This window comes from Epinephelus moara, chromosome 12, assembly GCF_006386435.1.
Source record: "Epinephelus moara isolate mb chromosome 12, YSFRI_EMoa_1.0, whole genome shotgun sequence".
In the NCBI taxonomy this organism is placed as follows: Eukaryota; Metazoa; Chordata; class Actinopteri; order Perciformes; family Serranidae; genus Epinephelus; species Epinephelus moara.
The window spans coordinates 9991204-10275534 of NC_065517.1; the positions used below are offsets into that span (position 1 = coordinate 9991204).

Below are 284331 nucleotides of genomic sequence, written 5' to 3' on the forward strand. Positions count from 1 at the left end.
ATATGATTTATTTCAGATGTCGTTATGGTGATCCATATTTGACAACTGATGTAATGATTAGTCATGATTATATAGGAGCTCACCTGAGAAAGCACAGTCATGCAGCTGACTCATCATTTTCTGTTAACTCATGATTTGTCTTCTTTCTTTAATGCAGTTACCCACAATGCCCATCACAGACCTCAATGTGTCCATCAATCCAACTGATGAGAGCAATCTCCAATCTCAAGACTTCAGGATGATCAATGTTAACCTGAACAAAAGAGGAGGAGGAAATGCCATCTATCTTTGGTACAAACAAGATTCTGGCTCAGGTGCAATCACCAGGGTTCAAGTCTCATTCAGCGATGAAATGTCTGTTGGATTGAGAAAAGCAGGGTACATACAGATCGACAGAGATCTCAATGCAGGATCAACACGTCGTCCCGTCTACCTTTGGTACTTCAGAGGGTCCGGAAAGCACCACACTCCCATAGTGGAGATTGATGCCACCACCGAGGCAGCCAATGAAGCCGGGAAGTTTGATTTTGGCTGGGAGAGAGTGGCCTGTGATCTGAACCGTGGGGCCACTGGGGACTGGATCCACATCTGGCTGAAGAGAGAGAACCCAACATACATCTGTGATGTGGCTGCCACTGACTCCTACGGATCAGACACCGACTACCTAAAAGGAGGTTACATCCGTGTGGATGAAGATACTAACCGAGGTGCTCAAGGAGGAGGAAAGCCTGTCTTCATCTGGTTCCGTCAGACCACCGACTCCCAGGGTGCAGTCAATGATCTGAAAGTCTCCACCAATAAAACCGACTATCTGGCCTACCAGCAGCAACAGTATTCATCAGTGAATATTAACCTGAATGAGGGGACCAGTGGTGACAAGGTGACCCTGTGGTTCAAGAAGGGATCCAACAACCCCATCCAGGCCATCACCCTGCTTCTCAACAAAGCTTTGATTGAGAATTATCGCAAAGCTGGTCTCACTGTGATTGAAGAGGATCTCAACACAGGCAATGGTGGATATCTTGAGTACCTGTGTTACTACAATGAGTGAAATCCTGAGAAAGCCTTCTTCATGGCAGCAGAGCTGAGAATTCTCAACACTCTCTGAGGTGCAAAGCAAAGTCCAACAAAGTTGTTTAATCATTTTGGTGACGGCCTCTTTAACTTTTTTCGCTTTTTCTTCAATATATAAAACAATATGATTAATTATATGACAGTAATACTACTGGTGATATCAGACAGCATGGATGGTGTATGGGATCTACTGGTAAACTTGATGTTAATGAAATCAATCAAACAATTTCAAATGGCAATTTTTCAACAATGATGTTAATGACAGATTGAATATTAAGGCTCTGTATCACTTTATTCTGCACATTTCCTGCTTTTCAATAAAGACAACTTTGCATGTGAAGTGTGTTTGTTTCAGACTCCACACAATAGAAACTTGGCTTTGGGTGATTTCATGAGTTTTTCTTCTCATTCTCATCACTGTTATCATGCTGACAAATCAGGGCCCATATTCATCAAACTGTAAGAAGTGACACTTTGGACCAAATGTGAAAAACAAAAGTAAAAATCCTTCACATTTAATATTCACAAATTTAAGATTGATTTAAGAGTTTCTTCTGATGTATAAATGCTCTGCGTATAAGAGCTCAGCAGGTCTCAAGTTAGTTAAGAGTAGATGGTAGATAACCGCAGTCCAGTAACACAGGTGAACAAACACCTCCTTACACGTTTGTACAAACTATGACTGGTCATGATTAATAACATGTTAGCTGAAGCAAGATGTAGGAATCAGAACAGGGTGGTTTTCATTTATTATTTGCAGTCATTTAAACATTTGATTGGATGTTACCCACTATGCTTCTTTTTACATTTATCAGGGGTGCATTGATTGGATGTTACCCACTATGCTTCTTTTTACATTTATCAGGGGTGCAAACAGCACCAATAAAGCTGGTACTGATTTTGTTTGCAGTCACTTTCCATGCATCTGTATTGTCTGCACTTGTCATCATGGTACTAACTTCTCCTTACTACATGTACTTAACGTTAAGATAACTATGAAAAGACAATAGCTCATCTTCAGTGCCATTCCACCACATATTAATATATATATATATATATGTATATGTATATATATATATATATATATATATATCGACTTATTCAGACCATTTATATATATATATAATATATATCTATATAACGTGCCCACCAGATAGTTTTATCCTTAAAGACATTTTGAGAATGGAACACAAAATCCTCCTCCCATTTGCTCATGAACAAGCCAGTATAAGATTGACTAAAGCATGCCCCCATAGCACAGCCTTTCACCTGTTTATCCTGAAACAGAAAAACATTATTATTCAATGTCCATTTAGTAAGGTCTACAAAGAAATCCGTAAGAGGGTCATGTAGGCAAGGTGGTTTGTCCAGAAAGTATCTGAGGGCAGAAAGGCCTTGGCCTTCATGTTCAATGTTCGTATACAGAGCTTCCACATCCATTGTCACCAGTAAAGCACCAGGACCAATGTAACTGTGTTCTTTGACTTTCGAGAGAATGTCAGTTGTGTCCTGTACATACGCAGGGAGGGACAGGAGCAATGGCTTAATATAGAAATCCACATATTTAGAAATAGGCTGTGTAAGAGTTTCATTACCAGAGATCACAGGTCTTCCTGGTGGATTTGTCAAGTTCTTGTGCAATTTAGGCAAGCGATAGAAAGACGCCATAGGAGGGTATGGTTTAAAACCTGTTAAGCCCGAAAGTCCCCCATGATGTTGCACATCAAATTAAACAGCAGAACCTGGGCTACAAGGCTGTAAAAACCCTTTTTACATGCCCCAAACACAGCTCAAACAACAACTAAATAAACAACAACAAATCCAACTCCATACAGCACCGATATCCCTACCCACTCTGTATATTTCGGGCTCTTACTCTACCACAGGTTATTCAAAACACATGCCGTTCATCTCAAATGAAAGCTAATACTCCGCTGTTTCCACACATATGCACCAAAGCACTCTACCCCAAAGCATCAGAGAGCAAGAGGCCAAAGAACAACAACAACAGAAAACTTTTTCGCCAAAATACATTTGTAATATCTCTCTGACCTTGTTTTTGCCGTGAAAAGCTCATTCTGCTGTTGATTCACGCTTCATTCCCGTTTACCGACTTGTTGTCCGTCATTCAAATGAATCTGTCTGATTGGCTTACAGTGCTGTCAGTCTCATTTTGGTGGGTATCGCGTCATTCTATTGGCTCTAACGAATCAAACGAGGTGTCAATCACTCAAATCGGCCAAGCCGTCACGGAGATACGAGCCTAGAATAGAATAGAAACTCAGTTTCAAATGTAGTAGGTGTGTATTGGTCAGTTTGGAGTGGGAAATAGAGGAAAAATATATGTGTATATCCTAAACATCAGTAGGGATTTACAGAAACAAAAAATGAAAGATGATTGTACATGACAAAAATCACATGCAAACATTTTTGGAGAGCTCGCCTGAATTTCTGTACTAAAACCTCTCTAATATTCTTCTGCTTCACTTTATCAGAATCAACTTGCAGAGTTAATGTTCACATATTGTACTATGATGTGATAGAGGTTTAGAGCTGCAGCTGCATCGGTCCAAAGGGATACTCATCCTGAAAATGCTTCTTTTTTTTTTAGGCGAACCTCAAAATATTTAATTTGTGCTGTGTGCCATCTTCATTTACTCTTCACATATAACACATATACTGATATTTACACATCTTAACAAATCTCACAAGTGTTCCCTTTACCATGACACCAAAAGTATTCAAATAGACCTTGTGGTTGCAGAGATATATTCATTTAATTATGGATATGCAATTTTCGAGCAGAGGACTATAAAATAGGCTTAGCTTTGAAAAGGTTAAAAAGAATCCAGATTCTTGTTCTGAAATCAGGTTATCATCCTTGGCCTTCTGTAGTATATCCTTAAGTTCCTGTGTTAAAGTCTCTATAGGATTACGCTTTAAAAGGAGGTAAAAAGTAGTGTCCTGTAGCTGTTGAAAAGCCTCATCAGTATATTGCTCATAACCCCACACAACAGCCGCTCCTCTTTTATCAGCCCTTTTTATAACTATATTTTTGTTGTCAGCAAGCTCTTTAAGAGCATCTCGTTCATCCTTAGTGAGATTGTGTCTCCTATCAGTGTTCTTTCTGGATAGTAGTTTCTCTACCTCATGATTAACTTTTTTCTCAAATGTATTTAAGGTGGCAATTTGTACAGTTGGACAAAAATAAGATTTAGATTTAAATGGGGTAGAGGAGGTGTGACACAGTTGGCTAGATGGAGTAGGGGTAAAGGCTGGAGGCGGGGTCAATTTATACCAAAAATAAAGTAAATTTCTATAGAAACGAAAAAAGATCAACTTTCAAATCAAAGTCATTAGAAAACTATTGTGGTTAGAAACAAAATATGAAGATGAAGTACATGAGCCCGGTGAACAACACTCATTGTAAACCCTTCTCGAATGTTCACGTTAAGTCACACGTAACTCTAAAACTGAGTCGTCTTTAATCTGCATTGGGAGTATGGGAATATCCAGTGTACTTGGGTTATGCTGTCTTTGTAGCATTTCGTCCAAAAACAGAGCTTATTGGACCAGCAGTTGTTTCCTGTCTGGCACAGGTATAAGAACTGTGACTTCTGTGTGGGCTTTATTTTTCAGCCCCAGATGTTGCTGCTTGTGTAGTATGCATGCTCTTGAGCATTTCCACACAGGCCACAAAAGCCCCAGGTGTGTTATACCTCAACTTCACCAACAGATGGAAGAGTACACTACAGGATAGCTATCCATCAGTGGTGCAGGAGTCCTAACACCTGGAAATCAGCTGGCATTTTAGCACTCCTGGTTCATTGTCTTGAATGGGTTTTTGGTTAGATGCCTAAAATTAGGACTGCTTAAGAGAATTTCACAATTTGATATATGGCATAAAATATGTCAGTAAATAGCCCACTTGTAAATTTTGAAGTTTTTATGTCTTCAAAAAAAAAAAAAAAAAAAAAAAAAGGTTGCTAACAAGTGGCTAAATGAGACTACAGAACATCATCATACCTACACAGCTTTACAGTCTCATTGTGGTAGGGATGTTAAATCATCTGACTGTAGTGTATTTTTTGCTTATATTACCTCTGGGGACTGCATGTACGCTTCAAAATCATACAAATTGTGGTCATTTATAAATGTTTGTTTGCCACAGAGGTCATTTTCTGCAATAATCCGAAATAAAAACCCCATGCTAGTTGGCGGTGGGGTTTCTATGCCACTGTGTGAAGTTTCTCTAAAGGGCTGAAAAGTTTGATTGGAAACACAACTAAAACAAACACAAAACACAGCTTACTAGGGACAGTCTGTATCTGTATCATTTAATTCTTTCGTCCTCTTATTCCCATCACTGTTATCATGTTGACAAATCAGGGCCCCTATTCATCAAACTGCTAAAATTGATATCTTAGACTTCCAGCTGTGGAAGAGGTACTGATATCTGTATTATAAGTTAATATAAGTATAAAGGAGCAGAAAATGGAAATGCACAAGTACCTCAAAATTGTACTTAATTAAAGTGCTTGACCTAATGTACACAAATCAGTAAACAATCAATGGAGTCAATAACAAGTCAATTGAGGGTTTTTTTTTTATTTATTCTTTTGTGCATTTAACTGTACACATTTAGTTTAAAGGCTGGGAAGTTCTTTAAAGGACAAAACTGGGCTCAACAAGTCACATGAAAAGGCCAAAATATCAAAAACACTCAATACCTTGGGACTTCTCTGTCCTGTCCTATTGGTTCCTACATTTTTTAAAAGTAGCCAGAAATGCATAGTGTAGTTTTTACCAGTGTTACTCAAGCAGAAGTACGTAGTGTGTTTGCTGGGGACTATTTTCAGCTGTGTATTTGGTACGCCAATGAGTATTTACCCTGCAGGACGATGTACGTGGTATTGAGTTCACATAAAGTAGGAGGAACACGTCTCTCAGTGCAACAGTGTTGTCACTTGATCACACATAAGGATGTTTGACGTCATAATTGACAAATGTGTGGCCAATCAGTGTGCTCGTGCTTGTGATTTGTTGAACAGGTGTATGGGCAGGAACTCGTTACCACAGTGACAAACTCTGGCTCCAAATGACGTCACTAGCGCAAGATGGCAGCGCAATTCCCAGGATGAGGGATATTTTGGTTTAATTTTTGTACAGTGGGAGGAAGTGGAGACTCGTTGTCCATCTTTATATGCAGTCACTGGATAAAACCAACAGTTTATAAGTGGTTAACAAGATAGTGTGAAAGATACGTCTGCTGTTTTAATAAAGCCTAGTTCACATTATACGATTTTCACCCCGCAAAATGTGCCGTGGAGACTATCGTAATCTTGTGAGTGTTCATACCTGGCAACGTGTGTTTCTGTCATCGAGAGTCTCGCCAACTGCGTTACGAGCTGTGTGCACACCACAAGATTTCTCCACCGAGCCCTCGCCGACAGAGCCCCAGATAAGTGGTGACCTCCAGGGCCTGGGTCCAAACACAACGCACTCCCCGTGATCCTGTGGACGCCGCCATTGTTGTTGTTGCTTGCCGGCTTGTCAGTGTTGCCAGATCTTGGGAGAGAAACAAGCAACCAGGGCTATGGAAACAAGCCCAAAAGAAGCGATGGATATATATAGAGAAAGGCGACATTTAGAGAGCAAGCCCAAATAAGCAACTCCACTTGGTCTCATTGGCTGAGGCTCTTTGTCAGTCATGTCACACTTCTCCAGTTTTCTAGCATGCCAGATATCCAGTCACAGACGAGGGGGCGACTTGCTCGTAGGCTTGTTCACACATGAGGACTCGTCGTGGCAGACTATCTGCCGACTCACCTCCGACCCATGGAGGCTCTCAAGATCCTCTGCGATGTCAAAATCGCAGTGAAAATCTTGTGATGTAAACTAGGCTTAAGACATAGAGAACCAGAGATCCTTAGTGGCTGGCAGCCAATGTGTACATGTTTTCTGAAGTGTCCTTGAGCAAGTCTAAAACCTCTCCCTGTTTTACTGATTCTGTAACCGGCTCTGACCCCTCAGATGAATTCTCAGAGCTATATCTACACCAACAAACAGACAAACAATAGATGCAGGGTTCAGAGATTTTACAGTCACACCCATTATTAAAAGCGGTAATGCTGACTGGATTAAAGATCGGCCAACACTTCAAATACAACACACTGCAAGTGCAGGGTGACGTGGCCTTTACAGTGGTTACTGTTAGGGGGCTACTGGTAGTTTCTGACAGAGAACTTGATGCTGTGGCTCTGGAGGCGGTCGATGAGGCTGGTTTTATAGAAGGCAGATCCTGGAGTGTACACCCCTCCCCTGTCAACAACAATAACAGAGAGAGAGGGTGTGGATAGCGCTTTAACAAAAGAGGACGGCAGACATGGATAAGACTAAAGGCCTTCAGAAAATCTGCACATTTATGACAGAGAGGGACAAAGTAAAAGAAATGCAAGCAAAAGAAAAAACAGACTGAACTGACCTTCTGGGGAGAGAGTGCAGTTCATTCAGCAAAGTTACTGCTGCTTGTACCATAGCAGAAACTGTAGCTACATAACCAGGCTCTGTAAGAGGAAGGACACAAACATGGAGATAAGAAGTTGCAGACATGTCTCTAAATGTTCCGAAGCATTGTTTACAGCACAAAATCACGTTGACAGCTAAATGTGCTATTTACAGTTATGAGTGCTCTGGTGAGATTCTATATTTTTCTTACCATCAAATCTCATTTAAAAAAACAAAACAAAAAAAAACCAACCATCAACCATGTCCTGCTCCAAGAAGAGCTGCTCGATTACAGCAATAATCATAATCACGACTATTCTGCTGAAAAATGAGATCACGATTATAGAGAATAGGAAGAAACCCCGCATTACTGGCAGAAGAGGGTGGACTGCGATTACTCTAAGCAGCGTGCATAGGAATAAATTGCAATATAATAAATGTATTTCTCACTTTTTCCCCGGATGGTCTGAATAAGTCGATAAATATGTGAAATAGGACAAAAATTTATATCCCGGTATTTTCAGGCTGAATGGCGATACATGATATATATCCCGGTATTTTCTACGAAGTGGGCTACGTGTTCAGTTGCAAGTTGATCCACGGCTGAAGTCCCCTGTTATTTTTGCTGCATGTGTTTTTCCACAGAAGAGCAGGTAAAAGAAGTTTACCTGTTGTTGGAGGTGGGCTGTTTGCAGAGGTGCAGTAAGAGCCTGTTGTCTGCAGCTCTTCATCAACATTTACAACCGGATGTTACGTAGCTCCATCACATAAGGAGAAAACATGAGTGATCTAGACAATTACTAGAAAAACTACATTTGGTGGTTTTATATTTGTAAAACTTTCCTCAAGCTGACAAAAGCAATTTTAAAAAAAATCTGAACGTCATAATAATATAAAGTCTAAGAGCCGAGTGGGAACTCGCAGGCAGGGCCAGCAGGAGAGACACTACTGCTCATATTCAGTGAGCCACAAACCGCGGAAGTACACCCAGAAGCTAGAACACTTTTTTGGTTTATGCGCCTGGCGAGCAACTCAAATGGAACGAATAGGTGCCATCTTGGGGTCCGGTATCTAGTTATTATTAAAAATCTATGGGGAAGGGTCGCACACATCTGCTGGGAAGGGATGCATTTGATTTAAAAAACGGGAGCAAGACTGGTAGACTTGTCATGCAACACAAAAGCGTTGATCATGATTATCTTGTTTTGCAAATCCAGGGAAGCCAAAATCATAATTGAAAATAAATCAAATGATTCACCCAGCCCTAGTTCAAAATAAGACCAAACTTTTGTATTGCTGTCAATTTTTGAGGCACAACAACGCTGAAATGCGACCTGCAACAGATGACAAGGCTTGTTGCCTTTTAGTTGAGCTGATTTCAAGAAAACTTGAGGATTCAACTCGCCGGTTCAGAGAAGTGAGGAGTCAGCAGTTAATGACAAGCCCCTTTTACACTGCCAGATTTTCTGCGAATGTTGGGCCATTTTGCCGGCAAGCTGTGAGCGTTTAGACACACAGATCCGGATTGGCGAGTTGATCCAAGGTGCCCAATTTTCTGCCTCGTAGGGGTAAACATATTGGCGGAACCTTTTTGGTTTAAAAAGAACGAGGCGCCCTTCCACCACTTGAGGGGCTGTTGATGACGTGTGGGAGGAGCTGTTGATGACGCCAAACATGCAACCCACTGGCAGTGGATAAACAGAAAACAGCTGATAGCAGGAATGAGCAGCTAGTAGCAAGAGGGAAACGCAAACCTGACAGACACTTTAAAGATGAGCAGCTGGGGAAACAAGGAATTGTGCGCCCTCCTTGTCCTCGCAAACAAAGAGGCCATTAACTGTCAGATGACAGGAATGGTGAAGGACGGGCCGACTTACAAGAGAATCACCAAAGGACTGACTAGCCGCGGCTTCCCTCCCACATCACTGGTTACGTCACACGCTGAGCTACACGTTTTGTTACTTGCTCACGCCCCCCATTGCCCCAAAAAAGGCGCATTCTGTATAAACAAAAGTAGATAGGCGGCATTTTCCCGCACTCCCCGATTTTGTTTTTATACTGCCAATGCTGAAAAAAGACTGATTGGGCTTTCCTACAAATTTGCACAATTGACCTATGGCTAAGTCCCGCCCTCAAATGCGATGAGCCAATCACAGTGCGTATAGCCATTCCCATACACTCGGACATTCTCTGCCTGGACGTTCATTGAAATGCATTACAGAAAGTCAGTTTCGTTCGGTTTTATGAGCTTTTTCGGAGATTTGAAGTTTAAAAATGGTCAAACAGTGTGCATGGGGTACATGCAACTCCGACACAAGGTATCCTGAGAGGCTGGGCGACAGGGTGTATTTTTTACACTTTAAACCACATCTCAACCGAGAAAAGTGTCTCCTTTGGATAAAGTTGTGTGGTAACGTTAGACCACAACATCAACTCAATGTGAATAAGATTAACAAGGATGTTTACATCTGTTCTAAGGGAAGTCAACATCGTGTTTGAGGCAACATATTGTCACTTTGCTGGAAAGAAATATAAAGTTATCTTTAACATCTCTAGCTAACATTAGCTAAAGTTAGCCTAACGTTAGCTCCTAGCTGCATTGTTCATCATGTCACCTTGTTTGCTGGGAGTTCATTAGCCTATTTTGTTCTAGTTTTTGTACTTTGGTGATTGTACATCATTGTTAGTTTAACTAGAGCCCTTTGGACAACAGCTAACGTTAACTTCTGGAGCTTAGCTTCATTAATTTATCTGTAATGGCAGAGATAACAAAGGTTAACAAACGTTATGCTGAATGATTCAGTGTAAATACTGTAGCACCAAACTAATGGAGAGACACTCTTGGTAAAGATGGTAAAAAGGCCGGTGACGGCAACGAGATGCAGTTCACAAGCGTACACTGTGACCTGTAAATTTTGGCTTGTAATTTAAGCTCTTCATCAAGCTTCTCAACAATAAAATGATTAATATATCCCTCCAATGCGTAGTTTAGGCCCTTTTGGTTACTTTTCAATGACATCTGATCGTTATGTCCCCAAAAATCATCAATTGCCTCCTGCGAAATGCCGTGTACTGTGACACCTGCCATAGCGCCGGTCACTGAATGTTGATAGTTTGTCCGAGTGAGTGGAGGTGATTCATGTTACCATAAATGAATGTTGCTAAGGTTGAATAGGTCTTCTTCTTCACAGCACTACTACATAGTAGGAGAAGGACAGTTGTTACTAATAACATGTCAAAAATACTACTTACAAGGAAAATGTATAATAGCTATCCCTGTATATTAAACACAACTAGAGTGTATAATACATCAGCTGGTGTCTGTAGTTTTGGCAGTTTTACCTGCTCCTATGACCTGAGTGCAGATCTTTGAGTTGGGCTGGCCCTGCGTGGGATCTGTACCCTCTAAGTAGCCCTCTCCGAAAAATGTCAAGCTGAAACAGGTGTCTTCTATCTGTGAGAAGAGAATGAATGACGAGAGAGGAACTGAATGAATGGACGAATAAATGAAAATTTATACACAATGCTCACAACATGCTGTACAAAGAAAAAGAAAAAGAAAAAAACCCTCCAAGACAATTAGGCATCAACGAATACTCATTGTCAAAATTTTCGTTGACAAAATGAACACAGGAGCATAGTGTGTCCTTGTATTAGAGTTGTTTTGTAACCCTCATAGCATCTTGTAGCAAACCAAATACATTTTATTTGCCACTAGTGTAACATCAAAGGCCCTAAATACGTATTTTTAAATCTCAAGTTTTTCTCAGTGACATTAAATATTCATGACAAAATGAGAGTCAAAGTTAAAGTTTCAAAAAGAACCTGCTTAGGTATCATTTATTAAGAGTTTAACACACATACGATTTTTTTTTTTTTTTTTTAAAAAAGGACAACTGTTATCACATTTTGATTCACATGTTGCTAAATCCTGGAACCTTGCTGCCCTCCTGCTGTGAGGCAACAGTGCTAACCACTGCACCACTCTGTGCTGTCCCCAAAAACACAAACACAGATATCTGTCATGAGAAATAACCCAAAATCTTCTTACTTTGGTAGAAAGGAGTAAAAAGACAATCAAGAAAAGAGATTTTCGAGGCCTTTAACAACACAAACTAAATCCACCAGACCAGATACGTCACTTCACTTTAACGCTCCTAACTGCAGGCAGCTGTTTGACAGCCATTTCCCATGCTGCCCAAGGAAGCTTTCAGCTCATATGATACAAATATATTCAACTCAAACCGTATTTGAGTTACCTGTTTCATGGTTGGACCAGACTTGGTGAACAATCCAAAGGAGAACAGTGATGGAAACTTTGGGAAAGACAAAACAAATGTCATCACTCAAACATTCATGTGGTTGTCACAAAATTGTGCTTATAGAAAAATAATCTATATTAACAAATATCTTAATATTAATGTAGTACCTTTAGATATCTGTAACCAATCACGTCTGAGCAGGATTTGATTGCATGCAGGTAAACAGTCCGTGCAAAGAGGCAGAACGCAATGGCCGAAATGCAATCTCTGAACCAATTGGCTATCGTCTGATGAAGATTTAGCTTTAAATTAGCTTTTTCGTAATTTATCTGCATTCATATGCAGATGGGAACCGATGGGTTCTGCGATGGTGTAAATAATCAGCTGCCTGCTGAGGAGGAAGTCTTGGCACGAATATTGGCCTCATTGTCAGATTAACAGCAAAATTATATGCTAAATTTGTAAGGCACTGTGACTATATGAATGACATTCCATATACTGACTCCATTTAGTCTCCGTTAATCCTCTGCTGTTTCTTGAATATCAGTGCTGACAAATAAAGCATCGATACAGTCAGGGCTGAAAATTAACACCCGCCAAGCGCCAAATGCGGGTAGATTTTCCATTTGGCGACTAAATCTCGGAAGGCTATCCGCCACATTGGCAGGTAAATGTTTGTATCAAACATTGGTAGTCATGTAATAAATTATATATATAATAGCTATTTGACGGTGGCTAATAGCAGACCGGCGCTCTGTTTGTTGTGTGTCGCACTTAAATTGCTCCCCGCTGCATCAAGGAACCTGTAGGCCTACTCGAAGGATGCACGCGCACGTAGCCATATCGCGCACCTAGATCCATGATCTGCTGTTAGTACCAAGCAAGCTATCACCGCGGGCGTCATGTGGAGACATTTACCAGGTGTAAGTAAACCACAGACAAAACGAAAAAACACAGACGAGGACGAAGCTGAAGCTGTAACGTTACAGAAAAAAATAAAGTTTTGTGAGAAATGGAGGTTCAGCAATAACGGCGTTTCAAGAGGCTGGCTACACTACGATGCTGAGGGTGCAGTAATGACCTGTGCAGTCTGAGGTGGTTTATGATTAATAAGCATCTGGAAGGTTTACAAAAAAACAATTTACTGTTATGTTTACTGAAAATTACTGTTATGTTTGAAGTACAAATGTTTGAAGTACAAAGTGCAAGTGGAATTTTGAGCTCAAAATTTGATAATCTCAAACTAATTTTGCTTCAAATTTCACTCTGGCCTCTCCTTTAAGCTTGTATTCAACATAATACTGTATTATCGCAATGAAAAGTACTGAAACAAATGTATATGTGACATAAAAAGGCAATTCATTATTTTGGCTGGTAAAAAATATGCTTGGCCGGTTAATTTTTTCATCTACTAGTCCCCTTGGCCGGTGAGCCAAAAAGTTAATTTTCAGCCCTGGATACAGTATAATCCATGTTGCACTGGAACATTTCTATACTGACAAGAATCAAGTAGTAACACAGCGGTTGCCACACAGTGGTGCTGCACTTAATCTCAGTAGCTGTGGGTATGCCTTTCAGGTCAATATTCACAACTAACTGTGACACTGATCCATATTTAAATGCTTGGAAACAACATGAGTCTTAAAGCTGTTGCTCCCTTTAAATGAACTCCATCATAAAGCGACTCTGATGATCTGCTTTGGACAGCAAAAAACCAAGGTAGATGTTACAAAAACAAATTGTATGATGAACAATTTAGCTACCATGGTGAGGATTTTCCTGCCCAGGCTAAATTTCACCATGAACCAGAAGATTAGGCCACCACAGAGGAGCTTGACTACCGAGAAGAGGCCACCAATCCCAACGTAGGCACTGTACTGGACCTGTGGGTGGAAGGAAGAGAGGGCACGAAAGGCACAATGTTCATTTTAAAAAGGGAAATTAAAGGTAACAGAGAATTAAAAAGATAAGGGGATACAGATAACAGGTGCAGATGAGGGGAAAATGAGAGATGAGCAAACTGTGGTAAATTGGGATTGACTGTACTGACTGTGTCCCCTCACCTTTAAAAAAAAACCAAAATTCCGCCCCTGATTAATCACCATAATCTACTGGTCATACGACACCAAGTAAGGCTGTAGCAGCAAAACCCCTGAGAGTCGGTGCGTTTCACCGCATATGAACTTATCGCTTCAAAGTAATAGCCTCCAAAATGAACATCATCTTGCTTTAACCTTTGCTGGACGGTGTTGTGTAACAGTAGCACAAATTGAGAAAAGCTGTAAAGACAGCAAACTGACTCAGTGATGTCAGTTACACAGCAATATCTATCTTAAGTGTGCTAACATCAGCTAACCATTATTTACTGGTTATGACAGGCCAAGTAATTATGAATAAGTGATTATGAAATACTCCTTCCATCTGAAAGAGGAATATTTCTAGTGACATTAAGCAAAATACATGACTACTTGAAAACAACAGACATGATACACATTCCTGTCTCTTACAGTGGGAGGTTATGTGTGATGTGGTGGAAAATACCAGGAAACATCAGAAATGTTTTTTTGAAGAAGGAAATACATTCAGCAACTGTAACTGTGTTTAAAATGGAAACTCCACAAGGTTGCTCTGTTAACTACCACCACTGCAATCAATCATGGGAAACACAGTGTCAGTTTTTGTGTTGATATAATCGTACCGGTGACCGGTGTTCCTCCTCATGAAGGAAACGCTGGGTTCTCTTGACTACCGAGGGGTCAGAGCCCATAAATGGGATGGCATACTGTTCAATCTCTTTGCTGAAAAACAAAAACCCTCTGGACACACACACACACACACACACACACACATACACACACACGCAAATCAAATTAGAAAAAGAGACAGCAAGGTGGTCAACGCTGACCCTCCACCTCTGCTTGCATAATCAGTACAAAAGTATTCAAGCTCATTTCATCCATTATTAGTCTCTAAATCTGTCTCTCCCTCCCCAATGGGCCGCAAATAAAATCTCACTACAGTGTGTGAGTCAGTCTGCCAGACACAGTAAAGGCCAAAACACACCGGCGCCGTACGACGCGCGTCAAAACAGCCGCCCCCATTATTTTCTATTTACAAACCCACACCGGCAGCGGCTTGACGCGCGTTGATCTGCCGCACCGCGGCACTTTACGCTATTGTCCTATTTTTCCAGCGTCGCCGCCCTTGAAAAAGCGCTATTTTGTACTTCCCAGCTTCCCGGACTGGAGTGTGCAATAGAAATCCGGTTGACGCCCCGCAGCACGACGCTTTTTGTGTGTGTTGGGGGCGGCACTTGACTCGCGTCAATGACGCCGCCGTCATATGACACCGCCGGTGCTGTTTTGGCCTTAACAGTCTGCAAATCACCGCTATCTTGTAGAAACTCGGTATCTCCAAGTGTGCTGGATTATTACAACGTTAAAGTCAAAAAGACTGTTTTTATTAAATTCAGAAATCATTTATTGCAATTATTTGGTGATGGCCGCATTTCCTCAAATGCCACTAAAAAAAAGGTATTCTTATTAAATTAGGGTTGTGCCGATTGTAAAGTTCTGGGCCGATACCAACACCGATGTTTAAAATAACAATTTGGCTCATAGCCCATGCTGATATTTTGTTGTTGTTGTTGTTTTTGTTGTTATTTATTTCCCCTTTTGAGCCAGGGAAACAAAGAAATCTTATTATAAAAAAGTTTTTCAACTGTTAAAGTCATTCAAAACTTCATTACACTTCCTTTGAATGAGCACAAATTCAATAATACAAAATTATGAAACAACCTATAATATAATCTTATAGCACCTGAAAAACATCTTTTAAAAAAACAGACAGACAGATAGATAGATGGGTAGGTAGATAAATAATATTGCTGTGAAAACATCCAACAAATTTCTCCTGCAAACAACTGCATTTATTCAAGTTTCTCACATTTGAACACATAAGGTATCGAAATAATTTCACTTCACCCATTTTTACTACACAGAGCTTGATCTCGTCATAATGTAACGTAATGTAACCTCCATTAGATGTTAGTTCCAGCCCTCGGTTGCTTATAGCTAACAGCTAAAAGCTAACACTTAGCTTAGATGAGAGCTAGCTTAACGTTAGCTAGCTCTCACCCTGCCGATGTCGACACAGATTTGTTGTTCATAATGCAGCACTATCAGAGAAAAGCCCTGCTTTTCAGCCTGTGCAAAATCAACGTGACTAGGGACGCACCGATCCAATATCTGGATCAAATATCGACCCCGATATCATCAAAATAGATGGACCGGGTATCAGAAAATGCAACCTATACCTGAGGCGATCCTTTCCCTTTAAATCTATAACGACGCGAACTACGTCATGCGTCATGGAGCGTTGGAGAGAATCTGCTGTGTGGAGGAATTTCACACTGATCACTCCAACTAGCTCAATGGCAGTTTGTAATGTCTGCAAAGTGAATGTTGCAAGGGGTGGTGGTAGTACCGCCAAGTATAATACTACCAATTTAATAAAGCATCTACAAAAACATCACCAAACGGAGCACCAAGAGTTCCAGCAGTTGAGCAAGTCGAAAGGAGCAAGAGGTAATACTACACAGCAGTTAACGTTAACAGATGCGCTGCAAAGAAGAGAGAAATTCCACAGCAATAGCGCAAAAGCTGTGAAAATTTCTGAGAAAGTGTTGGAGTACATTAGCCTGGAAATCCAGACCCAAATCTAGAAAGATTTAGGGTCTGGCCATGAGTAATGAAAATGGCCCAACTCGAGGGGCAGCACCAAGCATGCATTTGTAAATATCACTGCACGCAATTGGATAACACTACGACCAATCAGAACAATACACGGGGTGACATATACGCTTAGCTACCAGCGGAGCTAACTGGTAGATTAGACTCTTGCCGTATTCGGTCAGCAAAACAGCAAAAACGTCCTTCTTGCAAAGGAAAGAGCGCCATCTTCTGTTCCTCTTTTAGAGAAAAAGCAAGTCGAACTCGTTCATTTTAGCAGCCAAAGCCGTTTCAAACAACTGGTGTTCATCCGTAGCCATCTTGCAATGTTTACTGACTGATTCCGGACTTCGTCGTCGCAGCGCTGTCGTCATCTGTTTAGCTCGCCTCTGGCCCACCTATATCAGATACACCGATGTGATTGGTGCAGCTCGGTTTCATGGGCATAGGTGCCAGAGTGACTCGCTGAGCAAATTCAAATTGTGCTCTCGCGAGAACTCTAGATTTCCAGGGTAGGAGTACATTGTTTTGGATAGACAACCGATGACGGTTGTTGAAAACATGGGCTTCCAAGGTTTACCGGATCACCTGGAGCCACGGTACAATTTGCTGTCGCGCAAATATTTTTCCGGACCGCACTGTCGGAAACGTACGAGAAAGTGAGGAAACACTTGTCTCAACAGTTACAAGATGTAGATGTCATGAGCTTCACCATCGACATCTGGAGCTCGGAAGTGTGTCCTATGTCTTTGTTGAGTTTAACAGTGCACTGGTTAGACTCCAATCGCACCCCTTGCAGCGCCGTCCTGCAAGCAAAAAACTTCCCCGGATCACGCTTTTTAGGTCAACCATGGTATCGGATCGGTATCAGGTATCGGCTGATACTCAAAGCCACAGCATCGGGATCGGTATCGAAACTGAAAAAGCTGCATCGGAGCATCTCTAAACGTGAGACAACGGAAAAGCAGCCTATGCTGTTAGTGAATGTCATCCTTTCTGTCAATAGGTTGATGGCCGTCAACGACACAGATGTTCGACTAATAAATAAGCACATCCCTAAAATATTCCATCTTTCACTTTGAAATCAAACTATTGACGTGTAGGTCAAGTGTAAAACAGATATATCAATTTTAAATTCTGTTGTGTGCTGAAGAAACACATCTTACACCTTCCTTGACTAATCCATGCCAAGCCCCACATTCCAGTAAAAAATGTATTACTCAGAGTGAAGTGTTTCGGCCACACAGTAATTGCTCAGTTATGGCCTTACCTCTTTTTGACTTTGGCTCCCACCACAGGCAGCGGCTTGTGGCCAAACTTCTTCCTCAGCTGGCGGAGGGATCTGCTGTCCGCAAAACTGTACACAGCAGACTGCCAAGTGCCATCGTGGCCAGACATTCCCTACAAGGGTTAAGATAGCTTTTAACTATGTTGTGACGCAGAAAACCAATGCCATCCAAAAGCCCTCTCAATTTCCCCCCAATAAACACCAAAGGTTTAAATGTGAAAGGACAACTTATTTCTTCTGACTGACACGTAAGTGACCTGAGCCTGCTGAGGATTATGTGACTTACTGAATTACTTATGACTAAAACTCCGGCGTAGTTGAACAAGTCGCTACAGCCATTGGCAGGTTTTGGTTATATATTATTTAGTTTCAAGGGAAGTTAAAAATGGGCATAAAATAACCCCTGTTCCTCCTAGAGCTAGTGTTTGCTCAGTCATTTTTAGGAATTTAGTCATCTTCCTCTGTGTAGAGTAGAGGTAAAGTAAAATGTACTCAACTCTGTACCTGCATTGATATTTTCTGACATTTTCTGATATGTACCATCTATGATAAGTGACATCTTTAACTTTACCCTTTCAAGTGTGAGCTCAATTGACGTAAACTTGAACCAAAACAGCCGTCACTTTACTTTGTAAAACGTTGGAGAAAGAGTATCTGACTACGTTTCCCACCATGCAGTGCAGAAGCTTAAATTGTTCATAATACCTGAGGCCCACTGCTGATGTTCAGGAAGCTCTCCACAGCTGTCAGTGTTCCTGAAATTAGACCAAATCACACAATCGTTACAGTTAAAATTTATAAGAATTGAAAATACAATCAAAGGCATTCACCTAACCTTGACTGTGTCAGCCTTTGGATAAATGGAAGCAAAAAGTTTGTGCCTCTCTATTTTTTGATTAATCAGTGGATCAGCTGAAATTTATTACCAATTCATGATTGTATTAAGTCATAAAAACTGATTTTCTCCATATGTGGAAATCGGAGGCAAGGCAAGTTTGATTGCATTTCAGACAAGTCAATTCAAGGCGATCCGCATAAAACATCAAGTATCAAGACAAGGTGCAAAAGACATTTAAAACAATTCATTGGAGAATAAAAATTTAAAACACACTAAGATGGGTATTAAATACAAGAATACAAGCTACAGTGCAGTGTAAGAAATAAGTATGTGCTTGATTTTATAAAAGGCGGCAGCAAACAGAAAAGTCTTCAGCCTTGATTTAAAGGAACTGAGAGTTGGTGCAGACCTGCAGTTTTCTGGGAGTTTTTCTCCAGATATGTGGTACATAAAAACTAAATGCTGCTTCTCGATGTTTTGTCTTGACTCCTGGGACACAAAGCAGACCTGTCCGTGAAGACCTGAGAGGTCTGGATGCTTTATACTGTAGCAGAGGATCAGAAATGTATTGGGGCCCTAAACCATTTAGTGCTTTGTAAACCAACAGGAGTATTTTGAAGTCGGCTCTCTGGCAAACAAAAAGCATGATGTGTGAGTATAGAACCAAAAGTCTGACAATCCAATATATAAGCATCAGGTTTTAAATTAAGGCACAACACAGCACTGCAGTGTGTTTGGTGCCTGGTGTTGTACACCCTGATCTATTTAGGGCTCAAACAACTCAGTGGAATTTTAATCTCTTTATCATATTCATTGGGTACAGTGGCTGACTCGTACCTTTGAACTGCCTCTGTGTGTACAGAATACCCAGGTCTGCCGGTATGGAGTCAAAGCCACAGCTGCCAATCACATACACTCCTCTGTCCAACGCCTTAGTGTGGTACTCTAGCTGCATACGCTCCAGAAACTGTAAAGGACGGAGACTCAAGGCATATGCATATACACAAAACAAATAAACACACAACCATAATGCAGTCACAGCAAAAAAGACTCCATCCAGTCGGTGTACTTTATCCTTTTGAAACTTGAAGCAACATCACTTTTCTTGAGCTGCTTTCAGGCGCCTTTCACAAGTATTTAAAGCTTTGAAACTTGAGCAAATTGGTGCGGTTTCTTTCAAAAACATGGGGAAAAAGGCACTAAGCAATTTGGTAAGAAATGTCACATGAACTGCAAAAAAAATTATAGACATTGAAATTTTATTTTTTTTTTTTGAAATGGGAGGAAAGAAAAAAGCTAGGGAAAAATATATTTATAATTGTTATAACGCTTACATTTTAAAATTATGTTACAAATTATTATTTTTCAGCACTTTTTTTTGTTTATTTTTAACTTTCTTTTTACTAACTTTCCTGTATTTAATTTCTATTTTTACTCATTTCTTTTTCTAATTTATGGGTAATTTCTTCTTTCATTGTTCACTGCCTTCTTCCCATGTTTTTAAAAGAAATAAAGCCAATTTGCTGAGGTTTCGAAGAGTTAAAGAGCAGTGATAACCAATTTATAAAGGTATGATCACTGTAAATCAATCAACACATAAAAACAAAAGAAATGGACTTTTATCTTCCTACCTGAGGCTCCCCACAGATGTCTATGTAGTGAGCTCCATTTTCTATGCATGCCTTGACCACTGCTTCGCCATAAAATCTGTACTGAAGGGACGAAGAGCATAGAGAGAATAGTTCAAAACAACACAAAAAGCTGTGGGAAATGTCATCTCAAACTTCCCTTTGTTTGAACCCATGATAAAGTCTGGAGGACACACGTACAGGGCCCACACAGTTGAGAATCACCAGGCCTTGTTGGCACATGATGGCCAGCGATTCCTCGATGCTCACATCAGCAACAATGATTTCAATGTCTGTCCTCAGCTCTATCATGGCTGATAAAAGAGAGGGAAAGAGATGATCATTCAGTTATTGTACAGTGGATAACTTACACATTGCCCTAACCTAGTTTGTTGTAATTGTACATGTCAGACTAAGGCTTGCATTTCTGAGCCACTGCTATTTAAGGTTAATACAAAGTTGAAAATATCATTATAATAAATAAATATAATTATTTCTCATTGCTTATTGCTACATCACAACTGTGTCAACACTCTGGTATTAACTTGAGAAGGGCATGTGAAATATAAGTATTGCAGAGACTAGAGCAAATTATGAGATGTCCCTTTCCCACTGTATAAAAAAGCCTTGCTGGTCAGTCAGTCTGGGTCTAGCTGTGAGCTACACTGCTCAATAACCCGACCACTGCACATTTCTGAAGCTAGTTAGCTGTTTTGGGAGCAAAACAAGATATTTAGCTGTATTTGAGGATCAAGTTTATATCCTTCACTTGTAGCTATAACAACAACAACGACCCAAAATGCTGCCTTCGTCATTTAAGTGAGTATGCTGCGGCAAGACTGAAACGCAATCTGACTACATAAACATCAACTGCCTGACAGCAGTCAGCCCAGTCTCAGTTAGCTTCAATACACCCTGTAAATCACATACACAGCCTCTCCGCTGCCCTTTTCAACACTTCTCCCAGGCGCTGCCTGCTCCTCCCGGCCACGGCCCATTTCAGGGAGCTCTCTGCGGCGCAGCGGGCGACCTCCTCCACAACAAACTGTCCGGTGAACCCTGTGGCACCAAAAATAATAATGTGGTACGGTCTGGTAGAGGTTACAGCCGCCATTGTCGATGTCTAGTTTAAAGTCCTGCCTGGTAACGCGTTAGTTACAGTTCTGTCTGTTGATTGGCTGAAGACGCACCAACTGTCCTGGAATATTAAATGGACATCTACGGGAGCCGCAGTGCTACATTAATCCTCTAATCAATCCGCCACCTGCAACTGTCAACAAACTATGCGTTTAACTGTTCAACAGCTACTTGGTGGTATGTAAATAATTAATTAATAGTAATTTATGTCACAGATATAAATCACAATTTGTGTTTGTTTCTATAACTGATACAATATTCAATAATTACTGAGTTTGTAACATAGCGCCGCCCATATCCAATATCTAGGACAAGGTGCACTCTGCAACTATAAACATGTTAAAGGAACAGTAGCACAAATTAGCCTAAATATTTTTCTCAGATAAAAGTATTGTGGATGTGCAATATGAAGGATAACGACCACAGGTAGGTCAGACTTTGCTTAAATTTCCAGATACTTTGAGTTTGTGTCTACCCCTTAATATAATTGCCTTGTAGCCTAGTAGTTATCAGTATCCTTGAGAAAAAGGTTGGTGATTTTGTGGTGTACACTGACATCTGGTCGTGAATATTAGGTATTACACATGTAGGTAAAAACCCTCAGTACAGGAGCAGGGGTGTAAATATACAGGGCAGTTGCACTGAGGCCCATTGGGTATGGGAGCCCATAGGGAGAGTGGGCCCTCTAACATGATGTGCAGAAAATGGGCCCTTGCGAGTAATTTAGAAATGTGTCCCTGTTCAAAGTAGAACTAACATTAAAAAAAGTGCTATTCGGTATATTCGCCATTGAAAAAGCAAACCCAGCACTGTGTTGGTTTTCTTTTCTTCTTCTTATTCTTTTTTGTAAAATAGTCAGTGGCAATCTATGACATAGTATGTTATATATGCGTATTCTGCATGAACTATTAAAAATATTCAATTAAAGGAAAGATTCCTTATTTTCATTGGCATTTTTGTCACATACATATATTCAGTGATGACCTCTGGGTAATATGTGTGTTACAGTCAAAAAAAAAAAAAAAAATTAAGATAAATAACAAATCATCATTATTAAATGAGACCTATTTCATTTAAAGGTAAAATATTCTTTTCACCAATCAAGTAACCGATCACATTTAAAAATCCTTTGACAATAAAACACATGGCAAACGTTTCTTAATTAATATATTTTCCCTTGTGGACACAAATGAACATAAATATTGAAACAAGGTTGGATTGCATAATGCAACATCAACAGTGACAATACAGAAGTAACATTCATCTCTTTGCAGACATTGGGAGTTCAGAGGGAGAGAGAAAGGTGTGCTGAAATCAGAAAAAACATCAATACAAAGTAATGGAATAAAGGAACATGCTCAGTAAATTTCAATTTGTCCTTTTCAACAGGTGTATTTTCTGTTGTGTTACCTGTGCCAGACAGGAAACTGCTGGTCCAATAAGCTCTGCTTTTGGACAAAATGCTACAAAGACAGCATAACCCAGGTACACTGGATATTCCCATACTCCCAGTGCAGATTAGAGACGACTCAGTTTCAGAGTTAGGTGTGACTAAGCCTGAACATTCAAGAAAGATTTCAAACTAGTGATGTTCACGATAATAATGTACTTTTTTTTATTTTCGCTTTTTTTTTTTTTAATGTTTTCTCTGCATTGTGTTTTCACTAGCATGATGTAACTGTTTGCTCACTGCAGGAGGAGAATAAATATGATCGTAAGTCCAGATGTAGAACGGGAGTTTTAGGGTTATACAGTTCACTAAAGGGTGAACATGAAAACATTGAGCACCAAAGGTATAAACACAGGGTAAGGCCTGAGTTTGTGGAGTTAAATTACTGTATTGCATACTGGTAATCTTAACTACACTGAAATGTTTTGTAGACTTGATATTTCCAAACCAAGAGCCACGCTCCTCCTGAATCTACACATACAGCATCATTCATGCAGACTGTTTTAGGATGCTGCGCCCAATAGGTCACTTTATTACCAGTATCACATATAGTTCAATGTTTCACTTTGAGTTGGTCACATGATAAGAGGAATGTGAAGAGTAACTGCTTGTATTGAGGTAAACGCGCAGCTATAAAATAATCTCTCTCAGTGAAAGGATCATAAAGGCCCATCTGTATCTGGAAGCAGGGTTTTTCAAAACATTATAAACGTTTGTCGTCGTGCTGTATAACGTGTGTGATAAAGGTGTACAGCCCTACTGTATATGCATTTAACAGAGATGGGTCAACAGAGTGAAAGATAATGGTAACATGAATTTTAAAAAATCATCTTTTGGCTCATCAGTCACTCAAAAAACAGCACACACACAAACACACGCACACACATACACACACGTACAACCCTAATGATTCTGAAGATATATTTCTGTCTTTATGAGTCAAAATATAACCAGCACAAAACACCTTCTGGAACAAAAGACAAAACACAGCACAGGGAAACACTTCTACACAGATTAACTACTTCTGTTAAAATATAAATATTGTTGAGAGTTGTGAGCCCTCTTGTGTGGTAGCTGTAAGATTGAGCTTAAGAGGAAATATCCACACACAACAGTAGTAAACAGGAGTTTCTGAACTGTGATCCGACAACATGCACGCCTGTAACAGTTTTTACTGTTTAGTGTGCTGTGAGCACCCGCTGTTTTGCTCAGACATGAGTCCAGTCACTGTGGAGGAAATCAAAGCTTTAAACACTCTCATTGGAGTTGTGCTTGTGAACTGTCTCATCCTGGCTTCATGACACAGTCCATTCAGTACGAGTGTCTGAAACAGCTCTCTTGTGGAATGCAGGTGACAGGGTCTAAGTCCGGAGGGGCAGCCAGTGTCCGAGCCCTTCGAAGAACCTCCGCACGCTCATGACATAGAAGTCGACGTTGTGGGTGAAGTCGGTGCAAATGTTGGAGTAAGTGTCCACCAGGGTGCAGTAGAGGGCCGTCCCACCTATGCTGATCACCACGGTAACCAGACACAGCAGCAGCAGGATCAGGCAGGAGTCTCCACCTACCTCATCTACAAGTAAGAAATGGACAAATGTTACTACATGCATGTTGGAACCTACATTTTAAAGATGTCTCCCACATTTCGACAGACATGTTTGCATTACAGATGAGTTCAGCTGTACCGTGCTCAATGCCGTCCTCTGGCTCACTGAAGCGAACTTTGCGTTTGGAGTTCTGTTTGGTAACAATGTCACTCGGGGGAGGCAATCCATCCAGTGATGCTCTCCTCCTTTTCAGAATGGAGACCAGACCATCTGGGGAGGAACTCTGAGGGAGACACAGAGACAAGAGAAATAACCACTAATGTTTTCCTCTTGTTTTAAAGAAGTTTTTGGGGTTGCTTTATCCAGAAACTGATGCCAAAATCAGCATATATTATAAATGCTGACATAAACCACTTACACTGGAGATATTTATGGGCCTATGATAAATGAATACATAAAAATACGACATACTGTAGTTTTCATTTATGGTTCTAAGGCTTAAGGTGTGCCTTGTGCAAGATAAATTGCACTGCACCACCTCACATACGTATGTAACCAGTTTTAAAAGATCATCTATGTATCATAGATAAGTGAATACATGTTTAATGTACCATATATTTCATATACTTGTATAGTTTGTATTCTACATCATTGCAAAAATATTTTGTATTACCGTGTGTGTGTGTGTGTGTGTGTGTGTGTGTGTGTGTATTGCACATTTATACAAATACATACACGTTATATGTATAAATAATTATATATGTGACATATATGGCAATCATTGTATCATACCGTACATATACATAAGTGTACATATTTCTATGGGCTAGACATGTATGTAAATATGTGAAATTGTTCTGAGAGGTTTCATATATAGTCTGTACATGTATGTTTTAATTACATGCATATCATACATGGAAATTCAGTATATTTAGATATATTACATTTTCATAAGGGCTCTCAAAAGATAATTTACTAAAATACAGTTTTAGTTTCAGCTGAGGTTAGTCAATAAAAAGTGTAAGATTTGAGAATATTTTTCTTTACTAGTTGCAAAATACTTCACAAATTTATAGCCTATTGTCAAGGGCGTATATTTGAGGGTTGTTTTTTTTACATTTGGGGGGACACATGAAATGGGTGGTTGAGATTCCTTCACCCACACTTAAAGTATGGGTGAAGCGAAGTCTGTGTTTTCCTTCTAAACACATTAAACATGTTAGAAAATACTTGTGTTTTTTTTTGGGAGGGCCTAAAAGCTCGCTTGATGACGCACTAGAGCGAACCTTAACTTAATTCCTCCCCTGCTTTATATATACTAGTACATACCCTTTGGTAGCTTTGTCACCTTCTACCTATGCCAATCCTCAATGCCTATGTGCAGTTTCACATAGATTTACCACGTCAGTGAGGAGAAAACGTGGAACAGACACACCCACACACAGACAGAGTTTTTGTCATTATATAGTAAGATACATCGTTACTTCAAACGTTAACATAGAGCTCAGCGCAGAACTTCAGTGACGTTTCGTTTACCCCCGTACGTCCCACGAGCTCTCTTAGCTCCTTTTGTCTAATAAATACATGAATAAATAATAATAAATAATTTTGTGATCATTCAAATGTGGCTGGGTGGTTAAAGACACATGTTTATGTGGTGTGACAAATTCATTACATGTTTTTATTTTTGCTTAACCTTGGATTTTGTCTTCAACCCTTTCTGCATCAATTTATAGTGTATGGTGAAAGCCCTCTGCTACTTTCATGTTTTTTGAGGGGAAACAAATGCACATGATATAAATATTAAGGGGGATGTGTCCCCTGTGTTCCTCCTAAAATCGACACCTATTACTACGTCCACCTCTTTTCTACAGTCTATGGTTGAAATCCAGCCATGTTGATCAGCCACAATAACTACACACTACACAAACGCAGACTCTCCACACTCTGACTAAAACCCTCGTCACAAGTAATAGCACTGTTAAACCACTTATTGTAAATAGGTAAAGTAAAAACCACAGAATATAATACATGAAAAACTTTACCAAACATAATCAGTGTCAGGGAGACACTCAGCAGACTAATGTGAAACCTACTGTATGTTTGGTATGAGTCAACAGCAGCATTTTACATGAACAGGAGCAGAGCCACAGAGGCTGAGGCGAGTAAACACAGGTGCAACAACACAGGAGCACACATTGCTCTCTGTGTTGGAGGGACACAGGAAGCCTGACTCATGATGCGGGAAACTCAACATGTAGACAGACCAGGGAGATATAACTGACAATGTACTCATTATGATACACTGCAGTCAGAATATTTTGACTGATATTGAAAGTGCAGTTACACAGTAATAGTAGTAGTACACCTAGGGGCCCAAGGTGTAAGGGGGGGTCCCTGGCTTTCCCACGAAAATGTCACTCAAATGAACATGTACTGACTGAGAGACTCAAAATGACCACATAGAGATGAAAAGGAACTGCAAAGAGACACAAAATGACCACAAAGAGATACAAAATCATAAACAGATGCATCATGACAACAAAGAGACGCAAATGAACTACAAAGAGACCGAAAAAAAACTACAAAAGTGGCAAAACAATAGGGGTGGGGGAAAAAATCTATACAGCATAGTATTGTGATATTTTTGTGTGGCCATATGGTATCGTCACACAGTGCCAAGTATCGCTTTCTTTATTATATAAATTATTAATATTACAAATACAAATCAAACTTTAGGTAGCCTAGTAGAATAATGTTATCAGTTGCTTTTTCAGCCCACTAGATACATTTTGCTGCAAAAAAAAAAATGCAGAGGTGAGATGCACAAACGGAAAACTTTATCTTATTACTAAAAACAGATGTTGACAAAGTTTTCCTTTGGGGACAGATTTACAGTTGAAAAAAGTAATAAATTGTGATATAAAGAAGTATATGTTATTGCAATACTTAGCATATTGCAACATATTTAAAGTCGCAATAATATTGTATAGTGACTTAAGTATCGTGATGATATCGCATCGTAGATCCTCTGGTGATTCCCACCCCTACAAAACAACCACAGAGAGACACACAATGACCACAAAAGACACTAAATTATCTTAATAAAAGACACAAAACAACTACAAAAAGATAAATAAAAAAACAACAAAAGATGCATTACAACTACAAAGAGGTGCAAAACAACGACACAAAAAGGGGCTAAACTGCCCAGCGTCCTCAGCTGCATATTACAACACACGTTACAGCAATGAAGAGACTGCAGAATTTAATACACACCATGTACCACACACGAGCAACATTGCTCATACAGTTTACTGTGACTGATTCATGTGACTTTTGTTTTTACTCACTCACTTGAAGTTAAATACTTGTGATAAAAAAGACATAATTTAAAGTAAAATGACTTTTTTTAAAAAAAAAAGTATTATTACACACAAAAAACACTTTTTACAGTAATATAAGTAAAGGTAATATGTTACTTCCACCCCTGGTGGTCATCCTATTCACTAAAGTCTGTACAGAGGAACATTTGTATGTTTGACTTTTTAAGTTTCTAGTGCCGATCAAATCAGCATTTTCTGTGTTACTACTGTGGAAATTGTGATGTTAAAGAGAAACACTGCATTGTTTGAGAAAACCATCAGGACAAAGTAACATTTGTTAATGTGAGCAGAATAAGCTCTCTAGTAGAGTCCAGATATAAACTCCACCACAGAGAACTGATTAGGTGAAGGTTATAGCAGTGACTGTGAGTGGATCCGAGGAAGGTTTTATGGTTGAGTTTTAAATGATTTTGAATTTAAATCATTCTGTAGGTCAAGAAAATTTCACATTCCTTGTCTACGGGGCAGCTACAGATTTGATTTGTAGTGTTGTAGATTAGTCATTTTTGACCCAAGGTGGTATGAGTTAGTGGCAGTGGCATGGATACATGCGCAGAGGCTACGAGTTCTGTGACTGATGAGCTCTCAGTCAGCTGCAAACAGAACTGAACTAACAGAAACATTTAGAGCCACAAAGCATACGGAAAAAAATGACTCATTCACAACAGAAGAATATATCTGTCAAATATTCCTAATGCTTCATTGTCCTCTAAGACTTCATTCCATGCTGTTTGAGAGGACACAGGCCTTTTCACATATCACACTGTCAACAAAGTGATCTATTATACATCCCATAAACTAATACTGCTGCCTGCTGCTTAGCTTTGTTCAGCAGGTCACTGCTGTGGCCGGCTGAGGACTGAATGAGCAGTGAGCCAGCAGACTTAATGGCTTGTTTTGACGGAGAGAGGGATACTGTGGTTTCATGTGTTTCTGTCAGCTCACAACCTGTTTGCCTGTGGTTCATTTTAGTCAGGAAAGCAACTAACTGGCTGGGAGATCTCAAGATGCAGGACTAATATATACAGGACTAACTGCTATAACCTGAGCAAAAGAGGGAGAGAGAGCGGGAGAAAATCAACAGAATTTTTACATTTTTCAGTTGAATTTAAATTATGGGTGCAAGCCATCGCAAACTAGGCAAGTTGCAGTTACAGTTTACATCCATGTCTGTCCAGAGTCCAGACTCATATGTAGCCATGACTGCTGACAAACTTCAAATATGGATTTTGCTGTTAAGAAGCTACAAATTCTAAACCATGGATGCTTCACACACATCATCAACCCAGCAGCACAGAAGATCTATACAATCAGCAAAGTTTCAAGGCGGACATCCCACATTAGTGTTACTGTTTAGTATCTGACCAAATGTCTGAGATATGGTGTTGATTAATGGCTGAAGTTGACCTTTGACCTTTTGGATATAAAATGTCATTGCTTCATCATTATATCCCATTAGACATTTCTGTGGATTTTTGTCATAAATAACTTATGAACTCCTCAGTTACTCCAAAACATATTTTGTGAGGTCACAGAAACTTTTGACCACCAAAATCTAATCAGTTCATTTTTGAGTCTAAAGGCCTCTACACATGATGAGCTGTAAAACCGCTTTGCGCTGGCTGTCCCATTGTTTGTCTATGGAGAGGGCGGCAACGCCTGACAAAGCGGCACCGCTACCCTTGGCGTCGCGCACCGCTCGGATTTTCCGCCCAAGCGCTGCGCTCAGAGTTGAAATTATTTTAACTTTGACCGAGTTTACCTCTGACCTCTGCGCCGTACCTGGCGGTGAGCAAAGCGCGTTGTTCTTATCATGTGAAGGCCGCTTAAGTGGACAAATTTGACGAAATTCCCACAAGGTGTTCTTGAGATAACACATTCGCAAAATTAAGACAGACACAGGGTCAAAGTGACCTTTACCTTTAACTTTTGACCACCAAAATCTAATCAGTTCATTCTTGAGTCTAAGTGGATGTTTGTGACAAATTTGAAGAAATTCCCTCTGGTCATCCTTGAGATATTGTGTTTCTGAGAATGGGATGAACAGACAACCTGATAATGCTTTCCACCATATCGGTCACTGATGTGGAAGCATAAAAATTAACTTGCAAAAGGAAGGACAAACTATATAACTCATTACAATAATGTCTTCACATCTATCTCTATGTGTTGCACTGATGCCCATCTTTTGGATTATAATCACACATAATCTCTATACTTCATGCTGTGAAGTTTTGCAAATGCCCGTCAATACTTTGCACGATGATGCAAAAAACTGTACAGCTCTTTCATTTTAAAACAGATATATTGTACACATGTTCAATATTTTTATTGTATTTTTTTCTATTCCATACTTCTGTTTCTTGACTTTTGCTTTTATGGTTTATTTTCTTTAACTGTGTATATTGTTACGCACCAAAACACCAAGGCTAATTCCTTGTATATGAAAACCTACTTGGCAATAACCTGTTTCTGATTTCTGACATTGTGCACTGCAATTTCTAATAACTGGCTGGTAAGTAACAAGAAATGTATCTGCAATAAGCAAATATTGGTCAATATATCAGCCTTACTAATTGCCCCGGTTGATGTCGATGTATCAATACAAGCCTACAAGCCTGGAACTCAAATTTTGTAAACAAATAAAAGTCATCCCCCAGAAAACAATTATAGAGTTTCTTCATTTTTCTTGTTATTCTAGCCAACTGCTATTTATCTGTTTCAGCACTGGGCATTGCTGTTACTTATTTTCTGAATTAGTTGCCTAGTGACACAAACTGTCTCTTCTCAAGTGATTGAAAAAGAGAAAGTGAGAAAATGTAAACTTGGTTGAAAAACAAAGTCCAAAACCCTCATGAAATGTGAGTCATTGCAAAATTAAGGAGTCCCACCCATGCCCCACCCAGCAGATCCTTCACCAGATTACATAACAGCTATGATTCTGACCCCATCAATGTGCTGCCTTCAGCTCGTACTGCTTGTTTGGAACGGCTCTGATTTCATCTCCACCTCTAGGAAGAACCAGCCCCCTCAGCTCAGTGTTGGAGCCAGAACATGATGTCTTGGCTCAGGCCCCGGCTCAGTAATCTAGCACATTTGGTAAACATCCCAAGTGTCAGGCTACACCAGTGAACATGGGTGGAGGTTTTTTTGGACATGGAGAAGTTGGCGATGATCTCAGCACGGGACCACAGAAATCATTCATGGGAGTGTCTCAGCAAAGACAAAGAGCTGTGGGTCAGAGGATAGAGCTTACACAAATACAGTTTATGCACAGGGAAAGTGCAATGGACAGTGAGAACAGGAGAGATCAGAGAGAGGAAGGAAGGAAGGAGAGATGAGAAAGAGGGCAGGAAGAGATATTCATCCCCCTCCTGTATTCATCAAAACAGCTCCTTTCATACATTCATCTCACATCTTAATCTGTTTTAACCTAAAATAATAGTTATTACATCACCTCCTTCAAAGTGTGGACAAACAACAGGCCAACAAAGTGTATGCCTACCCCCTCTGTATGGGACAGCTTGGCCAGGTCCTTGTCTGAAGCCTGGGGGACTCCTGTTGGCCACTCCACCTTCACCTCCTCATCCTCTGGCGTCTCCTCACACTGCTCCTCCTCCTCTTCTACTTCCTGCCCTTCCTCATATGTCTCTTCTTGTTCTTCTTCTCTCTCCTCCTCACCTCCCTCCTGTGGTGCGGGAAGCTCTGATTCCGAGTTCATGCTTTGCTCTTGTTCTTCATCCACGTGTGTTGTTTCAGGCTTGTTGACTGGCACATGGGAGAAACAAAGGACATCGGTTATTGATTAAGGATTATTACTTGACCCTTACTGTATGTGAACTGAACAGTCTATCGGAGGTCCTGTGGATCTTAATGTGTCCATGAGTGGATTAAAAGGTAATGGCATTATCACTCCCAGGCTTAAAGGAGGTAATTGAGGTAGGCGCAGATGTTTCCAGTCAGCTCCACTAAATTTGTGCTGAATTTGTGCTAAATTTATGCTTATTGGTGGTGCTCTTTGTCACTGGCTTGTGGCACATGGCTGCGAGTTACTTATTGGGATGAGTTAATCAACTCACCAATCTGTGAACTCTCCTCTTTCTGACTCTGTTACCTATATCTAGTTCGTGGTTTTCAAAGGTAACCATCAGTAAACATTAAGAAAAAGATGGAAAAAAGGGCGCCAGAAAAACTAACATCCTGCTTGCCTTGGATATTAAACTGGACAATGTTCTTGTTGCATTAGTTTCCAAAGTGATATCAGGGACTGTAATATGCTTTGTTTTACCAAGCCTTGGATAAATCTTGCACAACACAATTCAACCAGATGACTCTTTGTATATGCTGTTTTGACGGAGCCTCAGGGTTCTGTTCTGGCTCCTCTACTGTTCTCTCTGTACATGCTTCCCCTTGGTCATATCATTAGTAATTTCAAAGGCGTTTCCTATCACTGTTATGCAGATGACATTCAACTATACCTGTCACTTAAACCGGATAACATTAAAGAAATCTGCTATCTGCTATCAAAAACTGGATGGCCAACAACTTCCTCCAACTAAATGCAGACAAGACCGAGGTTCTGATCACTGCTGATAACTCAACGGTCTCAAAGGTGATCGACAACATTGGGTCACTATCACAAAACATCAGATCTAACCTAAGGAACCTTGGAGTCATTTTTGACCAAAACATGCTGTTTGACAAACATGTCAATTCCCTGTCCTGCTCATGCTTCTTCCACCAGTCCAGCAGAGGACTCTGGCTTGCTGTGTGCCACAAGGGGAAATAATAAACTGGATCACTGCATACGCCATTCAGAGGCAGCTGCAAAGCAGAGTCACGCCCATGTTCGGCAAGAGCGACCATGCGGCCATTAGTTGAGATCACGATATGTAAACAAACTATAATGCATCCCCCCAAGTTACATGAGAAATGGAGCCAATCAGAGTCTGGGGCACATTCTAGGTGTCACTGATGACATCAATGGATTCATTGAGTCTGTGGTTGATTTAATTTGTAAAACAGAAGCAACTGCACCCAAAGCTACAGTTAAATTATTCCACAACCAGAGGCCATGGATAACCTTGTGCTACCTGGTCTATGTGTGAGGATGAAGGCTGGAATTGGATGAAAATGAGAAGATGTCTTGAACTCTATGGGGCTGAGGAGCTGCAAAGCATACCAGATGTTAGTGTTGCACTTATATGGATTGTTAGCCATGCTAGAGGCATGGCTCTAAATGGCAATATGTTTGTTTGCCCACTACTTTGGTCCAGACTGAAATATCTAAACAATTTTGGATGGATGTAGCACCACAAAACACAGGTTGATACTTTGTTTTGTTTTCTTAGTGAATGTCTCCAAACTGTAAAATGGATTGCCATGAAAGTTGATACACATTCATGTCCATTTCTCATCTTGTTGTGAATATTTTGATGATGCTTTGACTTTTCAAAAGGCACTTTCATTGAGTAAAAGTTTTAATTTGTCCAGTGCTGTGGTTTATGACCAAATACCTACAAAACGAAAGACAATCCTGTCTGCCTCAGCTTTGTGTTAAGTACTAATTCGCAAATGTTAGCATGCTAACATGCTAAAGTAAGATGGTGAACATATTGTACCTGTTTAGCATGGTTGTCGAGTCAAGGCCTCCTAAACCAAGACCAAGTCATGATCAAAGACTAGAATTTGTCAAGAACCGAGAGAACCCCTCAAAGACAAGACTTTCAAGAGGAATGCATGACACACTTACGATAAAATGTGAAACATGCAAACCATAGGGTCTCATCAAATTGAGATTGTACCATGAGAAATGTCTGGATAAGTCATCAAAAGGCATTGCAAAGGTAAATTTTAGGATGTTATCTATGAGCAAACAAACACAAACACTAAGGAGCTAAAATCACCTTAACCATCTTTATTCAACACTCCTTTTTTGCACAGGCAATTTAGTGATATCTCTTCAGTTGGTCTTAAACTAAAATCCAGAGTCCTCTTTGTCTAACACCAATACAAGACCTAATTAAAATGTGGTCAATTCCGAGGCAACACCAGGACTTTCAAAAAGCAGTCTTGAAACCTCTTTTGAGACAAATACCAATCTCGAACACTGCAACACCGCTATTTAGCATCAGTTTGCTAACACTGTCACTGTGAGCATGTTAGCATGAATTTAGCATTTAGCTCAAAGCACAGCTGTACATCCTCACAGAGGCATGATCATGGCTTCAGAATCTTAGTCCTGTTTATTATTTTGGTACAGTATATACACAATAACACATTTACCTTTATCATGACAGGGTTGTAGTGTCTCATTCTTGCTCTGAATATCTTTCAGCGTTGCATTCACCATGTTCTGTTGAATCAAACATAGTTAAGAATCATTTTTCATGTAGAAAAATTATGAAATTGAGCAAATATTAAATAGGGAAGGTTCACATGTCTTACCTGTTGGACACTGATGGATGGTCTGAGTGACATAGCGACAAAGAAAAGCCAAGCCACAGGAAGATCAGACAGACAGCAGGAGAAAGAGACAGACAAAAAGTGGTAGACAGAGGTCAGACCAGGTTTATGGTGTTACTTAATATATTAAAAAGCTAAAATATTCTTCAGGCCTTTCCAGTAGGAGCTAGCTTGTATTCTTCATAATTAAATCCACCTCCTTCAAATGACTGTGGGCTGCAATAACATACCAAGAGAGTCACGGGATAGGTGGGACACAACAGCGTCTGGCATGCAGACCTGCAGTTATTTGTCTGCATCTTATGGAAATCACTATCCTGCGGAATCTTCTGTGCCCTGCCAGAAATATTGACTTTCCAAAATGATTCCCATGTGTGTCTGTATCCTTGGTGTATCTTGTTGCATTATCAATGTGTTGGATTGAACAGCGTGTTCACATGGGAGACAAAGATAGAGGTCAATTACAGTGAAGCCAAATGGGCGCTAAAAGGTTTCTGTCTGACAGTGATGCAGTAATGGGAGGATATGGCATGAGAGGAATCTAGTTGAGAGGCAGAGCTGTTTACAGTGGAAGCTTGTGCTTGTGCTGATGTGTGGGAAATATCAGAGACATAACTTTACTAAATGCACATTTGATGACAAAGTAATACTGGAGAGTCTGGTGTGTAGTACTGTGGCTGATCAATGTAGAGCAGGTTCATCACCTGACAGAGTGTTTGGATTTCGACCATAGACTGTTCAAAAGAACTGGATGTATGTGACATTACCCACTGGCTTGTGGACGACCGTTTCGAAGTCCCGAGTTTAGCATTTTGATCATCGCCATGTTAAGTTTTTTGGAGGTAGAAAGTGACAATATTTGGACAAAAAGGTGGATCTGCCGTGGTAACAACTTGTCAGTCACAAGGTGGCTACACCCTAAAAGCCGTTTCACACCGAGCACAAAATATTGTCCAAAAAAGTTTCACAGAAATTTGTCAACAGATTTTGTAGGTTCTTACGCATGCTTGCACACCCCTACATAACGTTTGTGCAGGACAAAAAAATATTCAGGTGGCCATTGATTTCTGCACATTTCCACCTGCATTCATTTATATTTGACCGATGAAATCCATTGTCCCAACTGATGTCATACCTCCAGGTCACAGCTAGCTTGCTGCCAAAATGAGGAATGCCTTATCAGTTTAGTTAGTACTGCAGCTGATGGGATGAAGATGCTAATGTAGCTAATATGCACTTCCTAACATTATATGTTGGTCACAGTCTCAAACAAATGGAAGCACATGGCCTATTATTATGCATAATAACATCATCAGACCATTGGATGCTTGTCTGTCAGACCTTAATCAAACAGTCTTCCATTCCTGGTTGACATAATGTAGCATTCCATGCAGCAGTGATTTTATAATAGTAGTGAGGGTGTAATCCCCTAAGAGGAACAAGCTACTCGTGTGTCCTCGTAGACAGGTGATTGTTTGTCAGATTGGAGGTCTGATGTCTGGTGCAGCCAAATGGTGTAGTTGCAGGCCATCTTTGTAACTGCAGGGAGACTGTATTTTTTGGAGAAATGGGACTTCAGAGCAATGGCCGTTTCCAGGATAACATTTTCTTTCAAGATAGTTTTTTGTTGTGTGGAGTGAATATGGGCAATATTTTGAAGGAAACTGCTTTATCGTCTGTTTTACTCTAAATGGGACCATAATTTACAAAATGAGCATCATGCTGTACTGAAGAAGACTTGAAACTAACGATTGAGACTCTAAACTCATTAGGAAAATGTTTGTTAAGGTAACAACTCAAGTGAGAAGTTGGGACATTTTACGATAGACTTCTTTTTGCAACCAGTAGAGCCACCCCCTGCTGGCCATTAAAAAGAATGCAAGTTTATAACACTTCCAAACTGGCTTCCCTTTTCAGACCCACAGATAACCCTTGATTTCAGCTGATAAATGTTGTGTTAATGTGTTTCTGTATACCTGAGGTGTGTCCTGCAGATCTGGCTCAGGGTCTCGATGTGTTTTTGGCTGATGCCGTCTGTCTCTGCTGGAAAACTGCTCTCAGCATTCTTCTTCTCTCTCCACTGGCTCTCTGGGAACACATGTGGAGTACAGACATGCACAGAATTAATGCACATACCCAGTCTTTGTCTCAACATTCCACAAACATACATTTAGGTTTTTGATCACTTATGATATTGTAAAGAGGACAGAAACAGATGTATGCAGTACCCCAGTCCTCCTGCAGGGCAGCAAGGTTGGAGAGCAGACGTTCATGGTAGAGCTTCTCCAGCTGGAGGAACTGGATGGCCCACTGGTCTGGTAGCATTATTAGTTAAAGACATCAACTGAGACTTAAATCTAAACATCTGAGTAACTTTAGCTTTCATCATGTTTTTCTGTTGCAGTACAGCTGATAACGGCAAAAATTGGGCCCGTTACTAAATATGGGAAATGAATAAATAACTGAGATTATCAGCAATTAAGGACATAAAATACATAATATAATGCACATGTTGTGTTAAATGACACCAAAACCAATTTAATTCTTGCAAACATCTACTTTTAGGAGGTTGGTGACTCATTACAGGGCACACAGCATGCACCTTTAAAGAACTAGTAAACCAAAATCAATACAAAACACAAGGGCAGCACAGTAAATGGAGGAGGGCCTCAGGTGACCTAGAGGTCAGAAAGATCCTCATAATGAAAAGGTCAATTAGAGGAGTCAAACACTTTGGCCTGCTCACTCATTTCATGTCAGTCATGGTAACAGCAAGTCAAGAAATGTCAAAGGAAAATGGACAGCAACTTGTCCACTTGACAGATAGCATCAAGGATAGAGGCAGAGGAAATGACCCATTATGCATCCAAATATAAATGTGAATGTAGTTAGTGGTCTATGTGAGAGAGGATAGATTGAGATGGTGCCATGCACAAAACTTTTTTTCTAAAAAAAAAAAAAAAAGTAAGCTAGGCAGCAAAGGAAACTTCTGCAGTATATTAATGGATTAAAACACACATTTAGTTCTAGTCCTGGAACTTCATACTTTATATTTTAAGGCATTTAGAGAGTGTCCTTTATTTATCAGAGGAGGGAGGAGACTGAGTCTTTGTTTGTTTGTTTGTTTGTTTTATCTTGACCCTCCCTGAAGCTATAAATGTTCTTCCTTGAGCCTCCCTGAGTGACTAGGGGGAAATCCATGACCCTCCCTCCACCACAAATGACATTGAAAAAAAAAAAAAAAAAAAAAAAATCATACCAAATGCAGGTATTGGAGCCAATGCAACAAGCAAACAGCATGTTAGTGAGCTATCACCAGAACAAACAACTAATTTCTTCAGCAAAATGCAAACCCTCATTACAATTCGCATCATCACATAAGCTGTGCGTGCACTTCAGCAGAGTATGGGTGCATGACAGGCACACATCCTACCACACAAAACTAACAACATTTAATAAGCCTACGCATCACACAATCTCCCGCATGCATGCACGCACACAGCCGGCATTAGCACCATGTGCACATACACAACAATGGCAGAAGCAGCCATCTAGAATTTTGTCAGTAACTTGGCACAGCGGTCGTTATTAGATCTTTAAACCTTGTCCTTTGCAAGTTAAAAGTTGAAAACAAAATATGGAGTTGAAAAAAGTTTTGGTTTTTCACTGCTGTTATGCATGCAGGAGGGCAGAATTTAATGTTTCAAAGGAATTTAAAAGAATCTGGTTCATGCAAATAGTATATTTTTGGCTAAATTCTTGATGGAAAATCACTTCTTTAAGCTTGGATTTAATTATGTTTCCTGATGGAAGCATTTCTCGTGCATGATGTGTTCAAGGACCATCTGACAAATCCAATCCAATTGAAAACCCAATGATAATGTCTGTTTTTTACAGTTTCTAGCTATGATTTCTGTGAGTTTTAAAGAAAAACATACTTTTTAAACCTGTCAGCAGGTTTTGGGGTTCAGATGCCTTTTAAAATAAATACAAAATACAAACATTTAAAGTTGCACATCATGCTCCCTAAGCCAACATAAAAAACATAAGTCCCTCCCCAGTGCTCAAAAAATGATTTGACATGCCTCCTCCATTTTGCACCACTCCCTCCCTCCTCATAAATAACGAACAGTCCCTTATTGGATCTTCTTTGGTACAGACTGAGGTAGCCTTTTCGCTGTGATAATAGATAAAACAAAATGTGTAGGCATCCATGTTATGATCTTGCAGATTGCAGAATAAAAAAGTCAGACTAAAGTAACAAAAAAACAAGAAAGAAAACATGTTTTTCTGAAATTACTTTAAAAGCAATAGCAACAAAAACCGCAACCAGTTCCAGCACAGATCATAGAAAATGAATCATGTGCTCAGGGACAATTACTCCTCCTTCCCCATACATTAGCCCCCTCACTTTGTCTCTGCCTCTCTTTCTCCCTCCTCTCACACATAAACACGTAAACACACACCGTCCTCGTTGCAGCAAGTCAGGCCAACAGCCGTTGCCAGAACAACAGCACTAACAGAGCCAGAGGAAACTACTCCTGCAAGCCTTCAGGGCTTTCAGCCAGAGTATGGGGAACACCCAGTTACTGAGACACAATGAACCGATAGAAAACAACAGTGAGACAGACAAAGATGTGGTTGACAGAAAGAAAGACCAAACAAACATGAGAAAAAAGATGAATGAAAGAACACAATTTATCATTTTCATAACTTATTACCATTTTGTATCTCTGAATTTTATTACTTTTGTTCCTGTAGGGTCATTTGTTGGCCTTAATCAGAGCAAAGCAGGCCTCTAATGGAAGAAATGACAGCATTTAAAGCCTGTCTGCTCTGCTTATAGACCTTTACCGAAGATACACCCCCCTTAGATAGATGCACTAACTCCATAGTGTGGGTTTTTTTCAAACGTGGCATGTGCCAGCTCGGCTCAGTCACGACTCAGCTGGAAAATACTTGTGACTGGCAAATATCACAATGCATAAAAACAGAAAGAAATAAGGTCACTGATGAGGTCACTGTACAGTTCAAAACACAACAAAAGGATACAGTCCTCTTTGAGCGAGTAGGCCTCTGCAATCTGAAAAAATAAAAAATAATTGATTTAACAGGAGGTACAATATGTTGATTTACATGTAAATCCAAACATACTACTGCAGAACACAGACATGTACACCATTTGTGCAGCTGTGAAACAAGTCACGTGACAGCGCTGTAGTGTGAAACATCACCATTAACCTATAAAGCATCAAAGCAGATGGTGACCTTAAACCACGCTGCTGAGCACTGAAAACGATGTCGTCAAACACTAATTAGGCTGTTTAACCAAATGTAGATGTTTTTGTCTGAAATTCTCCAAATTCCCTCAAAGGTGAAGATCACATGACAGAGTCATACCAGGAGGCAGAGACATGGAGACACCCTGTGAGACATCACATGAAACTAATTATGGTCCGGATTAACGTGTCTCTGTGAGCTTTTTCCCATCCACTTTACACCTTCCTCTCGACAACCAGCCGACTGTTTGATTTCGTAAATGTCGAAATTTTCACCTCCTCAGATATTAACCTCTTGATGGCTGGTTTTGTTTTCACCTTGTGATTCTGCAAAATGTGGTCCTGGAGACACCTCTTGTAGTGGGAACTACCAAAGAAACCTATTTGAGTACTTTGCCAGGTGTTTATATATCTGTCTGTCTGTGTGTCTTTGTGGACCATACACTGAATATAAAGATGGGGGACACATCTCCACTTAACCCAACATTACTAAAATGAAGTCAAAATATCCAACATTTGGCTGCTGCCATCTTGGGCTGATGTTATTTGAAACCAGATTAAGCAGTAGTGATCTCCAGGGTATCAATTTTCCGCCCACACACCGATCCAACCAATCACGAGCAGTGCCATTGATCACAAATACAATATAACTACTTAAAACCTAACTTATCAGAAAAGTGAACATTTGAACATACATCAGGGTGATATACCTACCTAATTTAGGGAAAAAATTATTTGACATGTACTTTGGCTTTTTAATTTGGCCCATGTCCCATATGCTAACATGGAGGGGGACGGTTTATGACCTGTGCTGCAGCCAGCCAACAGGGGGTGATCGAGATGTTTTGGCTTCACTTATGGGGAGTTGTCATGTCATCCATAGTCTGTGGTGTGGACACATTTTGTCAACGTGCACTGTCTCAATCGTGCTAGATGCAGTCATGAAACTTTACAGGTGTGTAGCTGAGATCAAAATGAAAGCCAAGTTCATAGATGGGCGTGGTCTGTGAAAGGGGGCTATTAGGGGGCTGACTATTAGACTAATTAATCAGCTCTGGTGAGTTCCTTAAAGGGCCAGCTCACCGCGAAATCAAAAACGTATATTTTTTCTCTGACCTGTCGTGCTAATTATTAATCAAGATTGTTTTAAACTGAATTGCCAAGTGTGGGAGATATCCGCCTTCTCTCCAGTATAATGGAACTAGATGGCACTCAGCTTGTGGTGCTCAAAGCACCAAAAAAATCCATTTGAAAATCATGACGCTGTTACTCGAGATAATCCAAAGATCTTGTTGTGAGCAGTTTCATGTTGGAACTATTTTCTTTTTACCCAGTTACAGCAGCCAACCGTATCACTGCGCAGAAGGAAGCATCTGTATATGTAATCTTTAGTGTTTAACAAATTAATTTAGGCCATGAAATATTTGTTACACCAGAAGAGCTGGTGCTAGCAGATAGAACCAAATATGGACCTTAATGTCTAATAGAGTATGAGAGACACTGATCATGTTTCTATTAAAGTGGGTCTACCTGCTGAATGTAGCATTCTGTAGTGTAACTCACACCAAATTCCTTGTTTTTAAAGTGTATTTATAACAAAATGATAAGTTATCGTGCGTGACTCCAACAGATACACGTCATGTAACTTCCTTCTCCAAATGAATAGGAACCTGATTTGCACTGCATTGCCTCTCTTTTCCTTTTTTAGTATTTGAGGAAAAGCAGCCTTGCCTTTGTTCCATGATTACTGGAGCTGGCAGTGGAGCAAAGCAAACAACAAGCTTGTCAAGGTGCTGGAATAGTTGAGACAAATTAATCATATTGTCTAAGTGCTGTTAGGAGATTGTGCTCTACAAAGTATCGCATGAACAACATAAACCCTCTGTCTTTTACTGTGATCCTTTTCAACTAAGCAGAGACTGAACCAAGCTATATTTATCACACTGCTAACTAGCATGGGTCATGGAACCCTATAATTGTGATCTGTGGGAATGGAGGCGGTAGAAGAGAGAATATTAAACATGTGAACAAAAGAGTATAGGGTTGCAGGTTCAAATCCCTGCACAGAACATTTGCATAAGTGTTCTTTTCCGCTTCAGTAACTCCCGCTGATGCCTCCTTGACCAATTAAATTACAGGGAACATTTTAGTTTTTCATATTGCTGACCTTTTCAAATGACAAACAAAGCTATCACAGTGCTTTTGCATGCTGGTGAAATTTAACAAGCTATTTGATGCATTAGAGAAACACCAGCTCGGGGGTTTGTTATATTTGTCCCCGCTAACTGAGAAAACAGAGACTTCGGAATCAGGTCACACAGGACGACTGCCATACACACACACACACACACACACACACACACACACACACACACTGTAGATGTGACAAATGTATATGCATACACACCCACACACAAATCCCTTCTGTCTGACTAAATAAAGACACATATTCCCTCTGGATTTGGGAGAAAAACATCCTCCCAGTTTCTCTTGAACATTCACCTACACACACAGACACACACCTGGTGCAGGGAGTGTGGCAGCAGTGTGTAGTCACTGTTTTCTCGGAGGGACTGCAGGGAGGCCAGCAGCTCTGGGCTGGGGCCCGACAGTTCATCTCTCGAGACGCTTCCTAGAAGCAAACAACACAAACACATGCTTCAGTAATTATGGTGATGTGTAAATTCTGATCACAGTATCTTTACTGTTGTGTATCTGCTCTGCATTTATCAATGGTTTATGTAATCAGTGATAGAAATGTTAATTTAAAGCAAAACTTTGGTATTTTCCAAACTTGACCCTATGTTTTTCACTTTTTTTTTTTTTTTTAAGCTAGTCTAGTATCGAGCGAGACCGCTTCAGCCAGCACCAGTGAAACCACCTGCACTGTAATCCCTGAGGGCAATGGAGCATCATTAATGTACGTCCACTAAAAGTGCTTATTTTTGCCACTGGCCAAGATTGTTATTTTAAGTGTCTGACAACATAATGGAAAAGATCCCAACAGAGGTCAACCTCTTAAAGAGTAAGATCCTTTTTGTTTAACCAGAAATAGACCTGATGTTGCCATTGCCAAACACACCGGACTCCATTAAAATACACAGTAATTTTAGTGTGTATAGAGCCAGCATATGCTCACATCTAACTGGGTGAATGAAGGGTTTATTTCAACCAAACTGAGTAAGTGATTGTTGGAACAGTGGAAAGATGAAACAAGCAGCTTTCCTGGGTTTTATTTTGCTTCTACTGATTTTGAATTTAGTGTGTTTTACAATGATAAAAATTTCTGCTTATTTAAATGGAGTCTGGTGGGTTTGATGAGAGTGATTAAGGGACTGTTTCTGGTAAACAGAAAGAATATTACACTCTCCAAGATCCTAATTCGCATGACCCTAATGACATCATCAGGGTTATTTTCAGAGACTTGACAAAGCTCCTTCCAAGTCACTAAATATATTATACAGATGTTTGTAAAGGCTGAGTAGGACTCCTCATGACAAGTAAAGGCTCATTTATACTCCCTTTGTACGAAAATAGATATGTTCATTTCAAATGTATCCGTCACTGCCCTCACACTTCCATGTGTTCTTTATGTTGGCATAGAAACATCCACTAAATGGCACTAAAGGGTAAAGTCAAACTTACGACAATAACAAACAATTGCAATAATGTACATTTTAAAGGGGGCAGCATTGTAGACAGCGGTGGTCTGTTAGGCCATTAAATACATTGCAACATATGGATGGAGAATTCTTTTGACTATATTACCGATTTGTTCCATTCTGCCATTTTTAAAATGTCTTCCTTGTGTCCTACAGTTGCATCTTGCTTAAACTATGCCACACCACAATTTCAGGTTGTTCAAATTCATCTGTATCCATAACCTTTCAGAAAACGTACACAAATACGGATGAAATTAATAGTACAGACAGAAGGCTCCGTCTGTGTCTATTCATATCTAACGTTGAGCATATATGAGCCTTAAAGTGACCACTGTGTTTTAAATAGGTGGATGCCCCTTTTAGTAATTATTTAGACAGTATATATTACTTTCGTACCATTAAAGGATAACTAAAGGATAACTTGGGTATTTCTCAACCTGGACTTATATGTTTTTGTGTCTAAGTACTAATCGAAACACTTTTTGGTCCAGTATTGAACGAGAGCACTGCAGCCAGCAGCAATGAAACAGGCTGCAATGTTATCCCTGCAGGAAATTAAGCACCATCAATTTACATCCACTAAAATTGCTTGTTTTTGCCACTGACAGGCTCAGTTTCGTATTGTAAGCATCTGAAAGCATTATGAAAAGGATCCCTAAATATATAATGACATAAAGTCTGTGTTACAAACTGGAAGTGTGGAGTTTAAAAGACTTACCAGGTTTAGTTACCAGTTACCAAAGGTCAAACAAAGGGATGCTACAGGTTGCATTATGGGAAATACAGGATGCAGCATTACTTTGAGCTTGAGCCATATTAAGACTAAAAGTCAAGATATCTTTGTATCTCAATATTATTATTATATTATTATATATCTCCACATTCATTCTTCTTTAATCTGTCTTCTACAGAGTGCAATACTAAATCACTGGAGTATTCCACTATGCATAAGTGGAAAAATATTTTTTGAGTGTTTTCATTTTATTAAAACCAGCTACATCTCCCTCCCTTAGCTTTAGAGGACTAGCTTGGCTTGGGACATACTCTTTTTTGCTTCCTTGCTTGAGTTAGATGAGAAGATTGATAGCACTCTCTAAATAGGGAGCTACCACCAACAACCAGTTGTCTTAGTGTGGTGGTGTGATGTTGTTGCGCCATATTATGAACAAGGCAGGGAAGCACAAACTTTTATTTTGAATGGTAGTGTTTTTGCTGTCATGTTTTTCTTTATTCCTGGAGTCTTGTTGATATGCTGGGAGGAAATTGTACTGTTATAAATGTTCATATTAATGTTTTAAACACATATATGTTAGGGAAAAGGTCTGAATATTACCGGAAGTATAGTGAGTATTTTATTTTCTAAAACTGCACTTACCACGTTTCGTTGGTTTTTACTTCGTCTTTGCTCCGTGACTTTTCCCAGAAAGGTAAGCATTTCTGCTGCTCTTCGTATTTTCATGGTTTTTGTTGTAAAAGTGAATTTAAGTTACTCAAAAATACTTGTGTACTGTTATGTTGTTTCTTTTCATGCGTAAACTTGATAATTAGAGGAGAAGTTGTCGCGGTCTGTGTGTGCTGCAGGGCTGCTACGTAGCTTCACGCTAGAGTGTACTGTTGAGACTGGTTGTTAACAGGAGACATGTAGTGACTTTCCTCATGGTGTTACAGAGCACTGAGAGCATGTATGAGAAAACCTGTGAACACCTGTGAATGTTTCTTCTCCATAATGCAGGTGAATAAATTGTGTTGAGACCATTCTGCAGTGCCTACGTAACACACAACGCAGAATTAGACCCACTACATTAGCTTCGCATAAAGACAGGAAACAGGCTTAACAGCAAGGCTGGCTCAGTCCAAAGGCATCCACATATTTCTTGGCCAAGTACTATTTCTTGGCCCCCTTCTTGCTGCCAACGTCACAGTGATGACAAGACTCCGGGAAGTGACTGCGAATGGCCAAGAAATAGCCTTTTTTTATATTTATTCTTTATGCCAAGCAAAGCTACCCACCTCCTGGCTCTAGCTTCATATTAAGCGTACAGATATGAGAGTGGTATGCTGGAAATTCATTGTACATTTGTGAGTCACTTGTAGTCCATTCAGAATGGACCCGCTACCCACGTTTGGACCACGAACCACCAGTTGGAAACCACTGCTTTAAGGTATGTCCTCACCACGTTTCTTTTCCTAAACCTAACCTCTGTAACTTTATGTTAATTAAATAACTTTATGTTAAGAATGTACCATCATTCGTGCTATGCTGAATGCTAAATCGTAGGATATCATACGAACTGTTGTGTTTGCATTTTCGTAGGATATCATACAAACCGTTGTGTGAGAATAAGTTGCATTTTGGCTTGTCCTCATTTCCTCAAAGGTCAATTGGAGGTTAAGATTTGGTTTTAAGGTTAAGGTAAGACTAAGGTTTAGATAGGGTAAGGGTATGGGTTAGGGTTAGCCATTTAGTGGTGTTGGTTTATTTTGGGGGGCTAGGGAATGCATTATATCAATAAGGGTCCTCACAAAGATAGAAGTAGATGTGTGTGAGTGTGTGTCATTGCTGCTCCACAAGACGTGGTAGATGCTAAAGCTACCTGACAAAAAGCCTGTTACCTCAGCAAGTTGCTGTCAGTGACAGCCTGTCAGCCCCCCGCCTGCAGTCATTACTGTGACAATTGGTCAGTATTAACTGTTGTGGTATCGTGCAACTCTTATGTAACATCGTGTATCAGCTCCAGCTGTATTGTGTATTGCAAACTTTCAAGAGCATTTGCTGTGGTTCCCTTACAGCTTAGTATCATCCTGATCAACTTAAGCTCTGGTTGTATTGCAGGCAGCAGTTTGCGGTCCACAGATGGATGATCAGCTCTGAGTTGTTCTGAAAAGCTTTCAATCAGCAGTTCGCCACAGAATAATGTGTGGTATCATACTAATTTGTCTCTCTGCTGTCAGTCTAGGGTCTTTTAAAGATGATAAACTATATCACTTTATTTTAATAAATGAGCTGTAATGAGTTGTATATTTTATAGCGCCATTAACATCTACATTGGCTGATACTGCCAAAAAGCAACTTTCCCTGTGGTGGACAAATATAAAAATCACACAGCCGTTATATTTTAGATAAAAACAAAATGGAGAAAAGTTTTTTCACCTGTGACACCATCGTTGCACACCCCTTCCTCTTTCTGCGTTGTCCCAGTGTCAGGACCTTTTGGTGGAATGGCGTTCTTGTTACCCATCACCTCCGTCACACAAGCAGCAATCTTGTCCTCCAAGTCTGCGTTCTCCAAAAGCTTCTCTGAGACCTTCCAGCAGGCCGTGGCTAGGTCTCTTGTTTCAAGCCCTCACTGAAAAAACATAAATTGCTTCTGACTTTTATCAGAATGTTTCCTTTGAGTAAGATAAGAAAATTACTTGGGAAAGTTTGTGTTGCTCTAAGCTCTCAGAAAGGTCTCAAGGGCTTATCAAGCACTGGAGAATGAGGTTTCAGCAGGTTTGGTTTGTTATCGCTCGTGACGGAGCATGTGATTTAATCCTCCATCCTGGGTGGTCAAGGAAAGGGAGATTTGAAATGTCCACCTCAGTCTATGAAGGCTGGGCAGTGGAGGATGATGCTGTCAGATTTTGCAGATTTTCTGCAGTCCTCTGTACAGTCCTCTGTACAGTCTACTGTGCGTTTCCTCTTCTCTCTTACATGCAGAATTCAGTGCAGCCTCCTTTCTTTGTCCCCAGGGTGCTGTCAGAAAAGGTATAATTTTAAAAGATGACATAATGTATGCCTCATTCAGTATGCTCTGAGGAGGAGAGAACACATAAACAGAAAAAGAAGAGAGTTGAATGCAAAGAGAGGCTGCATTTCTGGTGTAACAGCAGTTATGTCACTGACATAAAGGGTCGTCTTTGTCTCTAAACCATGACTGCCCATTGAGGCATGGCAGAGTGCTCCATTCTGAATAACTCACGGGTTGAAAATAACTTCATAGTAGTCTGTGGAGTAAAATAATCTGCCATGAGGATGTTACAGTGCAGACAAACAGCACGCGCGATACTATTAATAATCCATTCTTACACTTTCTTCGACCAGAAGTGAGGGTCAGCATTTTTCCAGTATTTCTTAGAGCGTATTGTTTATTCATTCAATTCACTCATTTACGTTGATTACGTAAATGGCCCTCTGACAGATAACTGCTTGTTATGAAGAGGACCACAAGTCTACGGAAATGCTAGCAGCTCTGTGAGACCAGACTGTACAAGCAGTGCTTTGAGCTACATGCTAATGTCAGCATGCTAACATGCTTGCAATAACAATTCCGAAATGCTGATATTCAGATAATTTCACAGTGTTCACCATTTTAGTTTAGGGTGTTTACATGCTAACATTAGCTAATATACAGTGGCAGCCGAGGACAAATGTCATTAGTTAAGTCTTCTTTGCATGTTGGAGACACACTCTGTTTACATAACTCCACAATTCAAGCACCTTTGCTGCAGAAAGTAAACGTTCAACCTCATTATATATTACATGACAGTGAAACTCTCCATTTACAGGCACTAAGCTGATGTTTTTATCCAGATTAACAATTTCTGACATGGTAAGGATTTAGTTTCTTATCTAAGGGCAGTTCACATGGGTTTACCTGTGGCTGATGACAAAAGCTTGACATTATCAGGATCAATGGCCTTTCACAGGGCAGTCGCTCTAACCTTTAACCACTCCTGTCACTGTTGTTATTATTATAGAGAGATACCTAACACACTGTTGTCAATACCTTGTTTTTGGTTTTCATTTATTTTTCACTTAAAGGAATACTTCACCCTCCCCAAACGACTATTCGTATTTAAGTTACTCACCCTGAGTTATGTTGAATTCATGAAGAAAAATACCTCCATGGTGAAAGAAGAATCCAAAAATGGAGAAAATTCTTCATGAATTAGGTCATAGAAGTCCACGTTTAACAACAGCAAAACTATATGAAAACATTGGCTTACAAACTTTCACACAACTCATGTCTCCCAAGTCTCATTTATCCAATTGCATACTCAGTACTTTCCAAACAGTCCTTTTTAATAGAACGTGAGGGTGAATCCAAACTAACCATTTGAAACACCATAGTCAAACAATAGCCCCTTTTCCACTGCAGGAGCTTTATCAATTACCCAGAATTTTGAAAAATCTCCATGCGTTTCCACCGAAATTACCCGGGTAAAAAACTTTCCCTCAACCCCAAATTTACCCTGGAAAATGTACCTAGTAGGGGGGGTAGGACTTTTAAGATTACCCCGAATTCTTGAGGGGTGGGGCTGTTTGCCAAAGAACACTGATCGGTGGAACACACACTTGCAGCGTTCCACACTTCCTGGCAGCCGCTGCAAGCTTTATTTCATTTCCACAAGCTTCACTTCGTTTCTGTTTTTATTAAGGATGGGTACTAAAACCCGGTACTAAATTAACCCCGGAGCTAAATTATTAAAGACCGTAGTACTGATAAGCGCCGGCACAAAAGAACCGAGCGGCCCCGGTGGAAACGAAGTGAAGATAACTTGAAAATGACTCGAGCTGGCGGCAGCTACACCTGTTACTGTAAGTGATATTAAACCTTAGCGAGTAAGAAGCCAATACTTTATCAATATATGTGTTCAGCAAGCATGAACATGTAAACATGTAGACAGTGGTATTCAATATGCTCCGTCCACAGTCTCTCATCCACCGACACTAACGTTATGTTTTACACAAGGACGGCACGCTAGTTCAGCTGATAGCATATTGTTACTAATAAGCTCAAATGACAACTGTCTGTATGTAGACTAACTTAGTTTGACACTTATCTTAAAATACTTTTAAACTTAGCTGCTGGCTGAGACAAACAGCCCCAACTCTGCATGTAACCAGCCAAGCTGGCGGAGCCAATTACAGGACACACGCCGAATCATCTACGTCAATTTAAATACATTTTCCAGAACTTGAGGTGAGTTGGAGACGCAAACCACACAGATTACCAGGAATTCGTTTACCCAGGTAAATGAATTCCTGGTAATAAAAGTTCCTGGAAATGTTGGTGGAAAAGGTGCTAATCACTCAAACAAACGCACTAATCGTGGCAGTGGTAGACAAGCAGCTGTCGTGTTCAGCAAAGTAAAATGACAAGGTAAAATTGCCAATGGAGTCTGGCTTTGAAGAGAACATAGATGAGTTTCACTTTTTGGTTCTTACTCATTAGAAAAGGCTGTCTGTTTGGGAAGTGCTGAGCATATTACTGGATAAATTAGATAAATTATACTGCACAAATTGTGTGAGAGTTTGAAAACTGATGTTTTGATATAGTTTTACCATTGTTAAAAGTGGACCCCTATGACTTCAATTCATCAAGAGTTTTTTCTGTTTTTGTATTCTGCCTTCACCATGGCGACATGTAAGAAACACAAAGTTTTCTCCCCAAATTCAACATAACACAGGGTGAGTTACTGATATACAAAATGGTGGCTTGGGGGTGAAGTATTCCTTTAAGTCCCTTGCAGCATGGCTTCAGAGACGGTTCCTTGCGTCCATCTGTCTTTGCCTCCACAGGTGGGAATCAGATTAAAAATGTGTGCAGTATAGGTACAGTTTTATACATAAGCTTCTGGAGAGAAAGCATGATTTCCTCTCTCAGTTGGTAGAGACAGGATAGGCAATGGCTGACATGCTGTAGATAAATATATTTCCGCCTCGTGAAACCTACATTTTCAGCCTGAGTGGTCCGAGGGCATGAAAGCTGTGTGACACCATGTGTTCACACAGCATGCAGTCATGTGAACGTTGTGAATTCTGCAACATGGAATGTGACACAAAGTACAAACGCTGGGAGCGGAGTCTGACTCATAGGATGTGTAGTATAAGATTCAGAATAATGCAAGAGAGACTCAAGATGAAAATCTGTGTAAACTGCACTAAAACATTGCTTTAACATTGTGAGGTTTCTCTTGTGAATTGCTAAATGCTATATCAACTTTACTGTTTTAAGCCCTTTACATTTTTTTTATCAAACAACATGTTTTGCTTTTTTCAGCATATTTACAAAAAATTAGATAATTTTAAAATTACTGCTGACCACTTTCCAGTCGCCTCCATTCCTTTATGACAGGCAATACACAGAGACTTGCAGATAAGGGACAGCTTTGTGTCTTTCTTCCTGAGAGTTAGGTAAGACGATGCTGCTGTAATGTTTGAGCCAGGGGACGGTTAGCTTAGCTTAGCATGAAAACTGGAAACAATGGGACACAGCTAGCATGACTTTGTCTGAGGGTAACTTGCCACTGCGCCGCCCGGCTAAAAAAATAGTCCAGTACATAACCACTAGGGGTGGGGGTAAAAGAAAATAGTATTGCGATTTTTTGCATGGCAATATTGTATCGATACATGGACGTCAAGTACCCTCTTTTTTCAGTTAACCTAAATAAATTATTAATATTGCATTTACTTTTGGTAGCTTACTATAATAATAACATCAGTTGCTTTCTCAGTCCATCAGATACATTTTGCTGCAATAAAATTATTTAAGTGAGATGAACCAACTGAAAACTTTATCTTCTAAGATAAATCTTTTCCTTAGTGAGTGTGGGTTTTCTCCAGCTTCCTCCCACAGGTTAATTGGTGACTCTAAGGACGCATTCACACTGGCGCTATTTGGTCCACTTTAAACGAACCCTGGTCTGCTTCCACGGATGGGTTCGTTTGGAGTGGTGTGAACGCACATTCGAACTATCCTGGTGTGAATGCGCCCTAAATTACACATAGGTGTGAATGCAAGCGTGAATAGCTGTCTGTCTCGATAGCAGTTTTTAAATAGGAATTGTGCAAATTTGCAGCATTGGCAGTATAAACGCCAAATCGGGGAGTGCGGCAAAATGCATGCCTACCTACTTTTGTTTATACAGGATGTGCCTTTTTCGGGGCAATAGGGGGCGTGAGCAAGTAACAAAACGTGTAGCTCAGCGTGTGACGTAAACAGTGATGTGGGAGGGAAGCCGCGGCTGGTCAGTCCTTTGGTGATTCTCTCGTAAGTCGGCCCGTTCTTCACCGTTCCTGTCATCTGACGGTTAATGGCCTCTTCGTTTGCGAGGGCAAGGAGGGCGCGCAATTCCTTGTCTCCCCAGTTGCTCATCTTTACAGTGTCTGTCAGGTTTGCGTTTCCCTCTTGCTACTAGCTGCTCGCTAATTCCTGCTATCAGCTGTTTCCTGTTCATCCACCGCCAGTGGCTCGCACGTGTGGCGCCATCAACAGCTCCTCCCACATGTCTTCAACAGCCCCTCCAGTGGCGGAAGGGCGCCTCATTCTTTTTAAACCAAAACGGTTCCGCCAATACACTGTATGTCTACGCTACGAGACGGAAAATTGGGCACCTCGGATCAACTCGCCAATCCGGCTCTGTGTGTCTAAACGCTCGCAGCTTGCCGGCAAAACGGCCCAACATTCATGGAAAATCTGGCAGTGTAAAAGGGGCTTATATGTCAGCCCAGTAATAGTCTGGCGACCTGACCCCACCTCTTGCCCAAACTCCAGCCCCCACCCCCCCCTCGTCCCTGTACCACGATAAGTGGTTACCAAAAATGACAGTGATTCACCATGTTGGTTTGCCTTAGGCAAGTTTCAAAACTTCAATCTAGCTTCAAACTGCACTGAATTAATGAAGAACACTGGCTGCCCCTGAGGGTGAAAAACTTCCAGTCAGTAAGGAATATTCTTTGAGAAATGGTGAGCAGTAATGTACTGTATCACAAACACCTTAATAGTTTAATGTGCTGGCAAATGCAAAACAATAATATGGTCATTTATTCATGTAAATTATTCAAAACAAAAGTATACTATCTTTCTTTAACAAAGCTCCCTGAGTCAACCCTGCCAACACCTCTGTCAGACTCACACCGCCCATCATGAAGATGTGTTCACACATCCATGGACTGTGAAGAGAAACACAGACAGCTTTGTTTCTGCGTGTCTCTACAGTTGACAGTCTAGTCTACTGGTTTCAATTCATCCCCTGTCTATTCATTTCAAAAATGTCGCACAAGTGGGTGGCCGTGTGTGCGTGCGTGTGCACGTGTCTGCGAAGTGAACATGTGCATCGGGGGCGCGAGCTGACGCTTTCGTGCACTACGAATCCTCGCGCTCAGTTGAACTGTAAACCTCGCCTACGTGAAATTTCAATGAGTCTTCCTCTTTTTTATTTCTGTTTTATTTCATCAGACTGCTCCTCACATGAATACTGACGGTGGTGTAGAGCTACAGGACAAAACACAGCAGCATCTCTATGTCACTGAAGTAACCTATCGAGTTTATCGCCTTTTATTCTGCTGTTATCTGTATTTCTCTGCTGCGACATCCATCTTAAAGCCACTCTAGGGTTTTTATATTTCCTTCTAGTAGAGCAAGATAATATCCAAACCTCCTATACCATGTTTCATGTCAGTTACCGTTACATAATGACACGGAGTAGCCTACACAACACAGGACACAGGATGGAGAGATGCACTCACCGCTGGATGATGTCTCACAGTTTACCGTCCGAACATCAACGCCCTGAAACAGCGTCGCGGTGTGTGTCCTCCTCCGTGTCTGCCCACAGCAGGCTCCACATAGACCTGCCTCTGTCAGCTGTCCGTCTCTGGGACTCTCTCATGCTTCTTGTTTACGGTCCAATCCGGGGATTTTTTCAGCTTCCCCTCATTGCAAAACATACATTTCTCACATGTCATGTTTATTTATTTATTTAACCATGTGGCGGAGGCTGCCATCTTCTGGCAGATGTGGCACACTGGCTCCTGGCTGGGGGCCAGCGGTTATGTAACAGCAGATGAGGCGGTCATATGATGGGGTGTTAAGCTGATAAACCGTGTAGCGGATTACAAGAGGAATAGTAGAAATGTGCATCGTCTTTGTGCTGTATTGTTACTAGCACGTACACAGAATAGATACCTATGAGTATCCATTAGATGTATCAGTGTGACTGCAAATTGGTGCAACACTGAACAGAGACTGGTTCTTAAAGGAGCACTTTCCATTCCACACAGCACCATAAGAAAGAGAGAGCTGTAGGGATTTCAATTACTGAATAAGAGACAAAAGGTGAAGTCAGGTAATGTGAGCAATCAAGGATATGGGACAAAAACAAAAAAGGTTTTAGGAACTGTTCGTTATTTATGAGGGGGTGTTGCACAAAGAGGGAGGCATGTTAAATAATTTTATAAGTACTGGGGAGGGACTTGTTTTTTAAATTTTGGCTTAGAGGAGGCACAAACAAATTTCAAAAGTTGTATTTTATGTTTACTTTATAGCTAATTTTTAAAAAAAGAAAGAAAACGTGGTTTGGAGGCATGTTTCCTTTAAAAATCTGCCCCCAAGAATATAGATATAGTTAAAATGATGTAATATCCAATGAACAATCAATTCCAATTTGATTAAAACAGTATCATTAATCATATAAAGTATAAGACATCAGCTGTCCATTAGCAGGCGGAGAGGGCTCACCACAGTGTTGCTTGTAAAAAGGGATGCCTCATCTTTTACTACAAACCAAATCTATATGGGTACAAATAAAATAAACTTACCTTTTAACAGAGCACATGTAGAGTTTAATGGTTCTGTCTCAATTCTGACTGCTGCAATTTCATTTTTGCACGTGCCCCTTGTATGAAATGTGTAAAAATGAAATGGTTCTAACTAGGTTTTGAAACTGTTTTTCAATACTACAATACTACACTAGGCTACGATGACAAACCAAAAAGTATAATTAAAAAACATGGTGATTTTCAGCCAATATGGCTTCTGATTTATAGACAGATATTGAAAGCATGCAAAATTTGTTCCTGGGCCAGGTCTCCAGAATGAAAGGCAAAGAATTTACCCATTGGACTATGTTACAAAATATTTAACAAGTAGAGTTCACATAGACATTTAAATTGAACACAAAACATTTTTCTTATTTTTCTTTAGAAAAAAAATCAGTTGTTTTCATGTCATTTCTAAGCTGGACACCAATTTAATGGGTCTTGATCAACTCAGCTTTACAATTGACCCCAACCATTCCAAGTTACGAGCTAGCGTGCCCTCTGTATTTCTCTGTAGCCTATCTGTTCTGTGTAGACCACAGAACTAGACCAAGTTTGACAGATTCAAGGGAACAGGTTTCATTGGGGGTCCTCTAGAAAGTTTTCAGCATCAAACACCTAATTTCTACCATTCTGGTGAATATTTATACACCAATTGCCTTTTTCTGCATCAGTTTATAGCATAAATGTCTTTAATCTCATCAAAATAAAAATCCCCAACTACTTTCAAGTTTTCATTGTGCGGAAAACTTTCATACCTCAAAAAAGGAGTTTTGGCACAAAAAAAACCACATGCAAAATAAGTTTCATGCATCTATTGTGTTGTCAAAATCATATAATAGACGTACCCACCATGATGTCATCCATTGGTTTTGAAGACTCGAGTTCTGCATTTCGGCTGTGGCCATCTTGGGTCTTTGGAGTTAGAAGTGACCATATTTGGGTGAGAGGGTGGAGCTGTGGAGGAGCAAGGGGGAGATCTCACTGAGATTGAGGACACTATCAGCAGACAGCCTGTCACTCAAGGCTGCCCCGCCCTTAATTATATGTAACTTTAAGCCTTAATTAAATGTAAACAGGTGGGTTATAAAAAAAATTCAGCCCTTGTGCAGTTGTCATGTATGTTGAAATTAGCTATAGAGACCAGAACCATTTTTGTACCAGGCTGCAAACATGTTTTTTTTCTGCTGTAAAGTTGGGCATTTTAATATGGGGGTCTATGGGGATTGACTCACATCTGGAGCCAGCCTCAAGTGGCCATTCAAGGAACTACATTTTTAGGCACTTTAGTGTTGGCTAAATTTGCCGCTTGGTTGACACCTTAACACATGGAAGATGATTTATTCTAACTATCTTACATTATCACTATAACTTTTAGTTTCCTTTGCTAAGATTCAAAACTTCTCAGGTGTGGAAATGACTCTTATTTTCCTTTACTTTCTCTTAAAATGTACAATTGGATTAAAATTAACTTAAAATGATGCAATTCCAACATCTTCATCCCAAAATACACCCTCAGATGTTGATGATGTTTGGCACGTTCAATGTATGCTTCCAGAAGCTAACATATCCCCAACAGTATTTGCAATTGAAGTGAAAAGCTCTTCTCAAATTTGAAATACATTCACATGCATTATTCAGGTTTAAATGACCCGTGGACTTTCTGCAGGCTTATTCAGAAGGAGCATCTGTATCTGAATACACACAAACACACACACACACACACACACACAAAGAACATGAATGGAAGACTGCGGTTTCCACCTCTGTGCTCAAGTTTATGGAACTTGAAATGAGGCTAAACAATGAGGAAGTGGAGCAGAAAGAGAGGAAGGGCAAAGTCAGGGAAGGAAGCGTGTGTGTGTGTGTGTGTGTGTGTGTGTGTGTGTGCCTGTGTTTGTGTGTGTGGCTTTATAATTGGGCTGCTTTAGGCCTCAACTCTGCTTGCTCTCATTACCGTTACACTTACTGTGGACGGTGTGAAAAGTCATCCTGTTGTTGATGTCACATTGCATCACAGCATAACAGGAACAGTTTTCACTATATCACTCTCTCTTTGCACAGACAAACAAATGAGACAGCAACAAACAAATGTGATGGAAGCAGGAGCTGCGTAACGACTTTAATTTTTGAAAACCAAAGACTGCACAGTTTGTCTGCAAACACATAAAATAACTGAAAGCTGTGGTCGTTTATTAACAGTGATGTACAACATGCTGATTAATAGGTTTCACAAAACAGACGTCCAGTGTGCGTTTAAATGCATTGATCTAGGTAGAAAACCTAGCTTTGTCAATCGATTGCTATGCAGCAGTCCATCCCCTCTTATTGGCTCGATGACTTCACAGGGCTCTTTAGACACAGTGACGTGATTCCTTTAATGTAATTACTCCTCCATTACACTGAGAGTAGAATCCACATTTTTTATTCTGCCTGCAATCATTTACTAATGTGTTCTAGCAGCACGCTTATTGATCGCTAGCCACTCAAACCCTGAAGACACTAAAAAATTCACAACAGTATTCCTGTTGGCAGTAACTTCAAAGAACTTAAAGGGATAGTTGGGATATTTTAAGTAGGGTTGTATGAGATACTTATCCATAGTCAGTGTATTACAAACAGTAGACGTCGGTCAGCATGTCCCCAGTTTGGAGAAGCAGGCTGGAGTACCACCATGGAAGCTGAGCAATGTACTGCTGTAGACAGGGGGCAGCAGCATAAAGTGTTTTAGCTGCCCATACACTATATTAAGAGTATTTTCACCTCTTTACCTTTCTGTCAGACAGCCCGTTTCAATTCGGGAGCCATTAATGGTTTCACTTTCCCATCTATGCATTCGTCAAAATCACCAGACTCCATTGACAAAAACAGTGATTTTAGCTCACTGAACACAGGAGCTGCTGGTTTATCACTGCCTTCATTTAGCAAGTTTGTGTTATTGTGTAACTTTGGTGAATCCGAACTGACCCTTTTACACGCCAAAGTCACACAGTAACACAAACAAACGAACTGATCGAGGCAGCAGTAGACAAGCAGCTCCCGTGATCAGCAATGTTAAATCACTGTTTTTCTTAATGGAGTCTGGCTTTGAAGAGAGCAGTAAAACAGCTCCATCTCCCCACTGGAAATTACTGTCTGACGTCAAAGTAAAGTGGTGAAAATATTCTAAATATAGCATACACTTAAACTGATATTGATTTTTTTGGTGGGTAAAATATGTTTTGTTGCTGACCCCTGAAGATTGGTGCATTGCTTAGCTTCCATGTTGGACTCCTGCCTGCTTCTCCAAACTGGGAGGCACGCCAACCACCATCTACTGTATGTAATACACTGCCTATGGATAAGTACTTTATACAACTTCAAACTTCAAAAGATCCTATCTATCCCTTTAAACCATCACTCATTTCTTCAGACAGCTCAGTTTCCACAGCTCACAGAGAAACTGCTTTGCTTCCTGCTTAATAATTAAATCAACCTGATATCCTTTGAACTACTGGAGACATTTTTACATTTACAGTTTAAAAAATGTGAAATAAACAATGTATTTTCATAGATGTTTTCAGCACCAAAATCTATATACAGAATGGCATATTCCCTTTTGAACACTCATTTGAAAATAACTGTGATGGCTAAACCTCCTCTAAATCAAAGATCAAGAAAGAGCAGGCAGATCAGTCTATTAGTGTGAGACTTCTATAGGTTTTGTTAGTAAATTTGATCACTTAATAGCAGTCACTTAAACATACGACTAAAAAAATACAAATCGCAGTAACATGTAGGTAGTTAAATGTTTTCTAAATAACACAAAGTGCTCTAACAAGTGCTTCCAAGAGTTGCTTCAAACAAAATGAGACCATTAACAAATTGCATAACAGAAGGCAAAAATGCTCAATGAGTTACCCTGCACAAATGTTCAGTATCTATTGTAGTTATATCCAACACTAATAATGTAGTGTGTGTAGAGTGTCTGCACCTTTATCACCTGAAAGCAAAACTTTTATGATCTGCATATTCGGCAGAGAGTAAAGGTTACAATATTTGCCCTTTAGCTCAGTGAAATGTCTTGTTAGCATTAGATGCTGCACTGAGCTGAACTGGTTGCTGTAAATATATTGTACAATGGTAAAAAACAAAGCTTAAAGAAAAATTTTTTTGGGTGGTTTATTTAAAGGACAAATAATGAACTTTTATGTCTGTAATGTGACCTCTGACAGATATCAGGAAAAAAGTAGGGGAGACCGGGGTCAGTTGGGACAGGAGGACAGTTGGGACAGTGGCGTTATAGCAAGTTAGAAAGCCACTAAAGACAGGTTGTGATATTTTTTCTGAGATTTCAAAATGTGTCAGAAATTGCATTATATCAAGAATGAGCCCTTTGTAGGTGTCTGAAAAATTCCTGCCAGCTGTAAGACTGAAGCTCTGCCACTGGATTTATTGACCTCTACTTCCATGTGAAGACAGGTAAGATGTAACTGTGCAAGACCTCAGTCTGTAGCACCTTGTTAAGTCAAAGGGACCAGAGGTAATGTGGTAGTTGAGACCATAAAGTGTGCATTAAAGTTTGTGTCAGAGTTTGGATCTATCATCCAAAACATTTCAGTGACAGGTGGCCAGGTGCACTCGATAAAACACAAGAGTCTGAGGGGAAGAGGTGGGTGCTCTAAACAATTCTCACTATGATTCTACTCAGACTCCCTTCAAGGCTCTTGGCTCCGGTGCTTTTCGCCGTCGCTTCTTATGTCTTCTTCTGGTGCCGGCATCGAAGCAGGTGACCATCATGACGTTGGCCTTGCAGAGGTTGAGCCTGTTCTCCAGCCGGGCTGTCACCACTTCGAGGGCCTCCAGATGCTCTAGGGAGTCCACCTCGAAGGTCTGCCACAGGTCGACTGGAGAAGGACAGTCAGGTAACAGTTATTACTGTGTGGGGTCATTGAATGTGGAGAATACTGAAATGAAAGTAAAAAGTGAATTTCCATAAAAGCACTGTTTACTTTGTGCACAAAATGTTCCACATTATAATATGATAATTACCTGTTTTGACTTCCAAGAATTTTCATGGGATTTTTTTGATAGTAGCCCACAGTATAATGTTTAGATAATACCAACCTATATTATCTCATTATTATCAGGTTATTATGCCATTAATGTCACTGTATTACAGTGGTGGAAGAAGTATTAACATCTTTTACTAAAGTAAAAGTAGCAATATGCCAACATGTATTGTAAGCGTCAACATTAAAAGTACTCGTATGGCAACGGACCCAGGGTCAGTGTGACATTATACGATAGGGTTATATTACATAATGCATTACTGTGTATGCAGCATTTGTACATGTTGTAGCTGGTCAAAATTAAGCAACTTTTAACTATTTTTTTGTCATATGGGTAGTTAAATTTATAATGATTAATCTGTAATGCATCATATTTTATAAACTTAGCATATACACTCACTGGCCACTTACACCTGTGACACTGCTCGTTAACGCAAATAGCTGCTGAAGTTCACAGCGAGCATCAGAATGGGTTGATCAGAAAGGTGATTTAAGTGACTCTGAATGTGGCATGGTTGTTGGTGCCAGACGGGCTGGTCTGAGTATTTCACAAACTGCTGATCTACTTGGATTTTCACACACAACCATCTCTAGGGTTTACAGAGGATGGTCCACAAAGAGAAAATATCCTGTGAGCAGCAGTTCTCTGGGCCTTGTTGATGCCAGAGGTCAGAGGAGAATGGCCAGACTGGTTCAAGATGATAGACAGGCAACAGTAACTCAAATAACCACTCCATCCACCAACACGTCGAGGAAACTAAGAGTACAATTCACACAGGCTCACCAAAACTGGACAATAGAAGATTGGAAAAATGCTGCCTGGTCTGATGAGTCTGGATTTCTGCTGCCACATTCAGATGGTAGGGTCAGAATTTGGGGTAAACAACATGAAAGCATGGATCCATCCTGCCTTGTATCGACGGCTCAGGCTGCTGGTGGTGGTGTAATGGTGTGGGGGATATTTTCTTGACAAATCTGCAGCAACTACGTGATGCTGTCATGTCAATATGGACCAAAATCTCTGAAGAATGTTTCCAGCACCTTGTTGAATCTGTGCCATGAAGAATTAAGGTAGTTCTGAAGGTAAAACCTAATAAAGTGGCCAGTGAGTGAATTGAATGTGAAATCTTGATCCTAAAAGTAGCTTGAATCTAAAGCTGTCACCTAAATGTAGTGGAGTAGAAGGTATAATATCTGTCACTGAGATGTAGTGAAGTGGAAGTGGATGGTAGCATAAAATGGAAACACTCAAGGAAAGTAAAAGTGCTTCCAAATTATACTTAAGTGCAGTACTTGAGCAAATGTACTTATTAGCTATTAGTTATTTAGGATCACTGCCATATTACCATTTTTTATTCAAATACTGCACTGATAAAACCATTTTATTGTTAGCAGGTTACTATAGTGTTATGAAATTATTACTATACTATTGTTAAATAGTTTTGCCTTGTTGCTATCTTTAAATGTGTTTCCCAATTTTAACCCTTTGTATGTGGCCCCTTATTACACTGTTAGATACAGTTCAGTCTAATATAACCCAGATATACCCACTGTTAATACCAAGCTATAGAGTGGTGCAGGGGTGATGTTTATTTGTAGGCGGCAAACTTAGCATCGCCCTGGTTCCCTCAACAAAAAGGATTTTTCCATTGAGTTTTGGATTATTGCTGAAAATAAGCTCTGTGGCAAACACAAGTTTACAAGTTTTGCCCAGCAAGGTAATCTTCTCAAATGAACACCACTTTTATGATTTTTATGATGTTTTGTTTTCTCATGTAGCCACTTGTTAGCAACCACTTTTTTAAAGACACGTTAAAGCTTCAAAATTCATGAGTGGGGTGTTTACTGATGTATTTTATGTCGTGGAACAATACGTGAGAGCCTCTTAAGCTTGTGTTAGACACAGACCTTATTTCAGGCGTCTAAACAAAAACCCACCGACTTGAAGAAGAGGGAACTGGTAGTTCTAAAATGCTAACTCATTTCTGGGTTTCAGGACTCATTCCTCCACCACTCTATTACCTAGCTATCACCCTGTAATTACATGGTATCATTTAATAATTACCACTTTATTATCAAACTGTTGCCCAACTATTGCCGTGTTGTTACTGAGCTGTAAATGTTAAGTGCTAAGGAAATTACAAATGGGTCATACTTATGGTGACAATGGGGATTTTGGATACAGTCCCAGTGATGGCAGGATGCTGCCCCCTGCTGAAATGCCATCATACTATAAGCCCATTATGTACTCGTTCCCTGATTATAGAGCTTAAACGATTGGTTAATCAATTAGATGATCAAAGAAAAATAAATCAGCAACTATTTTGATTATCTATTAATGACTTCAGTCATTTTCAAGCAGAAATGTAGGCCTATTTATTTATTTATTTATTATCTGGCTCCAGCGTCTCCATTGTGTGCTCTGCTGCTTTCCTTATTTATACTGTAAACTTTGAGTTTTAGACTGTTGGTTGGAGAAAATAAGCTTTTTGGAGATGCTACCATGGGCCTATACCATAATGAATTATTGAATTCATTGATCAGATGAATCATTAGTAATTATCATTAGTTGCAGCCTGCATTGACAGGTAGAACTTTTTTCATTCTCTTCCCAAGCTAAACTTTTGTCACCGCCTCCACTAACTTTATCTTTAAAACGTGTAAAGCATATAGTAAAACAGCTCTATATTGATCCACTGTGATATTCAGATCATAAAAACATTATTTTGCATGCTTGTTTCTTCAAAGAAGGAATAATTTGACTGACACTCTTGGTTCCACTTGGTGGGCTCCAGCATGAGGTTGTGTTTGGCCTTCTCTAGCTCTCTCCTCAGGTGGTTGTATTTGTCTCGGACCTCTGAGATCCTCTGCTGACGGTGCTCCAAAAACTTCAGCTTGGCACTGAAGCATGCAGGCCCCTGACAACACAAACACACACCAAGCTCACTACTTTTATTTGTGCTCATATAGCACATAATAATTTGTGAAAAGCTTGTATTTCAAAATTTTTCTGCTACTGCTGTTCTCATTAAAAATAGCATGCGGTGTATTAGCTGCAACACAGCGTCTGGTTGAATCCTCCACACACCCTCTCTCTCTCTCGCTCTCTCACCACCACACAAACAGACACACACATACACACACACACACACACACACACACACACATACACAGACTGTATTTTAATGGTTGGATGAACAACAGCACCTCCCCACTCTCTGTCTCCACACGCTCATAAACACCATGTTAGGGCAGGGACGACACCTCTGGGGAGTGAGACAAGACAGGTCTGTAGGCTTCTAAATAGAATTACTCTCTGATTATACTAACCATGTTACACATAAGGGGTGATGTCAAAAGTCAAGACATGCACATTTTAATGGGAGATAGAAGCAAACCTCTAAATATGAGGCATTGCTTTTATAATTACAACTTGTTATATTTTAGAAATATTTCCCCCCAATGATGCTGCAAAAAAAGCAATAAAAGAAAAGTGTGCTCTTTCATTTAAGGTCTATTTGTTTTACTTCCAGTGCCCTTCTTTGTTCTCTGCTGCAGCATTGACCCAATTTTCCCCATGTGGTCATTAAAATTGTATCAAAGTTGCCGTTCCTGAGACGGGTGGAGGCGGGGAATATAGTCTCATGAGGCCAGACCTCTCGTCATGGGGACATTACGTCAGCACAAGCACCACATTTTGCTTTCAAGCACATTTCAACTCCAAATGCAAGGTGAAATGCTTTAGGTGACCTCTACTTACCTAGGGTCAGTTCACTGAGTGCTATTTTTCAGCAACATGCTGCATCTACTTATATATCACACACGAAACCTGGAAGCTGCTCATGTAAGATTTTAGAGCAAAGCAATATTACCTTATTGTCCAGTAATTATATATTACATATAATATGTAATATTTCCACATTAAAACATCTTAACATGAACTGGACCAGTATTATTTATTTTGGTAATTTGTGTACTTGTATCATTCTAAACATTTCCAACAATGTTCACACCCAGAGAAATCTGTCATTTCAATAAAGGCCTTGGTCCGTGTCATTTGGTCGCCGTCGCTTGTCAGTGGCATCATAACTTCTTTGTCATAAATGGACTTTTTATCCAGTTTTGAGCCACATTTTTTCGATACACTTTTACATCTTGATAATTTTGTATTATATAATTTATTCGGATGAAGGATTCAAGTAATCAGAAATCTAGATTTTAAGTTACAAGAAAAACAAGCTGAGCAAACGATAACTGTAGCTCGGCTCCAGCCAGAAATTGCTTTATTTGGTGTTTCTAGTGGTTTATAACACAGGGTTTCTTTGTTTTGGAGAGGAGGAGACCTCTGAAGATAATTTGGCTCCTGGTAAGAACATCCTAAACATCTGGAGTTTAAGTTATCAGAGAAAGAAATGGACAGACATTGGCAGGAGGTGGGCTAGCAGCTCCTCCACAACAAGCCGAACAGCACTGGAAAAATGCTGATTTTTAAAGTAAAACTACTTTATTCAGTGTTTCTTTTGGTTTATATCACAGGGTTTCTTTGTTTTAGAGAGAAGGAGACCCCTGCAGAAAATTTGGCTCCCAGTTAAAACATCCTGAACATCTGGATCGTAAGTTATCAGAGAAAAAAGGTGAGCACACATTAGCAGATGCTAAGCAAGGAGCTTCTCTGCAACAGGCTAAACAGCATTGGAGAAACATTGATTTGTAACGCAAAATTATTCAGGTTTTCTTTTTTTTTCCCTTTCTTTTTTTTTTTTTACAGGTTTTAATCACCTGGTCCATTTGTTTTGGAGAGGAGGAGACCTCTGCGGATAATTTGGCTCCCGGTAAAAACTTCCTTAGTGATGAACACTGAAGGAATCCTAACCAGGAGAAGCTGACTGCATTGCTTCATCTTTTGTTGTTGTTTTCATGAAGAGACCCCTAGTGGCAGAAAATTACACATTGTACCTTTAAAGTCAGTGGAACACACAGAACAGGAGACACCTCAGTAGAGAAATGTTTTTTTGGCGTCACAAATGTGACATGGTACATTTTGTTTTATTTGCTGTGGTGGCAGCACTGGTTGGGTTCCACTTACTGAATCTTATTTGAATACTTTGTCCAAAAAATAGTCCAATAAATATAATTTATTTTCTTCAACCTGAAGGTGAGATGAGCAGCAGAAAATCTTAAATGCTTATTAAATATTTTGAACACACTTGAAAGGTGTTATTTACATTAACACCTTATTTTTTCACAACCTACAGTTCATGCTTCAAATACTGGAGGTGCCTAACTTTTAAGTTCATGAACTAGTTTGGTTGACCTGCCATTAGTTCCTGGAGTAGATCCCTTTATGTTAGCTGCAGGGGTCTTTAGTTCGTGTTATATTCAGAGAACAGCATTTCAAATGATTTGTGTGAAGGTTCAGGAAGAAATTTGTAAGCATCAGAACCAGCTGTCAAAAAAACCTTTAATGCAAAAAGACTTGGGCTCTTTTTCAAACCTGATGCTGATATGATAAAGAGAGCTTTAGAGAGGTTGGGTGGAGATACGTTCTACCAGTGCTGCTACTCCCACTGGTTGCCAAAAGAGGTTTATAAAGGTCATATTTTGCATCATGCCTTTCAACCTCCTCAAAATCAAAATAAACCCAGCACCTGTTTGCCAGCACCTGCTCTTTTCTGCATCCTCTGCACATTGTCGATCTCATAGACCTTGATCTCGTAGGCCTCCGGGATTCCCCGATCCACCCAGCCAGACCGCAGACCACTAGTCGAGCGTCTCAGGGACAGGGGTGTATCATGGGAAAGACGACGCTGGTGAGGACCTACAGCAGGGTGAGGCAGAGAGCGCAGTGAGATGCTGTATCTCAACTTTCTTTCTCCTCTCCTTTGTCTGAAATGTGTATACAGAGTAAAACTGCTGCCTTGTTTTGTTTTTTTAAAAGATGCTTGACCAAGCTATATTTAAGGTAGTATGGTATTTTACTTAGTTTTTAATGTTGTTGAATTTTGTCATGATCAATTGCCGATGCTGGCACATACAGAAGGCGCTGTGTGCTGCCAGTCAATTTAAAACTTGTGGGTACCAAAAGAACCCATTTTCATTCAGATATCTTGAGGTGAGAGTTCATGGGACACCTTTACAAATGGCCATGCTAGTTGTTCTGACTTGGGAGCATTATTTAGCTCCTTTCCCAACAAGCTATGTGATGGGAAAAGAGCTAAATAACTGGCCAAGTGCACCACAGCCCTAAAGACAGAAATATTAAATATTAATAAATTTTCTATCAGGGAGGCCATGGTCCCCTCTGGCCCCCGGCAAGAAATAGAGTATTTCTGAGGCCGGTATGTTTGTATTGTCAACTAACACTGTACTCTAAAAGCATCACACCTCACAGTAAGACTGAAAATATGATAAATGAAGGCTGGTGTCCCTTTAATGTCCGGGCCATGTGCTCTAATGGGGAACAGGGAAAACAGTTTGCCTGAGGGCAACTGCAGCTTGCCAGGGCGGCAATGTTTTTCATAAAAGTCAAAACAGGAGACACAGTTTCTCTAACACTCTCTCTGGATTGACTCAGTTTGCCAGTACAGAAAAACATAATTCATGCTTTGTGTCACTGTGATCCTAGGACATTAGGGACTGTTATTTATCAGAGGGGAAGGGGTGGCACAAAATGGGAGAGGCACGTCAAATAATTTTCTAAGCACTGGGGAGGGACTTGTGTTTTATAACTTGGCATATAGGGGAGAGACATACAGCTTTATATGGTTGTATTTTGTTTTTATTTGAATCTTAAATCTTAAAACTTGCTGATGGATTTCACCAAAATTACACCATTTATCACAAACCACTCGCCAGTGTGTGTGATGTGTCGTCTTTTTAAATTTTGTTGCTGCCATAGGACAGGTGGCTGTTATGCACCCATATTCTGCATGACAATGCTACAATTAGCTTAAAATGAGCTGTTTGTTTTGGTGATAAGCCTCCCTACCTCCTTTGCTTGTTGCAGTGACTCCAATACAAATAAATTAGGGAAGTAAAATCCCAGCCACCCCCGTCCTCTGATAAACAGCTAACAGTCCCTTAAGAATATGTTTAACTCTAATGGTAGGGAAACAGCTTTTATCAGAATGCAGAGGAGTTAATGACTTAAGGAGACACTTAAGGAAAAATTTACTTGCAGACAGAATTTAATCACCCAATTAACAGTACAATATGTTTAGAGACTTTATATTCATAAACTCAGACTGCAAAAGCTTTGTCTCCTGCTTTTATTGCTCCATTAGCAGTTTTTACCACGTTAACTGTGATTTCAATAAAATGCTATTAAAAGTTTCTCATATATAATTCCGTTAGAGAGTAATGTTAGTATGCACACATACATCTTTATCATTTACTGTACCAGCCAGACCCTCTTTATTTTCTGCATATGTGCAGCCATTAGTAAGTGCTGTGGCTGCGTTCATATATTAATGATGTGACCTCTGACATAATTAGGCTTTCAATGACTGAATTCTACACATGTGTGTCATCTCCACTTAATGTCACATTAGTATGTTATGTGCGTTCAGATTACAAGCCAAACAATATGATGGTGCAATTAACATTCTTAAATATTGTCAATGGTTCAGAAATGGTATATTCTAGATCATGTCAAGAGAAGAAACTAAATGGCAGTTTTATGCGAAAAGTTTTACTGACCTGGACTGAAATTTCCACAGGGTTTACTATTAGAATTTTTTAAATGGCATATGATACAGCACTTTAGTATGACAACTTTACTATTGCATTTAATTGGAATGCAGATTCAGCACATCAGATTATAAAAGTCTCTGCCCTCAACTGTATTCCCATACAACAATATTAAACAATTGACAAAAGTAAACAAAAACATGACGTACATTAAAATATCTACCACTTGAGAATCATACTGTACTTAAATTCATAGAAATGAGTTGTTGCTTTGAAAGGACAGTTCACCCCCAAATCAAAAATACATATTTTACCTCTTACCTGTAGTGCTATTTATCAGTCTAGATTGTTTTGGTGTGAGTTGCAGAGTTTTGGAGATATCAGCCATAGAGATGTCTGCCCTCTCGCTAATATAATGGAACTACATGACATGCCCAAAAATACATTTGAAAAACTCAACAGCAACGTCTCCTTCCAGAAATCATGACCTGGTTACTCAAGATAATCCACAGACCTTGTTGTGAGCAGTAAATGTGGGAACTATTTTTGTTCTACCGAACTACACCCACAAACTGTATCAGTCCGCAGAAGGAAGCATGCATCTACTCCTCAACATTAGGCTTGTGCATGTGACAGCACAAGATGTAAACATTAATGTTGTCCTTCTCAGCTGAGCTATAATGTTAGGGGCCGTACACATGCTGCGTCTTTAGCTGGCTTGAAAACACGAGGTCGGACGCTGGGCACTACTTTTGTGCCTTTTGCAGGCAGGTTGCCTCTGAGGTTGCTAATCAGCCTTAACAGTGACTATATCATAGCCCATTTACCTCAAATCCTGAGTGCATAGCTGATCTCCTTCCAGGCGCTGTTTATGTGTGTGGGCATATCATCCATGGCACAGATGAAACAGCTCTGACAGCTCTGCACCAAAATGATCATCTTTTCCATATTTACCACAGACGGATATTTACGGAAGAAGGGAAAGGTATCTGTCAGCTGTGACTGGTTGTTCCTCATCACATGACATGTGGTGCACGCTGCTGGGTTCCAAAAGTTGAACTCAGTTTATCTTGGGCACACCCATTGCTCCTAGAGAAAAATAGGTGCTCATGCCGCAATGGCATCACTCTGGCATTTGAGCGTGCCGGCCATTTCCCCTTGGGGATGAATAAAGTTATTCTTATTCTTATGTACGGCCCCTTAGCAAGCTCATTGGTGTTAGGTGAGCCTGCACATAGATGCATGCTAAAAGTGTACGCTAAAATATGTATGTTTGATTTTGGGGTGAAATGTCCCTTTAAGAGAGGTGAACTATATGAATTCATCTAAAATGGTCACAGACAGTTAAGATGCTCAACATGCATGCTAGCTTTAGACTTTTTTGAGACTACACTTACAATACTAACATGTAACACCAACAACACATAATGAGCACTCGACACTTGGATGAGGTTCTGATCTTTCCAGAGTAGAAAGTCATCCGGGTCAGTTCATTAAAGTCCACTTATTCCAGGGGTTTTTACCTGTGTTGCCTCTCCTCCGAGATGATCGGCTGCTTCGAGCAACACTAAGAAGAGAGCTGCTCCTGTCGCTGCCTGTGGCTTCACTGTCCCTCACCATGCTGTCATATCCACTGCTCACCATACTGTTCCTGTTAGGGAAATTCAGGGATGTCTTCCCCATAGCTGGTGGCAAATCTCCACTCAACACACTGGTGGTGTCACTCGCGTGCCCACTCAGATGATCAGGCATACGGGGAGCAGTCACCTGGCTGTATGGTGATGGAATTGTGGTCATTTGGTCCAGTCTTCCTGAGGTGGGACTGGAGGCCCTTTCCTTAAGAAGGTCAGAGATCCGTCCATTTATAAACCCCTGAATGGCAGATTTTGTGGATGAGCATGTGGAGCTTTGGCTCGGTGTCCGACTGATTGAATGAAAAGACCTTGGAGGGGAAGAGGACAGAAAGGACGACGTCCGCTCAAAGCTAACTGTTTTGCTGTCTGGAGAAAGACTGGCACTGCGGTTGATAGACTGTTGCAGGCTTTTGTGTGGAAGACTGAGGTTCTTGATGCTGGGGGCAGACAGTCGACGGACTTTGGGGCTAGCCATCTTGAGTTTCCCCACAGCAGACAGCTTGGAATGGTTATGCCTAGCAGACTGAGTTACAGGGTTTTCAGAGAGAAAGAAGTGATGACTCTGGTCAGACCGAGGATTCTTCCTGGGGCTCCTGCTAGACCTTGGGAAGGTACAATCCCCCTCATTATTTCCTTTATAACCTCCCTTACAAGCCCCTTCAGTACTTCCCTTGGAGCTCCCCTTAGAGCTTACTGAGGTGTTACTACCGCCTCTGTCCAGGGCTGGGAAGTCTCTTGGGATTCTACCAAGGGAATTAGTCCTTGTTGCCAGCTGCTCCAGTTTTGCACTGAAAAGCCTGCTACTGTCCTCAGTGGGTGACTTTGGCCTCCCACTCATATTGTCATGTTTCATTCTCAGATTTGAGGCCTCAAACAAAGATTCAACACCATCTCTGTGAGCACTACTAGCATGCTGTTTGTGTTCAGTTCCATATTTCCGAGGAGAAGAGACATGGAGGCTGTGGTTCATTGGGGAGTGCTGTCTGCCCTGCCTCCTCTCCAGAGTAACTCTTGGGCTACACGGGGTGGATGATGTCATCCCCCTTGGGTCTCTGTGGTTCTCTGCCATGTGAACGCCATGGTAGCTGTCCTGGTGGTTGGCATTTTGCCAGCCTCGAGGCAAACTACCTGTTTTAAAGGCGGTTTCCTGGCAACCAGGTGACAGACCAATTCTCTTGGGGGCATTCCCAACACGTCTGGAACTGATTTCTCCCCCCTCTGAGCCCTTTGGAGTGTTAGTGGAATAAACATGCTCCCTGTCTCTAGGGTGGCTCTTGTCTGAATGTCTCTGTCTCTTTCCACACATTTTGTTTTCTGCAGTTTCATCACCAAAGGCTGAATCTTTCAAGACCTTTGGGTCATAAGAACTTTGGCTAAAAGGTAAGTCACATACTTTGTCAGACTTTTTGGCATGTGTCTCAGAAGCAAAAGCCCCACCTCTCTTTTCAAGAACCTTTCTGTCTTCTGGACATTTGGCATTATTCCGTCTGGGCTCAGACTCCGACTTGACTCCTGTAAAAGCATTATGAGGGTTACTTTCTTTTTCTTTCATACCATTCAATTCATAATCCACATCTGCATTAATCAGCATGGGGTTTATAAAGGAAGGTAAGAACTTCTTTTCCCTTCTGAATTGATACTGGGGCTTGTCTGTGCTAGCATCTGTAGCTACATCTTGAGCTGCAGAGCTTTTGTTTGTATTAGAAGAACCTGCGCCTATAGATTCTTCGCTGACATTGCTGATTATCCTGATTGGTTGAGAGCTGGCAGGGCCTTGCACATGTGCCTGTGATTGGGCAGTGTCTCTGATACAAATAATGTTTCCACCTGTCCTCCCTTTGTCCAGTGCTCCACTGATGGTCACCTCTTCCACCATAGAGAAAACAAGTTCATCTTGACCTTTTAGGTCCAGTGGCTGTTGAACAGTTACTGTGATAGTGGCCTTCATTTCTTTAACATCCTCTGCAGGGCGATTGGGTAAGACATCTCCAAGTATAACACTGGTAGCCAAGGAGTTTGAAGAGGAGCACGAGGAGGAAGGAGATATGGGGGAGCTCTTGCCAACTGGTGAGGTCCTTTTGTCTTGTTTGAACCAATCAGCAGCTTCAGGACACTCCGGTTTACCTGTAGGTTGAAGGGAACTGTTGATGTTCATGCCCTGAGCATCCACATCAAAGTCCTGAGAAGAGAGCTTATCCTCTGACTTAACAGTTCCTTTTTTAGGCAGATCAGATCGACAGGTCATGTTAAGACTGAGAGTTTGATTCAGTAGTTCTTCACTGGAACTGGTTCCACTGCACTCCTCACAGTCATACAGGCCTGAATCCTCTCTCTGAAAACTGTCTCCAGGGAAGGCACCATCTGTTGTCTTTTCTCCGACAGAGGTCTGACTGCAACCTAACCCCTGATTCAACAATGTCTGTTGTGCGTCTGATGTTTCAGGGTCTGTGTGTTTCCCTGTGTCTTTGTGGGGTTGTGATTTGGCTGTGACATTGTTAACAGACTGGCCTTTTAAGGAAGACCTGAGCACATCCATTGTTGCCTCACTTCCATCGATACACCCCAAGCGCTCTTGAAGTTCAGCAAATGTGTCACATTTAAGACAGTCCTTCCCTGGCTTCTTGGTGTCTGCTTTCAGCATTTCAATATTCCCTTGAAGAGTTTCCTCATTTTTCTTCTCTCCTTGCAGCTGAGGGATTCTCAGAAGCTCTTGGAGTAGAGCGGTAAACTCAGGGTCATCCATGTCAGCCTTGTTAGGATGCAAAGAGGGTATGATGGGCACAAATTCAGGTTGTGTCAGTCTTGAGGTTACTTTGGACTGGACCAAGCCATCTGAGTCTATTTGGATGACTGTGTCACAGGACTGGTCGCTACTGGAGCGCTCATCCAGTTCACCACGCAAATGGAAACGAGGAACATCGACATCTACTTCATCAGTGGAGTGAAATGCCCGCAAGGAAAAAGATGGTGGCCCTCTCTTCTCTTTAGTCAAACTCCTCCCACAAGGAGAACATGAAGTGGACTGCTGTTGGACGAAGATGAATTGTGGAGTTAGTTCTAGAACCATACGATCCAAAACATAAATCAACAAATAATTGGAAACAATCACTCCCACTTTGTTTACAGAAAGAGCCTAAATACTGTGACATAATTTAAAGGTGCGGAATCAGTAGAAAGACGTTACAAGATATGTAAGGTACCTTCGTTCTCTTCTGCGTCCTGCAGATGCGAGAAGCCAGCTGGATGGTGGATAGGGTTTCTTGAAGGCGAGCCAGTGAATCATCAACCTGAGCGACGACTGTGGTATGGCAATTTAAGTGACCCAAGGATTCTCGAAGGAGCATAGTCAACTTACTACCCCTATGCAGAGACAGTGCAAATGTACAGACATTATTCAAAGGATGCATCAGACAATTTAATCTCCAAACAGCCAAATCTTTTAATTTCAAAATTTTGATGTAGTGGTTTTTGTAGCCCAGTATAAAATGGGTTTACAGGCAAAAAATCTGACTATTTTTGGAAACCAAGTTACAAGACCAACAGCAAGAGTCAACTTCAGCTTCCTATCAAAATATTAATGCAGTTCACGTTACAGCATTGCATTCCAATATGTCTACACTAGTATCTTTGTGTGTCATTCTTACTTGCTGGGGATGGTTTTATGTCCACTTAGTACAGACAACACAACAGGGCCCAGTTCAGAATATGGAGGTTTATTCTTGCTCATACCCCTCATACCACTACACACATCTATCATGGTCAACTTAGTGGGGCCACGTGAACCTAGGCATGGAATCAGAGAGCAGAGGAGAGTGTAAATGCAAAAGTTTAGCAACTTTTTTTTCACATATGCACATAATGAATAAATATTAAACTGCATTAAATCAGTACTGAATTTAGGATTAACTGTGGAAAATGATTCAAGGGGAAACACAGAATTCACCAGGGACAAGCTGTGCTAGTAACTGAATAATTCATTACAACCTTTGCCAATGGTGCTGCTTTCTGTACGCGGGGGCTGGACGTGGAGAGTGAAGAACATTATGGAGCTGTGGGACAGGTATGTTATGAAGTCACTGTGCCGACGCGCTGCAATGGCTGCATCCAGGAGGGAAGCTGCTCGCTCAGCAGTGGGGGCCTTCACCCGGTTGTGGTTACGTAGCTGGAGAGAGGAGAGAGGATAGTTTAAAAAAATCTCGTGTAGAATCTTTTCATAAACTATTTAAAGCTGGGGTAGGCAGTTTAATCTTGGATTAATTGAGTAAAAATCCCATAATAAATTTTGAGCAAATTGTAATTCAAGTTGACTGAGATAACACTAGACTTCTGCACCTCCTCTTGGCTCTGTTTTCAGGCTTTAGAAAATCTAGCTTGTGACGGGAGACTTTGGCCAATCACAGGTCATTTCAGAGAGATTGCATTCCTATTGGCTGTTCCACAAATACAGATGTGAGTGTACGTTCTCTTCAACGAAAGCCTGATTCAATGGTGGAGAATCCTGCAGAGAAAGTTGCCATTCCAGCATTGACAGCAACCACCTATATTGCAAAGCAACCCAAAAAAGGAAGATGACATGTGAAAAACAGTCTAAAAGCAAGAAAACAAGTGTCAAGCAGCAGAATTTGATGAGATGAGAGAAAATGTTGCTAATAGTTTAGCCTTCTGCTAACAAGAGCAAAAGACTAATGGCTTTGGCTTCAACTTCACATTTATGTTGCTAATGTTAGCTAGAGCCTCGAATCCCAGTGTGTCCTCCGCCTCACTCCCCGCAGCCGCAGACCACCTCACACGGAGGAGAGCTGGCAGCAGCTCCGGAGACCGAAAACACGCCAGCTGCTACAGCAACCCAAATCCAGTCAGCGCAAATCCCAGCTTCAGGGGACCAGACTGTCCAAACTTGCCGCAGGATCAAACTTTCTGTTGCTGCTGTTACACAGGTTAGACTCGACGCTGCTGTTGGCCACCAGCCCACTGTGACTCTGGGTGGTGATTTTGCACTGGCTGAATTTGAGCTGCTACAGCCACCAACCGAAGGTCTGTCTCCTGAGCTGCTGCCCGTTCTCATCCTGGGGAAGTAGTCCACAGTGATGGGGAGCGAGGCGGAGGGACCGTGGGGTAGCTAGCTATCTATTTAGTCTCATGTGTAGTCTGAGAGAGCAGGGAAACGAGGGGCTGAGCAAATACATTATGTGCAACTGTACAATGAAATTAGATTTAATTCTGAATCAATATATGTAAAATACTGGATTACTGCATGAAGTTGTGGTTATCTGGTGGGAGGGGCTTAGGACAGAGAAGGAAGAGCTGCAGGAGGAGGGTGTATTTTCAAATTCTGCCATGTTTTTTTTTTTTTTTGCCTTTTCCAGATTTCTGCCGACCCCATCTTAAAATAAAAACATTTTCCATTTAAGAATGTTTGGGAATAAGGGCTCCATTCATACAGAAGGTTTCATGTTCCAAGTAGTCCATGAAGAAACAGAGAGAAACGCACACCTACACTGGTGAGGCACTGGCTTGCAATAGGCAAACAGCAGTGTGAGGGCGGAGACAGCTGCACAGTCATAATGCAATCAGATGTAATCTTTGATTCCATCTAATAGGTCTCACACACCACCAGTATTATCTTCTCACGTACAGTGTAGACCATAAATAATCATTAACATTTTTCCACATTACAGTATCTGTAATATCACTGACACCTCCTACTGCAAATGAATAAGCAATTAATTAGCTCTGTAAACAATGAAAATACCAAGGCACATTATGTGTTCATTTTCTGGTTCCGAGCTGTTAAAACAACTGTAAAATAACACTTGTTTGTGTTTAAGGAATTGAACCTTTGATTCACTGCCAATGAAACAGAGCCAAGAAATTGTAATTTGTCTGCAACAAAAAATATAGCCTTGGCTCTCTGGATTCCAGATCTGCCACAGTCTTTCCAAAGACTGATTAGACTGTACAGAATGACACTAATTTAATTTGGTTATAAGGGTGATTACACCAATTATTTGGGTCAGTGTGTGTGCTTGTGCTTCGACTGATCAACAGATATAGTGACAGAGACACAGTAGAAGCAGCAGTTCATTTAACAAGCCCCCTTTTCCTTCTACCTGTATCCCAGAGACGGGGTCTTCTTGGACTCTGACATGGGCTTTTGGGCTGTTCTGGACACTTCCTAATGAGGGCACAACCTCCCCCAGCAGATCCCTCAGCGTGTCCTCCTCTCCGCAGCAGAGCTCTATAGCGGACACTGATACAGTCAGATCGGTCCAGGTCTTCTCCCTCCGCCGTTCAATGGCACTGTACAGCCAGGAGATGGCACAGGGAACCAGTCCGAGCTTCTGGATGCTCTCGCCACTCCCCACCATGCTAGACCACGAGCCTGGGGCAGACAACAGAGCACACATATAGTATATGTATGCTATATACAGACACTAAGACATAAAGTATAATACATGCACGCCCTTTAAACACATGGGCACCCCATCAACACAACATACACTCTGAACTCTGAGGAGCACAATTTTGATATGATGTATGTTGGGGGCCCACTGTGATCAAATATTGCTCTAATATCATATACGATATCTGTCAGTGAGACAACACTTTGGTCCAGACTGACATATCTTCACAAATGCAGGAATTTCTATACAGATATTCATGGTCCTCAGAGGATTAATCCTAATGACTCTCATCCTGTAACTTTTCATCCTATACCTTCATGAAGTTGATGTTTTCTGGTTCAGAGTGAAATATCTTGACAAACATTAAATGGATGGCCATGATATGTGCTATATATTCATGGTCCCCTGAGACTAAATCATGAAAACATTTATCCCTTTCTTCTAGCAGCATCATCTGGTCAAAATGTCTATTTGTCTAATTATTTGTTTAATGATTCTCCACTGTACGTTGTGCTAATTAGCAAATGTGAGCATGTTAACTGTTCATGCTGATGTTAGCATTTAGCACAAAAAGAAAACACTGTGCCTAAGTACAACCTCACACTAGCCTGGCTGTAGACTGTTGCTGTTTTGTTTGTTTGTTTGTTTCATTTGTTCAAAGAGGCCAACTTGGGTGAGATAATTAGCTAAAATTTTACTTTACACTGAATTGTCTGTGACTGGCTTAAAGCAATAACAGCAGATAAAGATGGAGAACCACTTCCTCCCACTGTACATAAATGAAACCAAAATATCCCTTGGTGTGTCTCAAATCACATACTTCCATTAGTACACTTCTATGTAGTATACTATGTGCACTATGTACTCATTGGCATAGAGCGCAAATTTCAACAGGGTAGTGTTGTCTCAAACCAAACACGGCCGTTGTGTACTCACCGGAAATGATGACCGCAAATTAGCTAGTAAGCAAACTAGCATTAGCATTCGCGTTATCGTTCGCAGTACCAAATCATTACAGACTGCTAAATTAACCCAGTAAACATGCTGACTTATACCCGACAACAGTATAGTGGTGCTTCTTGCAAAAAACACATGTATTTGTACAATGCAGCGACGTTCACGGTCGCACAGTCCTCAGCCGCCATTTCCAGTTTGAAAAGTGATGGCGACCATTGAGGGCGAGAAGTGTTCATAGTTCAACACTCAACTTCTTGACCGTTTTAAGTGCAACATCCGCATACTCATAGTGCACTGCATTTTTCCATACTTCTCAGTGTGAACGCACTTATGCACTCAAAATATTAAGTATAAGTACAGAAGTACGTGATTTGAGACACAGCACTTGATTCAGCCGCCATCTTGCACTGATGATGTCATTTGGAGCCAGAGTCTGTCTCTACGGTATAGAGTTCCCATTCAAACACCCGTCTAACCATTCACAAGAGGCACCAGTGATCGCAGACACACTGACTGGCACACACAGCTGTCAATCATGATGTCAAACCCCCTTTTTGTAGCATCAAAAAACTAATTAAAACCAAAGTTATAAAAAACAAACACTTGAACATACAGCAGTGTGATATGAACTACCTAAAGTGATAGAAACCATCTTTGGGCAAAATTTATTTGATGGGTACTTTAATTTTTTAATTTGGCCCATGTCCCATCCACTAACATGGAGAGGGCGGGGTTTATGACCTACACTGCAGCCAGCCGGGAAACAATCATTTGTTTTGTCTTCACTTTTGGGAAGCTGTCATGTTGTTCATCTTCACTAAACAGTCCATGACTTAAACCTAAAGCTTGTCTGTTCGCAGGAAAGAAATAAGCATCTGGCAACACCATGTACTCCAAGGCCAGCCCTTGTGTCTGCAACAGTTGGAATGCCAAGGACTCTGGTGCATTGAAAATTGGGTATGCACACATATAAATACACACACGCATGCAATACTTCCATATGAACACATATTTATGAGGCAATATAGAAACGTGGATGCACATACAGCTGATTCATAAGGTAAATCAATGTACATAATAAATGAAATGCACTAGCTAACACAAATCACAAGACACAAGATATAAATATGCACAAATAAAGATGGAGCATATTTACAGGAACACAACCAAATACACTTTTAGAATTTCTCATGGACTGGTGCCATACTGTATTTCCAAGTGCACTTTTGCCCCACATTAGTTTTGAGTTATGGGTCTGTTTTACCATATCTTGTCTTATCCAAACTCTAATTGAATGAGGATAAGAGAATTGGTTTACTCCAATTAAAGGCCAAGCTGCCTGCCGTTATTCAGAGAGAATAGTATTCTGTGGGGGAGATTGATATCCTCTGGCTGCAGGCCACATGTAGTTTCTATTGGCCAACTAATTCAATCAGATTTACGGAGAGTGGCGTCATGTGAAAAAGCAGCTCCAAGGAGACCCTGCCCTTACCTTGTGTGTGTGTGTGTGTGTGTGTGCTGCCAATCTATTAAACCCCTTCACTGACGCTAAGTGCAGGGTTCCATCTCTCTAATAGCAATGTATTACAGTCCATTTTGTTTACAGTCCCCTCTGAGCTCAGCGCTTCAGCAAAATAAAATAAAATATTTGTGTCTTTTTGTGCAGTATTCTGAAACGTCTATCAGGCAAAATGAAGGCTTTTGAAAAAGCACGTGATGTATAATTGATGAATAGGCTTTTATTTACAAAGTAACAGGTGAAAGATGAATGACTAAGACGGAGAGAGTTGAAATGGCAACACTTTTCTGTCACTACTGTGGAAAAAAAGACGACAGAAAAAGACAAATGGAACCGCAGAGACGGCAAAAGAACAAGGAGCCCGGAAATGTGTATCAAGATTGGTAGGAGGACAGAGGGAGAAAATGGAGACAGGGAGTTTAAGTGATAAAGAACGAGTGAATGATAGCCGGAGTGGGACAGAGAAGCGGGAGGGGGGGGTGGATGGCCCCTGAGCGCAGATAAAAGCGTCCCACTCTCATCTTAAGATTTTAACCCATGGCCTCTCACAGCGACCGATTACTCACCCACATCAGCACATCCCAAACCCAGAACACATCCATCGCTGCCGCTGAGCACACAGCGGATGACATCAGCCAAGACGCCCGCACACACCTCGGCCTGGTCAGGGAGAACAAAGGACAGCGAGCATCTTATGATTCATGTCTGCACTGAAATAGTACATTCAATGAAACGAAAGATGCATACTGATTCTACAGATTCCCTTGGGCACAAATACTGTAAGGAGAGCTTGGAGAAGGTTGAATATAATTGATGGACTGTGTAATTGTGGTGGCTATCCAGGCCCTATCAGCTTTCAGGTCATCAGACATACAGAGCAAACTAACCGTGGTGCGTAGTTAACAGAGGGAGATATTTGCATTAAATACTTGAAAAAAAAAACAGAATATGCCATACTCTGTCAAAGTAACTGTCAATGTAAATCAATATTAAGCAAGCACAAATGGAAATTCCAAATCAGTAATCAGCATGAAGAAACAAACCTGGCTTGACTCTTGAGGATAGGCAGCGTCAAAGTTGAAGGTCTTGGGAAGATTTTTGCCATCCCTGCCTAGTGTCATTGTAGCGTGTGATTGGCTTTTGCTCACTGGTTCCATTATGGTGAGTCTTTTTTTGGACGGGTCGATGTGAAGAACAGGTGGTTGGCCTTGGCCCTCTGACAGCGTTGGGCTTACTCTCAGCACGACTTTGACCTGTACACCAAGGGGGGTGAATCACATGTTGAAAATTACATTATGTTATGAACTGTTGAATACCCACTGAAATTTCAACTTGATGGGTAAACATACTGTAGAGCAATGGCTCTTGACAACTGATTGCTCCATGGATGACGTTTCTTTGTAAGCAGACGTGGAAGTTAGCATTGCCCTGGTTCCCTTGACGAAATGCTGTAGGCGTTATTTTACCACTGGATTTTGGATTATTGAAAAAAATAAGCTCTGTAGTAAACAAACATCTATGATACATGTTTTGTTCAGCAAGATAATCTTCACAAATGAACACCACTTTTATGATTTTTGAAGCCTAAATGCAATTGCCAGAGGTAAAAAGCTAACATTAAGCTATAAACAAAAAACACCACAGTCGCATGACTTAACATCGCCCCCACAACACGGCTGTGAAGCTGCATTTGGCATGATGATGCTGTGTAGTCTCATTTAGCCGCTTGGATTATGTACAGACATATTTTATGTCATAAAACAAAACATGTATTGAAGAGGCTTTCACACACCAGGATAATCAGCTTCTGTCATCAGGTGCTTTGGCATCTTTGACCCATTTTTCACATGCCCCAACTCTTCAAAGCATTCTGACACTGAAATGGCATTTTTTCAGACACACGAATCAGGAGAAAATTTATTTTGTTCAAGACGTCTCTGTTTTAGCAATACACTCTTCAAGAGACCTGGCAACAACTAACGTAATCTTACACTCGGTTGATATCAGGCATTAAGCTAGGAGATAAAAACGAGCAGCAAATTAAGGAGCGAACATTAAATTTGTACAGTGTAATGTATAGTCTTGTATTGTGTCTGATTTCATCCATCCACACGACGTTTGCTACACTTCCAAACAAGGTGGGGGGGATGTGGGACAGGCGACCACGCCCACTTAGGAGACCAACAGTTTCATACCATTGGCGCAGCTTGTAGTGGGGTACACTGTTACAGGGCATCTTTGGTCAAATTAAAATGCCAATGCTGTAAGAACCACAAACCAAATGAAAATGTGTTTGTTTATGTAATTTACATGAACCACCTTTTTAACGCCACCGTATGGAGGTAATAATAGCACAAATATAAATAACAATAAGTTGACACTGTCCAGTCTAACTATATTATCCTGCCACTAGCTTACTACTAGCATACTAGTGCACTCAGCTTAAGCTAAGTTAGCTCGTGAGCAGCTAGCCTACAGGCTGAAAGATTTAATGCCTTTTACAAGGACTGAGTGTATCCTACTATTTCACTTTCTCCTGTGTACAAACTGTATACATACATACAGGGAAGGGCTTACCATTTCAGACTACTCTGAGACACCTTCAGAAGAAAATTCCATTATTTATTTAATGCAAGGAGCGAGTCCTTGCTCTGCTTTTACAGAGCAACATGTAGCTATGTAAGTGATTTCAGAAGAAGCCTGTTATCTTCAGCTAAGAATGTGACTGGCATGCATGTAACTTTAACTTCCGAAAAAGAATACCAGCGGCAAACTTATGAAAAAGGAATGTGTTTCAAAACAGCAAGGTTCAAAAATATCCTCATATCAAATTCAGTGAGTTTTAGCCATCATGGAGTCTTTGCATCCCCAGATCCCAGAAATACAGAGTGAAAAAACTCTAGAACATATATACAGACTGTATAATGCCACAACATCTTCAAACCATCTGTTATGTTGTCAGTTCTTTTTATACATTGCTTTTAAAAAGTTTCTGTTTACCAAAACAGGGGTTTTTACCTCAGAAACCTGGCATCAAATGTAGCTGTGAGAGAGGGAAGTAACAGACTTCAGCTCTGAGCCCCTGCTGCTCAGCCATGGGAGGCTAAGATACTATTTTATGCAACACAGGTTGCAAAAAACCTTGTCTGGAAAAGGGAAGCCTTGGCAGAACAAAGTAGTAACTGTCAGAAAGGATTAGGTTTGAGCATTGAAATGGCAAGCTAAAGATGGTGTACTTTGCTGTTGTATATGTTTCCAACTGACATCACTGAAATATGTAACCTTTAACACATCTGTCTGTCTGTCTCTTCTTTTGCTTCATAGCCATCAACTGATTTGTATAAATACAAAAATGAGCTGTACGCTGCTTAAAGTTAAATTGAGATTGAAGACACGTTTTATTTTGGCTGCATGAGACAGCCAGTTGATCCAGTTAGTGTAAAAACCACACATGCACTTACATGGCTATGCATACCTCCTGCTATATTTCCACATGTCATGACATTAATTCCTTAATGCAGTTCTCTACCGGAAGCCTTCGGATTTAAAGGCTTCAAGGTCTTAAATTAAGTTAGATCCTGACTCTGACAGACATTTAACAAGGCTCATGGGTCTTAGTCTGCAGGAAGACACGTCAACATTCACCTCAGAAAAGACAATAAGCTCTATTAAAGTTTATAAACCAATTATGAAATGATTCTTAATCAGGATTCAGGTCTGCAAGATTGCAAATAGGCCAGTGCACCATGACACCCAGTCAAATGCGTTTCTCTTGAGATTGTCCAGAACTGCATTACACAGCAATGACATCATCATCGCTGACAATTTGAATATCTGAAAGCCATATTCCATATGCCTCGTAAGTTCCCAGTGTCTGTGAAGGTTTTTTTTCCTCCCCCTTAATCATAATTTTAAAACCTTATGCAAGAAGCGGCTCCCTAACCCTATTGAACATGTGTCAAACTCTATTTATGAGGTTTAAATTATTCAAGAGACCCATTTACAAGCGGAGAAAATCTTCCTCCGCTCTCACACACATGTATATTCTCGCACGCAGAGGCACACAGAGCTGAGTGCTCGGGCAGGTGTGGCTGGCGGTGGGGTCTATCTGAGCCCTTATCTGTAACTCTAGACTAAACCCAAGAGTCCATCTATCTGAGACAAGGGGAGGGCAGGCAGCCATATTGATCTCCCCAGATTCTCCCAGAGGAGGCGAGTGGAGGGGAGGGGAGGAACAAGATGGAGACATTAGCACCACATTACAGTGTATCATGAAGAAGGCGCGATATAGGATCTCCTCCAAATTGACTGTGATCTCTTTACTCTGCAACAGGGGTGGTAAAAACACTTCCAAGGTGGTGGTTGTGGGCAAGGATGGCAGTACTTTCAAAGATGCACCATCAATCCACACCTAGTCAGTGCCATTGTCTTCTGGCACTTCATACACACTTGTCTCAGAAGATACTTAAAAGTAATATGGGGTTTTTTGTATATGTTGTATATTTTATTTTTGAATAAATACCAGGATATGGACTGCATGTGTATGCTTTAAAGCATACAGTGGATAATGCATGTTGTATATCTCTTTAACACACGTATTAAAGCAGAAAACAGGTTGTGTGCCTCTTCCATTATTGAGCATGTGGTATGGTTTTTTCCCTTGTAACTGCCCTGTGCTGATGTATGTGATGTGCTGGAAAGAGCCGCACAGAGTCAAGAGTTCAAATGTGTTGAACTCTGAACCCTAGCTGCACTGATCTTCCTGAGTGCAGCTAATGGCTGAAGGCTATTGCTTGTGTTGTGATTAAAGATGGAGGATAAATGAACATGCTCTGTTTTTGAACATAACTATATGATAGTAAACATAATTTATTACTGTCATTAATTCAAATTTAAAGTTTGGTGCCTTTAGTTTAAGCTGTCAGGTTTGGTAGAACTAGAATTACCACCTTAATTTATCCTTTTAGACATTTGTGTGAAAGTTTGCCAAAGTAAGCAATTGAATTCTCGAGTTATGGCCAAAAACATATTTTGTGAGGTCACACTGACCTTTGACCTTCAATCATCAATTTATGATCAGTTCATTTTTGAGTCCAAGTGAACGTTTTAGCCAAATTTTAGCATATTCCCTCAAGGTGTTGAGACAAACTCAGTCACAGTAACCTTGACTTCTCAAAACCAAATTATAATAGTTCATTGTTTAGTCTGAGTGGATGTTTGTGCCAAATTTTAGGAAATTCCCTTAATGCATTCTTGAGATATTGCATTCACAAGAATGAGATGGACGAGGTCACAGTGACCTTGACCTCTGACCCATGACCACCAAATTCTAATCAATTCATCGTTGAGGCCAAGTGAACGTTTGTGCCAAATTTGAAGGAATTCCCAACAGGTGTTCTTGAGATATCTCATTCACGAGAATGAGATGGACACAAGGTCACAGTGGCCTTGACCTTGACCTATGACCACCAAAATCTAAAACCAATCATGATCTGTTGTGTACAGACTATAATGTTAACGTAGCTACGACAGTAGCTACATTACTACAACTATGACTGAAACAATGTTTGTATGCCTCCACACCTGCGATAGCCATAGCCAGAGGCATTGTGTTTTTGGGTTGTCGGTCTATCCGTCCATCCATCCATCCATCCATCCATCTATACGTTTGACCGTACATCCGTCAATTTTTTGTCTCTAGAGCTCATTTTCTCATTCATGACAACTGCACAGGTGCTGAATTTTCATATAAATCACCTGTTTACATTTTATTAAGGCTTAAAGTTGTGCATGTTAAGGGTGTGGCAGGCTGTTTGTGCATAGTGTCCTCGGGATCTTGGTCAGATCTACCCCAAACTCCTCCTTAGCTCCACCTTCTTATCCAAATATGGTCACTTCTGGCTCAAAAAAAGAAAAAACAAGATGGCGACAGCCAAAATGCCTCTCAAGACTTAAAAATGGGACTACACAAACCACTGGGTGACATTACAGTAGCTACATCCATTACTATAAATAGTATGTGATTTCAACCGGAGCCCCAACAACAATGCTCGAACTTGCTTTCAATTTTTTCCTAGTGGCCACTTGCAGTATTGCAGCAAAAAATCCCCTGTGGCCCAAAAAAAAACCATTTTACCCACAGACCACCATTTTAAACGCAACACCTGTAAAACAGTTGACAGGACAACTCCAACTGCAAACAAGGTCAGTTATGACTCTCTCTATTATCAAGCTTTGATCCATGGAAGTTTTAGGTTTGTAATACTTTCTTCAAGCCGAGATAACTGATTCAAGATTCCGTGACATCACCACAATGTAAAGTCTAAGAGCCGAGCAGGAACTAGGGGCCAGCGGAAGAAACAAGCACTTCTCACTGGACTGAAAAGGTGCCGTCTTGAGGTCCATTATCCAGATCTAATAATACATCCACGGTTTTAACACCTTGCAAAAAGCTGAAACTAATATGAAAAGTAATAGTTTGTCATTTGAAGAATACATTTCTTTGTTTTCTAGCTGAAACTTAGAGGACAAGCTCAATATCACTTCATGTCTGTACACTAAATATGAATTTAGAAACAGTGGTCGAGTATCTTAGCATAAAGACTGGGAACAGGGGGAACTAAATAACCTCAATCTGTCCTAAGTCAAATAAGAATCCGCCTAGCATCACATCTGATTTTTATTAATAAACACATTATATTTCATTTGCTTAATCCATACACTAACCAAAATGTAAAAGCCACAAGTTGTGGTCTTACAGGGAATGACATGTTGCTTCCACCTGCAGGTTTTATGCTAAGCTAATAGGCTACTTACTGTAACTTTATCCTTAGCATACGAGTGCTATCAATCTTCTCATCTAACCCTCAGCAAGAACATGATTAAATGTATTTCCTAAGATGTCAAACTATTCCTTTAAGTATTAAATATTTGCCAATACGTTATTATTTCAAGTTAAGCATTGCAAATATTGACCAGAAAAATGCTCACTGTAATCCTGATCTGTAGTTGGACTGCCCCACTTTGAACAATTAGTATAATTTTATGAGTGCTTAAAATCAGGTTTACTGTTAATAATTCATCCAATTTTACTCTGAATCGGGGCTGCTGCATAGAAAAGCTGGAATTATTACCAAATTGCAACCAAACCAAATCACTTAAAAACAAAAAATCTGCATATTCTGTTCTGCTGGAATTTGAAGCCCAGTGGTCTACCTTGCCAACACTGGGCGAGTCTTTGGTTCTAGTGGCAGCTTGGAGCAGGCAGGAGGGGACGGGCGGTGGGTTTTTCTGGATCATCTCCCTGAAGCAGGTGGAGAAGTGAGCGGGAGCTGGATCAGAGGCCTGGCCTTTTTTCCTCGTTGTCAGGTTGAGCTTCTCGGCTGCCCTACAGGGAAGAAGGGAGGTGGCATGTCATACCACTGCAACTTATGGTGTCGCCGGTACAGACATGCTGCAGATAAAACACACATTTACATGCAATATTTCCTGATTTGATATAAATATATTTACCTGGCTAAAAGGGACATAGCAGCAGTGTTGGCGATGGTCACCACTCTGGATATGTGAGGGATCTTTGAGCTCGTCTGTACAGTCCCAGCGTTACTACGGCCCAGTGTAGCATCATCTGCAGCCTGCCAGGGGGGAGAGCTCATTATAAAAATCAAAATCTATAATTGCAGTCCTGCACCCACTCCAAAAGGGGCTATTATCAGGGGAATTACTCTGGGGACAGTTGTGGGGTGCGTCTGTCTAAGTAGGGCATCAAGGCTGAGAGAACAGTGGGTTAAATATACACCATTACAGCTCCGGCTAGCTGCATGTGGAGTGTGAGGAATAGTTTGTGATGGCTGTAGTGACTGCTGTCTGAGTTCAAAACATGACTCAGAGTTGAAGAGTTGCAGTAAACATACTGTCACTGCCTCTGAAACACACACACACCCTCAGTCAAGAAGCTTTACGTAAGCAAGTCCAACACATACACAGCTGCATCTCCAAGGCGTGAGATTTGCACCCATTCATAACGGTGCTGTGTATATGCAACATGACCTATTCAACATGCGTCTGCTACTGCTCAACATGAAGTCAACAAGCCTCGCCGCAGGCCACAGAGCCAACATCTTTGTATAACAGTGCCCTCATATACTGCTTACAAGCTCCACTTCTCCTCAATGTCTCAGTCCTTTTTAGGGCAGGATAACAATGTCAGCTCAGTTTTGTTTCTTCTTTAATAACCATAAACTGCCAATTAGTGCGATCAAAGAACTGCAGGAGTCGACGGTTGAAAGGGGACTGGAAGAAGAATAAAGGCTAAGTTAATATATGTAGTCAAAGGTTAATATGGACAATGTATAGATTCTCCCCTGCCCCTCCTTTTGTCCTCTTGTTGACTCATATCTTCTGTTGTAACCTTTTATATCTGTCTGTCTGCTCTGATTTCTGTCTGTATTTGTAGTCTTTTATTATCTTTTGTTTTTCTCCTCTCCCGCCCTCCACTCCATCTCTTTAAATCGTCATTTCCCTCCAGTCATTTCTCCTGCCTCCCATTTTAAACACTGCATTTTCCTTTCTCTTCTCCTCCGCCCTCTCCTCTCTCCTTACTCTTTGTCCTCCACCTTCTCTCCTCTCCCATTATTTCACCTCAGCTGCATAAACGTATTGATCTGCTCTCCTGGCGTACCTGCCAGGCTAATTTCTCAGACAGTCTTGCAAAGCCCAGGGCAGTTTCATCTGAGTAAGATGTTGCATTGTTACTGTCAAATTTGATTAGACAAGTCGATTAAGAATAACAGGTTAATTATAATATTGTACATTCACAAAACACCACTCCCTTCAGTTGCTGGGGCGATGTCTGTCCAGCTTCCCGTTCTCGCACAGCACTTAATGATAATGGTGGCAGCTTTACCACTTGAAATTCATAATACTTTTTCAAACAATGGGTACTTGATTTCAGACAGAAGTAGATAAAAGCTCTCTCCTCATTTTGGGGACGATTGATTTTACTGACTGTCGCTAGCATATTTTATCAGCCAGCTAATTAAGCTAATGCTAGTTCCATGCGCTATTGGCTGACTCATTGTCTCAAGTTGACCCTTTTAAAAAGAGAATCACAAATATGCACATGTTGGCTATAGACATGAGCATCCTTATAGAGTTATTGTATTACTGTGTAGAGCTAATTAGCCTTAGTTTTGGGAAAATATCAGATGTCTTCTTTATTCTAACATATTTAAGCTGCTTATGTGGCTCACATAGGCTATTTGGAGAAGCAAGACAAATATAAAGCTATCCTTTACTGTCTATTTTTCCAAAACATATGTTTTCTTATGTGAAAAGGGGAAACCTCTTACAACAAGGACTAACACTATCTGATGTGTTTGGCAAACGTAACGCTATTACAGCTAATGGGTTTGGCTGATGGAGCTCATTGAGTGTAAATGTCCCCAATTTTAATAAAGAGCAGAACAGGGCCGCTAATGCTAGCCTAAACTCTAATAGCATCCAAGACCAGCTCTCACACAGTGGATGTGCTATCATAAATAGAGCTGTATCTAGCCTGTAACCCCACAAAATATTGTTGTATGAAAATTTCCTTGCCCTTGGATGTAACGCTAGGATACTACTCTAGGTAGCTACAGTACTACCTACAGTTCGGAGCTTATGTTATAACAGAAAAACACATTGTTAGAATATGGTAAAATTACCCTAGACTGTGTAAAAGAAGTGGATGTAGCCACCTTGATATCGCCCATCGGTTCATGGACTAGCATTGGAAGCCTCCAATTTGGCATTTTGATCGTCACCATCTTGGGTTTTCTGGAGCCAGAAGCGACTATATTTGGACACGAGGGTGGAGTTGTGGAGGAACGAGGGGTGGATCTGACTGGACACGACTTGCAACTTGTCATACACAACATATCCAAGCACTAAAACATACCCCGCTTTATTGTCTATTCCACTTTAAATGGGGAAATAATTTGCAAAATGAACAACATGCTGTACTGAAGATGACTTGGAACTAGTGATTGAAACCATGAACTCATTATGAAAATGTGTATCGAGGTAATAAATCCAGTGAAAAGTACAAGTACAATTTGACTTCTTGTTGCAACCAGTGGGTACGCCCCCTGCTGGCCATAAGGAAGAATGCAGGTTTAAGTCACTTCTGCATTGGCTTCACTTTTCAGGCTCGAAGGCTACGTTCACTTCTGTTATACAGTCTATGAAAACAATTTATTCTTTATATGAAGTGTTTCTCTTACAGCTATATTTAAACCAACTCATCATGTTCATAGTTACGGTATACTTCGGCTACGGTAATACATCAAACATTTTACATTTTTATTTGCCTTTTGTCCGTCTTGATCAGGAGTAGAAACCACCTAAGTTGAACCGGCACCACATAAAACATCTAAAACCCTCTCAGTCACCTTGCACAGGTTTAAAACCTTTTTCATAGGGGACTTGGCGGAAGACGTGTGGCTTCCATCACGGTAATGCATATTTCACCAGCCACCCTGTTAAATATGACCATCCCCCTATTGATCACAAGTGCTTTTTGACTGGCTGGCTTTTATGACAGGGGTAAATCATGACCCAATTCCATTCCATTAGCAGAAGTACTTTTAAACAACGTCCTCAGCCATGGGATCTAAATAGGCTCTGATTAGGCACTATGAATCATTGCTCTGCTGGCACGTGCACCCGTAAAGACGTACTTTACCCATAAAGCTCATTAAGAGGGGAATGCACACTAGGGGATGTGTTATGTGTGATTTAGTGGTAAGAGGAAGCTTTTAGGGGTACCTTATGGTAAGGATACGTGCTGACACCATCAGCGCCGGACGCAGATTTAGAAGCGACCAGCTGCTGCTGCTCCTCCACCCAGCGGTCCATATCAGGGTTGGGGAGCTTGGGCCCCCTCCGTCTGAGGGTTTGGGGGGTCCTCTGAGGGGTCCTTGGGCTTCTTGGGCTGTGTGGACTGTTGGTGCGACTGCGTGGTTGATGCACAGCCGTGGCAGCTTCCCTTGGAGCTCTGTCTCCATGCTTTGTCTCACTTTGTCCCAGCAGTGTGCCAGTGCTAAAGCTGGGTTCAAAGGGAGGCTTAGCTAATGACTGACCCCTGCTCAGAGCCAAGTGGACCGCCTCTTGTTTGAGCTGGTTCAGGTTTACACCGCAGGCTCCACACTGGCCCTGCTCCCTCTCTCTGTCCCTGGACTCATTGGTGGACCGACTATGGACACAAAGGTTGTCGTGGAGAAACGCAGACAGGTCGCTGGAGTCCTGTGAAATCACAAAAAAATAAGTAGCAGAATTATTTTTTCATCAACAAATTACAGGCAACCTTAGCACTGAGGTGTTTGAAGTACTTACTGTAGTACTTGAAGTAGCCTGTAATTGTATTTTCACAAAAGAGACTAACCTAATGAGATCAGAGATTCAGCACAAGCCTCTGGTGAAGACATAATACCATCGCTAATTTGCTTTGTTTTATTTCTGGTTTGAGGATTACATGAATGATCACTGAGCATATGGAAATTGACTCATGGGAAGACACTGCAAGCAACCTTAGCACTAAGACTATGTTTTCCTTCTGTGAATGAGCAGTCATTCAGTGTTATTATCTTGGACAATCGTGTCATGATAATTTAATGAGACTGTGTTACTTTAATGGACAGTTGTTATCTAGCCGGAGGATGATAATCAAATATAATTTAGAAAATTCTGACAACATGATGTTTGAAAATGTTTGAATAACACTACTTAAGAAAGTTCCCAGATATGGATCTCGGCTGTCAAATCCAACAAAACGAACATTAAACATCAAACCATCATGTTTCTTCTCATCCTGACAAAGACAATCTTGTGTCACATCCTGTTTGGTCTGATTTGACCATGGATGGATTATGAGACAATGGGCCCCTGGGCACAGACATGAAAAGGGCCCCACCACCTCTCCTACATAGGAGCAAGACTCATAGACTTTGCAGTGGTTTTGCCTCTCCTTGTAGTCGTTATGCATCTTTTTGGTTGGTTAGTTTGTTTTTTTGGTTAGTTTTGTGTCTCTTTGTTGTTGTTTTGTGTCTCATTAAGATCATTTCATGTCTCTTATTAGTCATTTTGTGTCTCCTTGTGTTTTTTGTCTCCTTTTGTAGTCTTTTGTGCCTCTTTGAGATAATGTTGTGTCTCTTAGGGGTAATTTTGTGTCTCTTTAAGGTTATTTTATGTATTAATTTGACCATTTGTGTTGCTTTGAAGTCATTTTGCATCTCCTTGAGGTAATTTTGTGTCTTTTGGGTTAATTTTGTGTCTCTTAAGAATAATTTTGTGTATCTATAAGGTTATATTATGTATTTTTTGGTCAATTTGTGTCGCTTTGTGGTCATTTTCTGTCTCCTTTTGGTTGTTTGTGTCCTTTTTAGTTGGTCGGGTCTCTTTGTGGTTGTTTTATGTCTCATTGAGGTAATTTTGTGTCTCTTTAAGTTGTTTTGTGTCTCTTTGAAGTAATGTTGTGTCTTTTGGGGTAATTTTATGTCTTTTTTCTTTTATTTGTGTCTCTTTATAGTCGTTTTGTGTCTCCTTGTGGTTGTTTTGTGTCCTTTTGTAGTTGTCTGGGTCTCTTTAAGGTCATTTTGTGTCTTTTTAGATGTTTTTGTGTCTCTTTTTAGTCAATTCGTATCTCTTTGTGGATGTTTTGTGTCTCAGTTGGGTACTTTCATGTCTTTTTGGTTGATTTGTCTCGCTTTGTAGTCATTTTGTGTCTCCTTGTGGTTGTTGTGTCTCCTTTTGGAGTCGTTTGGGTCTCTTTGGGGGGTAATTTTGCATCTCATTTAAGTAATTTTGTGTCTTCATTTTGTGTTTCTTTGTGTTTTTTTGTGTTTTTCTGCTGGGACTCTGGGGTAATATTGTGTCTTTTGGGGTAATTTTATGTGTCTTTGAAATAATATTGTGTCTTATTGGGGCAATTTTCAGTCTCTGTCGTAATTTATGTCTTTTTTGATTGATTCGTGTGGCTTCCTTAGTCACTTTGTGTTTCCTCATGGTTGTTTTATGTCTGTTTGTGGTCATTTTAAGTCTCTTCCTGATTGGTAAGTGATAATTTGAGTGACATTTTGCAAATGAAGGCCATGGGGTCCCCTGACACTTTGGTCCCCAATGGGCTTGTGCCCAGTGGGCCCATGCAGTAATCCATCCATGCCCTTGACACCCAAAATCCAACACACTCGATCCCTCCTCCTTCTCATCCAACCCTTCCATCCAGCCCATTGCAATGATCCATATTCCCCCAGACTGTAGGAGCTATCATAGTGATGTGAAACAGGGTCACTAAAACATCAGGGATTTAATTTATGTCCTCCTAAATCTCCATATCAAACTGCATGTATGTCCTGATATCATCCTTCTATATCAAATTGGCAAAATAAACAAATTCTACCACCTACAAATTCAGTACCCAGTGTGGGTATTTTGCTTTACTCATATAGACATAATGACAGCTCTCATGGTCAGACGGGTGACTCAACTTGTCGTCTTAGCCAGATTGCAAGTCCGTCTAAAAAGACTACATTACAGAGGCCCGATGCTTTTGAAAAATCATGCTTGGATCAATAAACCTGCAAGGAGCTAACTGGCTTATCAGATTTCTTCTGACCATGCCTATGGCCACAAGAAACCACCTCTCTCCTGCTCATGCTGTGGTCTCTCTCTAAAAACATGAGCCTAGCTGCACCCCATCCCACTTTAGAGGACAAAAATAAATAGTCTTCCCTCAATGGAGAGGACTGTGGAGATGACACAGGGATGTCGAGATGAAATATTCATGCCCATTTGGAACCACTCACGCAGGAATGGCACCGGTTGTCGATTGGAGTGTGTTTGATGGATGCTAGTGGTGACAAATGTACAGATGGATGCAACAATGCATGTGCGCATTCCTCCCAGAGGCCGCACTGTGAAGACTGATGTGCCCACATGAGCATTAAAACACTTTCTAATTGATTTAAACATATAGCACTGGAGAAACTGTGTTAAAAGTGGCAGCTTTATTAACAAAGTCTACTTGGGTGTGTGATTATAATAGAGCTAAACTGCTTATTATTTCCATTACTGATTTTTTTTTCTCAAGTAATTGGTTAACAATATAAAGAAACGCCCATTATATTTCCCAGAGCCCACGCTGACATATTTTTAATGCTTGTTTTGTCTAACCAACACTCCACACCCTGAAGATGAACAATTTAGATGATAGAAGACTACGCAAACCAGCACATAATCACATTTAAGGTGTTCAAACCAGTGGTGGAGCTTACAGGCAATAGAGGCAGATGCCAAGGGCGCCACCCAGAGGGGCCCCACTCAAATACCCCCACCCCAGCCCCAAATAAATTCTTTTTTTTAATTTTTTTTTTTATTTTATTGATTTTGACATTCGATAAAATTGAACATAAGGGGAAATAGTGGAGTGTGCGTGAAGAGCATTAGAGTAAGAGAAAATGAAAAGGCAAAAGAGCCATCTATAGGGCAAAGTACACAAAACAAGAAATAGGAGAAAAGATAATAACAATAATAATAATAATAATAATAATAATAAGCATGTACTTGCTGTGCACCATCAAATTTTTGAGTTTTTTTGTATTAAAAAAAAATCCCATTTAAGGCTTCTATAACCTAAAATTATGCAGACTGATGATAAGTGCATTTATGCTCCACCACATCCCTGACCAGCTCCATCAGAGCCTCATGCTCACTGACCTTGCAGGAGAAGTGATGGTGCACAGCCAGGGTCAGAGCCTGTTTCTTCAGAGCAACAAGGGTCGCTGAGCACTTCTCGCAACACGCAACTTTCCTGTCGGACCTCCCGAAGCCGCTGTTGGCGTACATGGTGCCTCTACATATTGTCCCACTGCCAAAGGACAAAGTACTCCTGATACGGTCTCCGACGGATCCAGGGAGGGACTTGTACGACGGGACAGCGTCTGCTCTCTGGCACATATTCCGATGTGGGTCGCCTCTGGACCCTCCGGCACCCTCAGGAGTGGGGCGCTCCTTGCAGTCCTTCCCGTTAATACTTGCAGAAAAGCCGAGGGGCTCAGGGTGATGCTGCACTTGTGAGCTCTGAGAAAGAAATCATTATAAGAAGGATGTATGTGGGCTTTGGCAGCGGGAAATTACATGTCAATCGACGTGGACAACTGTAACCACACCCAAATGTTTTCCTTACAGTGCAACAATATTATTCTTATATGAAACTCTATAGACCGTGCATTTTTTTTTTTTTTTTAACAAATGGTAACACCTTCTGTTCAGAGTGAATAAATCTGACTTACCCAGAGTGGTCCCCTCACAGAGGCAGGAAATCTCTCTCCTCTTCCAGTCAGAGATGACATGACAACTTGTTAATATTTAAAAAGATATCCGAACAAAGGCAGGGCGCACTTTTATTTAATTTTGCCAAAGCTCCGAGGACAAAAAGCCCAAATATTTCACTCATGGTAGGCTGAAATGAAATATCTGACAAAGTAAGAGGCTGGAGACACTGTCTCAGAGGTGGAGTGATGACAGTAGCACAGTGGAGAGGGAGTGAGCGCACTGAAGAGCACTTCATGAAGCCGCTCGGCTGTTTATTATAACCTCCTCTGGGAGGCAGTAAGGAGCAAAAACAGGCCAAGGGAACAGTGCTGTTGCAAATATAATTCCTAAGAAATCCAACAGTTCCTCATACTGTATGTGGGCCAATATGTGCCTTCTTGCAACAGAAGATAAAGGTGTCTGCATGGACATGGAAACACATAAATCACCAAAGGTACATTTTATACTAAGACATTCATTTATCCTGAGGTGTAATTTCCACATGAGGAGACCCCACTGCCTTTTTAAAATCCCCTTGTGCCCCCCTAAAAAATCTAATTGTTATTATTGTTTTTAACCACAAAAAATATGCCACAGTTTGGCCAGTTGTCACATCCTGCTGAGAATGTGAGCTGCTGATTTTGCTCTCATACATCCTACTCCAAAAGAACAAACACAAAAAGCCACAGAGGAGTAGTATATTAAGCATAGGCTACTATTCTGGCAGATGTAATTATTTCTCGAATTTCATTTTGATAACCAGCCCTACATGTAGGCCTAAATGCACACTTTTTTTTTTCTGGGGAAGGACCACTCCCACCCCCGTCTGCTTAATTGTGTCCCCCACGTTTCTCAAAACCAAAGTTACACCCTTGAATAATTTCAGGTCTTTGAATTCTGTCCATCCTGAGATGTTATTTTTTGGTAGCACAGAGGTTACCTTTGAAGAGATTTTAGCCAAGTACAAAGATAAATTAGAAGTGTAACTAGCAATACTAGTAAAGTGGGGCAATGGGTAAAGTGGGACAGTTAAACCTATTCATTTTTTATCCTTACAAAAAAAAAAAAAAAAAAAATCCATACTGAGCTCATCATAAGCAAGTATGTGATTGATTGAATGGATTGATTGTGTGGCTATTACATCACTTCTGGGGGCGTGACACATCATATTCAACAGCCACAGTGAAAGGGATGGAAAGTAAAATGACATAGACTTCTGAAATTATGGATAGTTTGTAATTGATGTGTTTTTGTTATTGGATGTAAATCAGAATTTTATCAAATCATGTTCATATTGATCTGATTCTTTTTTGTTTTTTCTTTTTTTTAACGTAATTTTGACACTGTCCCACATTGCTTATAACATAGTGTGTTACTGGTAAACTCGTACTTCCATTCCAGTCAGGGTTGCAGCAATATACAGGTTTCAAGGTACCGTGATATAAAAGTTGATGGTTATCATACCATGTACATTTGCTTTGCAATATTGAAAAAAAAAATGCAACTGGACGGAGAATCTCCCCTTATTTTAGTTATTTTCTAAGGGGAGACTTTTTACTTCCATTAAAAAATGGTTTCAAGTTTCAGTTATAGTAATAAAATGTTGTCCAATCAAAATAACCCTTCTGTTTCCATTCTTTAAGGGTAGACTGATAATAATATAAATCTTGTAATACCTTGAAACAGCAATATTATGTGTATATATATATATATATATAAATATATAAAACGTGAAAATCTCATACTGTTGCAAACCTAGGGATTTGAGTTCCCTTTTTATGTGTCTGATAAATTTAGCCAACTAGATATTTTGAGAGGGATTCATTTAACACCTAACCAGTGTTGAACATTTTAAAACAATTTGAACTATGCAGAACAATGTCAGACACAGAGTTAAGACACAGTTTTAAAAAATTAAAGGTTTATTTCAACAATTTAGTACTGCAATCCCATAGAGCTGGGCAGTTCACAAGAGACAGATTAAAAATACAATGGTCAAAACTGATGCAGCAGAGGTCAAGATATCCTGACTTTTAATCACTGGTATGGGTTGAGCTCTAAAAATGCAGGACTCTACATTTCTACATCTGATGACATCATCAGACTTGACATTACACAACTATTTTCCCATTTTTTCTGAAAATGGCAGCATTAGTAGGTTTAGATTTTTTTTTATCGTATTAAGAAGCTATACAGTCAACTGTTCCGTTATCGGTATGAGCAGCTAAAAATAAAACCACATAATCAGATGAAATAGAATAAAATAAAATGTATACCAAAAAGCCTATAACAGTCTTGTAAAGTGAATCTTCTTTACTTGATTGTCTTAGTTTATCCTAAATCCTAACAGGAGCTTTGAACATAGGCCTATGTTGTAACATTCCATGACACATTTCTTCATATTCATTCATATTTCTAAATTTTCTTAGAAAAAAATGTTTGCAACATACGTATCATATCCTACTTTGTAGCTATATAAACCATTATTCCAACATTAATTATGGTTAGTTATAGTTACACTATTATACACTAGATGCTGGCCTATTTTAAACTCCTGTTATTTGTCTAAAATGCAGTTGTTGTTTTTTCCTTTTTCTAAGCATGAATTATGTAATGAGCTGAGTAATATTCTGGGTGTTATTAGTGTTGTCGTGCAGTCACTTTTTTCCTTCACATTTTGCCCCACTTTTTTCCACGTCAACGCTTTCTATGGGATTGGTTTTGTTGTAACGCCAGCGACAGATGGTCGGGCTATATAACCAAGCCGCGCTGCTCTGTGGGTAATTACGGTAAGGGACGTCATCTTCCTCCCCCACACCCCAAGCTCTGCACAGCTCTTTTGCCGGTGAACGCTTGGTCGGACAGCGCGGGTGCCATTTGGCGCAGTATTGAGCTACATCCGTCGACAAAGAGCGTCCTGTTATTTATTTATCGTCGTGTTTGTGAGTTTTATTTAATACATTTAGCCGTTAAACCTTCACAATGAGCTCAATCAACGTCAAAAAGCTGAAAGTTAACGAGCTGAAGGACGAGCTGAAAAAGCGTAATCTGTCGGACAAGGGGCTGAAGGCCGATCTGATGGACCGCCTGCAGGCCGCGCTGGACGAGGAGGCCCTTGCCGGAGACTCTACGCTGAACCAGGACTCCTCGGCGGACGAGGGTGTCGGCCAGGCCGCCGACCAGGAGGGCATGGGGGAGGAAGAAGAGGGCGAGGGCCCGATAGAAGAAAGCATGGAGGCCAACGAGGATGAGGAAGAGGAAGAGGAGGAGGAAGAGAGAGACGAGCCGGAAAATGGGGGCGACGGTGATGGCGTTGCCGAGGACGAAGAGATGGGTGAGGGGGAAGAGGATGGAGACGAGGACGACGAGATGGATCCCATGCTCAAGGGAGATGTCGACGACATGGAAAAAATAGACACGGAGGATGGTGAGCCCGCGGACCAGGCTGCAGAGGGTGAGTCGGCTGGACTAGTTCTCAAAATGTGACTGGCTGTATGGACTGTGGCTGGGTGTCGGAGTTTGCTATAGCGTTAACGCCACCGCGGGAGGGAGCCGGCTGGGAATGACTAAATTTGAATGCGTTACCACACGACAGGGCGTCCATGTTGAGCTAGATAGCGTGACCTCACTAAACTAGCAAGCGTTAGCCACTAACTGAAACAGTTAGCCGGTCGTGCTAATTTGACGTTAGCATCGGTCACCACCTTGGTTAACGTTAGCTAACGTTAATACTCGATAGTCCAGTGCACAAATGTTAACTTTAGCACTGTAATTTAGTGGTTGGCTATCATAAGCGATCATTAATAAGTGAATTCAGTGAGAAATGAGTTATTTAACCTAGCTTAGCCTGGCGTTTCGTTTCGCTTGGTTAGCGTGTTAGCTTGCTAGCTAACGTCATTTTCTTTGTGTCTGTGGTGCAATGCTAACTAGCGGGTCAGCGTGTTAGCTAGTTCGGTGGTTCCCACGCTTAAGGTTGGCTATGACTGGGGTTGTAGGGTGGAGGTGCACAAAGAAACTCCTGGCGCTATCTTGTAACCTACATAGAAAATGGCGCTACGGTGAAGCAGTCTGTTAAAAAGGGTTTCACTTCTGCAGTGACTGCATGCTACCCTGCCACAGCTTCCACTTTATGCGGTTAATTACTCTCAGAATTGGGCAGCTACAAATATGGTCAAAAGTGAGTTCAAATTACGAATTCGTTATGACTACAACGTAAACATGGGTGGATTTTGGCCTACTGTGTTTCAGTCTAAGTACATTTGATGGCTGGGAACATCTGAACTTGCTGACCCAAACCTGTGCGGAAGACGGGAGAGACGCCGAGAGCTTGTGTAGCACGTGGTTAGATTGTCCTTGATTGAACAGAAAGTGTCATCTTGTTGGATGAACATAGAAAATGTCGGTATATCGTGATTAGCCATGTGGGTTATTTAGGGTCAGATACGGGGGAGGGGGGTCTTCAGGGAGAAGTCAGGTCTAGGTAGGTATCACCCTCCTTGCATGATGCATATGTCCCAGGCAACAGTAGACTTGTCCTCTTGATGAATTAGGATTGCATCTGAATCTATATATTCTAAGCCCTTTATTGTAGGGTAAATATCCCTTTATTTTGCAGAGACTTGCTTTTCCAGCCCCAGCAAACACTGTTCACAATGTGTATATGGACCAGCCTACATTGTAATTACTCTCTGGTCATTAGAGCTGTTACAATTTATGGAGTATGATTGTGTTTTTTTTTTAAAGTGTAATCATGAGGTGTTACCTCTTAGTTACTTTAATACTGATGATTATGGTCGACACAATGTAACTAATGAACGGGCTTTGTGGGCCAGCACCCCACTGCCAGTCCGACCTCTCTCTCACAAAAAGGAGCACCTCATTCTATATCTTTGTTCTATTTTCAAAGGGGATGCGGACAAAGACACGAATGCTGATCAGAAGAATAAGAAGGGTGTTAAGAGACGCCGGGAGGAACATGGAAGGGGCTACTTTGAATTTATTGAAGAGAACAAATACAGCTGGTAAGGATGGGACAGAGCAAAAATGGCCTTCAGCATCCCTGAAGCGCCATCCATAGCTTTGTTGAACTGTATTGGCTTTAAGTGCCAATGCACATAACTAGCATGAGGAAAACCCTCATTTTCAAGTATTATACTATTTATTATTAACCTTACTTTCACACATGTTTTTGAGGGTCATCCCTGACTACTTTAAGAGCCTTACCATTTACCTTTTACAGTGCCCACTCACATTTGTGTCTTTTTAATGGACTGCATTCTGTAGCAGAAGTGCAACTATCAAGTCTCTATGAATTTTCACATCTGTTCCTCATGCCACTTATTGTTTTGGAAAGCCCATTGTGTCCTCAAGGTGATCCGAGGCTGCTCAAAAAGAACCCAGAGGAAAGTAGCAGATGTGTACTTTTGAATGGCGGGAGGGTGGGGAGGAATAGCTGAGAGGCGTGGGAGGAGGGGTCCACTGCTGCAGAGTAGCACACAAGAATATAGACAAATTCCCCAATGTGTTTGGAACGTCCACGGAGGAGCTCGCTATTGACCGTCCATCGTTTTGCCTCGCAATGGTCTCTCTTTTTTTTTTTTTCGTTTTGTTTTTATATTTCACTGGTTGTATGACGTCAATATGCTATTTCTGTCTCATGTATCATATGTTGTATGTATGTTATCATAGTGTGAGTGTGGATGTGTGTGTCTGATGCTTTTATACCCCCGCGCAGGTGACATCATGCATGGTGTGCATGGGTGTTTGTGAGCGTATGTGTGTGCATACATGTAACTACTTCTTGGTCAGTGTTTTGTTTTCATTGCGCTGTTGACACACTTAAGGATCAACGAGGAGAAAACGGAATCAATTTTTGAGGACCTTTTTTTTTTTTTTTTTTTAATTTGGGAAACGTTTGGGACTTAAGTATCAAAATTATTGGCCTCTTTAGGTGCTTTTTTTTCTCCCCCACCAGCCAGATATTTTTTTGCAAGTGTCTATATGATTCCAATTGAAAGTCCAANGGGAAACGTTTGGGACTTTAGTATCAAAATTATTGGCCTCTTTAGGTGCTTTTTTTTTCTCCCCCACCAGCCAGATATTTTTTTGCAAGTGTCTATATGATTCCAATTGAAAGTCCAACTTTTCTGTTGTTTCCCATGTCCGTATTTCCCTCCCAACAACTTTTAGAGCTCTTATTTACCCTATGTGAAGTCAATGGCCCCTGGGCAGCCATAGGCCTATAAAGCAGCAGCCAGTCTTTGACCCACTGTTGGACTATACTGACCATATGCTCCAACTCACACTGTATGTTCTCTCAGGCCCCTATAAATGCCCCTACAGCCCAGCATTCAAGGCTGTTTAAGAACAAATACATGACAGATGTCTCTGCTGCGGACGATGACCCCACATCTGTTTCTTCCTACTAATTAATTACCCATCTCCATTTGATCATTGTTACATTTTGAGTAGTTTCTTAACCTCACTTAAGAGATTTGGGTACCTCATCTCAAGCTACAGAGTTGGTAAGTTGCTGTAGCTCTCAGGATACTGTGACTCACATCAAGCAGCCAAGCATGGTGACAACTTGTACTGCATAGTTTCATAGAACACTATGAGTTGGTCATCACCTTTTTTAATTCCACATATGGGAAGTTAAATATAACTGCACCCACTATCACTGACTGACCCCACAGCAATCCTGGAGATCATAAACACTCTGATCTGAAAGGGGCAAGGTCCTCTATCACTGTCACCATTGGATAGCCTTGTATGCTAGGGCTAGCAGAGGTGCTTTCTTTGTGTGTATCTCTCACATTTTAGATTTCGCTGGATACTGCAAGGTAAGTGTTGTCTGCCAAGGCCCACACTACAGCTGACAATCCAAAAACTTTGGAGGATCACTTTTTCAATTTACTGTTTTCTATTTTGTATCGTCCCCCCCCCCCCCAGTCTGTCTATCCACTTTTCTCCCCAAATATTTTTCAGCAAGTGGTACCCAAAGGCACCTATATGTTCCATGCAGTTGCAGTGACATGTAAATCCTCTAATTGACTGGTTGGCATCTCTTTTCAGGGCCTCATTTAAGTCTCCCGTGCCACCTCTGGAGGAAGAAGATGAGGAGTTTGATGACACAAAAGTCTGCCTTGATACTTGTAAGTAGTGTTAATGTGACAGACACATTGTATTCCAATATCCAAAACTGTAATTGCCATTTACATCGATCCCAGATGTTAAGTGTGTTTTTTGTTGTGCTCTAGACAACTGCGACCTGCACTTCAAGGTGTCACGAGACCGTTACAGCGCCTCATCTCTCACAATGGAGAGTTTTGCTTACCTCTGGTCCGGAGGCAGGGGCACGTACGGTGTGAACAAGGGCAAAACCTGCTTTGAGATGAAGGTAAGAATGTTTATAGGCTTATGTAAAACTTTAAAATATGTTAAACTGTAAAATGGAAACCTTAACATGCACATTGGACACGGAAACACTAGTTAATGCGTTTTGCTTGACATCACCAGATTGCAGAGAAAATTCCTGTGAAGCACATTTCAGGCAAGAACATGGAGATTCATGACGTGCAGGTCGGCTGGTCCCTGTCCACTGGCACCCTCCTCCTTGGTTAGTGTGTCTTCATTTATACCTTGGCTTTCCAGTCCTCTGTATATTACACTGTTAGCTGTATCATTCAGGCATTTGTTCAGCTCAGTGCCAGAATAATTTCTCCTTGACCATGTCACATGTGGTGTTCAGCAAACTTCAGAAGAATGATTTAAACATGATGACATAGTGCAGGGGGGTGCTGTGCAGAATCTTGGATGGATCTAACGGATGGTCTTAAAACTCTGATGAAACAAACTGGACTGGATGCATGTTTTGGCATGAAGGTCTTCCAAATGAGAAGATACTGTAATCCTCCATGACAAGGCAGTCTGTCCTGAGAGGTCCCTCTAGTGGTTCCTAAGCAGCATGACACATTAATGTAAAATGGCTCCAGCTCTGGTTGCAGCATAGTAATGGTGGCTGGCCTGTTGCCAACAGAGATGATTCATACACCATTATTGTGTGTGTGTGTGTGTGTGTGTGTGTGTGTGTGTGTGTGTGTGCGCACTCAAATGTCATTCCATGTGCTGGCTGTCGCAAAATGTTTTTTTTTTTTTCTTTCAATTTATGTTTTCTCTCATGAATGTTTAGGTGAGGAGGAACATTCTTATGCATACTCTGGGAAAGGCAAGAAGACCACCAACTGTGTGACGGAGGACTTTGGAGAAACCTACGAGGAGAATGATGTCATCTGCTGCCTTATTGTAAGACATCAATGCTACTTATATTTTATCAATTTGGCAGTGTGTGAAAAACCAAGCCGAAGTAAGAGCAGAATTAAAATGAGTCAAAGATGCATGTAGTGATGCCTTTATCACAAGCAATTTTTGCACCTTGTTTTCTTTGCTCAGGACTTTGAGGGGGAGGAGGTGGTGATGTCCTTCTCCAAGAATGGTGGCGAGCCGGCTGTCGCTTTCCAGATCACCAAGGACTCTCTGAATGGCCAGGCCCTTTTCCCCCATGTCATCTGCCACAATTGTGCTGTGGAGTTCAACTTTGGCCAGATGGAGACTCCTTACTTCCCTCAGCCCCAGGGCTACACCTTCCTGCAGCAGATCCCCGTGGATGACCGAGTCCGGGGGCTCAAGGGGCCACAGACCAAGGCTGACTGCGAGGTAAGCATTGTAATGATTAGTCATGCTTTTAATTAGTCATGCAGTAATTTCTTTAACTGTGTTATTCAGAAGAGGTGTTTTCTGGGGACTTTGATCTTATTTCATGCTTTCTTTGGTATTCTGTAGATCATCGTGATGGTCGGCCTGCCAGGCTCAGGGAAGACTACATGGGTGAAGAACCATGTCCAGGAGAACCCTGGGAAATACTACATCCTGGGCAGTGACACCATTGTGGACAAGATGATGGTCAGTACTGATACAGCTCTGTTATTTTCAGGTCTCCTGGACACACTGTTGGTCTTACAGTCTCAGTCCCACTTTTTTTTTTTGTTTTAATTGTATTTTATTCTATCATCTCATACAGATCAACAGCCTGAAACGCCAGTCAAAGGACATTACAAAACTGAGTGCCATTTCCCAGCGAGCACCACTTTTCCTGGGAAAGTTTATTGAGATTGCTGCCCGCAAGAAGAGAAACTACATCCTGGATCATGTAAGTGGCTTGTGCTGAGTCTGATCATAGCCTTTGCCAAAAGTATAATGATTGTAGAATCAAACATTATAGATCAGTTTTATTGAGCCTCTCTCTCTCCCCCAGACTAACCTGTCTGCCCCAGGCCAGAAGAGGAAGATGTGCTTGTTTGCTGGCTTCCAGCGCAAGGCCGTGGTGGTCTGCCCCTCTGACGACGACTACAAGCAGAGAGTTCAGAAGAAGGTTGAGAGTGATGGCAAAGAAGTGCCTGAGCACGCTGTCCTCAAAATGAAAGGTGAGAAAGATGCTTGGCCATAAAATCTACATAGCAGTAATAATAGAGAAAAAAACCCAGTTGAGATTTTACTTTCTGTCAGATTCAGCTGTTCTCTTTTTGCACCCCTGATCATGTTCTGGTTTGTCTTCCTTCCCGGCTTCCAGGCTTCTACTCTCTGCCTGAAGAGGGGGAGAGCTTCAGCGAAGTCGTCTATGCTGAGCTGCAGAAGGAGGAGGCCGGCAAGCTGCTGGAGCAGTACAAAGAAGAGAGCAAGACAGCTCTGCCAGCTGAGAAGAAACCCAACCAGGGAAGCACGACACCAAAAAGAGGCGGTGGCCTGCGCGGTGGCGGCAGGGGAGGCAAGAACCAGTTTGGCCGTGGCGGTGGACCTGGACAGAGAGGCGGCGGCCGCGGAGGCTTCCAGAACAGAGGCAACTTCAGAGGAGGTAGTAATGACATTTGGGGATGTTATTATTTTTTTAAATGTTCTTCTCTCGGCACCCTGTAGCTCACCTGGTAGAGCAGGTGCCCCATGTACAAAGATTTTGTCCTTGCCACAACAGCCGGGTGGGGATTCCGACCCATGGCCCTTTGCATGATGTCCTTCCCTCCCTTTCTCTCCTTTCAGGCTAATGCTGTCCTGTAGATTAAAGGCAAAAAGCCCAAAAAATATAATTTTTAAAAAGTGTGGACGCCGTATATTTAAAACTTTAAAATATGCATTCATGCTAATTTGCTCTGTCTCTGATCGTTTGCAGCTCCTGGCCCTCGTGGCGGCTTCAACCGTCCACCTCGTGGCTTCCTGCCTCCCCCAGCCTTCAGAGGAGGGTTCCATAACCGTGGAAACTTCAGCAGAGGTGGTGGTCCCATTCCCAGCCTGGGTGGATCCCCCAGGGGCGGACCGATGAGGGGTAACATGGGACCCAGAGGGGGACCCATGAGCAGAGGTGGCCCAATGAACAGGGGAAACATGAGCAGAGGAGGCGGAGCCAGCATGCATCGTGGTGGATCCAGGGGACATCACAACCAGGTGGGTTTGATGATCACACTCGTACATCATGTTAACCAGTTTGCGAAGGCTTTCAGACAAAGTGTCTGCAGCACTGACAACACTCCAATGTGTTATCATCAGAGATCACTATACTTAAAGATTACTAGTCTTCATTTTCATAGTAACATATTTAATCTGTTGATACATATTCACGTTTGTGGGCTGTTGCCTGACCATCACCGTCTTGTCTTTTTGTCTCTACAGTTCCAGCAGAGAGGCGGTGGTAGCCGTGGCAACTTCGGCAACTATGGAAACAAGAATGGCAACTTTGGTAACAACAGGAACAGCGGTAGCTATGGCAACAGGAATGGCATGGACAAGGCCCAAGCCTTCAACCAGAGCTGGCAGCAAGGGGTCAGTATTTCTGCAGTTGAAAGTTTTTTTTTTTTGCACATTACACTAGACTTTCCACAGACCACAGTAGACAATACAGATTAATCTAAACCCATTTATGCCCACAACTGAATATTTTTTTAAAAATTTCATTGGAAGGTTTTTCTGGTCTTGACTGAGCACAAATCTCAAGAAATTTTCAAAGGGTTTGAAAAAGGGTCTCTGAGGTGCAGCCATTTTCTTACCATACTATATTTGGTCTTTGGGCACATGGGACTACTGTTTACTATGTATTTAATTTTATTTAAGCACGACTAATAAATACACTAGTGTTCTTTACATGTTTTTCAAAATCCTGACTTTGCCTAATGATAAAAGTTTGATTATTCAAGCGCTCTAAAAATTTAAAAGTTGTTCTAGTACTCTCCATAAGTGTGTTTGTACCAGATTTCAAGACTTTATACCAAATCAGAACACATGCTCTGGCATTTTCCTCATCACACTGATTATAGTCTTGGGCACAGATGGGTTAAATCCCTAATTCTACACAAGTATAGTGATAAAACTAGTCCTGCTGAATATCTTCCCCACTAGTGCATAATTGGAGCCCAGCTGCGAAGTGAATTAGCCCTGTGGGTTATTAAAGAACAATAAGGATTACATTACTATCCACTATGTAGAATACAATAAGATGAATATTTTGACAGAAAAACTTGTCTCATGATGCCCCAGTAGGCATGAAAATCCCATCACAATAATAAAGCGTCTTTCATGTAGCATGTGCTGAGCGAAAAAAAAAGTCCAAAAAAGTTAATAACTTAAAAACTATGGCGGAGAGGTAGTTTCTTGCAACCCTAGAATTAAGATAAAAATATTCACAAACGAAAAAACACTTCTGGTTGCTGATAAGTAGTGTTTAACTTTTGATTTAACACTAAAAATTTAAACCCTCGGCATGCACTGCAGCGCAAGCGGACAGATGCACGACTCAGAGCCGCATGTGTCACTGACACCAGACTCAGAGCGCAGTGGACCGGTGGAAAATGTCACCATCAGCATATTATCTTACATCAATAAAATCTATTTTATCATTATTTTGAGTCACATTGTTGAAAGAATTTGTTTGAACTTGTAAATATTATTTATAAATGAGAGCTATGGGTTTGTTTCCCACTCACAGTGAATAAATCCTCAAAATGAAAGGCACAGCAGCAACAGTTTAACTTTAGGCTTACATCTTTTGATTTATTTAAGTACAGTGATACTTTGTTTAACTTTATTATAACAGTGTTTTATTGAACTTAAATGAAACTCTGCGTCCCTTTTGTGTCCTGTGCAGTTCTGGAACCAGAAGCTGTGGAGTCAGGAGTATCAGCCTGGATATTACTAAGACACTTGTAACGGACTGGTGGCCGACACTGAGACCCACCGCTAGCCACGGAACATCCCTCCACCCCGCTTTTTTGATTTTTCTTTTCTTTCCGAGAACCCACTTTTAATAATATAAACCCACCAACTGACAACGAAGACGAACACGATATGGAGCGACAACATTCCGCATCAGAGAGGAGACCAGGCAACCTGAGTATAATTGAAGCTTTATATATCTATATACACATGTACAATGTGGGTTCGGTCTCATTCGATCATCAGTTAATTTCTTTTGTTGTATATTTCATTATATATATTTTTTCACCACTTTTAAATGACGTGCTTTTAAAAAAAATCTCATGTTTGTAATATCAGGAACAAGAAACATTGCGCCAGCCCGGCAGATGTTGAGAAAGATTTTTTTTTTTTTTTTTCCCCAGGGTTGTGCATTTTATCTGTGGTGTGATTTTTATTTTGCTTTTTTTATTACAAAATTGTAAATATATATTTTTTTCTTTTCCTTTTTTTTGCGTAGTTTGTCTAAGAAGTTAAAAACGGTAATGATTGAACGGAACCTTGGCTTATTAGCAAGACGCATGGTAGCTGATTATATTGTTAGGCTGTACATGTCATTAGAGTCTGCTGTCAAACAGTTAAACCGAAGCAACAGATGATTTGTCTTTTGTTCCCAGTATCAAACCTGTAACCTAAACTCCATAGACCTACAATAAACAACTCGTTGGCTTTTTTACATTCTTCCTGGCTTATGACTTTTGATTCAGTTCAAAGGTGTGTAAAAGACCTTTGAATGGGCGATGTCTGAGTTTGCTACTTCAAACAGTAAGGACATCAGCCCTGCTACAAGCCCCAGTTTTCACCTCATTAGCAAACTACTCCCTTCAAGTGTCCTGTCTTTGATACGTCCTTCAGCTATTCTAATGTACACTGCTTTGAGAAAACATTTTGGCCAAGCCATTTTAAGGATCTAAGTAAGCCATTTTTAGTACATTTTGCCTTTTTAATTCATTTGTTTGTTTTTAAATATAGGTCTTTTAATTTGTGCGTTTAGTTTAATTAGGGCACTGACTACGCTTGATTCTCAGGAGGAAGTGTGGTTTTTAGAGTCTCTATCAACTGTTCCTCTAGTGCAGTAGACTTCTGAAAAACAGCTAGCACTGACAAGTCCGATGAATTACAAACCAGAACCACATTAACAGTTGATTTTTTTTTTCCATTTATATTTCTGATTTTAAAATAAACTCCACTATTTCAATTTTTGTACAAATTTGTGATGATGCTAGTTCAGCACAAACGTGATTGAAAGCAGGCAGGGTTACTCATTTTCACCAGCAAACCTAAAGGGCTACACAGTGTCACAACACACCCACTACTAACACCACCAACAGTTCATGATGACCTTTTTAGACTGATGGGAAAAGAACAAAGGTAACCTTTTTTGTTTCCAACGTAAAGGCATGTTTTAGAAGCACCCCAGAGTTCATGTTGGTGACTGTGTGGCCCGGCAATAATGGCAGCTCCTCACCCAACAGCTCATAATGTGCCACATTATTCTGGCAGAGGACGCCCTGCTTGTGTTTCAACACTAGAACAACGTCAGAGCTGGAAAACAGACCATCACAGTAGATCAGATGAAAACCCAGTGGTGTGTGTTGATTGTTTTTATTTTTTACCTGCCCATGTTGATATTTAATAAACATGTAAATACTTTACCACTATTTCAACCATGCACGAATGTTCATTAATTAATTAATTGACTTGGAGTATTAACTGTATTGTGATTAAGAAAGTGTTAGTTTGCCCGAGTACTGCTGTGTGATGAATTGTCGACTATATTTAAATGTGTGGAGAGTTTGTGCCCTCCTGTTTTATTGTACCGGATACATAAATCTAGCAGAATGCAAGCTTTGAGTTTACAGTATAACCTATAATACGACAGACACTATATTTTTATCGCTTTATGTTGCAGGTTGTATATCAGGTCTTTTATTATTAAACCAACAATGCAAAAGCTTTGAGACTTTTTTGAGATTTGTTGTCTTTTCTATCTTACAGTTTTTGATATTTGTGTTTCGAAATTTGGGACTGTATTTTATTTTTTAATTTGTCTCAACTCTATTAAACATAAAGAAGCTGGTAAACAGTGACTTTGTGGTTTGTTACAGATGTTCTAGAGCCTGGGTCTTCAACAGGGGGTCTGTGAACGCCATGTGGTCTTCAGAACTACTGCAGGGGGGCTGTAAAATTGTTGTTGGATAATTTAACTTTTAAGTTGTTTTCCAAAAATGAAAATATGTCTGAAAATACACATACAACATATTAACAAAGATAAATCAGCCTATTTATGAAAACGAGGAAAGACCCAAAAATATTCAGTAATTATCTGAAGTGCAACTCAATTTTATACTTTATATGTAAGTCACAGTCCCTGCTCTGTCTCTCCTCGAGCTTAGGGGTCCTTGGCCTGAAACTTTGTAGCCCCCTGCTCTAGAGGACAAAGTCTAATAACATTGACATGATGACATGACATTTCCTCAACCTCTTTTCAGTCGTTTTGAAATATCTTCACAACCACTTGGGGGATTGCTGTGAAATTTGATTTAGACATTCATGGTCCCCAGAGGATGAAATGCTATAACTTTAATCCCCTGACCTTTGAAATCGCACCATCATCAGGTCAGGGGATTAAAGTTATCACCGTTTCTTTGAGGGCATATGATTTAAACGACAAGTCAGAAAAGTTTCAGTTGTACTGGGAGGGGATATTTGATATCCCATTGCCATGGAGAGAGTTCTATACAAAATACTCCTGACAAGATAAATGGTTTTTGGTTGGGGTATAGAAAAGGATGGAAACTGCTGTTTCTGTAAATCTGAAACTGAAGATATGTTTTATTTATTTTGGTCCTGTTGTCATGTGGTAACATTTTGGATGACTATCAAAAGATAGATTGCACCAAGTTAGATTTTTTTAACCATGTGCCCTCAAACAATAATGCTCAGCGAAGTAAGAAATGGTTGTCTGAGCATTGTAAATACTATTACAATATTAGGAAAAAGATTTGTTTTTGAATCGAAAGGAAAACAGCGATTGACATGACCCTTTTTTCTTTCCTTTTTAAAACATTTCTTTATGTCAGAAGGTGTTATTGTACAAGGCAGGGAAAATTGAATGACTATGAAATAAAGATGGAATAGAATAAGGCCAAGTTTAGAAGAAGGATGATCATGATATCATTGTTTAGTTGTTTTTGGTTGTTTGTTTTGTTGTTGATTTGGTTGTTTATGTATCTTTGATTTTTTTTTTTCATTCCTTCCTTTTACTGCTGTATGTCTAAGTCAGTGGTTTATGATGTGTTATAGTGTAGTTGTGTCATTTGTATTCGTATTGTTTAATAAAGTAAAACAAAAAAGTTATCACAGTTCATCCTCTGGGGACCATGAATGTCTGAACCAAATTTCACAGAAATCCATCCATTAGATGTCAAGGTATTTCAACAAGAGATTATCTCACGATGGAATCGCTTTAGCCGCAATACAACAATCTGCAACTTAAGACAAATGCTAGCCAGGGTCTGAAAGTGTTGGAGGGTCGTGACCCCTTCCCTACCTTCTGTCTCTCTACTTCCAGTGCCCTTACTCAGACTCATCTTCAAACGTAGCCTTCATTTTGATCTCAACTACATATCTGTAAAGTTTTGTGTGTCAGGGGCGTAAAATGTTGGGAGTTATGGCCCCTTTCCTACTTCCTACCCCCCTACTTACGGCCCCCTTATTCGGACCACACCTATCTTTGAACTCAAACTTCATTTTGATCCCAACAGCACACCTGTAAAGTCTTATGACTGCATCTTGCACAATTGTGACGCTAGTGTGGTGACAAAGCCTGACAATGTACTGCTTCTGTGGGAGTTCGTGCCACAATAGGTGTCTCCAGCACCACATTTTGCCATGACACACACACACACACATACACAAGGTGAAAACAATTCTAGCCCTGCTGTCGTGGCCAGTAATAACAGCCAAAATCTATTTAATTTATGATAAACTACCTGCAAAACTAATGACAGTCCATCATCCTCATCTGTACTTTGTTTTAAGTGCTAATTAGCAAATGTTAGCATGCTAGCACACTGCAACATGGTGAATACTACACCTGTTAATCATCCACATGCTAGCGTTGTTATTGCGGGTACGTTAGCTTGCTGATATGTTTAAGTACTGCCTCACGGAGCTGCTTGCATGGCTGCAGGCTCTCTTTTCATCATATTCTTTGCATTTCTCAATTACTGATGTGAGTAGCTGTCCAGTGACTTGGAAATATTCTCACAACCATTCTCTCATCTGTGATTTTTATCAGTCTTTTAATGGAGTTGTTTGAAGTGTTCACTCATCGTCATATTTTAAGTTTAGTTACCACTGGATCATCCACATACTGGTGTATTTATACTACAGATACAGGTGTATGTACACTGTTACAAGTACTTTCCTTATTACTTAATGTGTGACTTCTAAAGACATTTGACTGCACCATCATGTGTTTTTAATGTGCTTTTAAAGGAAGTAAATACAAATGCAAACATGTATTGTTGGATTAAGTATTTGTAATGTATTTAGATAACTTGGTAGAGTCTGTTAAAGGGACAGTTCATCTGAAAATCAAAAATACATTTTCCTCTTACCTGTAGTGCTATTAATCATATAGATTGTTTTGGTGTGAGTTGCAGAGTGTTAGATATCAGCCGTAGAGATGTCTGCCTTCTCTTGAATATATTAGAACAGATGGCACTCAGCTTGTGGTGCTCAAAGTGCCAAAAAATACATTTGAAAAACTCAACAGCAATGGCTCTTTGCAGAACTCATGACCACATTACATAAGATAATCCACAGACCTTGTTGGGAGCAGTTTAATGTAAGAAATAGCCGAGTGCCATCTAGTTCCATTATATCTGAGAGAAGGCAGACATCTCTATGGACGATATCTCCAACACTCTGCAACTCACACCAAAACAATCTAGATTCATAAACAGCCCTACAGCTAAGAGGAAAAATATGTATTTTTTATGTGGGGGTTAACTGTCCCTTTAAAATGTCTCTTTCTGCTGGTAAGTGTCTAAAAAGCAACATGAAATCTAATTTGATTTATAAATTAACACTTTCTAAAAAGCAGCAGTATGAATCCACCATTTGCAGCACCACCTGTGTCTGTCCCAGTCCCATGCCTCCTGGTGTTGTTGGAGGTGTATGTTGGGAATCCACTTCCCCTCCAGACAGACAGCTGCTTGTCTTTGGGAGGGCAGCATGTTTACCTCCATCAGCAGCATATTAGTGAATGACAAGACCCCCCAGCCAGACAGCAAACAGTGCATTAGGTATTGGCCCTGATTAGCAACGTTTGGCCCGGTCTAAGTCTGATGTAAACACACAGAGGGCCCATTCTAGCTTAATGCGAATTGACTTCGTGTTTCTCCGTATGTGGCCGTGTAGCGCCTTCCCACTGCAAACAGAGCATCACAAGTAGGTTTGTCAACGCCAGTGAGCCCTCAGTGTTAACAAATGTTATAAGTCATTAGGCAAATTATTTGCTCTGCTCCACAATTTCCTATGAGACCAGCAGCTGTATGTGACTGCATGTGAATGTGATCATGAATGTGAATGGCGCCAGACAGCAGCGCTCAGTCGGCAGCAGGGAGGAAGGAAGGAGAGCAGGAAATCTTTAAGTGAAACAAAATATTTTATTTTCCAAACATAAACTCATCCATATTATGTACAGCTTGAAAATATAACACGTCAGACAGAATGTGACTGACTGCTACAGATTCAACACAACTCATACAAATCTGAATAAAAAAGATATCAAAATTTACAAAATATATAAAAAGTGCTTGTGGAGGAGGAGTTTAATGGCAGCAGGACTGCCTGTTGTGTGTATGAAACTCCCAATAAATGTCCATTTAAATAGAAAGTACTAGACGTGCTGTTTAAAACCATTAAATAAACCAACACCCCAACAGAAAAACACTATAATATTCCTACAATACTTCCCAGCAGTCTGTGATTATAGGAGTACTACAGCTGTTCTCCATGACATCATACTATGGAGACATTGTCCATGGTGCATGCACACCTCTCTACAATCATATTCGGGAATTCCGCCACTTCTATCTCAGTGTAGTCCCCCTTCTTCACCAGGTACATGATGGGTAACGGGGCGCTCTCCGATGCCGTGCACCGCCTCTCGCCGTAACCGTAGTTGCGCTTGGGCTGCTTGCAGCTTCCGGTGCACCTGAAGGCTTGGTAACCTGCTGGCTCGATGATCCAGTACTGCGTCCAGGTGAGAGCGCGGAAGTTGACGAAGTACTGCTCTCTGCAGCAGGTGTCTTTGTTTGTGTTGACGTCACAGTCGCCACGAGAACTGGGGAGGAAAGGATAAAGAAAGTTAGACTACTGTTCTAAAGTCCCAGGCCTAGAACCTCTTAGCTACACCCCTGCTTGACACAGTTACTCAGGTATGATATTCATTATATTTAGTGGGTATATCAACAGAAAGATGCCTAATTAAAATCTGTTTAGAAGCAACAACTTCATCACCTGGACCATCTTTAAAACACTAATATGTTACATGTGACTTTTGGACTCTTGTAGCCAGTATTTTGCAGCTACAGTTCTACAAACCATGAGAATGAGCAAGGGTGTGGGTATTTTTTCAACATTTGGGGGGACACATATGATGTGCAGGGTTTGTGGGTCCTCCACCAGAAAATTTTGAGCATCGAAAACCTTATTTCCTCTTTCTTGCAATTTTTATGCACCATTTTGTGCCTCTTCTGCATCAAATTCAAGTGTTAATGTCTTTAATTTTGTCCAAATTCTGTCCAAATACTACTTTGATGTTTTTAATGGGAGGGACAAATGCACATTCCCCCCCCCTGCGTCCCCCACTGAAACCTACACCTATGAGAAGGAGTAAACTGACGCCCCTGCTGCCACACCACTACAATTCCACTAATGAATGTAAATGGCGACAGGTAAAAATGGAGAATATGGGCTAATTGTCACACAGCTACAATATCCTGTATATCAAAAGCTCGCGCCCTTACCCGTACTCTTCGAGGTTCAGTGTGTAGAGGATGAGCTCGGGCTTTCCCAAGGTGTTGTCCGTCTGCTCCTGGGTGGTAAAGCGCACACTCTTTGCCATCTCTGCCGCGTAGCTGCCAGGTCTCTCGCCCTCGATCCACACCTCCAGGTGCATAGGTGTCTTCTGCTGGGTCTTAGACCAATAGTGCACCGCCTGTGTCACATCAAAGCTCTTCCAGCCGGTCTCGTGAATGGGGATCAACCTGTGAACACGAGTGATAAGGGCGATTAATTAAAAGAAGATGAAACGGATGTGTCCTGGAGAAGACTGCAATTGAATTATTACTAAGATAACCCACTGAGACCGTGGGAGGCGCCTCTTAATTGCTCTACAGTGAATATATTTTCCACACGTCACCATGAGAAAATGACCCCTTACCGTGAATCTACCAGCGACGTCCGGTTGGATCCGTTTGGCAGCACCTCCACCCAGTAGATGCTGACCCGGGCGTTGTTGACGGGCCGGTGGTTTTTCCTTTCCACCGCGAAGCGTTTGTGGTAGGAGGCCCGCTGGTAGAGCTTCAGCTCCGCCATGGTCACCTCGCTGTTATCCGGGATCCTCGCCTCCATGTCGAATACCATGCGATGCCGAGTGGTGTCAGAATACACATACTCCCCGGAAATATCTAAAACACAAAGCATTATAAGCGTTATATGCGATTCTTTCTCTTTAAGTTGCTTAAAATGCCTGTTTTTTCAAGGCAGTTTGGTGCGTAAAATGGATTGCGCATAATTACGCACGGAAATAACTGTTTCTTCTAACTGGTATCCGTGTCAAAGCTATTTTCATATGATTTCCTGCAAGTTACTTGTTGTGTATTATGAAAAATGGGAGCCTCTCTTACCTGCATTGCCAGGGATTCCCCTCAGGATGCCCGCCAGGCTGGGCAGAGATCTGCGTCTCCTGCTGTGGTGCATCTTCAGCATGGACATGTACTTGTTTCTGATGTGCGCCGGGATAACTAAATTCTCCAAATCCCTCTTATGGATCTTAGGAACTTCATCCAAGCCAAGTTTCTGCAGCAGCGCGTCCTTCATATCCTGGTGCGTAAAAGCCTTGGCGAGACCGAGGAAAGCGGCGCAAAGGATGCAAGCGCGGAGGAAATCCATGAGTAAAAAAAATAAGTGTGATAAAACAGCAGCACAGTAGCACAAGTCACCCAGAGATAGACAGTGTCCCTCTGACACTCCTCCGGCTCCCTTATATTGTTGCGGCCCTCCCAGTCGTTCGCACTTTGTCAATGGGGGCAGGGACCCTTATCAGAACAAAGGTGCGACAATACAGCCCCATCCTAAACAGGATATCTAAGTGGCCATACTTCAAACAGCAACAATTAGACTCGAATGCCATCCGCATTGTGGAGGTGTAATTTTACCAGAGTTACAGTAAAACTATGCTTGATGTCGGTGGCCTGTGTTGCATTTGATGTCAGAATGAGGATCCAAAATCTGCTCTTTATGGTGTAAATAAATAAATAAGATCATTCAGAGTCAGAATCAGAATTCTTGTTATTGCCAAGCTTGTTTTCACATGCAAGGAATTTGCTTTGGTGTATTGCAAGAGAAAATGCCAAAAAATAACATTTAAAACAAAAACAAATATTGCAAAAATTAAGAGACAAATATATACGACAGAATAAATTGAATTAAAAAAAAAATTACAATATATTTGGATTATAATGAAAGGGCAGAGCAGTTTTCAGAAATGGTCATTTGTGCTTTGTGCGTTCATCTCGATCGTAGAAATTCAGACAATTAAATTACAATTTCTACGTGCATTTCATGTATATATATATATATATACTTGTTCAACTATATTTTTGGAAGCCACCTGTATCACAAAGTTTAAATAGGTATCATGATGGTTAAAATGCACTTTCAGCAGATGTTCTACCCAAAAAGAAGAACAATCGTTGGATTTTTGTGGCACACAGGAACAGGAATATATTTAAGAATTGATTGTTAATGTCATTATACAATGGAGGACTGCACATGAAGTTGTATGTTAAAACAAAATGTATCTTACTAAAAGTATTACAGTCAAAAACACACATATGTCCAATCAAAGTGAATGCTATCTTTATGGTTTTGTGCACTTTACATTAAAAAGCATCCAATAGTGTTTTCACTGTTGCAACTTTGGTGTTTATTTCACACAGTCCAACAAATTGCAAAATCCTCTCAGTGTCTTGACATTCAATTATTCCCCCAGAATTGAAATGTTTGTCTCTGAAGTGTCCTCTGAGCTGCTACACATGCGTCCCAGACAGACATCTCTTGACCCTGCGAACCTCAAGTGCCCTCTCTTCAGTAGCACCCTTGTCTACACACACCCCACACTCTGACGTGTACATTCCACTGGACGATGTCAGGGCCGGGGCAGTCTGGCAACAGTCTGTCACACAGCGGGCTTATTTCTGTCTGGGCGGCTGGAGAGCAATTTTGTCCTGAAAAAAAAGGTGGATGAAGATCGGGACTAACAGAAAGAAAAAAAAAAACACAGCAGGCAGTCCAGTCTGTTCATTTTGGCACAAGTGTATAACAAGGGTTCTAGGAGGAAGTAGTGCAGAGCTCGCAGGGAGGAGGGGGCATAGAGGATTAGATGTTTATTCCGAGCCCTGTCACCCATTCTTGGCCCTCTCCAGCAGATTAAAATTATTAGCCAAACAGACAGTTAATCCAGGGGCCGGGGGGCCGGCTCGGATGTGGATTGGGGCAGGCTCTTCACAGGTTGGTGATTATCTGATTCCATTGCGAGGATTTGCCTTGCCTTTTTTGTCACACAAACATTAGAAGAGGGGTGCTCTCACTGGCTGCCCCACAAGGCCTTGCCTGCAGTTGTGTATTGGGCTGTGTTTGCTTAGAGATGTCAGACAGACTGAAGGGGCACACAGGAAGAGCAAATGACAGATGACTGCCAGACCCGCTCGCTCCAGCTACTGCCTGCAGCTTACAAACAAGACAGATTATTAATTAGTGCTGCAGACCTGATACAGTCCATGTATGGTACAATGCAGTGCTGCAAATAAAACAAATTTAAAAAGATCAGAAAACTTGCATGTGTGCAAAGGCGATTATGTGTGTATGGAGTTAAGACTAACAACATTATAAGACTTATAATGACTTGATGAGTATGATTTCAGCGCTGTTTTGTTTGTGTTATAACCTAATTAAATGCATTTGGCAGCTTTTTGTATGATTGAGTGAATAAATTAAATTTGCAATGGCAGTTTGCAGTTGTGCATATACTGTAATCACTGGTCTCAAATATAATGTTATTTTCTTGTTCTCAGAACATTTGGCAGTCAAAAAATAATAATTCTTACACAATTAGTCCTGAAAAAAGTTTAATAATGAGACACTTTATTTCTTTACTTAGCTTATTTAATGGAGATAATCAGGGGTGTAGATTTTCTTTCAACATGGCGGGCGGTGACATATGTGAAACTGGAGGTGTCGGGGTCCGCCATAAAGTTTTGAGCAACCCACATTTTATTTCCTGTATTTTGGTGATTTTTTTATTTTGTTATATTTTTTTGCACCAATTTGTGCTGTTAACGTCTTTAATTTTGTCACAATAAAAGTCTGCTGTTAAGGGGGGGGCAAACGCACATGTTCTAAATATTGAGGGGCATGTGTCCCCCTGTGTGTCCCCCAAAATCTACACCCATGGGGATAGCATTGATCACCAAAGAAAATATTGCAAATAAGAAATAGCCCTGGCTAGATGTAAAAAGGCCTAAAAAAATAAATGCAACTACATTGCTTATTAAAATTATGTGATAAATATGCCCAAAATAGTACAGTAGTAAATAATGTCACAGTTGCACACAGTTAAGTGATGTTCTTAAAGACAGAATCGGTGTTTTCAAGTATTGAGAAATGAAAAAAGGCAACATTTTAAATGATTTAATTGGATTTTATAGGATTATAACCCTGTCTATGACACAGTTAGATCCACAACAGTGGTCCAAACAGGTCGCCTGATGTCAGAGCCATCAGTGCAGACATGTAAATTCCGAGCACACCCATGGCCCAGTCCAGCCAGTGCCTGTCCTCCAGACCCCTGGTATCCTCTCTGCCTCACATTACAACCCCTAATTCGGGAAATTAAGATGCCCTTTGTGTGATATTTCTCAGTCTTTCTTCCTTCCCATGCCAATCAAAGACTAGTTGCCTAGTTCAAAGCTACATCTGATGCTCCTAGGTGCCATTTCTTTTCAATCAAAGGCCAACAAGCTCCCACAATCAACAACGCAGGTGTTAATTAACATCCAAACATTTGCATTCGAAAGAAGTCCAATTTATAGGCCATCCCCTTCCATTTGTGGAACATGAAATCCCCTGTGCTTACAGAAACTGCTGTTTGTATAAGGCCCAGTTTAAATGCTTACATGAGACAGATATTACAGTAGAAACACTTGGATACAGTCTGGCTGTTTCCAGCTGACTTTGCACATATTATATCAGCATGTCTTTGAGAGTCTCCCTGGGAACGAGGCGGAGCTGCTCCAAAGAGTCAATATTGAACTTGTGTTGGTGGTCAGCGCAAATTCCTTATTATTCACATCATGGCTGCATTGTCACCCACTTCCTGATCTATTATTGCCCGCTTTATCCTAATATCAAATATTTAGAGACATGAGCCGCGCTAGTTTGCACTTTAATGGCCCATACAAACCTCTTGTGTTTTGTCACCGCGGCTGCAGACGTCTCTCCGTGTCTGGATCCATCCGTGGAGGCGGCAGCCAGCAATCACTGATCAGTCTGTCAGAGGGGAAAGCGCTAGACCTGTGCAAGGACAATACAATTATTGCTCAATGGCCTCCACATGTAGACAAAGTACAGGACAGTCTAATTGCATTTCACACAGCTACTGAGGGCCAATCAGCGCAGAGACTGAGGGTTTAATGCCAGTGTAGACTTAACCCAATAGGATCAGACATGATTAGATAGGACTAACAATAAATATTTTCATTAACTTTTAATTGATCGACACAGGGGAGACTTGTGATGTGCAGGATACTAATAAGGAGTGCAGATGCAAAATGATGCAGACAGTTGTATAGGCTCTGCTGGGTGATCATTTCTATGACTGCAAAGGCGCTCAATAAACATGTTCTGCAGGATATTGATGTTAGATATTAATAAATATATACAGGGGTTGACTAAAACTATGCAAAATATAAGACAGCTGCAGTAACCTTAAAAAACCCTCAGCTGCATGAATGCTATTTGCACAGCAGAGGGCGCTCTGGTGACACTAGAAAGAGGTGGTAACGTTAAAGGGAACATCCACCCTAAATAAAATAAAATAAAATAATTAAAATTAATTATTGGTAAATAAGATTACAATTAAATTTAATCAAAATTAAAATAAATAGAATAAATAAATAAAAAATAATCAAACAAAATAAAATAATAAAATACAATAATGCATTTTTACTTTCTTAATCAAATTTAGAGAAACGTATAATTTTTTTGTCTACTTGTATTTTTATTCCATTTTCCTTCTTTTTTTGTTTCATCTTCCTTTTTATTGTTTCATAAATTTGTTCATCCTATTCAAAAATATTCTGTTCATCGGAAATACATAACAAATATATATGATTTATATTTATTCGGAACTGGATTACATGGTTACAGTTTTTGTTTTTGCTTTTGTTTTTTGTCTGGCTTCCTGTTGCCAGTCAAAATAGGAAATAATATCCCTGTAAAATCAGCAGTCTTTCATTGTTTACTGTCATTACATCATCAAAAGTTGTCTTCTAAAAACTTACTCCAAACCATATTAGATTATTTTTAAATGTATTAAAATAACAATAAAAAAGAATGTCCATTGCATTTTCCCACAGCCCAAGCTGATACAAGCTGATATTGATGTTGCTTGTTTTGTCTAACCAATACTCCACACCTTTAAGATTTACGTCAGTCCCAAAGAGAGGTGAGCCATAATAATACACTGAATATAACAAAAAATATCCAAACTGTAGGTGTACATGTAATGCTGATTAAAAAAAATCATATTCAAATTAAAACATAACTTAATGAAAACACAATACAACAGATACTATGTATGTGAATTCAGTTTTAGAGTGGATTTTCCCTTTAATAAGGTGACCTGGTTCAGTGGTGTCTCACACATTACAAAGACTCATAAATGTTGTGAAAGAAAGGGAGAGAGCAAAGATGTTTTTGTTGCTTATGCAGGATACTTTCCCAACGCTCAGTCATCTCCCAGTGGTTACACATTGTAAAAAGATATAATCTGTTGTTTGGCTGTTTCTGATAAACAGTCCTGCCAAAGCTGTATGCTTCAAATTACACTCAGTCACCATCAAAATCTATTCTGTTGTACACATCTTTTTATGCTAAGTTGTTCTGCGTGTGCTGCTCGTTTCATCACAGTGCTTCTTTGTGCCTTTCTTCTCCCTGACACTGCAGAGGCTTGCAGACAGAATCCATTTAAATAGTTTCTGAAGTATAGCAGTGCATTATTTTATGTTGGTCTTTACTGGAGTGTGGCACAGAGACACAAGGCTTCTGTGTCTGACTCCCTACCCCCCCTACGATTCAGTTGCTATGCAGGCCGTTAATCATTAATAGATGTACTTTGAGTGGCGATAAGCACCTAACTTCAAAAGGATGGGACGATGATAGCTCAGAGAAACACACTGTAGCTAATAGAGCTGGGTGATACTGTAAAATATCACTTTTCACTCAGTACTATCGTAATGATTTATGTGATGACATTTAAGGCATGGCTGTTACTGTTTTCATACAACAGCTATAATGAGAGTATGATGGCTATTTGAACAGACGAATAGGTGCAAATAATCAACCACTTACATTGATAACTGTTTGATTCATCTGTGGATATGAGAGGTTTGACAGCCTGCAGGAATACAGCAGCACTCAGGCTCATCGGAAAATTCAACTCTAACCTGCAAACCTGTTTATCTTAGAGTTTGCTCTCAGTATTAAGCTTCTCTTGCCCGTGAGAACAGTCTGAGCAGCAGGAAATCCGGGACACACTCGACACACCTTTGACGCTGAGAAATGGGAGAGTATAGGTGGATTATAATTCAATGGGCCTCTGGACTTGGAAAAGCCCCCCCCCAACCCCCTTAGGGCTGGCATAACATGCTGTTGTTGGTTCCCCACAGAACTGAAGGGCCCAAACTGTGTAGAGTGCTCAGCACTATATAAACCAAGGGGGCAGAATCACCCTCTTCAAATATATTATGAGGGTTTCTCTCATGTGACATATATTCAGAATGAATGATTAGGCTATTCCTTCAGTTTTATTTTTTTTTAAAGGACATTTGGGGCTCTGTTATTGCCACAATAACAAAGTTCTTAAAAAGTTAATCACAGCAATTTCACGCAGAGGCTCTGGCCAGTAGGTCTGCTCAATACACCCGTGTAAGGGAGGCAGACACAGTATAAGAACTGCAGTAATATTGCGTTATTTTCAAATGCCAATCACATTTTGGGGCTGTTGAGACCACACATAGTTGTCGAATTTACCATTTCTGATGTCATGCATGAAAGGTGTGTAGGCATGCAGAATTATTTGGATATAACTTTAATGTGTCTGTTGTAGCCATAATGCCATAAAGTCCCATTAAAATGTCAGAATTTGGTAAGTTTAGGCATCACACACACATAGAAGCATGGATGGATTACTGAACGGGCCTATGGGGCACAGGCCAAGGGACCAAAAGTGTCAAGGGGGCCCCTGGCCTTCACTTGCAACATGTCACTCAAATCGTCAAGTTAAGTCAAGTCACATTTATCATGAGTGAATCTGACTTGACTGTCTGAGTGAGGTAAAACAAGTACCAACTAGAAAGAGACTCAAAATTACCATAAAGTAGCACAAAACCACGAAGAGAAAAAAACGCTCCACAGAGGCTGTGTGTCCTGGTCCTATGTAGGACAGGTGGTGGGGCCCTTTGCATATCTGTGCCCAGGGGCCCACTATCTCATAATCCGCCCATGCACAGAGGCAAAGGATGACTGTACTGCTAATGTGAATGTGGCCCACTTGCAACAGCTATGAGGTCTGAGCACAGGTTACATTAACGCAGACATCACAGTTGCATACAGGCATGTCTCCATAATATGAATGTTTTGTTGCCAGTTAAAGGGACAGCAGTCATTGTTATTCCAGTCTGAAGGAAATGTGTCCTCTCTGCACCACGTCACCAGCAGACTGACAGACAGCCCGCAGTTTCCATTCACAATATTGACAGCCCCCACCATCACCACCACCACGCACCCCCACCCCTTCCGCACAACAGATGCTGTGACGGGCGCCATGATGATGATCTGGGATTTTGCCTGCAGCAGCAACCAGAGATGCTACAACACCGGGCGATGGTCTGCTAACTGTAAAGGACAGGACGGATTCAGGCAAAGCAAAGATGGCCGATTTGAGGATTCGGCGCTCCACGCATGCGTGAAAGTTGGAAAATATCGACGTTCCTTGTAAAAAAAATATAACACATAACGGTCTGTGAGGGCGTCGCGTTGCAGATGAGACATTCAACATTGAGTGAGAAAGAGGTAAAGTGTTTTTGGAGGATTTACAAGCTGTGTTTTTGATGTGTACAAGCATCGTCGCGAGCTAAGCGTCCATTTGTAACTCATTCATATTTTACAACCGGGCCCTGCTTCCCATAATCCAGTGCGACGTTACGGATAGAGCTGTCTACTTGCTTGTCTTTCCCGTCGACAGTCTCTGGCAGCAGGCTGCTGGTAGCTTGACTGTGCAAAGACGGCAAGAAGCGACCGACCGGCGGGGGAGGCAGGCAAGGCAAAGGAAAGGACAGGGGGAATTTAGGCTGTGTCCCGTATTTGGAATAAGCAAGACTAGACTACAGCTTTGCTCCTGACGTGAAACAAGCTCCTCTGTAACCTTCAAAAAAAGGACTCGCATTTTTTGACGGCTAACTCACTGTTAGCGTGTTGGAACTCTTGAACTAACCGTCGTGTTGAACTGTGAAGAAACTAGGGACGTTTGTTTTCCGGACGAAGAATGGGATTTAAAGAACATATCTGCCAGCACTGAGTTGTGAAAACAAGGGAATATTTTCCAGTTGGATGGAAAATTAACCATTCTGTCGAAAGGGGCCAAATTCAGTTAAGCTCTGTTAACACTGTGCATATTGTGTGTCAGCTCCTGGAAAAAGGGGGCAACGATGGCATTTAGGAAGGAAGAAAAGTAACGTTAACGGTAGCTCGCTGGCTAGCTAAATAGCTAACCTAGCAGGCTGCTAACTAAGCCTGTGTCGCCCTTCCATTCCTGGAGCAGAGGAGGGGCGCTGGGGCTTTGTAGCATTGCAGATCTGCCTTGCATTTTTGGGTTGCTGCAAGAATGGAGAATCCCAAATATCTGCCACAACAACTCAGGGGGATCTTTTGAACCGTAACGACTCGATTTTTCTACTACTTCCCACGCAGAGAAGACCAGAAAACTGCCAGCTAACGTTGGGATTTCTTTAAAAATCAGCCGGCCCGGGGCAGCCAGGGTCTGTAATTGTGACTACTTCTTTTCGCATATGCCCTGTGGGGATAGGTATTAAAAAATGGGGAAGTGCTTCACGTCTTAGATACTGGATCTTGAGAGGGAGATCATGAACAGGCCGGTTTTAACGCGGAATTAGCCCCGGCTTGCCCTCAGCTCAAAGTTTTTATTAATTTTGTGACACATTCAAGGTGAAAGAACTTCTGTACAGGCCCGTCTGTGCTAACTAACAGGCCGAGGTAGGTGTTTGCTCATTTCCCTCCCCACCACCTCCATCATCATTACTTCAGAAATCAATACGCCGGAATAATCATGTCGGGAGAGGTGCGTTTGAAGAAGCTGGAGAAGCTGATCCTGGACGGGCCAGCTGAGTCTAATGGCCAGTGCCTGAGTGTGGAAACGCTGCTGGATATCCTGGTGTGCCTCTACGATGAGTGCAACAACTCCCCGCTTAGAAGAGAGAAAAACATCACGGAGTTTTTGGACTGGGGTAAGCAGGAGTATTTTTTCTTATTTCCTCTTGTTTGGCCTGTGCATCCAGCCTCCCTGTCTTTTTGGTAAGATGATAGGCTAATAATGTTGGTGGTGCAGTGGCCCTCCCTTCCCCATCACATTCCTTTTATAGTAGTAGTGGGGCTCAGTTGGCCTGCTCTCTTCTCACTCAAACCCTCCCTAAAACTAAAAGGAAGGACACTTTACTCTTGTGTAATTAAACGTTTTATATGTTTAGTAAAAGAACTATACATGACGGCATGTTGAAGTTACAAGAACACACATTAAACAGAGGACATGTCTGATTACCAAAAACAGATATGCTCTGAAAACAGTGGTTGACAAAGTTGACAGCAAGAAGGACTAACCCAAATACACAGACGGACATTAACTGTAGTGAGGAAGATCTTACACAGGCCCACTCAGAGTTTTGATATGAATCCAGGAAAGATCTCATAAAGATGTCCTATCCTCCAGGCTACCATTTATTCTTATGAAAATGCACTCTTACATAATGTAGGCGCCTTTCTGTCATTGCACCAACCCTCTTTGCTACACTTAGGTTTTCAACACTACTTTGCATGCCAGTTTGTTTTTCCTTTTAATGGGCGTGTAGGTGAAAGCTTGTTGATAACCTACCTAGTTGTCTCTCATCAGATAGACTTTGTTATAACAGAAAAAAGTAGTGTTTTCTAACCATTATAGCATAGGTGCATACCCCAAATGTTTCGCCCATGATTTGATTAGTTTATAATCAGGAAATAAGTGAGAGAATAATAATGTGAGACGTTTTGTAACTTTCCCACTTCTCTGGTTAAGGCAAGGTTTGAAAAAACAACGCACAGGAAGGCAAGAGGACCACACACACACACACACACACACACACACACACACACACATGCACGCAAACAACTCACTCATTTGTGCAGAGGGGTTGTGTGCGTGTGTTTGTGTGTGTGACATCGGGGGTTTAGTTTGTGCATGAAGCAGGAATGTGAACAACTCACCTTTTTTATCTGGCGCAGAGGCCCAGCTAGCTGCCGGAGCATGCCTGGCTGGCCTGCTTGTCTTGAAAGAAGTGCTGCAGCAGTTTGAGGCGGTGCAGGAGCAAATCATTGCCCTGGATCGAGGCGAATTAATAACATAGCAGCAAATTAGAGAGAAAAGTGGAATGGAAAGAAAGTGCAGTTTGGCATATTCACTGGCATCTTTTACTTTTTCTTTATTTGCGAACCAGTTTAAACTCAAATGTTAAACAGGCAGCAGTTTGGCCCGTTACAAAGCGGCAGTGTCAGACAGACAGGATGGCAGTTAAACTGGTCAAATGGTGGTAAAGTTTGGCTGTGGCTGCTAAGTTGGTTTACCCCACCAGCCACCATCTGGACAACCTATTCTGTGCTAAAAATAGAGCTATGCTGGCTGGTAAAATACTGGAAGTGACTGGGTTTGGTGATTTTTGTCTCTGTAAAGGGATAAAGAGGTACTTTCCTGCCTGCTTAAAAGCCATACCTGACTGTGTTTAGACATTACACATGTATAGTTTCCTTTAGAACATCCTGTTTTCCCCAGTTGTAAGTCCTCAGCCGATCTGCCTCATCTTTTACAACAATGCCAGTGTGCCCTGGCCTTTAAGGAGAGGTGCCCCGTGCTTGGGTGCCAAGTGGTGACCACATCCTGACATTTCCCTGTGTTGACAGTAGAAACTCTCTGACTGAACCCAGCCAGACACAACACATAGCATGCAGCTGTGTCCAAGGTATCATAGTCCTGTTGAGGTCCCACGTTGGTGCTTGTTATGATCTGCTCCAGTGGGACTTGTGTGATAATCCTCCAGTTTCTACAGCTAATATCAATTAATTTAATTAAGCTGCAGTGTTTGTATCTCAAGGTCAGTGAAGCTGAAATTGCATAAACAAAATTCACATCAAGTGGCTCTAATAGAAGTACCCAAAGGGTTCTTAATTTCAGTTGTCTTCTCCCAAAATAGTCTTGTACTGTACTCCTTTAGTTTTCTCACTACAAACATGAGAGTCATATATCACAATGCAACATTAATTTCTCTTTCCAAGTAACTTAAGTGACTGTACAAACACTGTCTCCCCCATTTAATAAACAATCTGTGCCATGTCCTGCTGTTAATAGTTAGACAAACTGTACCCACTTCTGACATTAGCAGACAGCCATTAAATCGAGGAATGCAGCTGATCTGAAACCCTGTCCAAACAGATGAACCATGGTGCTTCACTTGCCACTTTTTACTTGCTTTCGCATACATATTCCTCCCTGTAGCAAAATGAAAGATGGCTGTAAGACACGTGTTGTGGCTCCAGGAGGAGGGTACCCATAGAGCTCTAACAAGGTCCTAGGATTCTTGGCTGTTGCTGTGCTTTTGGGCAGGATGATCACTTCTATCAGGCTAAAAAGTAGATTGTTGCAGTTCAGAAAATGAATTAAGAACAAGACAGCCATTAGTTGTCCCTTATAGGTTTATGAAGACAGTTTTTCAGTCTCAGCGGGTGATTTAGATGTAGTATTTTAGAAGTGTCAGCATTTGCAACATGGTCAGAAACATGAGGGGGAAAAAAGGAAACATCACTTCTGGAGCTAGCAGCAACAAGTTTGTAATTGGGTAGGATAGGTATGTTGGCTGTGTTTTGACTTTATAACAATAACAAAATTTGGGATTAAGTTTTTTCAACAGTATTTGTCTAAATGTAATGTAGGGTGTGTCAGCTTGATGACAAACTCAAGGAGGATAGACATCCGTAATGTTTCACATGCAAGTTGCTTTTCACTCTTATCATTTTACTGAAATCATATTGTATGATTTCATGTAAGAAATAAATTGATTGATTGATTCTCTATCGAGTAGCACAGAGCCAACTTAACATCCAATGTGAGCAAAGACTTCCAAAGGTTCTTATATCAGGGCTACCTGAGATAAGTTTAAGATCAACAGTTTAAGGGAATGATTAGACATTTGGTAAACATGCTTTCACAGTAGGGTAAGTGGGTCAAGAAGTCGGTTTTTACTTTTTTACTTTGTATGGTCATTTGTTGGTTGATGTTGTTTAATAATGTGTTGATGTTGTTTTGAAAAAGAAAAATGAAATATTCGAAAGAAGTCAGTTTTTACTTGCCCCTATACAAATTGTTTCATACTTTAGCGGTTATCAAATAACAACAAAGACTTAAGTTAACTGCCATGTTGTGACATTTTTTGGAATCTTGACATGTCTTTGAAAAATGATCCCTTTCATACACCTTGCTGTCAAATTTGCAACCAATGACGTAATACATAGTTGGAATTTTGCCCACATTCTCAAACGCCACCCAACTAAACTTGTGTTTCCAGGATAATTGAAATGCTCGCTTGCGCTTCGGCTCATAAACTATCTTTACCCGTCGTCATTTTCTCGCGACTACGTGATCGGTACTGCGCATGAGCAACTGTGAATAGAAATGAGAAGGAGGCAAGATGGCTCATTCCTTATCTACATCCACTCTACTCTGGAATAAAAGTGTTTACATCTTTTCTACCACTTGCCTGATTACATACAACAACTGCGTTGCTTGATGTACTAACCTGACATGGATTTTTACTTACCTTGGGCAACGGGATGTCGCCATCAACAAAAATATGGTATAACCGAGGTCAAGTCTTGTTTGGGTCAAAGGAAAAAGCACCCCTGTGTTTGGACAATTACTAGCTAAATGTTAGCCGAAGAAGTGATATAATGCCATTAGGGCCCCCATCTATACTTCCTAACAGGGCCAGAGAGTGCACATGACTGATTGTAGCCTATAAGGAACAGATTGGATCAGACAGATAGCATTAACACATACTCAAAACACAGTTTAATCTTACATACAGAAAAATGGTTCAAGATGGGCCTCATGAAACCTAAGACCTCTTCAACTTGTGAGTGATCTGCCTTTGTCAGACTCTCAATGGCTGCCTCTGCACTTCCAGAATGCTCGGACAGAAAAGATGCAGCTAACACACCGGGCCCGTGTACATTTTTGTGCTACATAGGCACAGCCGTGACAAAGGTTCAGCGATGTTTCCTTTTCTTCCTGAGAAAGTACATGAGCCAGAGAAGAAGACAAACATTTGTATTGGGTTTGCTTTTCTTCTTGTTTGGTGACCTCATTTCAGCTGAAATAGAGACCCCTACATGACCTGCAGCCACAGGAGAAATGAACACGGGAAAGTACGCTGTATCCTGACTCCTCACATATACCACAGGAGTTACTGCGATTTCACGAGCTCAGGCCTGCGCTTGCATTTGTTCTCTTACGACCTGGCATGTGAAATTCAATGTTAGCCAGCTGACTTATGCCAACATCTTCCTCATATGTAATTTAATCTGGTGTTTTAAATTAAATGAATTACATTTTGTCTGTATTGTTAATCACTGCAAATATGACAGGTGGCTTTGTAGAGTTAGTATGAAGGTTGAGCATCATTCCTCAAAGAACCATCCACTGAACAAGCGATTCTCAGGAACTGAAGTGCATGACTCTTTCACTTCGATCCATTGCTCATGTGGGCGGATGTCAGTGTCTCCGTATATTTCAGCACCAGTAATGAAGTTGATGTCATTTTGATCTGATTACACTCTCAGTATAATGTTCATCTTTATTTATTGATTTAGATGTTTTTTGCACTTTGAGGAAGTCTCCAGTTTTCTAAACAGGAATTTATGTTTTTCTTTGGACACAACCCTTGCATTCATTTGTCACAGATATCCTGTTTTCCTACTTTCCCCCCATGATTTCCTGCTTTTTGCTTTGTCCTGATCTCCTTCCCCATTTTGGGAAACAGATAGCCAGGCAACTGAATGAAAACGGGCAGCCATTGCCAGCCCACAGTTGGCAAACACGGGGAAGGCCGCCTAACCTTTTCTCAATCTAATTCAGCGTTAGCCCACAGTGGCCAGCTGTTCAGCTGCAGCTGATGTGTGCTCCACCCTGCAAGGCTTTCATTGGCAGCATGCCTCACACACTATTCACAGTGGAGACGCACACACATGCACACTTACACACACACACTTATTATTGTGGTTTTGCCTAACCAGGCTATGTCATAGTTCACAGACTGGAGTCCCTCCCTGTTATTCCCGTTATTGGACAGACCAGAAAAGCTGCCACTACGCCTATGAGAATTTCAGTTGTGTTGCCTCCAAAAAAGAATTTTTGTGTCACGTGGTTTAAAATTCTGCTCTGACTGAGGCCATTACACCCCACCAAGAATCAACAAGGCTGTATGCAAGGCTAGCACTTTAAACCTCTGGCTTCATGTATGTACATTAAACATACTGCTGTTGCAGTAATAAACATGCATTTAGATCAGGCTAACTGATTGCAGCTGCAGAAACATTTGTGATCGTGCACAGTTTGGTCAGCCCATTGTCTTATTTAGGCAGAGGTAAACAAGGCTGGGGATGTACTCGAGTGCTTGATTTTGGCAATCTATGGTGGATAATAAAGTCAGAATCGAGAGGTGATCGTGCAGCAGTGTTTTATTGTGTTCGGGTCATGGTCTGGACTAGGTGCTTTTAGATTGTAATAAATTCCATAAAGACAGTTAGGACATTGCGAAAGAAAACAGTGTAATCAAACTGAATTTGTCACTGATGGCCGTTAGCCTCGCATTCAATTAGGACATGGTGATCTGAAGGAAATTCTCTTTGTGTTACCCCAACAAATATGGGCTAGCGCAGTGTTTATTTATTTATTTTTTAAGATTTTTTATTGTGAATGTGAGTCTATTCAATAAACACAAGTAATATTTGAACATTTTTCCCATTGAAATTTGACTGGAAACCCTGGATGGCAGGGAAATACATATTGGCATGACTGGCAGTTAAAGTCAAGTCCACACAAGATTCAGTAATCTGAATCTTTGATATCCTGAATGTCAACATTAATATGTGACTTTAAAATCATGTATGGCCTGGACTCTATCAGGACATCCATGTTACCCCTCTAGTTGTTCTGCCGTTTCCTGCCTGGCTGTCCGGTGGTTACCGCAGGCCCAGAGAGCAGGAAGGAACCACAAGGACTCAGTGAGCTAGTCCGGACCCAGTGGGTACATGATGTCATACGAGGAAGTGGGACAGCTGTATCGCATTGTGTCATTGTGTACTCTGTGGCTCACTCAAATCCAACATTTCGGTGTTGTTGGGATGGTGCAAGGTCATCAGCTTGTTTATTTCCTCGCTGGTGGATTCCCCTTTCACACTAACTCATGTACGGTCAGTTTGCTCACATGAACACACACACATTTTGAGTCCTTTCTGTCACTCTTTCACACACACAGTCACACAGATACTTTCTTCCGCTCTACACACACACACACACACACACACACACACACACACACAGCCTTTTCCATTGTCCTGAGTGCACTCACAAACAATCAGACATAGCAGAGGGGCCCATGTAGACCAGCTCTTCTCCTGGTGTCCGCTACTTCTCACCCGAGTTTAGTATCCCAAAGGGAGCAGTCCAGCAGCCACAGACACTTTACTATGCTCCTTTTGCCCTCTACATTTCAATTACTGTAAATTAAACCAGCAGCATTCCAAACAAACCTGCCAAAAGAAGAAAAATATTATAAATCATTAATTTACAGAGGATCAGAGTTATTTAAAGTATCTAATACATCAGTAACGTTTTGAATTCTAATCAAATCAATAGCATCTGTCCTCAGACCCTTTCTGCCTGGTAAAAATGTCTTTCAAATTCCATGCCTCACTTTATAATGTAGGCTTTCTGTTAAAGGTTGAAAGCATCCAAGCCTAGATAACCTGATGACTTTATCAGGGTTCTCAGACTTTGTAAAGCTCCCTGCACAGCCACAGAAGACATAGGCTGAGTATTATTCCACTTGAAGGGTATGCTTACCTTATATGCAAGATCAATGGCGTGCCCCTTTAAAACTACAAACAGCCATTAGATGCAAGGGGTGTAAAATACGATATATTTTATCAATTCTTTGGACAACGATTCGATGTTTGCTGATATCACAAAGTCTGTCAAAATATGATTTCAATTTGATTCAATTCAGGGGCCTGCGATTAATATGAGATGATATCAGTTAATATCCTCATTGTCTTTTTCTTGACTGCTTTGCATGTTTGCCTGGCGCTAGGCTGCTAGCACTGTTTGAATGTTCAGGAAGGAGGTGTGCTTGAATGGTTATGGTGTCATGAACCTACCATGGGAGTTTCAAAATTAAGGCGTATCTTAAAGATGACAATATGTATGGATGTTTCCACTTTGCATTGATGATATTGGATGGTTGATCATTAAATCAATATATTAATCCAGATTGATGTGTTATACAGCCCTAATTGATACCAGCAATGAACATTCTGTCAGAGTATAAATGAAGCAGTCTTTCCCCAAAATTCAAAAAGTGACTTTCATTTTGGAGAACAAAAATTATTAGATTAAGTAAAGTCATATTATGAAATACTGAGAATAGAGCTGCAACAATTAATTGACTAGTTGTCAGATATTAAAAGTAATCTCTAAGTAATTTTCCAAACAATTAATTAATTAATCAGTTTGAGCAATTAAAGAAACAACCTAAATTTCTCTGAGTCCAGCCTCTTAAATGTGAATATTTTACTCTGACAGTAAACTGTATATCCTGGGGTTGTAGACGAAACAAGAAATTTGAGGACATCAACATTGGCTTTGGTAAAAAGTGGTTGACATGTTTTTTTTGTTTGTTTTTTTTACCATTTTTGGCATTTTATAGACCAAACAACTTATCAGTTTATTAAGAAAATAATCAATCAATCAATGGACAATGACAGTAATTATCAGTTGCAGCCCTAAATGGGGAATCAAGTGTGTTTTCTTTACAGTCTGCGACCTGCTGTTGGCTAGCTCAATCATTAATTGTAACTTTGAGCCGACAGTCATCTGATGTAAGGTTATTAATAGCTTTTCTCCACATGGTGTATCCATAAAATACTGCAGGGATTCCAAGTATGGCTCAGATTAGTCGGCTCTGTTGGGGAGATTCCAGTAATTTAAGACTTTTTTTCACAACATTTAAGTTCTAATGGCACTGCTGGTAAGGTATGGTTAATTAAGGGGTAAATCTGTAACAAACATGGCATTGCTGCAGGCTGTTCTAATCATTACCTGAACCGCTACCAGTATAACACATGTAGAATTGTGCATGGCATTTCCAGCATCTGGGTATTTCACAGATGGCATTTAAAAACACTTAGTCAATCTGTCTGGGAGCTTTGTAGGCAGAGAAATGCCTGCTGCTAATTGTGATGTGTCATCACAAAATGGCAGGGGAAGGGTTGGCTTCCTTTCTTCGTCTCCCAGAGGACACACGGCAGCACAGGTCATTAGCCAGCCTTTCAGGACCCTCGGGATCTGACTGCAAATGGCCCCTCCTCCCCCTTTCCTCCTTTCTTCACCTTCACTTCCTCTCATCCTCCAATCTAGCTTTCTTCAACTCTTTTTCTCCTTCATTCTTCCCCTGCAGTGCCTGTTAGCTTGGTTTGGCTGACCTCTCCGCTCAGCTGTCTGTCCATCACTTCAGCCAGTGTTTACTGACCAAATGAAAATTAACCGGCTCGGTTGGCTGCGTTGGCTCATTATGATGTTTCTTTTTCTACTGCAGCGTTCTTTCAAAATAAGTTCTTCTCTAGGTGGACCTATTTTAGCAAGAAGCTCAAGCAACATGCTTATAAAAAGATGTATTAGCACAAGTTATGTCATGGATTCTGTCCTACTATAAATCAGAATCACTTGGATTTTGTACACTGTCATCTGCATCTTTATTACTCTAACCTCAATTACTGCTTTTACTCCAGTTATTGTAGGCTGTATCAAACTCCTGGCATTAGCATGCAAGATGAGTTTGATTTCTGGGAAATTCCAACAGGCTTTTGTGCTACTTCTAGCACTTTTAATCATTTGTGAGTTTGCCGTTCCGTACATGCTGAAGGAAAACCGTCTGCTCTCCCCGTAATGACTCTTCAGCTCAGAGGAGCAATTAGCAAGTCTTCCTTTCGTCTGCCAGCTAAGTCTACACTAGTGACACACACATACACACATGGACACCACAGACAGAGCAACATTGTTTTCTCACAAGATTTTTTCATGTTGTCAAAGGGTGAATTTGGGAAAAGCTGCTCGCCCCCACCACCCGTTCAGCCAAAATGGTCCCATGGCCAACTGGCGAAGGCGCTTGCCTGCATAGTTTTGTCTCTTCCCATACTCGCTGAATTGGGAGTGTGTGTCAGTGAAGAGGAGTGCTAGTCCCACTGAGCAAGATGTAAGGAAAATGTATAACATTCCTTCCTTCATTCATAAAACTGTATGGAATCCATAGCAATTCCAGCACTAGATTATGGGAATACCCCACTGAAAATCCATCTTTAATGCGGCTATAATCAATGATTTCTAGATAACAATGTAACTATTGACCAGTATTTGGAATATGGAAAGGGATTATTATCACTGGACTCTGCAGTTCCCCCCATACTCATCTTTTGGCTCATTGTTTTGGTTTTCCGGCTGGCGGCTTTACTTTTATGATTCACTCTCATCGCCATAGTGTTTCCAGCTGGAGCAGGCAGCTGTTTTCAGTGAAAAAGTTTCAACCCCCACCCCCCTGCCCAGCACCAAACAGCAGAAAGTTAGCAACTAAGCAGTGAACATTAGCCTTTAGCTGCTGAAGACATAGAGACCAAACCAGAGCTAAAAGGAGAGGAGAATATTGGACTTTGATTCACCAGGTGGCCAGTCAGACACATGACCCCAAAGGAACGCTAAATGTTGCTACATACCTGCTGGCTATCTAAACAAAATGGAAGGAGTCTTCTAGCTGGTTTCTGATGTAAATGCGTGACAATGTCCAGATCTTCTTTGGAGTTTCTCTTTCACACACGTAAAGCCTAGTTCACATTATACAATTTTCACCGCAATTTTGACATCGCAGAGGATCTTGAGAGCCTCCATGGGTCGGAGGTGAGTCGGCAGATAATCTGCCACAACGAGTCCTCATGTGTGAACAAGCCTACGAGCAAGTCGCCCCCTCGTCGGTGACTGGGACTGGATATGTGGCATGCTAGAAAACTGGAGAAGGCTGACAAAGAGCATCAGCCAATGAGAGGCGGGATACGTCCCACGTCAGCAGGCAGGAGGACAGAAGAAATGTGAGGAGGACAAGCCACGGGGTTGCCACTTGCCAGGTCCGCTTATTAGCCGCAACTTTGGGCTTGTTTCTAAAGTGGAGTTGCTTATTTGGGCTTGCTCTCTAAATGTCACCTTTCTCTCTATATATATTCGTCTAATAAGTTATTTAAATGAATGATAGTTCGCTTCTTTTGGGCTTGTTTCCATAGCCCTGGTTGCTTGTTTCTCTCCCAAGATCTGGCAACACTGATAAGACGGCCGGCTAGAAACAACAACAATGGCGGCGTCCACAGGATCACGGGGAGCGCGTTGTGTTTGGACCCAGGATAATTAAGAATATCCATGCCTTTACGATGTGTCGTCTCCAAGTTTGGTGACGTCATTGCATTATCTGGGGCTCTGTCGGCGAGGGCTCGGTGGAGAAATCTTGTGGTGTGCACACACAGGTCGTAACGCAGTTGGCGAGACTCCCGCTGACAGAGACACACGTTGCCAGGCATGAACACTCAAAAGATTACAATAGTCTCTGCGACGCACAATCAGGGTGAAAATCGTGTAATGTGAACTAGGCTTAACATGCAACAGGAGGTTGAAGCATTCTCACCTACTGTAAATACTCCGTTTGGTTCAGGTTAGGGTTGGTACCCGTGTAGAGTGTGCAGGAGGCAGGACATGATGTGGATTGATCCGCAGTCCCGTAGCTAGTTTGTAATTTGCTCATAAGCAGCAGTGTCTCTTTACGTTCCTTTGGTTTTGCCCAATGATTTTGGCTTCAGCCAGTGCATGTGTAAAAGGGGTTTCTGTCTGTCTGCATGTCTGTGCTGTGATTTTCTCGACAACTGTTCATCCGCTCAACTTCACACTTCATGGGTGTACTGCTGAAAACCCAAGGAAACTCAGTGTCGACTTTGAAGTTGTTTGGCAATGCTGGAGGCCAAGCAATTGGCCAATTCTGAACAGGCATGTTTTGAACTGGCACTGCAGTAGTAAGTATTAAATACTCAGTGCCTACAGGCTTGAAAGGTGGCTTCTTATTTTTAGAGAATGTCAGCTAAAGTCAGCCTTTGTTCACAGCATTTAAAATGATTTCAAATGGGGACCCATAGTCACAGCATTAAAAAAAGAAAACGTTCATAGAAAGCTTTCAAACCACCATTGCAGCATAATCCACCTCTCTACAGTTGATCTTTCTTTTCTCTGTAACACAAAGCCTCAGAATGATCATACTTTCTAGTGTTTAATGTGTCACGTGGACTATTGATTCTATTTTAATTAAATATCCAGTGTGGCGAACATATTCACCAGTAGTGTATTTCACGTTGTATGTATTCTGATACACTTTTGATGTGGAAGGAAGAAACATTTGGAGAAAATTTCATGTTTAATCACTGTTAAATCTGGGGATCAGGAAATCTAAGACTTTGTGGGCAGCAGCCATACACACAATTTGGCTTTCATACAGTTTCTACTAGATCCAATTCAAACTGTGTGTGCACACCATCATATTGCGTGTGTTGTATTTTTTAAAAGCATAGATTTTCTTTGTTAAGATGAGTATTAAAGGTGGATTTCTATAAGAGCCAATTAACTTTAAATTTAAAACTCAATGGAAGTTAAGCCCAGCATTTTTACTCATATAAATCTGTCAGCATGGGAGTGTGCCTGCTGCCTGACCCTCTGCTGTCTCCACCCCAGGATAAAACCTATTAGCTGCTCTTCAAACCAGAGCCCTCAGGAGCCTCGTCCAGGCACGAGTTCATAAATAACACGGAAGAAAACTGCAGCATGTGATCTTCTCTGGCCCTTTGGTTTCTCCTCCTCCAGTTCCTTCTCTCCTCCCCTCACTCTTTTCTATCGCAGGATGTTTCTTTGACACACAGAGAAACAGCGAGGCAGTTTGGCAACAAACCCCAGCTGTGGTAGTATGGGGAGTTGCCAGGGAATCCAATTCACCTTTGCCCAATTCTGCATTAGGCTGGTACTTGCTGTGCATTTCATTTCAATTTGATTTTATTTACTGGAAAAATTCAGTTTGGTCTAGTAGAGGGATGGGGGCCTGGGTAGAGTGTGCAGGTGTCAGGACATGACATGGATTACACCATGGTCATTTAGCCGGTTCATAATTTAGTCATAAACAACCGACTCTCCTGCACTTCCTTTAATTTGTCTGATGATTTCGGCTTCAGCCTTCACCAACAGATGTTCATGAATCTCGTAGTCTCTCCACTAAGACATCTCGGTTGCTGTCTTCATGTAAATGACAGTTGTACTGCACCCATGGATGATTGTTTTCTTCCAGTTTTGCGTGAGCTGCATGATACAAACGTTATCCACATGCCCACTTGCTTGCTGTGAATTCTTCGGACAGTTACCTGCTCCGCTCACACATGGACTCAATCAGACATTACAGGGACTATGTACTAGGAAGCTGGTAGGATAAAGTCTGTGTAATGTCCGAATCAGCTGATTTGGACAGTTGTGTTCTCACATGCAGCTCCTCCATGGGTAATGTCTTCCTAACTTCAGGTTTACAGGGTATATATATGAAAGAGGCTAGTTATGATTTGTTGATAAAGACATTGTTCTTAGCTCACTACAACAGCTTTGCTTCTATCTGCTAATCTGCTTTGACTCTCTTTAGCTAAGATGCATGATTTGCGACCTTGTTTGAATTTGCATCATACTTCTGCTTCACCTTTACTGCATCAATTATAGTAGTCTCTAAGTGTGTTCTTTTTAAACCGAAAATCTGTCTGTCTTTGTTTTGCGATGCAGGTGTGTTATGTCTATTACATCTTTAAATTTGCGACAAAAAAGTGCAGATTTTAACGTCAAAGACAGCTTACCATGTAGATGCGTAAGTCTGAAAAAAGCCAAGCAGAATTCCAAACCTTTAGCTGCTTTATGTCCCTCTGCACGTGCCGTAGCCAACGCATCCCCTGGCTGCTTTGAGCAGAGGGCTCAGCTGTGTGTAAAAAGTGCTGACTCAGGCCCCAGCCCCTCATAGCTGGGCTGCCTGTGGAATTTGGAGCAGAGGTGCAATGTTAGAGAGAACAGCAGCTGTTTAGATGAGGCCAGGTCTGCCTCTTTGTCCACCAGTGACACCCGCCTCATTCACTTTCCATGTCTGTCTGTCTGTCTGTCTGTCACCGCCTGGTATGTCTCTTGCTGTCACTCTTTAGATCTGTGTCAGTGTCACTTTGCTATCTCCTCCATTCACTCAGTCTTCATTGCTCATGTGCACTCTGCAGTGCTGCACACCTCTGTTGGTTATTTGGCCCTTTTTGTCTCAGTGTCATCCCTCTCTTCTCCTCTCCTCTATTCTGTCTCTTTCCCTCCTTTATTTCCTCTGTATGCTCTCTCCTCCTGTCCTCCCCTCCCCTCCCTGCCTCTCGCAGCTCCTCTGCCCCCTCCCTCGCTCCCTCCCAGATTGCTGTATCCCAGCTTTGCCTAGTGACAGAGAAAGCTGGGTGGGTGTGTGCAAGGGTGCGCTTGTGTGCAGGGCATGGACCAGAAATATTGTGCATTGTGCATGTGTGTGAGGGCGCACATGCTTGTCCTTTTTTTTGGGTATGTTTGCATGCGTGTACTTAGCGTTGGCGTGTGCAAAAGAGGCACATGTGCAGAGGCTGAGTCGATCAGACAGCGCAGTCAGTGCAACCAGCAGTGTCCTGACAGCACAGAGCTGAGCTGCATCCTTAATAAAGCTTTACTGCTGCATCCATACACACACGCACAGGCTTTGAACCCATATCTCATGCTGTCATATTTGTTAAGACAATTTCATGCCAAATGAAAAGGACAGGTATTTACCCTTTTAATTTGTTCAGACCAAATGAGGACTGCGCACCCCAGCAGCTAAATTAGCTGCTTAGCAAGACTACTGGAACAGTGCTTGCTGCAGCAGCCTACAGGTTACACAAGCAGGCTCTTTTGAATCCCAGAATACCAGGAAAATGTGGGCAAGCATGGAATTTGTCCCCACATCTCGTCAGTAGTAATGCACTGCTGCAGCTTTTAGATCAGATGCAGATATTCAGAATGTTTTAACCAGTATCACTTAATATTGCATTTTTGTAAGATTCAAACCAGATTCAAATCAGACATTAAAGGAAAGTGTTTTCAGGTGGATATTTGTGTTGCTGTTTTGAGAGTTGTGATAAAGCAAGTGACTGAGGTCCACAATCAGGCAAATATCAACACCAATAGTGATCTTGCAGTGACATCAATGGACCTTCTCTGCTGCAATATTAGTACAGAGGAACGCCATTGATATTCAAAACACTGTGCAGGCGCAGGTTTTTTGTAACAAAACAGACTGAATCAAGTTATTTTTAGTGCTGCAGTGTGAGTTGGTCAGCTGGTCTGGTTTGTTACTGCCGGAGCTATGTGATCCATTCCACTTAAATTGGCTAGTCCTTGCTTTTGTCATGCAAGCAAATAATGAAGTTATTTAACCCAAAATAAGCCCAAACACTTTTTGCTTTTTTTCAGCAAGTTGCCATAATAAAATGTTTTCATTGTATGTTTTGCAAACCACAGATATGTTTCATTTGTACATTTCATATGTAGTATATCAACATTTCTAAAGTGATGTAGTATATGAGCTAATTTTGTCATTGGGAGGTTGAGGGGAGGTTGGTGAATGGCAGGGGTGGGAATCTCCAGGCACCTCACAAATTGATTAGATTGTGATTCAGGGGACAATGATTCGGTGATAAAATGATTATCTATGCATCATGATGCATCAAAAATTGTGATTTCTATTCATGATGTATTTTTCTCACCGTGTGATTGCTCGCTACTTTTTGGGCATAGCGTACTGTATTTGTAGTGAACCATAATTAAATTATCAGATGAATGAGCTTGCATAGCATCTGGCTCTTGTACAGGTCCATTTTCCCTTCAGAGTTAGTAGGGCTGTAGCCTCTTGGTCGACTAGTCGATTATTTGGTCGCTATGCTTTCGTCCGACCAAATACTCATTAGTCGAATAATCGCCGCGTTACTTTCATAAGGAGAAAAGTGCTACATCAACAGCTTTCCAGGATTAATCCATTATTTCCTGCGGCGGGGGGACAGGCTAAGTTACCTGTGAAAATGGGGGTGTTTTCAAAACACCCCCGTTGTTGACAGAAAGTTGAACTCGCCCACCCTCACGCTCACCGTCACGGTGACGCAGACCTCCTGTCTGTTTCTGTTAGGGCTGTACCCAAATATTCGGATTTTCGAATATTCGTTTCTATGGGTAGGTATTCGTTATGAAAATTTGGTATTCGATATTCGTTTTTTTATTTACTTATTTTTTATTTTATTTTTTTTTTTACATATTTTTTTGGTGCTAAATCTAGTCTTTTGTCGTTGGTAAATGTAGGTTATCAGTAAAAATCAAAACTTTTAAATTGCATTGTTAAAAATGTGAAAATATAGTATAGCCTACCAACGGAGCTTGTGCGCACGGCACGCTTGAGCACATCCGCCTGAGGCTGTGGATCAATGCCAAGTTTTACCACTTCATCACTATTCCCTCTAACTTGTAGCTGTTTTTTCGTTATCTTTTGAATTTAATATGAATTATGGAACCGTTTTTGTCAACGTTTGTTTCCCCCGTTTTGTACAATAAATTATTGTTTAAAGTTTCAACAAGTTTCTTTTGGAGTGCGTGACACAAGTGTGTTTTGAAAACGGCCGCGGACTGTCACCTGCTCAACGCATCAGTACCTTCGGATTCCATGACAGTAATAGATTATAGATTAATAGATTATTATAATAATAATGTCAAAATATCATTTACAGGCCGATTTAACAGACGATCACTGCTGAATGACCCGCAGGGTCGTAAAAATAACATGCAGATGTTTTTTTTCCCACGACTAATCGATTAGTTGAAGATTATGTGCGACTTTAGTCGACCGAGATTTTCTTTGGTAGACTACAGCCCTAAAAGTTAGTTCCAAAGTGCTTCCATACTGGAGCTTTTAAACCAGTCAGATTGTATCCACCTGTGGTTGCACACGCCATTCTTTGGTGCCAGCGTAGTGTCCACTAATTGCATATTGTAATATTTCCACAGAAATAATATGAAATTACTACAAACAATTGAATAGTAAATGGTACGGAGCCATTTTTAATTAATAAAGTAAATTGTATTAATTGATTTATTTGAAAGCACCTTACAGTTTCTTGCCTGTATGGGAGTAGCAAAATGAGGGGGAGGCGGAGTGCACTGCTGTTTTGTTTACGCTATGTCTCTAGCAGTGGAAAGCAGCTTCTCTGCTGCATATTCACTATGCAAAAAGCCAAGATGCTAAAATAGATTGGGCAAAGGGTTATTTTCTTCACTACAGAGTTTGTTGAAGTTGTTTAACGCTGCAGCGTGTATTGGTCAGCCGGTCTCGTTTGTTAAAGTTACCGCTCCACTCCGTTAACGTTAGTCTCTGGGTGAATATACTTCACGTTTGCCTCGTAAGTGTAATTATTTAGACATCAAATTAAAACAAGCTTGCAACTGCTGACTTTTGCGATGATAAATTACAAGTTAACTCTTGTGTGTTCACGCTGTAGACTGCCTGGGTGCTGCACTGTTCTTATGGTTGAGTTTTGCCTCTTTAGTTCAGTCAGCACCACATTACAAACGTTATCAAACATTTAGATAATCGATTATTGACACCTGTAAAATGACACTCAATCATCCATGTACGCACCATGATGCATCTAAGAATTGATTATTTCACCTACCTCTAGTGGATGGCTTGACACCCAGAAGAGATGGTTGTCAAGCTACAGACCACTACAGACAACTGTTCAAGATCAACAAACCTTTGGGGCATTTCCACTGGTGTTTGTGGCCCCCATCCTGGTTGTTTTAAGTGGCACATCGTGGTGTTTCCCAGTGATGTTGGTGGCACCAAACCTTCGTGTTTTTTACCGACACATCATGGCATTTCCCAGTGGTATTTTAGCCACCAAACCTGGGTGTTTTTGCTGACCTGTCCCTCCTTTTTGGCGACACTGTGCCATCAAATGTGGGTAATTTAAGCCTGAACACGATATTTTCCTAAGCATAACTAAGTTGTATTTGTGCCTAAACCTAACCACATCTTCACAACAGCTTTGTTGAGAAGTGTAGAGTTTCAACATATCTGCTACGAAATAATGTATAAATGTAAAATATCTGTGGTTTGCATAAGTGTACATTGAGAACATTTTTTTATGGCAGTTGGCTTATCTTTTTTCAATACCTACCAGGTAACTAATGTGTGAGTTGTACATCGTCCTGGTGCTGGACTGTGCTCTTGCAATTCAGTTAAATTTTTTTTAATTCTGTCAACATAACTTTATTAATGAGGTACAAAAATGTATTTTTGGCATCTGTAAATCCCCTATCTGTTAAACCTCTCTGGACAGATTAGCATTCAAACTTGTATTTCATGACATTTTCGCTTGTTCTTCTTAAGCAGATAATGAGAGAGGAGATGTGAGAAATTAGGCAAAGAGAGATTGGGACGAATTGAAATAGTTGATATGAATTACAGTAGCCCACACTGTTGGCTTGGATTTGCTAAAGAAGATATAATTTGAAGTCAGTTAACATCTCTTTTGTACTCTTGGTCCTCTGCCTCACTGCTGCTTACAGCAGCTGACACTGATGGAGCATTGACCTTGGCTAGTGGTGCGGTGGCGAATTTGACGGTGACCTGATCTATTTTAAGGCCTATCTATACATCTACACTGCCGTGTGTGTGCATGTCTCTTGTACTCACTGTTCCGACCTCCCAGCCTTTATAGTGGAGACGCATGACTCAAATAATGTTCCATGGGTGCACAGCTTGTCAGCACCATTCATCCATCTTCCACCTGAATGGCGTTCTTTCACGACGGTGGGTCTCACATGCAACTGATCTGATTGTCCCCAAGTCCTTCAGCTGAGGTCTGAATCACTGTGTTGTCTGGGTAGATTCTTAGTGATAAAGTGAAGCGCCTGGCAATCTGTTTACACATTCACTCGTGAGCATGTTTTCTCCTCGGCGTTGTTACATTCTGACAGTGATTTAGCGGTTTTGTGGTGTTGGTTTTGAAAGGGGGTTTTGTGGGTTGTGGGGAAGTGTATGAGAGTGAGAGTGAGTTTGTGACTGGTTATGTGCAAAACTGAAAGACTGCTGGAGACCTATTTATGTGTGACTTATAAGTGGATGTTTTGAAAGTCCCTCTGTATGTCTCAGTGAATTTTTATGTGGTTTGCCTAGCCCACACTATCCTCTGCTGTCCCTATCCTCTTTCTCTTGAGATGACTCTGGTGGGGAAATCCTGTGGTTGCACTGATTGTCATCTCAATTGTCTTGCAGTTAGTCGTCACTGTTATTCACCTCTATATATAGAGAGCTGCCTCACACTGTTTCCTCCCATGGCTGAAGGTCATGATACAGACACAACAATTTGACACGCAGCTGATGAGTAAATTTCATCACCCCTAAATCCAATTTTTCCTCCCTCAGGCATTTGAAGTAAGACTAATCAGTGCCATAGTTACTGAATTTATTTCTTCCTCTTCCTGTTTATTGATTGCACATATTTTGTAGTAGTTAATGGGGGGGGGGGGGGTTATTGGGAATCAGTTTAGTGTAGCTTAATTTCTTTTGCAAAAGCGAATGTTCCACATAATGTTTATTATTCAGGCTCTGAAGCAGTTTTTTTTCTATAACACTTCACTGATGTTAGGTGAAAATTACTTTCTGAATGCTTCAACCCCCGTAGCTACATGCCTTGGCTTAATTGCTTTGTTGGGTTCCCATCTGTTTTCAGAATGCCTTATTTGTGCAAATCTGTTTCCCTCCAGACTCAGTCCTCCTTTGATAGGGAAAAACCCTAAATGAGGCATTTCCATTTATTGTTATAATGATATTCCCAAGGTTGGCAAATAGCTTAGCTTGGACACTAATTAGTGTGAGTTTGAACACCCACCACATAAAAGAAGTTCAGTAATAAGTGCAATACAATGAGTTAATATTGTTGCCCAGTTAGGTGTGAATTTTGCAGATCAAAGCATTTAGGTATAAACCCCAGATAAACCCTGCCCCCCTTTGGTTTTTGTTGCTATACCTGTCAAGCTTCTTAGTAATTTTGGAAACAGTTGGTCCTAGTGTAAGTTGGTTAAAAAATCTAAAAAACAAAACAAAACTGTGTCCAGGTGATTTGTTTGGAAAGGGGATCCTGTAAAGTTTTTGTAACTATGTACTTGATGTTTGGATGAATGACTTGTTATTTCTATAAAAAGATATCTGCATATGTCTGCAGAATCTGTATGCATTAGAAGGGTTCTGGTTTTTGTTTGTAGTCCGTTTGTATTTCGAGGAGTGTAGACTAGCAATGATTGAGAGGAACACATCAGCCAAAATGCAGTCTCAGAACCCATCGGCTATCATCTCTTTATTAGACAAAGGGCATTAAGGATAAGGACTAACTGATGGGTTTAGGAAAACATAATGCTATCTTGGGTGTTGATTAGGCATGGTTGCTGCGGTGTCTCTTCAGTAAATCATCAGGACAGATCTGCTAACGTTACACTGAAATCTGACGCAGTAGCATGCAGAACTAGTTTCCACACAACGAGTTAAATACTACAGCGGGAATGTTCCAGGCCTGAAGGGTTTTTTAGGGTTACGTAACCTGTAACCCCACAAAGTAAGGTAGATAGGTAGCTAATGATATGCTAATTGGCTTTGGAAGTAATGCTACGAGTAATGCTACATTAGCATCAATCCTGCAGGTAGTAAGCTAGTTAGCCGGGTATGCTAATGTTTGCAGCTTATGTTAAAGCAGACAAACACACTGGTTAATCTGCCTTTTATATGTTTGCCCTTGTGTTTTTGGCTTTCCCCCAACCCCCTGACAGAGGCCTGAGCCAAACCCTGAATGTTCTCAAATCCTAGAACGCCCCTGTGTACACCTGACCTGTGTTGGGCCGCTGCGACCAGGCCTTGGCCTCCTGCCTTTTTGCAAAAGTGGCCCCCAGGGCAAAGCTTGTTGAGTATCCATGCTTTAGAGTGACACTTTTACTGCAGCCCCATACGTACTGCTTCATCATGTAGGGAAACCCAAAGCTTGACCGGCGGTGCTTTGTAGTTGTTGCTAAGCTGTGATTGCACAATCACTGTTCGGGGTACGGGTTTAGTGAATTGTTAATTGTACTTATCATTAAGCCAGTTGGGGGTGGAGGTGCTTCTTTCATTGTTTATCATTACAGACATTTCATCATTTTTGTGTGGTCTTAGTTAATAATTTTATTCTGTGCACACCATAGTATCAATTTCTGTTTGAGGCATAAACAAACTTAGGACTTCAGGTGAAAGGACCTAAAACCTGTTTTCTCAATCAGTTTCTTACTATGAACGAGGGGGTCATGAACACGCTATTTGCTGTCAAAGTAAACTTGATAGCCCACCTTAAATGAAGCTCTCAGCTATGCCATACTCCTCACTGATTCATCCAGCAACAAAGGAGAATATGGGAGGTTTTGGAGGTGATGTGACCTACATGTTAAAGTCACAGACGTAGAGGCTAAGTGGTGACAGTAGAGCGCAGTTGTTGTAGGTGCTTAATGCTACTCTACATTGTATCCAGCAGACAAAGTGCAGTCTGTGGTTTGTCAGCCTGCTGAGAGAGTTGGTTTGTGCTATCACCTAGGTGTCTCACATCCTCGTCAAAACATGGCCTGTCCCGCTGCAGCCTCCCACACTGACTCAATCTGCTTATCAGTGAGGTCAGTAGTCTCGTAACTGCTATCTAGGTGTCTGCCTGCTACTGCACGGCCGCTGTTTGTTCTCGCAGCTTACACCATTGGGCCTGAGCTCATGGATAAGTCTTAAATGGATAAGGCTTGAGTTTTCCCAGCATGGCTAACTCTGGGATGGATCCTTTAATTGGCTGGCCAGTTAGTTGAATCAAATTGAAATATATGGATGTAGTTCTGTGTTGGTTTATGAATGGATACCAGTCATGTTTGTTTTGAAAGTTGTTTGAGTGCCTTTACAAGATTATTTGCCCATTTTACTACGGGTGCTTGTGTAGGTAAGAGAAAAAATTTGAAGAAGACAAGACAGCATCTTCTCTTACTTGTCTTTTATGATAATAATATAAACATGGGTAATTTTACTGTAACAACATGGAGAGGACCCAGGCCCTGCCCTGACCTCATCTCTGCCAGTCTATCGGTTACGTAACCTAGCTTTGAAATATAATTCATTTTTTGTAGTGGTCACATGTGTACCCTCCTCCAGCTCTAAAGGGGAGGCTCGTCCTAACACGCCCAGCTGTTGCCAGATGCATATTTTCAGGATGCTTTTGGTTACAAGTCCCAGCACTGACACCTTTCTTTTGGAGGTTATAATTAGTATTCAAGCTAGTCTTTTTGCTGTGATGGGGACTGGTTGTGGCCTAGAAAGTGTCTGTTGTGCATGGCTGCAGCAGAGGGGGAAGTGTGTATATATAGCTGTAGCACTTCAGTCCCCTCCATTTATTTTGGGAGCAGAAAATGGTAATTTAGTGGTTTTCTCCAGATTTCAGCGTTGGTTAACTTCACAGCCTGCTCGTTATTCTGTTTTAACAGAAGAGGCCACCACCTGCAGTGGAAAAGTGAACATTGTAGCAGCGTAATGTGGTATTAGCGAGAAGTTACATTGTTATTCTCTTTGCGTTATATGTCATACTGATGATTTGCAAAGTCAGTCGTGCTGGTTTTGGATTTGGTTTTGTTCCAAACTCACCCTTGTGTGTATAGACATACAAACAGAAAAAGCTTAAGTTAAGATCCTTTAAAATGAATGTGTTGTCTACATTTTGTACTGTCTGTCATTGTGTGTATCTGTCTGTCAGATGGCAACACATTGGGTATGTTTTTGGCAAGTCTGTAAGTATGTTATTCACTTAAAAGCTGCTGACTGGGTATTATTACCTCACTTCTCTGGGTCGGTATAATCCCATTCACTTTGGTGTTTTTAATAACACACTATGGGTGCTCTGTCTTTAAAACAGCACATGGCTTTTGTGGCGTTGTAATGCATTGTTAAAATTTCAGGCATCATTGCACACATCGTTGTAGGTGGCATGTTGTGTAGGGGGATATGGCAAGCTTCAACTTAAACGCTGACCTGTGACCCCAAAATGTTTTCAGCAAATGTGTTAGGAGCTAAGCTGGAATGTAGTCATGCAGCAATACCAGAAATTTAGTAATTCCATGATTCTTGATACCCAATTTGACACCACAGTAAAATATAAAAACAAAACAACAAATCTCATGTATCAAACATACAGTCTTTTATTGAAAACATTTAAATTAATTCAGTTTATATTTTATCATGATAATCCTCCTCAATCTCTAAGTACTAGTCTGTATGGGTTCGTGATTTTGATATCACATATAACCTTCAGTTTATTAACGTATTTTTGCTCCATTGGTGTTGTTGTTCAGCATTTGTACATGTTAGATGTGAGGGTTGGTCTGTGTGGAAGGCTATTGGTCCCACCTCTCCTCCACTGTGCTTGGATGGCTGGGTAGAAAGTGACAGTGACGAGTGCAGCATTTTACCCAGCATTTTTCAACTCTCTGCGACCAGAAAAAACACCACATGTGCAGCCCAGTGCCTTGTCATGTTGCTGCCAGGCCTAGCATAATGTATATTTGTGTTGGTCCCATTGAAAAGAATCAACAAAATATGCTAGCCTCAGGAAAACACACTCTTCTTTTTGAGGAGTCGAGATGGAGCAGCTGCACTTGTCGCCATCTTACACATGCTGTTCTTCCATGCTGGCAGGCGTTCTTCTTCCTTTGGCATTTAACAGCGGACTAGAACACTTGTTGGCCTATATGTTTTCCCATCAGGTCCAGATGGATTGCGTCTTTGTTACCTAAGTTGTCTTTAATACTGGAGAAAAGCAAGTAAAGCCACATTTTCAGAATTTTAGCATCAACTTAGCACCGAAGTGTCATCCTCACTGGAATGTTCTTCAGGGCTTCCCTGATTTAAAGTGTATTTCAGTCTCTCTTTCCCGCCTGAGCTACCTGTTTGTCTTGTTTATTTCTTTGGTCCTATCATTTACTCCAGGGATGTAATTCATTAGACATAATTGTTTGGTAATTGAGGTGTACCACACAAAGACTTCAGGGCAAATTTAAGATCACATCATGATCATTGCTTTTTAAAAATTCAGCACTTATTTTAAGTAGTCACCTTGGAAACATGCAGCCATGGCCTGTTTTTTTGTCCGTCATTGTCTCCTCCATGTTAGCCATAGCTTTAGGTGCTTCCTGTCAGCCCCATCTTGAGCACACCTAGCTGGGCAGGTTTCCAGAGAATGAAAGGGATCTTGGGTTACCTTCATCATGACACATATCGCCACAGGGAGCCCGCAGCCGAACACTTCTTAATGTTGAATAGAAAAGACCTGGGTCATCTGTAAAGTACTCTGGTTGTTCTCTCCAGTGACAGCAGTGGGGGGAGGTGAGTGAGTGAGTCAGCCTGTGAATAGCTACCTTCGCATGTGTTTTAGACAGTGTAGTTTTACTGTCATGGACTTTTCAGTGCTTTCTGAAATATCCCTCTGTCCACTCCTCACTGATCTTTCATTTCTTCTTGCAACTCCTCTGTTTCCTCCTTCTCCCTTCTTCCCTTTTCTCCCTCCATCTTCATCTTTCTTCCTTCTCTGTTGTCTTTTTGTTTTCCAACATCTTCTCCTCCATTTTCTCACCCTCCTCTGTTCATCTTGTTCCTCAATATCCTTTCTCTTTCATTGTTTCAGAGAGACCGGACATTCCCTTTCAGTCTACGTCGGATCCGTCTTAATGTCCTTATTATTGTTATCCATTTCACTATTGCTTTAGAGGTCTTAACAAATGCCTAGTGGATGTCTTCATTCATTTGGACAGATCCATTTATAGTATGGGTGGTCCAAATGGGAATCAAACCCTTAAATGGTGCAATGTCAGTGCTGGGCTGTACTAGTTGAGCTGCAGAGGGCTGTAGCATAGTAACATCCCCCCTCAATTTCCACAAGGGCCGACATCCAGAGAGGGTAAAAAAAAAATAATAAAAAAAGTTAGAGAAATGATGAGCCCAGAAAGGGCAGTAGGAAACTTGTGCTGTAATATCTGTCAGGATGTTGTGACATGTTGGTGCTGGAACACCACTGGCAGTAAAGTCCTACTTTTGTTTAAGTGATTGGTGACTTTAATTTGACTGATCTTGAAATTTAGAAGGTGGTACTGGACGTTGACAAGGTGCCACAGTACGGCTACATTCTTGGACGAGCACCGTGCCAACTCGGATTTTTACGCACTCGGTATTGGAAAATATCGTCTGGGTTGCTGAACATTCCCACAGCACATGCATGGTATTCCTAGCTCTGGCTCTTGTAACCACCCGGTAGTGTTTTTCCTTTCAGGATGATGTGGGAGCTCTGGCCTGTGAAGGCACTCAGAGGCTGCCATAAAGTCATTTGTTCCTAGGATTGAGCAGCAAGTGTTGTCTGCTGGCAGTAAAAGCAGAAGATTCATACAGCTGTCAGTGTCTGTTTCTCTGGTGGCCACCACCAGGGCCTGCAACTCCTAGTGGAGATGGAGTCAGGGCTAACATCACATATTATAGATTTAGCTGGATTTTTCAATCAGGACTGTTTTTAAAGTGTTAAGTGTTTAGTTTTTAAAGTGTTAAACATGTCACCTCACTTCATTAGTAGTTATTTTTCTAGGTTACCCACACTTCTTTGGCACTGGCTTGCCTCGTGCTTGAAGTGTTGACGTTGTTTGCTGTGAACTTGAAGCTTCTGGTCAGCAGTTAGCTGTTAGCTGTTAGAGGAAAGTAGAACTGTTACAGTGGTGCTGTTAAACAAGGATTTATTCACTCTGAGCTTGGAACAAAATAGCAGCTCTCCAGTACCTATATTAATAATAATTGCAAGTTGCAAGGGTGCTTGAAATGGTTGCAAAATGTGACTAATGGTCGAGGTCTGGAGCAGGGTCAACACATTTGCAGATGCTTTCTGTGTGAGAGGGAGAGAGCCATAGCAGACAGTGAGAGAGCAGAAACGCCAAAGCGAGTCTCATGCCGGGGAAAAAGTTGCGTGACAATTTATGCTCAATGTTTACGCCATTTATACATCCCATGTGAAACAAGCCGCAATACATCAAGCATAACATCTTACAGTATAATCAGGATTATCTGTGTGATTTGAAAGGTGCGGCACTGTCCTTTTCTTGACATCCTGCTGTCTTACCACAGCCATCATTCTGTTACTATCAATACCCAGTTGAGGAACAATGCAGCACCTGGTGCTTCTACCACCTACAGAGTGGCAGACAGTCAGGAGACACAGCCAAGCTGGGTAACATGGCCTGGCAGGCTCCTTTCATATTCTCTCTTTATCTGCAGATGGTATCAGGAGGCTGTGTTGACACAGAATTGTGTAAATCAACTTGTTTGCGATGTGGGTTGAGCAGGTCCATGTGCAGGCTTTGAGAATTCTTTGAAGCACTGGGAACACTTCCTGTACAGACAGCAGAAACTGATGTAGCCCAGCCCCTGCAAGGCAGTTTTTCTCACGTTGCTGGCCCGGGTGTATGCTAACTGCAGCAGTCTTTGCACTTTAACACACTCTAGATGTGTGACCTATTGTTTTGTCAAGCCCTGCCTCCCTCCTTTACTTTGGTGTTTGTGGTTTCTTAATATTTTGGGAACATCCTGTTTGTGTGTTTAATGCCGTGGGGCACAGATTGTTTAGTTTAAGGCCTCTGACCACTCCTGCCCTCTTATTAGTGTGACAGGACAAGAAAGACGGACTGAAGCAGAAGAGGGAAAGAACAAGAAACACCCAGAGAGAGATGGGGTCAAATTGGAGAACTCAGTGGGAAGAGTGGAAATGTAGGAAAAGAGATGAAGGGATGGAAAGAGAGAGGAATGGCAGCGAAAGGAAAACGGCATTGAGGGGAACTTGAGGTTGGCTGTGGTTGAGTGGAGGGGGTGGGGAGGGTTATTGCAGACAGACAGCATTGGGAATTCTGGTGTTGCTAGTGTGCAGTCTAGCATTAAATGCAATTTAATGCTCCAAGGCATGTTTACGTGCTATGTAAGTGATTCCCCGTTTGCCCTTCATGAATTTCCGGTGCCTATCAATGATTTAAAGAAGCACCCCCACATGTCTGATAGCTGACAGGCATCATATATGGCAAAATACGTGTTTGGGCGCCTTCAGTGCCCCTTGGCACTGCCTGTGGGTATCAGACAGCTGTGCACGTGTCATATGAGAAAGCAAGACATGGAAAAAACGTTTATTGGGGTTGGTCGTGCCTCCCTACACACATCTGCCAGGATAACCTCTGGCTGTGACATAAAGGAGCCTGGTTCTATTTCCATCTGTAATTTAGGTAATTTACTGGATGTTTTTAAGCTACTTGCAATTGAACTGCTGAAAGGGCTGTCTTTTTGAAGTGCTTCTGGCACTGAGTCTCTTTCCCTTTTAAGGACTAGGTTATTAGAATCATGCAGCTTTAATATTTCCTTTGATGACCTTGGTGTGCTATTTATTCAGTTGTGTTAATTTGGCCTTTATTCAACCAGGAAGTACTTTCGTAATAAGGTAGCTGTTATTTCTCAGAGACTAAAGCCTTTTATTCATAATAACTAGGGCATGATGGGTTGGGGACAGTTTTTAACTTTTTTTTTAAATACAAATGAATACTGAAGTCCTTCATTTGGAAGCTTAGTAGTCTACATACACTTTTTGGGGATAGTTTAAGCCCTATTGCACTTTGTGTCAGTGATGGGATGATTTGTGAAATTGAGTTGGCTTTGGGGTGTCTGTTGACACAGTGGCACTGAAATGTCACATACATAGCCATTTTGAATAAGAAGGTAATGTAACAGACAGCCTGGCCAGCAGCAGCGTTTAGAAACAGCCTGTAACCATGTGATTTAATAGGAAAATGCAAGGTGGTACAATTATTTGACTTTTATAAAAATAAAGGGGTACACGTTTTGTGATCATTAAATGGCAGATTCCTTGAGACAGCAACATTTTTCCCATCAGCAATATTCATCGGTTGTCACAATAAATTGTAAAAAAAAATCATGCCCATAGTCATGACTGGCCATTTATGACCTTGGCACATAGGCCAGAGTGATTCAGACCTATCATTTGCTCCTTTTTATGACGCAGAGCATTTCCTCAGCAAGGATTTACTCACTCTAGGAAAACTCTCAGCCTGCTTATGAGGTGTTCGCCCCCCTCCAGCAGTCCCGGCACGGTCTGTTGGAAGGAAAGGCCATTCCCAGGTCTCTTCCTCTCCTCTCTGCCATTCTCAGTCTTCATGTCATATCCTGAAAAGCCTCTCTCTCTCTCTCTCTCTCTCTCTCTCTCTCTCTCCATCTCTCCATCTCTCCATCTCTCCGTCTCCCATGTCTCTCTTGCAAGCGGCATTTTTGTGTCGTTACCTCACTGTGGTTGTAAATAATCCCCGTTATGGCTTCCAGATGTCCCTCCGTCCCACTCTGGAATTGGGGATGGGGTTTGAGCGTGGTGCGGGTGTAAGGGTTGGACACTTACTGTAACTGGCTCAGCTGCTGACTGGGCCAAAGAATGTGATGCCTTCTGTGTCTCACTCTTCTCTCTAGCATTCTCTCTGTCCTGCCACTTTCCCCCACGAGCTGAACCTGATTACTTTTCCTGTTCTTCTCATTTCTGTCTCTGTTTCTCATGAAAGGAGTAAGCAGCCGGTCAAACTGTGTAACAGTCAGACAAATATTTAATATCATACAAAAAATCACCTCAATAGTTTTAGACAGCAGGAGCTGTATTTAGGTAGAACTCAGGAGTTTGTAATTACGGATTTTTTTGTGATTATTCCTGCTTACTGAAGCTCCAGTCGCCAGTGGACAGAGTTTCTGTAGTTCCCACAACTCCAACAAAGTAATACGTCTTTCGTCTAGTGGATCACGTCATGTCAGTTTCAGGATTGACAGTGTCCCAGTTAAGCTTTCATCCATTTCATATCAACAATTTAAGATGATCAGCTTTATAGTTTTAAATCCAGACCTTCAGTATTTGGATTAAGTAGCTTGTGGAAAATAAATTGGGCTGAATTTAAAGGGCTATACTGTCATTTCAGTGTGTCACATAGGCCTACATATTAATCAACATTTAAGTAAATAGAACTATTGCTTTATAGTTATTTAAGTAAATTTCACTGATTCCAGCCTCTTAAATGTGAATATTTTCCACTTTCTCAATTCCTCTATGACAGGAAACCAAATGACTTTGGGCTGTGGACAGAAAAAGACATTTGAGGATGTTATCTCGGACTTTAAGAAACACTAATTGACGTTTTTCACCATTTTGTCATATTTTATAGACCAAACAATCTATTAATCAAGAAAATAATCGACAAATTAATCAACAGTGAAAGTAGTTGTTAGTTGAAGCCCTGTCCAAAAAATTATGAGATTTGTATCTAAAACATACACGTTGGCAGTGCTTAATAAATAGCAACAATAGCATAACATTGCATTAACAATCATTAACAATCATTAACTGTCCGTGTTATATCGGCAGCTGATTTCGTCTGCCCATTTTCCTGTCCTGCTGGCGTTCCCTTTATATAGACCCCATTTCTGCATTGTTACTACCTCCAATGCCGGCTTAAAGGCGAGACAACTCTGTCCCCCTGTTCCACAATTGTACCGTCTTTATGGATCAGCAAGGCGGCATAATGGTGTTAAAGTCCCGTCCTGAAGAGGCAGTGCAAAGGGGGATTCTGTCTTTTTGTCTACCTGGATCACCACTCTTTCTGATTCCCTGTGTAGCTCCCCTCTTTATTTGTTTGTTTCTGTACTCTTCTTGTTTTTCCTCACTGATTCACTGTCTGCTGAACTTGCATGTAGGAGAGGCAACAATTACATATGTAGATAAATACTTGGAAATGCATGACTCATGTAGCATGCACAAATTAGCTCTAAGACACAAACAAACAATTCCTCTTAAAAGTACATTCAGTTTATAACATACACACAGGCACATCAATGCCGGGAAAGGTTACTTCTTAACATGCCCTGTGGTTTCTTTGCTTGAGTATTTCTGAATTTAGAGCTACAATTTTCTCTGTGAGAAAACATTTAAAAGCCTTTTGACATATATGAAGCCTGCTCCGTTTGGGGACTTTGACCTCTGCAGCATGTCACACACCTCTGCTCCAGGACTTGGGGAAATATTAGACAGACTGTATGCGTCAGGTGACTGTATATGTTTGTTTTTCTGGAATATTGACCCAAGTGGTGGGTGTGACATTTTGCACTAAAGAACACAGAACATGACGCACACTCATAACAGTCCCTTGACAGTCAGCATACTTGCAATTTGCTGCAATACTTCAAGTCGTTTCTTTTTTCCCCTAAATTTTCACTATTCTAAAACTTATATGGAACAACAAGGGAAAAGTAACAAAACTTAAGTTTGTGGAAAAATTATAAGTTACTGATAAGTTCTCTTTTTGTTTTTATATATATATATATATATATATATATATATATATATATNGTTCTCTTTTTGTTTTTATACATATATATATATATATATATATATATGTGTGTGTGTGTGTAGTTCTGCCCAGCGCTGAGTCACACACAGAAACCATGCATGTAGTACAACAGACTTGCTATGCTCACAACACACACACTGACAAATTTCACATGAACACACCCTGGGGACATAGCGTGGAAGAGACCCAAGCTGAGGCCTGTTGTGAGAACTGAGCGTATCATTTGCGGGCCGGCTGCTAAGTGAACACACTTGCCTGTAGTTACCAAGTTTCACACAAAAATGGCTCTGACTTCTCTTGTCGGCATGGAGCAAGATGGGCCTGATAAGCACTCAGCATTTTGGGCTAAACCAGTCTGGCTATGTGGATTAGGTGGCGTCACTCATGTTTTTCCAGTTTCACTGCATCCTAAGGCCTACTGCTGAACATGTGTGTATTTTGCACAGTAACATGCTTCACGTGTATGTGTATGTCAGTGTTTCTGTGTCGTTATCTATGCGCTCATCGTGCGTCTGCGGATGGATGTCTTCCCCACAAAGCACGCAGTACATTAATGTGACTGACATGTCATCTTTTTCCAGTCTTGGCTCACTTGCCCTACACATTGCAAAACCCAATGAAAACAAAGAGCTCCACTCATGCTAAAGCTTGGATAGTCACTTTCCCAAGCGTTGCCAGGGGTTCCTACCACACCTTGTCATAGCAACGGTTGCTATGTTTAGGTCTACCTGTATATTTTGCCAGTGAGTTAAGATGTATGACCAAACTGTATGGTATTTTTTTTTCCTTTGTTGTAAAACTGTATGTATGTCACTATGCATCCATCTCTGCTACAAGAAAAGTACAGACACACTGATCCCTGGGTAAATGTGAGCTTAGTGAGTACAGGAGGTTCCTGTTTAAGTCGGGGTGTTTTATATGTGGAACCTGCATACTGACATATGGGTCTAGTGTCACCAAAACACTTACAAATACACACAATTGAATGCCATTTATAAATTACAGGCCACAACAACAGGTTAATAGATGCTGTGCGCTTCAATAAACCACTTCATTGTTTCCTCTATAATTGTAGAGGCCTGGTAGTAGTAAATATTTAAAGAAACATTAAAGTGGTAAATCTGAGAATGGAATTTGGTGTGGCAGTAGGTGGTAGAATGAGTGCTTGTCTTAGCATGTCGATAGGAGTGGACAGGAGGGTGAGTGTGAGCAATCATTCTCAGTGTGACAATCATTTCATTTCACTTTCGTGACTGACTGGCCGGGTTGTCCAGGTTTATATAGCCTGCATGAAACAACTCAGTAAGAACGCACAGGGCGAAGTATCTTAGATGCGCTTTCAGTGGTTCATCTTTGGAACATTGTAGTTTCGCCACGGCAGACCCACATCAATAACATCCGCTGTCACATAATTACGGTGCCTAGTGTAAGTGCAGTCAGATTCTTTTATACCATTGCGGTTGTCTATTCCTAAGTCCTTATAAATTCTTTTTTATATCTTTCCTTGACCTTATGATGTTTTCTATCAAGGTCAAGGGGAAGTGTTTAGGAAATGACATACGACATAATGTTTTTTACTAGTGGACCACAGCTATAGCCACCTATTATGTGTCCAAATCAGATGTAGAGAACAAGATATATATGTGTGTGTGTGTGTGTGTGAACATATCAGTGTGTTTCTATGTTTGTACGTGTGCTTTGTTGTGGACAGGGCCTGTGGGCTCCTGGCTCAGAGATGAAAGACATTTCTCATGTGGCTGGTTTAGTGGAGCGCCTGAGTCAGCAAGCAGCTACTAATCAGTGTTTTCTCCCTCTCAGCTAGGCTGACTCTGTTCCCCCTACTCTTTGGCCTGCCACCCTGTGAGCTCTGACTCGTATAAGTAAGAGTTAAACCTGAAGTGAATCTGAAACATGCCATTTAACCTAAAGCAATACAGTTCAAAAACTAATCCTACCTTGTCAGATCAGTTTAAATGAAAAAATGGGGGTGACGAAGCAAGGCAGTTAAGATCACTGAGAGATGGCTTAGCTGTCTTCCCAGCAGCGCTGGTCTTTGCTGTTGAGTATAACACTTTTGAGTCAAGATGACCACTGAATGGGAAGCAAGCAGTGTCCAAAGATGTGTCTTTAAACGTAACGTTAGTCCACATCAGTTGCTTTAACCCTTCAGGACAGATAGTGCCCTTTGTTTTGATCGGGAGGGGGCAAATGTGACTGCATAGTTTGTGTGCACTGTGCTAAATTAATGTAGCCTTCCTCTTGAGATAATGGCAGTTATTGATATGGCTGTCCTCAGTGAACAGTGTCAATATAGGCTACCTTGAGGGGTATAGATCTTGTTGAGCAGTTAGCTCAGCAAGGCTTTGTCATCATACTTAAGACATTCCGGCAATTAACAATAAATAAAAAGTGCTCATGACAAAAAAAACTGTAATGTGTTCCTCTCATGCATTAACTTTAAATCTAAGTATATAACACAGAGGATTATGACTACTTGTTCTTATGGAGAAAACAGATATATTCCTTTCCAACTTGTTGTGAACCACTGTCATAAATTGTGTGATTTTTTTTTTTCTCACAATTTACACATTAGCTGAAATTAAATAAAGAATCCAGTTATAAACAATTTGTGTGTGACCACATCTTTGAATACAAACTTTTGCTCTTCCCTCTGAAGCTAATCTGAGGAGAATCTCATGTCTGTGCTTTAATCATGAAAAACGGCCATATTAAATAGATTTAATCTCTCGCCCGATCGTGTTGCTGCTTTCCTTTGATACATGAATTAATATGAATCCAAAGGGATTTAGTCACTGATATTATCTTGTACCCTGGCAAACATGCCATGTCAGGTTAGAGATGCTGGCTGAAAGAGAGCGCTCTGGCAGATATTCAGTTGAAAAGAGTTGGATGTGCTGTGGAAATCACCACCAGCACTGAGCCAAAGGGTGGTAAATCTGACTAGTTTCTTATGAGTTTGTCCGCCAGCCACTTTGGCAGTTGCATGTGATCTGCCTGTCCTGAATCATGGGGTCATAAAATCAAACAATGCCAAGCTGACACACGTCCTTATGGAGGACAACCTCTCTAAGATTACTTTAACAGAACCAAGGTTTTTAATATCAAACACACAGAGATATCATCTTTATAGCTTGAAATGAGTTTTGTGGTTAACATTGTGAAGTAAATTCAATTTAGACAGTGTGTTTTGCCAGCCAGCCATCTGTATCTTAGTCTTGATGTGATATGTTGTTTCTAGCTGTGAATCTTGGGTCTTTCCAGGTCAGCACGCCATGTATCATTCTCTGTTTTAGACTTTGTATTTTTGTTGGAAGATGTACTGCTAGGCTGTTAGATAATGCATGAAGAAAGAGAAGCAAAGATGCACAAGAACATCTCAGAAAGACCAATTTAGTTGTTTGTCACATTCTTGTTCGTCATCATTTTAGCAGACTTGCGGTGATGTCCCGGTCACTTGCCTGGAGCTGGATCACATTCCCACATACAACAGGGTTGATCGACCGCTAGACATAGTTTAAATGTTTCTGGTCTACTTGCTCTGTAACTGGTCTGCAAGGAAATGAAAGAAATGACTAAGCATTTTTTTCCCGTCAGGTGTTCCCAGCCTTACTCAGTGCAACGACTGCGCTGTTTGTGTATTTATGTGTGTACATGGTCTGTAGTAATGCACGCCAGGATATGGCACACTGCACTGGCCTCTGCTTTCCCTCTGCCCTGCAGCCATTGCAAGCCAGGCCAGTGGAGTCAGGAGGGAGTGTGAGAGCAAGAGGTTGTTGAGCCATGAGTGACCTGTTTGTTTTATTCCGGCAGGCATTTCTCTGTTTCACAGTGGGAGAATGGTCTTTTTCTTCAACACTGGAGGTTCTGTAAAGTCATGGCAACCAGATGAGTTTAGTGTGATGTTTGGGCAGTTAGGGATTGCAGACGGGGCCAGAGTGTCAACTTGGCTGGTGGTCAGCTCACACACACACACACACACACACACACACACACACACACACAAGCAGCAACCAAAAACAAAAAACATTGTTTGTGTAGTCGAGTGAGATTTTGTCTTTTGTTAACCAAAAGAGCTGAATAAAAAGCTATGGTATACTTCTCTGTTATCAGAAAATCAGAGTATCAATGTAACCAGAATGCTGACCTTGGTGAACTTGCAGCCCATCCAGGTTATCCTTGGCATGCTGGGATCATGTAAACCAGGAAGTGTTTGAATAGCTTTCCACAAATGAGGGAAATGCTGACTTTGTCAGCCATAGATGAAATCTGTTCAGCTTTGTGAGAGAACGCCGGCGACCCTTGCAGATCCCTCCCAAGTCCTTTTTTCCATCAGGAGCCATAACTGCAGACGTAACAATAGCTAGCTTTATCATTCAGCCTCTCTGCGTCCGGTGTCATGTGCTATAGAAAGGTCCAGGTGGTCACTAACTCGTTGATAAAGTACGTTTAGAATGGCATGGCAGCCTATCATGAGTTAGGGGAATATTGTGGGTCCCTAGTGGGTTACCGCATGACTAGCATAAGTATGTTTCCATAAGCCTGGGTCATAGGATAAGGGTACATTTTCTCATGATGGGTTCCTGACACATAAAATGCCTGAACTCTTCCATCAGGCCATGATGACAGTTTTATTCAAGTTCACTAATGAATATTGGGGGTTTTGTTGATAAGAGGATCATGAAAATAATAGGCCTTCCTCCATGTAATCAGTTAGCAAATGTGGTAAGCACTGACTTCTATCTCCTGTTTGAGCACAGCAATTGTTGAAACATGTCCAACTGGTCAGTATAACCTTTAAACTTACCGCAGCTCGATGCTGTTTTGGGTAAAATGTGTCTGATTATTAAGTATCTCTAGTCAGGTGTGTGATCTGCAGTGCAGCTCTATGCTTTTTTTCTCCCACATTAACACTTGACCGTAGCAGATTGTGTCGTTTGTCCATTAATTTTCCAATTTTTAAAAACTGTGTGACATTGTGACATGCTGCTCTGATTAACTGCTAAGCCAGCATACGATGTGATCAATCAGTCGCCTGCTGAGCTGAATCAGACACATCCTGAAGCCTCTCATGTCATTATCAGTGTAGTTAGATTCATGGCCCCCGTTTTGTGAAGTAGCACCACTGCTTGTTTTTCCTGAATCTTAATAAGCCCTGATATCATATGTCCTATATAATTTATTGTTAAGTGACATTAGTGGAGGCAGTGTGAGGTAGGGATGTTCCTGGCAACTAATTTCCCCGTCGACTAAACGAAAATTTTAATGAAGACTAGTCTTCATTACTAGACTAGTCTTGATACTGATACCAATATTCACCTTGTTCACTGTCATCGACCTATCAACAAGTAAGATGACATTCACCTATGGCGGTGGCTGATGTTGTGAGTAATGGTGGGATATTGTAATGAAGGGCTGAATGTATTTAAACATGTATTTTTATAATAAAGATTTCTTTCTTTCCCCGGCACAAAAGGGGGTATAAATAACGACAACAACAAAAAAAGTACAGCAATGAAAAACATTGGCGTCAGCTATTGGCCAAGTTGTTAGCTTAAACATCAGTTTCGGCCCAAACTTTTTACAGTTGGTGCATCCCTAGTCAAAGACCATGAAATACTCTGTTTGATTAGAAATACAACTATTCTTCTAGTCCTGGATGTACTTGATATTTTCCTGTGAGGTATATTTCCTGTTCTGTAATTCTTTCAGGGAGTCCTACTTGTGCCTTTTTGTGTTCTGACTGGCTATTTGTGCTCTACGCTTAAAGTCCTTCATTTCTAGCTGATTGGAATTAACCATCCGTCTGTCTTCCTTCTCTTTACAGCTAAACCCTTCACTTCCAAAGTAAAGCAGATGCGCCTGCACAAGGAAGACTTTGAGATCCTCAAGGTGATTGGACGAGGAGCGTTTGGAGAGGTAATGCACCTTCTGGTTTTTGCGCTCTACTAAACCATGAAGCAAAACATTGCTAGCCTGGTTCCAGACCGTAGACCCTGCCCACTCAACTGAGTAGGCTTGCATCTCTGGTCTGGCATACTGCAATGAATTTGCGATTTATCTCGTCCAAACGATGGACGGACCAATGAACGCCGGGGGTGGGGGCGGGTCTAGCGATTAGCCAATCAGCGCCACGCTGATGTCAAGCTGTATGCCGGTGGGTAACTGGTGAGGATAGCAACAATGGCGACTGCTACAGATCCTACAAACCACATTAACGATGCTATCGAGGTATTTCGCCACTACTCGCGTTAATGGAGGACCAAATTAAGGAAGCTGGTAAACTGGATTTAACGGCGATGCAGCTGGGCATGACGACGGAGACATTTTAAACGGGCAATGCTCGCTTGTTTTCGGCACCCCCGAGGCATGGATACTAATGACGTCGGATTCTGGGTGAGTCGTTGATCTCTACTGATTGGATAGGGAAAAATCAAATTCCCTCCCCCGTGTAACTCGCCTTCAATGGAGACGATATCAGACTGAAGGTTCTGGGAGCTTCAGTCTGACACTCAGGCTAAAACATTGCCATACAAGTTGAGAACCTGCAATTTAGTTTTCATCCTTTCTCTTTTGTACAAGAAGCAGGTGTTAAGGGTTAGTTTGGAGCATTTTCATATTGATTCATCATGTGCAGTGTGTGGGTTCTTTTTCTACTTGTCTGTTTTGACAGGAGACATTCAAAAATCTGGAAAGTCTCCCTTGCGGCAAAGATTTTGCTGTATGATCTTTGGACAATACCTGTCAGTAACAGGATATATTGTCTTGTACCATTATACCTTAATACCCGAGTTATAAAAGGCAGGAGTGTTGCTGTGTTTGATAGTAGATTACTTTCTGCTGCATTCCAGCAGTAGTGCGTAGCACTGCTCTGCTGCATGAGCATGACTCTACTTGCAGCTTGAACAAAGCTTTTTAATTCTTCTTGCGCATTTAACCCACGAGCAGCAAACCAACCAGTGTGTGTTCACATGTTTTTGTTTTAGTTTTTGCTTTTATGTGTGCCCGTAGGGAGGTTGAAATTCATTTGTCACTGAGTTTCAGGTAATGATGTCAAAGCTGGGGAATGTTGGAGGGACAGGTATTGTGGTCCTCAGCCAAGACTCTTATATAATGTCACTGTCGTGTGAAGAAACTTTTTTCATGCCGACAGTTTTCACCATTAAGCAGGATTGTTTTGACATGTGCATGCCTCTTTTTAAGAATGTCAGATGATGTGGGATTTCAATACTAAATTGATTATCTTGAGCCATGTTACACGCTTCCAAATCTGAAAGTGTAATTCCACATCTGTACAAACAAGTTATTGAATTCCTGAGTTCTCTTGGAACACTCTGATAGAGACAGAGCGAAATCACCAAAGTGATAGATTGATGGATGGAGATTTGGGCACACCTGCCAGCATGTAGCTGCAGAACTGCCACAAAATACTAATGTGCTCACTTGAGCCACTGCAGGGAGTGCTGGTATGTGCATGCGTGAGTCGTGTGTGTGTGTGTGTGTGTGTGTGTGTGTGTGTGTGTTTCAAGCGTGTTGTGCTCAGCGAGGTGGTGTGATTCATGAATTGTGCTACCTTGTGGTAACATTCCAGTGCCTTTGCACCCAGTCAGCTGGGCTGGTTGAGTTTTGTACAAGCTTGAGAGACATAATGATCGTCCTATGGCTCCACTTAAAACATTTTTTTTGGGGGTGGGGGCATTTTTTAGCCTTTATTTGACAGGACAGACAAGTGTTAAAGGGGGGAGAGAGAGGGACTGACATGCAGCAAAGGGCCACAGGCTGGAGTCGAACCCGGGCCGCTGCGGCAACAGCCTTGTACATGGGGCGCCTGCTCTACCACTAAGCCACGGGCGCCCCACTTGCACAGTGTGTTAATGTGGATGGTGTTGTAATGGTATAGTAAACAGAAATGTGGAAATGTAGCAGAATAAAAAAAGAAGTCAAGTGGTATGAGGAGCTTGCAGGGCTCGGAAGATGCTTACATCCCCATTCAGTACTATCATGATACTTGGATGCTGATTTGATATGTTGGCTCAGTGGTCAAAATAGTTGAATTTTTTGCACAGCTTTTTTTAGTGTCACATATTTCACCGTTGCCTACCACTTGCCACCACTGGCAGAAGACTAGATTTGTCTTTTGCACTCGCTGTTGACAGCAATTCCAGTTTATCTCTCTTAATGTATTATGTTTAGTGTAGTTGTATGTGCCTGCAGAGCACTTTGAATTGCCTTGTGTCTGAATGGTGCTATATAAATAAACCCGCCTTGCCTTTATTTTCTTTGTTTATGTCATCATCTTTCTCTTTCCTTTCCTTATATAAGAATCAGATTAAGGCAGGACTTGCTGAAATTGTTCTCCACAGCAGTCTGATAACACAAGTTTGTAAGCACTGTTAGCGAAGAGCACCTGAGAGATGTTGCAAACCACCAAGTGGCACATTTGCCATCTTTTCTTTATGGCTGTTGGCCGCACAAAGTTAGGAAGGCTTACTCTATTCCAGTTGGATGACAGTAATAACAGCCGTCTGACCTAAGGTCAGACCAAGCAAACATGGAAAATGGGTATTTTGGGAAGGCCTCATGAAAATTTACAAGGGTATGATTTCTTTGTCATCAGTTTTGGAGATTTTGAAGAAAACTGAGTGCAGATGTCAGACAGAGATATAAGACCAGAGAGTCACAGAGTTAAAAAACAGACAGAGTTGGAGAGAGAGACAGGCCCAGATGGGCAGACTGAGACACAGGAAAACAAAGTAAAGAAAAAATACTTGAGTCAGAAAGGGAGGCGAGAGATCTTGAGTGCAGGATGTTTTGATTTCATCCTCCCATTGTCAGGAGCAGGCAGAGAAATAGCGCGGGTGCGTGACGCTGTGGAGCCCGTCTGATGAACTTATCAGTGTGTACTGGCCTCCTGCCTCTGACAATGCACCCATTAGGTATCAGTTACCTCTTCACCAACACAAACAGGCCTAATGGTGCTCAGTCTGGTGGAGTTCAGTGGATAGTGTTTGATACAAACAATGCCAAGGTCTGCTCCAAAAGTTTGGCCTTGCTCAAGATGTGTGTCATCATGATAATTGTTGGTATGAAGTCATGGGCCATCAGTGTTCTACATTATTGTACTGTTGCATGGGGTCAAAAAAACACTTAATTCAAAATGCTAGTCAGCAGCCAAATGCTTTAAATATGGCCTTGGCTGTGAAGTCTGTTAGTTCTCTAGTAATTTTGGCAGATAGCTGGCATGTTTTCACTCTGTCTTTGCCACTCTGAAAAGTGCTTGGCCTGTGGAATAATTACATTAATGCTGTGGTTTGTTTCATGCCTGTTCCAGACTGATAGAACCAAATTTGAAGACTCAGTTGAAACTCTCAGCTAACATAAAGTAGAAATAGCAGCACTAAGAAGATAACAACATACAATACACACTTTTATCTGTGAATATAGACAGGAATAGAGAGGTAAACTCTGTGCTTAGTCTTTTCTGGGCCTTGTAGTAGACACCAGGCCTGACAGGGAGGACAAGATGAAGGGGGGAATAGAGGAGAGATGAAGAAAAGGACAAAAACAGCAAGGCATTGCCAAGAACAGTGTGCTCCCCCCTGTCTGTCCTCCTCTCTTCCTCCTCCATCCCTCCTCTCCTCTGGTGAGGGATCACTAGGGGAAATCCAAACACTGCAGGAATGTTATCATTGTATTGCATTAGCAGCATTCCCCAGCTCATTTAATAGACTACAGACCCCTCTGCTGCATAAGGCGCTTGTGTTTGTTTCACTTCTCGTCCGTGTGCGTGTGTGCAGTGCACTTTCAAATTCCTGCCTGTTTACTTGCCTGAACCCCCCCCCCCCCATTAAAGAGGCCATATTAAAAATAGCATCTACTTTTTGAATTAATAGAATCTGACAGAAATATAAAGGAGACTGAAAGCAATCAGCCAGGATGTAGGTTTGCATGAACATGTGCTTTGGCTGTCAGTTCGCAGTGGTTTGTCACAGCAGCTTGTGCAGCTCCTTTTTTGGCAAAACTTGAGGCCAGAGCCGGGGATGTTTCTCATGGCAGTTATCAGCGAGGGGATAGTTGGCAGTTGTTATGTTGTTAAGACGATACAAGAGGGTATGAGAAACATAACAGTGAGCTGTGTAAGGTGGTAATGGTGAGAAACCATAACTGATAGGCTAACACTTGTGGCTATTAAAATCTGCAGTCAATCAGTTTAGTATGGGAGATCTTTATACTTTATCTTTACTGTCAGATTTAGTTAGTGTAAGTCGTATGTGTGTGGTCCATATTGAATTTGTGGACATATTAGGTGTGTGGTTTCATGATCTAAAATGATGAAGGGACACATCATTAAAGGTTCCATATTGTAAAAAATCTGATTTTCATGTCCTTTATAATTTAAAGCAGGTACAGGCGCTGTATAAATCCTGTGAAAGTATCAAAACAGTCAGTCCACAGAGAAATGCACACAGTCTGTATTCAGAAACTGTGCCTTTAAACACGTCGTCAGGACTTCCATGAAGTTGTGATGTCACAACTATACTAAATAGATAGTTTCAAACTTAAAACATAAACTTTCTAAATGGCTCCCATTGTATTTCCTGTCAACACCAGTTGACAGGAAGTAAACATGGACCAAAGCTGTTGCCTAGCAATCCAATTCTAGTGAAACAGTCCTTAAAGATAGACCATGCTGTTACAGTACTGTTACAGTCATTCCCCCAATTGCAATGATGTGGAAGACCTGGAAACACTGTCCAATCAGAGCATACTGTGCTTTTCTGGAGGGGGACTTAAAGAGACGGGTGCTAAAAGGAGTGTTTCAGACAGAGGGTGAGCACACATATATTTAGGCAGACAGTATGAGAAAAATAATGTGTGTTTTGACCATTAAAGCATGTTAACATGTTCCAGTAGAAACCCAAAATACAATTATGACCCTTAACATAAAGCATAATATGGAACCTTTAAATGATCTTAGCTTATTTTTGAAGGGTTCCTTGCTAAGTTGTTTTGATAGTTAATGACACACAAACTTTTTATGGCTTCTGTGTGATTCTAATAGTAAAGACCACATCAATAATCCGTGACCAGCGACTTCCTTCCAGAGCATCACATCTGTCCATTCACCATTGATTTGTGCCCATTTAAAAATCATTGGACACAGTGATTAGGGGAGTGTTCAAGTTTTTTTTTTCTCCTCAAACTGCAGACTTTGCTAGTAGGAAGCATGAATCATATTTAAGCGTCCAGCTGTGTGTGTGTGTGTGTGTGTGTGTGTGTGTGTGTGTGTGGATGTGGCTCCAGGTGGAGTGCATCTGTTGGCCTTTTAGGTCAGCACTTTAGTATCTGTTGTCACTTCCTGCCCTTGCTTTTCCCTCCTTGGCTCTACTAGTCTTTCTCTTCTTCTCTACATTCTGTCCTTTTCTTCACCTCAGCTTCTACATCCTCCAGTCCTCTTTCTGATTCTCCTCATCCTGTTCTCTTCATTGTCCCTTCTTTTTCTTTTCCATTTCAACGTCATCCTGTTTCATGGTACAGCTGATATTTCTCAATCCTGTCATCCACCCTGTACTATTTCTCTCACTTTCTTTTCATCCACTTCTTCTTCCTCTTCCCTGTGTGGCCCTGTTTTCTTAAAGATTTTTTTTTGGGGGGCATTTTTTGCCTTTAATGGACAGGACAGTTAAGTGTGACATTGTGGCTTATTTTGTGAGGTGTATTAAACATTACTGTTAGTGATGAAGACTTAGTTTTTTTTTTACTTTGTAAAAATGTATGAATGTTTCAGAATGTTCACACATGAATTACTATTCTGCAGTTCTTTTGTTTCTAAGATACTGAATCTGTTTGGTATGTTCCTGTTGGTCTATGTTTTAAACATGGGTCACATTCTTTGTCTGACTTTGCTGTCACACAAATGATTGAAACAGCTTTTAACACTCCAACTCTTTTTTTCCCCATTCCACAGGTTGCAGTCGTAAAAGTGAGAAACACTGACAAGGTATTCGCCATGAAGATTCTCAACAAGTGGGAGATGCTGAAGCGAGCCGAGGTGAGCATCAGTCACCGGCTTGTAAGGCTTTGGTTGGGGTGCATCAGTTTTGCTGCTGGTTTTGGATACTGAGCCTCTGCAGCAGCATTGGGGAAAATCTGATAAGAAAAAAGAGGATTTATGATTAATTTAAAAAGTGTTTAGTCCACTATCAAAGCTCAGATCTGGCCTTTATTGATAAAGGCTTGCAGATCATGTTGCTGCACGAGCTGCCGATGCATGTTTTTCTCATCGACCTCTTCCTGACAGTCTGACATTCCTGTCGGTCCCCTGGGTCTTCAATCTTCATGCCTCATACGTCACAGGCCAAAACTGGTCCCTGCTGTGTGTGTGTGTGTGTGTGTGTGTGTGTGTGTGTGTGTGTGTGTGTGTGGACACATGGGAAACAATGTAGAGCAACAGATGTACTGTAGACAGTGCACACTAAGCATGTAATTGTCGTTGACAGACAACATCAAAGCTCTATATAAGTATTTTAAATGCTGACATTTATTGGAGATTCTTTCCCTCTCAGTGCAAGACTAAGGCCCATATATGGATGTGGTGTTGATTTATATTATAAAGTGGCCCATTTACACAACAGTATTCTGAAATTGTATTTACACAGAGAGCCTGACTCGAAGGGAGGCTTGCACTAAATCACAGAAGTATACAGTATGTCTGCCAGGGTGGTGTAGTTCATACTGAGAAACTATCCAGTATCTGCAGTATGGTGACATGCATACAAGACACCTCATCATTGGGTTATCTTGTTAAAGGGACAGTTCACCTCAAAATCAAAGACAAATATTTTAGTGCTTTTTATCAATCTAGATTATTTTGGCATGAGGCGCGTGAGTGTTGGAGGTATCAGCCGTAGAGATGTCTGCCTTCTCTCCAATATAATGGAACTAGATGGCACTCAGCTTGAAAAACTCAACAGCAATGTCTCTTTCCCAGAAATCATGACCTGGTTACTCAAGATAATCCACAGACCTTGTTGTGAGCAGTTTATGTAGGAACTTACTACAACCACTAACTGTATCACCATGCTGAAGGAAGCATGCGGCTTTTAAAATGTGTTTCTGTGGCACTTTGAGCACCACAAGTCAAGTGCCATGTAGTTTTATTAAATTGGAGAAGAGGCAGACATCTCTACAGCAAATATCTCCAACACCAAAACAATATGTATTAATAATAGCACTGCAGGTAAGAGTAAAAATATGAAGGTAGGAAGTCAGAAAACAACTCGCAATACAATACCATAAAGTCTTTGTTTACATGAAGATGATCAGTCAAGTTTCTCTTCTATCTTGTATTGTGTTTTTGAACCAAGGCAAGAGTTATGCAAGACATTGTAGCCTGAGGAGTTTTATTATGGTCAGAGCAATTGGACTAAAAGAGAACAGTGAGAGGTCAGGGTGGGTTTTGACATTTTTCTGTGTGCAAATGTTTGACTTTTACTTTTCAGCTGTAGAAATTGTCTCACTAAACTTAGTCAGATCTTGAATTGATGGTCTGGGTCTTTAGATGCAATCTTGTTAAAACCCTTGTAGAACCCAGTTAAGGTTATACTGTAGATGACCCAGGTTCTCTTGCAGAAATCTGGCTGTGTTAATAAGGCTTCTTCAATTAAGGGGGTTTCTGTGTAATGTCTTAAAGAAATCAGGTTATTGCAGAGAACTGACAACACCTAGGTTACCTAAATGAATACATGCCAAAAGATAAACAGGCGTCCCCATGCTGAATTGTAGTTGAGCCAAGACACTGAAACCTTCTTGATTCTGAGCATGTAGTTCTGTAGAGGATCCTGATGTTTGACATGTGACCAGAGGTATCACATTGTATGTCACTTAATTTACAGCATTACATTTGATTAAATTAACAAATTGCTTTCACAAGAAACAGCATGAAAAATCATGTCTGATAGATGGTAAACATAGTTATATACATGAATAACTTGCAGGTATTCTAACTTGTAAATCTAAAGATTTGAATTGCAATCCTCTCATGTTGTCAGTTTATAACATAGAAAGTTTTTTGCATCTTTCTTTAGACGGCGTGTTTTCGGGAGGAGCGGGATGTGTTGGTAAATGGGGACTGCCAGTGGATCACCACCCTGCACTACGCCTTCCAGGACGACAATAATCTGGTAACATAGCTTCTTCTTCTGTTTATCTGTGTGTATTCATGAGCAGGAAGTTGGTTTTTCCACTCGATACCATGAGTGTATTTCCATAAATCCTCCTGCTGGGGTTTTAACCTTAACTTTTTTCAGTGAACTTTCAACCTTTACTTATCTAATGAGTCAGATTCCCTTTAAAGGGATAGTCTGGATCATAGAGTAGATAGGGCTTGACACGTCCGCAATTTGGAGAAGCAGCCTGGAGTGCCGCCACGGAAGCTAAGAAATGTACTGCTGTGGATGGGGACAGTTGCAAAATGTATTTTAGCCATCTAAAAAAAAAGTCCCACCTAAAGGAAGTCAATATCAGTTTAATTGTATGCTATATTTATAATGATTTCACCACTTTACTTTGCCTCAGACAGCCCTTTCTGACAGGTAAGCCATCAACAGCTTCATTTCCGCATCTATGCTCTCAACAAAGCCACCAGGCAGCTCCAGCAGCTCCTGTGTTTAGTGGTGATAATTACTGTCTTTCTTAATGGAGTCTGGCTTAGAAGAGAGCAATATAATGGCTTCAGTTCCCTGTTGGAAACTGCTGTCCAACGGCATGGTAAAGCTGTAAAAATATTGTAAATATAGCATACACTGAAGCTGATATAGATTTTTTAGGTGGCTGATATATGTTTTACTGCTGTCCTCGTCCACAGCAGTACATTGCTAAGCTTCCATAGTGGTACTCCTGACTGCTTCTCCTTACTGGGGTGTGCCAATACACTGACTATGGATAAGAACCTCATACAACCCTACCTCAAAAAACTGGAACTATCCCTTTTAGTGTTACCCACCTTACCTCACACATTTCAGCACCTTGGTACTTTCCAAAGTAACAACTACTGCCTTCTACTGAGTAGCTCCACCTGCCAGTTCATTTATAGAAAACAGCACCACCTCCACATGATGGCTGGTGACCTGCCAGGCGCTGACCAGCACATTCACTTCTTACCACAAAGCACAACATGACTTAGAATTGTGGGAAATTGGGCAACAGATGTTAACACGGCCAAAAAACATTTATGTAAAAGACCAAAAGAATGACTTTTGGAGCTCGCTGACTGGTTGCGGGCCAAGCTCTTCCTCACTTTCATTGGCGGCCGAAGGCAGTCGTTCTCACTCCAACCTGACAGTCTGTCCTCTCTCTGTGACCCTGAGTTCAAATGCCAGGACTGCTTGTCATTCCAGTTCCCACATTCTCACAACAAATGCTTTACACAGGACACTCCCCAAAAATATACACCGCTGCCTGTCCAGCCGTCTATTTATAGGAAAACCTCAAAAGTTAAGAACCGTTTAAGCACTGGCTAGCTCAGTGCTTCTCTGTAGTAATGATACTGTGAGAAAAGAGGGAAGGAGAGTGGGGAGGGTTGGGAAAAGGAGGGGGGGTATATTTTTGACTTTCTTGTGTGACTTTCTTTTATTGTTTTATACATAAATCATCTCACTTTCTCACACTATACTGATTTTTTGGTTTAAATTGAGCTATTCGTTCTGCAGAGATCATTTCTTTTCCAGTACCTGCAATTGACATTTATGTCTCATTTTCTCGCTCTCTCTTTCTCTGTCTCTTTGTCTCATTAGTACCTGGTCATGGACTACTATGTGGGTGGCGATCTGCTGACTCTGCTCAGTAAGTTTGAGGACCGGCTGCCGGAGGAGATGGCCAAGTTCTACTTGGCTGAGATGGTACTGGCCATCGACTCCGTTCACCAGCTACACTACGTCCACAGGTGAGGAGCAGGCAGAATGGGATGTGTGTGTGTCTGTAATTATTTTCTGCAGAGGAACAGACTGAGTAATAAGTCCTGATGACTGATGTTCAGTGTGTTTACATTATTCTTGCTTTGTGGGCAGTTTTCCAGCTGTGGGGAGCAACTGCAGCTAAATGAAAATAAATGAAAACAGGGGAGAGTGAGTGTGTGTGTGTGTGTGTGTGTGTGTGTGTGTGTGTGTGTGTGTGTGTGTGTGTGTGTGTTTGTCTCCAGTCATTACTGGAGGTAGTCAATACTGTGGACTAATTATAGAGTATATTAGTTTGGGTTCCTGTGTGTGTTATTATTTCACTCTTGAACATTCACATTTGAGGTTAGGTTTGTGTGTGAATGTGTGTGAGTGGCAGGATTCAGTGCTTTGGAAAATAACTGCTGTGCTGGAAGAAATACTTAGAGCATTTATTTAATTAAAAGTACCAGTACAACTTGTCATTACAAGTAGGAGTCCTGTATTCAAAATCACACTTAAAGGGAAACTTTGGTATTTTTCAACCTGGACCCTGTTTTCCCATGTTTTTGTGTCTAAGTGATTAATGGGAACAACAATTTTTGAAATTGGTCAAATATTGAACAAGAGAGCTGCAGCCAATTTAATATTCAGGGCAATAGCACACTGTCAGTGTATGTCCACTAGAAGTGCTTGTTTTTGCCACTGACAGGCTCAGATTATTATTTTAAGTGTATGACAAAGAAATAAAACATTCTCCTTATCTTTCCCTTGATTGGGTCTGTTTGTTTTTGCAAAACTGCAAAAACACAACTGGAATGGCTTCAGAATGAGACACAATAACAACCAGATGAAACAAACAAAAGGTAAAATAAAAATGTTGTATTTCCTTTTAGACACTTATGATAACTACCTGAGCCTGTCAGTGGCAAAAGCAGGTGCTTTTACATTGGCAGTGCGCTATTGTCTTGAATATTACACAGCAGCCTGTTTCACATCTGTGGCTATAGTGCTCACACAATACTGAATCTCTTTTAAAAACTGTAGTTCTCATTAGTCACTAAAGCCCCTTTTACACTGCCTCTTCATGGCATGAATTTCATGCTGTTATGCCGCCTTGACGTTCTGTAGAAAAGGTACATTCACAGAATGGGGGGACAGAGTTGTCTTGCCTTTAAGCCAGCAGCAAAGGTAGTAACAGTGCCAAAATTAAATCAGTATAACAGGGACAGCAGGTAGGATGGGACTGTGGATGGGATGGGTGTGAGTTTTTAAGTTTTAAAAAGCAGCTGGTTGCATTTAGCACCTCACTTAAAGAAGAACAGCCGCCACAAAATTTCACAAATTGGGAAAACAATGAGGTCCAGGAGCTCCTTACCCTTTGTGCAGAGGATGAGATCAGCAGCCATATAACAGGGACACTTAATAATTGTTATTGCCATGCGAACATTATTGTTATTGTTATTGTTTATAAAGCTCTTACGCTAGAGGATGATGAGGTTGTGTTAAATGTCACGCCCGTCACGCCTCTTTTGCTTCTGCGATGCTGGCATGCTGTCTAAAATCACAGACTGGAGCAGCATGATGCCACCAATGTTGGGCTTTGTGTAAAAATGCAAAGGTAACAAAGGAGGGACATTGTAGCAGCCCCATAGCACGATCTCTGTAAAAAAAAAGCGATTTTGACACAAAAATATGGGAGAATAGGGTCCAGGTTGAAAAATAAACGTTTCCTTTTTTTAGTTGAAATGCAGAAGTATGACCAGCAGAATGTACTTAAAGAGAGTGGATGTGTAAATAAGGGCCTGTCTGCAAACATATTTGACATATCATCATCTTTTTGGCAAAGTTGTGTTGACAGCTTGCTTCAGCTGCTGCCAATTTGCCCAAAAAACTTACTGCAGGTTTAAAGTAAAAAAACACCCTAAAAGCAGACTGTTAACACTGAGTGGACATTTTCCTCTGTAAGGTACATGCCAAAAGAATTTTTCAGCTGACAGAAGATGCCCTTGTGAGCAGGAAGTTAGTTTTAGCCAGACAGGAAGCAGTGGCATGTTAACACAATTACAGTGTTGTATCGCCGGGGGCTCGTCATAGCAATTTTGTTCAGGGAGCAAGAGAAGGATGGATAGACAGAGGGAAACATGCGAGATGGATAAGGAACAAGGGAGGGTCAGAAAAAGGGTACAAGAAAGCTGGGCTGCCTGGTGGGGTAACGTCTTGGGTGTGTCTGCAGTTACTCTGATCTCTAATACACCACTGGAAAGTCAGACGGAAAGAAACGTACTGAGAGAGGACGACGGTTATACAGAGATGCAGATATAAATGTATAAGTAAAGAAAGGGAGTGAATGAGAAGAGCGTGGGGAGCCACTAATTGCATGGTGTTATCTGGGGGCCGTGGGTGGGGGTTGGTGGTGGCAGCGGAGATGGAGGAGATGGAAGCGAAAAGGGACAGGGAGGAGGGGACAGCACTGTTTCTCTTTAAGTCCCCTCATGGACGCTTTGGGACAGTAATGATGGGGTATGGGAGGTGTGTGGGTGGGGGTGTGGTGCCGTTGCCTCCCCCCGTGTACCAACCCCCCAACTCCTCCTTTGCTCTCTCTTTCTCACTTACGCACGGCTCATGGGAGATTTGTACGCTTGCTTTGTAGAGGGTGGAGAGGGCCAGGCAGGTCCCCTGAGGAGGGTGTGTCCTGCTGGCTGATCCCGTCTAATGAGTTTGTGTGTATTTGGGTGCATGTGCATGATGGTGTGTTTATCTCTGTGATGATGTGTGTATGTGAATTTGGTGTGTTTTTCCTATTCTTATGACTAAGTTGAAGTACAATGCACTAACCCTGTAATTAAAAGGCTCTAATATCCATTATACAGAAGGCCAACCACTGTCGATTCATGGCTCACTTTCAGTTACACCAAACACACACAGACAGACCACTACTGGGAATATTGATGAGCAGGTTGTGGCAGTGCTGCAGTGCAATGGTTTCCCCGCTTTTTCTCTTGGGAATCACAATTTTCAATCATCTGTGATGCCAGATTCTACAAGGATAATTTGAAGTTCCACCTTCAAGTAGTCATTTCGACTTAGAAAAAAATAAAAGGTGTCCATTAGCACAGTCCCTAAAAATAACGCATGACTCAAATACATGAGACATCTCCGATAATAAGACAACCCTTCACCACTTGTTTTTGGAAGAAGACTTTTGTAGAAACATTGTGAGCTAGCAGATATCATATTTAACATGTTTTGTGTATTATAACTAACACATTTAAACAAAAATGCAAAACCCACTTATAAGAAAATAACCAACAAATATGTCAGACTATAGTCACTTGTTGGCGGCTGTAGCTCACAAGTTAATGTGGGTCATCCACCAAATGGCTCCTCCAATCCACATGTTGAATGTTCTCAGGCAAGATACTGAACCCCAAATTGCTCCTGAAGGCTGTGACATCGGTGTGTGAATGATTTGATTAGATTAGATCCTGATGATCAGGTGGCACCTTGCAAAGCAGCCTCTGCCATCAGTGAATGAATGTGGGTGAATGTGGCATGTAGCAGAGGTGTGAACTCCAATCACATGACTTGGACTCAAGTCAGACACAAGCTACAAATTTGATGAGTTTGGACTCAGCTTGACAAAATCAAAAAAGACTTGCAACTCGTGACTTCACTTGGACTTTTGTCTCTTGACTTGAGTGTACGTGATACCATCCCCCCAGCCAATTTGGGAACAGAAAGTCATAGAAATTTCCCAATATGAGATGATGTAAATGCAACAAGACAGGACAGAAACATATGAAATTCATTCTGTTGTGGTACTCTTTGATAGTGTTATTATGCTATTAAAGTCCATGTCAGCAAATTAAGCTCAGTAACACTCTTTTTAATAAACTTGTTTTAACAAAGGAATACACATTTTTAAAAGTTAAAACAGCACTAAATTTGGTGAAGGTTGCATTATTACTTGTTTAGGACTCGAAGGTCTTGAGACTTGACTTGGGATTTGAATGCAAAGACTTGTGACTTGCAAAACAATTACTTGGTCCCACCTTGGGCGTGTAGCATAAGTCGCTTTGAGTGGTTGGAAGATTAGAAAGGCCAAATGCAAGTCTACTTAATTTTCTAATTTTGGTGTTAGAATTCCAAAGAGAAACATTAACCAGTTAATAGTGTTGCACAGTATACTGGTACCAACAGTAGACCACGGTACTTAAACTCCACGGTACATATGATACCATAATGTCGGAGTACCATAGTACTACACTACCTCATGGTACCGCTACTGTGGGATAAGTTAAAAGTCCAGTCGCAAGAGGGTGAGTGTCCATGCGCTGTCCAATAACGGCATACGCTGTCCAATAACGGTACACGCTGGCCACCTGGCACTCAATATGCCGCTGCAGTGGTTTGTTTTCCCAGTGACATTTCAGGTATTAGCTGAGCCACTGAGTATCTTTGAGCAGTGAAAGATATTATTTATTTATTTTTACTTGTAGGCTAGATTTGTTTATATATGCTACAGTGATTTGTTTTCCACAGAGCTCTACGGTGCAAGCATTTTACTGCATTTGCGACTAAAAATAGTTTTGTGTGAGCAAAAGAAAAAATCAGGAGCACGCTGTGCGAGTACAGAAACAACCAGCAGCAGAAACAAAAGGCAAATCCTGCCGGTTGTGGGTTGAATGGGGGGTCACAGATACGGCGGCCATAGTGCTCTGCGGCGCAAGATAACAGCTTACCGGCGACCAAGAAGCCCGGCTCCAGGTCCAATAATTTCCTTGGCGTCATGACTGCCCAGAAATACCTGAACAGCCGAGCCGAGCACACAGTAGGTGACGTGTCAGAGGAGAAACGAGCCGTTCACATTTCCACAAACCTCACCGCACTTAAGGGACTGTTCTTAACTTGTCAGGGGAGGAGGGTGGCTGGTTGATTTTTATTTCATTTATTTATTTTATTTTGATCCCCCCTATGTTAATCACTTATTGATGCTGTTTTTGAAGTATGAATAAGTCAGTAAGTAATTTATTCCATTGAAATATCAGTGATGTATTATAGAAAAGTGATTTATCTTTTTATAAATGACAAAAGGCACATCTGCCTCATTTTTGCTGTGGTATCGTGATACTACTCAGAACCATGATACTTTAACTGGTATCGTACCGTGGGTCCCAATTTTGGTACCGTGATAACACTACCAGTGAATGCAGCTGTGCAGTTTATTAGCTTATATCTTAATAACAGCTATGATATCAGTCAGACTAGTCCTGTAAGGAGAGTTTTCTCTGTTAGAGGATAAGGTGGTCAGCATGAATCCCATATCTGTGCTGACGTTCTTTCATTCAGTCATCATTATACTCATATACTTACTCATGGAAGCAGTCAGAATGACTTTTTTTTCCCGGCAGATTAGCATATTTTCTTCTCGAGTTCCTCATCATGACACTTAGTTTACACTAGAAATTCTTGGCTGCATGACAGATGATTCTGTCCCCAGTCTGTTTCAGCTGTAAAGAAGACACAAGCCATGAGAAGCTCCTGGGTGTTGAAGTGGGGCTAACTATAAACACTGTTAATGCTGACTAACTCTAACAGAGTCACTGTTCACAAGTGAAGAAACTCAGTAGCCTAGCAACATTAACAACCCCATATTACAACACTATTTAAATGAAGTATGAGCAGGGTACTCTCACCATTCACATTATTATGTGAAGTCCTCAAAAATAATATGACCCCACTTTTTTTAATTATTTCTGGTAAAAATATTTATATGTATTGTTTAATATTCAGGCTTATACATCACGTGCATTGGTACATTAAATTCACCAACTGTAATGTTCATTAGGTTGTAGGTCAGGATGTAAAATGCATCATGGCAAGAGTAATAATATGTTCTGGGTCCCTGGATTGGACTGGATATTTAATTTGGTTACAAGCTTAAATAAAAGAAGGGGAAAAACGTTTACAGACCCCTGTTGTAATAAGAAGAGTCAGAGGAATATTTCACTGTCCCTGTCATCGACTCCAGCTGCCCACCAGGACTCTTCCTGTTTTTTTAAAGGCATAGACATAGGACATGAAACATGGTTCTGAAATATGTTTATATGACTACCTTATCTTGTGCCTTTGGCTGTTTTGTAGCGCTGGACTACTTTTTAGTTTACCCTTGCGTGTTATGTGTCTACGATGGAACCCTACTGCTAATTGATGTGCAGCATTGTCCCAGTGGAGTTAAGTGCATCAAAGAGATGGCTGCCTTGGTAGAAACAGTCCCACGGTATATATACTTTTATATTGCCCAACCCTGAGTTATAATATTTGGACAGTTAACCTTAATAATCTAAATGATGTGGTTTTAGCTTACCTAATGTGTGCTTTTTCTGGTGTCATGAAGTAGTTGACCTTGCCACAATGTGGGCCCATTTAAAAATCATATTTGCAGTCCTGTTGATGCTGATGAAGTTGAAAAGAGCCCAGATGAAAGAAATGAAGAGCAAAGAGCCTTGAGGTCAACCTTCTGTCCCCCTCAGCAGAGTCCCATGAGAGGCAGCGTGTGTTAGAGTCAGACGCAAAGGGAGACTGTGTGTTTGTGTGTGTGTGTGTGTGTGTGTGTATGCGTGAGTGTGTTCATTTATTCAGTGGTCAGTGATCTGCGTGGCCTCCCAGAGGGGCCTGACAAACGTTTCAATAGGCCAACTCAGCATGGCTTTGTGCTGCCTAGCCCCACATCTGTCTGCCACGAGTGTGTGTGTGTGTGTGTGTGTGTGTGTGTGTGTGAGTGTGTGACACACTGCATGAGATAGGGGGGTTCTGACAGAGTGAGAGTCGAGTTGGGGGTTGGTACAGAGGGAGAGGAGTGTGTGAGTGGATTTGTGGATAGAGAGAAAGATTTGTTGTGATCATGAAGAGAGGAAGACAGATAACAACAAATCAAATAAGATGTCACGTGAGGGTGACAGTGGACCTCTTTCCTGAGTGGGGTCTTGCGACTGTAGTGTACTGTGTGTATGTGTGTAATGGTGTGTGTTTTCCTATTGATTGCAGCCTTTGTGTGTTTTATTATTGATCAGAGCCATGTGTCTCCTCACAGCTGAGTGATCTAAGGGGGAACAGAGCTCTCTCTCTTTCTCACACACACACACACACACACACAGACACACACACACACACACACACACCAATTATCAAAGATATATTCTAAAAGTATTCTCAAATTTCACTGAAATGTACACTTCATGAAAATCTTGAAAAAAAGAGCCTGGCATAAGAGGGAAGTGTGTGTTAGTGTGTGTCATCAAGTGATGCCAGAAGTCACACAGGCAGCAGTTCTTTGACTCGTTAGTTAACAAATACTTGGCTAGAGCCATGTGGACATGCCTTGTCTTTGCAGTTTCCAGAGTTGCTGCAGGCCACATTGTGTGTGTGTGTGTGTGTGTGTGTGTGTGTGTGTGTGTGTGTGTGTGTGTGTGTGTGTGTGTGTGTGTGTGTGTGTGTATGTGTATTGTGAGGTGGCGTCCAGATGGCCCTCACAGATGGATGCTGTGGTCTTAGAAGAGATTACCTCCCTCTATTCTCGTCTCTGCGCTGCTCCTTAAGACCGCAGGAGCCCTGTGACACAGTAGCCCAATTAGCTATGCTAACTAGCGTAGCCTAGCATTAGCTTAGCACCACAGCCTCTCTAGCTTTGTCCATGCGTGGAAGGCTATAAATGTGAGTCAGCTCTTGTGCTATTAGTCTCCAGTGGTGTGAGCTGGGGGCTTTTATGTGGCTGCTCTGACGACCAGTGGACTCATCGCAACAGTATGAGTGAGACAGATTGTTAAGGAAAAGATGATGTTAAGTGCAGAGGGGAAAAAGTAATGTTGACTTTTGGTGTCAGAGGGGAAAGGAGGATGGTGGCAGCAAGACAACTGCTTCTAAGACAAGAAAGAGAGGGGAGTGGGCAGACGGGGGCTTTGCTAGTACTAAACGGTTTATTAGTGGCAGCACCAATACCCCCTCTGCATTACCCCTACTGTGCTGCAGTGGTCTGTCTGCCACACACACATATTTACACACACACATGGACAGGCATGGGTCAACTCACGCTGTCTGCTTTTTGGCAGACCAGAAGTCTCTGGAACAGATTAAGGCCTTCCAGCAATTGAAGCACCTGTGTATACACACACACAGACACACACACACACACACACACACACACATGCACCATCAGATCCACGTGCTCGCAGTCTAGTCCAACTGTTCCAGGTGTCATTCATGATTTGTAAGGTCTACACTTCCTGTCAAGGTGATACAGATTAAGTGAAGAGAGGTCGTGTGCCTGGTAATAGATACGCACACTAGTGATCACACAGTCCTGTTGTAAAGATGTGTTTTAGAAGTTAAAAATGAAGAGAAAGGAGGAGCGCACACCAGGGTTGGAGAGGTGCTGACCATTGACGAAAATATACAAATTTGAAAAAAGATGTCAGGCGCACACTCTAAGACTCGAAGCAAAAATGTTTTCTTTTATTCAAGTACCAACGTTTGGACTAGACCGTCTTCATCATACCCTGATGAAGACGGTCTAGCTAAAATGTTGGTACTTGATTAAAAGAAAACATTTTTGCATTGAGTCTTAGAGTGTGCACCTGACATCTTTTTTTTTTTTTCAAATTTAGACATTAAAAATGAAATTCACCAACTGAAAAATGTGACACTGTCTTGTTTAATTGCTGCTGTGAAAATTAAAACTTAAGTTATTACGTATCTTTCAAATCATAAAACATGAGATGATCTAGTTCTTTGTGTTTATTTTAGTATAAGACACATACTTTAATTTACTCGACTTCTGAGGTAAATGGAAAACAGCATTACTTGCTGGCTGTCTTCTTCCTCCCTGCCTTTTTTGGTGTAGTACTGCGTTCCTTGGCACATTACCACCACCTGTAGGTCAGTGGAACAGTGTGAAACCATTGGCGGGAATTTCTATCACTTAACCAGCATGCTCTTGAGCATGCATGTTTGTCCTAGTGGGCATGCACAAAAACAAAAGAAAAAACAGAGACCCATTCATAAAAATATTGCTGCATAGTGCCACCAATGATCAAAAACTCCACAGGGCACCTTTAAGTTATTTTTGTTCCTATTTATTGAAACAGAACTGACAGCTCTTGTACAGGTTGAACACGTTCCAAAGGTTCTGTTTATACCATTATACGGTTGCAAGCCAGAGGCTTCATATTTTTTTCCAGTGATTATGCCCAAGTTTCTGTCTTCTTGCTCAAGCCTTCCATTGTGTGTAGGTTTGGAGTCGTAAAAGTTATTCTGAAGGTTCACATATAACAGAGTAGTGTAGAGTCTAAGATAAAAGTCCTCAAAGAGACATTAAAATTTTATCAGCGAAATCTCAATCATCCGACACCAAATTATAAGCTCTTTTTGATAGTATGACCTTGAGTATACACCCCGCCAGTTGTTTGTGTGTTTGTGCCTGCCAAGTTCATGCTACTCCTGATTGGTTGCGTGGATGTATGCACTTGGGTACAGTATGTGGTTTCCATCCAAAATGCTATATACAGTATCCACTTTGGAAAGTGATGTCCAATCTGGAACTCATCTGTGAGCAGTCAAGACCTTTAAAAAGACTTCTAAGTAATCCGTGATGCAAGCAGTGATTTGGTAAAAATAAGCGTCAATTTATAGTATGTATACGTTTGGAGCCCAAATTTTATGTGTCTATACAAGTCACATATGTGCACATATTACTTCAATCCAAGGTTTTATAGGTTGGTGTGATACTGGCTTATCTGAAGCAGACAGGATAGCTAGCCCACCCCCTATTGCAGCCCCACGAGATAAGACTATTAACACTACTGGAAAATGACAGGGGCTTCACATCTGGCTTTGAAGACATCTTTTGCTGAAGACAGAAACATCAAAGATGTCTTCAAAGCAAATTTATGTCTGCTCACTCTTTACAGAAAAAGAAAAAGTCTCTTGTATTTAGTAGGTAGTTAAGAAGCATTTTCAGAAAATCAGAGGGTAAATGTTGGAATTTCATGAGCTTTAACTGATTAGCTTTTAATTCCTAAAGTTTGGTTATCTGGCAAAAATGCGTTTTGCTAGATAGCATTATCACATTGGTTATTGTCTGCCAGAAGGCACAGGCCTTTATTGTGGCTTTGGTGTAACTTTTATTAGAGGCAGCTCTTGCTTGAGGTCTCTTTGAAGGCCAAATCTAAAAATGCACACACTGTAATGGTTGAATGAGTAAGGTTGAGCCATTGTCGTTAGCAAAGATAGAAGATAGAGGCAATTCTTGTTGTCCCATTGACTGTGATGATAAACCATTAGATATTTTAAATCATGCACACATTCAGAATGTGGCCAGCCTTTTGGATGCTGTGGTGTTTGAGTTTCTGTATTATTTTCCTTGTGTTTTAATCCATACATTCTCTGACTGATAATCTCCAACTTTCCCGTGGCACCCTTACCTGTAACCCTAGTTTTTGTGGTGGGTCCTGCACCATTGGCACTAGTCGACCCTTGATGGCTTTTTTCAGCTTATTCAGCATGTTGAATCGGCAGTGGAGACGGCGGAGCCCATCAGTGAAAAACGTCACTATGATTGGGAGTTCAGCTCAGTGCACAAAAAAGAAGCCGAAGTGAGGAAAACAAACAAACGTCTTAAGTCAAGAGGGCATGAGATAAAAAATCTTGTTATATTAAAGATTTTTCCTAGCTATTGAGCTCTTCAACAAAAATGGTTCGTAATTGTCTGTGTTATTGTTTGCTTGTGGACAGTGGTTGTTTTTTCCAACACTGGATTTTTGTGTTGTCAATGTGTTAACTGGCTAACAAGCATTTTGGATCCATCCTGTCGGTCTTCTGTTTTCCCTTTTTGAATGACCAGTACAGATTACCACTACCTGCTGGTATGGAGGGGTACTTCCTCTTACGTAGGTACACAACATGGCCGTCGTCTTTGCAGTGTGTTCAAGTGCAATTTTTTGGCCAAGACTCAAGCGACACAGGCAATGCAGCAGTCATCCTTGATCACCACTAGGTCTTTGATGTGGAATTGGTGTGCTCGGGCCTTATGGCGGGACACGCCACAAAAACTAGGGCGACAGATGCTCACTGATGGCCGACCGTTGGCTTGGTGTGTCAGGGCCCTTAGGGGTAGGGAGTGAGTGGGGGTGTGCTTGTGTTGGACATCAGGTTTATTATTTTAAGCGGAGTCATGCTTGTATTACTGCACAGAAATAGCACCAGCTCAGTTGTGTAACCTGGGACATCAAAGGTGTGAGTGTCTGCTGCCATTTGTGTGTTCCTGCATGCACTGTGTGTATGTGTGCTTTTGACACTATAAAGAGCTTTTATGTGCCCTCCATACCGTGGGTATTGAGCCGTGTCGTGGTTCACTGTGTTGATAAGAGGGCCTCAGACACAGGGCTCGCCAGGGTTTGCCCTCAGGGGGACCCAGTGGAATGGTCAGACAAGGACAGAAGCTATATTTAGCCATGATGGTGGGATACAGTGACGTCTCTGTTTCATACCAGTCCGGGCCAGCAGTCATCGGGGTCATTTAGTATGATTTTACCATTATTATAAAGTGGATTTCAAGCAAATACAGACAGAATTCAAAATATTAACGAAGGATTTTTTTTTTTTTCCTCAAGAAGTACGGGCGGAGAATTGCCCACCATGAACACAGAGACTAGACTTGACCAGGCCAGGCTGTAGATCCAGCCAGTCACTTAAAGCACCCATTTCCTTAATAGTGCATAACTTTAAACCTTGATAAAATGTAATAGGTTGAGTTGTATAAAAACTCAATCCCTGTACAACCATTTTTTGTACTAGGCTGTAAACTGCGGGTACTGACTCAATTTTGGCGCCAGCCTCAAGTGGCCATTGGAGGAACTGCAGTTTTCAGCACTTCTGTGTTAGCTTCATTTTTCAGCCCTGGTGTTGCTGCTTGGTCCAGACATCACTAACCCATCTGTATGGGTTGCTGGGATAATGACGTAAATGTCAGTAACTACGTGGTTACGCTGGTAGTGCGGCTTTCCAATGTGGAACCTATCTCTTGACTGTCTTCTTCCAGTAGCTTCCTTCCAGCTTTGCCTGTATAGGAGCCTCCCCCCAAAGTGCCAGCAGACAATTTATTCGGCTGTCTGTCCACAGACTGATGTTCTCCATGTTGTTCTCCATAGCACTCTGCTAGTAGCAGCATGGATTCTGCTCAGCACTTCTGTTACTCTAGATTTGGCATCGCTTTTGTATGGTGCATTGCAAGTGGCCCAAGGGACATTTTGAAATCCAATTTGAGCGACCAGAGCATCCGGACTGAGAAGTATCTGTAGAAATCTGAATGTAATCGCATTTCAAACCACCTCCAAATGTGGTTTGGATCCAATTAGCAAAAATTGCATCTCATGTGGTTTTTATGATCCGAACTTTCTAAAATCAAGGTGGATACAAATATGCCAAAAATAGATCTGGGCTGTCAATCTTAACAAGGCTTCAAATTGCCGTGCAAGACAATAGCACCAGCAGCCAAACATAAACCACCTGTCAGTGACTTCCTGTTAAACACACTAGAGGATTGTTCCTGCACCTTATTCCCTTTAGGACAGGGATGTTTAACATATGGCCCTGAAGTCACCTTTGCTTTAGTAACTTACTAACAGGAAGTAGACAAGTGTTTTGTAAAGTTCCAAATAATGCAAAACAAGGGTAGAGCCACTTGTTGGACACATCTATACTGAAAATATTCCATATGCAGAGGTCGTAGGACATGGGAAAGAAACCAGCACTAGCCACTAGAGCTGCAGTGGTTAGCCAGAGAAATACATGTCATTGATAATCAACAAATTAAGTCAGTCATTTTTCAACCAAAAATCAGTTCTCGATTTGGAGAATTTGCAGCTTTGTTTTCTGTTTTATGTGACAGGTAACTAGATATCTTTGAATGTTGGACTGTGGGTCAGATCAAACACCATTTTTTGTGACATTTTATAAACCAAACAATTAAACAGTGAAATAGTTTGTTAGTTGCAGCCCAACAGTCCACCAAGTAATTACTGTTACATTTGTTTCTGGTTAATAAGTCCTCCAGCCAGTTCCACTCTTGAAACGTTGCTGGTTACATTGCGAAAGTAGCTGATGAATATTGAGATGATCCAGCTGTTGAAGCTGGTTGACAGAAAACTTTGTTGTAGCAGCTGGAATCAAGCCAGAGTCTGTATCTGTGTTATAAACATATCATCAGCAGTAGTAATGCAGAACAGATGCAGGTTGAAAAGAAAATCTACAGTGGCCACTGTGTACACATCACTGAAAGAATGTGTTGTCGGCAGCCCCCCACCCAGCCTGTCTCAGTCCACAAACACAAATATTAAAGGGGAGTGTGTCTGTTTAGGACACAGGGTCTTTTTTTGTGAGTGGGAGTGTGTTTGTGTGTTGCATATTTCCTCAAACAGAGTGCATATTTGTGTGTGTTTTAAAAGCTCTGTCCGGCGCACACACACACGCACACACACACACACACACACACACACACACACACACACACACACACACTTTCTGTATCGCTAATTCCCACAAGTCCAGCTATTTCCAGTGTTTATACTTTCTTTTGGTCAATTTAGAGTTGTCATGCTGCTGATAAATGGGCACAGGGAAACTACGCTTAATTTAATCATAAATACATCTAAATTATTACACACTAGCTTTACAAGCAAGTTAAGAAAGTTAAATTTCCCCAGGTTATGTAATTTAATTTGATGATAATTGATGGTGCAATATGAGAACAGGCTTGTGTGTGTTTTGAATGTCCTATAGGTATTGTTTTGTTTGGAAGAATGTCTTATTTTCTTCGTCTTACTCATTCTTCTCTGAGGAATCGTTTGCTCAATTTGTCTTTCCCTTCTTTCTCTCCGTCTTCTTTCAGGGACATTAAGCCCGACAACATTCTGTTGGATATGAACGGCCACATCCGCCTGGCTGACTTCGGCTCCTGCCTCAAACTCATGGAGGACGGGACGGTACGTTTTTACCACACTGCTGCTGATGCCTCCTCTGATCCAAAGCAAACATACCAGAGCTTTACTGACCTCCTTGTCACCCCCCAGGGGTCTCCCAGGAGGAGCGTGTGGTTCAGCTGCTTGGCTATGCCTGCAGTTTATGATTCAGACAATTCTCCTAGCAAAAAAAGAAAGGAAAAAATAATTCCCCTCAGGTGTTACATAACACAAAAATGACAGGACAAAATAGACGATCAAAGAAGTGCCTGAGTCTCTTCCTCCAGTGTTAATATAGTAATGAGGTTATGTGAGCATTTGAAAAAATAAATTCAGGGCTTGTTGGACACTTCTTGGAACATCACTTTGGACTAAAATATCCAGATTGAAGCTTTGAATTATGATTAGAGTGCATTTCTTTGGTGCTTTATCTGTGTTTAAGCAACTTCCTGAATAATAAAGACAGATTATGCCACATGTGATGGATTTCAAAACTCTGTGATGTGTGATGCATCAGAATTCAAACATCTGCTTTTTCTCTTCCACAGCAGAACTTTTGGCACCTAATCATGACAGTCATTTCTGAAAACTCACTTGTTTACATTATGAAACTGATTTGATTTTAATTCAGGACATCAAAAGTGCCTTCTCAAAATTGCTTCAAAAGTGTAACTGAGCTCCAAAAACTGTGTAGACAAGGGAATTTGTCCTTTAGTGGGGGTCTGAATGCTGAATATGCTCTTTGTTTAGTTGTTTGCTGTTGCTGGTGCGGTGGTATTCATCTCGCATGTTTCCAAGTCTTCAGCCTGCAACTTATCATCGTCATTACTTTCATTAGCATGCAGGCTGAATTTGAATACTTAAGATCTTGGCTGCTTTTTATGTGAGATTGTTTTGTTTCATATGTGACTTTTATAGTTTTTCTTTGGACTAGTTGTTGATATTTTCTTTTGTCCCTCTGCTAGGTCCAATCCTCCGTGGCGGTGGGGACTCCAGACTACATCTCCCCAGAAATCCTTCAGGCCATGGAGGATGGGAAAGGCAAGTACGGACCTGAGTGCGACTGGTGGTCCCTGGGCGTCTGTATGTATGAAATGCTGTATGGCGAGACTCCTTTCTACGCAGAGTCCCTGGTGGAAACCTATGGAAAGATCATGAACCACAAGGTGAGTGATATAGTTTGAAGTTGAATTTAGGCTGCTTCTCTGTATGTGTGAATTGCACGTCTACATTACCATGCTGTAGTGAAACAGTTTTGAAAGACAGGATCTGTAGCATAAAGTAGACAAAAAGTGGAAGCAGCAAACATGTCAGTGATGATGCGTGGATAAAGGCACGCTGTATAGAGGATGTGAAGTCTAAAAAACATTGTCAGCTGTCTGTTGCCTCTAATGCATACCATCACATTTTGCACAGGAGCGGTTCCAGTTCCCACAGCAGATAACAGATGTGTCGGAGGATGCTAAGGATCTGATTCGCCGGCTCATTTGCAGTCGAGAACACCGATTGGGCCAGAACGGCATTGAGGATTTCAAGCACCACCCCTTTTTTACTGGTACAGGCTCAGTCTGATGTCACAGATCTCACAGTGTCTTCCATCATTTGGATATTCTTTGTATTTCCAATATAGATATATATTATATGTACAGTGTGCATGGATTTTTATCTAGTATTGTCTAATTTAAGTTGTTTTCTTTTTTGTCTTTTTTTCTTCTGTATGTATTTTTCTTCATGTGTTTTTTCTTCATTAATACCTTATTTTTTAGATGCTATTATTTTTATAAACCTCATAGATACATTGTTTACCTTTACAGTGTATCTCTAAACGGGTTTAATCCATGAATACGTGTTCAATAATTGGTATTTCAGCTACCCAGAGTTCATAGACTTGTGCCAGTATTGTGTGCATAATAATGAACTGTGGATCTTCCTGTGTTGTAAGTGTGACCTCTCATGTGTTCAGGTATTGATTGGGAAAACGTTCTCACCTGTGAGGCCCCATACATCCCAGAGGTCAGCAGTCCTACAGATACCTCCAACTTTGATGTTGATGATGACTGCCTAAAGAACTCGGTAAGGTTTTTTTTTAAGGGATCAACTGACTAAGACAAATGTTGTAATCCCACATTGTTGTCTGCCTATGAATGTATTCATATTTTTTTATCTTTGCCTGAATTAGATGTGAAAATCTCATGTGTTTGCCATTAAACGTTTTTCAGGAGACGATGCCCCCTCCCTCTCACACTGCCTTCTCTGGCCACCACCTGCCCTTTGTGGGCTTCACCTACACCAGTAAATGGTAAGTGCTGCTACGGGAAACAGATATATGACTTGATTATATATAAAACCTTATTTTTAACCACTGTCTAAATTTAGACTTGGGTTTTGATCATTTTGTGTCTTTTTTGGAATGCCTTCCTTCACACTTTATTATGATTGTGATTGTGGATCTTAAATGGAGAGATGAAATGAAGCAAAGGGTATTTTTCCAGTCAGAAAAAAGTAAAGAGGACCTATGTTGGTCATTTTCAGGCTTATACTTGTATTTTGAGCTTCTACTAGTACATGTTTACATGCTTTAATGTTCAAAAAACATCTCACTCATCTTACTTACATCATACTGTCCGGTCCGTGCTGAATTCACCCCCTGTCTGTAACACTCCGTTGTAGTAAGCTCCCCTCCCAAAAACAGCACCGTCTGCTATGACTGGTCAGCATTTCCAGAACTTCCGTATCACTGCATTGTCATTGCAGCTGGGGAAATGACTGTAATGGAGAATAGCAGCACTTCCTACCATGACAAATCACAAAAAAAGGCTTAGAAAAACAACTAGACGTACTCAAGCAGAAACATTATCCATAAAAGGGTAAAATCACAGCACTAAGATAAAATGTTTCCCTGATGTTAGCATGTAGCTACATGTAGCACTGTAGATAATGTGAACACTTGCAGTAGCGCACCTGGAGCAGATGACCATATAAAGAAATCTGTCTCAAGCTGATGTCAGCTTGTGTCAAAGGTAGAAAATAATGTAGGAAACAGAGTATTCAGAATGTTCTGAAGCAAGAGGGTTTTGCCCACAGAGATTTCCGTTACATATGTTACTTCATTATTTGAAACTTTGGCCACCTTTTAATATAAACATCCGACATTGTTGTATTATTCTGTATAGATGACAGAAAATAAGTGAAAGCATAATAGGCCCTCTTAAAGATCATTGTCACCCATTTTCACCTTTTTAATAAAGACAGATGAACAAACTGTGGCACCCTGTCATTATCAGGCTTCAGATGTAATTAGTCATTATAAATGGACAGATTTGCCAGACAAGCCCTCTCACTTTTTACAGCATCCATCCATCTAAAGAGGCGTAGGAGTATTGAATTAGCTTCCCTCCCTAATAAGGTGATGTTCATGACTCGCTGTATATCTTCACACTGAAGGCTACCCGTGAGAAAGCAGCAAACCCGCCACTTACTTTCTTATCTCTTCAAGGCTCAGTGATAATGGCCTTTTCCACTCTTTCTTTCTCTCCTCTTTCCCCAACTCTGTCTCTCTCTGTCTCACATGCTCCCCATCTTCCTTTATGTTGCTGTCATTCCTTCTCCACCCTCTTCTCTCCCCCCTTCTTCCATGACTCAACATCCTCTCATCTTTCAACTCATCTCTATCTCTGTCGTCCACTTCTCTTTCCTGTTTCCTGTCTCCCTGCTGCTTCTCTGTCATTTCTGTCTGGCCTCTTTCTCTCCATTAACCAAACTTTCATACTGAATTTTCTCACACTCTTTAACACCACAATGCCCATTTTTCATCTCTATAAATTGCTTTTTCTTCCCTTATCATTCAACTTTTTTTATCCTCTCCACACTCTTTTTATCACTGATTTTTACTGGTACTATTGTCATGCCTCTCATACCTTTCTCTTCACTACCTCTCTCTTCAGTACCCTCTCTGACCGGGGTTGCCTGCGACAGCTGGCAGGGCAGCCTGGTAAGGCAGGCCAGGACCAGTTGGATCTGGATGTCCAGCGTGGCCTGGAGGACAGCCTGGCCACAGAGGCCTACGAGAGGAGGATCCGGCGCCTAGAGCAGGAGAAAGTAGAGCTGAGCCGCAAACTGCAAGGTAAGGCTGGTGAAACAGTTCGGCTTTGCAATTTGAGGCTGAGAAAGAGGAGACACAGTGCATTCAGCTTACATTTGTTAAATGATATGCATGAATAGTTCAGATTACCAACACATGCACGCACACATTTACCCCAACATACAAACGCCCACATATACTGTCCATTCAGTGGCCTTACTTGAATGCATGACACCATCTTATCACATCTAAGCTAGATGTTTTGAAAAGCATACACAGGGAACATAACTGATACCTGTTACCTGCCCTGTTGCAGAGTCAACACAGACAGTGCAGGCCCTGCAGCATCCAACAGGCGAGGGCCTTCCCAGTTCTAACAAGGAGGTGGAGATCAGGAGTCTGAAGAGCGAGATCGACATCCTCAAGAAGCAGATCGCTGGTCAGAATTTTTTTGTTTGTTTGTTTCTATTTAGTTCAGCTCAGTAGTGCTCAGGACAAAAGGCAAATCTTTTCATACATCAACTATAAGGGTTAAAATTCACCAGCTAGTTTTACTGATTTACCAGCCACACTTTTAAACCTTTGTTGATATGCATGTGTGTGTGTGTGTCAGACTCGGGACAGCTTGAGAAGCAGCTGGAGGACGTGTCATTGGCCCGCAGGGACCTGGAGGACACATCTAAACACGTGAAAACTTTGGAGAAACAGATGAAGAGCCTTACCCAGGAGAGGGATGACATGCACAAGGTAGAGCCAGTGTTGTACGGGAATTCTGTTTGTGTATGGATCTAGTATTTCCTGTTCATTAATTTAGATGCTTTGCCCCCATGGGAGGATAAACTCTTATGGCTCCACTAAATATCACCATGAAAGTGTGTTTGTGTGACGTTACAGGAATAGGTGTCTCAGTTACATAGGATTTTTTAAAGTACATATATTCTTTTAATCGAAATATTTTTATTCAACGTGGAACAAAGCCCTGTTTAATAGCCGTGCCTACAAACACAATGATATCAGTGTTCAAATAAGGAAAAACAGATAAAAGAGAATGCTGAGCTTTGATTTTGGTGTCCAGAAAGTAAAAAAAACTTGCTTATTTTGAGATGAATTTTCCTTTTAAGTCACTGTGAGAATCTAACTGTTTATATACTCTCTCCTTTTCCTGCCAGGATCTTGTGGAGGCCAACGAGAAGCTTAAGTCGCAGTCGAAGGATCTGAAGGAAGCCCACAGCCAGAGAAAACTGGCCATGCAGGAGTTTTCTGAGCTGAACGAGAGACTCACAGACCTCAGGTAGGATCACTGTTCCAGACCATCTCTCAATGCCAACACACCTACACTTCCTTGCTTCTTCACAGTCACAACCTTCGGTCAGTGTTGTGTATGTTCACACTTAACAGGAGCTAGCTCAAAGTTCAGGTCACACAGTAATAATGAACTAGTTCACAATCACAGTTCACAGTTCACAAATGGGTTGTTGATGAGGCTGATGTACGTGCTTCTGTTGTTTAGATCCAGAGCGCACAGTTTACATGAAGATAATAGATTTTTTTCTGTGGAATCTGATTTGTTTATAAAACTCCTTACACTATCCATATGAACTGGCTGTACTGGTCTTATTTTGGCATGCACGGTGCTAACTGTTGGAAGAGAGAACAACCCTCATGTTCAACCAAGTTGCAAATTAATGCATTTACTTCAGCATTTATCAAAAATATGAGTGTGTGTTCATGCACAACACTGCCTTTAGGGTAATACATGGATCTTTCTGAAGCTCTGTTCCATTGTTTCCTCTTACTTATGTTCTTTACTAACCTGTGACTGCACCCCTCACTCAGGTCAGTGAAGCAGCGCCTGGCTCGCCAGTTGCGCGACAAAGAGGAGGAGATGGAGAGCCAGACTCAGAAGGTTGAGGCTCTCCGCCTTGAGGTGCGAAAGGCCGAGAGGGCCAAGAAGGAGGTAGAGTAGTCTCCCTGTGGTTGTTAGCACACCCTATTCTGTCTCCACTCACTGGTTGGTGCACATTTCAAACTTATATTGCTGTCTGTGTTTTGTACTGATATCACCTTTTGTAGAAATATTTTTAGAGTTCCATGAATTTTTATACAGTAGATTAGAAGCAGTTGTGCAGTGGCTGTGTTTCAATTTATGTTTCTACATACTTGCAAAAACATTGCAGACATTATTTGTGAATATTTTCTTAATTTTAGAGTCAAGCTGCACATAATAATTTCCGTAGGTTGATGGAATGAGGCCACAAAGTTTATATTTTTGTGACAGTTCTGGGGTTTTTTTGTATTGGTGCAGTTGTTAAGCGTGGTTTAAAAAGATGCCTACTTCTGCTCCTGGTGGGCTGAAATGGTGCATGAGGGGAAACGTGGTGTATGTTCCAAGCTTGCATCCAGTCACTGGGGTTTCTGTGTGTGTCAGATGGAAGTGCAGGCGGAGGAGCATTCAGCAGAGGCTCAGAAAGAGAGGAAGCTGAGAGAGCGTAATGAGCAGTACAGCCGACAGCTGGAGGAGGAGTTGGAAGGGCTTAAGGTAAGTGTGCAAACAAACAGAGTTGAACGTTAACCTGTCCATCCACAGTGTATACACATCCTTAAAAGTTAAGACTCATAGTTCACACCTGAAGTATTTGGACAGATGTGTGTTTACTCTGTACTGACACAAAGAGTCTTACTGGTCTTTTTCACACTCCTCTTTCTACACATCTTTACTCCAACCTCACTTCTCTCCATATTCCCACCATGCAGATGAAGCAGGCCGGCTCCTCTGCCACCCCGGGCTCAGCAGACCAGAGCCAAGAGGTGGGACGCCTGCGGGGAGACCTGGAGAAGAAAACGCTCCTGTATGAGGAGGAGCTGGCGCGAAGAGAAGCCCAGCACAGCACCGAGCTGAAGGCTCTGCGCAAGGAGCTGCGGGACGCTGAGAGCCAACATCTTGCCCTACAGAAAGAGATCCTGATGCTCAAAGACAAGCTGGACAAGACTCGCCGTGAGAGGTACTCTATCAGTTTATCTTATCAGTTTTTTCATCTGATTGAACTGAGTCTAAAATCCTGTTTTCCTCATTGTCTTTTCCAGTGATGATTGCATGAGGTAAATACAGTTATGTTAAAAATAGTTCAAGTCCCTGTCTGGTAAAGATGTGTAGAAACTGTGAAGTGCTGTTTCTTTTGAATAGTTAATTTATCATTTCTTAGTTTTTTAGAATTTAAAGGAGCTCTATAATATATTCAGAGCATATTCATGAATCAGAAGTTGTCTGCACACTGTTTTCTAACCGGCAGCTAGTAGCTACAGTGCTAACAGCATGAACAGCACTAGCAACAGCAACAGTGCAGACAGAGCTAACGGTGTTAACAAGGTGGGAACCGAAGGAAGGGCCTCTATTTGTCCCATGATTAGTGGTAACTACCATACAAGCGCAGTGCAGAGTGCCAGCCATTAGCTAGCCATTGTATGGATCCACATAAGCATCATTCACACACAGCCGGACCATCTACCACAACAGCATACAGAGAAGTGCAGATTACAACACACACACACACACACACACACACACACACACACAGCAAATCACTGTTGCTACTATATTCATATTCTGAATGATGTATAGAGCTCCTTTAATAGTTATGTTGCCCCTAACCCAACCAGAGAATAACACCTTATGCAGGTAACCTCCTCCAGTGGTTCTCGAGTACTTTCATCTCTCTGTATTGACCCCCATTTCACAGGAGATGCATGAAGATCACGAGTTCATTTCCAAAGATGAGCACTTGTTTGCTTACCCCTATGAAATGATTGCTTACATAGGTGATGTTATTGCCATTCATTTTAAAATACTTGCCTTTTAAGGCTTGAATGAGAGTTGTTGATGTTTCCTACAGTTGGTCACATTCCTGAGCCATAAAATTGAAGCTGAAGGCAAATATTCCAGCAAGGCAATAACAGTGCTGGCGAGATGATAAATTGTTTACTCATTTACGTGCACTTAATTTAGGGTGTATATCTGAACTGGAATAACACGGACTTAGTTGCTGTGAATTTAAGTAAGACTTTATTTTAATACATTATGTGTGCAGTTTTAAATGGTTAAGTTGAAATAGTTGAATTAGTTTAAAAAAAATTATTATGTCAAAATGTGCCAGTTCAGATATTAAATACCAAGAAATTAAACTTATTTTTCCGCTGCAGACCCCCTGGTGGGTACTCGGGGGCACCTGATCCCACACTGAGAACCGCTGGTTTAATCAAATTTTAATAAAAACTTGTTTTTGAGGGAAAAGCTTTACAGCTTTGTTTTTGTACCCTGTAGACTAACTTTCCTGCCTGGTGTTCCCGACATATTATTCTCTCTGCTTTCTAATTCATTTTTAAACACACCGCTGTATCAGTTTCTAACTGCATTAATGTGTTTGGGCAGAATAATGTGTGCCTGGTTTTAGTACCAGGGCTTTGATTTAGGTTTTGAGGAAATGTGTGGAGATGAAGGGCCCACACACAGATGAAAGTAGGAGGATGGATGAGGCATTCTGATGGAGGCTGACTGAGAGATTGATGAACATTTGATTGTATTTTTATACTTCTGTTGTTATAAAACCACTGCACTAGAGTACCTGGTTTGTAAGTTTAATGTAGAGTGGCTGTTGAAAGACCAGTATTTCACTTTAGGAGGCTGGAAGGCAGAAAAATCCTTCCACAAAACCAAAATCTCTAAATAAAGTCCCATTTTTGAAAGACCGAGTTAGTGTTCATGTTAAAATGACAAAGTAAAGAGTCAAGATTGGATTTGCAGCTGTGAATTATGGTTAGGGAATAAATGTAAGTTTATACAATGTCACAAGTTTAACAATCTGTGTGTGTGTGTGTGTGTGTGTGTGTGTGTGTGTGTGTGTGTGTGTGTGTGTGTGTGTTTGTGTGTGTGTGTGTGTGTGTGTTGTGTGTGTGTGTGTGTGTGTGTGTGTGTGTGTGTGTGTGTGTGTGTTTCCTCCAGCCAAAGCGAGCGGGAAGAGTTTGAAACAGAGTACAAGCAGAAATACGAGAGGGAGAGAATCCTGCTCACTGAAGAAAACAAGAAACTGTCCAGTGAACTGGACAAGGTGAGATTTTTTCTTCTTTTTTTGCATTTATGCAAAATAAAGCAAAAACACACGTTTAAAACAAGTTTGGTTTCTCTTGCTCTCTCTCAATATTTGTGTTTTTCTGTCTTGCCTTCTCAGCTTTTTAGTGGTCTGTTTATCTCTTTTAAACACACATCCATACACACGCAAATAAAACCACAATTCCCTAACCCCAGGTAACCCCACACGGCCGGCCCAAACCCTTTCATCACATTCCTCCCTCCACCCCCTCTCTCCAAGCTATGCCAAAGAAATCACTGTTCAATATCCCCCATAAAAACACCCTGTAGCCTCCTACACAGTCGGATGGAATGACTCTCTGGATCGCGCTCTATTGACTTTGGAAATAGCTCTTGGAAGTTCAAAAAGGCCCCCAATTTAAACTGTGTCTTAGAAGTGGGAGGCATTTTGACATATAGAATAAAATGTCCGAGTGTTGTTTTTAAAGTCTGCAGCTGATAAGATGGAAAATATCTTGATGAAATAGAGACAATGTGGATGTGGGTGCCACTGGAATGATAGCACATGTCACTCCAGTTATTTAATGTATTATTCTGTTATTTCACATTCTGAAAAATTATATTTATAAAAGCTGAAGCACTCAGGACAGATTAGATCTGTCTGTGTGATTTGCTTCTTTGCACAAAATAGTTCTCCAATACATTTGGAGTGTGTGGAAATATTATTGTTTGACCAGTCTTATCTTTCAAAGGAGGCACTGAATTTCAACTCTGTTTGCTTAGTGGCTAAATCAAGTCGCTCCATCTTCAATTAAAATAAGTCTTTCTGTGAGTGTTTCCAGTAGAGGAGAGTGAGTGGGCAAACCTCTGAAGTTTAATTTTCACTCCTGACTATCTCAAATTGGTTATGAATGTAGGGCCTTACCAAATAGTTCAAAGCTTCAGACATAATGTTGATATTTGAATTTCTAAAGCAACATCTGAATGCCTTTTCTTTTTGCATATCTGTTCATTCTGTTTAAACCCAGTATTTCTGCACAGTTGCAGGTAAAGATTGGGCTACACTTAAATTAGTTTTCCTCTGTTTGTACAAGCAGATTCCAGTGGTGGCTGCGTAGGATTGTTTCCGACCCGTGTGGTCTAAACATGTTCATTAAATCCAGAGTGTTGTAAAGTCTAAAAGTCAAACTTTATTGAGGAGTGATAAATTGTACCATTTCCCAAAATTCACAACATGTTTTTATCAGAAATGTTCTGCTTTACTTTATATTTGTTGGTGTCAGGCATTTCAAAACCTACATTTTTACTGCAGTCAAAAACTGTTGGCTCTCCTGCTTGCTGCACACAAAGAGGACCTGCACCTGTATTAACAGGGCGGTCTAACTGCAACTAACTTGTTTGAGGATTTATTTTTTTAAGATGTCAGTGTCATAAAATATGATGACAGACATTTCAATCATTTGGAAAACCTCAATAGAAGTTTTGAATGAAAAAAAAAGACATTTGGTACAGCCCTGAATGACTGTGGAGTAATAATGCAGAAAGAGAAGCTCTGCTGTGTGTGTAGAAATTAATCAGAGCTTCAGATTTAGTGCCTCTTATAAGATTTTTTCATTTTCTGTCAGAAGTCTCTGTTACTTTTTGTTTTTAAGTCTGTATGCATCTTCCAAATCGGATTCAGCAAACCATCTTAACTCCACAAACTTGACAGTAAAATGTTTGTAAAAAATCATGTTCCCCGGGTCGGAATTGAATCCGGGCTGCTGCAGAACTCTCAGCCTGTATGACACTCTCCCAAGTGAGCTAGAGGTCGCCCTGGCAGTTATGTATTTAAACTCCAGCTCACATGACAGACCTGCGGCTTTTTTCATACAAAGACGTTCTTGCATGAGGCCCATTGTATTATATATATTCATCTTTTTTTATTGCCCTCATATAGCTGACACAGTAGGTTAGCTTAATAGCTACATTCGTGATTTACTATGATTTCCTTGTGTTTGATGGTCATCTCCATTGTACATCACATCTGCACATGGGGTTATCATTTTTAAACATGATCCACATTTAGTCAAACTTGTCAAAAGCTAACAGTTCAATTCTTATCTTATTGTGCTAGAGATGTTTCTATTGTTCACTCAAATCCCCCTTCAACAATTTTATATATCTCAAACTACAGTGTGCACTGTGATAGCGATGTGGCGTGTTGTGTGTGTTCCTATTAGCAACCCCACACTGCTGTTACACTGACACAGTCACTGAGAGCACATTACAGAACGAAGCATGTGTCATTTAGAGAGCTCTTACCTAAAGAGTTATAGCACTTGCTGAAAAAGCCAGTATTTATTTCATCCCATGTTTATGTTTATTTCAGCGACTCTCGGCCTTTTCCAGCACTATTATTTTACGACCCTGACTCTCCTCACAGATATTCCAAACACTCGTTGGCAACCAGCTCCAGGATTGGACAGCAATTGCAAAACAATATGAAATCACTGTCTTAGCTTGCACATTACATCACAGTCTTGACAGTTGCAATACACCAAAAAAATGTGCCCGCAAAGTGGGTACTTAAGCAAACGACGGGGCAGTTTGAGACTTGTAATGATATCACCATGGCTACGTCTTCACACACCTCTCATATTAAACGATCCAGGGAAACTTTAGAGATTAATCACCCTCCTTGTTTCTGTGTAGGTGCACGTGTGTGTCCACACACCTCCCTGGTAGCACTTGAGTCGAATATGTGGTTGAGTGTCTGGGAGTTGAATCATAAAAACTGTCATAACCTTCAACAACACAATGATTCCTTTTCCATATTTTAGCAGTCGTCACGTTCATGCCTGAGCACCTTTGCACACACACTCCCATGAGCACCTTTACTAGTAGTTACACAGCAACATAACGTGTTAGACTCATTACACAGTAGTACAGCTTTCTAATGTGATGTCATGGCGTCTATATATGAATCTATTTACCAGGTACTACTTCCTAATGACAGCTTTACGACTCAGCGCTTTTTAGTATGATGTTTAATATGATCTGTTTTCTTTGCTTGTGTGTATGCGCTTATTCCCTCAGCTGACCAGCATGTTTGAGAAGGTGAGCAGCTCCAACAGGCAGCTGGAGGATGAGATGAGGGAGCTGGCTGACAAAAAGGAGAGTGTAGCTCACTGGGAGGCGCAGATCACGGAAATCATCCAATGGTGAGACATGCACACAGGAACTTTCTCATATGTCCTAAATACTTGCTGAGGCATATACTTTCCCCATTGATGCTAAAGCATAACGTGAGAGACGGCTATATTCAGTCCCTCTCTCTCACATACACACACACACACACACACACACACACACACACACATACACACACTCCCATGTTGTAGTACTGTATTGGGTTTCTCCATACACTATAACTGCAGCATTTCTCACATGCCTCTGAAGATCTTAGAGCTACTTGACCCTCCCTTCCTCTCAGATCACTTCCCAGTGCAGCTGACACCTCGCCAGCTGCTCGGCTTCCCTCTGTTGGACAAGCCTGCAGTCCGCACATAGCACACATACCACACACACACACACACACACACACACACACACACAGGATACATCCATCCAGACACAGGAACACACATACACCAATGCACACGCTCACATTCCAAACATGAACGTACAAATGTTGAGTCTGGAATGCAATTTTGGAAGAATGTAGTGATTAATGTTGCCCTCTGGTGGAGGTACTGTGCTACTGCAGTGGATAAACCAGGAAACAGGATCCCTCAGAGGGTGAAATATTAATATGTAGTCTTTTTTATTAAGACCTTTGGTTGTTATTGTTGTCGTTCTGAGATTTGATTGTGAAAATTATGTACAACTTCCCTTTGTGTGCATGTGATAGTGTATATTCGAGTCAGGGTCATCTTGAGTTTATGCTCTTAATACTCAGTGTTAATTCCACCTCAGTGTTGGGGATTAGTGATGTGTCCAGAGCTGCCTGCAGCCTGAACATGTGTCCATATCTGTTTGTGTTTGTGTGTGTGTGTGTGTGAAGTTAATGACGTGGAATTGATGGTAAGACCGCTTTGAGGTCACAGCACCTAAAGAGCAAACAAATGGTGTCATGTTTTCCTAAAAGGCAGTGTTTACGTGATGTGTGTGTGTTTGTTTTTTATTTCTCTGCCATAGAATGTTTATAGAAAGGTTGAAATACACAAGTTGTAAGTGATGGGATTCTGCTGAAGTTACTTATTTTTCCAACTGTCAGAACAGTTACTTGGTCCAGTTGTAGACATTTAGTACTTATTTGTATTTCTTTTAAACATGTTTGCGTGTACAGTAATGCAAATATGTGTTTGTGTTTGTTGCAGGGTGAGTGACGAGAAGGATGCTCGGGGCTACCTGCAGGCTCTGGCCACTAAGATGACAGAAGAGCTGGAGGGACTGAGAAACACCAGCCTGGGAGCAAGAGCGACGGTAAAATACACACACATACAAACACTGTTTTAAACACCTGTAAATGCTGTTAAGTCAAATTAAATTTCTGTGTGTTATTGAGTTGCTGTCTGTAACTTAAAACTGTGAAATCAGTGTATTTGACATGCATGCATTTAGTTATTTTTCTAATATCATGATGAATGTTAAGTAAGCTGAACTCTTGTTTGGCATTCTTTTTCAATGACAAACACCTCCAAAGTATAATAATAGTGGTAAGAGAACAGCATTATCACAAGTTGCCTGATAGTTCACTTCTCTTGTTTTCCATTTACCAACTTTTTTTCCTCTCTGTTTCAGGATATGCCATGGAAGATGCGGCGCTTCGCCAAGCTGGACATGTCGGCCCGTCTCGAACTGCAGTCAGCCCTGGACGCTGAGATCAGAGCCAAGCAGGGCATCCAGGATGAACTGAACAAGGTCAAGGCCAACAACATGTCCACAGAATGGTATGGATACTTCATGTCAAAAGTGACAGTTAACTTTTCACAGGTTTTTTTTTTTTTTTTTAAGATTTCTGACAATAAAATCTTTACAAACCTCTGGATAATATGTGATGCATTATTGTCTCCTATCCACCAGCAAACTGCAGGAAGTGGAAAGTAAAAACCAGGAGTTGCTGGCTGAGATTGACAGACTGAAGAAAGAGACAGAGGAGCTGCGGCTACGAAGGGGTATGACTGAGAATATATTAAAAGACCTCTCTGCTGTCTTGTCAGTCACTAAAACACGCACAGAATGACGTGGCAAAAATTGTCACGAGGGACATCAGTGTTAATATATAATGTCTTAAACTGATGCAGACAAAAGGGCACTTTTGCTTTTGTTATTAATTAATTTCACTCACAGTGGTCTTTGCAAATTTGTATTTGAAGTTCTCTTTCTTTCAAAACCATATGGGGTATGCAGTTAAATGTTCAGTTTCTTTCTACACATTAAGTGCCAAAGGTTGAATCAACACTGAACACTGAAACTTTTCATTGCGATTATCACTGTAAAAGAGGGATAACTACAACCAGGGTCACAAATTAGGAGGTTTTACGTCAGCAGCCATATTTGTGAAATAAAGTCATGTGCTATGTACATGAAAATGTATTGTTACTGAGGTCACAGGAACACCCCCCACTTCTTAGAAACAGTCCTGTGACTCATTTTGTTTAAGTCACCCTTTGATGTTTTAATATCACGTACTTAACCAGTATTGTGTTATTTGTTCTGTGTCTGTAGGTGTCAAGCACCAGGATTCCCAGAATTCCTTCTTGGCTTTTCTCAACGCCCCCACCTCAGCGCTCGACCAGTTTGATGTAAGTATTCAAGACAAAAATCCTTATAGGGGCTTATTTAAATAGAGCTGGTGTGAGCAACCATACATCTGTCTGGAATTAAAGATTTGAAATATGGTCATAAACAACTTGAAATTCATAAATCTGTAGTTCATAAAATCCTATCTGTGCTTTTTCTTCATGCTTTTATGTTGTTTTTTTATGCACATTAATTTTCCAAGATCTTTATTTTTGTTTTATCTTTTTATTTATTTCCTTGCTTCATTCTCTGGTACACCAGGATTCTTATTCCTCATCCTCATCTTCTTTAATTGAGTTTTGGGAAGACGTAAGTTTCTCTTGGTTAGGCAGAGGTCCATGTGTGTGTATGTGTGTGTGTGTGTAACATTAGCTGTATGCTGTAGGACTCTGAGCATTTTATTAGCTGAGAAAGACAGTTTAGATTTGTGTATCCATATTGTGTGTGCCTGTGCATAAGTGTAACTGTGAAGAAGAGCAGAGCCACTGCAAAAAAATGTCAGTCCTGTCATTAAAAAAAAAAAAATAAAGTCTAAATCCTATTGATCTTAATGCAAATGGAAAAATACATGGAATGAGATGAATTCATTTGCCTCTAATGCAGATGAATTCATTCACTTTTAGTGCATACACTTGTTAAGATAGATATTTTTGCAGTGCTGCCCTTGTATTCAGTTGCTTGCTAGTCCTTGTAGGCCAGTGGGCTATTTGAATGGCTCTACCTTGGCTTTTTGGTGCTAGAAGTTGGGTTAAAGAGAACGACATATTGCTCAGTAAATATTTTTAAATCCTTCATTTACCCCCTCATCTTTTATCAGTTGTTGTTTTTTAGCCAGAAAGAGAACTTGAGTTGTCTCTGTGCTCCATACTGACTTTCCCAGCTACCTTCCCATTATCATTTGTATTTTTTCCATTTGCACCCATCCTCCTTCTCCAGCCTCCGTCCTCAATTTCACCCTTGTGGACACTAGTCTAATACTTGTACCCCAGGTGGTGCTTGTGCAGTTGCCAGGGAGCATGTGGAAAGCTCAACTAATTAACTCAATTGAACTAAGCATGTTAAACTGTAGAAAGTGTGATTTAATTATAGAAATACATCCACATATTTGTGTTAAGGAGAGAAATAAGTGGTCAAATATGATTACAAATGAGTGTGCTCTTCAGTAAATTTAAAGTAACAAGAAAACTGCTCATCATCCTTAATCAGTTGAAGCATATGAACCCTGTTTGTTGCAATTGTGAGTACATGAAAGCTAGTGAGCAAGCTAGCAGAGAGGTTGAAACAGTTAGCTAAAAGTAATGGATAAACCTTTCATATTGTCAGCAAAAAGTAATAAACAGTCAATGCAATTAGCTAAAAGTGATGGATAAACAACTTAGTTTACTAAACGTAATGGATGACATTAAATGTTGATATAGTAATTGATAAACTGTTATATAGTTCGCTAACGTAAAAGTAATGTGTAAACAATAGAGTTAGTTAAAACTGTTGATATAGGTAGCTAAAAGTAATGGATAAACTGTTGTTATAGTTAGCTAAAAGTAATGGCTGAACTGTTGATATAGGTAGCTAAAAGTAATGGATAAACTGTTGATATAGTTAGCTAAAAGTTATGGATAAACTGTTGATATAGCTAGCTAAAAGTTATGGATTAACTGTTGATATAGCTAGCTAAAAGTAATGGATAAACTGTTGATATAGTTAGCTAAAAGTAATGGATAAACTGTTGTTATAGTTAGCTAAAAGTTATGGATTAACTGTTGATATAGTTAGCTAAAAGTAATGGCTGAACTGTTGATATAGCTAGCTAAAAGTAATGGCTGAACTGTTGATATAGTTAGCTAAAAGTAATGGATAAACTGTTGATATAGTTAGCTAAAAGTAATGGATAAACTGTTGATATAACTAGCTAAAAGTAATGGAAACTATTTTGTAAGGTTAGCTAAAAGCAATTGATAAATACTCAGTATAGTTAGGTTAAAGAATGAATAAACAGCAGTATAGCTAGAAGTAACAGATAAACAGTCAATATAAGTCGCTAAAAGTGATGAATAATCAACAGTAAACATAGATAAATTGAAAGTAATGGATAAACAGTTTTGAAATAGATTATAAATGAATAAACGACTCACAGAGTTAGCCATAAGTGGATAAACAGACTAAATAGTTAACTTTAGCTAAAAGAGGATGACTGGCTGTATGCAAGTTATACAGTATAGAAAATATGAAACAATACCCATGTATGTATTGTTAATAGTGTTAATAAAGAACAAACGCTGGGAACCACACTGATCTAATGTAATACAGGCTGATATAACCATTTTCATGTTTCTCCCTCAGTCTATTTAACTATGTGTTTTCAGCTCTGTTAGACAGCCTTTCTGATATTCACTCATCTCTCTGTCTCTGCCACTCTCTTGCCTCTCCTGCCACTGAAGCGCTCGCCATCCGTTGGCCCAGCTAGCAAAGGCAGACGTGTAAGCACCATAACTGCACTCTGTGATCTCATTGAGCCTTTCTAAATATGCTGTCTTGTCACGGTGGTGTTAAATTTGTGTGTGCATTTTCTTTTGTATGTTTTCCTTGGCTGTCTGATTGCATGGCAGGGGTTCTGAAAAATGTTTTTGGTATCTGTGTTGTGTTGTCAAGGCATTAATGTGTTGGATTTTCCATATTTTAATTAAGTGGGGTATTGCTGTGTGCTGCCTGTGTGCATTGATGTCAGTGTGTTTTTTCTCTTTATTCTTCAGTGTAGCTTTGTGAATGGCCATGCATGGTGTATGGTGTATGCTTCTGGTGTGATGTGCTCCCATGTGTTATAATACATGGGGTGCAATAAAGCTGTGGTCAGTTTTCCTCTGTAGCTTTGAAAGTCCAGTGGATATGGCCACATTTCTTGATCACAGTATGTGTGTACAAACTGTTTTTCAATTGTGTATTTTGGCACTTGCTCCTTCTCTCTAAGCATGGGTGCTGCATATTGTTCTTTGGATTGTTTTGTTTAACTAACACTCTACTCCTTTCCCTCTATTTCCTTCCCTTCTTCCTCATCTTCCTCCATCCATCTGCCTCATCACCTCTTTGTTCCTCTTCGTTTCTCATCCTGCTCTCCTCTTCCCTTCCTCATTATCTTCTTTTATACTTCCATCTCTGTCTTGTTATCCCTCTTTTCTCACATATCCCTTCTTTCTTGTCCCTGTGTCCTCTCCTGCTCCTCCACCCTACCTCTCTCTCTTCAGGTGGACTCTATGGATAACTTCACCCCCTCCAACACTCCATCCCGGGAAGATGACCCTAAATCCCACCTCAAGTCCCGCTCGCGGTCACCCTCCATGGCTAGTGATATGGAACCCATAGAGGTTAGACAGTCCCTTAGTCTGGGAATGTTTTTTTTATAGACACTGGTGTCTTACCAGCAAGATAAATGTAGATGTCCGAGTACAAGAGGACTTTGGTCAGCTGCAATTTCCCACCCTATCACGAGTTAGAAATCCTGGTTGGGATTTTTTTGATTTAGAAGATCTGCATAGGAGCAATTAAGATTACCAGACTAGTCTGGCATCAGGAGCCTCTCTCTGAACATGGCATCTCTATGTCTGGCATGCCGAGGAACAAGAAAAAAATGCAACTTTTCCTCATTCTAATTCAATTGACATTTTTTCAATGAAGGATCAGTTGAGTGTTACTCAGAGCAACTGACAATACTGAGTTTGTCAAATGGGTCAGCCCTTGTGAATTGCAAGTAATTTAACTATGGAGAAATGTGAGCAGAGAAGCTAAGAGAATGAGAGCATTGAGATCAGCGGTAGGCTCCAATTTAACTAAACTTGGTGTGTTCTTAGATTGCTGTTTAACATGGTGCTGCAAGTAAATGCCAGTGTCCTCATTGGGACTGGTGTTGCTAGTATAGCCAAGGTGGGAGCAGATATGACTCGCAAAATAAGAAGTAATAATGTTATCCTAAAGCCAGTTGAACTAAGTTTTGATCACAAAATTAGTACACCATGGTGATCAATCTAAAATAGATATCGCCAGTTTTTACTTTGTCACCCCCATCCTTACTCTGACTTAACTCACAGAATGTTTTGTCTTAACTGTTTCTTCTTGGGAATCTTTGACCTAGGTGACTTTTAACCAAGTTTTATGTCACTCATGCATCTCGCAAAAGCACAGCCAAGGTTCACTGTCTCGCTGTTTGATGTTTTATGTGTTCTGTCATGCAGTTGATAGACCATCCTCCCCGTACAGTCCAGACCCCCACCATGCGCTCGGGAGGGTACGGTAGTATTGGACGCTCCTCTCCTAAGGTAGGACACTTTTCTGAAGGATCACACTTCATTGTTGGACCTTGACACAACAGACTTCATGTTATATTAATAACCACTGACTGTGTCTTTCTTGCTCATTCATGCACTCCACAGCCAAAAGCACATCAGTTTGTGGTGAAGTCATTCAGCACGCCCACTAAGTGTAACCAGTGCACTTCCCTCATGGTGGGGCTCATACGTCAAGGCTGTACCTGTGAAGGTAAGGACAGGGATAAGGGAAGGTGATGAAAGAGGATGGTGCAGGAAAATACAGTAGATTAAATCTTAACTTGTGAACTCTGTTCTGACAACATGAACCATCAAATCTTTTACTTCAGTGATTCCAGTTTATATTACTCATGTTAAATGACTGGAACTTGAACATCAAAACTACAAAGCTAGCCTGCCTTTTTAATTTTAAAATCTGACACTCTACTGGACCAGTCAAACATCTCATTTATCTCCCTTTTGTCTCCGTCTCTCTCCTTGTCCAGTGTGTAACTTCTCCTGCCATGTAACATGTGCGGACAAGGCTCCTGCTGTGTGTCCCGTGCCCCAGGACCAGACCAAGGGCCCGCTGGGTATCGACCCTCAGAGGGGTATTGGTACTGCGTATGAAGGGCACGTCAGGGTGAGTGAGACTGACAAAAGCCCTGGTTGTCTCTGGCCCCAGTTAGTGAATTGTTGAATTGAATAGTCAGTCAAAAACAATGCAGATGTTTGCTGACCTTGAGACAAGCCCCTGTTCCTGAGTTGTTTACTTCATGTGAAACCAAATAAACTTTTACTCTCCCCGCTTTCTTCCCAAATCCACACAAAGGTAAACATGAACTAAAGCTTTTGGTGAAAACTTGGATTTGAGGTTTCTTACAGAATCATAACAGCTCACACTCGAGCACAGATGCCCCAAGTGTGGAAATCAATCTGAATCAGCCACTTTTCACCTATTACAGAGTAGAGGATATTTTGACTACTCAAACATGTCTTTGTGTCTGTCCTAGGTGCCCAAACCAACAGGGGTGAAGAAGGGTTGGCAGAGGGCGATGGCTGTGGTGTGTGACTTCAAACTGTTCCTCTATGAACTGGGAGAAGGGAAAGCCACGCAACCAAGTGTAGTAGTCAGCCAAGTCATAGATATGAGGTAAGAGAGGTGTAGAAACTTTTCAGAGTGATTTATAAATACTGTACATACTTAGGTTTCATCTAAATATCCTTAATATTCAGCTGCGTCATCAGTCTGAAATAGTTTACTGTGCACTGCAATCAAACAGCAGCACAAGGAAGATGTTAAAATACTGTGAAATATGATGAAGAAAAACAGCAAATCATCTCATATGAGAAGCTGAAATGAGAGAATATTTGGCAATTATGCATAAAAAAAAATGAATGAAGTGATTGATTGTATGCCAGTTGCATGTCTAATCTTTGATCACATTCGTGTCATTCAGGGATGAAGAGTTTTCAGTCAGTTCTGTCCTGGCCTCTGATGTCATCCACGCCAGCCGCAAAGACATCCCCTGTATATTCAGAGTGAGTTCCCTTGATTTTCTGCAACCAAAAGTTTCAAAACAATCTAAACACCCCTAAATTCTGAAATACTATTCAACATCTAATGTGTCACCCGTCCCTGTTTTCTCCTCAGGTGACAGCGTCCCAGCTCTCCCCCTCCAGCAATCACAAGCCCTCCATTCTGATCCTGGCCGACAGTGATCAGGAGAGGAACAAATGGGTGGGCCTCCTTAACGAGCTCCACCGCATCCTCAAGAAGAACAAGCTCAAGGAGCGCTTTGTCTACGTTCCCAAGGAGGCTTATGACAGCACCCTGCCGCTCATCAAGACGACACAGTCTGCTGCTATCATAGGTGGGCCTTCAACACTCAGAAAACACAGAGTACTACAAGAGCTATTATAGGAAGCAATTCAGATATGTCGGTGCTGATCAGGATCCCAGATGTACATACTCTCCTTTTATCATCTGATCTCTATGCAGTCATTATCTCAACAAGAGATAGTTCCTTCTCTGTGCATCTGCAGCCGAGTGTAGTTGTTCCAGGTCAAGCTATTTTCACAGAAAGCTAATTAGATCAGATCGGCAGCATGATTTTTTATCATGTTATGATAATAGAAACTATTAGACTGGAACATCCTCTGCACAGAATGTCCTTTTCTGTCCCCTTACTGGCATTCAAACGGCCGTCGTGCTTCATTTGCTTTGCCCTCAGATCATGAGCGTGTCGCCCTGGGCAACGAGGAAGGCCTTTTTGTCATCCATGTCACCAAAGATGGTAAGATTCACTTTTTAAGAATGTGTTATGTGTTCTTGTTCACTTGGTTCGATGACCTGTTTTTATGTCACTCCCAAAACCTGTTTCTACTTCTCACTTACTTTCACCACTTGCTTTCCCGCCCCTCCTTACTCCCGTCTTCTCCCTCCATCCTCAGAAATAATCCGGGTGGGGGACAACAAGAAGGTGCACCACATCGACCTGATTCCCCAGGAGCAGCTGCTGGCGGTCATCTCCGGCAGGAACCGTCATGTCCGTCTCTTCCCCACACAGGCCTTGGACGGCCGCGAGACCGAGTCCTACAAGCTTGCTGAGACAAAGGGCTGTCAGACCATTGTCTCCGGCCCCGTCCGCAACGGCTCGCTCACCTGCCTCTGCGTGGCCATGAAGAGACAAATCATATGTTACGAGGTCAGAAAACACTGTTTATTAGACAGTCGACCAGCCCTCCATATAATTATTTATTTCAAGCTCACTTCAGTGCTGTGTTATTTTGTTCCTTTAATCTCATTCATATTATTTGCCCCCTCCAGGTGAATAAGAGTAAAGCACGTCACCGTCGGCTGCGAGAGCTACAGGCCCCGGGGCCCGTTCAGTGGATGGGTCTGCTCAGCGAGCGTCTTTATGTTGGGTATCAGTCTGGCTTCACCCGCTACAGGTACTCCACCTGTTAACTGACTGATCTAAATACAGTGGAGATGTTCCTGTCATTTGTTTATTTATTACCATTTACTCCCTGCTGAAATTATTAATACTGTGTAAATGTCATTACTTTTTTGATTAAATAATGTTAACATAATAAATCTAACTTTGGGGTAACCCCCACAGTGTCCATGGCGACATGTCCCCAGTCAGCCTGCTCCACCACGAGGACCACACCCTGGCCTTCATCCCCCAGCAGGGCCTGGACGCCCTCTGCGCCGTGGAGATTTCTAGCAAGGAGCTGCTGCTGTGCTTCAGCGCCATCGGAGTATATGTGGACTCCCAGGGCCGCAGGTCACGTCAGCAGGAGCTGATGTGGCCAGCTGTTCCCAACTCTGCCTGTGAGTGTAGGATTTAATGTGAATTTATATTGGTGTTGAAATGAGGCAGGTTTAGAAACACATTATGTTTTCTTTTGCCCAGGCTACAACGCCCCCTACCTGTCGGTGTACAGTGAGAATGCTGTCGATGTGTTTGATGTCAACACCATGGAGTGGATCCAGACCATCCCTCTCAAGAAGGTCAGTGCTGTGGAGTGAATATGACCGAAGCTTCAGCAGCAGTAGAGTGTCAAGTAGACACTGGTCAGCTGGAGGCATCTCTGGCTCCACCTGGTGGAATAGATAAATAAATCCTGTTTGCCCCTGTCACCATAGTAACCTGACTTATTTTTCTGATTTCCCTGCTGTATTAATAGATTAATAAATTCCAGATTTTGATGTTTTTTTAGAGTAACTCTTCTAGAATAAAACACATGATGACTGATCAGAAATCTGTTTCAGAAAATGAAATAATAATAGATTTCTCTGCTCCCTTCAGGTGCGACCTCTGAACGTTGATGGCTCTCTGAACCTGCTGGGACTGGAAACAGTCCGGCTTATCTACTTTAGAAACAAGATGGCCGGTAAGAACTCCTAAATTGATTGTGTGAAGTATCACATCGCTTAAAAACTACCAAAATGTCCAGAATGACACAATATAAGCTTTATTCTACTGCAGTGCGATAAAGTAAAGGGTTATATCTGGCTGTTGCTCTCTATCACAGTTTCCACAGTCAGCTCTAGCAGGATATATCACTGCACTAATCACTGCAGATCTTTTGTCACTGAGTAACCTCTTCACTGCTCTTTGGACATTTTGTAGAACACAAACAACTTGAGTAACAGTAGAAAGTTTGACATGCCATTCTCAACCGCCAAAGTAAATTTTGCAACACTTTGTAGTCTATCATGCAAACATGCCTGTGGCTTTGCTGTGATCTTCCAGAGGGTGACGAGCTGGTCGTCCCGGAGACGTCAGACAACAGTAGGAAGCAGATGGTTCGCAGCATGAACAACAAGAGGCGCTTCTCCTTCAGGGTGCCCGAGGAAGAGCGACTGCAGCAGAGGAGGTAGGTAACCTGCAGCACGAGGCAGCACCTCTCCACTGCGCAGAGGATCATACTTGCTGTCTACCACCTGAGATTATAGCAGTTTTACTAAATATTTTTCACAGGTTTTCTTGACGATTGTCTATATTTTAGCAATTCTGTTGCCAGGTTACATCTCGGCTTCTTGTGCGTCCTCTGTGTTCTACAATTTTTTTATCTTGACTTTCCTCCCTGTCCATGTTTTCATGTGGAATTTCATAACTTTTTAAATGGTATTTCTCCTGGAGCAATTAGCAACAGTACTGGCACCACACCTTTCAAGTGCTCTTTTCTTAAAAAAATTTAAGAAAAAAATTTGTTTTAAAATGCATACTCATCATGCATATGTTGGGAGTAGGAGCTAATCATTTTCAACAATGTAGAATCAACACTAAAATCATCAAATACACTTGCTTGCACAACTGCATTCTCATTAAAGAGCATGCGGGGGAGCCAAAACCAATATTACATGATGTAGATGTTTGTCAGCAGTCGAAAAACCAAATGGAAAGCAATTTACAGCAACATTGTGCCTGTTGCCCTGAAGGTACAATTCATGGTTAATGGAGGAGAGCACTAGATGAGTGGGCAACTAAAGCCACGTTTTAGTTTCACTCAGCTGGACGCTCTGCACTGCTGCACTCAGTCTGTTCCAGTGTCTTTGTTACTCTGAACCTTTCTGTGCCTTCGCTCATCTGTTGTGTGTGTGTGTTTGTGTGTGTGTGTTTCCAGAGAGATGCTGCGAGATCCAGAGATGAGGAACAAGCTGATCTCTAACCCCACTAACTTCAACCACGTGGCTCACATGGGACCAGGAGACGGGATCCAGATCCTTAAAGACCTGCCCATGGTAGATAGACGTATACACACCTTTAAAGACTTGTGTTAGCAGACTGGTGCGTTCTGTAGAAAACACACAAACACAAGTTAAAACCACACAGGAAATAAGAACAAGTATACACACAGAGGCAAACAGACACATACATGTACATATTGAAACAGACACATATAGACCATGTGAGCTTTGTGTGTTTGCAGACCTGCTGCTACAGAACCAGCACCCCCCCTTCATCCTCTATCCTCCACTATCTACTGTAGCATGCCAACACTGGGATAAGAGCCGACAGAGATGCACAGTTTCCAGTTTATTTCCTGTTTTATAAACTAACCTGTAGGATTAATTGAATAATGTAACGAACGTCTTCACCCTCATGTTCCCCCGCCCTCTAAAGTTGACCCATCTCACTCCTCCTGACCACCTGTGTGTTTATAGAGGCCAAGCATGCTTGTCTATCTGCATGAATCTCAGTGGCCAATCACACGAGGGCCACGTATGTATTAAGCTGTGTGAGCATGTAGTGTGTATCACTGCACCCTCCTCACTCCTGTCCCCTGCACTGCACTCTGTGTGTGTGTGTTTGCTCTGTGTGTGTTTAAACCAGAACGTCCGTGTTCAGGAGAGCCGCGCGGGCTTCAGCGGTTCAGTCAGCATCCCCTCCATCACCAAGAACCGGGGCGAGCCGGGCCGTTCCATGAGCGCCAGCAGCGGACTGGGCATACGTGAGTAACAGCAATCCTCTCAGAGCCACTGTATCAGACTCCATCCCTGCAGCAGGAACCATCATGTTCGGTGCTTCTCTCTGACGTCCTCCTCTTTTTTTCCAGGCTCATCCTCCCAGAACGGCAGCGCTCTCCGCAGAGAGCTGTCAGGAGGGAGCTACGGATCCAAGCGGCAGACTATGACCTCTCCATCTGAGAGCTCCCTGTCCTCTGGAGGAGGCATGGACTGTGGTGATGCTCCTCTCTCACAGTTTGACAGAGAGGTCAGTAAATACATAGACACTTAACATACAGCCTCATGTGCGGTTGACTGTAAATAATGTCATGTAAAAGACGATCTTTAAGACAGGACTAAGAGTTTGGTATGGATGGTTTAAACTACTAATCTTGTATTAATTGCACACTAATGTTTGTACTAACTGTTGGTTCAAATCAGGGCAAATCTGCCATTTTATAGATGTGACTACAGAGTTAATGTCAGCCCAACATTAGCTTTGTATGAACAAATCCAAATGCAGATGATGATTGTTTCCTTGCCATGCGATTGTAGAAGCTAGACGTGAAGTTACCAGATATTTAAAAAGCGATCACATTGTTCCCCATTGAAAGAACTCCTCCCTCTATCCCATCCGTCACAAACATCCCGGCCTCTGGGTGCAGGCCTCTCACCTCATCCCACCTCTCCGACCGATTGGTTAGCTCCCTGTTATAGTGAACGCAGTCAGCTCGCCTCTCCCAGTACAGACTGTTAATGCCCACCCATGGGACCTGCTGTAGGTTTAGCTCGGGCTAGTTGTTGCCTCAAATTACCAAAGGAGACTCTGTGACGCTAGTGTTTATTATATCTCTTTATCCGTTTGAACGCATCTTCAACACCTGAAATCTAAGTTGAGTCAGCTGTTCACGTAGCTACCCTGCAACACTGGTGATGTAAACCTTCAGACACAAATAGAACGTCTTGGATCAAACAGTAACTACAGTAGCTTTTGCGGTTTTGGGCAACTTCTACCCCCATCCGACCCCCCCACCCTCAAACCGCCTGCCATCCCTCCTGTGGCTTCCCCCATCCTCATGGCCCATAAGCCTGGACGCTGTCAGCTCCATTTTGCCCCATTCCTCGCCTCCCTCCACCCTCACTCAGCTGTGCCTCGCCCTCCCTGCCTCCCCACCCCTCCCACCCCAGCATGTTGTCTGTGGGCTGGGCGCTGAGTCTGAACTCTCCTCTGCAGTGGCAGGCAGTCTCACCGTCGGAGAAGACCCCTGATCTGAAAAGGGCTTTAAGGACCCTGCTTAGTAAGATGAAGGTAATGTCAACAGCTGCAACGACCGCACCAAACACACAACTGAGAGCACCGTGTCACTGAGTACGCACCCACATGCAAAACACACTCTATCATGTCAGTATCTGTGAACACATTAGCATGGGGTGCATTTGGAACATAGATATACAATCACATGTTGTCAGGGGAACTTTCGCCGTGCCACAGCTCTCGCTGCACCATCTCAGCCCCGTCACATCAGCAGCATCTTGTCACATCTTTCACCGGAGCATCAGCTGCACCATCAGTCTGTCCTTCACCTGGCCTCTGTCATTTTTGGTTTCTGATTTAAATGGTGCAACGCTGCTGCTCGGCCATTTTTCTTCCCACAGTCACAGAGCATGTCTGCTTCCACACAGCTCCCCGACAGCCTGCCCATGTTTCTAACCATGAGCTGTCCAGCTCAGAGCACAACTAGGCCAGACGGATATGGAATAATAAGTGCGCTGTGTAGTCAGGGTTCCACCAGGACCCTGCAGGATGTCACTCTGACTGTAATGATAAAACCCCAAACCTGATAAAGTGATTACAGATTGGATTGGACTACATCACAGCAGCTGCATGGTTTGGAGTGATTCTGGTGCACACCTCTGGATCAAATGACAATGACTGATTAGTGAATATGGGTGGAAAGGCTGAGTGCTTTTAAACACAGTGTCACATAGACAAAGATTTTTACACAATGTAGCTGGGCAGTGCTCCTCCCAACACACACACACACGCTCTGCTGGACCTGTGTCGTCAGCTTTAAAGAGCAAATGTATGAAAACACACAACTGCCCATCTGCATTGACTTGTGAAAGGCTCTTGTATGTGTGCTGTGAGTAACAGATGGCTGGTGTGGTATTTTCTACATTACAGTGTTGAGTGTGAAGAGGCGTTTTCGGACCAAACAGTTCTGCAGAGCTCCCCTGAAAACTGCGTACCTTAAAGGGCATTTGTTCTCTCAGCATGATAGCATCAGTAAGAAAGCTTAAGTGATGTGAGCCACACTATTTCGCTTTGACGAGTCAAAATCACGTTGTATTTCCCATTGTGTGTTTACTGTTGTTTACACAGCCACATTTTTTGAAGCCTAACATACTCTCATGCACTCTAAGACAGAAAGAAATAAAAACCCTCTGTGCGTTTTAGTCACACACTGTAAGACTGGGGATCTTGCAGGGTCACTATTTGCAAGACTACAACTAGGTACCTCTTGAGATTATTTACCATCTTGCTCCTGGTGGAAAATATTACACCAAACTCCTTTTAAAGAATATGATATATTAACAATTCCTTATCTGTCCACAAAAACATTTGGGACTCTACAAACACAAGATGTCATATGGTGTCATATGTCGACAGTATTCTTGTCAATTCAGCATCAATATAACAAAAGATTAAAGCCAAAGAAACTGTATTTGTGAACAAACTTTATATTTTGGATTTTGTCGCCTAAACTTGCTACCAGCCTCCGTTGGTTAGACCCTGGAAACAAGAGATGAACCGTTTCAAAAATGATGATTTCTCACTAATATAAGTGCTGGTTGGTGGAACAGATACTCCCCAAATTTAACTCACTCTTATTCACTCCACTGCTCCACCAGTTTCTCCTCGTTTTCCACAGAACAAAAGCGCTGAGACTGTTCACGTTGTTGCGCCTCCATGTTTACTGACTCCCGTTTGCCACTTCCTGTTTGGTGTTGCAGGGAGCCCAGCTATTGGTTAATGACGATGTTCATTTAAAACTATCCGAACATCAAGACGAGAAAAAGCCCGACTTTTATGACCACCTTACACCAAACAATCGAGATCATGGAAGCGCACACAAACTCCTGATTTTATTCCAGTGTTGGAAATTTGTCTGCAACAAGGAAATCACTTGAAGTCGTTTGGTGTAAGGCTGAAATAAAATGGCATTTCCATTGCTGCACTGGCTCGTGTGTTCAACCAATCACAGTACGCTAATGTCACTCGGGGCTCCTCTTGTATTGGCAGAGCACACACTCTTGACACAGGAGCTAAAAAGTTCCCTCACAGAAACTACAATCGTTCTGGTTCTTGCGGTGCGGACAGAACAAGACGGGGAGTTCTCAGAGCTGTGAAAAAGTTCCTCTGGTCCGAAAACGCCTACATCGTGATGTTTCATAGCTCCACAGTGTGTTTGATTGCAGCCATAGATGGTAGGAGTGAGACAGCAGGACAACTGTGCTTCTCAGTGTTTTATAGGCCAGATGTGTTTAGATTGGATCCAAACAGGAGATGATTATACATCAAGGACGATCAAGTGCAGAGTCACTGAGCAGGAAAAAGATGTCTTCATACAGCATATGAGATCATTATAGATGCCCTAACCTGAGGACATTATCACTGAACTGGAAAGGGAATCATACACTGCACCACACGTTTGGACCTAATTCTCTCCTGTATAAACCTTCATTTGTTAAAGAAAGGAAGGAGTAGCAGGTATCATGTCTTTTGGTCAAATTCAGCACATGAGGATGTGAGTCATACTGTATGTGTCGCACAGTATGAAGGTCTAACCCACATCCCCCCTCATCTGGCCTGCCTGCATGTTTGTTTTCCTTCAGCTGATCATTTCTGGTCAATTGAGCTGTTCATCTGCTGATGTGGAATGTAGTGGAAGACGAGGTGGGGGCGGGAGCAATGTGATTCAATCTGACTGGCTACATCTGTCCTCCACCCAAAACAGCAGATTAATAAGCAGCAGAGAGAAAGGTTATTTGGTTGGGACTAGGAATATGCATGCTTAGCCAGCGTAGAGCAGTGAGCCATCATCCCCCTAATGAGAGCCCAGACAGGAGGAGTCATTTAAAATATACAGTGTCGTATTCACTTATTTTATAGCTGTGTCAGCCCCCGCACAGACACGTAGTCTCCAGTCTCCTGAATTTAAATTACAAATACTTTAATATATCTTGTAAAGTACGTCTTACATCATCTAATTTGTGTGCTTTCCCCCGTCTCTTTTTTCTTTCCCCCAAACTTCACATTCTTTCTTCATCTCCAACTCCCTCCTCCTCCTCCGCTCTCCTCCTCCAGGACTCGGACTCCCCCCGTCACTCCACGGCCTCCAACAGCTCCACCTTCAGCAGCCCCCCCAGTCCGGCCTCCCCACACAAGACCAAGTCCCTGTCCCTGGAGAGCACAGACCGCATGGGCTGGGACACATGAGCCTCCGCCAGCCTCTCGCCTCGCTCAACCCCACCAACCGACCGACCGACAGCACAGGACTCCTCTCCCTCCTCCCCTCCCCCCCACCACCTCCTCCACCGCAGCCTCTCGCATCCTTTCTGAATATTTCCCCCCTCACTGCCCGGAGAACTGCACCTCCTGACGAACATTTGTCCCACTTTACAACCTCAATTTGTCTCTCATCGTACTTCCAAGACGGGGCAGAAACACTGAGAAAGAGTGTGTCGTCTCTTTGAGGGAAATCCTGAGGGAGAAGATACGTTAAAGGAGTGTACATGTGGGTGCTGATGTTTGAGGGTGCAAATGTGTGTGCGTGCGTGTGTGTGTGTGTTGAGAGAAGCTGTATGCGCTCGCCAGCGTGTGTGCATGTGTTTATTCAGAAAGGGCATATGATATAGGAATGAGAACCTCCCGACTCGGCTGTTTTTTTTGCTATCAACCGAAGCGTCGAGCTCCGTCGACACCACCCTGTCCACGGCCCCATTCAGAGACTCTAAAACCTCACGATGCAACAAAAAGAGAAGAGGATTATTACTGAGAGAAAATGATTTGTACTTGTACATAGGACCCTTTGGGTTTTAGGGGACGATATTTTAATTTATTTATCAATCTTAGACGAGGAAAGGGAGGTTTGCTTCATGGCCTGAATCAGACGGGTGGAGTTTAACCCCTCCTCACTTCCCTCCTTTGCTTTCTCTTTGGGTGCTGCAAAAATTGAAAATATTAAAAAAAAGAGAGAGAGAGAGACAGAAAGAGAGAAAGGAAAGCAATGATTTTTTTTCTTTTGCTCATGATATAAGTGCAGTGACTTTATAATATTTTTAATTTTGACCATCAGCAAAAAGCTACAAGCAGCGTTAATAATGATAATGCCGGCTCGTATGACATCACATTTCCTCTGTGCTACTCTCTTCCTCATTGGATCCGGTGCGAGCGACATCATCCAGCAGCCCTGGACGTGTCCTCCATTGTAGTGTAGACGCTCCACTTTGCTGTACAACCAAACTGACCAACTCACAGGTTCCCATCACAATAATGTACATAGGTTCAAAGTAGAGAGTAATATATGATAAGGAAAATACTATAGAGAACTACACGGGAAAGACAAAAAAATCCTCTTTGACTTTTATTTTCCTTTTTATTTTGTTCTGAGTGATTTGGGGTTGTATTCACACAAAAAGCCATTTTAAACCACTTTTCCAGTTTTCTTTTTTTTTTTTTACCGACTGATTTTAGATTTGTTTTATATTGTATGTACGACACGCATTGTGTGTGTGTGTGTTTTTTTTTCCCCACTCAGTTTGCGTTTGAGTGAAGAAATCTCATGTATGGATCGACACTACTGCCCGTACTGTAGAGTGAACACGTGCATTTATCACACATGTATCCGCACACACACATACTGAGGTGGTGTTTTTATGCAGCAAATGCCTTGTCCTGCTCCTCCTCTGACTGTCAGAGGGGAAGTGGCTCCGATCATTTAATCAACACTTAATGTGTGTGTGTGTTTCTAAATTGGCTGTGGTACCTGGATGGGAAGATCAGTCATTCCGCTGAGCTTGATTTAACCAAAAATGGACAAAAAGAGGGACATTGTTTAGTCTTTCTGACAGCCTTTGCATATTCTGAGAAAGGTTTGCTTGATTTGTTGATTAAAAAGCAACGTTTATGAGCTCTTGATTTAAAAAAAAAAAAAAAACACTAAATGAGAATGTAAACACTTAAAAGTCAGCACCGTTTGTCTTGATGAAGCGCAGATAAAATAACCTCTGCTCTACCTGTTGTCTGTAAAATGAACAGGGCTGGATCTGTAACCCCTCCCTGCAGGTGGTGTTTCTTTGGCCGGGTGGAGAGGCCTCTGAAAGAGCATTATACGGTTTGGCAGCTCCTGGCTGCAGAGCAGGGCATTCACAGCCAAAAACCTGTTACCTCTGTTCATCTCCTTCAGCTCACACACAGATAGAAAAGCATTTTACTTGAGGAAATCGCTTCACAGGGCAGGACGAGGTTAAACTGTACGGAGCAATGCGCACGGAGCTGCAAACTGTCCTGACATGAAACACTAACTACACCGTGGTCACAATGTGGTATTATCTGTAAGAAGAACGCACATATTGTACTCTAATACTGGCCTGTTGTTGGTGACGGTGCAGAGTTACAGTACAGTGTCCTCCAGAATCCTCCAGTTTATTCCGCTTGTCTTGTTTGTGAGAAAGGGAAACAAAAACAAGTAGTTTGGTGGTCATTCCTCGCCTGGACTCCCCTGTCGAAACACAACATAGCTCTAAACAACCCATTCCAAGTGTTCCTTTAGTATTCCATTTTATATGAAGAGAGAGGGAGAGGTCCGGAGCACCACAGTGCGACCCAGCTGGTTTTATTCCAAACAACCACCTCGTAGAAACATTAAGCTCGTGAGTCTCCTTAGTTCCTGCAGAATGTACGACAGGGGCGACTCAGCCAGGTGTTTTATTATTGGCCCATATTGTACAGAAGTGACTGTAGACATCCCAGCGTAAGGAGAGGGGAAAAGAAACTCAGGAAATGTCAGAACCAATGAATCATTTTCATTTAGATGAAGATGAGTTTGTGTAATGGATGGATGGCTGCAGTGAGTGAGTGAGGGATACATGATGTACAGTAGATGTGACCTGGGTGGAGACAGCAGGAAGAAAAGGAGAGGACTAGAAGATATAAGAGAAATGTTTTCAGGGGTGACGGGTGACAGGTGGTTTGATGGCTGAGGTGCCACAGTGGTAACATTTACAAGGAAGAAAATCTAAAAAAAAAAAAAAAAAATTCAAACGCCTTTGCATTTCAGTGAGGTCTTATTTACAGTACCTTCTATATTATTTTGCTCTTTCATATCATATTACACTTGTTTTTTTTTTTTTCTAGGATTGCTTTGTAATAATTTGTACAGTTTTGCATGTTATAGATGTAATCATTTTTGTTTTCGGTTTGTTGTTTTACTTGGACTTGCTCCTTTTTGAACGGTTTGGGCGTTTTACTGAGGATAACCCACTACAGGTGATGTAGATTCTTTTTTGCACAAAAAAAATATTTAAGGTGTAAGGTCAAAACAAAAAATAATGTATGGAACTGGCTGCCACACTTATGTGGAGAACTCATTATATTAACCTGACTCCGATGTATTTCAATAAAGCGGAGGGCTGTTACAAATACAAACCCAGTGTGTTACTGTGTGGTCATTAACTCTGATAAATGTCTGCTCTTTTAAAAAAAACTTTATTACAAATCAACAACAAAAGTTCAGTTTTTACATCTATACAGGTTTTGCCACTAGAGGAAATGTTGCGCTAACATTTTACAGTAGCTATACAAGTAAGGACACATTTATAAACAGGACAAACTACTCAGAATTTGACTCTAATTTAAGGGCGATCTATCTATTCAAACTGTAAAGGTGTGTTCAGACACAACGCTACGCAAATTTGACCGCTCAACCATTTCATGTTAATGTGCCCCAAACAGCAGCTGTACCAGCTAGCTACATACGTTAGCTAGCAACAGACACCTCAGACACACATTTTTCACTCAAGTTAAAATATTTACTTGTGTCTTTCCACTTTCTAATCACACAGCCTGTCAAATGAGCTTAGCATTCTGTCTAAACACAGTCATAAGGCAGGAGTTTGGATTCAGCTTTATTCCTGTATTTCAGCCCTTGTGTTCTGGCAAACAGACTTATTTCCTCTTATCTTTACATATGTCATTACACCAAAGTAATGAAGTACCGCAATAAAAAACAAGTTTTAAAATGAGACAAGGCTTTTGTAAAATGCAGGAGTTGTGTACAGTATTTGTAGAGAGTGCTTGTCAGAGGTCATCTCTTCCCTCAACGTCTAGCTCATTTGTTACCTTTCATGTAGAGTTTCAACTCAGGTGTGAATAAATTACCTTTATAAATAGAGGCATCAGCAGGTTAAAGGGACAGTTCACACCAAAATCAATTTCCTCTTACCTGTTTATCAATCTAGATTGTTTTGGTGTGACTTGCAGTGTTGGAGATATCAGCCGTAGAGATGTCTGCCTTCTCTCCAATATAATGGAACTAGATGGCACTCAGCTTGTGGTGCTCAAAGTGCCAAAAAACTACATTTGAAAACCTCAACATCAATGTCTCTTTCCAGAAATCATGACCTGGTTACTCAAGATAATCCACAAATCTTGCTGTAGGGCAGTTTCATGTAGAAACTTTCCAACTGTATCACTGTGCAGAAGGAAGTGTGCATCTACTGCAAGCTCACCTAGCACCACTGAGCTAGCTAACTTGACAGCTCAGCTGAAGAGGACGCCATTAATGTTTTTATCTCTCGCTGTCACCAATTTAAGCCTCTTCCATGAGTAGATGCACGTTTCCTTCTGCTTGGTGATATGCCTGTCAGGTGTAGTTTGGAAAAGAGAGAAAATAGTTCCTTCAGGAAACTTTTTACAACAAGGTCTGTGGATTATTTTGAGTAGCCAGGTTATGATTTCTGGAGCGAGACATTGCTGTTTAGTGTTGAGCACCAAAAGTGATGAAGAGTGCCATCTAGTTCCATTATATCAGAGAGAAGACAGACATCTCTATGGCTGATATCGCCAACACTCTGCAACTCACACCAAAAAAATCTCAACTGATAAACAGCACTACAGGTAAGAGGAGAAATATGTATTTTTGATTTGGGGGTGAGCTGTCCCTTTAGGTTAGCAGAAATAAATTTGAAGGTGAATTAATAATGGACATGTATGTGGCTGAAGAGGTGCACAATAGTTGTAATAGTTGTAGCCAGTAAACCTTAAAAAAAATACCCTGCTTCCACCCTCCCCAGTGCTACGCAGCACAGACTAGAAGAGAAGGCTCGTCCTGTCTGATGTCCATCATTCAGTCTTTTATACAAACAAGTACAGTACGAGTAGAAAACAATCCAGTGCAGTCTCAGTGTTGGTCACATTGTGGTCTGGCTCAGTGACGTAGGTCCGACAGTGAAGCCTTGTCGTCATTTTCCAGTGTTGGCTATCACAGGTCACAGTCAGCACCATGAAATTCATCGTAGGTTTGTGACCTGGACAAAAGTCATCGTGAACTTCAGTTTTTTGGGATCAGCTGGCAGGTGGAGTAAAGCTGAGAGGACATTTTAAGGCATCGATCCACACTCAGTCCTCTGGATCTGGCTGGATGTAGCCCTAGTTTAGCTAACGTCATCAGTAAACTGTGCTTCAGCTCTGAGCTCCCAAATTCAGCAGGAGGGGACACCACAGTGTTTAACTCTCTGCGTTCTGTCTGTTTCCTGTGGATCCTCACACATTCTTTCACTTTATAGAAGAAGATAAGTCATTCCTACTTTCACTTGTACCCATAAAGTCACATCTTCTACAGGAGAACCAGAGACCCTGTTCAGGCTGTCGCTCCGTCCTCCTCCAGGACTCTGTGAATCCCGTTTCCAGGGACACCGAGAACAGCTTGGGTGGTGCTGGTGAGGTCCCTGATGCTGCTGTGCCGCGACTGGCTCTCAAGTCGTTGGGTGGAGCCATGTCGTGACAGGCTGTCCAGGCGATTGGTGCTGCAGTGTCTCGACTGTGATTGGTCGTTGAGGCGAGGCATGCTTCCGTAGGGCAGACGGTCGTCTGCAGCCCGGAAACTGGAGGCCGTATATCTGGCACAAAGAAAAAGAAACTTGAGAATCAGGAGCAGGATTCTCTGTGGACAAGAGGACAAAGACAGAGCAGCACTGTGGACACATCTGACAGATATGAGACCCACCTGCCATCTCGAGAGCGGTGCAGGCTGCCGTGGTAGCTGCTCATCTTGGAGCGTGCACTGCGGACCGAGCCGGCCCGGCTGGTGCTGGCACTCGGCGGCTCGTCCAGCATGGCCAGGTGGGTGGACGAGGCGTGGGTGGAGGTCCCCTGGGTGGACGTGCCCCGTGACTTCCTCACGATGGGTGTGTTGGGGTCCCTGAGCAGCAGCTGGGCGAAGTCAGGCTCCTGGAGCACCTGTCGGCTCTCGTTGACCATCCCACTGCAGCAGGGGAAGGAGGAGGGCGGGGAGGGAGTGGAGCACGAGGAGGAGGAGAGTGGAGGAAGGGAGGGGAGGGAGAGACGCAGGAGGGTGGGGAGGGAGAGGGGGAAGGTGGTGGGTTTGTGGGTGTGGTAGAAGAGAATGGAGGAGTGTGTGGAGCAGGCGGTGGGAGAGGGGGTTAATGCTCTGAGTTTGGAGGGGAGGGGAGTGAGCGCAGAGAAGGGCCAGTGTTCACCACCAAGCCACACACACCTACACACACTGCTATGTCATGTGACAACCTGCTCACAGGACAGTGAGCGAGACAGAGACCTGAGCTCCTCTTAAAGTGAGATCAGTACCGGTCTGGTCCATGTCTCCCCCACCGGCCTGTGCTTACAGTGACAGGAAATAATCACAGTTTGAATATCTACAGTGTCTCCTGTGTGTATCCTTGATGCCCCACTTATGTGTTAAATTCATTTCCTTCCATCACTTGTGGAGTCAAGTTTTGGAAGGATTTGAAAGCATCATTATAAAATCCATGTTTGCATTTTGCCTTCATTCAAGAGCCAACTGTGTCGAAAGAGACGGGTTTGATATGTGCATAAAACCTAAAGCAGAAGCTGAGGATACTGAAGCTCAGAGGTGATGGGAGACGGTGACCACTTCTTTCAATCCAAATCTGTTAGGAAGGGTCTTTACTCTTCTTTTAACTAGCTTGTTTAATGAATAAATGGAGTCCTGTTTGTTTATAAATTAATTACTAAAAAGTAAGATGTAAGTATAAAATAGATTCAATGACATACATATGGAAACGCGCTTCACATTGAATTTATTTTATTTTTATGTTATTTTAAGTTTCACATTATTCTATTCCCTTGCTGTAACAATAATAACTTCACTGAAGAAATGCAGCACAAAGTGCTTTACAGTAACATAGATTTGTGTTAACTATATAAAAGTTAAAATATTTTGTAATTCCCAACAAATTCTGAGCTAAATTAGCATATTAAGCTAGAATACATTATGAGATAAAAAAAAAAAATCCGCCATCTTTTTTTTAAATGTTATTATCACTACAAAGAGATGAAATACTCTGCATTCTGCTCAAGTTAAAAATGCTGGGACAAAACTTATGTAAGAAACCTTTTAAAGATAGTTTGCTACTAAAATATTTAGCACCATTTATTTAAAACCAACTTGTGTGAAGCTGTGCCAGTGGAGTGTACGGCCTGACAAACAGCCTGTTAGCTTTCAGTGTGTTAAAGAACATGCTGAGGACAGTCAGTGTGTGGAAAGTACGTACTCTTTGCGTCTCTTGCCGTGGAAGAAGCTGGCCCACTCGAAGCAGGTCTTCTTACTGCCCACCCAGAACACTGAGGGGATCCCTACGATCAGCATCATCACGTACTTTATCAGGAACAAGACCAGGTCAGGACGACTGGTGCGCTCCACCTACAGGACGGACACACACACACACAAGAGGATGTGGTTATTGTTTGGGATGTTTAGATTTGTGTGTGTGTGTGTGTGTGTGTGTGTGTGTGTGTGTGGTTGAGACAGTGCTGAAAGACATATAGATCAATCCCTGAGTGAGTGACAGCAAAGAAAGTTTACAGCAAATACACCCACATACTGTACGACCTGAGGGCAGCAGTGTGTATGCAAGTGTGTGTGGAGCTTGTTTGAGGAAGAACTGACTTAAAGTGGGTTGCATAGCAACAACATCCTATTTCCAAACCTAGATATTACATAAAACATTACTAATGTCAAAGGTAGAGTTTGTATATGCTTTGTTGTGTTTGCCACTTCATCTGCAGAACGCTAGCGACCAAACGTCCAGACACAGTGGACGCTGCCCTACAGGGCAACAGACAGTCACTGAGTCCTGCATGTAAACACCAGCATCTATGAACTAATTAAAAGGTTCACGCCTGCTGACAGAGTGTGTTCAGACTGCATTCCCACTGTGTGTGTGTGTGTCTACTCTATATCATCACTGACAGCTTTGCTGGAGGCATAAACGCCACAGCAGCCAACACACTGTCATCCATCTCTGACATGGCAGCTGATAACTAATAGTCCTCCTTGAAATGAGAGCCTTTGTTCTGTTGCTGTCCTTTGTTGGAGTTCTCTTTATTGTCTTATCACTCCTCCCTTTCAAGGTCAGTCTATGGTATTAGAGACAATCACTGAGCACTGCAGTATAAAGTAAGCCTTGGTTTAACAGATATTAGGTTTCTGACAATGTTCACTCCATGAATATCCTCAAATTACACAACAGCCAGTTGTTAACTATATCATTTTACAATTTGTGAGGTGGAGGAGAACCTGACAAATGTGAATTCTGCAAGGTTGATCAAATTTGTGGTAATTAAAGCTTAAGGTTATTACAGCTGTGAATAAAACTCATGTTAAATGGGCTCTACGTAAAATGAATTGTCTGCACACGATTCTCAACATGGAGATGGCTGAGCTCGCAGCTAGCAGCTAATGATGCTAACTCCATAAAGAGCTCTAAACAATTGAAACAGTGCTGACAGAGAGGGGAACCCAAGGTGGATGCTTCAGAGATGCTGCGCTCACTGTCGTATGAGTGTAGAGCTGGCTGCAGTTAGCTAGCCAGTGGGATACACACATGCACTAACATGCACAGGCAGTCAGACTGTGTATTTAAACAGACAACAGAGAAACTCGGTAGGGCCGTAACGGTACATATATTTGTGTCGAACCGTTCGGTACGCGACTTTCGGTTCGGCACGACCCTGTACCGAATTATTGGGCGCAGGATATTATTTTATTTTATTTTGTTTTATTTTAATTCCGTTTTTGCGAGCCGAACCATTTAAAATATCTAGTTCCCCGACGGACATAATTGAGTGACGGACCGAGTCCGACCGTAAATCTCCGCTTTCACTTTGTGCAGCGCATTCTCGCATTTTGACAACATGGCAAGTGAGCCTGACGAACCTGAAGACCCACCCGCAAACCTTAAGTCCTCCGTTTGGGAACACTTTGGTTTCAGGGTAAAATACGAAGATGGAAATAAACAAGTGGACAAGACAAAAGCAGTGTGCCGACACTGCAGAACAGCGGTCGGGTATGTACTTGGAAACACGTCTAACATGCTAACGCATCTAAAGCGACACCACCCGAGTTTGAACGTTAACCGGCACGACTAGAAAAAGCAATCTGGTGCAAACTACGATATCGTCGTCGTTTAAAAAGAAAGAGCGTTTCCCTGACCATCGCGCTAAAGAAATAACCAACGCCATTGGAGTTGAGTAAAATTGTTTAAGCTGCACTTTAGATATAAGCATGTTTTGTTTACTGCACTTTAACAAAGTGGGAAAGCTAAGTAAGTTCCTAGTAAAACTGAATCTGAGCAGGCTTTAAAGCTGACCAGCTGCACTATACTTTTTATTTTAATTGAGTAAAACTGTTAAAGCAGAAATGTATATTTATATTTTTCATTCAAAAAATGTGTTAAAAAAACAGCAGGATTTTATTTTTCACTTTTATATTTCTATTTTCATTCAAACAATGTGAAAAAGCAGGATTTTATATATATTTGTTTCATTCAAAAATTGTGTAAAAAGAGTTAACTGCTGTGGTGGTATGTTTTAATAAGGTTACCAATAAGTAAAAGATATTTAATAGTTGTCTATTTTTTTCATTACTGTACCGAAAAAAACCGAACCGTGACTTGTGTACCGAGGTACGTACCGGACCGAGATTTTTGTGTACCGTTACACCCCTAAAACTTGGATTACAACACACACACAGAGGCAATGTGATTCTCTGCTCAGGACACCATTACTCCACTATATCTTTACATAGCAAATAGTAGTTTCCTGCTACATTAATACTCTGAATTTTGCATACAGAACTTTTAAGGGACTAAATATTACGGCGAGAGCAAGGTAATTTATTTCCAGCGAATAACAGACGCTGTGCCGAGTCACCACATTGCTGCCTTCTGCCATAGCAACATCATGACAGTGAACCACAGAAATACTCCTACTCCCTTCCCATCACTCTGTCTCCCATATGTGCACACACACACACGTGCACTCATGCGGTCACACACAGATGTAGTCATCATGGCCTCATTATGAGTGGGCCAGGCGGAGAGCCCCTAGGCCCAGAGATCCACAGATACACTCATTATGGCAGAGAGATAAGAGACTGAATAAGAACAACCAACATCCTCATTACAGACTGTGTGTCCTAAGTTGTGCTGCATCTACATGGTAGCTTAAGGCTCCTAAATCAGACCTATGTAGTTTATTAAACCCTAGACTAAAATTAGTTGTATGACTGAAATCAGCCTTCGTCCCTCTTGTGCTTTTGAAGGATCTCGTGTGGCCTGAGTCAGCCACCAATCTGACTGTGTGTATGTGTGTGTGGTGAGGAGGGTCGAGCATCACTCAGGAGCTCTTTCACAAAGTGGAGGTTCGAGCCTCAGGGAAGGCTTTTAAGATAAATATAGTAGTGCACTTTGAGTCAAAGCTATCTACTGATGCACGTTATCGACTCAGTGTGTGAATGCATACTGTACATGTGTGCTTTCATGAGCATAGTGAAGTTGGGGGTGGGGTGGACAGTTGACACTTTGTGAGATTTTACACCCCAAGGCATCTCTACAGTACACACTGTTGTGGTGTATGGTAACAGCACAGCACTCAGCTGGGCAGCACATGCAGCTTGTGTTCAGATCTGCTGTAACTGTGATGTGGTGCAGCTTGACCCCACTGACCTAGTCCTCTACAGCAGAAACACACACACACACACTGGATTACTGCACTGCTCCCTTACACAATGCAGTGTTTACGTGACAGATTAAGAGCACTGCTCTGATCTAACTCAGTGGTCATCATCTCATGCATCTCTCCCACAGCTGTAGCTCTGTATCATATCATACATACAGTTACTTTAAACAGAAGCCATGAAGTCAAAGTGTCACAGCGGTTAACTTAAGTTAAAAAAAAAAAATACTACAGACAGCGATTCAAGAGTTGCTATTACTGCTACAGAATACTGAATGCATAACTTGCTTTGACTTGACAAAACACAAACAAGGCTGCACCCCGGCACACCTGCAACTCCTTCAGTCCCTACCACAATCAAACTCCACTTTGAACACGCAACGGTGAAAGCGGATGTGCTAAGGCATGCTCATATGGGAGGTGATACCTGGCTGAAAGCAACAGAAGAACAGAGAGCGAGAGCTGTTTGAATTATTAACAGCTCTATCAGACGAGCTGCAGTGTGTGTGCTCATGCTGGAGGCTACTGCAGCTCTGTGAAGCAGCTACTGAGGACAAGCAGCATGAGAGCTTTACTAGATTGTCTCATACATATGACTGTGTGAATGAGTGTGTGCGCTCTTTGTGTTGGACACTGTGTTTAAAAATGCACACAGTATCCGGTCATTTTCAGGACACAAAATCTCACGGAGCATCCTGCTCTCTAACGTCTGTGTGTGCAAACACATCTGGCAGTTATCAGCCCTCTTCCAGCTGTTGCCTCCTGCTCTGTCTTCTAGCTTCCTTACACAAGTCCCAGTTGTACATTTAATGTGTACAAACATCTGTGCAGACTGTGATCAACGTCAGTGAATAAAGGCATCTCAGCTACTAGCAGAGCCTCCAGGTGACTGTATACAGGATTCATCTGGGTCTTTCTGGGTTGTAAGATATCATGTTTGCATTCAGCAACACCAACATATTACATGCACAATAATCAGTGTAATAAGCAATCAGTGTAATGGCCATATTGTGTTAGAGCAGTACTGCATCTAACGGTTATTTTTATTGTTGATTAATCTGACTCTCAATTATTTTCTCAATTAATTGATTACATGTTTGGTCTATAAAATGTAAGAAAATTATAAAAAATGTCGATCAGGGTGTCCAAAAGCCCAAAAAATAAATTTACTGTCACAGAGGAAGAAAGAAACCAGGAAATATTTACATTTAAAAAGCAGAATTATGACCTTTAAAAAAATAAAATAAAATACTCAAACTGTCAGTTGGCAATTCATTTGAAAGTTATGTTAGAAAATCTAAATGCAATTTCGAAATGAGGAGCTACATGTATGTGTTGCAAACAACATCACTATTTCTTAAAATAAGATTCATTCTGTGAAAAGGAGAGATTTTCCCTCCATCTCTTCACTGTGCATTTGTTTTACAGGAGATGTGAGATCTGTTGACAGCACCTGATGACAGCAAATATGCATACAGACAAGCTTAGCTATTATTAGCCTATAAGACAGACACTAAAAATACATATTTTAACACTGCAAGTAAAAACATTTTCTGTGCCCAAAGCAGATTCCATGCAAACCTCAACATGTAGGAACCAAATAATACTCGGAACTATCAAAACCAGTACGGGTTGTAAATTATTGATGGTCTCTGTTAAAACAGAGTGCACAGCTCCTTTAGCACTACAGAGTCGGGTCTATTACCTGGTAGGGGCAGGGGATGTGGTAGTGTCTACACTTCTCCTGGACCCAGGTCGTCTCCCAGATGGCTCTGTAGCTGTTCTCATAAAGGTAGCAGCCCAGGACGGCCAGCAGAGGGACCAGGTAGAGCACGGAGAACACGCCGATACGAATCATGAACTTCACTAGTTTCTCCTGGTTCTCCTTCTCCAGTGGAATCTCCATGCGGACTCGGTTTAGCGCTGCTATACCTGCCAGCAGCAGAGCCACACCGACCTACGATGATATGAGAGAGGAATGGGTTTAAGTTATCTTACATGACAGATGATGGAGTAAAAACATGTCAGTTACCAGCCTGTATCTGTTAGCACGGAATGATATGTTGTCGTCACATTTTGAGACAGAAAAACAATCTTGTGGAAGGGGAAACAGACAACTTGTCCCCCCAGTGTTTCCAAGTGGTATTACTGCTGCATAGAAAACCAGATTGCTTTCTGTTTTATTCAGAGTCAAGCAACTAACAACACAGTACACACTGCATTTTGTTTTCCACAGTTACTTAGGCTTTTCCGCTATCTGCCATCCCACTACTGGCGGTAGGGACTGCAAAGAACTTAACGCTGATGCTCTTTGGTGACGGGATAGGTACTGATTGCTACCAGGGAAAAGAAAAGCTCCTTCCTCTTCCTGGTTGCACAATTGTTGACACACTTCCTTTGAGCCTTAAATCGAGCCTTCAAGCAACTGTGTTTTACAGACAGCTTAGAATACCTGCTGCCTTGAAAGTTTAAGTAACAGTTGAAGTTGTGAGGCATCAATATCAAAATATCTGTTTGTAAAATAGTTATCACTCAGTCGTTTTTTTTTTTTTTTTAAACATATCTCCTGTTCTGTAGTACTCTTCCTCACCACTACATCCAGTCCCAGCGGGGCCAGCAGGAACCAGCGCAGGGCCGTCAAGTTGTACAGCCCCACAAAGCAAACACCGCTGACACTGTCTCCCTCGATCTTGTTCATGGCTAGCAGGGTGACTGTGAGGACACCAGGGATGCCCCAGGCACAGGCGTGGAAGAGGAGGGCCTTCTTCTCTATTGCCTCACTGCCCCACTTGGGAACAGCAGCCAGGAACCAGGTGATGGTCAGGATGACCCACCAGACACTGCCGGCCATGGTGAAGAAATACAGCACCATGAAGAGAAGGGTGCAGGCCTGGGACAGAGACAGAATGTACAGATGGAGGATCAGTATCTGTGCAGTGGACTACCAGCATAAAAATACTCAGTCAAGGACAAATTTCTTTACCTTATTATGTGAGCCTTGGGTCACTGTTGAAGCCCTGAACCTCCCAGGACTCGCTGCATTACAGGAAACTTTGTCCTCCAGCAAAAACCCCAGGAAGAACACCAGAGACACCATCATGTAGCACACGGCATAAAATATAATTGGACGCTCTGGGTAGCGGAAGCGCGAAACATCAATGAGGAAAGTCAGGAAGGTGAAGAGGGTGGCGGACAGACAGACGATGGACACCACTCCAATGAAGTATCGGGCGAACGTCAGCTCCTCACGTGTGAAGTACATGTTGGGACAGGGGGGAGAGCAGTCGCGGATACCCATGAAGGTGTAGCCGAGCTCTGGGTCGATTTTGAGTTCTCTTGGACACCAGAAGCCGTAGTCCCGCTGGACGGAGATGGGGGATTCAGTTGTGTCTGAGCCGGACAGGAGGTCCACAGGACGGGGGTAGGGCTCGTCACAGTCTGGGAACCTGGGAGGAGAGCAGAGATGATGATCTCAGTGTAATTTCAGCTGTTCAGCTCCCAACATCTTCTGTCAGTATTCTATTTTTCTTTCATTAATTTTTGTTGTAACATTTTTATTTGTTTCATATCTTTTGTTCTGTGTAATGCAAGTATTTTTTTTTTTCTACAAACTAGTGTGTATGTTATATGTCAACCAGGTGCCTGGGGTGGGTTAACAACACTGTGTAACTCAACTAAACTCAACTAAAATGTTAACTTGCTCTGCCCCTTCTTGATATTCCACAAATATATTATTAAACCAAAAGAAAAACCCAAGGTATTCCTCTAAGCCTCTTAATTTCTGTGGTCATCAAAATAAATGACTTTTTACATGCTTGCTGATCTGCTGCTGCATTACTCCTCTCAAAATGGGAAAATCTGCTTAAATTACTGATGCAGCAGGGTTGTTGCCGCTGACATAAATCCACGGGAAAAGAATTATTGCTGTTTTTCCAACCTGTTGCAGTCCATCTCCTGCGGCCAGCTGACGCCAAACATATCCATTAGTTTGTAGCAGTCGCTCTTGGCCTGCAGACAGAGGCGGCGACAGGGCAGAGTCATCCGCCCGTACTCGGTACACACCGGGGCGTAGAGCGCACACAGGAACATCCTGAGGTCCGGAGAGCACTGTAGGTTCACCATGGGATGGAACGGCTGCAGGTAGAGACAGAAAGAGAGAGAATTTTAAGTCTTTATAAAACACACCAGAACAAAATATTATACTCTTTCATTTGAAGCAGATAAGGAACTAGAATTATTGCTTTGTGGTTGTATGCCTCCGCCAACTACTCAAGTTGCAGTTAACATCCGTGTCTGTCCATAATCATATCACAAATGTAGAGAATTTGAAGGAATTTATTAAAAGGTAAAACATGGATGCTTCACACACACATCTTCAACCCAGCAGCACAGAAGATCTGTACAATCAGCACAGTTTCAAGGTCAACACCCAAGATTAGTGTCACCAATTCAGTATCTGAACAAATGTCTCTCCTTCTCTTCAGAAAAGTGTTTTTGCAGAACATTATGATGTCACAGTGAAGCTGACCTTTGACCTTTTGGATATAAAATGTCAAGGCTTCATCCTAATAGACATTTGCGTGAAATTTTGTCATAATTAGCGTAAGAATTCCTGAATTACAGCCAAAAACATGTTTTATGAGGTCACAGTGACCTTTGGCCAACAAAATCTAATCCCGTCATACTTGAGTCCACGTGGACATTTGTGCCAAATTTAAGGAAATTCCCTGAAGTCATTCCTGAGATATCACATTGGTGAGAACTGAGCGGCCGGACGGACAACCCCATAACATAATGCCCCCTGCTACGGCTGTCGCAGACATGGAGGCATCAGAAAAATAACAAGCCAGAGTTTTACTCCAACTTCACAAGAGAGAAACAAAAGGATCAGTGGAGCATGCCTCTGACAGTTTCTGGAGATGAGTCCATAAAAACAACTCTGGCCTCTTTCCTAATAATCCCCTCCACCCCCTGTGATATTAGGCTCCCCCTTCCTCCATCTCCTCTCTTCCTTCCCTCCAACCTTCAGATAGGAGGAGCACAACAGGCTGGGCAACCCCCACCATTCACACTCACACACAGGGCTGCTGCTGACAGGGCCTTTGTGTTACATGGAGGACCACGCTGTGACTGACTGACACACTGCGGTAACATGCATACACTCAAACACACATTGGCCAAAGGACCAGCGGAAGTATATTATTTACATGCTAACACACCCACGTACCAGCACAATAATGGTCTCACACATATAAACTGAGCCAAGAGGCGTTGTGAGCGCAGGAAGCATCTGTGGGGCGAGTTGTTAATATGCAAATGCCCAGCAGAGTGTCTGATGTATGTGTGTGTGTGTGTGTGTGTGTGTGTGTATGTACATGAATGAGTAAGTGGGAAAGCATATATACAAATCCATATGTCCAACAGTGCATGGTTACATGTTTCTGGATGCATGAATTTGCCTATGCCCTCTGTGTTGGTGTGTTTAACAGAAAGGCCCCGAGCCACACCCAAGTCAGTCAGACACATGCAACCCGCCCTCCCCCAAAATTTAAAGACAGAGGTCTATATGACAGACAGGGACAGGGAGGGGGAAGGGACGGGTGAGAAGAGGACAGGCAGGGGGCAATTTGTCTCTGTTTGTTTGAGGGGTGGATATTAAGGAAGACATGTCACTGTGGTTTAAACAAGTTCAACATTTTGTTCTCCCTCTTAAGGGGACATAAACTGGAGAGACGGACACACACACACTGTCCACTGTTAACTGATGTTTGTTGAAGGGAGTAAGTTGGAAATATGTTAAGACTGGCTAAACAGAACCAAATTTATCTCTGTGTATTTCTGAAGACACTTAAAGAGAAAGATTGTTGAATTTCTGCCACATTCAGAGGCTGCTACACTGACAGGAGTCAGAGGAGGAGCAGCTGGGTTAGACTATAACACTGAGAAGTTTATACAAAAACATATATCAGTTTACACAGATCACTGAGGCTTTGTTCAGTACTGACCTAGATATGAGCATATAAAATGACACATCTGATTCACGTACCAAGAAACCTCAAGATTGGATTTTGGATAAAAACCGATGAAACACAGTTCATTCCCTTTAATCCGGCATGTAATACTTTACACAGTACACAGCCTTGGAAGTGAAAAAATGTTTGCAGCGTCTTGCTGTCTTTATCCTCAGAACATTTTTTTAAGCTCAGAACACAGCAATAAATCATTGTCGAGAAACAGTGATGAAGGATTTTCCCTCTGATCCTCTCATTGTTTGCCACAGTAGCTGCAATCAGATTTGAACAGACCATTGTAATGTCTTCCCACCATATGTCCTCAACATCAGTACATATCCCTCTCCTGACAGCATGTTTGCCTGCCACCCACATGGCTTGTCTTTATGTAAAAAGGATTATAATGGGTGTTAGGCTTGGCCCTAAAAACACAAAGCAGCCACATCCATGCAGCTTTTGTCATCGTCTTGTTCATCATATCACTTCTCTAGGAAGACGACACTGAGCTGCTGTGGAGGAGACAGGAAGCAATCATGAGACAGACATGTGGGCACTGAGGGAATCAGACTGGTTAGTCACTTCGTCTGTGAGGGATCAGGGACGAATGGATGATGTCAAGGACTTAAATTCACATGTAGAGTCTATAACATGAGTCTTAACCCAGCAGAGTATTCATAGGCACTCTAAAATGCAGAGGATCAATTTAGGTGACTTACACGCCTGTCATAACTGACATCAATCAACCAGTCGATCGTGTAATTTCTGCACAAATGGAGTCATCACGTCTCATTGAGCACAACTCTACGAGGACACAATGACACAAGCACTCGAAGCGTGCTATGAGCCAGGAGTTATCTATACAGCATTAACTCATCCTGAGAGTGATCCACCTTGACATGGGTGTATTACTGCATCAATCACAATGAACGGTTTAAAGTCTTCAAGTAGTGTGAGCAACCCGCCCTGCAAACACACAATCTAAAGTTTCAGTCTTACATTTAAGTTTTAAGTTAAGTTCAAAAATTATAAGAAACTAATAAACGGAATATTTCACCTATAAAATGACCATTTGTATATCAATTTTAATTCAGTGTGTGTTACACTGAAGAAAACATCTCACTACCTCAACGGCAAATGGAGAATGCAAAAAACTGCCTTGAACCAGTATCTCAAATTTCTTTATCGATGAACATGACAAATATTTTCTTCAGGCAACAAACAATAAAGTTTAGGCATTTTTGCTTTAAAAACATGGCAAAAGATTGTCAAAGGACTTTTGAATATTTTTCTGTTAATCAACTCTTCCAATAATCAACCAATACCAAATTAATCCACGGAATAATTCATCATGAACTACTGTCATTTACCAATATATGGTACAATATTTATAAAAATTGTCAATAAAACCCGTACAAACATAATGAAAGTTTTAACAGTACATTTGCTGGTCAGGAAGTGTTTCACTCTTGACATCAACCACACATTTTAAATAAATGAAAGTAGACACGTAAAGTAAAATACTGTAGAGATGTTTCTGTACCATTTTTTCCTCCCTGATATTGATTATGATTCCTGAACTTGTGTATCAGCTGATACACAGCACCGATCTGATATCATGTAATTGAAAAAAAATTAACAACTGTATACTTCTGACCCTGTATGGCTGTGACATGACTGCTATTGTTGCACAGCATGGCTCAAGTTGAACCTTTTGTAAAACATGAACAGATTCATACATCAAATAAATGCCATAGAACTTTCTTTTATTATCTAATTTAACATTTTGCTAACAGCTAACGTTACACTCTTTCCCAGAAATCAATGCTTCTTTGCTCTAAAACAGTAGTTGCCCGTGTCTGTACAGCTCAACTTGCTGTGTAGGCCAAACAAACTGAGACCACAACACCTGAACACCTACAGAAACCCAAGCTTCATCAAAGGAGACAGATGTCACAGTACTGTAGACACTGATCCACAGAGCTGTGGTCAGCAGGATCCTGTGAATTCATGGCTTTGTAACAGCATTATAAGGGCCTGATAGAATTATTATCAGGACACAATTCCTAATAACGACTCTTCCTGTTTAAGTTAAACATCTTTATAGAATATTACATTACAGCTACAGTCGGGCACAACAGGGTCAAAGAAACGGAGAGAAAGGAAAGTATGTTGTTAAACAGTCCCTGGAGAAATAATACAGAAAGCAGAAAATCCTGACTGTCACCCCACCCTGCCAACACTGGGTACCAATTACTCTCCCTGTGACTCCCTTTGCTTTTTGTTGCCAGTGTGCGGTCCTGTGACATCTATTACTTCATCAGTGGTGCCCTGTCAGCGTTGGTTAACCACTCAAACATGATCTAATGCAGCTAAAGTGAGCTCGCATCTTCACTCTTCCACTCCGGTTTGATTCCCGCAGGCTACTGATATGCTCCATAGAACACAATGTACTACACTGTACTGTACTACAAACAGAGATGCCATGGGAAAGGGCTGATTAAATATATAGGCTACGAGGCATGATGATCTACAAGGGGGAAAAATCAGCTTCTCCTCCTATTCATCATGCTTCCTTTTTTTCTATTTTTATACTCCTCCATCATCCATCCTTCTCCTACCCTCCTTACCCCTCCTCCACCCCTTCAGTATCTCCATTCGGCCATTTTATTCCAGTCATCCCATCATGTGAACCAGTGTGAGCAGGGCTGAGCTGGTGTTGGGTGGGACATATGGCTGGTCACAGCTTTACCCACACAGACACCAGCCCAAACAACTGCAACATCTTGAGGCCCTGCAGAGTCTCTACACTCTCCATGGGGATTTGATGTTAATGGCCACACTGAAAACAGCTGGTGAACCACTGGTCCGATGAATGGCCAGCGGTTGGTCATGGCTCTCTCCACCCCAGAGCCAGCCGTGTACGGAGAATCAAGCGTGTAATACACAACTCTGTTGGATGGTGCAGGCCTAAGGGGGTGGTATGCTAATGTAATTTCAGCTTCAATCCCACTGCTACAGTCATTATGTATTCATGAGAATTTGTTAGGGGATTTTTGATCTCTGAAAATGTGGAATAATATGCCACTCTGGAAATAGCAAGCTCACACACAGTCAGATATGTCCGTTAGAAAAACTGTGGATTCTGGGGCTCCAATGAAGGTCAACAAACTATAACTGGAAAGGACTGATGTATTTTTTTTTTTTTTTTGGTGCACCTATAAAAGCTGATCTATACATGAAACATAGGGCTAGGCAATATATCAATATTGTATTGATACTGTGATATGAGACTAGATATAGTCTTAGATTTTGGATATCATTATATGGTAAGTGTTGTCCTCTCGTAGTTTTAAAGGCTGTATTACAGTAAAGTGATGTAATTTTCTGGACTTACCAGACTGTTATATCTGTTCTATTATTTGCCTTTACCCACTTTGTCATTATATCCACACCATTGATGATTATTAATCAAAATCTCAGTGCCAGTAATCAACCGTACAATATCAATGTCGAGGTATTTGGTCAAAAATACTCTGATATTCGATTTTCTCCAAATCAGCCAGCCCTAACAAAACAGTGTTCAAGACAAAATCAAAATATATTTCTATTCTAAAATTACATTTCTGAAATGAAATAGTGCTGTGCAATACTATCACAGTTACAGTAATTTGTCACAATATGCCAAGAGGAAAGGTTTATCTCATCAGTGAGAAGTGTATCTCACCAGCTCTGACAAGCCTAAATGTTTTAAATGGACTTAAATTTGTAGCGTGCCTTTGTAGTCTTCTGACCATGTTAACACTACATGTAACATTACCCATTCACACACATACTCATATACTGGTGGCCAAGGCTACCATACAAGGTGCCACTGCCAGTCAGTGTAACGTTCACATGCACTCACACAGCAATGGCACAGCCATCGGGAGTAATTTGGGTTCAAAATCATGTCCAAGGATGATTCAACATGCAGACTGGAGCAGCTAGGGATCGATCTTTTGATTGGTGGATAATCTGCTCTACCTTCTGAGCCACAGCCACCCTAGGTCCTCAGCTAAATACTCAAGACAAGATTTCATACTAACCGACGCTCTAACAAGGACAAAAACAAAGCGTATAGGACAACAAAAATATTAGTAAAAAACACAAAAGTCAAGAGATGGGGAAGATGAAACTGAACACAAGCCAACAGGGCCTAAATCAGACCTGGACTTGCCTGAACAAGAAGACTCTGGATTAAGACACTGAAACAAGAGACCATTCTAACCGAGTATTGCTTTCTGCAATAACGTCACAGCAACAAGAAGTTGTCTTGATTAAACAACATGCATCACGACTGACACTGGTACCCAAAAGGTTTGTTTCAATCAGAAAGAACAAAGAATTGGTGCATTTATCTTTATAAAAAAATAAATGCAGTGATAACTATCTCTTTTATTTCTTGTCCTGTCTTACTTTTAATGTTTGACAGAGTTATTCTCAGCACTACCAGTATGGGCTATTTTACTGAGATGTCCCAGTAAGCCATGACATCATGACAGTGAGGCAGTGAACAATACCAGAGGCCTTTCACATTTCGCAATTTTGTGCCTTCTCGACTCCTTGATCCTCAATCCTCTCGCTTGTGACCTGGAAATCGATCTGAGCGCTCCATCTTGAAGGACGTCTCAATTCTTGAGGAGCGAGGAGCGAGATTTGAGGATGGAGGAGGCTTGCATTTGTAATGCTTTACTACAACAAATACATGAGACTTTATATTGTACTATATACCGTATGTACCCGTATGTTGCCTATATTAGTGATGCATGGGTCTGCTCTAACACCATCTGAATCTGCAGGTATGCCACCCACCCAAATGATTTATTTTTTCCGATCTTGAGTGCCGCACCCACATAGACATTTCACTCCCCCTAAAACAGTCCATGTAGGTTATATTGCTTTTTAAATTATGTATTGTTTTGATGTATAAAGATTTACTTTATTTATCAGACAGGCCGCTTTCAGTAATTGTGAACGTTTCCATGTGCACAGTGATGTCACTGCAGCAAATAATGTGGGAAATTTACACAGCAAAAGTAAAAACTGTGGTTATAAACTTGACAGAGGAAACAGAAATAAACTTTTAGCTTCTGAAATAATCCATGAAGTTACACTGCTTTCCCTCGTGTGTTAATGCACACAGCGTCTCTCTTAATATAGATGCACTTAATGTTGCTCCAGTAATCTCTGCAATATTAAATAAACTCAGTCTTATTAATAAGCACTTTTACTGTATGATATCTCACTGAACTACACTGGCTGGTTTTGTGGAGACATTACATTCCTACATTCTTGTCACATTACGCCATTATGTAAACTGAATTAAAAGTAAATATGCTCAGACAGCGATCATAATTACAGCAGTAGCCTTCAACAAAAAACTGAACAGCTGATGCAGCTGTGCCCCTCATCATATTTCATTGACATCGCCCAAAAATGACGACTCCAGTGCGACAATGTCTGGGAAAGGCCTCAGGATCCTAAAACACCTGTGTTTTACTACTGTGACATATCAAAATGTCTTCTGTGAAAAAGTTTTGTAGATAATCTGGAGCTAAAGATTCAGTTCTGTAGTGTATGATACTGGCACGCTATTCTACAACTCATTTACTGGAATTAATTGCATCTACCTGATGGCATTCCCAGGGACATAAATCATCTCTAATTAAATGGCAAAATATCAGCGATGCTTGGAGACTGAAAACCACTGGTCTGAACTCAGTGTTTAGAGTAAATACTGAAATCTTTCACAAACTGAAATGAGCAACAAACTAGGGAATATTATTTTAAATCATCTTAATATTACCAGTTCAATGTGGGGAACGTGCATGTGTTTACTTAACATGGGACTTTGCATATTTCTGCATATTTATTAGGAGGAAACCTCTAATCTCCAAACTGTCAGCCTTTGAAGAACTAAGAAAAACAGCGCTGACCTCAGTTTCACCTCCATGCATTGAGAGATTATCCAGCATGTTTTGAATCAGATCAAGATTGTCCCAATATTAAATATTAATATGACCCAGTCCAATGAAGTCATCCAAGGGTGGCTGTATGTACCTTGGTAATGCTAAAGTAATTAGTTTTTAATGAAGGCCCAGTCTGCTGCTAAGATGCTGTGACTGATGAATTGCTGACAAAGAAGCCAACCGTGGCCAACTGGCCTGTGTTGATTTGCTCTTTTATAAATACCTCCCAGTCACCTCTCTTCCCATCATCCCCCTCCCTGCCCTCCTTCAGCCCCTTACCCTCCTGCATTTTCTCTCCCCCCTTTATCCTCCTTTCTCCTCTACTGCCATTCCAATTCTCCAAATTTCCAAGCTCAGCGCCATGGCGACGAGTGATGCATCACCAGGGAGGAGGAGGAGGAGAGGGAGGAGGAGGAAGAGGGAGGAGAGCAGGGTTCGAGGAGGTCAGGGTGCGGGGCGGAGGGGACCACCTCCCGGGAGGCAAGAAAGCCTCTGCTCCCTTTGTTAACGGCACAATTGGGACTGTTTCCTGGGCAACGGGTGAGCCCTGCACAGGGGGAGGGGGAGGACAAAAGAGACGGGTGAGGGGGGGGTTGAGAGAGTGGCGAAGAGAGGGAGAGAGAGAGGAGGGATGGGTCGACCGAGTCAGCCGTGTCATTCACCGCTAAGAAATGTTTGAAAACCTTGCGCACTGACAGTGTGTAATGTCCGTGTACACACACACACACGCACAGAAAGGTTGTTGTGGACCAGCGACTTGCTCTCTGGATGTCCTCCTCTTTCAGTCCACTGCCAATAAACACGGTGTTGGACATTAAATAAAACAAGAGGCTCCTTTATAGCCCGGGTCACGCTGGGTAGGATTTATCAGACCATGTTGTGTGTGTCTGTGTCTGTGTCTGTGTGTGTATGTGTGAGCTTCGCTGGGATACATCTTCACTAGCTCACACAATAAGCATGTTAAATGGTGTACTTTTTAGTTCACTGCAGCACGTTTTAACAGACTTGCAGCCATCAGAGAGCTTTATCAGCATTTTACTGAATCTCTCTCTCTCTCTCTCTCTCTCTCACACACACACACACACACACACACACACACACACACACACACACACACACACACACCTCACCTCTTCTTTACAAATCCATTCACACAGCATGGGTGGGGTATCTGGGTTATTCTACACAGCAGCTGTAACATGACACAGTTTATCTGAATGCGTTGTAAACCTGAGACAAGAGGCTGATTTAACGACCTAAAAGAAGAAGGAAATGAGTGTAAGTGGGACTGAGCAGATTAAAAACAGGCCATTGATTGGTCTTTGTTTCACCGAATACCCTTCATACAAAACACAACACGACAAAAACCGTGGAACGCTGAAATCAAGATGACCGATGAGTCCTTTTTAAATTTCGTTATATTACTACCAATGATGGTCCTTGTGCCTCCACCAAGTTGACATTCAGCTTTTTTTTTTATTTTGCAGCCATTAAAAATGATTTGCTGGCTTGGCTTTGGCTTCATGTAAGCACACCCCTCTTATCGATCTAATTTAATTAACATCTTTGGATGGCCCTGACCCTCCCTTGTCCCATCTGGCCTTGAGGAAACATTCAAGCAATCATTGCTTTTACCATGATATGTCTCCTACCTTTCTGAAAATCACAGCGTCTGTTTCTCCTGATAGTTTCTTTGTCCCATTAAATACCTGAGAGGCCTACCAAATGAGAAAAAAGAGCAATTTTTTTCCTTACAAAATATGTGTACTAGGCTGCAATACAAATGCAAATTTTCCACTATACAAAAATATGAAGATTTGATTTGATAATTACTGAAAATGTAGTATTAAATTCATTACTGTGTAGGGGGATACGTTAATCTCGTAAATCTGTACTAGTTTGGTTTGCACTTTGCAGTGTGTTTCTCAGACACCATCAGTTATCTCTCACATGCCTAACGCCAATCTTAAACAAACGGTAATGTAAGCATCAATGCACAGTACTTCTAGAAATACTACTTCTCAAAAGACAAAACAGCACTAAAGTTAATAACACCATCATCACATTTTCCGCAAAAATAAAATCCTGACAGGATATGCAAATCCAGTAGTGGAGAACATATCACCTATGTGCACTAAAGAAGCTGCCCTGATATCACACTGAACTCAACGCCATCTGCTTTCAATGCCGAGTACAGTTCATACCTGCTTAATTGATTTACTGTGATGAACCCACGCTGCTTTACATTCACCCTGTAGCTCAAGTGTGCATCTATCTCTAAAGAGGTGGATTTTAGCCCGTATCTTTACTCTTTTTGATATGCCAGTCAAATCCGCCACGCTCCTACTTATCGTATGTGAGTGTGGCACAGTATCATTGTGGCACAGAAATAGCCAATTCCCAGCCCCTAGGCCGCTGTCCCACTTCAGCTGTGAGGTCATTCAGCGGTCAGCGATGATGACTGACTGAGCGAGGATGAACACTGAAATAGAAAATCCTGTTTTTAGAAATCACCTTGTTTGTGTTGTTTCTCGCTCAGACAGCCATAAAATCTGTATTTGTGCAATAAAGTAAAAAGCTCATCTTTTATCCCTGTTTAAATCCAGTCTGCAGCTCATTTCTCAAATCACTGAACAACCATGTGTCACCACAGTTATCGCCAGCCTGCCATGAAATACGGTACAGTGAACAGCTCTAGACCGTAATCGAAAAAAAAAATATCATGGGTACAACCTCACAAAATAAAACAACAAGAAAGTTTATAACGATATCATGACAAATTGCGCCCACTTCCCCAAAGAGCAAAAACCTTGAAAAGACCTTGAAAAGCGAGACCAGAGAAAAGAGATTCAGAAAGACACCACTTCAGGGGGTTTAGACAAAAACTGCAAGATCGGCAGGCGTTGGTTCTCGTCCAACTCCCAGTTTCTCCACGGTGCAAGGCATTCATCATCATTATCATGGCTATTCAACGGACCTAATTCCCTTTAAAATCAACTGTCAATTCCCATTTGGCTGCCCTCAACATCTTATAGGCTTTGAATTCTCCCATGAACTGGATCTAGGGCAAGTTATCTGGAAAACAAGAGCCAAACAGAGGAATAGGCTCCGTGATTTGGAACCTATTGGGTTTCCATGTGTTTTCCAAATGCAACGAGCATTTCTGAGCACTAAAAGAGACTTAATTGTGGATCCATGACCAATCAAAGTGAACACCGTCTCAACCAGAAGTGCCTCTCTCTGTTCACTGCAAACCCACACACTGTGATTAAGCGTAAAAAGCTAACCTGGCCTCAAAACAAGTAACATCTCCGAAATGAGAAAAAGACTCTACCAAAACCACATGCATCTATGTGATATACACATTGAAAATCATAATTCATAAAACACAGAACATGGCAGAGTGACTAAACCCAGAAGACAAGACTGAATATTTAAACAATGACAAAAAAGGACAAAGCGCCAGTACGAGCAGGCAGGCGAGGCAGGCGAGGTCGAAGCGTTTGCATCTTCACCACATGTGAATACAGCTGTGATGTGATGCGATGCAGTGTGCTCCCATAGTCGGCCAGGGCATGCTCAGAGGTTACATAACCCGGGATTTTCGTGGCACACAACTCCTCCCGCCCTCCATCTCTCCATCTCTCTCTCAATGAGTGTATGCTGAGTACGGCAAAGTGGAGCAGGCACAGATGGTCGGCAGGACGCCACACATCGACATCATCGCTGTGCCAGGCAGGGCGGGGCGGGTGTCAAAGGGTAAAAGTGATAAAGGGAGCAGGAGCCAATGGGAACATGATTCTGAGAACTAATAAACTGAGGTAAGTAAAGATGGATGGACTGATACACACACACAGATAGACAGGCAGATATTTCGGCCAACAGAGCATCCAGTGTAATGTTTTGGTGCAGTTTGGCCAGTAATTGCTAGATAGATTGAGCTTCCGGAGGGATCAGCCTATGTAAAAGATGGGATTAAGTTAACGAGGAGATGCATCTGCTTCATGATTGTGTGTAAATGCCTAACTCGTCGTTTCAAAGAGGATAACACAGCCCCAACAGTCAGATGCTGTGGCTGCTGGTAAATCGAACAATAAAACATGGACTAAACACTAGAATCTGAGCTTTAATCCATCATCTGACCCAAACTGAAACACAGAGCAGTTTGGTGTCTTCACTCCCTGGCTAAGTTGACTAACTGCTCAAAAGCCTGTTATGTAAAATGGCTTTGATGTGAAGAGTCCCGACATGTTGTGGTAAATCGCTCTGTCTGTCAACATGCCAGACATGCGGGCAGGACCCATTTAAGAGACCCAATTTAATAATGCACTGTTTTTCATGGCCCCCGGGGACAAGTATTAAAACTTAATTTTCTGCTTAATGTTTTGGTAATACACTCCCAGTCCCTGGAGCTAGAGGAGCCAAATTAAAGTAGGCTAGCACTTTGATATAACCAACTCTCAGCACATACACAGTTAGCCGTGGTGATAGCTATCTAGGCTGGTGATGTCCATGGGGCAGGCAGTGCAGCAGGCACACTGAACCACTTAGCAACATGTGAAGAGGACTAACTATATCACGACACCCTGTCCTGACCTGACAATACATACAGTACATGCAGACAGAATAGAAATGATGTCCACACTGTAAATGCATGCTTGCATGTCAATTTTACCTCGGTCCAGAGGTGTAGTAATACTTGATGAGGCGGGTGTACTACTAGGCACATGGGTAAGTTACTGATGAGGAAGTGGATATATTCTCATATATATTCCAATTGCTTTTTGGCTGATAGGTGGGTATACTGTAAACGGCCAGAAACAGAGGTGGGCGTACCCCTTATACCTGCATATACCCTCCACTACACCACTGTTTCTGTTTAGCTACAACAATCAGAGTCACAACCAGGCATGGGACAATATGAAAATTTCACATCACAATTATCCCGGCCAAAATAATTGCAATTCACTATATTATTCTGATAATCATCAAGACACACTAAAAACTCTTAAAATGGCAATAAAACATACTGTCATTAGTTTACCTTACCTTTGGTAAGGAAACTAATATTTCTATTGTATCACAGATTGGACACACGCAGTTTTCTAATCAAACAATCTTAAAAACCCAGGCTTGTCATTTTTGGTGGATTTTATTGTTGGCTGCCCAGCAGCTAGACACGATAGTCATGATTATCCCAATTAAAGAAATTCACCACTATCAATTTATTTTGAGCGTTTATCACGATGTGCAGAAAAAATCATTTATCGTCCCATCCCTTGTCACTACAGATGAGAGAGTGAAAAAACCAGAGGAAATGCTCAAAAAGGTAAGAGACGGGAACAAAGTGGGACGGATACTGAGAGGAAAAAAAGACAAGAGAAAATGTCACTTTTTTAAAAAGAAATTAAAGGTATACAACTTTTCATAATACCTTTGTTATCTCCAGAAGATCAATTTTTTTGAGGGATTAACAGCATGACACTTTAGAACAAAACCTATTGGGGTTTTTTTTGTTTTGTTTTTTACCGCTTTCTAAGACACTGGTGATATGAAAGATCTTATTACAGAAAGGACCAAGAAATCCACTAGCTTTTTACTATGTGTGCCCAAAATATAAAATGACTTCACTCATAAATTAGACATATTAATTACTTTATTCAGGTGTTAACCCATTTTATATAGGCCAGTACCAATTTGTGCGTTTTATGAGTGAGTGGTTTTACTATTTTTGTCTTTGTTTAAGTGAGCTCACTAAGACAAATTCCAGTCATGTTAATATGGCAATAAAGTATTGAATCTAGAACCTTTGTGTCCCCTATCAATAGCTTTACTAAAATCAACATCCAGATGCAATTTGAACTTTAATCATATATTCATTAGTTATGATCAATTCATTTCATTCATTCATAATTTAGCCTATGGAATATCCAAAACCTGTGAAAACCTGACCATCACAATTTCTCCAAACCCAAGGTGACAGATTCAAACGTCTTGCTTTGCCAAGCCAACAGTCCAAAAGGTACACTCTCTAAAATGATGTAAGACAGAGAAAGGCCGAAATCCTCATATATTAGAAGATGGAACCAGCAAATATTTGGCACTTTCATTTGAAAAATGACATAAACAACTAATCAATTATCAAAATAATGGTCATTTAATTTTCTGTCTATGAACTAATCAATTGAATGGTTAATTGTTTCAGCTCCAGAAAGAACCAGGGGACTTCAATCATTCCATCACATTATATTACACAGGTGGGCCATCTTCACGTCCCTTTGACAAAACAAAATATGATCAGTGCTCCTTCAGATATCGTGGCGTACAGATTCAGAAACGCCTGAGAACACGTTATCAAGAGCTCGTTATCTTTAGAAATTTTTAAAAGAAAATGATCATTACATTAAATTTATGTCTAATTATTTCTTGATGTGTTTATGTATTTATTTTCTTCCTCTTTTTCTCTGTATTTATTTTTATGTTTTATGTACTTGTCGTTATTGCGTTATTGTCCACTGATTGGTTGTTTTTGTCTGCTCCGTGTTATTTATCTTTTTTTTATTTTTTCTAAATTATTTTATCCTAGTTCTTTTTTTATATTTTCTCCTTTTTGTTATTGTTTGTTTTTCTCCTGAAGTTAAAGTGAGGTCTGCTGTATAAGCCTGTGGTTTCCTGACCTCTCCACATTTATCATTTTTCATTATCTGTGTGCAAATAAAATAAAATTTCATTTTCAAAAAATGCTCAGAAAAAATCAGCGCCAGGATGAAAGGGGAAAAGAAAGAGAGAACAAAGAGAAAAAGGTCACAACGTAGAAAATAGGTTGCAATAAGCAATTTTCCATATAAACCTTGTTTTCTCCAAAAGGTCAGTTATTCTGGAAGCGGGCAATGACTGGCTAACACTTCTGAATAACACACAATACGCTGTGAATTATTTTTTAAGACAATGGACCAGACATTGTTTCCGCCTTTTACCATATATGAATCAAATATGAAATCCTGTCTCCCAAAATGCGACATACTGCAATTTCTAAAATTACTGCGATCAGGTAAAACCCCATTTGATACAGATAATTACCAATTTGTGTCCTAAACATGCAGCTGTAAACAGACAGCTATTTAATTAGTGGCAGCTATTTATATCTATGTTTTTTACCTCTATGCCACCACTACACAATGAAAAAGCTGTTTTGATTTCCTGAAATGTTTTATTAATTTTTTTTAAAACATAAGTATATGAAAAGGGAGAATGCTTCCCAGATATTCCCCTTCCACTGAGTAGGTGTGGCAGATCACAAAGCTATGTTTCAGTAAGTCCTACTGTGGTCTAAATGGTCTGTACGTAAATGTGTCTCAAAAGGTTTCTCCAAGAGAACTGCGAAAAAACACTGACACCTTATTTTGCGTAAAACTAAAATATCAGAATTACCAGCACAAAATATCAACATAAATTTGTACCTTCCTTAATAAACTAGTGTTTGACTCAACCTGGATCTTTACAATGCAAAGCTTGTTACATCTTTCACATGCCAGCAGTGTACTGTACCTCCATGGCGAGGGCGGCAGTTTGCTGGTCGTAATGGTTCAGTATGTTTGGCATGTAGGTGGAGTTGTAAGGCAGCCCCTGGCACATGCGCAGGGTTATGGGTTCACAGGTGAACAGGCTGTGGCTCCCCTCCGCCGCATCCATGGGGATGGCAACGCATGCCGTCAGCATGGACACCGACAGCACCCACAGGAGATCCATGACCGGTGTGCGCAGTACGAGAGAAGAAAGACCTAGGAGCACGGCTGGCTAGGAAGAGGGGTTGAGCCCCATCAACATCTGGCTCATTCACCAGGAAGTGGAAATCACAAGGCTTAAAGAGTGTCCAGGACTGTCTCGTAGTCTCTCCCTCCTCTTCAGCTCACAGAGAAACAGTCTGGGATGAGCAGCGTATTCCAGCACTGCCATGGTTGAAGCTGGCTGCATCCATCACCGTGGGGACTCCGGTCAGCAGCAGCAGCAGCAGCAGTGTGTCACAAGACCTCCATAGCCTGGGAGATGCTGTGGTCCTTTAAGATGCTGCGCTGTGACCGCCTTCTCCTGCCTGCACGGACAGTGATGATGCTTCGGAGGAAATATCTATGAAAACCACAGATGGAGATGTCAGCCCCCGGTCTGAAAAATAAAAGCACAAAATTTTAAAATATATATTTGGTATCAGGTTCACAGTGGCAGTTTACCAGGGTGGGCTTTTTATTGATGTTCTTTTTTTTTTTCTACAAAAATTAGAAGAATAATAGACTGTTTAAGAGGGCTGGTAATGGTGAGTAGGTGGGTGATAACATTAACAGAATGAATTAACAGCAATATATCTGCTAGGGACTAAAAACAATGGCAAAAAATATCATATACAGGACAAATATCTAAATTATTACCATCTTTAAACATTAAAGTGGGTATAACATCTTTTTTTTAACCTAGTTTATTGAAGTGACTTATTATAATTTAAAGTATAGTATTACTTCTGGTATTGGTGTAATTTTAATCTGTAGGTTAATGCTACAGTTCAGAAACAGTAATTGTTTTAACCTTTTTTTAATAGCACCATTTTTCCATAACGGAAACTGCTACATTTACATGACAGTACACACCCATAACAACCCAATACCTTTCCATTCACTGTCACGCACAAAATAAATACTTTCTTGTACACCTACGTCTAATTAAACCAAATGTCAAACAAACACAGCTGCATTTTAAAGGTTAATTAATCTAAAGGCGGTATCAGTGCGTCCGTTAGCCTACCTGTGCGTCACTGTTAACGGGCTCCTCCTGTGTAGCTGCTAGCTGAGATTCATAAATTAATTGCTCCTCATAAATGTGAGTGTCGCGAGCGTTAACTAACGTAACCGGGAGGCTCGTCACGGTTGTTTGTCCCTGCCCACTGTTACTGAGTCCTCACAGAGACATGGTTTAATAAAACTGAATGTCAAGCAGCGCAGCGGAGACAAAAGATGACGGTTAGTTCATCCTAAATGATAGTAACCGTGCCATATGTAGCCTGCGCACCGGTGTTGTAATTCACCGCACCGAGCCGGGCGGCTACGGCGGCGGTTGTTGATGAGAAACACTCCGGTAATAAACGTTAGCTTAACTGGTTTAATTAAAAGCAACTTTACCTGAATGTTGAGCCGAAAATTCACGTGTACCGACGGGGTCTCCGCCGCTCCTCGAGTTTGTAACAATGACTGAATGTCCCTCCAACAGCAGCACCCTCCTCTCGTCTCCTCCTGTCCTCCTCCTCTCTGTCCGCCTCCCCCTGCCGTCCCCCTCTCTAACCGGCGTCAAGATCGCGAGATTTCAAATTAGCTTCCGGTCAAAACTACAAAATAAAAGCTTCATCTAAACATGCAGTGAGGTAGTGACTCAGTTTCTTTTTTACTTTCTTATTTTTAAAACAATGAGTTGTTGCAGCAAGTTAATGGGGATATTTGAGGGTTTATTTATTATATATTTATTTTATTTGTGCTTTAATTTTTATTTAAATGCAGCAGTGTAAAATAAAATAGATTTAGTGCTGCAAGTGACTTAATTTTGAGTTGCCTCTATTTACTACTTCTCTTGATTTCCATCTCTGCTGCTCTACAATTCTACTCCACTAGGTTATAGTCGTTAATATTTTACTTTTTACTTCTCTAACTTTATAAGTCAGTTGTACTTGTTTTACAGACTAACATCTCTCATAATAACATATGATAAGATGAGATAAAAAATACACCAGCTGATATAGATTAAACTATCTACAGGTAAAAATACATATGAATAAAGAAGTGGAAACTACTGAACCACTTTTCTTGTGCATTTTATTTATCTATTTTTTATTTATTCATTTTATCTTTATTTATTTTTGAGTGCTTTCCTATGCTACTTTATAAATTCACTTCACTTAATTTCATAGGTGAATATTGCACTTTTCACTCCTTTAAATTTATTAGACAGCTGTGCTTGTTATTTTACAGATACATATTATGTAAATTAATATATGATAAGATGAGATAATGCACTGATAACCCCCGAGACTGCGTCCTCATGTGAGGACATCACATTTTGGGTTTACTTGACCTTATACTTTATTTTGCTTAACTTAGACCTGTTGTCCTTGTTCGTTGACACTTTTTTTGTGCCACCTAGTGGCAGTAAGACCACAGTACACTTATCCATGTAAAAACAAGATGGCAGCCACCTCTGCTAAGTCAGTCAGCAACCAATCCTGACACAGTAGTGGACATGGTCCAAAACTTTTTTATTAATGATTAATAATGTTTGTAGTTTGATATGGAGACAAATTTGACTTTGTTGTTGTCTTATTTGAGGATGTTGGGACTTTCTTATCGTTGATAATGTTTTGTTTTTTATACTTAACAGGTCCTACTGATCCCCAATAGGTAGGAGACCTTAAAAATGCATACCACACAAAAGTTCGGGTCTCAGGAGGATATAGATGAAACTATCTGCCAGTGAGGGGGAAAAAGTAGTGGAAAGTAACTAAGTAGATTTACTACTGTAACATACTTAATTTTGAGCTACCACCATAGAACTACTTTGCTTGGGTATTTCCATCTATGCTACTTTATAAATCTACTCAACTAAATTTCAGAGGTAAATATTGTAGCCTTCCTTTTATTTCCCTAAATTTATTAGTCAGTTGTACTAGTTTAACAGAGTAAAATTATACATATTACTAGTACTCACTCCAACAAGCTACAACAGTAAAATGATATTTAATATGTACTGATGCAGCAGTGCTGACAATGCAGTAATAAAATTATACAATACAAAAATCATTTGCAGGCAGTATTTTTAAATACAAGACAAACCAAGTACTTTTACTTTGATAGCCTACACATTTTGGATAAAGAACTTTTACTGGTATGCTAATTTAACCCAGACTGCTTCCACTGATCCCAAGTGTGAAATATAGTAGATGAATATAAATACAAGGGACAATTGTGTATGTAAACACACGTTATATGTGACCTGAAAATAAATTAAGGACATTTTTGCCATTGCAGATTATATATAGCCTACTTACTTTAAAGGTGCGCTGAGTGGTTTCCGGTTTAGCTCAGTGTGTGTCTGTGTAGCTTGACGCAGCTCTCGAGCTCTCTTTCTTCACAGCAGGTTCTCTGTCGTGGTTGCGCGCGACCGCCCATCCGAGGACGAGCAGCCTTTCTGCTCTTCAATGAAAAACTTCTCGGACTGGTGGCACTGAGTGTTCCAGCAAAATAGGCCCGAAAGGTTTTATCAGTAGAACCACAGTGGTGTGAACTTAACTAATACAACAGGCTCATTAAAGCAGAGAAAAGAACTAATGCCTACATTGTTTACTCAAGTCAGTTTATTAAGCATAACAGGCTGCTATACCAATACTATTAGGCTGCTAGGCCTACAACTACTACCACTTCTATTACTACTACTACTACTGCTACTACTATTAGGCCTACTGCTGCTATTGTTGACAAAAAATAATGATAGGCTAATAATTGTTATTGAAATTTGAATAGACTGTGAAATCTGTGTTCCAAATGTAGGCTGGATCTACATGTAGGCAGAACACATGAATGGCCAGCTCTGCAGTCTGAAACATGCCGTCCAAACATAGGCTAAAGCAGCCTATACAGCTGTGAGATGTATGTTCTGCAGTATCAGTGTATCAGGGGCAGATGGTCTTTATAGAAGTTGCAGTGTCAGGCCTTCCGCACTACTATTTGTCATCATTAGAGCCAGTGTCGCCTGCACACTCCACACACTCCACTGTGGTTTGCCTTGCAGCACCCCCCTCTGTGTGTGACAGGCTGTGACAGCCAGCCCATGTAAGGAGAGTACACTCACTGTTACTATGGAAACTAGTAAACTGTGCACAGGGAATTGTGGAGAAGAAGAAGAGTTGGGTGTACGGACACAAAGGCCATTAGAAGTATGCACATAGAAGGAGAGTGTGTTTAGGATTCTTTCCTCCTTCTGTCAGCAGAGAAGAACTAATGGTGAGTAAAACACCAGAAGAGTGTGTGGTACAGTTGTGGGCAGAAATGTTAACTCATATTACACTGCACTGTGTGTAAGGTTGGACTTTTATTATTTTGACTTTGGAGCTGTTATATGGGTTTCCTAACTCTTGTATTCACAAGTTACAGAATGAAAGATGGAGATGTTTTGTTTATTAGGTAACAATGGAGAATAACATGATACCACGAGTAGGGAATTTACACAGTGCCAAGACTATCATTTGACATTATTCATAAGATTTTAATCAGTAGATAAAAGCTGGTATGTTATGTGACTTAATGTTTTAGAATGAGGTTAAACATGAGCCTTAAAGTGCTCAGGCAGGTGCTGTAAAGTGGTATATTACACATGCACACAAAAGTGTTAGAAATAGTTGCAAACATTTTAATAAAGTTTCATTTTGTGTATTTTTGTACATCATCTTTACCCAGCTATCACTCAAAGATGCCACTTGCACCGAGGCCATCTACAAGCTGTGCTAAGCTGCAGACCAAACTGAGCGCCTGGACTCCTCTGAACCACCCACTGTCCAACAGCAAGGTCAGATCAACGCATCCACTCTGAAACTGAACCGTTATTAACAGTCAGAATACAGTTTTTACTTTGGTGGGAAAAGTACTTACTTAAGTAAAAGTAGCAATACCATAGTGTAAAAATAATCCATTACAAGTAAAAATACTTGTTCTGCAGTAAAATGGCCCCTGTGACTGAGATATTATAATATTTGACATTTATAGATTGTTAATACTGATGCATCAATGTGCGAGCAACATTTTACTGTTGTAGCTGGTCAAGGTGGAGCTAGTTTTAACTTTATATAAAATTAGATCAGTAGTCCCAGCCTCGGGGTCAGGGCCCTCCACAAGGTCACAGGACAAATATTAAAGATAGCGTAAAGTTTCAATGAAAAGCCTAATCCCAAATAAATGCCTGGTCCCTTTTATTAGCCTGGTGTGGCTACACATTTTGACAAATAAAGGCCTGTCTCAATTAGAGGCCTGGTCTGGTTGCCAAGCAGTTCTTTGGATGTGTAAAACTAGGCTGGCTGTTATACCTCAAATTATGTGTCCATTCCTTGATTGCCCTGTAAGTTATTTATATTCCTGTAGTCCATAAGGGTCCTCAAATCAAAAGAATCATAAGGGTTTTTCATAAAATTAAATCTAAGTTGTGAGTATTGTTTTAATAGGATAAAGTGGTGTTGTGTCGGTATGTCGGGTGCTGCAATCCTTGAGTGCCATAACTCTCTCTCTCTCTCTGATGTGCTGTCTGTCGGAGCTGGATCAAATGATTTATATTTGATTCATATTAACATGTTATCTGAAGCCCAGTTTTGTGTGAAAGAATTTAAAGACCTGTAGCAAATATAGGCCTGTTGATTTCAGTGATTTAAGCAAATAATAGCCCGGGCTATTAATTAAAGTTTTCCGATAAATATTTCACACTTGCTTTGGCAATGTAAATGTATGTTTCACAGGCCAATTAAGCTTCTTTGAAATTAAAATCGAAAATTTTATCTGAGTGGTGTTCACATAATGTAATAGGGCAGGAAAGAAGAAAAAGCAAAGTTCCACGTTGCAAATCAGTATTTTTTATTTTATTTTATTTTTTGTTTGTTTTTATTTTATTATACTTTTGTGACATTTTGGTTAATTCTACCACTTTGGGCCTCAAACAGCTCTATTAATAAAACCATCTGAGAAGTTTAGAGTGGAAATGTCTCTTTGGTGGAAATGCTCATAAGCCAGAAAGGTAAAGAACCACTGATATTATGTTTTAAAAATTCATTGTATTCTACACGTGGTATGATTTTTATTTACAACCTTGATTTTAAAGCCAAATAGTGACTACAACTGTCAGATAAAAATGACGAAAAAAACTACAATATCTCACCCTTATATGTAGTGCAGTACAAGTATAAAGTTGCATACAATGTGAACACTCAACTCAACTACAAAACCTCAAAGTTGTACTGAAGTACTGTCAAAGTATAATGTCCATAGTTGCATTCCACCACTGGAGATACACTCATAAATGTTTCCCTTAGAAAAACTTGAATTAAAGATAAATTAAAGACACCACCACTGGCACAGAAACAGTAATTCTTACAGTATTAATAAGTTAAGTAAGGTCTTAAACAGATGAAAGTTATAACCAGGATCCAGAATGTTAAGTTTGGCCCATGTGTGATGACACAGGACTCACTTACAGGAGTCATTCTGTCATATGTGTTTATCATGTAAAATATCTCACCTGATACACACAATAAGACATTTTTATTCCTGACAATGCAGCTTGATGTGATTCACTATGCTCTTCTTTCTCAGGTGTTTGAAGAGAGGCGAAACCTTCTGGCCAAGTGGGTACGTTAAAATGATGATGATGATGAATAGAGATACACTAAATGCACTGATGGTTCTCTGCTGTGCAGTGAGCTCAGCTGGAGCTCCCTCTAACACAACTGAATCTCTGGTAGTCATTAGAAACCACGCTTTGTGCTCTGTGGAGTCCATTTTCCACCCGGCTCCATTCGGCTGAAAGAGTCCATGTGGAGGAATTCTGTTATGCTCTTTCATGTCTTTGTCAGTTTGACAGGTGGTCTACCAGCCAGAGGAAGGCGGTGCTGCAGGACTTTGTGCTGAGCTGTTCAGTGGAGCAGCTGGCGTTTCTGAGCCTCAGCGTGAGCAGACGGCTCCCTCTGCAGGCCGCAGACTTCACCTGCCTGCTGCCCAGAGCCCTCTGCCTCTACCTCTTCTCCTTCCTGGACCCACGCAGCCTCTGTCGATGTGCACAGGTACACACACTGGCCATAAATACATTTATGTAGGGTTGCTAACATGGATGACTCAACTATTTCTGAGCCAGATGAGAATTCTGGCTTGTTAAATGGCCTTACTCTGGGTGTTTTTATCATCTGCTGGCAGGTGAGCTGGCACTGGAAGAGCATAGTGGAACTGGACCAGCTTTGGATGCCAAAATGTGTGAGGCTTGGCTGGTGCATCAACTCTTCCCCCACCCCTCTGGAGCAGGGCGTCTGGAAGAGACACTACATCCAGACTGTGCAGGAGCTGCGCCTCACCTCGCTGCAGGTCCAGAGATCAGATCCAGAGCTATCAACCATGATTCAGTTCTCAGATATCCAGTAGCTACTATGGCTCAGGATAAACTTTCCTGAAGGATACATTTATATTTTGGTGTAACTACATTATCATGCAGTGATAAGAGGTTTATAAAAGTCTATTGTTTACCTCTAGGCTGCCTCATCTCAGCAGCAGTTTAAGGTTCCACATGCATCAGCTGTCAGCAGTAGATATGAAGATCTTTCAGAAGTGGCCTTCATAAGCGAAAAGCGCCCAGCGTCCACCACCCAGACACTTGGAGGCATCTCCAGGGCGGGTTTAAGAAAGGAGAAGCAGCCGCCTGCACCGCCACCGTGGAGAGACTCTGACAGATGTCCCAAAGACACACTACGCTTCAACTACTTGGACAACCTGGACCCCACTGAGCAAGCGTAAGGCTGCAGGGGACATACAGAGGGATGAACAGCTTTCAAATAGGCCATTATAATCAGTCAAATATCAAAAAAGAAATTCAAAGGAAAGCTGAAAGGAAAAATAAGTTCACTAAGTAAACAAAAACACACTTCCCAGTATTGACCTTCATCATGTTATTGATAGGGCTTGATGAGGAACATTATTTAAATCAGGAGAGACTTCATTTACAGTGAACAATAAGTTTATGACATGGTGTATGATACAGTTAATGTGATGAGGCTTTGGTGTTTAGACCCCACAGTGATGTAGAATATTTAGGGGGTAGTGTTGCCATGGTTAGTTCAGGATTATTTCCCCCAATGGAGTCTGGACACTGGTGGTGGATGTGAGGAGAGTGAAATAACATAACGGAAACACAAAATGTGCAAAGATGTGCAAAGATAGGATAAGATCAGTTATAACTTTTTTGATCCCAAGGGGTAAATTCACGTGGTAGAGCAACACACAGACAGACTGAGAGGTAACGGGACAAAGACCTATTTGAATAAAATTTAAAAATTAAATAATATACGAGACTTTAAAAAGGCTATATACAATATATATATTACAATACCCTTGACCATGGATGGATTACAGAACTGGCCTATAAGGCACAAGCTCAGAGGCCCAAAGTGTCGCCTGCAAAATGTCACTCGAAGAGACAGCTAAACTATCCACCACCACATGCAGCAGATAGTAGGAATAAATATCAATATTTGCAGAGCAATAGACCCACTTTGCTCTTTGACCCTCCCTTTCTGCAGATAACAAATACATAACTAACTTATTTTGCAAAGCGCTGCAAATCCACTGAAGTGTTCATCGTACTGTTCCACCCACTCACTGACTCCACCGTCTCTGTGCAGGCAAGTGAAGAGCAGAGCCTCCACCTGCCGCAGCAACACATGGAAGCCAGACGCCGTCAGGAGCCAGAAAACACTGTCTGAGGCGCATTACAAACTACGCAAAGCCAAATCGCTGGTAAAGCACGCTCCATTCATCATCACTGCCATAACCCCACTGTGACTGTGACCTCCTTGTCTGAATCAAAGGGGGGTGATAAACGTGGAGGATCCTCTGGAGACCGTGCAACCAGCAGGCATCATGCATTATGGAGCAGCGTTTACACAGAAAAAGCATGTTAATGATGAGCTGCTCAGAGAGGGCGGTGACAGGGGGGAAGCCAAATTATGCTGATGATGGGGTTTGAGGAGGGGGGAAGAGAGGGTGAGATAGAGGACACTGTGTCATTTAATATTCAGGCTTTGGTGAAATCAGCATGCTTAATTATTTTTGCCTGGATGCAGGAACTAATGTGAAATATACATAACACACCTGGAAGTGTGTTGAATTTGAATTTCTCTGAACGTTTGGTTGTCTTTCTCCTTCAGATGTTCCTCAGCTTCAACAGCAGAACCCAACATCCCTCTCCTCCTCCTCCTCCTCCTCCTCCTCCTCATCATCATCCTCATGAGTCCCAAGCTCGACCCTCTTGGGCAGCTCACAGTCACGACCACGCAGTCACCGCCAAGAGTATGCTGCACCTGGCCCAGTGGAATGCTGGGATCCGTCCAGGGCCGGTGAGGTCAGCAGTGCCACGGCTGAGTGTGGAGGCACTCAGGGCTTCCCAGCGCTCACACCGGAGCGTTCCCAGTAAGCAATCACAGCAGCTCCACTCCTCTGGGCTGAACATGATGTAACCACACAGCAAGAAACAAGACAAATATTGGTTTGAAAATGACTGATTCTGCAAGAAAGTCGCAGACTGTGTGCAATTTGTGACCCTATTAGAAATGTTTTATGTCTTGTTAGTAACTCCCAATTGGAGTTAAATTATTGATTCTGAGCGTTTCAGTTTTTTTTTTTTTTTAAAGCAAAGCAACAGAAGATGTAAGCTGCATTTAAAATCAAAAAAGTTCAGTGAGGAACACTTTATTCAAAGAAAACTTTATTTCCATTTGCAGTATTATATTTGGCGGTATGGCTCTGTTCTCGGGCCTCTCTGCCTTTCCTTGGGTCTACGTGGAAAGCCTCTTCCACGCGCCTACGTGGAAAGCATAAGCGGAGAGAGCACACTTCTCTGCCCTTCCACGTGCGAACGAGGAAAGGCAGAGGCAGAGAGAGCAAACCTCCCTGCCCTTCCATGTGCCTACATGGAAAGCCTATGGCAGGGACAAAGCAGCTTGCAGAGGCAGCAGCAACAGTAGGCAGGCCACAGCAGTTTTAATAGGGCACCCTGAATGAGATTCGCCAGTTGGTTGTGTAGAAAGGAATCATGTGATCTATCAGCTGACTCCCTTCTTTCAATCAGCTGCTCCATCAGTTGATTGGGCTGTTTGAAATCAGCTGATGTAGCTGGGATGTGATCTGAGCTTGACATCGTGTCCTGCCTGAACTAAAGCTATGCTCAGATTTTGAAATTAAATGGTTGATTATCACCTAAAATTAAATTTTAAGGCTTTTCTTGCACTAAAGTATTTCCACTTGGCTGAACTGTCTGTGGTAAGAAAATGCTGAACATTTCAATGTACTCTTGTATAAAATCAAAAAGAGCGATGGCTTTATTTTACTCCAATATTATATACATGTCACCCTGTTTTATTTTCTCTGAACTGACTAAAACATAAGTTCAAATGTGTGAAGTTAAAGTGGCCTACAGGTCTTGACAGACCTTTATTAATTTCATTAATTAATTCACTTAATTCCGCAGTTACTGTGCTAGGAAATTTGTTTCTGCTGTTACAAATGTGTCAACATGCAGCGTCAACAAGTATCAAATCCTATTTTTTAATGTTTTTATGTCTGTGTGACTAAACTAGTTTGAAATTGGTCCAGTTTTGAAGGAGAGCACTGCAGCGGTCAGCTGCGAAACAGGCTGCAATTTAAACACTCAGAGCTTTTAGCACCATCAATTTAAGTCCACCACAAGTGCTTGTTTTTGCCACTGACAGGCTCAGATTGTTCAGTGTCTGACAACATTATAGAAAGGATCCTTACAGAGATAATATGTTTTTGTTAAAGAAAAAGATCCTTTTTGTTTAACCAGAAACAGCCCCAACATCACTATCATCAAACCCACCAGACCCAATTTAAATTAAGTCATTTTATCATTATATAGCACACTTCATTTAAAGTCAACAGAAACAAACAAACAAACCAACAAACAAAACAAACTTACAAAAGCAATCTTGGTTCTTTTTTCCAATGTTAACAATCACGACTCTGGTTTGATCAAATAAACCCTTGATTCACCCAGTTAGATATGAAAACATGCTGGTTTTATACAAGCTAAAATACTGTTAATTTAAATGGAGTCTGGTGGGTTTGACGATGGTGATTTCGGGGCTGTTTCTGGTTAAACAAAAAGGATCTTACTCTTTAACGAAAGGTCTATCTCTGTAGGGATCCTTTCCATAATGTTTTCAGACACTTAAAATAATAATCTGAGTCTGTCCCTAGATACTGGACCAACTTCAAAAATACTTGTCGCCATTCATTGCTTAGACACAAAAACGTGGAAAAATAAGGTCCAAGTTGAAAAATACTAAAGTTACCCTTGAAACAAAGTTTCAGACACACAACATATAACAGTTAAAGACAGTAACATTTCAGAACCACAGCATGAGTATGCTAAAATTCACGTCATCATATCCTGGATCAAATAAAAGGCACAAAGCTCAGTCAGGGCATCTTCAACACGATGCGCCTTCATCCAACTCCTTTATTTTATTTTTGAAATAAAAATGGCCTTTTTTTTTTAGCAGTTTGAACCAAAAGTGGAAACATTATTACTGAAGTGAATGTTTCTATCATTTCCAGGTACACCACTGTTTGAGGCTCAGCCCTGGACTGCTGCACACACACAGACAAGGAGTGACGTTCACGTCCCACATCAGGAAGACGTCAGAGCAAGGCTCAGAGCTGCAGCTTCAGACGGTGTAGTTTAATGTATTTTACATATGTAATACATTCTGCAACTACATTTCTTCACAGGCTATTTTGTGTTAAAACGGCACTGGATGGAGATAAAAAGCGACATGAAAATTAAGATTCTTTTTTTTTTTTTTTTTTTACATTTACTTATAATTATTTTTGACATTGTGTGAAAAGAACTGAAGAAATAAATCAGTCATTGAGAAGTTTAAAGAACTTATATGTCCCCATGACTTTACACTTTACAGAAATCACTTATGCACAAGAAATGTTTTTTAAGAAGTATTTTACATAAGGTATAAATAAAGTTAGCAACCTTGTAGTTTTAATAGGAACACATCTTGAATATTTTATTGGTTCTGTTTAATGTCTAACATTTAAAAATATAAAAGGTGCTTGTTTTCTTTTACAGATGTAATTCTTTAAAGGTACATTGTGGATTTTTCAACCACTGGCAGAGCTGTTTAGATGAGTGGGTCCAAGTTTTGTTTGTATATTGTGTACACTCACATGGTTCACATGGTCTCCTATGTATAACATAGTTTTGTTCTTTAATTTCAAGCTAGTACTAATAAGAAAACCAAAGGAAACATGGTGTGTATAAGAAATGTACCACCTTTATTATCCAATCCACACATCCCATTCAATATGCAATACAAAGCCAAAGCAATTTATATAAACAGTGAGTCTGAACTCCAAAAAATATTAAACAATAACTGTCAGTTTAAACAAACAAACTGATTTTGTCTCAGTATTCAAAAACAACTTCTTGCATTCAACACACAGTAGCAACACTTGGGGCAAAGAGGGAAGCTTCGTGTACATCAATCACCACGTGGCTCCTTCCGAACCACTTCAGTCAGATATGAAATATCAATATCATACGTACACCTCGCTCCGAGTCTCGTCCATGTACAGTTTTCACTCATTGCATATAAAACATTGCATTCAAAGTATGGCTCACACACACACGTATATATTACTAAATACAGGAGGATCAAAAATTAACAACAGAGCTAAATGAATGGTAGATACCTGACGTGTTAATTTAATGTTAATGAACTGAATGTTAAGGTGTTAATCAAAGGGCAGGAGTGTGTATGGATCAGTATATATGTATATATATGGCTTATGAAGTCAAAGTTGTGGATGAAACATAAAAAATGTTGTCTTCACAGGTTAAGTCCTAATATTGTCAGCTTATCAAAGTCTTTAAGGCAATGTTGTGCTCCATGATAAGCCACAGACATTTCCATGATGATTGTGTGGTGAAGTCCTTGTTATTCTCTGGGAAAGTGAACGTGGAAGGTTTACATCAAAAATAAAATTGATCTTAAAAACTGATAGAAGTATTTATTGGTTGCATCCTTTCATATACACTTTCTTCTCCATTGGCCTTTAGAGATTACAGTAAAACTGAACAGTGTAGCTTAAAGCAATGTAGAACAGTCACGATGATGAGATTGTCTGACCTCTTGCACAGGTTTGAGTACGTACGGAGCTGCTGCTCAGCTGCACACTGAGGGAATGAACAATCAGGATCAGCTAAGGTTTGTAGAGTGAGTCAGGATATCAGTAATACACAATAGACTCTCATATTGGCTTGATTAGTGATCATACCCACAAAATGTGTGGAAAGTTTTGAAGGTCATTCACTTTTACCTTGGCAGTCAAAATTAAGGCAAATTTTGGAGTGTTGATTATCTCAAAATGTTAACTATCAGGCTGTGAAACAATCCTGAGTGTAGTTTGATGAACAGAAGACAAATATGCTTTTAAACATGTCAAACAATATCAAAAGTTCATATTTAATTTGAATCTAGTCACATTAGTCTCACCAGTGGAGATGAGGTGATTTATTCCTTTAATACCTCTGGGAATCGATTCAGAGGTTTTAAACGAATTTATTTTCTTCTAAAGAGAATGGAAACATACTGTGGAGGCCCATTTCTGCTGAATAAAAAAAGATCCTGTGAGTCATTATGGGAAACTTTATTGAAATAACGACTTCATATCTCAAAATAATCACTTAGTAATGAGACAATTTCTCAAAACGACTTATACTTTTTCATTATTTTGAAATACTCAATCATTGTTCTAAGACACTAACTCATTTTTTTTCTATAATACTAAGTCATTCTGAGTTACTACTGTGTTATTTAAAGATACTAGCTAATTATTTAGAAATTTTAAAACATTATTTTGAAATAGACTCTTACTTTGAAATTCAAGTCATTATTTCAAGATACTTCATTATTTTGATAGAGTCATTATTTTTGATCAAGTTTCTCATTATAATGAATAACAGGGTCATTTTTACTCATCAAACTGGCAGAAATGGGCTTCCAAAGAAACCTATAAAGGAAAGCAATATTCAAAAGAGCTTTCTTTCAAAAATCTTTTTCAGTAATAAACACATATTTATTCAGATTTTTTCTTTCTTTTAGAGAAATGCATTTTCTGTTTAATACAAAAGCCACAAAGTAAGTCATTTAAAACATGGCAAAACACGCAACTCTCATTCAGAGCGTTGCTACAAAACATACAAATAAAATATTTGGTGGGTTGATTTGATCTTTGTGTGTCGTCATCGCAGCCTATTCAATCGGTGAAACCTCTTCAGAGCAAACTTTGACATACTGGATCTTACTGGATGTGCAAAGTAACTTTTATGTTCACAGTGGATTTATTTCAACAGTTGCACAAGACTGGAGTGTGAGAGAAAAAAGACAAATACAAAAGCTGACTATAAAAAAAGAACACACCAAAATGCTTTTAGCAATACGTACATCGAACCAATCAATCCCTTATCTGCTGTCAATATTCAGCCCTTCACTGCAACACAACATTGATTGATTTCATATCCTGTCATTAAATCGCACTCTTTGTAGATTAAAAGAATGAAAAAACTTCACTTGTTTCATACATGTCGACACAAAATCTGTCACTGTGATATAAACCAGAACCTGTGTCACAATTTAAAATGTTCACTCTTTCAAAGAAAGATTTGTTTTGCTTCAAAAAACCGAGCTAAGTTTGACTAAAAGCTGTACAATAAACTTATTTCACTGTCAAATAAAAGATTGAGAAGATTCATCCAAGAACATTTTTTCCAAGTGCTGCTCACAAAGCTCAGTTACATAAGGCTGATAGGTTTCCATCATTTGTGCTTTGACAGCTGTTAACAGTAGAGGCAATTCATGTGATGTGACTTCATACTGTCTTTGCAAAGTAGAAGGTACATGTTCTGCAGGGTTCAATAGCTTGGAGGGAATGACTATGCAAATACACACAAGTATTAACATCGAGTCTTTTTAAATAATGTAAACATATACATCTTATTGAGGTCAGAGCATTGATCCTCTTCATATCTGTTTATGTAAAAAAAACAAAAAAAAACAAAGAACAAACATTACTGGAGCATCGTCCGGATGTTCTTCGGAGTAGACTCGTCGTTCAGGTGTTTTGTGGTGAATCTGAGGAGAAGCAAATATTACAGTGGACATTAGTGGGACTTTCAACAATAACAACAAGAAGGAGGTCGGAAGATCCAAAGCACCAATCCGCTCTGAGGACTGTATTATCATTCTTTCTTTTCATATTCAAAAGGGAATCCAAATTTAAAAAACTAAAAAAAAAAAAAAAAGATGAAAAGAACAAATGGGACACAAATTACTCAGTACCCTCATCTCTTGTTGGCTCAAATTAAAGCTGTGCATGTGTGTTATGTACTGTGTAATGTCCAGTAGGTGTGATGTCTGTTAGGATAAAGAAGCAAAGTGTGGTTACTCAATGAAGACACAACCGTTCTTTGCAGCAACACTCACGTGAAGTGTGACGGCACCACAAATGGACAAAACTTTTACATTGCTGACATGCTGGTGACTCTACAGAGGTCACTTTGGTGACAGTATGGACCAACTGAGGCCCTACATGTGTTAGAACGTTCCTCAAAGAAACTGAACAGTGTGCTGGATGGTTATGCAAAAGTTAAAAGAGATCAATTCCTGACCAGCCAACACAAAACCACTCTTTCACAATCCAGAGGGAACCTACTTGAGGGCATTCAGCAGGCCTTCTACGTTGTCTGCCGGCTGGTCCTTGAGGACTTTTATGCAGCCTTTCATCTGAGAAGAAATGAACAGAGTCAGAGTCAGACAGTGCAGCAGCTCAGGAGCTGCATTACAAAACAGATCTGTGGTCCACAGTGATGCTGTTACATTGTGCCGCTTCAATCACGCACAGATGTGTGTTCGTGTGTCTTACGTCTATCTTGGAGGACTTGTTGAAGGCGCCGTTGGGGTGGACGTGGTCATAAAGAATGATGACTCCGACCATGACCCTCATGCAAAACAAAAGTGTGTCCTCGCTGCTGAAACGACTCGAATATTCCCTAAATACACAGACACAGAGGGAGGACCAGGGTTAGAAAGGGAACAGATCATAAAATGAGAAAATTTAAGTCTGCACAAAGAAAATGCCTGAACAGAGAGTTTTTTTCCTTTTAAAAACCAATGCTAACACTTTCGGTATATCATTTGTTAATGTGCAGTTGGATGAATACATGTGCACATACTGTACATGCCACAAGAGTGTGTGAATGACTGTGACCCATAAAGGTTTCCACACTTAAATGGGCATCATATTCAAGAGCCTTTTATTGAATCTCACGCTGTTGTCTTGAAATTAAAGGACTCTCATCGTCATGTGTTGGGTCAAAGTGTGTCTCATTTACAGTCCTACTGAACGCTGACAATCTTTTGAGCAAGAAATCACTTACTAGCACATATTAACGACCTGTGAGAACCCTCATGACTGTGTGTGCGTGTGTGTGAGTAGAAAACATCATGACTCACGGTGTCTCCAGCATGACTTTACAGACGCTGGCCATGGTGCTGAGACAGTCTGTTGTGTTTTCCAGTGGGAGAGTCTTATTCTACACAAGGCACAAACAAAATACAAACAACAGTTAGTTTATTGATTCCTATGATTATTGAAATTGTTTAAAAAATTACATAAATTGTTACAACATGATGATGTGCTTTCTGACACACAAAAAAAAGAAATAAAAAAAGAACACAGTGTACATCATGTGTTTTTTAAATTTGTATTTTTGGACTTGTTCCTTCAAATATTCAGAGTGCAAGACAGCTATAAGGGCCCCGCCGTGCTGTTAGAGCCACAACATGATGACAATAGTTGCCACAAGTACTAGTTTCTCTTAAACGATAAAGTACGAGTTAGAAAACAATTACTCTGTGGCTAGTTTGTCGTCTTCACAGTTGTAATGACCGTTTACCGTTCATGTTAATATGGTATAATTTTTAATATGATGAGTAAAATTCCTATCATGATAGTGCCAATATACAGTATATGTAGTGGAAGAGTTAAGATCCAAAAAGGGGAGTGACTTCAGTAGTGTGGAATCAGTGGCGTTACTACACCTGAACGTCAAACTCATTCAGCAGCTCCTCTGGCAGCAGCTCTTTCCTCTTACCGTGCGCATTGAAAAATCAGTTTCGTCAAGTCATTTTGTCATCAGCCTTTAGTAATGTAAACCTATGCGACACTCAAGGCTTGACAAAAACCACATATACATGAATGTGCGGTAGTCATCATAGAATAGCCTGTTATAATAAATAGGTCAGTGTAGTTGCGGGTGGGTCTGATAGTCAGCGGTGAGTGTCACAGGTTACAGCATGATGATTAGAGGAGAAAGGGCAGAGCATAGAGGTCCAGATGGGAAATCCCAGGGTACATTTTTGTAATTGGGAGCTGTTTAAATGTGTAATTTGTGGTAGGTTTTTTTTGTCGTAACATTAATATTGTGTGCAGAATCTGAATCTCACTCTGAGTTACTGCTGTTGTTCACAAACTAAAGAAATGAGAGATCATTTTTGTTTAGTTTTTGCTGAATATTGGCAGGTGAACTGTTAGGAACTGTTATCCTGTTAGGATTGTCACTGGGTGAGAGGCGGGGTACACCCTGGACAGGTCTCCAGACTATCACAGGGCTGACACATAGAGATAGACAACCATTCACACTCACATTCACATTCACACCTACGGACAATTTAGAGTCATCAGTTAACCTGGAGTACCTGGAGAAAACCCACGCTGACACAGGGAGAACATGCAAACTCCACACAGAAGAGCGGCTGGTAAATTTGAACCCAGAGCCCTCTTGCTGTGAGGCGACAGTGCTAACCACTTCACCACAGTGTGGCAAAAATAACCTGAAATATCTTGATATTTTAGGGCCATATCACCCACCCACAGTAACCACAGTGGCTGTTTTCATTCAATTGTTAGCAAATAGAAATTAAAAAAAACAAACGTTTGAAATGCTGAAAAAAAGAAAAGAAATGCAAATTATGTGTGTTTCTATTAACTGTCTTGAAGCATATAAACCAGGCTCAGCAAAGCACATTTTTGTAAGAAGTTATCACATTTATCACAAGAACTCTTTTCTGACAAAGGGAAACACACCTCAAATGAGGAAAAACCTTTTTCGGCTGATTCCACACAGCTTTTCTACACTTCAAATTGGGTGGGAAAATATATGTTTATGGAAACACAGCTAGTGATGCAGAGCCAGCAGTCTCACCTCTGTCACAAAGTTTGTGGTTGCGTTGCTGAGTGTTTTCAGCATGGGTGTGGCTTCAGCGTAGAACAGAGACATCCTGTTGGCCATCTCGTTGTTGACTTCACTCTCGATATCCAACTGTGGGTGCATGAACAAACCACACAGATAAACAAGAGGTGTCAGAGTAGGAGGATTCTCCCCACTACTTGCTACAGTACAGCTTGGCCTATTTCTGGTCTTTGATGTGACATAAAACACATTTAAAAACACGAGCATCTTTGTTTCCTCTTTTGGGCTAAGACAGCACTACAGATACTAAGTATAGACACATTAAAGATTGCTGTACGATATAACCATATGGACTTAAAAACAGCAAGAATAAAAATGGCTCTCAGACACGTGCCGATCTAAACTGATATAACATCATCAGGACAACTCACATTCATGTTGTTTATCCTGTTTCGACTGATGGTTCTTCTGTAGTAGCTGAAGTCATTCTGGATGGCAGGAATTCTCATCTGCAGGAAAACAAGTAAACAGAAATACATTTAGCCACTGCTTAATAAAAACTAAACAACATGTTGTTTCATACAAGTGTCCCTCTCTGTGTGTCACAGAGTACAGTAATGAGGGCAGTGACTGAAACTATGTGTGTGTGTGTTACTGAGCGAAACAGCTCAGGGTTTCCATCAGACCTTGAGCTCATCAAAGCGCAGAGTGAAGTGGAGGATCTCAGCAAACTGTTTGGCCAGCGCCTGCTCTCTCTCCAGGTGCTGAGTGGGCGTGAAGGGCGGACATGTCAGGGACTCCAGCAAACTCTGCAGAGCCTCCTCTGCAGACACACAGACAAAATGTCAGCCACTGTGTACGTGTCAAGTCTCTGCTACACCTGAAAACCTCTTTAAGTTCCTGTTCAGAATTTATTAGGGCATGCACCATTTTGACAGAGGAGGAGCAAGAACCTGTCAAGTCACTTCACAATTAATTTTATAGTCAAGTAATTTTGTTGTCTGACATGAGTTTCATTATCTTAGACTTTCATATCACTCCTATTACAATACAAATTTTTATATTAAGCCCTCTATAGTTGGTTTGACAATTTAAAAAAGTTTTGTTCTCGCAAACTTAAGTGTATCCCCCTAACTTCAGGTACATGTATGAAAGTTCTTATAACTTGAATAAGTCATTTTCATAAGAATTATGTCACAAACTATTATAAATACTGAAAGTTACGAGAACATATTTCAACCCTGTTGAAATAAAAAAAAAAGTAATTTAAAGACCACCTGACTGATGGAATTCAGTACTCTAAAAATAAGATAAGGACTACAACTTCACCTTAACTTGAGTGGCTCAATAAGCTTTAAAAGCCTTTACTATAACATGACCTGCATGTACCTAGTCTGAGCGAGAAACTGTAGAACTTCTTGAGTTTGATGACCAGCGGGCAGACTGAGTTCCAGGCTCGCTCCTGCAGCATGAAGTCGTTAGGGTTTTGAATTGCCTGGAAAAGAACAAAAACAAACAAACAATAAAAAAAATGGCAGAACACATTAGAAAACATCCATGATTACAACCATAATGATCATAAACACCATGAACCAGGTGCAACACAAATGTTGAATACTGTGCAGCTTTAACTAGTTAGCTGTGTGTGATGATGATGATGGTGAAACCTGATGTCAGTTCAGTTGCTCTCTCCTCCCCTGCACTGCAAACTGTTCAGCTTTTACACGTAGAGACATTTAGTATGAATTTTATGGTTCTTAATTAATTGGTGTTGTGTGCGTGTGTGTGTGTTCCTTACATCTCTGATCTCCTGGCCGGCTCCTTTGTACGCCTGCAGGCCAGACAGGATGTTCTCGGAGTCCTGGAGGACTGAGTTCACCTGGTTCCACACCTCGCGCTCTCCCTCTGTCGGCTGTGCATCTAACACACAAAGCACGCACGCAAAATGCATACACACATGCGAGCACATGCACATACATACAAAAACACACACATACAGCAGAGGACAGTAGTTAGCTAAGCTGCTAGTCAATGTCAATACAAATACATTTCAAAACTGATAATTCATGCCTTTTCACATCAAGAATCAATGAAAGTGAAATGTAATTTTTTTAGATTTAAAATTCATCCTTAAATTTTCTAGCCTAAATTTGATGTGAAAGGGCTTCAACTGAATGAAAGAACAATGTTTTTAATCGGGATGGGACACTCACTGGGGGAACATGTGTGCTGACTGTTTTTGTCACTAAAGAGTAACTCATCAAACATTGTCCATTGTGATGATGAGCACAAAAACATTCAGCAGAGTGAAGTGTGTTTGGGTCAAAGCTAAAGGCATTATTTCACTCCAGTAAACAGTTTCAGCTTTTAGCACATACAGCATATCCACATGACTCCATCAACAGTCAGTCAGTCAGTCAACAAAATGAGCAGCCTTGGGCATTCAGAGTGATGCATTTAATTTGAAATACACACTCCAAAGTGATAAGACTTAAGTTGTCTATAAAAGAAGGGAAGCACTCTACAGTAGACCGAATGGCTCCACACCAGCTTCATTATCAAGTATTCATAAAAAAATCTGAATTTGAAGTGCGTTTCAAGGAGGCTGACTAAAAGAATGGAGGTAAACAGTATGTGCTGAAAACTGGGAGTGCTGTACTACAGTGAAATGTTTCCAGTGTCTTTACAGGACAGTCTAATCCACAGCATGCTAAAGCAAGCTCTGGGACAGACACGAGCTACAGTAGAACCTGGTTAATGTGCAAAAAATGAACAGGTCTGGATCACAATACTATGATATTCTTGCCATTTTACTGCTTCCAATTAATGGTGTATATAAGCAGAATTCTACTGCACTCTGCCATGCTTGCAACCTACAATAAAATTGAGTCTTTGCTTCATATTTCCTGCATGGTAAAAAAACAAAAACATTTTAACATCATGGGAGTATTTAAGATCTACAATACTGTAAATAATCATATGTTTCTGCAGGGGACTACAGATTTGGCTATTATGACCACAGAGAGAAATGCAGCTCTAAATTTAGAGCATCGGTGACATTAAAACTCTGTCTGGGGTCTGCTTTGCATTTCAAAACCCTTCCACTCCCATCATTTCCTCTTTGCTGAATAAACAAAGCCTGAGGTTGGCTACATTGTGAGAGTGGCTGAAATGCCACTATGGAGGCGTATTGTGTTTCTTCTTCTGTAGGAGGTTTTAGAAAAAGGCCAGAGCAGATTTATAAACCAATTTGTGCATTTCATGTGAGCATTAGGAAGCAGAGCAGTGATGTAGCTGATTTAATAGTCACATACTGACCCTAACACTGATAATATAATGACATAACTACAGATAACAGGACTATGCAGGAAGAGAAACAAGGCTACATGGGGACAAAACACTGTTTAACACTCTGGATAATAACATTATGTTAGTAATTACATTATGCCACATACACAGGTATCAAATGTGTCTTATTTTAAGTTCACATACAGGGAGATGCATGCGGAAAAGTTAGTAAAAGCAGACGGCAAAAGGTCAAGGGTCAGCTCCATTCTTCTTCAACTTGTCATGGATTTCAAAAGCATCCTAAAATCAATCACGAATTCTAATAAACGCAAACGAAGGCTGACAATTCAATAGCTGAATGGGCTGACCCCTGACCTGTGAGAGCAGCTAAAGAGAGGTTAAAGGAAAAATGAATTAGGGATGAGGAGGGAGGTGGGGGTTGGCCTAGCAGAGGGACAGGTACAAGCTGAGCTCACTTTCAAAGTCAAGGAAAAAGTTTGGCCCCTGTTCAAGCTCTGTGCAAGTGAGCACTTTTAACAGATTCCCCATTTGGTTTCTGCAAGAGAGAGAAACAGAAAGAGAAAGGAGGAAGAAACGTCCGTGTGATGTTAAAGAGTCATCAATACGTTATTTAAAGACAAACGGGAGAAATCGGAGCTGAAAGAGCAGGAGGTCATGACCGAGTGAAAGGATGGGAGAGAGCAAAGGAGAGAAAGAGAGGAGCATAAGCAGGCTCCTTCGCGGCTTCGTCATCAGGAGCACAGACCTGCTGACAGAAAGGAAACAGCTGAGCTGGTTACACCTCCCGCCCCCCTTCCCACATCTCTCTCTCCATCCATCTTTTCTCCCTTTGTTCCACTCCTCTGCCAGACTTACTTTCAAAGTCCAGGAAAAAGTGTGGATAGTTCTCTATATCCCTTGTTAGGACTTTTAGCAGGTTACCCATTCCAGCAAACCTGATGGTCAGAATACAGTAGTGAAAAACAGACATCAACACAGACATGAATGCATATATTTAACAATGTGTAGTTAACGGTGTACTTCAGACTGCATAACAGACATTCATAATAACTCATAGTTTAAAAAAAAATCATACCACATGTGTGACTCCTATCTAACAGAGGTTGTTCTGACTGATGCATTTTTAAACTGAAGAGTTAATATCTCAGCCCAGTTTAGTGTAGCTAATCTGTATGTTTATTAAGTGTGTGGGTTTCTGGCCCCACGTGCAGACGCTTGTAGCAAAGTGAACCACAAACCAACGCATTCAGCGTTAATCAAATTTGTCACATGTATTAGAAGTTTTTAGCCTCGAAGTAGCCCATGATTGGCTACCCACATCATTATAAGGCAACACAGAGCGAGACAAAATAACGACAAGGTTCTCACACGGTTCTTGTTTCAGCCACAAAGCTGCGGTGCTAAGCATGTTTTTTGGGGGAATTTTAAATAGGCGTCACTGACAGTTGACGCTTTCACTTACAGTTTGTGTTGCCTTTTGGATGCAAATGTCCACATGTGAGCTGAGACTGATTTAGTGAGACAGAATTCAATTGTAACGTGGTCTGAAAACTGGAGCAGGTTAGGACTCATGTGCATTTACTTTGCGACAAATAGTCTAGTAACATTTCTAGATGCGAGTCAAAGTAGTACTGACAGAAAGATTCTCCGTTCAGTATTTTGACCTTTTATGAAAAACCAAAAAATAATTTTCTCAGGCGGAACTAACAATTACTTTATTATCAATTAATCTGCAAAATATATTCGCAATAAATGGACCACTTGTTTGGTCAATAAATGATAAGAAAGTTTTGAAAACTTGCCATCAAAAGTTCCCTGAGCCCAAGTTTAAGTCGTCAAATGTCTTGTTTTATTTGACCAACAGTTCAAAATACAAAGATTTTCAGTGCACATCATAGAAGACTGAGAAAAACAAGAAAATAATTACATCAGAGCATTATATTTTCATTATTTTTTAAGACTTGTGCTGATTTTCTTTTGCCGATTCACTAATTGCTTATCCATCTACTTGTTTGAGCTCTACAATTTTTTTCAATCAGTGGCATCATCTTTAAAAGTAATTTCCTTTCACAGAAATTAAACTGAGCAAAAATTGCGCGCACACTGCAAAAATGTTTGTCAAAAATTACTTTGCCCTCACACTGTGCACAGATGTGTTATGTGTGTGTTTCCTGGTCAGTAAAAAAGGCTGAGAATGCAAAAATCCCTCCCACCTTTGTTGGATTAAACTCCTGAGACTCTGAACCTATTTCTCTGCCCATCTGGATCCAGGCCTTTTTAAACATGGCCAAACACAAGGATGTAGTCCTAAGTGGCAGTTACGCTTTATAAAGACTTTATTGAACGCAAAAGGCAGTGGGTAGGTAGCAATTTCCAGGGAAAAGTCTACCTCCTCAGCCATGGAGGGTGGTCACACACTCTGTAATCACAGCAGGCCTTAAACTTACAGTAGCATAATATGAGGCCATGATTGCAGTAAAAGGAGAACGTCACAGCACATCATGGGGATGCTAATGGGAACGGTGTAACCTTGCTAGGTTTACATGATTTAATAACCAGATGTTATATTCATGTTGGGTGGGAAACAAAAGTTATCTGAATTTGAAATGAAAGAAAATGCAGATGTGCTCTAAAAACTGACCTATGGCTTTAAAAACATCTGTTGAGTAGGGTCAGTCTATCAAGGATATAGAGTTGCAAACTCATACTGTACAAAGAAACTCTAAGGTCACAGTCTTATCTTCTCACACACACAGATCCAACCTATCTTGGACTTCACAAGTCATAGTGTGAAGTGACAACAAAAGAGACACTGTGCTGCAGTGCGCACATGATAATCACACTGCACTTCTCTGCACAGCCTCCAGCGAGCTGTCGACTATTTCCATGTATTCCATCATGTTGCACTCATCACAAATTTGTACACACAAGTGGCAGTCTGAACACAGCTCCTACAGAGACGTTATTAATCTTAAAATGCGTCCGATAATGAATTTCATGCAGTCATGGTAAAATCTAGTGTTTAAATACAACATTCTACCAGAAGGGGGCAGCGCTGGTTCACATTTACGTTACACTAACAGGGATTAAAGTTGTACTGAAATGATGTCATGTTGGTACATGTGCTACAGCAGTCCAAAGCCTTAATTTTCTAGACCAACCATGACCTGCGGCTACAACAAGTTCCTCAGCAGACTCACTTGCCTTTATCCGCAGCCAAACTCTGGTTCTGCTGCCCTCAGGTACCAGTTACCCACTGAAACAGCCAGCTCTACCAGGGACAACTATCAAAGGACTTCTCAGCATATCTACAGGGAGTGTTTGTTCAGGCCTTGTGACATTAAAGGTCCAGTGGCAGCTAATACAAATTTTGGTTTCCTATGCATTTTCATTTAGTATAGAAAGTGTGTCAGGGAAAAAACACTTTTAAGCTGTTAAGAGATGCCTTGAGGAAAATCTCTCTTGTACTGCTACACTGTTGGATATCATTAATTTGTCATTTCCTACACAACACCAGAATCACTTTAGCAACCTCCAGAGAACACATTTATGCTTTGAGTCATAGGTGTGTGTGTGTGTGTGTTAGTGTGCACATTAACATAGCTGGCGTGCCAACCCAACTAATTTGTGAACACTGGGGAGTGTCTGTGATTGCCGTGATGTCACTAAAAAAGTAGCTGCATTGCAATCTGGTATGCTGAGGCTACTATTCATGAATAATGCAATGATTCAGGGCAACACTTTCACCAAAACAGATCTCTCTACAGAGCTAGAAAAGAGTAGACAATACAAAAATAAGGCTTGCAACTTTTCCACTGACAAAACGTAAGATGCAACAAGGCAATATACTGACACGTATCAACACCATGAACAATAGTAACAATAAATAACATTAAACCAGGAGAAGTGCAAAAAACCTTAAACAAAAGAACAAAAACTTTTGTTACTGTTTTACATAGAAAAATCTGACCGGAATTCAAACCAAGTAATGTCAGTGTGTGTACACATTCAAGCTCCGATAATACCCCTTGACACTTAACTTCACTAGCAGTTAAGTGTATGCTTTATATCCCCCTGAGGTAAACCAGCTCCAGGAGCTTTCTCTACTATTTCTTGTCTCTCATGAAGCCAAAGCAGAAATGAAACAAACAACAGCTCCAGATCAACGCGGGTAGTGACATCATTTTCTTATGAAGTTCATCCCTGTCAGCCTCTTTATGGTGATCGAGTAAAACATGCAAAACATATATATATATATATATATATATATATATATATATATATATAAAAAGATCCACACTCTGTTCTCCTCACAACAACACTGGCTAACTGGACTGAGTACACTGTTTTTGCATTGACCTTACACAGTGAATAGACCTTTGTCACTGCGGACATTTTTGCTTGTCATAGTAAGAAAAGTACAGCTGGAACAATGGCCGCATTCCAATATGATTATATATACAATATAAATATGTATACACAAGTACTCACTGTCATTGCATACTTGTGTATACAATATAAATATGTATACACAAGTATGCAATGACAGTGAGTTAGTATTGACAATAAAAGAACCTGGAGCTAGCTCACCTGAATAAAATGCAGTAGTTATTTGTTGATGTTATTAATTACATGTGTGCAGAAAAAAAGGTCTACATTAAGATACGCTTGGGTAGTGCGTCTACAACAGGATTTTTACAGTGTGACACACGAGGTCTTAACAAGGGTGTCGCAATATCCCAGCATAAACGAAAAACTGTGATATATAAATATTAATTATTGATATCATGTTAATACCACAAATATGATAATATTGTGTAAATAGTAGAGCACCACTTAAATACTTTTCGTTTGCTTCCGTTCTTGCTTTGTCTCCCTCCCCCAAAGCCTTCTGGGTGCCTTTTCACAACCCATTCAGTGTAACTGCTCATTTTGTATGACTTTGTACACTTATGGTTACAGATTCTCTCTCCACCTCCATACACTTGTGTTCTGAGTGTAATTCATTTGCTAAAAAAGAGACAAAACAAGACAAAACATGAATTTGACTGGTAGAAATTATTATCATTTTTACAATTTTCTACAGATATCGCAATAACACCGTTATTGTGATTTTTTTTGGCAGCATATCTGGTGTTGTGCCAGCCCTAGTCTTAACCTTCCAGAAAGGTTGATAAACGCATAAAATATTCCGCAGAAACACTCGCACTTTGTTAAAGGCTGAGCTGTGTCCATCTTTCACATCCTGCTCACAGATAGTAATAGCTTGTCATAAATCCATGCCTCATGTTGGATTTAATCTGAGGGTTTAAGCCACAATGATGGACTATCTGAAGGGCTCAACAAACACCTGTTGACCCACCTTCAAAACCCTCCTCTCCACCTGGGTTGAACACAGGTCAGGACATTGAATAGTTACTTTATTTACTGCTATTATCAACTTTCATATACTGACTTGACAAATAAGAGTGAGAGAATGAGAGAGAGCCCAGAGTGCAGGAGTGACGAAGCATGAAAGTGTGAAGAGAGTTGTTAAAATTAACCTCATTTGGTACTTGTGTAATGTGATTCTGAGTAATTCAAAGGTCTAGCAGTGATGTGTATGGGACCACAGTTGGCAGACTCAAGACTCTAAATGGCATCTACAGTGCAAGACATTATCCTGTACATGTTGTTAATGCAGAGGGTGAGTCACTCCATACCATAAACACTTTTACCCAAGGTGATTAGCAGTACAATTATTGTACAGGCATCCTCTGTGTTTGCCCACTTGAAATCAAACTTTTACATCTACTGAGCTTCACAGAACTATAAACTGCTCTCTGATACATGAGACTTTCCCGTCTCTACCCTTCAGTCTAATACCAGACAGGGAAGGAAAAACTACACAGGGAATTTTCTCGTCTGCTCGGTTCCTCTTTCACAACCACTTATCTATATGGCCTGGACCGAAAGTGTGGAAACTTTGATTTTCCTCTCTCGCATAGTATTTACCATCATCTGACGTGGGTTAAATTAAAGGGGAATAGCACAAATAGTAAGTATACCGTATAAAGGGGTATTTTGGTTGAGGAATGAAGAATGTGCTGAGGGTGCAAACTACAAACTATTTAAAAAGTACACATTTCCCTTTATAATGCCCCTTATGAGAAGGTCCCAATTTTTAAATAAAGAGAGAGGGAGAGAAAAAAAGAAGTTACAGAGAAAAACAGAATGAAAAGAAAGTTTATAATCCCTCTAGAGGTCCAAATGGTGTTGAAGCAAACATCAGATTTGTGTGACTGGGAAACTCCATATTACCCTGTCAGTCAACTTGTCGGTCTTGATCAATGAGCCGCCTTTCTGTTACTGTTGTGTAGTGCCAAATGTCGTTCTCAGTGACACAAACTGACACTGCTAACAGCACCACTGTCCTACTTTGACCTCAATGTAAACATTCCCCTTACTTAAAAATGTGCTTGTGACACCGGGCAGCACTCTCAAGGTTGTTTGTGCTTCATAATTAAAGCAAACGCTAAGCACCAAAATGAGCGCCACGTTTAAATTGCCTTCCCTGGTGTCTTAAACAACCTCCGTTGAGAGAGAAATCGTCACACAAGCCAAATGATTTATAGAGTGGTGACTGTAATTTAGCATTTTGTATTACTACAAGCTTCGATACTTGTCTGTTAAATGGAAAATGGAAAAAAGTCTGAGAAGTAGAAGTGTCAGATAGCACATTCACATATTTTATCAGTGTTCGTGCTGTTAACCTCAAACCAACAACAGGGACATTGATGCAAGGCCTTGATTAAAGGCCCCCTGTGAAGATCTTGACTGCTGGTGTCACTATGGAGCAGTGTTGTTTAATAAATGGGTCCTCATTGTAAAAAGGAAGCACAACAAGCATGCGGGTTGTGCATTTCCCTTGCAATTGATTTCACACTATCCTGCCCATTAACATCTGTATCTGTATTTTTGTTGGACCTCAACGACACACACGAGTTTGTTGAGTTACACTAAATGTAAATCTAAAGGGTACCTTTAGTAAACTTTTTTTTCTTTGCGAAAGACAAAGTAGAGTCAAAATGATCCTCGTCAACAGAAAAATACTTCTCTTCTATCTTAAAGCATTACTGTGAAGGATTTAGTGGCATCTAGCAGTGAGGTTGCAGATTGTAACCAACTGAAACTTCCATGTGCCAAGTGTGTAGGAGAACTGTGGCCAACACTACAACACAAATGGCTCTATCTAGAGCCAGTGTTTGGTTTGTCCGTTCTCGGCTACTGTAGAAACAGGGTGGACTCTGTGAAAGATCCCCTAAATCCTACATACTGGACCTTTAAATGCACATTTTAATTTTATGAAAATGCTTACCCTGAGAGCCAGATTCATGTCCTCCAAAAAAAAAAAAAAAATAATCTTATAAATTTGCCAAATTATATGTTTAATCTTTTACACATTTGGCCATGTTTAACTGATAAGCAGGTAGTAGAAAGCATTGAGTGGCATCAGTTTATATTTAATACTGATTATGAAAATTTCTTAAATGTTACTTTAATTCACTGTAATTTCACTTGCTAGATATTAAGACATTAAAATAATGTGGCGAGTGACCATTCAGATGTTTGCTCTATCCAAATATAATACAGGCAATCTAACAGTCTTTTCATTTGACATTTATTAGTGCAAACTAGTGCAAACTTAGTGCAAAGAGAAATACAGACTGAAGGTTCAGTATTTCTCTTTAACAGCGCTTAGGACAAACAGTTCAACAGCTTTCGAGGGAGAAAGTTTTGGGCTTAATACAACAAGTGCAGGCTAATCCCCTCTGTAATCATCTAAACCACAGCATTGTTACTGGGCTGATGTGCTTCAGTGGCAGCTTAGAGTGTGGTCTGACTCTAACATGACTACACTAGCACAAAAAACTGTGAGTGTGTGTGTGTGTCACGTACCTTCTCTGGTGGAGGACCTCGGGTTGCTGTCTATATCATCCGCTTTCTGTTTGTCTCTGAAACAAGAGAAAAGAAGGAATTTATGTTAAAATCAATATGGACTGAGCAGAAATCAATTATTTTGTCATGATGCTTGTGTGTATGTGTTTGTGTGGATCCATGTGCGTGTAACATCTGCGCATCGGACAGGTACAGTATCAACTTTCCACATTACCCAACTTCCCCTTTTCTCCTGACACACACAAGCATTCAGCAAACCAATGACGCTGAATTATTCAGCAGTGAAATCTACACCACTGTCTGTTACATCCAAAATAAAGCTGATTAAGGCTCCGTTTGCTGCATGTTCACTGGAGTATTAAATGTCCTGTGACAAGCTGCGGCTGCTAATGGTCACTGGGATGGACTGTACTATAACTCCCTCCAGGACAAGAGCAGAAAATAAATAGATGGACTGTCACATTCTGTCAAAAATGAGAGTAGTGCACATCCAATGTGACATTTATGACCCAGCTCAGGAAGGGTTATCTGAAGCTCATCATTCTCATCAATATCTTTTACACATATAGCTGAGTAAAAGCTACATTTATAAACAATTAAATAAGCAGTGATTCCAAAAATTCTAACAATTTTTGTTTTGCAAACAACTGATTCTCACCTAAAACACCAGGTAAGCCACTTTCTGAACCAAATGTTAAAGAATTTTTGGCATCAACTTGTTATCAACTGGCAAAGTCAACGCCGTGATGGCCCATAAAACCTGCTTGTCAAGATGTTATCAGCTGAACAATAGAGCAGATCATTAGCAGGGCAGTCTATCATTATGCACTGCACTCCAGTCTGGTAGTCTAGTCTAGAAATGCACTCTCTGTGCAGCACAGCAGTAAAACACTGGCCTACAACAGAGTTGATTTAAATTATGGAGAGGTCTGACTGGAAAGCAACAAGAAGCAGGAATAAGGCTGTGTTTTCTTACTGTGTTGTATAGTATGGGGTAGGTGGGAAAAAAAAGCACATGGGAATCATGATCCTTACCCTCTACAACTGCACATGGTTACCAAAGTTTGGTTTTAACATAATGGTATAAACAAGGTTACAGTGCAGCACCTGAACGAGTACAGTGCACACACCGTGGCCTGTTACAGTAACTCACTTTGTTTGACCATATATTGTCCCAGAAATAATAGCAACAAACATTAATGACCTTCACATCTTCATATTCATATGCCACTGATGTAATGATAATATAAGAGAATAATCATGCAAGTACACTCTTATGAAGAGCGATGAACTTTTAATTCTTAGGAATATTTAGACAGTAAGTGTGATTACATGGACATGAACAATCCATTTATGAAGTATATTCCAGTTATGATCATATTCTGGATATATTGTTTACATGAGCACAGAGAAACTAGGTAATTCATATTCCCTGTATACATCCCAGTTTCTTTCAGAGTACTCAAGCTGGAAATTTTGGGTTTCTCATAAACGGAATATGGTGTTTACAGCTCAAACACATAAAAGGGATATTCCAAAAACTCGATCGTAAATGGGTTATTCATGTCCATGTAAACGCACTCACTGGAATATGAAACAAAAAAACCTCACATAGCCTATAGCCTATATTTAAAAATGTAATTGACACGTGTCATACATGCAAAAAAGTATATATAAAAATCTAGTCCATCTATATAGGTAGCTCAAAATTACTCATTTTGAGACTTTATACAAACATTGACCAACAAAGACAGAAAAAAGTGATGCCTTTTCCGCGACTTTTAGACAAGCTTAATGGAGCTCCGGGTACACTGCAGTTCGCTATATAATTCGGCCAGTGTGCTGCTGGTGGATTTACAGAGTGGAAGATGAAGCTGTTGGAGGGTGACTACAAATGATGGACTTTGCAGCTCATTGCCAGGAGTTGGCAAGCGAACAACTATCAGGACTGTGACAACGTGTGCAAGTAGGCGGGGTTAGAGAGAAAAAACAGGGAGAATCGCTTATAAAAGGTCAGAAAAAACATACTGTTTAGTCTGACATAATGTTGGTGAAATTCTTGGGTAAACAAACAACCATGTGAACACAATGAACAATCATCAGGTCAGCAAAATGATAAAGATCGTGTCCACATATCATACGCTAAGCTGAAAACTTAGTCTAGTGCACACGCTACGTTTATCTTACAGTTCATCTTCAAAAAAGGAAGGTGCTCAAGCACATTTTGGTTTTAATAATTAGTTATGCAAGATATGGGTGTGACATAAGAAGCATTTTGTGGATATCTTGTAACCAATCACCCAGACTTCCCCCTAGCAATGCAGAGCATCGAGCAAACCACACACACTGCAAATTTTTACCAAGCTTCACTGCTTGAGACATAACATTAGTGACAGCATATTGGAGCACTACACTAACCCCCCCGCTATACTCCAGAACATACACCAACTTCTGTTTTAGCAAAATCATTTAGTGCTAATTCTACTAATACAAAAACACTAACTGTGTAATCTTCCATCTTCAGATGCACAAATACATAAGTACAAACTACCACGTGAGAGCCAAAAGACCGAGATGGCTCCATCTGTCACAGAAAATAGTCCTCATCTGTCTGTGTTGACCCCCTTCCTCCTCTAGAGAACCTGCACAGCAACAGTGCCAGGGGAAAGAGGTGGGACACCGTGGATGGATGGATGGACGGATGGATGGAGGCTCCACAGGGACACTAGACACTCTCCTTATAAGGGCATGGTAGTGTGTGGTGACTCCCCCTGGTCTGATACATGAGCGGACTTCACCTCAACATTAAGCCAGGTCTAAAGACACACACACACAGCTCACTTCACGTCCCTTCTGGACCTCTTAGACACATACATTTGCCAAAACACCATGTGGACGGCACAGACTGAGCGCTGATGAGAGCAGACACTTCATCATCACACCCACTTCACTCATTACATCCAACTTCTCTCTTTCTCTGCACGTCAACTTCTTTATCCACGTACTCTTTCCCTTCTTCCCTTTTCATGTTCTTTCTCCCTTTAATTTCTCTGCTTCCTCTTTCAGTGACACGTAAGTTGGACTTTCTTAGTCCTTCCCGTCTGCCAGGCCAGCAAGACAAACAGGTGTCACCAGGCAGTTAACCCATTTACACAATGAAACTGAATTTGATTAATTATCCAGGAAGTCCATTTCCAAAATCAGTCAGCAGGCTCTGTTCCAGATTAAAAGAAAATAGCCATTAGCCATTAGCCAGCCAGCCAGACGGTAATCCATCCAGCCCTTCATTTAGTCAGTTAGTTATCCCAGTGAGCCAGCCTTTCAGTGAAGTAGCCACACATTTAGCCAGGCAAGTAAGCAGCTGAGTCAGTCAGTTCAGTCGCCAGTCGGTCAGTAAATCTGTCAATCATCCCGGCAGGTGGTGGAGCCAGACAGAGAGGACGGAGATACGAGCAGACTCCTAAAAAATAAACATGTTTTTCAGGAAACATCAATCAAGAGCCAGAATGGAATTTTCCAGTGACCCCACAGGAATAACAGACATAATAATACAGGCCCATTATGTCTCAGTATGATTGCAGTAAGGTTCATTTTCCCCTAACAATCTATTGTTCAGAGTTAATTTACTATTTTTGGAACAAAATGTCGACAATAAAATCTCTCCATCTGTTCTGCCAACCAGACTTTAACAAAGTTATCTATGACCTAAAAACAGGTGTATCTCAGACAGTTTGTCACTTTTTCCTCTCAGTGGATGATATCATGTTGGAATCAAACTCTTGACCTGTTCTGACAAAAGAGGGGAACTTTCATCACCTCGTATATAAAGTCAGTTCTCACCTAATCTCAGCCTGGACTGTTCTTTGCCCTTGAGGAAAATGTGGACTGGTAAAAAAACATCAGTGTGTTTGTTAGATGGCTCCTTTACACATGTATCTGTTGTAACTGACAATGACTAACAGAGGAACTTTGCTGATTTTCAACCAGCTTTGTATCATAACAACAGGCCTCACCCACTAAAGCAGGATTTATAGTTGTGCGCAGACCCTCCGCACATCACCTACGCCATTGTGAGCATTTATACTTGTGCGGTGGGCGGTCTGTGTCACTCTGCAGTTACAGCTCCAAAACACTAGTCAGCGGCGGTGCTTTCTGTTAAGTGCTGTAAAGTTTAGTTGATTCAAAACACACCCAAAACACACATTACATATGGCTTGATAGAGACAATTTCACACACAATTACAAAATCGGCTCCATTACAACTCACAAGGTTCACTGACAAAACAACTGTCTTATACCAAACACGTTTTACATACAAATGTAACATGCTAACGGTATTAGCACAAGCCTATGGCATTTTACATTGTATAAATTAGCCTAGCGGCCGGCAATCTTTTCCTCTTCTCATATAAAACCAAGGACAGCAGCAACATTTCACAAAGGTAACGGTACATACTCTGGCTCCGTTACAACTCACAAGGTTCACTGACAAAACAACTGTCGAATACTAAACACGGTTTCCAAACTAATGTAACATGCATGAGGGAAATGATTTCAGCTTGCAAAAATAGACACGAGGTCTGCATTGCCGCGAGGTGTAGTTACATTTCTGGGGAGGTGCACGTCAAGTTACAAAAACTATAGAAAACTATTCAACGCAGAAGTATAAATTCCCTATAACAGTGCATATGCACAAATCTGTGCATAAACAGAGTGTATAAACCCTTTGGTAGAAATCTGGGATTTTCTTACCTGAATTTTCTCTACAAACAAATTTGGAACTGCCACAGACCATGTGTATACACAAATGATGACAGCCCAACTGTCTTAGGAAATGTAAACACATCTTTTATCTAAATGCATAGCGCATAAAAACCACATTTATTTTAAAGAAGGCTTTAATAGACAACAATATTTCAAACCATTCATTTACTAATGCATGCACTTATTTCATCCTTGGCCTTTCCACTTAATCAATTATTCATAATTAAAATATTTCACTATAAAAACTGAGTGTGCCTGTCCTGGCTTTAAATGGAATATATGAGAATGACATGTAACAGTTCTGGTTTCCATTGTTTTTACTGAATCTGCCTGTCCACTTATCATGGCTACTACCACCAATTGTTAGTGCCATGAAATTATGATAAGGCCTATTATTATTATTGTTGTTGTTGTTGTTGGTGAGTAACAGGGTATATAATAAAACTCTGATCTACCTCCAAGCAGATGTTAAGATGACATATCTAACTTTGGTGGCAGACACTGCAGCGTGTGCCTTCAGGAGAGAGCACATCAGAGATAGACATGTTTGAACATATTTAAAGAGCGTGACGAATGGTTCATCAGCTGTTTCCCACTGCCATTACATTCACAGACGCTCACTGACGGTCCTACACTGGTGTGTCAGGGCTTTAATACATGCATACAGACAACTTCACCACTGTCTCCATGATATATCTCTGGGTACATATTTTCTTTGTAAAGATAAATGGGGGTGTGGCAGTATGCTGACTGGGCACGGGCCTGCCAGTTTAGGATGATTCTGATTCACCAACATAGGCACAGTGGTAAGAACATAATCAGCCAATGCACACGTGTCATGAATCTGACAGTAATTTTACATTCACACTTATTCTATGTGCAGAATAAGAACATTTCTATGCACATATTAGTAAATGAGGTCCAATGTGGCTAGTATATGTAATTGAACTGTGGTAAACTCACCTAAAATGTTGTCAGAAACATTTCTGCTTACTGCTTAACTTAAATTCAAGATCTTTTGTTACAAGCCGGCGGGCATATTATTTCCTGTGTCAAAACAGATAAGCCTGTATCACGTCAACCACCAGCGTTTATTGGTCCGGTGCGGCACAGTGCATTCTGGTAGTTGTAGGTTTTCTATCTCTTGAACAAGTGAATCCCACAGCCCTTTTCCCTGGTTTCTCTGGTCATGTAGCACCAATTTTAAAAGTGTTTGTGTCTTTCTACTGTATAGACAGCCCAGTTTTAAAAAAGATCATCTTTCCAGCAGTGAAATACTTTGTGTCCTCTAAAATGGTTAAGATACTGAATGTGTGCAAAGGTTTCATTTGTATTACATTTCAGTCTGTTCATCTATTTTGCAGCCATACTCTTAGGGATCTAGCTTTGGTAGCTTTACCTAATCTTAAAGTACCGGCAACCTCACCTTGACCTCGCACTCAAAAATAAAATCTGATTTATTTCGAGCAGCAGCGACCAGTCCCATTGAGCAGCATGTCTTGTTTGTGGACACCATGATGGCAGCTTTAGAAAACAATTTCCCCAGACAGATTTTGCTTGTCTGGTTTGAGATTATCACCTTTTTAGTCACAAGACTGCTCCAAAAGACTCTTGGCAACCAGTGCCCAGTACAAACAAAGAGTAATGCAAGCAAAAGAAAAAGTAAAATTACGATTCTGTCTGATCCTTTGACTCTAAAGTTAGCTACATGTCTGGTGATGACCTGACTTAACCTGGTGCTTTGTCATTTGCAAGCACTTACACACCCACAAAGACATAAAACAGTCCTGCATGAAAATATATGCAGGCTATTTTATGCCAACCACACAGTCCGCTTCAAGGCTGTGTCTAAAAGCTATCTGTTTCCATGGTGACATCTGTTAAAACGGGAAGCTCATGAATATGACAGAGTGGAACCCTGAAGGGGACAAATGCATACACACGTTGTTCTTCAATGGTTTACTGTTTAGAAAAAGGGAAGGTGTGTGATGAAAGCTGCTGTCACTTCTGGTTGAACGCCTGGCAAGGAGGATGCCACACCCACTGGGTAGAGGAGAGGGAGAGTGACAGACGGCAGGCGTGTGATGAAGACGAGAAGAAAATGCCAGAAATAATCCTGGGGGAAATCACAAGAAAAGGTATATATGTATCCACGAGAAATGGAGTTGTGCATCCAAACACAATCCAAAAACCTAAAGAAAGAGAGCACCATTGTTGTTACAGTGCCTCTGTGTTGCTTCAGGGAATGAACTGTGACTAAAAAGTAGAATGCCTAAAAGTAGAGCAAAACTAAACAGTGCTCAAAAACACTTTCATGCATGAACAGTGTTTTCAAATGTGATCCACAAGTAAACAGAAAATATCTTCTACCCTTGCGAATGAAAGGCTTAATGGCTGCAGATCTTTCTGAGGTACAATTTGTGCCCAAAGCTTATATTTAGGATGATAAGGAAAAATGCCACAACGTTTGTTCTGATTGGTCTAAAGTTCTTAAATTTGGCACAGACATACGCTGGACACATACCGAACAGTACAACTTTGATATTTTTAGAATACATGCAGAAATCACACTCTTATCAATAGTCAAAGTTCAATATGCAACTTGTTACGAGTTCACAGATATCAAACACTTCATTGTGCACCTTGTAGTTTCTGAGTTACAGACATTTTCTTATCATACTATATTTAGTTTTTGGCCTGATGGGACAAATGTTTTTTCCAAACAGTAGTGAGGATGGGTACTGAAATCCAGTATTAGGTATGAATTGGTATTTCAGATGTTCATATAATGACTTTGCTGTTGTATACGTTGCTGCTTTAGAAACAAAATGTAGTTATAATTAAAATATTCAACTCTAATCCTATTCAAAACTATGAGCAGATATTTAGTGATTAAAAAGAACTGATAAAAGTAGCAATAATGAACCAAACAAATAAAGAATAGATAAAAGTAGCAGTATCATTAAAAGCCTAACAATACCCTTCCATTATTCCATGTACCCAAAGACTAGTATATTGTAAGAAAAATTAACTTCAGCCGAATGCTGTGTCCAAAAATGTCTGCAGATTTGTGCTAAGGCAAGCCCAGAGAACACTTCCACCAAAGGTAAGTGTGTGAGTGTGTGTAACATGGATAGACACACACTACTTGACAGTGCCCAGCGAATGCCCTACTCCAATGGTCTGTAGTCAAAGTTTACACAAGAACACCAAAGACTCCATATCCCACAGTTCACGGAGTTCAATCAACCATAATAGCGAACGTGCACAAGTCCTTCTTATCTGGCTTATATCAGCTGTGCTTTCACAGAGTGTTTACATGGCCAACATTAGCCTCAAACCACTGAGTACTCAATGAAACACTAAGAACATATTATTATCTAATACAAATTTGTCCAACACAGTTTGAAGTGGAAAAACAAAACTATAGTATGCAGCCAAAACATGACATATCTTATGCTCTCTTTGTTTTGAATGCTCTTCTAATGTGTATTCTGTAAGCTGCTGACACTACCTTGAAAATGTTACTCATATATGCTGACTGCCTGGCACATTTAATGTTGATTGTTATTCAAGCTGAAATGACTCACCTATGTAGATGCCTTTGTAGCTGTGATTTACAGTAGCCACTAGTGAATGAGTCATAAACACAACGCAACGTCATAGCCGGAAATGTCTCAAAGATTGTGGCGATGTACGCCCGGTACAGGAAATTGCATTGGCAAACAGTGATTACTACTAGCCCACAGTCACACTGAGTCCTGTGTATTTCTGCTTGCAGTGGTGAGAGAGTGACGAGCACAGAGGAGATACAAAGAGACCAAGTCAGTCAGACAGCATTTGTCAAGGTCGACAGCAGAAGTGCCTTTGTCCACACAACTCTACTCAGAAAACTACCTTTCAAGAAAAGACAAGAGTCACAGCCGTCACACCAGACTGGAAATACAATGCTTCCTCGAAAAATCAACCAAACAAAACAACAATGGCTCTTGACTTCTACAGAGAGAGGCATACTGCTGAACTGTAGAGTCTCATTTGCAGTCGATCAAAACCTTTTCCATGTCCTGAGGGGAAAAACAGGCCTTGACCCACTTTGGATCAAGACCCATTGTTTTCTTAATGCTACATTTAAGTTTCTGCAGTCAAAATGAGCCATAAATTAAATCTGACCTGGGCTACAAATATGACAAGCAACTGTTAGTGCAGAGGGTTAGAGAGAAAACACCCTTTTGGTCTTGTACAGTTTAATGTGTAAATCATGATTTGGGATGTTTGTACCGGCTAATTTTGCTTTTGATAGCCCGATATCATTAACTGGTAACTTTAATTTAAAAAAAATAAAAATGCTAAATGATGTGTAATATAATAGGTCTTTCCTTTTAGTGCAGCGCTCCACTGACTCAGTGAGCTTTAGCATATCAAAGTGCTGACCATTTAGAGGTGGGGAAATTTTATTGTTTTGTGATGTCAATGTCTTGTTTTTTTTATATTTTCTGATGGCTTTGCTGCTTCATTTTGAGCCGCAAAACCCCTTTAGCATGATGTGTAATTTAATAGGTATTAGCACCACTAGCCATGCTGACACTGATAGTGGTGCTAACAGAGCTAACAGTGTTAACATAGTTAACATTGCCAAAGGGGGTTTGTGACCCAAAACTGAGCCACCCTCTCATCAAGGTGACCTGGGGGGACACCAGAAGGTAGGCACCATGTTTCCACAGCAATGCTGTTGGGTCCAGAAGGCGTTATATTGCTAATCGGTAATGCTAGCTAGTTCCCTCCTGAGCTGGGTGGTGCGCAGTGCAATGAATTGAGGAGTAGCAAAATAAACCTATAGACTGACATGCCTAACTAGTCAAACATATTCTTGGCAGTTAACCGATTACTGGTTGACATCCATAATCATGATGGTAACAGACCAATAGCTATTAGGGGTGAAATTTTTGAGGTCATTACAGTCATCATACCTTTTGTTTTTCCTTTTATTTTAACCAAGCTCTCATCTCAATCAACAACCAGGCAACATTACTGGTTGCAAGGTTTTTACATCAACTACACACCATATGATACAGACCTGTTTAAGAGCATTTAAATCACTCAAGTCATTTGTAGATTAAGCTAAAATAAGAGACATGGATGTGCAGTTTTCGACAGGGGGTTTGTTGTTATTTTGTGAATATGTTCATTTGTTAGGTTTGTGTAAAATGACACTTTATGAGCACTCTGAGTCAAATCAGCTGTTACTGTTCTGTTACATACTCCATAAAACTGACGACAGGAAGCCTCTGCACAAACCATGGATAGCGTGACAGCTGTTGATGTTCACAGACATCCAGGATTGAACCTGTAAATCAATTATTTACATGGATGAGCATCAACTCCACCACTGGAAAATGCTTATTTCCAACACTGCTCCAGGTCACGCAAGGGGAGTTGGTGCGCAAACTTGTGAGTAAAGAGTGAGCACTGAGCAGTAGTCTCGGGTGAGAACACCTTCGGCTCTCAGTTTAAGACAAGTGTGGTGTGGTGAGAGCACGTGCCTTTGATGGCAAAAGCCTGTCCCCTTCTGCACTGGAAAAAGCAAAGGATGGGGTCAGGGAGTGACAGAGGAGGGGGTTGGGAAGAGAGAGACACATCTGGCTCAGGATGATCTGCCTTCTGCAGACACCCTCTAAGGGTTCAAACAAGGGTTAACCCTCAATGGAGGTTCAATGGGCTGGAAGACTGCAACCCTCCCATGAGTAAATGAATGAGTGTGTGCGTGTGTGTTTGTGACAATTCTGGAGCATCTTTCTTCCGTGCGCTGCATGGCAACAGCAGATGAATGGATGATGGATTCATAACCGCCCAGTGAGCTCTGGGTTTGGGGATTTTAGGCGGGGGTGACAGGGAAACGGAGACATCACTAACCATCAAGACTCATTCACTTGACAGTGATGTATGATAGCAAGCACTTAAATTCACTTTGTATTTATTTTAGAACATCAAATGTGTCATTTTGCAGCGCTCTAGCCTTCCATACTACCCTGGCACTGATGGACGTAACCCTTAAAAGGATCATCGACTAACACAAAACAGGAAAACGTTTGACACGACACCACACTACTGCAAGCAAACCCTTTCATTCATCAACTGATACTCTGTTGAACAGGAAATGTGTCAGCTTACCCATCCTCAGTACACACAAAAAAAAAAATGCAAAGAAAAACCCAAGCAGGCTGAGCAGGTGCTGCAAAGTGTGGGAATTGTGGTAAGTTCCTTTTTCTCTCATGCAGGTAGAGCTGCACAACTTCATATGTACAACTGCTATCACATTAGGACTTCATTGTTACTATGCTTGTGAATAGTGTAGTTCCTCTTTACTAAATATTTCTACAATTTCTACTCCAGTTGAGTCAAGATGCTGGACTAAAATGACGTTAGACTATGGTTTTTGTCACCTAAAATCAAAATAATCCTGATCAATAATTCCAACATATACACCATTATTATGCATTGATTGTACAATCATAACGTAGAGTAAGAGACATTCAGTAGTTGTCTCTGTGTACTTGGTGTGGGAACAAACAAAAACAACTACTACATGTAACAGGAAATACAAACCTAGGAAACTCCAAGCCGGCTGAACCTGACCTGCAGTTTAAGGAATCTGGTTCCAGTTTACTTCCTCTAAATCAGGTGACTATTAATGAGTCTGCAGCCTACAACACTGTCAGACAAGCCTTGTGAAGTTCAAATGCAATAAGACGAACCAATTTCCTCTCCTGTGTCTTGGTGCACATATTTCAGTCATGCTGATAAAACATTGAACCTGGAACATGATAAAACAGGGAAAAAAAGGCAGTCCTCATTCCCAGGCTGAGTCAGAGCCCACTGTGTTGCTCATGTTGAGGAACAAAGAACTGCCAATGAAAAATAAATGCATTTTATAAAGGCGCGTAGTGCTGGTCAAACACAGTAAATCCCAGGCGGAGGAAAATGACCACCAGCCAAATGCTTCTACATTCTGGCTGTGCCTGGGAGTTTATCTACAAGCCATTTTGGCAAGTAAATAGATGTGAAGATCTTGCAACGACAATGAAGCTCAGTAGTAAAAATGACTGTCACAGAATGAAGCAGATACAGTATCCAGTTTACAAAATATTTTACGTTACCACCTACTTTTTTAAGACTGCAATTAAGTGAACTTCTTGCCACCATTTTGGAACAACAAAATCCTAATCTTGGGATAAAGGAGAAAGCTTCACTGAGGCTACGGCTGCATGATTATGGCCAAAATGATAATCACAATTATTCTGATTGATATTAACATCTCAATTATTGATGATGATGATGTGCTGTCTCCTAAATCCAAAATACTTCCAGCAATAGATTATGACTGTTGATGAATGGGAGCTTTCCCTTTGTCTGCAGTGGCAACGCTGAGGAAAGTTTTTCAAAGGCTGCTGCAGCAGGGTGCGTGTGCAGCGGCATGACAACTCCCCGTAAGTGAAGGCTGACTGTTAGTTTAGGAAGTGACTTCATATGCACCTGAGTTTTCTATGGGCGGAGCATGCAATTTAAACATCATTATCGCAGTCAATCATGTTAATTAACCGTGGGAAGCCAAAATCGTGACCATGATTAATATGCGATTCATTATGCAGCCCTATTGAAGCCTCTTTAAAGGCAACTCCTTATTAGGGGTGTAGTGGTACACATACTTGTTATTAACTATTTGGCAAGCACTATTCTGTGTGTGTGTGTGTCAGTTATTGACTATTAGCCACTGTAACCAGGCTGACTGAGAGTCAAAGCTCTATTGAGCCTTGTATTCCTTTAGCCCTTAGCAGTAATGATTTTATGAGCTTTTTAATGACAAAATTCTAACTATTAGAGGCAAAATTCATGACCTCCTGTCCTCAGATAGTAGGCCTACCTATCGAACCTCAAACACAGCTGTAAGACCTAATATACATTTAGATTGCTTCTCCCCAATTTCTCTTCAAGAATTGACCGCAGTGATTTCTTCATCTAAATCATCAACGTGTCTCTTAGACCCCATCCCAACTAGGCTACTTAAGGAGGTCTTACCTTTAGTTAACACTCATATATTAGATATGATCAATATATCCTTATTA

At 41.1% G+C, this 284331-nt stretch overlaps 10 protein-coding genes across 16 annotated transcripts in view; 4 read left to right on the top strand and 6 right to left on the bottom strand.

The window, feature by feature from the left end:
• Window positions 1-1470, top strand: part of LOC126399011 (uncharacterized) — a 1630-nt gene extending 160 nt beyond the window's left edge. The window contains exon 2 of the mRNA XM_050058717.1: window positions 158-1470. Coding sequence (XP_049914674.1) covers window positions 167-1051 — 885 coding nt within the window. The 5' untranslated portion in view covers window positions 158-166 and the 3' untranslated portion in view covers window positions 1052-1470. The remainder of the gene's footprint in view (window positions 1-157) is intronic.
• Window positions 1471-5666: 4196 nt separating this feature from the next.
• On the bottom strand, window positions 5667-21512 carry sccpdhb (saccharopine dehydrogenase b). The gene is made up of 12 exons (XM_050058714.1): window positions 21258-21512; window positions 20529-20641; window positions 20331-20411; window positions 19537-19666; window positions 18567-18616; window positions 17844-17974; window positions 14542-14659; window positions 13607-13726; window positions 11841-11897; window positions 10924-11035; window positions 7559-7640; window positions 5667-7395 (listed from the first exon to the last, which is right to left on the bottom strand). The coding sequence occupies exons 1-12, from the start codon at window positions 21439-21441 to the stop codon at window positions 7296-7298; spliced, it is 1278 nt and encodes a 425-aa protein (XP_049914671.1). The 5' UTR covers window positions 21442-21512; the 3' UTR covers window positions 5667-7295.
• Window positions 21513-22602: 1090 nt separating this feature from the next.
• Window positions 22603-52924, bottom strand: cnstb (consortin, connexin sorting protein b). Its single transcript, XM_050058715.1, has 11 exons — window positions 52765-52924; window positions 46402-46986; window positions 42111-42220; window positions 39362-39392; window positions 36538-36624; window positions 36286-36397; window positions 34292-34313; window positions 34130-34199; window positions 31350-31612; window positions 24597-24741; window positions 22603-24484 (listed from the first exon to the last, which is right to left on the bottom strand). Exons 2-11 carry the CDS (start codon window positions 46487-46489, stop codon window positions 24276-24278), a joined length of 1137 nt encoding a protein of 378 aa, XP_049914672.1. The 5' UTR covers window positions 46490-46986; window positions 52765-52924; the 3' UTR covers window positions 22603-24275.
• Window positions 52925-57917: 4993 nt separating this feature from the next.
• kif26bb (kinesin family member 26Bb) lies at window positions 57918-92669 on the bottom strand. Its single transcript, XM_050058712.1, has 15 exons — window positions 92416-92669; window positions 91841-92203; window positions 87896-88372; window positions 84602-84723; window positions 84305-84476; window positions 78133-78342; window positions 77656-77749; window positions 74320-74591; window positions 72194-72371; window positions 71854-71992; window positions 71410-71569; window positions 68099-71234; window positions 64535-64704; window positions 61654-61804; window positions 57918-58721 (listed from the first exon to the last, which is right to left on the bottom strand). Exons 1-15 carry the CDS (start codon window positions 92473-92475, stop codon window positions 58522-58524), a joined length of 5904 nt encoding a protein of 1967 aa, XP_049914669.1. The 5' UTR covers window positions 92476-92669; the 3' UTR covers window positions 57918-58521.
• Window positions 92670-95254: 2585 nt separating this feature from the next.
• Window positions 95255-106815, top strand: hnrnpub (heterogeneous nuclear ribonucleoprotein Ub). The gene is made up of 14 exons (XM_050058713.1): window positions 95255-95891; window positions 97344-97458; window positions 99512-99591; window positions 99697-99836; window positions 99956-100055; window positions 100629-100741; window positions 100889-101152; window positions 101279-101398; window positions 101517-101645; window positions 101751-101919; window positions 102066-102347; window positions 102660-102931; window positions 103157-103306; window positions 104625-106815. Exons 1-14 carry the CDS (start codon window positions 95420-95422, stop codon window positions 104673-104675), a joined length of 2457 nt encoding a protein of 818 aa, XP_049914670.1. The 5' UTR covers window positions 95255-95419; the 3' UTR covers window positions 104676-106815.
• Window positions 106816-110410: 3595 nt separating this feature from the next.
• lft1 (lefty1) lies at window positions 110411-113045 on the bottom strand. The gene is made up of 4 exons (XM_050058716.1): window positions 112657-113045; window positions 112191-112437; window positions 111775-112014; window positions 110411-111089 (listed from the first exon to the last, which is right to left on the bottom strand). The coding sequence occupies exons 1-4, from the start codon at window positions 112919-112921 to the stop codon at window positions 110765-110767; spliced, it is 1077 nt and encodes a 358-aa protein (XP_049914673.1). The 5' UTR covers window positions 112922-113045; the 3' UTR covers window positions 110411-110764.
• A 7519-nt stretch (window positions 113046-120564) lies between these two features.
• On the top strand, window positions 120565-214479 carry cdc42bpab (CDC42 binding protein kinase alpha (DMPK-like) b). Of its 4 annotated transcripts, XM_050058916.1 has the most exons (43): window positions 120565-121833; window positions 157441-157532; window positions 163582-163665; window positions 165701-165796; window positions 167408-167556; window positions 181491-181584; window positions 182526-182726; window positions 182977-183115; window positions 183524-183633; window positions 183780-183859; window positions 185505-185683; window positions 185958-186080; window positions 186255-186388; window positions 186811-186932; window positions 187478-187598; window positions 188070-188180; window positions 188396-188643; window positions 190638-190743; window positions 193803-193927; window positions 195086-195191; window positions 195510-195658; window positions 195792-195883; window positions 196437-196513; window positions 198950-198988; window positions 199751-199870; window positions 200735-200818; window positions 200933-201038; window positions 201313-201449; window positions 201820-201959; window positions 202267-202348; window positions 202461-202680; window positions 203041-203103; window positions 203261-203514; window positions 203637-203761; window positions 203932-204146; window positions 204229-204326; window positions 204625-204709; window positions 205072-205195; window positions 205946-206063; window positions 206656-206773; window positions 206879-207036; window positions 208003-208077; window positions 211138-214479. In XM_050058916.1, the coding sequence occupies exons 1-43, from the start codon at window positions 121656-121658 to the stop codon at window positions 211267-211269; spliced, it is 5409 nt and encodes a 1802-aa protein (XP_049914873.1). In that variant the 5' UTR covers window positions 120565-121655; the 3' UTR covers window positions 211270-214479. The 4 variants fall into 4 exon arrangements, with proteins under 4 accessions (XP_049914873.1, XP_049914871.1, XP_049914870.1 ...); XM_050058914.1 differs by lacking the exon at window positions 208003-208077 and having other exon boundaries at window positions 120571-121833; window positions 206671-206773; XM_050058913.1 differs by lacking the exon at window positions 208003-208077 and having other exon boundaries at window positions 120574-121833.
• Window positions 214480-214523: 44 nt separating this feature from the next.
• fzd3a (frizzled class receptor 3a) lies at window positions 214524-243390 on the bottom strand. 2 transcript variants are annotated; one of them, XM_050058917.1, is made up of 9 exons: window positions 243253-243390; window positions 241634-242248; window positions 226004-226200; window positions 225050-225512; window positions 224657-224956; window positions 223772-224023; window positions 218604-218752; window positions 217058-217315; window positions 214524-216950 (listed from the first exon to the last, which is right to left on the bottom strand). In XM_050058917.1, exons 2-9 carry the CDS (start codon window positions 241832-241834, stop codon window positions 216692-216694), a joined length of 2079 nt encoding a protein of 692 aa, XP_049914874.1. In that variant the 5' UTR covers window positions 241835-242248; window positions 243253-243390; the 3' UTR covers window positions 214524-216691. The 2 variants fall into 2 exon arrangements, with proteins under 2 accessions (XP_049914874.1, XP_049914875.1); XM_050058918.1 differs by having other exon boundaries at window positions 241634-242212; window positions 243253-243389.
• Window positions 243391-246014: 2624 nt separating this feature from the next.
• fbxo16 (F-box protein 16) lies at window positions 246015-256351 on the top strand. The gene is made up of 9 exons (XM_050058031.1): window positions 246015-246117; window positions 246571-246679; window positions 248467-248502; window positions 248727-248933; window positions 249064-249228; window positions 249394-249650; window positions 250539-250653; window positions 251064-251325; window positions 253492-256351. The coding sequence occupies exons 2-9, from the start codon at window positions 246584-246586 to the stop codon at window positions 253617-253619; spliced, it is 1266 nt and encodes a 421-aa protein (XP_049913988.1). The 5' UTR covers window positions 246015-246117; window positions 246571-246583; the 3' UTR covers window positions 253620-256351.
• fam49a (family with sequence similarity 49 member A) overlaps window positions 256005-284331 on the bottom strand; it is a 42462-nt gene continuing 14135 nt past the window's right edge. The window contains exons 2-13 of one of the 3 annotated variants that reach the window (XM_050058034.1): window positions 271448-271503; window positions 264365-264444; window positions 263965-264044; window positions 261999-262120; window positions 261590-261695; window positions 260887-261023; window positions 260632-260709; window positions 260213-260329; window positions 258462-258541; window positions 257872-257998; window positions 257662-257732; window positions 256005-257081 (exon numbers count right to left, since the gene is read on the bottom strand). In XM_050058034.1, coding sequence (XP_049913991.1) covers window positions 257018-257081; window positions 257662-257732; window positions 257872-257998; window positions 258462-258541; window positions 260213-260329; window positions 260632-260709; window positions 260887-261023; window positions 261590-261695; window positions 261999-262120; window positions 263965-264037 — 975 coding nt within the window. In that variant the 5' untranslated portion in view covers window positions 264038-264044; window positions 264365-264444; window positions 271448-271503 and the 3' untranslated portion in view covers window positions 256005-257017. The remainder of the gene's footprint in view (window positions 257082-257661; window positions 257733-257871; window positions 257999-258461; window positions 258542-260212; window positions 260330-260631; window positions 260710-260886; window positions 261024-261589; window positions 261696-261998; window positions 262121-263964; window positions 264045-264364; window positions 264445-271447; window positions 271504-284331) is intronic. The other 2 variants (XM_050058032.1, XM_050058035.1) reach the window with 2 other exon arrangements.

Bases quoted from the DNA above. Each gene is read 5' to 3' on its own strand.
- sccpdhb (XM_050058714.1), bottom strand. From the start codon at position 21,441: ATGGCGGCTGTAACCTCTACCAGACCGTACCACATTATTATTTTTGGT. The intron at 13,727-14,541 runs GTACGATTATAT...TTCCACCCACAG, and splicing joins AGGAGGAACACCGGTCACCG to GTCCAGTACAGTGCCTACGT. The intron at 11,898-13,606 runs GTAGCTAAATTG...TCTTTCCCAAAG, and splicing joins GCAGGAAAATCCTCACCATG to TTTCCATCACTGTTCTCCTT.
- cnstb (XM_050058715.1), bottom strand. From the start codon at position 46,489: ATGGGTAACAAGAACGCCATTCCACCAAAAGGTCCTGACACTGGGACA. The intron at 42,221-46,401 runs GTGAAAAAACTT...GTTTGCTTCTAG, and splicing joins GTGCAACGATGGTGTCACAG to GAAGCGTCTCGAGAGATGAA. The intron at 31,613-34,129 runs GTAAATGTGTTA...CCCATGTGCCAG, and splicing joins ACAACCCTGTCATGATAAAG to TCAACAAGCCTGAAACAACA.
- kif26bb (XM_050058712.1), bottom strand. From the start codon at position 92,475: ATGTCATCTCTGACTGGAAGAGGAGAGAGATTTCCTGCCTCTGTGAGG. The intron at 84,477-84,601 runs GTAAATATATTT...TCTTCCCTGTAG, and splicing joins GCTATGTCCCTTTTAGCCAG to GGCAGCCGAGAAGCTCAACC. The intron at 78,343-84,304 runs GTAGACCACTGG...CTTGGTGTACAG, and splicing joins ACTCGCCCAGTGTTGGCAAG to GTCAAAGTCGTGCTGAGAGT.
- hnrnpub (XM_050058713.1), top strand. From the start codon at position 95,420: ATGAGCTCAATCAACGTCAAAAAGCTGAAAGTTAACGAGCTGAAGGAC. The intron at 101,399-101,516 runs GTCAGTACTGAT...CATCTCATACAG, and splicing joins CCATTGTGGACAAGATGATG to ATCAACAGCCTGAAACGCCA. The intron at 102,932-103,156 runs GTGGGTTTGATG...TTGTCTCTACAG, and splicing joins CCAGGGGACATCACAACCAG to TTCCAGCAGAGAGGCGGTGG.
- lft1 (XM_050058716.1), bottom strand. From the start codon at position 112,921: ATGGATTTCCTCCGCGCTTGCATCCTTTGCGCCGCTTTCCTCGGTCTC. The intron at 112,438-112,656 runs GTAAGAGAGGCT...TTTGTGTTTTAG, and splicing joins GGGAATCCCTGGCAATGCAG to ATATTTCCGGGGAGTATGTG. The intron at 111,090-111,774 runs GTAAGGGCGCGA...TTTCCTCCCCAG, and splicing joins CTGAACCTCGAAGAGTACGG to TTCTCGTGGCGACTGTGACG.
- cdc42bpab (XM_050058916.1), top strand. From the start codon at position 121,656: ATGTCGGGAGAGGTGCGTTTGAAGAAGCTGGAGAAGCTGATCCTGGAC. The intron at 188,644-190,637 runs GTACTCTATCAG...TGTTTCCTCCAG, and splicing joins GACAAGACTCGCCGTGAGAG to CCAAAGCGAGCGGGAAGAGT. The intron at 193,928-195,085 runs GTGAGACATGCA...TGTTTGTTGCAG, and splicing joins ATCACGGAAATCATCCAATG to GGTGAGTGACGAGAAGGATG.
- fzd3a (XM_050058917.1), bottom strand. From the start codon at position 241,834: ATGGATCTCCTGTGGGTGCTGTCGGTGTCCATGCTGACGGCATGCGTT. The intron at 224,024-224,656 runs GTGAGGAAGAGT...ATATCATCGTAG, and splicing joins CGCTGGGACTGGATGTAGTG to GTCGGTGTGGCTCTGCTGCT. The intron at 218,753-223,771 runs GTAATAGACCCG...TCCGTCCTGTAG, and splicing joins ACATCCCCTGCCCCTACCAG to GTGGAGCGCACCAGTCGTCC.
- fbxo16 (XM_050058031.1), top strand. From the start codon at position 246,584: ATGCCACTTGCACCGAGGCCATCTACAAGCTGTGCTAAGCTGCAGACC. The intron at 246,680-248,466 runs GTCAGATCAACG...CTTCTTTCTCAG, and splicing joins ACCCACTGTCCAACAGCAAG to GTGTTTGAAGAGAGGCGAAA. The intron at 249,229-249,393 runs GTCCAGAGATCA...GTTTACCTCTAG, and splicing joins TGCGCCTCACCTCGCTGCAG to GCTGCCTCATCTCAGCAGCA.